At 35.8% G+C, this 244572-nt stretch overlaps 14 protein-coding genes across 20 annotated transcripts in view; 6 read left to right on the top strand and 8 right to left on the bottom strand.

Moving 5' to 3' along the window:
* Window positions 1-1071: 1071 nt before the first annotated feature.
* Window positions 1072-14336, bottom strand: LOC131953663 (carboxypeptidase B-like). Its single transcript, XM_059316966.1, has 11 exons — window positions 14304-14336; window positions 13986-14128; window positions 12829-12934; window positions 12456-12560; window positions 11342-11446; window positions 10321-10440; window positions 10064-10151; window positions 9552-9697; window positions 8055-8117; window positions 2198-2285; window positions 1072-1362 (listed from the first exon to the last, which is right to left on the bottom strand). Exons 1-11 carry the CDS (start codon window positions 14334-14336, stop codon window positions 1175-1177), a joined length of 1185 nt encoding a protein of 394 aa, XP_059172949.1. The 3' UTR covers window positions 1072-1174.
* Window positions 14337-19235: 4899 nt separating this feature from the next.
* Window positions 19236-26806, bottom strand: LOC131953669 (carboxypeptidase B-like). Its single transcript, XM_059316974.1, has 12 exons — window positions 26701-26806; window positions 25968-26046; window positions 24741-24874; window positions 24329-24434; window positions 24037-24141; window positions 23426-23530; window positions 22445-22558; window positions 21974-22061; window positions 21367-21512; window positions 20787-20849; window positions 20438-20525; window positions 19236-19535 (listed from the first exon to the last, which is right to left on the bottom strand). Exons 1-12 carry the CDS (start codon window positions 26778-26780, stop codon window positions 19348-19350), a joined length of 1296 nt encoding a protein of 431 aa, XP_059172957.1. The 5' UTR covers window positions 26781-26806; the 3' UTR covers window positions 19236-19347.
* Window positions 26807-29905: 3099 nt separating this feature from the next.
* LOC131953656 (V-type proton ATPase catalytic subunit A) lies at window positions 29906-37551 on the bottom strand. Its single transcript, XM_059316954.1, has 15 exons — window positions 37461-37551; window positions 36247-36340; window positions 36015-36143; window positions 35563-35652; window positions 35339-35460; window positions 34584-34721; window positions 34307-34458; window positions 34042-34204; window positions 33534-33642; window positions 33036-33273; window positions 32653-32860; window positions 32456-32515; window positions 32117-32211; window positions 31766-31937; window positions 29906-31169 (listed from the first exon to the last, which is right to left on the bottom strand). Exons 1-15 carry the CDS (start codon window positions 37461-37463, stop codon window positions 31077-31079), a joined length of 1866 nt encoding a protein of 621 aa, XP_059172937.1. The 5' UTR covers window positions 37464-37551; the 3' UTR covers window positions 29906-31076.
* A 2190-nt stretch (window positions 37552-39741) lies between these two features.
* On the top strand, window positions 39742-54312 carry LOC131953655 (uncharacterized). 2 transcript variants are annotated; one of them, XM_059316952.1, is made up of 11 exons: window positions 39742-40066; window positions 43163-43381; window positions 43957-44122; window positions 44606-44778; window positions 45228-47318; window positions 47537-47723; window positions 47878-48088; window positions 48693-48866; window positions 49010-49206; window positions 49502-49639; window positions 49752-54312. In XM_059316952.1, the coding sequence occupies exons 2-11, from the start codon at window positions 43187-43189 to the stop codon at window positions 51239-51241; spliced, it is 5022 nt and encodes a 1673-aa protein (XP_059172935.1). In that variant the 5' UTR covers window positions 39742-40066; window positions 43163-43186; the 3' UTR covers window positions 51242-54312. The 2 variants fall into 2 exon arrangements, with proteins under 2 accessions (XP_059172935.1, XP_059172936.1); XM_059316953.1 differs by lacking the exon at window positions 39742-40066 and adding an exon at window positions 40973-41030.
* Window positions 54313-55897: 1585 nt separating this feature from the next.
* LOC131953658 (peroxisomal biogenesis factor 19) lies at window positions 55898-62211 on the top strand. Its single transcript, XM_059316957.1, has 8 exons — window positions 55898-56012; window positions 57223-57332; window positions 57639-57783; window positions 58347-58429; window positions 58771-58953; window positions 59676-59852; window positions 60250-60330; window positions 60938-62211. The coding sequence occupies exons 1-8, from the start codon at window positions 55904-55906 to the stop codon at window positions 60995-60997; spliced, it is 948 nt and encodes a 315-aa protein (XP_059172940.1). The 5' UTR covers window positions 55898-55903; the 3' UTR covers window positions 60998-62211.
* A 3091-nt stretch (window positions 62212-65302) lies between these two features.
* Window positions 65303-89636, bottom strand: LOC131953657 (leucine-rich repeat-containing protein 58). 2 transcript variants are annotated; one of them, XM_059316956.1, is made up of 5 exons: window positions 89046-89636; window positions 79367-79622; window positions 78754-78857; window positions 78606-78649; window positions 65303-65705 (listed from the first exon to the last, which is right to left on the bottom strand). In XM_059316956.1, exons 1-5 carry the CDS (start codon window positions 89528-89530, stop codon window positions 65509-65511), a joined length of 1086 nt encoding a protein of 361 aa, XP_059172939.1. In that variant the 5' UTR covers window positions 89531-89636; the 3' UTR covers window positions 65303-65508. The 2 variants fall into 2 exon arrangements, with proteins under 2 accessions (XP_059172939.1, XP_059172938.1); XM_059316955.1 differs by lacking the exon at window positions 78606-78649 and having other exon boundaries at window positions 78710-78857.
* A 662-nt stretch (window positions 89637-90298) lies between these two features.
* On the top strand, window positions 90299-93994 carry LOC131953659 (cilia- and flagella-associated protein 68-like). Its single transcript, XM_059316959.1, has 4 exons — window positions 90299-90445; window positions 91358-91581; window positions 92419-92506; window positions 93401-93994. The coding sequence occupies exons 2-4, from the start codon at window positions 91369-91371 to the stop codon at window positions 93586-93588; spliced, it is 489 nt and encodes a 162-aa protein (XP_059172942.1). The 5' UTR covers window positions 90299-90445; window positions 91358-91368; the 3' UTR covers window positions 93589-93994.
* Window positions 93995-95065: 1071 nt separating this feature from the next.
* On the bottom strand, window positions 95066-100695 carry LOC131953675 (radial spoke head 1 homolog). Its single transcript, XM_059316985.1, has 6 exons — window positions 100552-100695; window positions 98450-98574; window positions 97700-97794; window positions 97060-97286; window positions 96510-96735; window positions 95066-95789 (listed from the first exon to the last, which is right to left on the bottom strand). Exons 1-6 carry the CDS (start codon window positions 100603-100605, stop codon window positions 95527-95529), a joined length of 990 nt encoding a protein of 329 aa, XP_059172968.1. The 5' UTR covers window positions 100606-100695; the 3' UTR covers window positions 95066-95526.
* A 2375-nt stretch (window positions 100696-103070) lies between these two features.
* On the bottom strand, window positions 103071-135328 carry LOC131953660 (multidrug resistance-associated protein 1). The gene is made up of 34 exons (XM_059316960.1): window positions 135041-135328; window positions 126865-127122; window positions 125597-125773; window positions 125181-125306; window positions 124559-124687; window positions 123994-124110; window positions 123659-123720; window positions 123053-123190; window positions 122515-122692; window positions 121393-121508; window positions 118037-118217; window positions 117409-117540; window positions 116761-116949; window positions 116343-116480; window positions 115783-115929; window positions 115486-115570; window positions 114816-114882; window positions 114248-114374; window positions 113650-113826; window positions 113132-113299; window positions 112276-112465; window positions 111670-111772; window positions 111363-111507; window positions 110852-111083; window positions 110379-110542; window positions 109356-109502; window positions 108501-108700; window positions 107013-107136; window positions 106661-106762; window positions 106114-106260; window positions 105110-105268; window positions 104598-104764; window positions 103841-104035; window positions 103071-103367 (listed from the first exon to the last, which is right to left on the bottom strand). The coding sequence occupies exons 2-34, from the start codon at window positions 127108-127110 to the stop codon at window positions 103256-103258; spliced, it is 4887 nt and encodes a 1628-aa protein (XP_059172943.1). The 5' UTR covers window positions 127111-127122; window positions 135041-135328; the 3' UTR covers window positions 103071-103255.
* Window positions 135329-142043: 6715 nt separating this feature from the next.
* Window positions 142044-157433, top strand: LOC131953668 (dipeptidyl peptidase 9). The gene is made up of 22 exons (XM_059316973.1): window positions 142044-142174; window positions 143010-143136; window positions 143489-143655; window positions 144008-144240; window positions 144600-144771; window positions 145031-145147; window positions 145695-145806; window positions 146227-146302; window positions 146587-146702; window positions 147122-147266; window positions 147706-147862; window positions 148063-148136; window positions 148493-148563; window positions 149038-149119; window positions 149657-149783; window positions 150147-150324; window positions 151825-151936; window positions 152620-152722; window positions 152923-152972; window positions 153455-153597; window positions 155820-155931; window positions 156290-157433. Exons 2-22 carry the CDS (start codon window positions 143024-143026, stop codon window positions 156380-156382), a joined length of 2553 nt encoding a protein of 850 aa, XP_059172956.1. The 5' UTR covers window positions 142044-142174; window positions 143010-143023; the 3' UTR covers window positions 156383-157433.
* Window positions 157434-159505: 2072 nt separating this feature from the next.
* On the top strand, window positions 159506-181465 carry LOC131953672 (xanthine dehydrogenase). Its single transcript, XM_059316981.1, has 35 exons — window positions 159506-159594; window positions 160484-160578; window positions 160897-161013; window positions 162270-162439; window positions 163759-163919; window positions 164281-164357; window positions 164468-164550; window positions 164708-164918; window positions 166694-166773; window positions 167104-167253; window positions 167573-167675; window positions 168322-168473; window positions 169635-169745; window positions 170108-170174; window positions 170348-170448; window positions 171281-171442; window positions 171638-171760; window positions 173023-173121; window positions 173327-173384; window positions 173827-173973; window positions 174277-174469; window positions 174829-174933; window positions 175178-175256; window positions 175469-175586; window positions 175738-175818; window positions 175923-176032; window positions 176315-176428; window positions 176644-176805; window positions 177163-177291; window positions 177572-177702; window positions 178347-178481; window positions 178688-178811; window positions 178965-179061; window positions 179711-179818; window positions 180681-181465. The coding sequence occupies exons 3-35, from the start codon at window positions 160911-160913 to the stop codon at window positions 180758-180760; spliced, it is 3924 nt and encodes a 1307-aa protein (XP_059172964.1). The 5' UTR covers window positions 159506-159594; window positions 160484-160578; window positions 160897-160910; the 3' UTR covers window positions 180761-181465.
* Window positions 181466-181664: 199 nt separating this feature from the next.
* Window positions 181665-191260, bottom strand: LOC131953674 (26S proteasome non-ATPase regulatory subunit 9-like). Its single transcript, XM_059316983.1, has 6 exons — window positions 191158-191260; window positions 186225-186327; window positions 185808-186007; window positions 185397-185498; window positions 182658-182746; window positions 181665-182377 (listed from the first exon to the last, which is right to left on the bottom strand). The coding sequence occupies exons 1-6, from the start codon at window positions 191245-191247 to the stop codon at window positions 182350-182352; spliced, it is 612 nt and encodes a 203-aa protein (XP_059172966.1). The 5' UTR covers window positions 191248-191260; the 3' UTR covers window positions 181665-182349.
* A 1248-nt stretch (window positions 191261-192508) lies between these two features.
* Window positions 192509-219010, top strand: LOC131953661 (uncharacterized). Of its 4 annotated transcripts, none has more exons than XM_059316964.1 (4): window positions 192509-192603; window positions 194675-195099; window positions 214312-214455; window positions 216217-219010. In XM_059316964.1, the coding sequence occupies exons 2-4, from the start codon at window positions 194853-194855 to the stop codon at window positions 216420-216422; spliced, it is 597 nt and encodes a 198-aa protein (XP_059172947.1). In that variant the 5' UTR covers window positions 192509-192603; window positions 194675-194852; the 3' UTR covers window positions 216423-219010. The 4 variants fall into 4 exon arrangements, with proteins under 4 accessions (XP_059172947.1, XP_059172946.1, XP_059172945.1 ...); XM_059316963.1 differs by having other exon boundaries at window positions 192511-192607; XM_059316962.1 differs by having other exon boundaries at window positions 192517-192721; window positions 194671-195099.
* A 499-nt stretch (window positions 219011-219509) lies between these two features.
* Window positions 219510-244572, bottom strand: part of LOC131953653 (ATP-binding cassette sub-family G member 1) — a 65451-nt gene continuing 40388 nt past the window's right edge. The window contains exons 2-17 of one of the 2 annotated variants that reach the window (XM_059316944.1): window positions 244100-244350; window positions 241466-241637; window positions 241031-241148; window positions 240113-240302; window positions 239668-239813; window positions 237915-238038; window positions 236564-236678; window positions 235835-235917; window positions 235169-235396; window positions 233755-233817; window positions 230995-231096; window positions 230053-230221; window positions 228511-228611; window positions 227123-227278; window positions 226530-226648; window positions 219510-226174 (exon numbers count right to left, since the gene is read on the bottom strand). In XM_059316944.1, coding sequence (XP_059172927.1) covers window positions 225949-226174; window positions 226530-226648; window positions 227123-227278; window positions 228511-228611; window positions 230053-230221; window positions 230995-231096; window positions 233755-233817; window positions 235169-235396; window positions 235835-235917; window positions 236564-236678; window positions 237915-238038; window positions 239668-239813; window positions 240113-240302; window positions 241031-241148; window positions 241466-241637; window positions 244100-244123 — 2136 coding nt within the window. In that variant the 5' untranslated portion in view covers window positions 244124-244350 and the 3' untranslated portion in view covers window positions 219510-225948. The remainder of the gene's footprint in view (window positions 226175-226529; window positions 226649-227122; window positions 227279-228510; window positions 228612-230052; window positions 230222-230994; window positions 231097-233754; window positions 233818-235168; window positions 235397-235834; window positions 235918-236563; window positions 236679-237914; window positions 238039-239667; window positions 239814-240112; window positions 240303-241030; window positions 241149-241465; window positions 241638-244099; window positions 244351-244572) is intronic. The other variant, XM_059316945.1, reaches the window with a different exon arrangement.

The following is a 244572-nucleotide window of genomic DNA, read 5'->3' as shown; positions in this document are numbered from 1 at the left end:
AAAAACGAAATATGACGTCGACACATTTAGCATAGAGTAGAACATAATCTCAAACCAGAGAGTGCACACAGTAATATGACGTCATTGATTCTCGCGTAAACATTGAAAAAAAGGAAATTGTGTCTAATCTAAATGGTTTGCGTGAAGAGTTTCTTGCATACAATTCTTCGGGTAGGGGCGAAGCCCCACCCCCCGCGTAAGAACGTCTGAGCCCCCCCCCCCCCCCCCCCCAATTAATGTGTCTAATCTAAAAAGTGGTTTTCTTGCAATTTCTTTAATGCAATTCTTCGGGTAGTGGCTAAGCGCGACACCAGTGTTTCTTTCAGACTTTTTCCTCCCCGGAGAGGGGTGGGGGTAATTGAAATTTTCGGGGGCGGGGGTAGAATTTTCGGGGAGGGGGGCGGACACTGGAAAAAGTATATAATTATATTTCGTTGAATGGGACGGTAGACATGTTTTTTTGGGAGTGGGGGGGTGGGGGGTGGGGGGTGGGGGGTGGTGTGTGTGGGGTGGGGGGTGGGGTGGGGTGGTTTCCTCATCGATACTCTATAATAAAATTACCGCCTAATTAATGTGTCTAATCTAAAAAGTGGTTTTCTCGCAATTTCTTTAATGCAATTCTTCGCGTAGTGGCTAAGCGCAACACCCAGTGTTTCTTTCAGACTTTTTCCTCCCCGGAGAGGGGTGGGGGTACTTGAAATTTTCGGGGGCGGGGGTAGAATTTTCGGGGAGGGGGCGGACACTGGAAAAAAGTATATAATTATATTTCGTTGAATGGGACGGTAGACATGTTTTTTTGGGGGGTGGGGGTGGGGGTGGGTGGGTGGGGCTGAGGTGGGGGTGGGGTGGGGGTGTGTGGGGTGGGTGGGGGGTGGGGTTGGGGGTTGGGGGTAGGTGTGTGTGGGGGATGGGTTGGTTTTAGTTTAGAGAAAAGAGACAGCACTATCAACCTAGCGCCCGGTGTATCCTTCCTCAACGGGCCATTTTTCTCGTGAATAAATAACATCGATACAAGTTAATGTGTTTTATTAGTTCTATTACTTTTAATTAATAAACTTGACAGTAATGATATTTAAAACTTCGTTGAATAAAATGCAAGGAGTACAATTACTTTAAAAATCGAAAAAAAAAATTCTATTTATGTTTAAATCATTTTAATGCGTTGATAAGCGAGTTAGATTTCCGTTAATTCTGGAGCCATAGCTTTGAGCCCGGCGTAGAACTCCCCGGCCGTTGGGACTATCTCTGAGGCAGGCAGGAAGAAGTTTACTGAGCCGATGGCAGGTCGAAGTTCAAAGGCCATGGTGTAGAGGTTAGCTCGGCGTTGAAGAGCCCAGTCCATGGACGAACCCGACACTCCTTCTGTAAGGTGGGATGAATAGGTCTAGTTGTTACACAACAATCATAGCTGTTAGCAGTTTCAAAATCACTATAATCAGCTTATAAAATAAAACAAGATTTTTTTTTTAAAGATAAATGAAGCCCGTTTTTTTTTAATTTGCTGTTGTCGTCTCACAAAAAGTACATTACCTCACCCCTCAACATTACCTCACCCCTCAACATTACCTCACCTCTCCACATTCCCTCACCCCTCCACATTTCCTCACCCCTCCACATTCCCTCACCCCTCCACATTCCCTCACCCCTCCACATTCCCTCAACCCTCAACATTACCTCACCCCTCCACATTCCCTCACCTCTCCCTTCTAAAATGATGTCATAAAGTAGTCCAGGACTTACCACACGCGCGCACACACACACACACACACACACACAAATCATCATAATTTACGTCACCTTTTATTCATCACTTTCATCACAGAGAATATAAACTAACGATGTCTCACAAAGATTATATGTTTCCCTTTCCTCTTCTCCGCCCGTCAAAAAAATGTCAATTAAAATTTAAAACTAATAATTAGCGTTACGAAAATGTATCCCAATACAACCACATTCTCCGCCCCCGCCTGATTGGTAAGTGACGTCACTTATGAACCAAATCAAATAACAGGCCCGATAAAAAGACTGGTCTCAAAATATAACGGTAGCTTATTCATTAGCACACGTACGCAAGAATCTTTTGTGTATTATTTAGACCACATGAACAGAACGCATAGTCCTTTCACTCTAGCAGGTGGATGAAACTTGCATATGTAGGCCTATATGTATATGGTTAGTTGGATAGTTCGTCACCTACTTCCAATGAGTTTCTTTACAGTTCCGTGCGTATATTGAGTTCCGTGTCTGTTTATCAAAGCTTCCGTCACTTTTAAGGCTACGCGATCCTACATAGGGAGGGGAGCAGTGGCGGAACTAGAAAAAAATGGCCCCCCCGCAAAAAATTTTTTTAGGCCCCTATATATATATATATATATCTATATGTATATATATATATATATATATATATATATATATATATATCGGGTGCAGTGGCGTAGCGAGGTCGGGTATCACTCGGTGCGGCACTTAATGGTGTCACCCCCCCAGAGGCATAGAGACCCTTCCCAGGGACAAACTTTCAAATTTTCGATTTGCACCCCCCCCCCCTCAAGTTTTCGATTTGCACCCCCCCCCCCTCAAGTTTTCGATTTGCACCCCCCCGTCAAACTTTCGATTTGCACCCCCCCTCGAGTTTTTCTCTATATATTTTGCTATCTTTTGCCTTGGTGTCACCCCCCTAAATGGTGTCACCCGGTGCGGTCCGCACCCCCCCCCCCCCCCCCGAAAGAAATTAAATTTATATAATTTATATAGAAAATATATACTTTTAACAGTGCCCGCCCCCCCCCCCCCTCCGAAAATTTCAAGTGCCCCCCCCCCCCCCCCCCGAAGAAAAAAGTCTGGAAGAAACACTGCCAAAGACCCACCCATATTATAACCGAATATAACCCCTCCCCGTTACGGGCTAAACATGAAATTAAACATTAATACATTCAAAGGTGATATAGATCTTTTGGTTGTTTTTAGGCTTAAAAGCTAGATCATTGTATCCTAAATTTGATTAACTTTAATGTATTTAGTGTTAATAACTAATGTTCAATTAATACGTGTACTAATTATAAAACAATTAATAATATAAAGACGAGCCTTACCTTCCTTGTTGTGTGAATTAGACTCGTCAACAAAATACTTCATCAGGTAAATGAACAACTACTGACTAGTGTCTTTAACAAAATGTGCAGAAGTAGTCAGTTTACAGTTCAGTAGTTCGTTAATCTATGCATTACATCTTATTGTAAAAGTAAGGGTGTGGTGAGGGGTAGAGGTGAGGGGTAGGGGTGAGAGGGGGGTGAGGGGGGAGGGGTGAGAGTTGGGAAGGTTCAAAGGAAGGGGACTAGAAAGTGCCGATAAACATCTACATCAATAGTGCCGACTTTTTCCGGTCGTCTAGAAGACCAGAATAGTCGCCGCAACATTTCCCCAGCCCGATTTCAAAGCGTGCCGGCAAAAACTTCAGATGCTTCGCTAAAGGGAGATAACTTAAACTTTCACAAGTTTATTGATACAGTTGTTAAAGTAAAAATGAACGCAATTATAAATGTATGACATCGAAATAAATAATTATATTTTTTGTAGAGTCCAGGCCAGTAGTTTAAACACACAATCATATATATATATATATATATATATATATATATATATATATATATATATATATATATATATATATATATATATATATATATATATATATATTTAATAATGTAAACAATATAACAATCCTTTTTTGTTCTCCTAATCGACGCCACTAAAACTAAAAAGGTAGGCTACGTCTTTGAAGTTGTCTATATGTCTGGCGGTCTCTCGAGCTATAGTCTGTACATTTTTTTTTCAAAGACGTTTGCCGACTATCGTGTTTTTTTATAACTGTAGAAGAAAGATAACTCGACCTCCACCTAATTTAAAAAAAAAAAAAAATTTAATTTTTTTTTTGTTTTAATTTTTTTTTACATTTTTTTTTTAAAAAATAATTTAGCCAGGATTTTTGGGCCCCCAATCGGTCTGCCCCCCTCCCCCGCATTGCGGTGTCTGGCGGCACTGTAGTTCCGCCCCTGCGTCTTTGAAGTTGTCTATATGTCTGGCGGTCTCTCGAGCTATAGTCTGTACATTTTTTTTCAAAGACGTTTGCCGACTATCGTGTTTTTTTTATAACTGTAGAAGAAAGATAACTCGACCTCCACCTAATTTAAAAAAAAAAAAAAAATTTAATTTTTTTTTTGTTTTAATTTTTTTTTACATTTTTTTTTTAAAAAATAATTTAGCCAGGATTTTTGGGCCCCCAATCGGTCTGCCCCCCTCCCCCGCATTGCGGTGTCTGGCGGCACTGTAGTTCCGCCCCTGCGTCTTTGAAGTTGTCTATATGTCTGGCGGTCTCTCGAGCTATAGTCTGTACTTTTTTTTTCAAAGACGTTTGCCGACTATCGTGTTTTTTTTGTAACTGTAGAAGAAAGATAACTCGACCTCCACCTATTTTTTTTTTTTTTTTTTTTTAAATTTTTTATTTTAAATTTTTTTTAAAATAATTTAGCCGGGATTTTTGGGCCCCCATTCGGTCTGGGCCCCCCCGCATTGCGGGGTCTGGCGGCACTGTAGTTCCGCCCCTGGAGGGGAGAAAAGAAATGTTTCACAATATAATATGTAAATCTTCCTAATATTATCACTAAAATAGTTTCGCTAATCTGTCTGTCTGTCCGAAACGCTCTGGAGAAAACATAAGGAAATGTTTAAAAACTCCACAATGAACGACAGTGATGTCACTTGGAACATACAGGAAATTTTCAAAAACGAAACGAAATATCTAAGCCGGAAATGTACACACAATAAAGACACATTACCGCCTAATTTATTTGTCTAATCTTAAAAGTGGTCTACATTAGAGGCGTATCCAGGTTTTCGTTGTAGGGGGAGCGAAAAAAAGGCGCCGAATTTTTACACGTACTATATATATATATATATATATATATATATATATATATATATATATATATATATATATATATATATATATATATATATATATATAATTACTAGCTGTATGTCATTACTTCGCTGTGATGTAAAATAAATTGAAAGTAGCACTCTTAAGAAATAAGAAAAAAACACACAATGTAGGCCGACAAAACAAAAATTGTATCAATCTAAACAAAAAACAAACAAAATATACACACACTACAACCAAAAACAATGAACGTAACACAATCTGTTTTGTAATTTTCGTAAAACATTTCTTACATAATAATTCCTGGGAAATTATTTAAGACAAGTGAAATAGGGGAAATAATCACTCTCTTACTATAAATATCGATATATCTACACATTTAATTATAAATGTCAAAACAAATAAATAATTACTTTAGAATATAATGAAATTGTTTAAAGCTATTCGTGTTAACAAAATGTTTTTGTCTATAATCAGAATTAAATATATTGTCATCATAAATGCTAAAGTATTACAGCATAATGAAAGTTTTTTTTAAGTCAGAGTTGGTATAAAATCACGCTTTTCGATATAATTGAAAAACATTCGGAATAACAGTTTACATTTAACTAAATGTCGGTCATTTAGTTTAGATCATATGTTTTTTTATTAACTACTGCTTCTTTGTGTTCCTTAAAGATCATTTTTACCACGTTTTCTTTAACTTGCTTTCTCTGTGTGTTTATTTATTTATTTGTTTGTCTTTCCAATCCAATCTTGCGATCGAAATTTCTGGCACTTCCCAGTTAGCTAGCGCGCTGAAATTTTCAGGGAAGCTTTCTTTTGGATGACCATTGAATATTCAATTGTTATTATTACTAAATTGATCAATGGAAACATTTTATTGAGCATTTTAGACCGCTATATAATCTATATATATAATTCTCCTCTGCTAGCCATTACAAAAAAAAACCAGCGACGCGTACCTCGCGCGCAGTGAAGCGAACGATCACATGTCGCCACAGGCTTAGGGGCAGAGAATTTAGCTTGAACCGAGTTTAAACTTACAGGAGGTAGGCCAGTTTGGGGGAGACGATATGGTCGAGTGGTTGGGCACACGATTGCTATCCCACTCGACACGGGTTCAAATCTATGTGTTCTAGTCAGTAACGTATTCAAACAACGTGTTTTTTACGAGTTGTCTTTTTACGAGTTGTCTTTTTACGAGTTGTCTTTTTACGAGTTGTCTTCGTTTACCCAAAAAAAAGTGAAAAGATAAAATCGATAGCAAGATTTTAATGCAAACAAACAGACAAAGACTAAAAAGTAGAAAATAATAATCATTAAAAAAGTTTTTAAAAACCCACGTTTTCTGATTGAACTAAAAAGTAGAAAATAAATGCTATAGGCCCTACATCACAATAATGCAAGCGATCACTCTACTATAAGCGAGCAAAAACGTGGGGCGCCGTGATTTTCTTACAGTTTCTAATACTGTTGACTCTCTACAAGCTCCCTAATAAAAGTCAATAGTATTATCTAATCAATAGTAATATAACTTTTACTTCGGCGCCCCACGTTTTTGATCGCTTATAGTAGAGTGATCGCTTGCATTATTGTGATGTAGGGCCTATAGCATTTATTTTCTACTTTTTAGTTCAATCAGAAAACGTGGGTTTTTAAAAACTTTTTTAATGATTATTATTAACATAGTGATAGGTATGGGTTAGATCACTGTATTGCTCACACACCTTTTTACTGTCCGGTCACTTTAGGTCAATTATCCAACCCAGCGTATACCTAGGTGTGACATTAATGTCGCTCTACACAATTGTGGTGGTGAGGTGTGGGAGGGAGATAACCAACTCAGAAAGAACATAGCGTCAGTTTTTAGATGACTGTTCTAAACATACATATATATTACATATGTATACTGATTCAGAAATAGATTTAAATAAGTAGCAGTGGTATTATGACAATATTTTTTTACAGAGGGGTCCATGGGGGAGGGGGGCTGTAACTGTTTTATATCATTTGTAATCGTATCACTATCGCCCAAACTGTAAGAATACTACTACTTCATCGTGATGATGTTGTTGACCGTGTCAAAATTTCCCCACCTCTACGCAGCTTGCCCATAAGAAAATTTAAATAGAGGTACCACATAAGTTGTATTTGTTTCTGTATTGTAATTTTTTAAAAATTAATCACACGATTCAAGCTGTATATATAAAGTAATTATGTGTGAAGTTTTATGTATAACATTTTCTAATGCAATGATTCGTAAGCAAATACATTATACAGTTGCCTTAAACTTAACACCCCTCTTACCAAGGTAGGCCTACTACCGGTAGAGGATTTTTAAAAATTCCAATGCTTCTTAATGGTTATTTTAAGAATGACAAACTGATGCAGCTGTTAATACGTGTTGTAAACGTAGACAATACTAGACTAGTACAATAATGCTTAATTGCTGCATGAAAAGAAATCTTGTGATTTACATAGATGTGCCGACCAAAAATATTTTTTAACAAATATCATTGTTTGAAACTTTGAGTTTAAAAAGTTTCCAAAAAGGCGCCACTTTGCTGAAAATGGCCAGAGGGGTAGCGGCCGCGCCCCCTGCTCCCCCCCCCCCCCCCCCTGCGTACGCTACTGGTCTACATATAGAGTTTCTTTCAGGCATCTCTTCGCAGAAGTCTACCGCTCCTTTCCTTGGACGAGATATTATTTATATAGAAAATATATACTTTTACCATTGTCCCGCCCAGCTGAAAAATTAGTCGTCCCCCCCCCCCCAAAGGGCAAGTTCAACCCCCCTCCCCTTCCTCCTCCCGGAGAAAATAATTCTGAAACAAGCACTGTATGCATGATTGGGGTACAACGGCCAAAAGTAGGAAACGTGTATTTCAGATTTATTTCTCCGGGGTGGGGGGGGGCACTTGAAATTGTTTGGGGGGGGGGGGAGCGGACTAAATTTTCCGGGGAGCGGGGATGGACACTGGTAAAAGTATACATTTTCTATATAAATTCTATTTCCTTTGAATAATTGCCTGAAAGAAACTTTGAATGTGACTTCGGTATATTAGTTCATAAATGAAGTAAATTAGTGACGACATCATGTTAACAAACTTACCAGCTCAGCAGCATTAGGAGGACGCGACCCAGTGACGCTGTAGGCCCATGGAACCATAACAAGCTGGAAAATGTACATTTCAATTGATGTCTAGAAAAATCAATATTTATCATTTCTAATTTAAATATGCCGACAATTATTATTATAAGTTTAATATTATTGCAATTTAAAACAATTGCATCAAAAGTTCAATTCTGTATGTTTTTAAAATGTATGTTTGTTGTGGATTTCAAAGGGATATAAGAAAAAACGATACTTAAATAACGTCAAGTGTTAAATGTCTAAAGTGCTTATTGTCTGAATTCATGATTTAAAAATATAATATTCAAGGTAATGTAAAACAATTTTTTCATTTTTCGAACTTATAATAATAATTATCGGCATGTTCATTAAACCAAATTATTAAAAAATGTATCAATGTTCATAAAACTTCTAACTGTGTCTGAAAATTATTTACATTTAGTACTTTAGCGCTAATTACGTCCCTTGCAAAATTAGGAAAACACAATTACTTGCCTTTATAAAAATCATTACAGCGGGGAAAAGAATTTACTTTTTATTACTTTGTTCTGGTGTTAGGAAAAAAAATAATTACATAATTAGCGGGGATTGATCAAGTGCAATGTTGTAGGTATTTTTAAAAACTGCATTTTATTTATTCTATACACTGAATGTACTGTTTTCTTATTGTTATTTTAAATCAAAGACAGTTGAAGTAATAAAATGCATCTTTATTCGGGAACGGGAATTCCCAAAGGTTATTATTTATGTCTGTTTTTGCGTTTTCGTTTTTGTTTGTCATTTTTTGCTCACGAAAGGGAATTCGTTTTTGTCGGTCGCACCAGAAAGCTCTTTTACAGACACCAAACTACAAGAAGATATACTATTTTATATAATACTAGCCGTCCCGGATTGTGTTGTGTTTGTCTTGCGTTTGTGTTGTGTTTGTGTTGTGTTGTGTGTGTGTTGTGTATGTGTTGTGTTTGTGTTTTTTTGTAATGTGTTTGTGTTGTGTTTTGGTTGTGTTTGTGTTGTGCTTGTGTTGTGCTTGTGTTGTGTTTATGTTGTGTTGTGTTGTGTTTGTGTTGTGTTTGTGTTGTGTTTGTGTTGTGTTTGTGTTTTGTTTGTGTTGTGTTATGGTTGTGTTTGTGTTGTGTTATGGTTGGGTTTGTGGTTGGGTTTGTGGTTGAGTTTGTGTTTAGATTTGGTTTGTTTTCGTTTGTTTTTTCTTAGTATTTTTGTTTGTGTTGGGGTTGTGGTTGGGTTTGTTGTTAGGTTTTTGTTTTCGTTTGTGTTTGTATTGTTTTGTGTTGTGTTGTAAATACTACCTTCATTTATTTTATAAGCTAAAAAATACTGTTTACTAATTATTGTAGCAATCAGTATAATTTAGAATCCTTTTATAAATGTATTCATTTTGTTTTCGTTTATGTTTGCGTTTATGTTTGCGTTTATGTTTATGTTTGCGTTGTATTGATGTGGGGAAATTTACAACACCTGTCCATAAGCGTGCACGGATAAGTAAGCGATGACGTTGGGGTACTGGCTCTCGAAGAGGTCTCTGATGTTGGCGGTCTCTGGCTCGGAGAAAGGTCCGGTGCCGGGGTAGATGTCGCTGGCACAATTCATTGAAATATCAGTTGCTGAAAAAAAAACATTAACATTATTTTTTTCGGTAAAACTTTGCATCCATAAATCAGTTAAACAAAATCAAAATAACACAGAGAAAGCTTTTTTTCAAATTACATGTTAAAGCCACCTTGCGTTTTAATTTTTTTTACTGCTCTATTATCTTGCATTAAATTACGAATAGGTAAACCAAACTAGAACAATACAAAACCGTTCAGGCTGGTTGGTTCAATACTATTTGGACATACTAAGTGAGAGGACATTAGAAATGTAAGACAAGTTTTATTGTAAAAATGAAAATGACACATAAAACGGACATTTTGAAATCGCAGAAACCACAAAAAAAGAATTTTTAAATACAATAGTGCTGGATGACTTACTTCCCCACATGGCGTCAAAGTTTCTGTTCAGATCGACGCCAGTACATCTGGCGCTGATGTAACGTTTGTTCTTTCTCCACAAGCGGTTCTGGAGTGGGGATAGAACATTTAGGTTTAACTTGTAACCTTAGCCGTAACCTTTAACCTTTCACCTGACTCTAATCCGTTCACAACTTCACTAAGAAATAAAATCAAGGCCCCGTGTATTTCCACGCAATAGAACAAAAAAAGACCGCTTTCCTTATAAGCAAACTTACGCTGTTATTTCTGTGTGTGTACTCATAACCATCAGGATTGGTGACTGGGATGAAGTACCAATCGTACGTGTCCAGCATTAGTCTTGCGGTGGCGTCGTTTGCTGTGTACTCCATGGCGAGCTGTAATGGGGATATTGGAAGGCGGGAATTTTTATATCTTTGTAATAAATCACGGTTAGAGCTTAGGCTGCTAACAGTTTAGGAAAAATAAAATCAGTGGTACAATAATCCGGTGAATTAACACTTATGATGATGCACTTAGTTTTGGTAAGAGGGGTAGGGGAGGCACTTGGCACTTTTGGGGGTGACAGCGAACTTTAAATTACAATGAACTTATTTTAGAATTTTTTTTTAAATGTTTCGACCTAGAAGGTTCGGTGGGCGTGCTCCAGGGAATGGGCTTAGTCCGCCCCACCCCCTCCAGGAATGATGCCTGAAATAAACACTGATAATTTACAGATAATTTATTATCTACGAGCTGACCCGCGACGTTTTATAAGCCGCCATCTACTTGTTTTATTTTCTGCTTATCAGCAATTCATAATTTGTGAATTCAACACTACCCCCTCCCATCCTCCCTTCCCCCCCCCCCCACACCCCCACCCCTTCCCGCCCAGTAAAAGCAGCCGTTTACAAAGAAAATATCAATCAGAAATTGTTACCTTCCTTTCGTTTCAAATCGTTTAATACTAAATTATCTGCCCCTATTAGCCGTCACTAACCCGGTTCTACGATTGTAAACATTCGGGGTGAACCACAGCTCACCTGGCAGATGGGAATGAGGGTGGTGGCTAAGCTGCGTGGTGTTTTCTATGGTCTCCATGAAGAGAATTATATATATATATAGAGAGAGAGATTGAATCACTTTGTGCTGTTGGAATTAGTAAACATCTGGAATGTAGGCTATGTTAGATGAAGGGGCAGGAGATTGCATTATTATCCCCACCTGTTATTCGTGCAGCAAATCGTTTTGAGCCTCTCACCTGTTCTATGACCTCTCACCTGTTCTATGACCTCTCACCTGTTCTATGACCCACAAGACTGTTGCAGGTGCGATCCACTCTCTGGCATGGATGCCGGCCTCAATAATAATGGCTGACTTGTTGGCTCGAGTATACCCTCTCATCTTATAGTAATACAGAAATTCTTTGAAATTGTATTGAACAACTCTTACATAGTATTTTACAAACATATTTTATACTCAAAAGAGCGCTGGACTGAGAACGTATGATTGCTAGCTCCTTTTTCCTCTTTCTTAATACTAGTGATGAAGGAATCCCCTCAATCACAATTAAGTATTACGTGTCAACTAGTTATGCGCCTTATAGGCCGTTGACTCCGATTTCAGACTGCTTTTCTATTTGGATTTACTTCCATAGCCTTTGTCCAACCAAGAACAAGCTACAATGCAGCAGTTGTTTTATTTTGGAGTTGTCTCTCCTAGAAGTTATTGTCCCTAGCTGTCGAGCCTTATCTGCCCGAGGGTTCGAACTCGAGCCTTTCGGTTTAACAACAAGGAGCTTTACCGACTCGACCAAGCCGACCCCCTATTGCTAGCTCCAAAATTGCCGACTTCGGACCCCCATTCGGATGAGGCTCGCGTCAGCTGGGGAAAGTAACCCATCAAAATAAAACAACTTGTCCATTGCATCAGAGGCGTAGCGACCCTTCCCGGCGCCCGGGGACAAACTTTCAATTTGCACCCCTCCCTTCTAACTTTTAATTTGTTTTTCCAACCCATTTTGGCGCCCCCTAAGGTCGGCACCCAGGGACATATTACACCCCCGCCCCCCCCCCCCCCCCCCCCCCCCCCCCTCGCTACGGATCTGCATTGCAGATTTTTCTTGCGTGGAATAAGACTATGCAAATCATTCCAGAAAGAAAAGCAGGCTGAAATCGAAGTCAACAAACCACTTGTAGCTTAACGCATTGATAGATAATGTTTAATTGTAATTGGAAAATATCCCCTTAAAAAAAAGATGGCTCCTTGTGCTAAACGGGCCATTGGATGGTTGCGCATTGGAAATCTAAGCACAAAGCCTGGGTAGTGATAAGAGCCAATTTGTTCCCCTTTTGATATTACAATCAACAACGACGGGAAAAAAAATGAAAATTAAAAAGGATTTGGTAGTCACCTTGACAAAGTTGACGAGTCGTCCTTCGTAAGTTGTGTAAGGAAGGTTCGATAACTTGATGAGGGCTGGGTAGGCCCTTCGGAGCTTAGTTAGATAATTTGCAATCTATATAATAGAAATATGTTTATACGTCACTGTAAACCCCTTCCACCGTGTACATAATAGAAATGTAGATAAAGCTAATGAAACATGTTCAACAATGATTGTTTAAAGCTACATCAGAATGACCACAAAACATAAATGACAGCGAGGCTTAGTTTAGTAGACCTTTCGTAGAATTGATTCAAGAAAGTCGGTCGAGAAACAGTTTTCCTTAAGTCATATCCATGTTCTCACTTTATTTTCTAATAGCTAGACAGTGCAGAAATTGTACCTGGTTGTAGGTGTGGTAGTTGTAGTGGTCAACTCCAGCACGTGACGCCTGACTTCGTCTGGTCACTTCCTCCACAGGTGTACGAACAGATCCGGCGTCCACCATTCTACATGGGGGGGGGGGGGGATTTCATACAACTTGTAATATCTTTCATTGCGTTTCGGAGAACCCTGCCTTACTAGGGGCTGTCAAAAATAAATTCTTTACAACCCACTCTACTTGTTAACTTTTTTTATCGACAGAGCTCTGTATAAGTCAAGTTCCCTTTTCGGAACTCAGTTCCAGAGGGCAAATGAATTGTAGCATGTGTTTCTTGACCTCTACCAATGAAAAAAATGATGTGGTCAGTCCTAGGCCCAGGTACCCATCATTTCTTGACCTCTACCTATGAAGACATGATGTGGTCAGTCCTAGGCCCAGGTACCCATCATTTCTTGACCTCTACCTATGAAAAAAATGATGTGGTCAGTCCTAGGCCCAGGTACCCATCATTTCTTGACCTCTACCTATGAAGACATGATGTGGTCAGTCCTAGGCCCAGGTACCCATCATTTCTTGACCTCTACCTATGAAGACATGATGTGGTCAGTCCTAGGCCCAGGTACCCATCATAACTGGGCGGACTCAGAGAAGACCTAAGGACTTAAGTCCGGACCGAGATCCGACCTCGAGACATTTGGGTTAGCGACAGAGTTCTCTACTGCTCAACAAAGAGTTCATGTTTCCAAAATATATTTTTTAATCTTCAGGTGAAAACAGCACAGCCTTCTTGGTCCGAAATTATTACGCTATGATCTTAACCATACATATTTCTAAGTATTTTAAACCTGAGGCGTAGCGAGGGGGGGGGGGGGGCTGAGATTGCGGACCGCACCGGGTGACACCATTTAGGGGGGTGACACCAAGGCAAAAAATAGTAAAATATATAGAGAAAAATTTGAGGGGGGGGGGGGTGCAAGGTGCAAATCGAAAGTTTGAGGGGGGAGTGTAATTCGAAAGTTTAAGGGGGGGGGGGGTGCAAATTGAAAATTGAAAGTTTGTCCCCGGGAAGAGTCGCTACGCCTCTGGGGGGAGGGGTGACACCATTAAGTGCCGCACCGGGTGACACCCGACCTCGCTACGCCACTGGTTTAAACCCATCTGTAACAGTTACTCACTCCTGGACATTTTCGTGATGGACGACGTAGCTGATCCCCTGCTGGTCAAGTTTGTACTTGAATATGTTCAGCAGGGTGGGAGGGACCATAACGGTGGCGTTGTGCCCGGGGGTGGGCTCTCTCCAGAAGTCGATCTGGTGATTCTGATAAATGAATAAACCTATTTTTATAACAATGTTTCAATTGGCGTTTTTTTTTTTTAAATAAAATATGTAAAAGCTGAAAAATAATTATATTATCTGAATGATCTATTAACTATTAAATGCTGTTTTAATAATTAAAAAATACCACGTGTTTGAATGCTTTTGTCAAACTAACCTCGCAAAGTGAACCAAAAAATAAACCATTCATGTTTACTTAATTTTAAATTATGTCCTTCGGTTATTGCAAATACCGCTGGCTAAAGCTCGCAATTAGATACTTTAAACTGGCATCTAAGTGACCGAACCCAAAACAAACTTATCCACAACCCCCGACTTCTATTCTTGGTCTCAATTTAGTCCAAACACTAAAGAAAAAACATTACAAACTTAATTCTTAGAGAAAATAGTTGGTAAAACAGTGTGGGTTTTAACAATAAATTGGATCTATATTTTTTTAGTAAATTCGTTTCATTAAAATGTGGACTAGTACGTCCGGGTTCTGGGACATCAATCCGTCATGACGTTTTTTTTTAAAAATAGGGCTGATAAGTAGGTCACCAACCAGTTCTATGGCTCATGCAGATTTTATTGAGCCATAGAACTGGTTGGTGACCTACTTACCAGCCGTATTGCCATCAGTATGTGGGAGCTGACTTACAGTAGTCTCGACGAACTCTTCGCTGAGCTGGTGGAGAAATTTGACATCGTCCAAATTACGGCAAGAAACCAAGAAAACCTTAAATCTGTCGAGGTAAGAAAACGTGCGTGGTTTTAACATCATTAAACATGATTAAAGTCAATAAGAGCATGGTTTTAGTATCGTTAAACAGTATTAGTCAATTAGTGCGGAGATTTAGCATAGGTTTAGCTATTCAGAAGAGAAATGAGAGCAACCTTTATAGAGACAAACTGTGGGGGTTTTATTTTCAAGCATGATAAGTCTTTCGTCTTGTAAATTCAAACGGCTTATGAAATAAATAGACATGAACTGATTGCCGGGTTTTGAAACATGCATCAACCATGGCAAACATGTACTAAAGTTAGAACAGATTTCAATCTTTTAAATTCTTAACTTTTCAGTAACGTATACGCATTTTGTAGTATGAAGCTTGTCTGCTTAGTAAAACAAAAGGCCACATCTATTTCATTCTAAAATTCGTATTCAGCCCAATTACATAAGATGTTTTCTGATGTAAAACATATAAAGCCTACTCACACATCAAACCTGTACTCACACATCAAAACTGTACTTACCAATCAAACCTGTACTCAACCATCAAACCTATACTCAACCATCAAACCTGTACATCAAACCTGTACTCACCCATCAAACCTGTACTCACCCATCAAACCTGTACATCAAACCTGCACTCACCCATCAAACCTGTACTCACCCATCAAACCTGTACTCACCCATCAAACCTGTACTCACCCATCAAACCTGTACATCAAACATGTACTCACCCATCAAACCTGTACTCACCCATCAAACCTGTACATCAAACCTGTACTCACCCATTAAACCTGTACTCACCCATCAAACCTGTACATCAAGCCTGTACTCACCCATTAAACCTGTACATCAAACCTGTACTCACCCATCAAACCTGTACTCACCCATTAAACCTGTACATCAAACCTGTACTCACCCATCAAACCTGTACTCACCCATTAAACCTGTACATCAAACCTGTACTCACCCACCAAACCTGTACTCATCCATCAAACCTTTACTCATCCATATAACCTGTATTCACCCATACAACCTGTACTCACCCATCAAACCTGTATTCACCCATACAACCTGTACTCACCCATCAAACCTGTACTCACCCATCAAACCTGTACTCACCCACCAAACCTGTACTCATCCATCAAACCTGTACTCACCCATCAAACCTGTATTCACCCATACAACCTGTACTCACCCATCAAACCTGTACTCACCCATCAAACCTGTATTCACCCATACAACCTGTACTCACCCATCAAACCTGTACTCACCCATCAAACCTGTATTCACCCATACAACCTGTACTCACCCATCAAACCTGTACTCACCCATCAAACCTGTATTCACCCATACAACCTGTACTCACCCATCAAACCTGTACTCACCCATCAAACCTGTATTCACCCATACAACCTGTACTCACCCATCAAACCTGTACTCACCCATCAAACCTGTACTCACCCATCAAACCTGTACTCACCCATCAAACCTGTACTCATCCATCAAACCTGTACTCACCCATCAAACCTATACTCACCCATCAAACCTGTACTCACCCATCAAACCTGTACTCACCCATCAAACCTGTACTCACCCATCAAACCTGTACTCACCCATCAAACCTGTACTCACCCATCAAACCTGTACTCACCCATCAAACCTGTACTCACCCATCAAACCTGTACTCACCCATCAAACCTGTACTCAACCATCAAACCTGTACTCAACCATCAAACCTGTACTCAACCATCAAGCCTGTACTCAACCATCAAACCTGTACTCACCCATCAAACCTGTACTCAACCATCAAACCTGTACTCACCCATCAAACCTGTACTCACCCATCAAACCTGTACTCACCCATCACACCTGTATTCACCCATCACACCTGTACTCACCCATCACACCTGTACTCACCCATCAAACCGTTGCTTCTCGGCGCACACAGACAGAGCTGTAGCCAACAGAAGACACGCGGAGAACGTAAAACTGGCCATGATGAAGCTGAAATAGAGAATTTAACTAGAATTTAACTTTTTATAATTAGGACGCGATCAAGTCGAATATTCCACGGTCAATGAGATCCAACTTGAATGCAGATACGTAGCAAAGTATTTTAGTTCATCTCATTTTCATTGTAGCCTGTCTAAGACTCACAAATGATAGTTTAAATTTCTACAAAACTCTTTAAATTTACAATCAGTCATAGATCTAGAGACGAAGGTCTTCCTTAGGGGCACATCATGTGAAAAATTATTAATCAATAAACATATACAGATACAATAACTTACCGCATAAAAATATACATATATATATATATATATATATATATATATATATATATATATATATATATATATATATATGTCTGACTTTTAAAAGAGAAAAACAAGGCCTGCTTTGTCCTCTGTGAAGTAAAATGTGAACCTGGGATCAGAGGATTGTAGAGTTACTGAGACACTTGAAATGAAGTCCTCATTAGACACTACAGTGTACGAGTATTTATTCTGAAGAGAGTGTAATTAAGATCTCATTGTGTTTCACGAAATTGATATTTATTTTTGTTTTACAAATAATTATACGATTTGTATGAAGATATGCGAGCACATCCAAATCAAAGTTAGAAAAAAAAAATACCATTGATTAATTGTAATCAGAAATGTATATTCAGTGTAGTGATTACTTCATTACACCATCAGACACGGTGGTATCCACAGGCAAAGAAAGAGATTAATGAAATTTGTCATGATAGAGATCTGTCGAAAGACAGATAGGGGAAGACGGATTGGTATTGCAGTATGTAAAAACACACAGAATTCATTGTCTCTTCTCTATGCTTCTCGGGGATTCAAAAGCAATATGTAGTAATTAAAAGTGATAATTTAATCTTTTTAATAGTGTTGTGGATATGTACATCAAACATACAAATTTGCATGCATACATATACATATAGGAATACGCTTATACGTAAACATGAAATGATGCCGACAACCAAGGATGGTTTATGGACAGACACGCTTACATATATGTACATGGATACATATATAAACTCGATAATTCATGTAGGCCTACTCTTGGATCTACAAGTACACATACGCGAACACTTACATATACACAAAGTTAAATACATATAAACTTACAAATACACATAAACTAATAAATGCACGTACACACACAAACTCATACACCTCATGTACAATCAAAATATTGCCTAAGTACGAGAAAATGTACATCAGTACAGCAGCATTTTTCTGACCGTCACGGTAGTCATTTCAAGCTGTACTGGAGTGTTTCTCTCCGGTTTTTTTTGTTTACACCTTATAAGTTCATTTCTTGTTTTGATTTTTACTGACCAATCAGGCTCTGTAGTTTGAATTCCGGACGAGTCCTGCTACTCGTTACTCATGTCTTGTCCCATCCCATCACTCAATAATTATTCAATTAATTTGGCTTTTCTCTCACAACACTTTTCAATCAGTACTTGATTAGAAATAACGCTCATTAGTCAAGAGTAAGTTGATTGTGGTTTTCTTTTTTTTATGTTTTTATAGTCAACTAGGACACATTTTTAAATCTAAACTTTAGAGCTTTTTCCGGTTACCGGAAGTGGTGCTTATTTCCTTTCCGGTTTATTAAAAGCCGATATCTTGAGCACCGTTTCGGGTAGCTGGGCGAAATTTAAAATATAAGTATTAGATTGTATGCACATGCACCAATCAACTTTTGAACAATTTCCGCCACCCCGGAATGGGTACTTTACTCTTTTTCGGTAGGAACATGAAAATTTGAGAGGAAATTTCATATATAAGTATCTTATACTTGATTTTTATTAATTTTTTAGTGCCTTTCGATATCAAGAGTAGTAGTTTATTTCAGGTTTCTAAAATATTGATAATTTGAGTACAATTAGAGTCAGATGGACGAAATCTCATGTATAACATTTTATACACTGATTTCTGCCAACTTGTGGGTGGTTTCCTGGTGTTTTATATGAAAATTAGAACTTAGGTACTATTACAGTTAGGTGGATGAAATTTCATATTTAAGTATTAGTTTCTGTACGTATATTTCTATCAGCTTTTGGGCGATTTCCGTTAACCGGAAGAAATATTTTACTCAATGCCCAATTTTATTTTTTAAAAAAACTCAGAATTCAATAATTTTATATTACATTTACATAAAGCATATTTTAATAACTTTTCGCCTCTATGTGTTTTCTGTATAAACGAGAGATTTTTTTCACAAACATTGAGATTTTTATAGTCAGATTCCACTGGAAGTACTATTTAACCCTTAAAAGAATACACGAGTTTATTTTAATTATAAAAAGTAAAATTTTGAGTTCTTAAACATAAACAAACAACAAAAAATAACTGGAGCAAAAATATTTTTATTTCATTTAAAATTTCATGCTTTTACAACAATTGTAACACACTAAACAAGCCAACAACATTTTTGATGATTTATTGATAGAGTTTTTGATGTCTTAAACTCTCATCTCGGCTGCCATGACGACGATACTGGCGTAGAACTCCTCAGCGGTGCCGATGATCTCATTGGCTGGAAGGATGAAACCACGTGGGTCGTCGTAGCGTGGCCTCAGCTCGTAGCACATGCCGTAGAGGCCAGCTTTTCTGGTCAGGGCCCAGTCCTCGGCTGCCCCGCTGGCTGCGTCTAAAAATAAACACGTTGAAAGGGTCAGAGGGCAAGTAATTGAAATGACGATGGTAGGCAGATTTTGTGCTTCAGATGGGTGGGGAGGGGGTGACGCAGAACTCAGCCTATATTATGGAATATACATCTAAAATATAAAGTCCACTATCAGCTCGAGGTATATGGAAAAACATTTTGTAAAACATGTATGAAATCAGTGTCTACACACACTCGCACACGCACGCACGCACACACACACACGTACAAACAATTGAACATGCACCAAGACAAACTCAAACCCCCACAGTGTACAGTATTTCACATATAATGCGCAGCAGCTGTCAATACATTTTGTAAGAGAGACAGAATGTTTCGTAGAAGTCGATGCTGATGGATGGACCTATCATACAACTAATTACACCGCACATTGTGGACCCCTTGCTAAGCAAGTTGGCGCTATAGCTCCTACATTGGTTTGAATAAATGTTATTTATTATTATTCATTGCAACCAACTTTTCATTAAATTAACACATACCGCCAAGCAAAGGTTTATTAACTGTAAGTTAGTGTAAGGCGAGATTTTCTCTGACAGGCGCCACTGCAGGAGCCGATAGGCGTTGGGGGGGGGGGGAGTAGCGTATATAGAAATTGAGAAATTATATATAAAATGTAATCTTTAAAAAGTTATTAATTTATTTCCTTTTATTTTTTCTGTAAGTGATCACTCAGTACAGTGGAATAACACTTTAGATTTTATAGCGGATATTGTGATATTGCGGTACAATAAAGAGGCGAAACTCGAATGTGCGCCACCCCCATATATATATATATATATATATATATATATATATATATATATATATATATATATATATATATATTCCATAATGCCATCGTCAACGCGAAACCTTCAATAACTTACAGTTGAGGAGTTGCCATGCAGTGCCGTGGTAGTATTGTGTTCCATGTGTGGCAATCAGAGTCTGCAACATTTTAAGTGTGACGCGGTCCTGGTGAGAGAATGGTCAATTGGTCAACTCAAACATTGGCTTGTATTACTAGGGTCAGTTAAAACATGGGCTTGTATTTTTAAGGTAAACATGGGCTTGTATTTCTAGGGTCAGTTAAAACATAGGCTTGTATTTCTATCGTCCATTAAATGAAGGGCTTGTATTTCTATATATTTCTCCCAATCTTCCTCTACACTCTTTCTATTATCTCATTCTCAAGGTTAAGTGTGGCGTGTGATGAGGTCACCGTGACATACATACCAGTTCAGCGGCGTTTGCTGGACGAGACACGTACTCAGTGTAACCCCATGGGACCAGGAGGAACTGAAAATGGTGAGTTACATTTTTAAACAAGAATTCATAACACCTAAAAACATGGTAAAAGATTAAATACGGAAATATATTTTGATAATTTTATTTTGTTTTAAATCATATTTATTTATCTTTTTATTATGTCTTTTTTAACTAGTATTAATAAAATTTGTGTTTTAAAAAAAATATTTTAATAAAGCTGCGTGTTACCAATTTATGTAGTGAGATAGTTGTTGTCTATATTAAGATTTGTATTTATTTAAAGTAAATAGCTTCAACTGTGTATAAAACCTTTCGTGGCGACATATCGATAGAGTATGAGATCTTCAGATCAAACTAAATACCCGCTACAGTATAAAACTGTTTATCGCCGTGACGCGCCGCAAACCGACTACGTTTTTTAAAGTTTTATGACAAAGGCATAGTTCATTCGAGAAAAATTACTTTGATGTGAAAAGTGACCGTAAAATGTAAAAAATAATGGCGTGTAAACGACGCGAAATAGAGAGTGTGAGAGAAACTACGATACCTGAGAGTAAGAGTGCACGGACAAGTAGGCGACGACGTTGGAGTAGATGCTCTCGAAGAGGTCTCTGATGTTGGCGGTCTCTGGCTCGGAGAAAGGTCCGGTGCCGGGGTAGATGTCGCTGGCACAGTTGGTGGAGATGCCGGTAGCTGTGGAAGATTGGGATACAAATATTTTACAGGCTGTATTCAGTAGGATATTGAAAAAACCAAAACAAATCCTGTCCAGTAAAAATGAAACCGTTTACAAGCTGTGTTAGTATGGTGTTAAATAATTAAAACAAAGCTCGTCCAATAAAAATATAATTAGCATGGTGATACAATAACACAAAAAGTAAAATATTAGCGGAGGAATTTGCAGACTGCACGGTGTAATTGTACTTTGGTTTAATTTAAGATCAAATGTCAATTTATTAGCAAACTTCTTCAGTCTAATTTGCTGTGAATACGTGTCTCACCCACTGTGCCGAATTTCGTATCTCAGTCGTACTATTACCCCCCTACTTCAATTCAAAGGTGTAGTTACACGCATAGTTTATAATATTTTTAAATAAAAATAAATAATTGAGTTTTGTTATATGATTTTGTTGAAATAACAAAGAATGACTTACTTCCCCACATGGCGTCAAAGTTTCTGTTTAGATCGATGCCAGTACATCTGGCGCTGATGTAACGTTTGTTCTTTCTCCACATGCGGTTCTGGTTGTAAGAAAAACAGATGTCATAATTTTAACTTCAAAGACAGAAGTTTAGGCGTACGAGAACATTCGTTATGAATATTAGCATTTTACTTAGAAACGGTAAAATATGTGTTCATATATATTAGTTTTAGAACCGTCTTTAAAAAATATTGCCATTTTACTAAGAAACTTAATGTAGTGAGTGTGTTCATAATAGTTTTAGTACCTTGTTGAAGATATGTATATGTTACTCTACAAGAAACTTACAGTAAAATGTATGTTCATAATAGTTTGAGTACCTTGTTGAAGATATGTATATGTTACTCTACAAGAAACTTACAGTAAAATGTATGTTCATAATAGTTTGAGTACCTTTGTGAAAGATATTGCCATGTTACTTACGGTAGAGTGTGTGTGATCATAGCCATCAGGATTGGTGACTGGGATGAAGTACCAATCGTATTTGTCCAGCATCATTCTAGCGTTGGCGTCATTAGCATTGTAGTCTCTAGCGAGCTGTATATGAGAACAGTGAATTTAATCAGCAGCTCATTAGTTTCGGGTTAACTTAAATTGAAGGTAATTCTTACGTTGTTTGATATGTATATAGTTAATGATTTATGGAATCGTCGTCATCTTTTTCAGTTCGAGCGCAAGACACGTGGGGCAGATGAAAGTAAAGTAAAGTAAAGTTTCCCTTTCAAACCTGACGGTCTGTGGGGCAAGTGAAGTAGAGTTCACTTGTTTCTGTGACCTCGGCATATGAAGAGATAGTGTGGTCAGCACTATGCCCAACCGCCTTTACTTTCCCTAACGTGAGTTAGGTACCCAGTAGAGTTGGGTGGACTCAGGGACGGTCTACTGACTAGAACCCGGATTCGAACTCGAGACTTACGGGTTAACAGTCCAGCTCTCTACCGCTAGACCACTCCGTCCCATATGAAGTAGAGTTAATCTGTTTCAATGGCCAAGGTATACATGGGGCTAGTGTGGTCTGCACTGTGCCCGGCCGTCTTTGTCTCCCTAAAGTGACATCAGGGACGTTCTACAGACTCGAGATCCGAGCACGAAAATATCGGGTTAGCAGTCTAGAACTCTACCTCTCGGCCACAGCGTGCCCACTTATTTTTTTTTAAATTATTCCTCTGATGGTCTGGATAATTGTGCCACGAAAATCAGAACGCTAGACCTGGGCAGTGCGTGGAGATGCGCCTGATGTTGCCCATGTATCAGACCCCCTCTCCACACAGCTGATGCATCTAATGGAGAGGTGTTCCCTAAACAACTCGGAATCAGCTGTATGAGAGAAGCTGCCCAAATGAAACCAGGACTAACAAAATTACTAATGTCATTACGTGACGACATGTTAATTAAGCTGATTACCTTCTCCATGACCCACAGAGATGTGGCGGGGGTGATCCACTCTCTGGCGTGGATGCCTGTCTCCACAATGATGGCTGGCTTGTTGGATCCAGCGGAGCCGGTCATCTAAGAAAAAAAATGTTCATAGATCTACGTCAAATTTTACAGTTGTTCTTGTAAAATATATATTCAACATCAGAGTTTTTTTCACCAGAAAACACTTCGTGGGGGAGAAACTGCCCCCACCCCCACCGACGCACGTCCACCGCCCCCACCCCTTAAAGAAAAAATGAAAAATGTAATTTATATAGAAATTTTATAACCAGTATGCCCCCCTCCCCTCTTAAAGTTTCAAGTGAAGTGCCGCCCTCCCCCTCAATATCATCCCAGAAACTGCCCTCAGACCCCCCCCCCCCACCCCAAAAAAAGAGGGAAAAATATAAACTTATATAGAAATTATATATCCTTTTCCAAGTATCCCTCTACCCCCAGAAATTTAATTGCCCCCCTCCCCTCTAAAAGTTTCAAGTGAATTCCCCCCCCCCCCCCAAAAAATCACATCCCAGAAAAAATATTCTGAAAGAACCATTGTTCAGCATTTGAGTGAAAAGGTCTCATCACGTGGTGCTTACCTTGACGAGATAGACGATTCTTCCTTCGTATGTGATGTAGTTGAGGTTGGATAGCTGGATGCGAGCAGGGTAGGCGTTTTTCAGTTCATTCAGATAGTTGACAATCTAGTGAACAGGAATATGTTTAAAACTCACGGTAAAGTACAAACACGTTTAAAACGTCACAAGCATTCGTATTTGAAGACATTGTAGTAGCTTGTATTTGTAATTAAAAGCCTCTAGTTTTTTTGCAATTAATAACAAGATAATTAAAATAATATATGTAATCTTGATTATTCGTAGCTAAATGTACCTGGTTGTAGGTGTGGTAGTTGTAGTGGTCAACTTTAGCACCTGTCAGCTCGCGCTTTCTGGCCACTTCCTCGTCTGGTGTACGGGCTGAGCCGGCCTCCACGATTCTAGAGAGAGTGGGAGAGAGGTGGAGAGAGTGGGAGAGAGGTGGAGAGAGTGAGAGAGAGAGGGAGAGAGGCGGAGAGAGTGGGAGAGAGAGGAAGAGAGGTTTAGTGGTGGTTGAAATTTCCTTTATCGGTGTAACAATTTCATCAGACATATGTAATTACATTTCAGAATTTAACTTTCGTTTTTTTTTTAAATTATGTTTATTAATAGTTTATTAAAGACTTAACAGGCAGCTTTCTTAAACCATAATACCCACGTCTTTGTCTAGCCGTACATTTTTAAAAGCCAGTTTTACATCTACTTACTTCTGGACATCGTTGACCATGATGGTGTAGCTGATCCCCTGCTGGTCAAGTTTGTACTTGAATACGTTCAGTAGGGTGGGAGGGACCATGATGGTGGCGTTGTTCTCGGGGGTAGCCTCCCTCCAGAAGTCGATCTGGTGTTTTGGTGGACAAATTACAAAATTAGTATTTATCTTAAAATTATTTTTTTTTCATAAATAAAATTCATCATACGCTGGCTTTTTAGAGTTTTCCAAAAAAAAAAAAATTTTTTACAAAACCCAATACTACTTAAAATAAGTGTTTTGTTAGTTTTTTGGTGGGGTTTGTTTTTGTTGTTGTTTTTTTTTCACATATTACAACCAAATAAGTTGTTTTTTATTGACATAGAAAATAAATGCGCTGTTGTTGTTTCGTTATACCAATGTGAATCGGTTGGCTTCGTCGAATTAACAAAAACTAAAATCTATTCTTATTTTGGTACCTTATGATGTTCAGTTTCAACAATAATCTATCAACATTAACCTATCTCAGGAGTCGGCAACCTGCGGCTCGCGAGCCGCATGCGGCTCTTTTGATATCAAGAGGCGGCTCTCCAGCTCCTTGCACAAATACTAATAATCTTAATTAAAAAAATAAAATATTTAAAATAAATAAATGTTAGTGGCTCTTTAAAACCAGGGAAATTTTGAAAATTGTAACTTTTGGCTCTTCCGCTTCAAAAGGTTGCCGACCCCTGACCTATCTAACTAAGCTAGGTTAGCCTGGTTTATATTTAAACCCAAACCTTGACCATGGTCTAGTGTTAACCCTTAAGAATACTGTAAAGCCTAACCTTAAAATAAAAATGGGGTATGCGCCCGATAATGCCACATTTAGATAATCTTTTTGAAAAAAAGAGGTGTTAGATTATTGGTAGTTAACTAAACAGAAAAACGACTTGCTAGTGTCAATTCTAACCCTATCCTTAACCCAAACCCTCGCCCAAGTCCTACCTTAACACTAACTCTAATTTCTTAATATAAAAATAAACCTGAGACTACAATACTACCAACAACCTAACACAGCTATCTTTGGAAGAATCTATTATCTGACAAGCTAATACCAATACTCCATTTAAAAAACCACTGTTAAAGGCCTTAACTAAATGCTGAGTTGTAACTCCTGCTGAAACCATTTGGATTTGAACCCAGAACTTCTAGAGACGCTGCGTTCAGGCAAAACAAATGTATGTGCCGGGTTACTTACATCAACGTAATCCTCTCCGATCTGGTGCAGAAATTTGACGTCGTCTAAGTTACGGGAGTACACAAACAGAAGCTGGAAGCTGTGAATAGATTTAAAGATTTTCTTTCAGACAACATTTCGAGGGTGTACCGAACTCTTCAACGAAGCACTTCTATACCCCCTCCCCCCCCCTGAACGAAATAGAACGTATATATAATATATATATATAAACTATGTCCTTCCCTCCTTCCCCGGGAAATTGAAGTCCGCCCCCACCCCCTTTCCTCAAAAGTGCCCCCCCCCCCCCACCCGGAGAAAAATGTCTGAAAAAAACACTGCCCCCAACAGAAGCGCTACATTCAATACGACACCCGACATTTTTGTTGCAAGTAATTTTAACTTCAGTTGTTTGTTTGTTTTTTTTTTTTGGTTGTTTTTTTTTTGTCGGGAGCCCTATTCCCTGGATCTAATTTTTTCTTAATGTTTTAAATAGGAGTGATTCGTCACGAATTAAAAGAAATGCTGCTTTGTGGAACAAAAGTTATCTGAACAGAGGGTGGGGGGGGGGGGGCGTATATCTGAATATCACAATGAAAGGAAGATTTTAATATCCGCTATTTAAAAAAATATAATTCTGGTACATGAACTTTTAGAAGCTAGATAAAACAAAATTCCAAAATGTAACTCGTGAAACTGATATATTGTTAATCAAAGAAGACCAGCATATTTAAACTTTTAGCGATGTTTTACTCACCCATCAAATCGCTCCTGCTCGGCGCACACAGCCAGAGCTGTAGCCAACAGCAGACACAGAGAGAAAGTTAGACTGGCCATAGTGGAGCTGAAGACCAAAATTTGAAAACAAAAAATGTATTCTCTACATTTATTTTTTAATTAATTCATTTTTTCTTTCCTTTTTGTTTTTCTTTTTTTTTTTAAATATCCAGCTCAAAAATTAAAATTCGTTACTGCGCAGATAATTCTCGTTACATTCACGTTTGCGTGTCCTTTTAAAAACTTCACAGCACGTCACATTTATTAAAAGCAAAATAATCGTTGAATGTTTATTTTCAACCCCCATCTAATAGTTAATACAATTTCTGCGGTTAATTACGCTTGCATAATGCCCCACTGTACTGAACTTGGCGTCGGTAATTTTGTAGATGTTGAATATATTTTGGAATAATTCTTCTAAAATATATATAGCAATGTTACTTGCATGTTTAAAGCAAACAAAAAATTAATTTTAAAAATATTGTGAATTATAATCTATGACCCGCTTACCTGGCAAGTAGTTTTGTAACGTTTGCCATCAGATCGGCAAGTTTTTATAGAAACTCCGAGCCGTTTATGGCCATGTAAGCTAGAAGTTTGGTGGCCATAAACACGAGACAAAACGTGGCTAACAAATTCGTTTTACGACAGACGACATACACGTGGCCTAGATGAAAATATTGAAAATGGTCAGGATCTAGGAATTAGAAGATTTACAACAAAACTAACATTAGTGTCTAACCTAATTATTGAAAGGGATCGTTCGCATATTATTAAAACAGGGCGGGGAGTGGTTTGATAGTTTGTTAATTATATAGTTATATTGAATTAGGTGGTAGTTATCAACATTAACTTTGTTTATTTTTTATTCTTATGTTCTGTAAAAAAAAAATCACCTATTTGGAATTTTTGATCAATAAGTTGAAAACACATGTTTACTTACTTTCTTTTCACCCAGTTTAAGCTTTTGGGTTGGTTTCTTATTAAGATTTAACAAGAATATCTTTTCTCTAATATTATGATTTGTCATCTCTATAACTTGGTTTTAATCCAAGCATTTTTTTAATTTATTTTTTTGGATCATAAGGTTGGGGTGGGAGGAGTTATTCGAGGAATTTAAACTAACATAATAGTTATGGTAATAGATAGATAATAGAACTATTATATATCGTTAGGCATACATTTAGTAGGAGTGGTTCAAATTAAAAATCTTTTTTGTTGTAATGTTGTAAGCACAACCGTTAAGCATCTCAGTTTTGCAAATGGTGCTGATTGTAATCTAATTTGTCTTCTAAATGCGAGCTACATGCGATATTATTTGTAGTAATACATGTGCATATATATATATATATATATATATATATATATATATATATATATATATATATATATATATATATATATATATATATATATATATACATATATATATATATATATATATATATATATATATATATATATATATATATATATATATTTGCATGCAAGTAAATGAAGTTGAGGGAAATTAGTGGGAGACGACTAATGTCGAAAGTTGGTTAGACGAAAACTATGGAAATGTTTTATTATAGCCATCTGTCCGACCGTCTAGGAGGTCCCAGGCTTCAAGTAACCATAAGTGGCGTTACAAGTTGTATATGGCCGACACCTGACTGGGCAATAAGACATTTACTGTCACGTTACTCGGGCTATATATAGTGTATTGATAGTTTCTTTATATTTCTATCTATAATGCAACGCACTTTTTAACGTCATTGGTATAGGCACTGATACCTCGTTGAGAGAATTAACTTTATTAAAATGGAACTAACATGATAGAATCTCTAGTCGCACGCACAATGAACTGTAGGTGGTTGGTTCCTGATCAGGCGTAATGGGTGAGGCATATTTTGACCAACATGAGTCTGTGGCTGGGAGTGTGGTTGCCTTTGAAAAAGGGGCGAATGTAACGTTTTGAAATGGACAGCTATACCTACATCTGTCATCTGAATTTTTTTTAAATCGCCAGGTAACGACTTTGATGACGACTTTGTGACAGTTTTGTATTTGCCTCAACTTTGACCTTTGGCTGTAGAATCTTTTTTAAAAATTGTGACCCTTGGAGAAAAATAAAACAAACAAGATTTCTTATATAAATACGCATGGAATAGGGGCTTAATAGTAACTGCCCATCTTTTTAATAGTCTGTTTTCTGTCCAGTTTAATAAGGCCGTGGTCTCAGTTTGACTATAAATTGGATCATTTTTATCCATGCATCGTGCGTAGCATGGTCCGTTGGCTTCAATTTGTTCGCGTCTCAGTTTGGGTATGATGAGAAGAGAGGAGGGGGAGTGAAAAAGTATGGGGAGGTGGTTATCTTTACCTAACGTTTAGATCGTCGCCCTTGAATTACCTAACCTAGGGAAACCCAAAGACTGTCGTAAACATCCGGTTGACTCGAGAGATATTGCTAAAACAATTAGTTCTGGAAAATATTCTACTACTCTTATCTGTGTAAACAAGACACGTTCACGTTGTATTCCTTGCGGTTTTTGTAGTTTTAAAGATATCAGTGCGTCTCTGTAGCCAACCACACACAGCAATGGATATTGATGAACCGCTGTTGAATTAGGGCCTAAACGTGAAAGCCACCTTCCGTTTTGTTTGTTGTTACTTCACAGAACGAGCACCTCGGTCATTCTCTAAAGTTTTCCTGCAATATTTATTCGTCAATACCATTGTGAGAAGGCACAAGGCGGTCATTCTCTAAGGATCTCTCCAGTGATATTTATTAAGCCATGGAAAATAGAGAATCCTGCTCAGCTGGCTAATGTTTAACATACTTATTTGTTAAACTTTTTAGACTTGAGTGGCATAGATAGGAAGGGTGCGCTCACTGGTACTGGTCACAGCATGTAATGAGAGTAGTGTTTGATACTGCTTTATAATTTCGTGGTGTAGATAGATGCATTTCTTCTTCTTTGACTTAACACGTAATAATGGTCCAATTGACTTAACACATAATAATGGTCCAATTTTTTTCAACTATAGCAGGATGAGCGTATTGGTTGGTTGTGGTATTCTCCGTATCAGCCATTGCAAACTGTTTACAATTTCACCCAATTAGACAAGTCATTTTACCTAAATATTACTTGAAATGTAAACTACATGCAGAGTGTTCAAAAAACAACAGACAAAATGTATATTTGAGCATAATTTATTTGACACAGAAACATACCAAAGCTATGCTATGTATCTTTGCCACCAGATTATTTTCTACAAATGGCTTCCAGTTTACATTAACACTGGCAACTAACATTGAAACATTCAAACTTTGACACGAAAACATGCACCCATGACAAAAAGAAATGAAACAAATCAAGCCTTTAGCATCATTGGTCTAGAACTTGACTTACAGAACACAGATTTGATTTTTGCTAACTAGTCAGGGAACATAAACACAAAGAAAAGGAAATGACAGGAACAAATTGGAATGTTCACAAAATAAACATAAAACAGGCAACATGTATACACAAAATGTCATGCGTCGCTACTTCAGTACCTGTGGAAACAGATTTCTTGGAATTCATTGACTCACCAACAAAACATACATACACTTTACATACTATCGGAACACCAGCATATATATATGGTAGAAAAAAATTCTTGACTATGATGTGACAAATGACAAAAATTATCCTAAAAATCCTAAGGTGAAAAATGCACTTAAATAGATTAATAACTGAATAATAACCTTAATAGGTTGCTTAAATATATCCAGACATGCTAGCACAGTGATGAATTAGTCATGTTTACTATGCCAGATCAAACAGAAATTTTCCTGCAAAACTGGAAAATTTTAAGCTGGAATTTTTTTTTTCAATTTACATAATTGACATTTATTTGTTAGATGATAATGGAACTAAATATAAATGGTTAAAACCAACACAAGCCAGTTGTATATATAAATAAAATATGTACATGTTTACTCTTCTGATATAGATGAATATGGTTAAATAACCCCTTATGTACTAGTTAACATAGGGGAGACAAATCACAGTTGTTCATACATTGACCTAGGAGTTTACACTCAAGAAAAATAGAAACAATCCTCAACTCATTAAAAATACTTCAAGAAATACATTCTCTATCATCTAATGACAATAAATCACACTAAGAATGACCATAAACACTAGTTAAAAACTGAGAACAGAATCTGAAACTAGATGTGATGGATCTAAGAAGGTGTTAAACACTAAGTTAACAATTAATTCATGTATTTCTCTCCTTTTTAAAGTCTGATAATGTTTCTTGTCTTGGTGAACTACAATTACCCACAATACCCCAGCAGAAAGAGGAAAAAATAATAATAATCTAGAGTTCTAGATTGCTAAATGCTTGTTGCATCTCTTCATGCAGTTCCTCGTAATCTTGTTTGATTTTTGCCTCACCATCCTTGTATGGGTCCTGTAGACAGACACAAATATTTTATTTACATTGGTTTATCAAACTTATTATGTTCAGGTCAGTCTAACTAATCCAGGTACAGACACACTAAGAGTATCTGATGTCTCATTACAAGTTTCCTTCAGAACAAAAATAAAAATCTAGGCCCATACAACAAGCTGTTTTTTTCTTTAATTCACACCGTCTCCTTTGATAATTTTTAATGGTACAATTTATTGGATAGTAATACAAGAGTATCTTATTTCTAATCTGAAATGTTAAAACCCCAAACTAGGCAGAAAAGAGGCAGTCCAAAAAAATCACCACAGAAGAACTTTTAAAAGCCAAGCACAAGGAATTCTATAACAGAACAGTTGTTGGCACTCAGCGTATATGATGAATAATGAATTAATTTTTTTTTTAATTACTCCATTAATTTAATGGTGTTGGGCCTTGAATATAATACAGTTGTTAAATTGTGAAAGGCGTGGTCAGATTGTAGAGCGCACAACTGCTAACCGGAAAATAATGGATCCCAGACTCTTCATATGTCGAGGTCTTGATTGCAGTGTCCGAAAAGGGTATCTTAACATGGTTTAAAGATGTGAGTGACCTACCTTGAATTTCATGTTGCTGAGTTTGTACATGAGGCCACTCATCTGTTCCCTAATGATAGCATAAGTCACTTTGTTTTCACTCTGTGCTGTAGTCTCCACAGCGTGGCGGGCCATCTCGTAGAAGGAGATGATGTTCTTCAGCATACCATTGGTCTTGTAGAATGGGCAGAACCTGTAGGAAAGATGTGTTGACATGTATATTTATGGAACACGAACTTAAAAAGTATACCATTGATCTTGCTGTGTGGAGAGAACCTGTAGCAAAGTTAACAGCATACCCAAGAATACAATTATGGAAGACTAACAAAAAAAAGTATCTTAAAGTTTTGTTATCAAAATAACTTGACCCACCTGTCATAAGGTGTGTAGCCATTTTGTTGCAGGAAATCATCCTTGATCAGTTTGGCGACTTCAAGTGTAATTTTGTCAGACTCTGCCAGGGAGCCCTACAACATCAAAATTTAATTTACTTCAAACCTTACGAAGGCATAAAAAAAGCTCCATTCTGGAATTTTTTTTATACTACTGAATAATGAATACCAACAACATTTAGAATAACTATTTCAAAGAACTTTATAAATAAAAGTTGTAAAATGAAAACTGCACATTTAATTTAGACATTGTATAATTTTAAAACAGAACATTTTGATTAATTAATTTCCTATCCCATTAAAATTTGAGTCATTTTACCTTGCCGACAAGCTGTACAATTTCAGACAGATCTTCTTCTTCTTGTAAAATTTCTTTACACTGAAAGGCAAACATTTGAAGGTCTCAAATTCACATTCAAATAGTAAATTACCAAAGTAAATTTAATTACAAATAAAATGCTAGTTTAAGTATTTACTGAGACAGCTAAGCAACTAAGTCGAAACAGAATCACACACCTTGTTTCTCAGTGGTACAAAGTCAGGGTATGACTTTTCATAAAACTCATCCAAAGCTCTGTCGTACTTTGAATAGGAGATCAGCCAATTGACGGAAGGGAAGTGCTTCCTCTGGGCGAGCTTCTTATCCAAGCCCCAGAAGACCTGGACAATGTTGAGTGTTGCCGTGGTTACGGGATCTGAGAAGTCACCACCAGGAGGAGAGACACTGCGATGAGAGGAAAAAAGACATGTTCAATTTCACAATTTCTTCAAAAAACTATCAAAATTGACAAATCACCATATTTTTGCACCAAAATTTGGAAGGGTAGGATTATGCAAGAATATACACAGTAGATTATTATAGATAAATTAACCAGCAATACATCAAGAAACCAACTTACGCTCCTACAATACTGACTGAACCCTCACGGCCAGGGTTACCCAGACACTTGACGCGGCCAGCTCTCTCGTAGAAGTGGGCCAACCTGGCAGGCAGGTAGGCGGGGTAGCCAGAGTCGGCAGGCATTTCAGCCAGACGACCAGAGATCTCTCTCAAGGCCTCAGCCCAACGGGATGTAGAGTCAGCCATCATGGAAACGTTAAGACCCATATCTCTGAAGTACTCAGACAGGGTGATACCTGGGTGACCAATAGCACAAGATTTAAATGTATCTATATATACACATGATGTTGGGTTAGCCACACTTCAAGCGAGCTTAGTATATGATTTAAAAATAATTCATGAAGTAACTAAATCTAACTAGGTTCAACAAGAGCTGCAGTGCTGTGACTAAGCCAATAATACCAACTACCTGTCTTCCCCCACCAACAAATCAGTGCTGTGTCTCTAAGCCTACCAAACCCTGCCCTCCCACCATCTAAAAAATACAGTCTCTGACCTGTGTAGATGGAGGCCTCTCTGGCAGCTACAGGCATGTTGGATGTGTTGGCCACCAAAGCTGTTCTCTTCATGATGCTCTCCTGTTTGCCTTCCACATCCATGGTGAGCTGTACATTTTTTAAAAACCAAAGGGGTTTATAAAAGATAATTACAAAACAAACTGAATTTTCAGGGGATTATTTAAAAAACCAACTGAATATATAGGGAATTATCAAAATGTACCAACAAATTTTTTTAAGTAAAAATTTAAAACTTTCAATCTGTCAATAAAAAAAACTATCATTTAAACTATAGGCATAATTTTTATAGAGGGAAAAAATTTATGGTAAGAGTGTTCATCACATAACTTAATATTTGCTATTCAATTCCATTTTGCAGCTAAAAAGGTTCAACTTTTTTTTTTGTTTATTACAAAAATATTTTTTTAAACAAAACATTTTTAAAACATGAACAATATCTTGACAAGAACCAATTAAAGATGTCATGTAACACTGTAGAAAAGTTACCTCAGGGAAATCTCTCAATACTTCAGACATCTCATTTCCTCTCTCTCCACAACCCACGTAGATGATGACATCAGAGTTGGAGAACTTGGACAGGGACTGGGAGATGACAGTCTTGCCGCAGCCAAAAGCCCCAGGAATGGCAGTGGTACCACCTTGTACACAACTAGAATAAAAATAATATTAACTTTTTTAATTACCTACCTAGTTTAAACTAAAATAGTATTGACGTGTTTAACTGGAAGAAAATAAATAGAACAATTCATACGGGAAAAGAGCATCCAACACCCTCTGGCCAGTTAAAAGAGGATAGTTAGCTGCCAGTTTGTCTGTCACTGGTCTCATCTGACGTACAGGCCAAACTTGCATCATGGTATGTTTTGTTTTAACACCATCAAATTCAGTTTCCAGTATAGGATCCTGTAAAAGTTCAGTCGCATTTTATACTTGCAGCATTCTATTTTTCTTATACACATGAACCGCACAGACATTGATGTCAATAAGATTTGAATATTTTAATATTTAGTAACAAAGACAATACGTACCACTACAGTGTATGAGCCAGGCTCTGCAATCCATGTGACTGTACCCATGGCTTTAGGATTCAACATGATTCTATGTTTGACAAGAATATTCTCATAGACTATTCCAAAGATATCTCCACCACTGACATGGCTTCCAACCTAAGAAAAATTGTACCAATAGTTGTAAAAGTAAAACATCTTTTGACTAATCTACAAAGAGTTTGTAATTCACAAGTACTATATTGCTGAGACTATTATTCAGTTATCCAGCTCTTGATACTAAAGTTAATGTCGAAAGCAAAAAAAAAATAAACAGGCCATATTCTTTTTACTTGAGAAAATGAATAAATTTTTAAACTATGTTTAAAAGCTTTTATTTAGTTCACAGTGTCTGTCTGTCAGTTTGTATTCTCTTTATGAGAACACAGCCTACTAATTGTGTTAGCCTCAGAAAAAACAATGTTAAAAATCATGTTCGAACTTGTTTTTTTTTAAAAACTAAAATGTTAATTTATTATTGTAATTTTAAAGAGAAAGCAACTTAAATTTAAGCTTTAAGCTTATTTTATTTTTAGCTTTGTTTTATTTTTTTAAATTTGAAATTGTAAGAAATTAATATTGTCTGTTATGATAGTAACTTTTTTAAATAATGTACATTTTTAAAGGGTTATCCCTCTTTGTGTGATCAAACAGCAGTCTACCTAAAAAGCTGAAACTAAACAGTTGTTATAATTTTTGTAATAAGAAAAATCTCAATGTAAAAGAAGGACACTCACCCGAACATTGAGTGGTTCAAAGTCCCATCTCTTGTTTCTGTCAAGGGCAGGCACATTGATACCCTTGGGGATGTAAATGCTCTGTGTGAGATCGCTAATGTCTTCAAGTGGACGCTGGATACCTGAGAGCAAAAATCAAAGGGAAACCATGAGAAGAGGGGAAACAAATTGAGGAAACAATACTTGATGCAGTAAACCAACAGGGGGTGAAAGTGCTTTCTTACCGTCATAGATACCGCCCATAAGACCAGGCCCAAGCTCAACGGACAATGGTTTTTTGGTTCTGAGTACAGGGTCACCAACAGTTACACCAGCTGTCATTTAGTTAAGGAAATTTTCGACTATATATCAGTTTTAAAAATGGGACTCTGACGAGGTGCCTTAATAAATTTGGGGTGGGTTTTTTTTAGGTTTTATTACAGAACTAAAAAGTAAATAACCATCACAAAGTGATCCACCTCTGATCTTGGTAGCAGTTTCCATAATTTTTTATGATCTAAAATTTTCCTACATTTAAAAACAAAAATGGGAGATTATAAAATCTACACATGTTAATGAACCTTTTTCTTAATTTGGGTTTGTATGCCAATGCATATTAGCTGTAAAAAATCAAAATGATTTCCATTTTACTGCAAAAAAAACTTTAAGCAATCAACTACAAAATAATTAAGGATACAGGTATCTTCATAGACTTGTATGGTGGCAGTGTCTCCCTCAAGCCTAATAATCTCTCCGACCAGCTCAGAGTGACCCACACGGACCAACTCCATGATAGCTGCACCAGCCATGTTTTGGGCAGTCACGACTGGAGAAAAAAAGTTATTCAATCAGGTAACAGTTAAAAAAATTTAATTTGATTGAGTAAAGCTATTGTATATGACAAACATTGCAATATCTGAAAAACTTACCAGGACCAGAGACAGTATAGATGTATCCATACATACTCTCCTTCTCTGCATCTGCCACCTTTAAAGGCTGCATTGTATGATCTCTTTCGGACGTCTGTAAAATTATTAATGCATGTAAGAGGAGAGTGGAAAATAAAAGACAAAAACAAAGGAGCACTTGGTTATAAATTTTACCAAAAAAAGTGTCACGTTATGATATAAATTTTGAAGGTGGTTGTTAAACTGATAAGCTGAACTATTTTTCATCCTTTAAATTTATTAATTAGTCGTGGTGATGTATGCCTACTTTATATCAGGTTACAATCAAAATTATAACACTAGACTGCATATTTAATTCGAATAATGGTTTTAAAGGCCTTGTATTTAAACCAAAACAAACTTTGATTTATAAATATGTACAAAAAGTTGGGTATCCAACTACTTCTCAGGCATCATCAAAAATCTTAAGGGCAACCAAGGTTATTTAAATAAAATAGAGGTAGGTCATTTCATTTGATTCTTATAATGATAAAAATGGTTGTTGATGCTGGAGACAAAATCAAAGCATTTGATCTACAAAATGTATGCCCACTGAGTATGACTTAAGATCAAATAATAAACTTTCGTCAAGTAGGCCCAAGGTTTATGGCTTATAATGACAAAAACTGTAAAGACACTGTACTATAAAAAGTAGTTGATTATATTCTGACTTTGTATTCTTGGGTATTGCTTTTAGATCTAAATTTAGGAATTGTTATTAAAACAGTATGAGGTGAATATACATTTTATATGACCCGCTTGCAATCAAAGATTAGTGCCAAAAGCTCAGCTTGACTTCATCGGATCTTTGAGTAAGGCCTACATTTTAGTAACAAAGTGAATTGGCCTATGTAATTTTTTCTTAACACTATAATTTATTAAATCAATACCCTTTACTGCGGTTTATTACTTTTCTCAAAACTTGAGTTAATTTAACTGAACAAAAACTGAAGTTTTTAAAATCAGGATCAGAAGAAAGAATCAATCAAGAATCCATTCGAAGTGAGTCCTCAGCTGTTCAGCAAAGAAGTATTTTGCACACAGATATCTTAGTAAATTCAAACTTATTTCCTCTTCAAATGATTAATAAGCCTAGACTCTAGAGCTCTTATTAAACTGTGTCAAACTTGATACTGTATATTGTATAAAATTCTATAATATTAAAAATCAGAGAACAGCCAACTCAGCCCACTTACCATTTTCGTTTTCTGTCATATGATGATACGGAAGTCGGCATATATTTTCTCGTGATTTCCGGTTCTTTTCAAATTATTATATTGACCTCCCCTAGAACATCATATGACACGTTAAATTTAGGTCTAGACTATGGAGAACAGGAGAAAAAAAATATGCCATAAAATCATATGATGCTTTTTCATATAATATCCAGATCTATATATTTTTCTTACAACAGCTGCTTAAAAATATTTTTTTTCAAAATCTATCTTAGGCGTTTTTATTCTTTTAAATAAACAACGCACAAAGCCTATGAACAAAAAAAACAGCAATGTCTCTAAGATCATAAATTTTTTTTATCAAAAAAGGATTTTGGCATACAAAAAACAATTGATTCTACATAAATCTAGTAAAATAATTATTTTAAATTATTTAAAATGTTTTACCATTCAAAATTAAATTTTCCAAATTGAGGGCCGTTTATAATGGCGTTACGCTTTTTCCCTTTTTTTTCACGACCCCACCCCTTCCCCCTTTCTTTGCCACAAAAAGTCAGACCCCCCCATAAAATAACGTCTTACTTCCTCCATTCCATTTACTAATTTCTCAAAACTCAAAGCGATCTTTTGATTCCCCCTACCCCGACGATTTTTTTTTATTTAATTCATACAACCCCCTCCCTGAGAAAAAAAATGTCTAAAAATAATACTGTGCACTAAAACATACAGACATAACAAACGGACATAAAACTAGACACGGCTATAGCAAATAGGTATTGTATAGGCCTTTCATAGGGGTAAGATTTTATTCTTTAGGATATCTCCGATTTCTCAAAAATAAATTCACTTCTACCGGACAGATTTGTTTCAAAATTTGTACGTAGTACAAGACTCGATAACAATTTAATGCACTGCGACTTATTGAGTTAACTAGATGTTTAATTAAAATTTTTAAAATTATTCAATATCTCCTTTATAAAGTACTAGACTCTAATACTCTTCTCTATTTTGCGCAATTCTTTTTTCTATTCTATTTTTTTAATTAAAAAAAATAATCTCTATAGCCCTTAAAAAAGTTTAGAGGTGATCCCTCCCACTTTGTTTTCTGGGTGTATTTTAAAATTGTAAAGCAACGCACTTATAGGCTGATCCAACACCTGTGTTTGTAATGTATAGGAGAATGAGTTCTACAGTGGCCAAAGAGATGTTTCCAACGTTTGAATCCGATAAAGGCTCTTTTCCCTTTATTTCTTCTATAAATTTTGCTTTTTTTTTTTGCCATAGTGTCACCCCAACTCCCACAGAGGGTGTCACCCGGTGTGGTCTATGGAGTTACACCATACAATACCGCACTGGGGGACGCCCCACCCGTATGCAGCCTGCCCTGATGAGCAGAGTTTCTTCCAGGCATCTCTTCGGGGGGGCGAAGCCCCCCCCCCCCCGAAAAATTTTTACCGCCCCCCCCCCGAACGAAATTAAATTTATATAATTTATATAGAAAATATATACTTTTAACAGTGTCCGCCCCCCCCCCCGAAGAAAGTTTACCGCCCCCCCGAAGATTTCAAGTGCCCCCCCGGAGAAAAAAGTCTGGAAGAAACACTGCTGATGAGTATCTAAAGCCAACAATCCCCACCACTAATCGATAGTCTATGTAATTTAATAATGTTTCTTAACCTAAATATTGTAAATATTTACCTTCATCTTGTCTAAAATAATAAATAGGCCTCCTGCAATTTCAGGCCCATTTAAATTTAACTTTTAATTTAAGTAGGTTTAAGTTTAACATTGAAAAAAAATATCGTTTTTTAGGAAACGTTAATTTGTATTTTTTTTAAATTAAGATTCAGTAGTTAATATTTTATACAAAAATTAGTTTATAATTATAGGCTGCATTATTCAAATATTAGGTTTTTTTTTTAATCTTGATTAAATAAGTTATATAGCCCTTACTTAGTAAGATAACTAAATACAAGAAATAAACCTAATCTCGTTTGACCTAGTCCCTAGCTTTAACTTTTATAGTACGGTGTTTTAAATCTGGGTCACTGTCAAGCGCTGATGGAAAACTCGAAGTAAACAAAATAGTTTAAAGTGCAATTACTATAATAAGGCATTACGCATTGTAATATAACGTAATAAGTAAAATCCACCCGTTATTAAAAACTATTTCATGCCCATTGTTTCTTGTTTACGGCACTCTTCAAAAAAGAGTAAAGTTATTAGTCAATCCAACTACGCACAAAAGGTAGCCTAAAGTAGGCCTAAATTATTTGCAACCATGTTGCTAAAAGTAGAACTCAATCCAGCACACCAAAAATTACAGATTGTTTTTTCGTGCTTATAATAGGACAATCGATTTTAAGATAGTTTTATAGCCCTACTTTTCTTTCATCGTAAACTTGTTTTTCGTAATTAATATAATTTGTTTTGTAACGTAATTAACTAAAACAATGTATTGCGTAGGAATTTGCCTATCTACTGTTCAAGAAGCCTTGACCTATTTTCCCAAGTTCAGCTGTGAATGGTGTTGATGGCGTAGACGTCGGTCATTGTGAGGTCCCGTATAAGAAAAAGCGAAAATTTACGACTAATTCAAATTATCTGTGTCTGCAAATAATGTAAAGGTAAGATTTTATTATATTTATATGAATTTGTACAACAAGCACCTAGGTCGAAGCTCTTTTCATTGACGTTTTCATTTCCACATGTGATACCGATATCAGTGGATGTCCTGATCGGGTCGACTTGTTGAACAACAAAACCTGTGTGCATAGATAATGAGCTCGTCTGGTAAATGGTGCCGGGTATGTTTTACGGTTTGTGACAAGGAAATTACTTTAAAATGACCAGAATGAGATTATCAACGTTTATCAAATGTGGGTAGACGTGTTATGTCGTCTTTGATATATGTAACATTCAGCTATAAGCAATTTAAAGAGACGAACATGAGGGCCGTGATGACACGTGAGCCAAACGCTTTTCTATACAATCGCGTGCCCTCTTTGGCCTTGGTACAGCGATTTGCCCTCGCATGGCGATGTGTGTTTTAACGGGTGTGATACGCTAATTTAATTTTTATAGATCTACTAAACATTTTTATAATTAATATATTTTTATTTATATTATGACATTCTTGCCCAGACTGGACTAGCAAATAGTTTTGGTTTTTTTCTTATGTTTGAAGGTAAACCAATCATTCTAAAATGTCGGTTCCCGGCCGTTTGTTGACTGGGTTTGGCATTGGCCAATCATAAACGAGAAAGCCTACCTGACGTAAGGAATGCCCGGTGTATATCTCAGTGACCCACATCACCCAAGCTAGGCCTACTTTTTAAATAAATCATTGCTTTTAGTCGGCCAGTTTCTTCATAGTCATACAAAAATGAACATTTGATAGATCTAGTTTTATGATTTTGAAATTAAAGTTTAGGCAATAATATGCTTATTTTTTTAAAATATAAGTGTCTGTAAATCGGATTTAATTTAGAATCTAGGCTTAGCATAGCCTACTTTAATATTTGCAACTCAGAAGTTTGTCTCTTTTTAAATTATGATAACAAAGATCAGGGAATGGACTCCCATAAGAAGGTAGCGGCAGTCAACAACCGGTGGCCTACTTTAACATTACTTTGTTGTTGTAGCGCTAGGCTTGTTTGTTTATTTGCAGTGCTTTGAAATAAAGTTGATATTATTTCATTTTGGAAAAGCCAAGCATGCTAGACAGCCAGGTTACCTCTAGTTTAGATCTAGAATCTAGATTTCTAGGCCTAAATAGTGTAATAGTTAGTCAATAGATCTACATTCTAGTTTCTACCCTAGAATAGACGTCTACAATTTGTATTTTTACCTAGATCTAGATCTAGATCTACTAGCTGGGTAATAGTAATAGGCCTAGTTTATAATTTTTAAAAACAAACTAGTCTAGATCTTTAGATGCTACACTAGATCTAGATTCTAGTGTGTACTTTACCTAAACAAGTTCTAATAGATCTAGCTTTATTATATTTATAATGATAATCTAGCAAACAGAATAATAAGTGGTCATGTCTAAAGGTAAGGAATGTTTAGGTTGCTGGAGTTATGTTGGGTTAGGCTGCACACTTGCAGGGATTTTAATCTCTATTTCAAAACTTGAGCTTTTTTTTTTTAGATTATGTCTAGATTCTAGTGTCATACAGATTAATCTAAGTGCTACTCCTTAGTTTTATATTAATTTATGAAATATGTAGGCCTAAGGTTTCACAATGCCTACACATTTATTTTAATAGCTTTAGGCCTATCTGCTTTGTTTTTTTAGTATTACAATTACTAGAAAGCCTAGATCTTATATATTAAAATTACTATAATTTTTTTTTAAAATTAACAATGCACAATTTAAATGGGCCAACAAAAGTCCTACTACACCCTACAGTACACATATCATGTTAGCCCTAATGATTTAAAAAAAACTAATTATCCACTAGATGCTGGTAGGACAAAGGTTAATGCCAGTATCATTGTTGGGTGTGTTAAGAGTCTGGACAAGGATTATGGTAGCTGATAATATAATCATAGCCTTAATATGAACTACTGATGTTTAATTACATGGAATTGTTTTTTAGCCCTATACTTATTTAATTTAAACTAATGAATGAAAAACATTTTTTTTATCAAAATGGGCCTAGATCTAATCATTAAACAGCTATAAATCCTACCATTTGAATGGATTTTTAAAGCCTATATTAAATGTGATGTAGCTCTCTATATATATATATATTTTTTGTTGCTCTCACATCAGAGGTTTCCTTTGGGATGCTTGGGAAAATGTTAAATACTTATCAATTTATCAGAAAGTATTGAGAGGTTATATATAGGGCCTATATATCATTTACATCAAACAATTATTCAGACTTGTATGAAAACATTTTCATTGAATAATTTATTAATGTTAGGCCCTATACTAAAATGTAGATAATATGTATTGTCTGCTAAGAATAAAACCTACAAAGACCTGATGAATCTCGCAAGGATTGGTTAAGCAAGGTGATGGTTGGGGCATGTGTAAGAGTTAATTCTTCTATGGCATCACGTTAATAAAATTGTCTCCGAAAAAGTGAATTGGTATGGCCTGCTTGTAGATTGAGGTTTTTACAAGCATAGTAGGGAAAGACAAGAGAAACACTATGTTGAAGAGACAGTGGGTTATATCTGAACTGAAGAGCAACATAATAAACCAATTAAAGAACTCCTTGGATAACTTCTAACAACTGGCTGTAAGACTGATAGTTTTTTCAAACCTGTTTTGGACATTTTGGATAAAATAGAAGTTTGCAGATGCATAAATTATTTTTAAAAAATTGAACCATCTGAGAATAAATAAACAATTCATATTGAGCAGAAACCATTAACTTGTAGGTAAAGAGTTGAGTTAAATACATGCATTCAATAATTATAACACACCGATCACCTACCTATATGTATACACACATGAGAACTGAAGAGGTGCTAAGATAAGACCTATAGTGTTGGGAGATGTAGTACCACAAAGTTAGAATCTGCTGGCTTGCCTGCTATAAAAACTACAAAATAGTTAAGCAGTTCCTCCTGTTTGCTTTTAACACAACTGTTAAGAGATTAGTTAAAAATGTCATTATTTTTTTTAATAACACAACTGTTAAGAGATTAGTTAAAAATGTCATTATTTTTTAAATAATGCCACGTTATATTTTCTATTACAATAGTTTCAATTCTAAATACTGTGCACAATGGAAGGAGAAGAGGGGGAGAGAAGAGATGTCAGAAGGCCAATGAATGCATTTCTAATATTTTGCAAGCGCCATAGAAGTGTTGTAAGACAGAAGAATCCAGATATGGATAATAGAAGTGTGACACGTGTTCTAGGAGATCTGTGGGCAAATCTTGGAGAGGAAAAGTCAACTTATACTAATCTAGCTAAGCAGGTATGCTTAATGCTTATCACCTTGGTTGTCCAGATTTTTATAAGTTGTCTATATTTCCCATCATATCGCTTGTATTTGTGGTCGCGTCGGTAAAGCTCATGGTTGCTGAACCGAAAAGTCTCGAGTTTGAACCCTTGGGCAGATGAGGCTCGTTAGCTGGGAACAGCCACTCTTCTAGGAGAGACAACTCCAAAATCAAACAACTGCTGCCTTGTAGTTTGTTCTTGGTTGGACAAAGGCTTAGGAAGCAAATCCAAAAAGAAAAGCAGGCCTCAATGGCGCATAACCAGTTGACACGTATCCTTAATTTGTGATGGCGGCGTGGTCGAGTCTGCAAAAGCTACTGGTTGATAAATTTGAAAAAGTCTCAAGTTCAAACCCTCTGGCAGATAAGGCTCGATCCCTTCCAACACTAAAAATTAAGAACAAAGAAGAAGAAGACATACCAGTAACTTAAAAGTACAAATTATACAAATTAACCTTCATTGTAGCTCAATTTTAAATCACAGGTATAATAGTTATAGTCACAAAATCTTATGTATAGCATTAAAATTTCAACTTTTTCTCTTGTGAAGTACAAAGATGCTTTTATGAAAGCACACCCAAACTACAAATGGCACAGTTCTGAAAAACAACAAGGCACATCAGCCAAGCTGGTTGCTAAACCTACCAATTCCAGAGTCATTAAAAATGTGGCAGAAATTTCAACTGATGGAGGAATTATTCCTGGGAAACTTGCTGGTGAGTTGATTATTTATGTAATCTGGGTGCTGTTTTCCTTTTAGAATTTTGGCATTTTCATGCAGTCACTGCTTTGTTGCATATTACAAGTAATAGTATATCTTGTCATAAGTTTAATCCTTTAGTGGATATCAGGTATGGCTGTTTAATAGCGGTACGGCTCTTTAATATCGTAAATAAGCTTTGTTCCTTAGAATAACACATTTTACAATACTACAACCAATATGTTTAAAAATTATTATCTAAAATGTATACAATAGTTTTGCATATAATTCCCAAAAATTTTGAATTTATTGAATTATTTCACATTGGTTGACTATTTGATTTTTTAAAATTAAAAATAAGATATCATATTTGTATGACGAAGTATAAAACAATAGTAAAAAACCTTTTTGCTTTGGTGGGTTTTTTTTTTTTAAATTACCAATGAAAATGGGTGCTACGTTGAAATGAAATACCTTAAACTTTATGAATTTATCTTAGATCCTGAAAAGATGGGAGGACTGAATTTGTTATTGATGGCAGATAAGGAAACGTCTCATGAGCTGAGGCCTTCACTGTTCACACCACCAAATAAGTCCTCAAGTGTGCCAGCATCTACCAAAAAGTCTGAGCAGGCTGGTACATCCAACAATGCACTTCTACAACTAGCAGAGGTGTGTAGTAATTTAAAAATTCATTTACTTACAGTCATGTGCAAGTTTTTTCTGTTAATTTTTTTATCTTAAATAATGAATAATGCACTTTGTATGCAACACAGAAATAAGATATTCCTGACCTACCAGATGTTAAATAACACTTTCTTCTATTCTCATCCTCCTCCATCATTAAACACATAGCTACTATATAAGATGGGTTTTTTTTTAATAGTTATGGCCATTGAAACTTTTAGAGAAACTTACTTTTAGCATATCCATTAGAAACAATGGCGATGCCTTGCTATGTGTTTAAAAGCTAGAAAAGAATGTAAGCCATAACATTATAGTTCATTTTTTGTGCCATTCTCTCCCTCTCCCTATGATAAATCACCTCATTTGTGCAATTATCCTGACTATCCTTAGTGTTTAAAGACATTACTTATTTATTCTCTGGGTCAAATTTTTAGATGTGTGCAAGTGAGCTGCAAAGTTCAGTCAGTGAGAGGCCCTCATCTTATCCAAACACACCACTCACTCAGGCTCTGTCCCAGCATCCATTAGCACTGTCCAGCAGCTTCCCATCTCACTTGTCTAACCAGACACCCATGGCACCCCCAAAGAAACGAGCAAGACACTGGAGTTTGACAGAGTCCTCTGAAGTTCATGGTTATGGCAGTGACCATGAAGGAAACTGTGACAGAGCCGTTGATTTATCTCCCCTCAACTTGACCACCCACACCCCCCAGTACATGTCAGGAGAGTCCATGGCACATTGTGATGAAAGCTACTCATCTGTTGAGAGATACAAAGGTGCCTCTTCGAGAAGAAGATTGTCTTCATCTGCCACGGAATCCATTCCATCACCATCCCCACCTTATGTGGATGATGCAGAATCACCTGTGTTTACTTCAGAATTTTCCAGATCTGAAAAATTAGCAGAGCCTCTTCCATCGTTCCCTGGAGCAAGAGTTTTATCTGTCAACTTGCCTACAGATAAAAGCCACCTTGTAACCCTAGAGTCCACCCAACCTAACTGCAGCAGTGTTAAACCTCTGACTTCAGTATCTGAGCACATCCAGAGCCAACAGCTCAACGTCACACTTGCTCAAGCACTGAGGGCAGTGCCACAGTTCCATCTGTCAGCTGTATCTGCTGGGCAGGCTTCCACACCAACAACTCAACAGTCCAAGCCGGTGGGAGGACAGCAAGTCCTCTTTTCACAAAACATACTAGCCCAACCAGGGGACAAGATGGCCAAAAGCAATACGTTCAAAATTGATGTCAAAATGGAGAAAAATCCTGATTTTTATCAGTGGAGAGAGCCAGGAAAAACAAAACCAATTTCTAGTGAATTATCACAAAACAACAAAGCTCTGATTTCAACTAATGAGGCGCCTAGCAAGCTAACACATTCATTTTCTTACAAGGAGCAGCCCCAGAATTTAGCTCTACCATGTCAGATAAAGCTGGAGACTGAGAACAAGCCACAATCACCTAGCCAGACGAAGATGGATCTGTCATCATTACTTAGTGCTGGAAGAATTAGTTCTTTGTTATCTAACAATGATGTTAGTTCACCAAAATTAACATTAGTTTCTTCCAGCAGTTCAGCCCCTTCTGTTGGACTTTTTCAAAACTTTGAAGGTTTATCCAAACTTGGGGTGAACTTGAACACAGGCACAGGCTGTGTCTATAAAGAAAAAGAATCCATCATAAAAGTGCCATCGTCCAACCCGGCAAACACTTTCAGTGAAGGCAAGTTAAAGAAGAAATGGGCAGAGCGCATGCTTGTGGAAGCCAAGCTTAAGGAAGACCTCACACAAGCTCAGACTGCAGTGGCTGCTACTCTGGTTGACTCCAGGATAACCACTCTGAATGCTAATCAAACCAATGCAGGGCAGGGGAAGGCTGAATCTCAACACTTTCAACTCAAGATCAAACCAGAATTGCCTGACACTGGTTATGAAAGAAACAATCTGTACACTGATTTAAAAGCAACGAATGATGGCGACAACAAAGAAACCCTTTTTAACCATCCTGCTGAAAAGGCACCAAGGCCCACTCCTACTCGTAGCACTTCATTCAGTGCCAGCAGCCACCCCAAGCTGATGCTTCAGCTCTCTCAGACTCAGCCTTTACAGCAGAGAGCAAGCCAGATTTGGTCCCAGACATTAGTCAACCCTGCCAAAGTTGCACCAGACCACCAAGGTACTGCCCCAGTAGCTGGAGACCAGAAAGCGTTTAAACTTAGTCCACGTCCTGAAACCACAAACTGCGCAGCTGGTTTTCCAAAAGAGGAAAGCAAGCCTGTCCTTAACTCCATCACAGCCTGCGGACAAAAAATTTACGACCACATAGTTGAGCAGCTTACCAAGTCTGATTTCTCCGGGGACCGGGCTATGGCGCAAAACAGTGCTATACGGAATGCATTCTTGTCTGATACCCACCTTAAGCACATCAAAGCTGAAGCCATAAAAGCTGAGCCAAAGTGGCAAGAAGACAGGAAAGATTTCAGTCCCTTGCTTGTAACAAACTTAGTAGAAAAAGTTGTAAGAGAGGTAAGCTTATCTTTTTAAAATTTGATTTTTTTTTTATGTTCAAAACTATTATTAAATAGGCCTAAGCTTATTATTTTTAAGTTAAAAAAAACATTTTCAGTGAATTGCTTTTTTATATAACATTGAATTATACAATTTTTACAATATTTTTTTTAAGAATCTTTATAAAAATAAACTTGTTGTACGTCAATGATTGATTGAAATATTTTTGCTCTTAGGTTTGTGGCTCTCCACCTGGAAAAGAAGGTTGCACATCTTGCAGAAAAACTGAGGACTGTGCAGTGAAAAATAAAAACACTGTCTCAAATCCAAACATGAAAGAGGGTAGCATGTCTAGAACCTCTCAAGAGAGTTCTGCCAACTGGGATTCATATAGGCAGCCTGTTACAAACAGTCCAACTTATGGTAATTATAAAAAATTATATTTTTAATCTCATTTTTTTTTTTTTTTTTAGAAATTGCTTTTTTTTTTCCCATTATTTTATTTAGTTTTTCGTTTAAAATTTTAAAATTAGGGTTTCGATTGTTATTGATGGTTGGTAAATTTTCAAAAATGTAGAAGGAGATGGACAAGGTCAGTGGTCATCAGTTGCCGCTGAATCAGGGGATCATTCTGATAATAATGACGATACGGGTGCCCCACCAGTTAGAAAGTCTAGACGTGCTAACAGGGGTCAGAAGTATCAGGAGCTGATAAAAGAGGGCTTTATTCAACCATCCAGGGAGCGTCTTGCTGCCAGGAATGCTGAAAGAAATGGTAGAAGTTTTGGGTAAGTCAAAGGTTTTGGCTATATATTAAATTCCCTTATAAAGTGACTAGGTTTCGTACTAGACATTTTTTTATTAAAAGTTGCATTTTTATTTGGAGGATTACCACCCCTAAACACTTTGTGTACCTAAATTCTATAGTGGAAAGTGAGTCTGGGTATAATGCAAAAAGCATAATCCCCTTAGCAGCATAGTTCCGCAAAAATCAATGAAGAATATTTCACATAGTTTTCAATCCCCATCACTGTGGACATTATAAATTGATGAAACACACTCATGCTCCATAAGGCTTAGATAAAGTAAAACATTATCCTTTGGGCCTGTGGTCAAAGGAGCAGATGAGTTCACTTGTTTATGATCACATTGTATGAAGGGATTGTACTGTCAGTTCTAGAGCCACATTCTCTTGTGACAAATTCATCAGCGGTGTGTGGTCTCATGGGTGTTATACACACGAGTTCTTGAATTATACTCAACAATTTCAAGTTAGCAGTTGTTTTATTAAAGGCAAAAAGAGTTTATTAGATTACAGTTAAAAAATCAAGTTCCATATGTTACCTTAGTTTTTAAAAAATAAATTCTGTATTAAAACTTAATATCACATAGTACAAGAGATGAATTTGACAAGATGGACAATAGAAGAACACTGAAACGCTCAGCAAGTGAAAGAGATACGACAAGTGCTAGTGTGGAGTTTAGCTCAAATGGAGTTGGGACCACTTATTCTGGCTCTTTGGTGACTGGGGACTCATCTGTTGACAAAATCAAGTTTAGAACTGGGTAAATTTCTTTGCTGAAGTTTTGTTGTTTGTATTTACTGAATTTTTTTCACTCCTTAGTTTTATTTATGGAATTTTTATTAAGGAATCAAACTTAACTTACATTTCCGTTAAATCTCTTTAATATTTGTGTTTTTGGAACAGTGCATTTGATCTAGAGAAAGAAATAAAGTCGCTGCCAGTCTGTTCTATGTCCCAGCTTGAGAAGAGAAAAGCCATGAAGCGTAGATGTGACAGTGAGCTATTAGGTGTTCCCCAACGCGCCAGAAGTAACAGTGACCCTGACTGTGTAGTCTCTCCACCTGCTGCTACTGTTTCTTGTGGAGCGGTCAAATATGAAGGTAAATCTAGTCTAATCAAATTTGAAGGTAAATCTAGACTAGTTGAATATGCAGGTAAATCTAAAGTGGTCTACTATGAAGCTAAATCTAGAGTAGTCTAATATGCAGGTAAATCTAGACTAGTCAAATATGAAGGTAAATTTAGACTAGTCAAAATACGAAGGTGTATGTAGAGGATTATGTGGATAAATTGTCTGTTCTCTCTGCTACTGTATTAGTCTTTTCATATCCCTTCTAAATTAAAATATTTTCTGCGGCTCGTTCTAGATTGTGATTGCATTGTTTGTTATTTCAGTGAGTTTAGAATCATCAGGATGTCCAGCTCCGCACATTCCAATCCCTAAAGAAGAACGACCATCTGAACCAGTGACTGGTAGCCGCAAGCGAAAGGCCCGCAATTACTGTATAACTCGCATTTCAATCCAAGGAGAAAGTGAGTTGATACGTCTGAGGTTATAGATTTTTTTTTTGCCTGCATTGCCTTTTTTTTTCACTACAAAAGAAAATGTAATTATACGAACTGAATTTCTTTTCTTTTTTCACAGCTGATCAAAATGAAGAGAACTTACAAGAGTGTGTAAAGAAGTCCAAAGACAGCAGTGATACACACAATGAAAAAAGTCATGCCGCACCTCTTGTATCCAACTCTGAAAATATTTCTAGCACAATGGAGCAGGTGGCGTGTTCATTTCTCTCCCTATCAACCCCACAACTGGTCAAGAACTTGCAGAAGCCTTTAAAATCTGTGGAAATTCTACTGACCTCCCCACAGATCAGTGGCTTGGTCACAAGCTGTCCTGTTTCGTCCTCTAGCAAAATCCAATCTTTGCCATCATCCATACCTTCAGCTTCACCTGACCAAACTTCCAAGCAGGTGTGTTTGAACCAGTCACACTCACTTCGGGCAGGGAAAGAATTATACTCAGAAGATGCCAGTGTAGCTTCAGGGGACAGGCTACCAAAATTGTCCTGCTCTTCACAACATGCTGGCCAGGCGGTCAAGTCTCATGCACCCAACTTTAATCAAGTTGTTTGTGGACTAAGTGGGAGAGAAACCAACATGAAACATAACACTTATAAAACATTGCAGCTGCTAAACAAAGGGGATCTGCCTATGGATAAGAAAGAGGCCAAGAAGACCCGAGTGACCAAGCCCAAGTTGAATAAGATACCTAAAAAATATTCCCTTCATGAGATGGGCGTGGCATCTAAGCAGTGTTCAAAAGTAACTTTAGTCTCGACACTCCCGCATTCTAATAATACTCGGTTAAGGAAGAAACTTAATAAACATGAACAAACTGAACCCTACCACCGCTTCCTGTCTGCTGATGGTAAAATGATATGTGGTGATGGTGCAATTTCTTCTGCGCCACCCAGCACAGGTATTTTAGTCAACTGTCTCACTTCTAAGCATTGTGAAGATAGCTCTCGGCTGTTAAGACAGATTCACTCTAGCTCGTTTTCTATCATCAACCAAGCTCCTGAAAAAGGCTCAGAGCATGGAGGATCATCATCTGGGATGGGCAGTGTCTCTAATCTTGGCCCAGATATTAACCACAGAAATTTGAAATCTGGGCCATACAACTCTGTACTGCCCCTGTTACTTGTATCTGCATGCAGCACTCAAGTCAGTGAAACCACAGCACCAAAACTACCAGCCATCTCCAAGCCTGTTTGTTCTGTGATAACCTCACTGAAAACAGAGTCCAGGCTATTTTCAGACCTGAAGCAGGATTCCCTCCCTGCTTCCATCCTGCTGTCCAACTGCGCTTCAGCTGCGTCTGCTGATGCCCCCCCACCACCAGCTGCTGCTGCTAGCATCATCAGCACCAGCTCGACATACACACCCTCACTGCTCTCAGTGACACCTGTATCTTCTGTGATTTCACTGGCTACCTCCACCAACTCCGCCATGGATGACATTGTAAGCTACTCTGTGATTGGACCCAGCTCTGTCATAGAGGCTGGATCTCCACGTATGATTGGCTCCCCGCATCTGCCAGAGTCTCCATCTGTAGCAGCTGTTCAGTCGTAAAAGATTTTGTTATTCCACTGTGTGTGGTACAGACATCAATACCACTTAGCTGCTTAAAATAGGGCTCTCCATATCTTGCTGTATTAAACATGTTTCATTTTTACTCAACAGTCCACTACTCATACAGAATATGCAAATATTATTTATTATAATCATGAAAAACATTAAAACGCTTTCAGTATCAACATAAAACATGCAGATTATCTGGATTTAGATTTAGTTAAAGGCTAACATATCCATTTGCCTGTTATGTATAATTATTATTTATACATTATTTAAGTGACTGATTACATAAAATTGCGTTGTCGTTACTACACTGAGGTGCTGCAGTGATTGGAGAAAAAACTGTTTGATTGCAATAAATGTCTTTCACATTTCCAATGCTTCATTTGGTCCCTGTGGACCTGCACTTTGCTGTGAACATTCAAATAATTTATGCAAGTTATTTATTTAACCTTTTGATTGTTGTATATATTTAACTGCATTTATGACTGGCATAATCCGTGTAAAGCTGAGGTTGTACACGCCAGATGATCTGACAGGTGGATTATTGCATCACAAGTAGATGCATACAACGGTATCATCACTGGCTAAAGCATACATTTGCTATTGAATTACAAGTTTAAACTTGATAGCACTCAATGTACATGACCTTGTTGTGAAGAGTTTGATCATTTTTCTTTGTGATTGTAATATGAATGTGATCTCCAGTGATTGAAAGCAAGAAAAGGAAAACTGTTTGTGATTAAATCTCATTTACATTGTTATATATATACATCTATTAAAACCACTTTTTTTCTTGTTTTTTTTTATACTATGGTTTCTATTGTTTTATTTCTTCAATCTTTTTGATGCCGAGTAGAAATGTTCCCAAATAGCTAGCTAACAGAAAATGTGTTTACCATTAGATTTTTAAAAATCATGACAGACTTCACCATTGGTGCAGTTGTCATTTTTAAACATTTTCTCTTGATCTCACCCTCTCCACAGGGTTTTCTTATGCTATGGTTTCATTTTCTTCCACTAAAAATTTTTTCTGATAAACCCATTGTTGACCAAAGCAGGGTTTAATTCCATTTATTTTAAAATTTAGTTTGACGTTTTTAAAACACTTTTGTGCAAATATAAACTTTTAAACACTGGCTTTTAAAATATTTATTTAAAACAATTTTTAGTGTTGATTTTTTTAAATTGTTGGTAGAAGCTAATCAAATTAGTTCAAAACCAGAAATTGCATTTGTATGATGATCATATTTTTTTTTGCAATTACTACCTAGAAGTGTATTTATTGTGTACATAATTGACACTTTTCTTAGCTATATTTATTGTGTACAAAGCTACATTTAACTGTTGTTTAATTTACTTATTACGATGTAAGCTGCCATATGCGCTAGTCCATTTAACTTAAAACATTTTTAAAACCATTGTAACTGCATTTTTCATCTTTAATAAATTACAATTGTGTACTGTGTTTTACAAATCTCCATGGATTGAGGCAATCTTTACATCTTCAGTAATTTTAACTAATTGAAATGTAATCTTGTAACCTGTTAAAAGAGATTCATCAACTACGCAGTTCCAATATTTCTGTAATTGTTTACATGTGTAGCATAGACCACACCCACTCCAGCTGACTTGGCTTTGGGAAATTCCAATATTTTTATTGTTCAACATGACTGCTCTAATGCCTGTCTGGGGGATCATGTGGAAGATAGAGCATAATGGAAATGTGTACATAACGCAGGTGTACTTTGTGTTACATGAACTTCTGCTGTGATGTCTCATGCATACTGATTGTCATGAAAGTTTTTTTTTTTTTTAACTACAAAACATTTTTGCTAGCAAGTTCTCATTTTAGTTACTTTTTCATTCAGAGAAAAAATCCACTTTTGTTTTTCTTAAATATTCTACAATTTTCAATGACGTATTCATTCAACCAAAAAAAGTACAAGTGCTTTTGTTTTCTCTAATTTTTCATAGGGTCGTTATCATTATTAAAATGTTCAGTTGTGAGCTAATAGTTTTTTTGCATACAATCTGAATAGAAAGGCTAATCAATTATAAGTTAGCTTCTTTTCTCATGTGCTTCAAATAGAATATTAGATTATTTCAACTTTTTTTATACATGGATGCAACTGCTAGCATTCGTTCTACTTCTTCAGTACTTACTTTTGTATCTCAGACTATGGCAGCTGGCTATTTATTTCAATTCTTTCTTGTTTTATTCAAGTTAAGAAGCTACAAATATTGTCTAATTATCCCAGTTACATTTTTAAAAGGCATTAATGAAAATATTTTTTTACTATTCCTATTTATTTCATGATATTTCTCTTTAAATTTCAATTGTAAAAAAAATTACTTGATCAAAAAGTTAAATTGAAAAAAAATACTTGTGTTTTTGTATACCAGGTACATTTGCTTGAGTTTTGAAAAACAAATCATAATAGTATTATACAATGATATTGCAGATTGGTACATTAGCTTATGTGAATGTTGTATATGAATTCATTAAATATTTATCATACATTGTATGTACTACTACTACTATATGTTGAGTTAGGAATTGTTTGAAGTACACAATAGTGGTTTTTTTAAAATTAGGGCTGAAACACATTCTGTTTTATATACAGCAGTGAAGTTTGATAGTGACACAATAGCCAGACGTGATTTTTTTTTAAAAAGGCATACTCTATTTTTAAGCATTGCAGCAATTACCCAAAAATGTTATTTTATGTTCATGTTTTGTTACACTATTGGCCAGGTTTTCCTCCAGGCTAGCAGTTTTAAATGTTTGAATTGCTTGATAAATTTAAGAATGTAGTTGTGCTGTAAACTCTGGTAGAGAACCATGACATGGTCAGGTTTTTTTGGGGTGTGTCCATTGTATTATCATTATGAGGGCCAAGACTGACTTGTGTACTGTGCCACAGTCTTGAATGTGACGTGTCAGGACTGTCGTCACGGGATTATTTTCAGAGGCTCAAGCTGTCATGTCTGGAAGTAACCATGATTTTTTTTTTTGTAGTCTTGTCATCATTTTCTCATTGATTGAAATTAAAAACTATTTATTGACATAACTCAGCTGTGTTGGACTCGTTATTGGAACAAGTTGATTGCATACTTGAGGGGAGAATATGGTTTGTTTGTTGTTAAGAAAGAACTTTCATTACCCATTTTACTTGAAACCGTTTTAATAAAAATCGATTACCCCTCCCTCCCCATCTACCAACTTAAGGGACAAAGCGGTTGTTAACTTTTATTTTCTCTCTCTCCCACATATATATATCATATTCTGATGGTTGTGAAAGTTTGTAAAATTATTGATACTTGATATAACTACTCAGTTACGTAGCGAGGTCGGGTGTCACCCAGTGCGGCACTTAATGGTGTCACCCCCGGAGGACAAACTTACAATTTTTGATTTGCACCCCCCCCCCCTCAAACTTTCGATTTGCACCTCTTAAAAGACTATTTAACACTCAAATTAATCACTTAATTAAGTGGAATTATCATTTTTCTCTATATATTTTGCTATTTTTTGCCTTGTTGTCACCCCCCTAAATGGTGTTACCCGGTGCGGTCCCCCCCCCCCCCCTCGCTAGGCCTCTGTAACTACTTGATTCAATGGTCAGACTGCACCTGACGCGTCCGTCGCCGGTCGGGTGACCAGGAGCACCAAGGGTTCCCCTGTGAACAATATGGCGCCTACATTCCTTTTAAAGAGTGTCATACACTAGTGATACGGTGGGCTACTATAATCGTTGACAATCGACTGGCGATCTCTGTAGGAAGATCGTGGTTAAACTTAGCTCTTGCAAAAGTTTCTTTCATGCATCTCTTCAGACTTTATCCAGTGTCGACACGACCCCTCTCCCCTCGACCCCCCCACCCCCCCGGGAAAAAGTGTATGAAAGAAACCCTGCACTTCCGTTAGAGGTGCTGCTCATATTATCAGCAAGATGCATCAGTTTGCGCCATCAGTTAAATCCTAGTAATCCCAAATATCGAAGGTGTACCCCAGTCCGTTTTAGTTATCGATTGTTGTAGTCCAATGTCTTCATTGTGTAAGGCGTTCTGATAAACGAATATAGGCTTCATATTGCTCATTGGGAGAGAGGGACAACCACGGGTCACACGACCCCCAGGGTGTCGGGTGCCACAGCTTGATGGTTGATATAAGTAGTACCCCCCGTTCCCATGTGCAGGACACCCAATGAGCGGACCACAGGGGTTGAGATAGCCGCCAGGGAGTCTTGCTTGAACCGCCGAGGCACAGCCGCTACGATATTTAAAGTTGGTTTATGGCAGAAATCTTCTCAGGAGTGTAGGCCTACTCAATGACTTCCGTAAGTTATATGGCGACTGGATCATAGGTGTTATAAAAATGGGGAGGGGGGGTGAAAAATTGATGGTTTACCCTGGAGCGGAATAGGTCGCTACGCCTCTGCCTCCGTAGTAATATGTAGTCTATATGTAACCTACATAATCCGTTATTTTCGATTGGTATTACTTTAATACATCAATTAGGCATATCGTATTATTTTTATTTAAATAATCTAGCACAACAGGGCAATTATTAAAGAGAAAAAAGACAATGTAAAAATTAAATTACGTTGAAAAATAAAAATGCGACTCCAATATTGTACGCTCATTTGATTAAACATGGCGTCGCAAGGAGACAATGGCGCTACTGCCAAGCATGAAACAGATCAGAGTTCACCAGTTGATACTGTAAAAAATGAAGATCCAGAACTAGACGCCATATTAGACAGTTAGTGTTTACGAGAATGAAAAAAATTATAGCTAAATCACAATTTTCACCAAGCAAAATTATTTTAATCGCATGGCTTGCCTAAGCAAGCTAAACTAAACTTTAAAAATTATTAAATTAGTAAAATTAGCCTAATTTTAATTTAATTTTTATCAAAATCAAAGTTTTTTTTAGATTATGACAAGTTTCTTTATATGAGTTTATAGTAAGTTTGTCAACTTTGTTGCTTGGCCTGGACTTGGTTTATGATGAATTTTTTATATTTTTTATGGGCACAAGTACATTTACAAATTTATACTAAGTTTGACGAAAAAGGCTAAATGGCAGTAAAAGGCCTTCCATCATACATGTGACATGTATTGACGATAAATTTTGCCTTTATGCCAGTAGGCTGGGGGGGGGGGGGTCATCCATAAATGACGTCAGGCTTTTTTTGGACAATTTTTACCTCCCCCCTCTCCTCCATCACACATTGTTGTCACAATAAGCCAGACCCCTCTAAAGTAGTCTAAAGTGACGTCACAACTCAGCCTACAACCCCCCCCCCCCCCCCCCCCCCCCCCTCAAAACTCAAAATTGCAGTTTAATTTTTCTTAAAAATACAATATTTTTCCTAAATCTTGTCTGAACTCTGTCAACATAGAGTACTTTAATCAATTCCTATTACAATGAATTAAAACAGTTTTCTAAAACTTTAAGTCGGAAAAAAATTTGGAAAGTTAATATTTTAAGAATCAGTGAATGTTATAAAATTTATAAAAGCTACAGAATAGAGAATTTAAAAAGTTAACTTTGAGATTAAGTTTCAGTAAACAAATAGATCTAAATTTCTATGGTAACTTTAGCCATATTTTATTAGGCCTAATTATTAGGTTAATTATTTTTGTATTTTTATAGAACTAGGCCTACTTCCGAAGCAATAAATTTTTTAAGTATGGCATCTGCTACTTTAAATATTAATGTTATGAAAAATGCTATATTACTGCGCGTATACAGTATTTCCATATGTCTTTTAAAACCTTTAATTTATGCTCAGGTATTGAACATGTTTGTGTATCAAGTGCTTAGCTAGCTAAGACAACTTGGGTTACCTGCCTTGTTTGATTATGCGTAATAAGTGCTGAATGTAGAGTTATGGCTGTATTGTATTGCATTTGTTTTTTAATTCTTAAATTATGAGCTAATGCAAAACTTGTTCATTCTATGAAAGGTGCTCTGGCTGATTTTGATAAGAAACCAGAAAATCCACCAGTTCTCACAGGAGCAGAAGGTGTGTCTGCATCAAAGCAGCCACCAGGAGCTAAACCTGCTGTGCATCCTGTAAGTCATTGGTCATACCAAGTTTGTTTACCAAGTGTCGAACTGTATTTTATTATTTCATGCTAAGTTTGGCTGTAAAGTGTTTAACTGTATTTTACTAGGTCATGCTGTTTGGTTGTAAAGTGTCTAACTGTATTTTATTATTTCATACCGAGTTTGGCTGTAAAGTGTCTTACTAGGTCAATCCATCTACATTTTTGTAGTAACGTGTCTTACAGTATTTTACTAGGTCATGCTAATTAAATAACTAAATAATCAAATGCGTAAATCTTCTGAGATTTTTTTATTTTTGTCTTTCACCACCAGGAAGATGGGCTGCCAGAAGACATGAATTATGACTTTTTGGCTGATGCTATGGAGAAACAGTTTGAAAATACTTTCAGTGCATTATTGAATGATCCGAAGTTAAAAAAACAGTTTGAAGAGTTGGCAGACTCTGCTGAAAAAGCTGGTAAATTTAGCTTGTAATTGGTAACAATAACAATATTCTTTTAGTATAATTCATTTGAAGAAATGTAATTGTAAATGTATTTATAACTCATGTTGCTAATAGTGAACAATGCGAATGTTCATCACAAAGATGAACATTTCATTAGTTATGTTCAATTTGGTGTGTATTTAGTTTAGTCTTTTCTTTTTTTATTTCGGAAATTTAATTTGTAATTAGTTACCCTAATAATATTCTTTTTTATATAATGTATTTAAAATACTATAATGTAGGCTATATGTATTCATAACTTATGTTGCTAATAGTGTGCAATGCAAACATTTTATTCTTAGAGGCCAAGGTGCATATATTTTACACAGATTTGTTTGACACTGCTAAGCCACAAATATATTTCTCTTGTTAAAGTGTCTCTAACATAAACACACACACTTGATCTTTTCATTCCAGTACCAATCATGGTGATTAATTTTTAAAAAAATCAAATTTAGTTTCACTTTTAAATCATGAAAATTAAAACAGATATATCAAGCTATTGTTACTACATTTCTTTTTGTTTGGGTCTCTAGCGGCTACCAACAATGCCTCTGCCTTTGCAGAAACAGTGGAGAAAGCCCTGAGTGGTCTTAATATGAATGCTGAAAGTATACAGGTCAAGAGTAATTAGTTAGTTATCCTTTTTTGTATTGTAGAGTTACTTCCCTTTGCATGTTCACTCAATGTTTAGGCATTTTGAATAGATGTGATTAATCAGACTTAAGGTACTGATTTCTCTCATGCTATTAAACTAATGTATTTTTAAAGATGATAATTTCAACCATGATTTATATAAAAAAAAAATTTAACTGAATATTGGTATTATTTTGTATAAAGTGTACTGAACCCTGTTTAATATGGTCATCTTTTTATTATGTTGTACACTAGTGTTTGTTTACTAATTGTAATCAACAGGCTGCTGTTGTAATTAAATGTATGTTGTTTTTTTTTTTTCAGGGAGACCCAAACCAGCAGGAATTGTGGGAACAATTGGCAGAAACATTGGGCGCTGAGGCAGGAGAGGAAGGCGGTCTAGGGGATGAGGCCTTGGGTGGGATGGGTGGAATGTTCCAGAGTATGGTCAGACAACTTCTGTCTAAAGAGTTATTGTACCAGCCTCTGAAAGAAGTTTCACAAAAGGTTAGACCAAAAACCAATTTTGTTTTATTTTTTTTAAAGAATAGTTTAACCGTAACATCCTCAAGGGGCATAACCTTCTGCAGAAACTGGTTGAAAAGATAACTTAAAGACATTTCTGGTTAAAAATTAGTATAAGGGTTGGTGTTTAAAGTGGAGAATTTTTTGTTTAAATAATTTTCTCCTCTCTTGATCACACTTTTTACCAGCCACTGTCATCCACTGTTCTTAAGTTTTGGTTACTGTGGTACATCTTACATATAGCTTCATCATGTCGTAAGCCGATATATTATTTATTCATAAATGGGAGTTTTTATAACTGGTTTTATGTCCCTTCTTGAATTTAAACTTAAGCTGAAGGACTGCTTGGTTGTATGGTATAGCGTATGACTGCCAACCCAAAAGTTTTAAGTTTGGGTACCTGGCTTGAGTCCATAGGACGTTTCTGAGTCCACCCAGCTCATATGAGTACCTGACTCACGTTAGGGAAAGTGATGATTACTGAGTATAGTGCTGACCACACAATCCCATGGTCACAGAAACAGGTGAATTCTATCTGCCTCACGAATCGCCTGTTTTAAAAGGGTAACATTTTTCCTTTACTTACGACTTACACCTTAGCTGTGTAGGCTTAGTCCTGGCACATATACTTGAACCCCGTCCCTAGTGAACCCCTAGTTACAAGCCATCCCAGCCCAGTTATGTAACTCAATGTGTCCACACAGTATGAGAGCTACCTGGAGGAGAAACAGCATACATTGGAACCTGAGAAGTTGATGACGTACCGCAAGCAGCAGGAGATTATTGAGAATGTAGTCAAACACTTAGAGGACGACTCAGACGATCACACCCAGGAGGAGAAGAATGCACGCTTTGAGGTTTTGCTGGATTTGTTACAAAGGGTATGTAACTAACAGTTTCAGTTTCCAGGGTTAGATAACATTAATAGATTTGTTACTTTAACAGTTTTGTTTATGGGTTAGGTAACATTACTAGTTTTACATTTTATGTAACTTTGAAATCATACATGATTTGTTACAAATAATATGTACCATGAAATTTTTTTATTTATAATTAAAAATATGTCACATTAAAATAGTATGGGATTTGTTACACTGTGATCTAAAAACCAATACATTTTACTGTAAACACAGTTATTTAGAAGTCTCTTATTACTGAAAGCTTCATCTAACAAACCACTTTTTTATACTGTTAACATATTGATAACATGTGTATATTTAGTTTTAACTATACTTCAATACTTAGTTTTTTGTGTTAACTCTCTCCTGCCAATAACAGATGCATGAGCTTGGTAACCCACCACAGGAAGTTGTTGGGGAGGGGAATATGATGATGCCTAATTTTGCTGAAATGGGTCAGGTAAGACAACTCTCAGTACTCAAGACAGATAATAAATTCTTTCATTCTGTTGGAATTCAGTGAACTTAAACACATTTTATATCCTGTTTTAGTAAAATACAATTTTGGCGTTTATTCTAGCGATTCAGTTTTAAACACATTATCCATAACCTTTATTATAATGAAATTTATCATGCTTTTGGTTTATATTGTTGTAAGTAAAGTTCCCTTTAAAAACCCGATGGTCTACATGGCAAGTGAAGTAGAGTTCACTTGTTTCTGTGATCGCAGTATATGAAGGGATAATGTATGGTCAGCACTATGCCCAGCCGCCTTTACTTACCCCAACGTGAGTTAGGTACCCCTCAGAGCTGGGTGGACTCAGGGAAGGTGTACTGAGTTGAACCCGGATTTGAACTCAATACGGGTTAGCAGTCCGGCTCTCTACTTCTGTTGTGATTCAGTTTTTTTTTTAATGTTCATGTCATTCAATTTTATACAAGAACGTTTTTTATGTTGAATGTAATACAAAAATTCGTTTTTAATTTAAATAATAATTTAAAATTTTTTTCTTTCATTGTGTATGGTTTTATTGAATTGGCTAAGAGAACCAAATGTCTTCTTTCAGCTGCCGAACCTAAGTGGCTTGGGTAGTGCTCCAGACCCATCTCAGTGTTCAGTCATGTGACCCCTAGTCTGGTCCACAGTGTGAGTGAACTCAATCAAAATCCAAGAGAAGAGGCTTGTCTTTCTATTTTTTACATTGATGACGTGCTTTATACATTTCTGACAGCAATATAGGCCTACTTTTTTTAATGCTGGAGAGCATTTTTGATGTTTGGGTTGGGGGGAGGGGGGTAGTGGTTGTTTGTGCTGGTAACAGTATGCTACTGCAAGCAAGATGTGCAGTTTATTTAACGGGGAGCAAATATTAAAACTACTGTAATTATGCTTCATCTCTTGCCAATATACAATTTAAATCTAGCAAGATCAACACGGATATTTTATCTGGTTTAAGTCATAATAAAACTTAATGGGGTTGTGTTGATTGCTTTATAATATATAGGTAGGTTAAACGAAACAGCCTGTGGTAATTTAGGTTAACATGTTCTATTGTCTGTGAAAAAAATAAACCATGCGGCCACTGTTATTGAAAAACAATTAATTATTTAAGTACCTTCTAGATACAGATCTAGGTCAGTTTTGGTTTTTGCATGATTTGGTTTTAAATTGTTGTTTTCCTCCTGAGTAGGTAGAACTGGTGCAAGGTTTTTGTGTGCATTGATTTACATTAATTAGATGCTGTACATTTTGATACTTGATATAAGTAGAATGGTGACAGATTGGTATTATTAATTAGTTGTAAATTAGTTTTTAAAAAAGAATAATTTGCGTGGTTTATGTGAAACCATTTTTACAGTAATTGTATGTAGATAGTTTCTGATCATTTCATTTCAAGAAATTGATCAGGTCACTACACTGTTGTTATTTTAATACAGAGCTTTCAATTTTGTGAAGTGTTCTTAAAGGACATTTTTATGTTGGCAGGGTGTGTTTGGGATGAGTTCTGTTAGTGTCAGTGTGTGATATTTGTATTACACTGACCAAAATTGTGCTGTTGGTGAATTGAGAAAAAGATATTTTTGTGAATGGTAGTTCGCCTGCAGTTATTTTTGTGAATGGTAGATTGCCTGCAGTTATTTTTTTCCAATATATTTTAAAAAATCAAACTATTTTAATCTAAAAATGAATGTATTGGCTATGAATGTAAGGGGCATTGGTTGTTTTTTTTTCTAAGTAAAAATATTTCTAAGAATAAAATACATGAAATCAAATGACATATATGACTGTTCAGTTGTTTGGGTATAACTTATTTAAAATAAAAATTCAAAAACAAAGTCATTTGTTTCAGGAAAAAATCTTTCAGATTTTTAATCTACCTGTAATGTACATATTTCACAAAGGCAACGAATTACACAGTTCTGGACTGAATGCAGTCATTGTCTTCAATATATAGCAATCACAGTATTGAACTAAAAAAAAAACAACTAGCTAGCTGAAAAACAATATAAACAAAAACCCTTTTCAACAAGCACTGAGAATAGGAAAGGCACATAGAGAGATGCAAAGTTGAAGCTTTTTTAAAAAATGATATTCTAGAACTAAATAAAAAATAAGTTAGTTATTATGTTTGAAAATGTTCTTTCATAACATCACAAACTAAATAAGGCAAATTGAAATATAGCTAAAAGTGAAGTACCCTTTCAAACCTGATTGCTTTTAAGGCAGATGTTTTATATTTGACCCCCACCCCATTTATGAAGGAAAATGTGGTCAGCACTTTTCTTTCCCCAAACTAAGAGTCGGGCACATATTGGAGCTGGGATAACTCAAGGCTTCTGGGTAGGTATCATGTGGTCTACTGTTCCATATGGTTGTGGCAATGCTACATACTCTATGAATATCTATGAATAATAATGGTTAACAAATATGGTTTCTTTATAAGGTTACACAAAAAATAAAAATATAACCAAGATTACACAAATCAGCCTGGTATTTACCCATTTGATAATACAGTAGCTCACAGCAAATGTGGATTAATGATTCTGTATAAGCCATTAGCATAGAATTTAAAAAAAAAAAAAACAAGATATTTACAGTGTTTACATATGCACATGTTCAACCAGAAAATTGGTTGTAGCTACTTGACATGTCATCTATAAGATAAACTGGCAGGATTTAATAGAAACAACCCAATGTTAACTTTTTAAAGCAACAGTACCTTGAATATACACTATTATTAGAGAAGCATTTCATTTCAGATTTTAATTATTTTTTTTCAAAATCAGACATAAGATAATACTTTTCCTTCTTTTTAAAAATAAAACAAACTAAAATTTGAGGACCAAAAAATTTAACAAGGCAAACCTATTGTTTGTAATGCTATAGTGCATAGTCTTCTTGTTTTATGGGTTAAAATAAAAAGTGGAAGTGGTGTGAACTAAGGTGATCAATTAAAAAGAAAAATCAGACTAGGACTTGTAAAGTACATAGCATGCTGTTGCAAAAATGGCACAAAGGTTACCTGTACATAACCAAGAGCAAATAAGTTATGCGTTATTATGCAAATGCTTTGTTAAAAAACCCAACAAGATAACAATAAATAACCTTTGACCTAAAGTTTAGCTTGTTAGTTCAATTACATTTTACCAAAAAATTAATTCTCAAAATAAATTGATATTGTGGTTTAATAAAAGTAATTTAATGTTTCAAACAACGCTTACTCTCTTTCAACTGAATGTGGTTTTTAAATTATCACAACAGTCGTTAAAAAAGAAATTAAAGATCTAAGTTGTATAAAATTGCACAAAGAATAGTCTAAGGAATACATTTTAGAAAACTTAAAGACTAAATCTTTCACTCCTTGTATTTTTTAATACTATGTCATCTATTTCAAGCAATTTTAATCTAAGAATTATCTTTTGATCCTTTGTTTTAAAACCAATTTTAATACTATCTTTTAAATACTAATATTGTATTAATAATTTAAAAAACAATGCATTTTATAACAAAAATAATTAACAGCCATTAATTTTAAATATACAGATATTTGTAGATAATAAAATGCCACTTTATTAATTGCCAAATTATATTCATAATATACATGCATTATACAAAAACTTAAGGCAGAAGTTAGTGCTTGCAATAAAAAAAAACTGAGCATGTACGTGCATATATAAAAAAAATTTGGTAATGAAAGCCATTGTAAGAAGGCATATATCTCAATCCTTAATGAGACCATCACCTCACAATTGTCAGTATTTAGATATGTACACAAATTAAAATTACCCACCAATAATGATCACATCTTTAACACTAATACAGTTTCTTCACAGCTAGTGCTGTAAAGGTTTTTAAACCCCACGGTGGTATATCCTGACAATATTTACCCTTTCTAAAGTTGGACAATAAAAATGAAGCACAAAATCATGACATACACAGAAAACTTAAAATTTACAATTAAAATTGTTTTGTTTTTTAAATGTGAGGGAAGACTAGACATTGTTTCATCAATCTAATGGCTAAGTTCATAGCTAAACTCTGAACAAACAAGAATTTTAAAAATAAAATAAAACACAAAATACATAAATAAAGGAAGACAAAATAACAGAAAGAAAGAATACTTGTATGTTGTCAGCAATAAAATACATTTGTTTACAAGACAAATGTTTTATGGACGCTCCTTCTCAACAAATTTTAATTTACCTGATCGAACAGGAAAATCAAACTTGTATCAGAAATGTGTTGCCACTGAATTATGACATTAAAATAACAGTGTTGAAATACAGTTTTTAAAAATACATGAACAAAAATACATTCCTTATTTCACACTAAAAAGATAAATAGAAGAATATTTTCAACTGGCATGTTAGGTGGCCCATTGAAGTTATTTTATTGCATGCTGGAAAAGCAAACTTAAAAATATTACATACTTGGTTGACAACAGCTTAAAGACAGGGCCATTACATGACTAAATCAGTGGTTGCTTTCAATAAAGACGAGCCATTACATGACTAAATCAGTGGTTGCTTTCAATAAAGACGAGCCATTATATGACTAAATCAGTGGTTGCTTTCAATAAAGTTCAAAATATCACTGACATATTTATGTATTTAGACAGAGCTTAAATACCATCATGTGACAATCTCTTCACACCGACCACAATGTGAAGACAACTAATAAGTAGACTTGACTAGACAGGGTCATATTGCTAGTAGTCAACTAATCTGTTTGAATTATTGAGTCAGCATATTAAAAATCCAGATTTATTTTAAAATGGCCTCAAGAATATATAAAACAAACATTATACTTATCAAAATAAAACAATAATTGAATGACACCATTCTGAGGTAAGTATTAATATTAAATACAAGCAATTTTTAACATTACATTTTTTTTCTCCTAATACAAGGGTTAAGGCGGGTCTTAACCTTAATGCCATTTACTTTAAAACAAAAACATCAACTTTTAAGTTAAGTATTAACCAGCTCGCAAACATTACCAATATTGCTTAAAAACCTCTGGCAAATATATTTAACATATTGAATTGATTTGTACTCAGAATTGACCAATATACTTTGTGTTTTTATACATAACTAAATGCAAAAATAATCCTCCGGAGCAGGTCCAGTACAGCCTTCAGCCCAGCAGGACTCTCTGCATCCTATCCCTGGCAGCCGAGGCCTCTCCCTCCTCGTCACTCTCCCGGCTGGAGCAGACTGTGGGGGAGGCTGTGGTGCAGCTGGGTGAGCAGAGGTACTGCAGCAGTGGCAGCCGGTACTTGCCACAGAAGTCAACAAACTTGACTTGCTCCACGCGGGAGGAGAAGTAGACTCCTGGGGGAGAGAGAGAGGACACAACATTAGAACTGTGAGAAGTAGACTCCTGGTAGAGAGAGAGAGAGGACACAACATTAGAACTGTGAGAAGTAGACTCCTGGTAGAGAGAGAGAGAGGACACAACATTTAAACTGTGAGAAGTAGACTCCTGGTAGAGAGAGAGAGAGGACACAACATTTAAACTGTGAGAAGTAGACTCCTGGTAGAGAGAGAGAGAGGACACAACATTTAAACTGTGAGAAGTAGACCGCTGGTTAAGAGAGGACACAACATTTAAACTGTGAGAAGTAGACTCCTGGTAGAGAGAGAGAGAGGATACAACATTTAAACTGTGAGAAGTAGACTCCTGGTAGAGAGAGAGGACACAACATTTAAACTGTGAGAAGTAGACTCCTGGTAGAGAGAGAGAGGACACAACATTTAAACTGTGAGAAGTAGACTCCTGGTAGAGAGAGAGAGAGGACACAACATTTAAACTGTGAGAAGTAGACTCCTGGTAGAGAGAGAGAGAGGACACAACATTTAAACTGTGAGAAGTAGACTCCTGGGGGAGAGAGAGGACACAACATTTAAACTGTGAGAAGTAGACTCCTGGTAGAGAGAGAGAGAGGACACAACATTTAAACTGTGAGAAGTAGACTCCTGGTAGAGAGAGAGAGAGGACACAACATTTAAACTGTGAGAAGTAGACTCCTGGTAGAGAGAGAGAGAGGACACAACATTTAAACTGTGAGAAGTAGACCGCTGGTTAAGAGAGGACACAACATTTAAACTGTGAGAAGTAGACTCCTGGTAGAGAGAGAGAGAGGATACAACATTTAAACTGTGAGAAGTAGACTCCTGGTAGAGAGAGAGGACACAACATTTAAACTGTGAGAAGTGACTCCTGGTAGAGAGAGAGGACACAACATTTAAACTGTGAGAAGTAGACTCCTGGTAGAGAGAGAGGACACAACATTTAAACTGTGAGAAGTAGACTCCTGGTAGAGAGAGAGAGAGGACACAATATTTAAACTGTGAGAAGTAGACTCCTGGTAGAGAGAGAGAGAGGACACAACATTTAAACTGTGAGAAGTAGACTCCTGGTAGAGAGAGGACACAACATTTAAACTGTGAGAAGTAGACTCCTGGTAGAGACAGAGAGGACACAACATTAGAAATGAGAGAACTAGACTCCTGGTAGAACACAACATTAAAACTGAGCAGTAAAGAGTGGACACAACATTTAAACTGTGAGAAGTAGACTCCTGGTAGAGAGAGAGAGAGGACACAACATTTAAACTGTGAGAAGTAGACTCCTGGTAGAGAGAGAGGACACAACATTTAAACTGTGAGAAGTAGACTCCTGGTAGAGAGAGAGGACACAACATTTAAACTGTGAGAAGTAGACTCCTGGTAGAGAGAGAGAGAGGACACAACATTTAAACTGTGAGAAGTAGACTCCTGGTAGACAGAGGACACAACATTTAAACTGTGAGAAGTAGACTCCTGTTAGAGAGAGAGAGAGGACACAACATTTAAACTGTGAGAAGTAGACTCCTGGGGGAGAGAGAGGACACAACATTAAAACTGTGAGCAGTGAAGAGAGGACACAACATTAAAACTGTGAGCAGTAGAGAGTGGACACAACATTTAAACTGTGAGAAGTAGACTCCTGGGGGAGAGAGAGAGGACACAACATTTAAACTGTGAGAAGTAGACTCCTGGTAGAGAGAGAGAGGACACAACATTTAAACTGTGAGAAGTAGACTCCTGGTAGAGAGAGGACACAACATTTAAACTGTGAGAAGTAGACTCCTGGTAGAGAGAGAGGACACAACATTTAAACTGTGAGAAGTAGACTCCTGGTAGAGAGAGAGGACACAACATTTAAACTGTGAGAAGTAGACTCCTGGTAGAGAGAGGACACAACATTAAAACTGTGAGCAGTAGACTCCTGGTAGAGAGAGAGGACACAACATTTAAACTGTGAGAAGTAGACTCCTGGTAGAGAGAGAGGACACAACATTTAAACTGTGAGAAGTAGACTCCTGGTAGAGAGAGAGGACACAACATTTAAACTGTGAGCAGTAGACTCCTGGTAGAGAGAGAGGACACAACATTTAAACTGTGAGAAGTAGACTCCTGGTAGAGAGAGAGGACACAACATTTAAACTGTGAGAAGTAGACTCCTGGTAGAGAGAGAGGACACAACATTTAAACTGTGAGAAGTAGACTCCTGGTAGAGAGAGAGGACACAACATTTAAACTGTGAGAAGTAGACTCCTGGTAGAGAGAGAGGACACAACATTTAAACTGTGAGAAGTAGACTCCTGGTAGAGAGAGAGGACACAACATTTAAACTGTGAGAAGTAGACTCCTGGTAGAGAGAGAGGACACAACATTTAAACTGTGAGAAGTAGACTCCTGGTAGACAGAGAGGACACAACATTTAAACTGTGAGAAGTAGACTCCTGGTAGAGAGAGAGGACACAACATTTAAACTGTGAGAAGTAGACTCCTGGTAGAGAGAGAGAGAGGACACAACATTTAAACTGTGAGAAGTAGACTCCTGGTAGAGAGAGGACACAACATTTAAACTGTGAGAAGTAGACTCCTGGTAGAGAGAGAGGACACAACATTTAAACTGTGAGAAGTAGACTCCTGGTAGAGAGAGAGGACACAACATTTAAACTGTGAGAAGTAGACTCCTGGTAGAGAGAGAGAGAGGACACAACATTTAAACTGTGAGAAGTAGACTCCTGGTAGAGAGAGAGGACACAACATTAAAACTGTGAGAAGTAGACTCCTGGTAGAGAGAGAGAGAGGACACAACATTTAAACTGTGAGAAGTAGACTCCTGGGGGAGAGAGAGAGGACACAACATTAGAATTGAGAGGAGTAGACTCCTGTGAGAGAGAGGACACAACATTTAAACTGTGAGAAGTAGACTCCTGGGAGAGAGAGAGAACACAACATTAAAACTGTGAGCAGTGAAGAGAGGACACAACATTAAAACTGTGAGCAGTAGAGAGTGGACACAACATTTAAACTGTGAGAAGTAGACTCCTGGGGGAGAGAGAGAGGACACAACATTAGAACTGTGAGAAGTAGACTCCTGGTAGAGAGAGAGGACACAACATTAAAACTGTGAGCAGTGAAGAGAGGACACAACATTAAAACTGTGAGAAGTAGACTCCTGGTAAAGAGAGGACACAACATTTAAACTGTGAGAAGTAGACTCCTGGTAGAGAGAGAGAGAGGACACAACATTTAAACTGTGAGAAGTAGACTCCTGGTAGAGAGAGAGAGAGGACACAACATTTAAACTGTGAGAAGTAGACTCCTGGTAGAGAGAGAGAGAGGACACAACATTTAAACTGTGAGAAGTAGACTCCTGGGGGAGAGAGAGAGGACACAACATTAGAATTGAGAGGAGTAGACTCCTGTGAGAGAGAGGACACAACATTTAAACTGTGAGAAGTAGACTCCTGGGAGAGAGAGAGAACACAACATTAAAACTGTGAGCAGTGAAGAGAGGACACAACATTAAAACTGTGAGCAGTAGAGAGTGGACACAACATTTAAACTGTGAGAAGTAGACTCCTGGGGGAGAGAGAGAGGACACAACATTAGAATTGAGAGGAGTAGACTCCTGTGAGAGAGAGGACACAACATTTAAACTGTGAGAAGTAGACTCCTGGTAGAGAGAGAGAGAGGATACAACATTTAAACTGTGAGAAGTAGACTCCTGGTAGAGAGAGAGGACACAACATTTAAACTGTGAGAAGTGACTCCTGGTAGAGAGAGAGGACACAACATTTAAACTGTGAGAAGTAGACTCCTGGTAGAGAGAGAGGACACAACATTTAAACTGTGAGAAGTAGACTCCTGGTAGAGAGAGAGAGAGGACACAATATTTAAACTGTGAGAAGTAGACTCCTGGTAGAGAGAGAGAGAGGACACAACATTTAAACTGTGAGAAGTAGACTCCTGGTAGAGAGAGGACACAACATTTAAACTGTGAGAAGTAGACTCCTGGTAGAGACAGAGAGGACACAACATTAGAAATGAGAGAACTAGACTCCTGGTAGAACACAACATTAAAACTGAGCAGTAAAGAGTGGACACAACATTTAAACTGTGAGAAGTAGACTCCTGGTAGAGAGAGAGAGAGGACACAACATTTAAACTGTGAGAAGTAGACTCCTGGTAGAGAGAGAGGACACAACATTTAAACTGTGAGAAGTAGACTCCTGGTAGAGAGAGAGGACACAACATTTAAACTGTGAGAAGTAGACTCCTGGTAGAGAGAGAGAGAGGACACAACATTTAAACTGTGAGAAGTAGACTCCTGGTAGACAGAGGACACAACATTTAAACTGTGAGAAGTAGACTCCTGTTAGAGAGAGAGAGAGGACACAACATTTAAACTGTGAGAAGTAGACTCCTGGGGGAGAGAGAGGACACAACATTAAAACTGTGAGCAGTGAAGAGAGGACACAACATTAAAACTGTGAGCAGTAGAGAGTGGACACAACATTTAAACTGTGAGAAGTAGACTCCTGGGGGAGAGAGAGAGGACACAACATTTAAACTGTGAGAAGTAGACTCCTGGTAGAGAGAGAGAGGACACAACATTTAAACTGTGAGAAGTAGACTCCTGGTAGAGAGAGGACACAACATTTAAACTGTGAGAAGTAGACTCCTGGTAGAGAGAGAGGACACAACATTTAAACTGTGAGAAGTAGACTCCTGGTAGAGAGAGAGGACACAACATTTAAACTGTGAGAAGTAGACTCCTGGTAGAGAGAGGACACAACATTAAAACTGTGAGCAGTAGACTCCTGGTAGAGAGAGAGGACACAACATTTAAACTGTGAGAAGTAGACTCCTGGTAGAGAGAGAGGACACAACATTTAAACTGTGAGAAGTAGACTCCTGGTAGAGAGAGAGGACACAACATTTAAACTGTGAGCAGTAGACTCCTGGTAGAGAGAGAGGACACAACATTTAAACTGTGAGAAGTAGACTCCTGGTAGAGAGAGAGGACACAACATTTAAACTGTGAGAAGTAGACTCCTGGTAGAGAGAGAGGACACAACATTTAAACTGTGAGAAGTAGACTCCTGGTAGAGAGAGAGGACACAACATTTAAACTGTGAGAAGTAGACTCCTGGTAGAGAGAGAGGACACAACATTTAAACTGTGAGAAGTAGACTCCTGGTAGAGAGAGAGGACACAACATTTAAACTGTGAGAAGTAGACTCCTGGTAGAGAGAGAGGACACAACATTTAAACTGTGAGAAGTAGACTCCTGGTAGACAGAGAGGACACAACATTTAAACTGTGAGAAGTAGACTCCTGGTAGAGAGAGAGGACACAACATTTAAACTGTGAGAAGTAGACTCCTGGTAGAGAGAGAGAGAGGACACAACATTTAAACTGTGAGAAGTAGACTCCTGGTAGAGAGAGGACACAACATTTAAACTGTGAGAAGTAGACTCCTGGTAGAGAGAGAGGACACAACATTTAAACTGTGAGAAGTAGACTCCTGGTAGAGAGAGAGGACACAACATTTAAACTGTGAGAAGTAGACTCCTGGTAGAGAGAGAGAGAGGACACAACATTTAAACTGTGAGAAGTAGACTCCTGGTAGAGAGAGAGGACACAACATTAAAACTGTGAGAAGTAGACTCCTGGTAGAGAGAGAGAGAGGACACAACATTTAAACTGTGAGAAGTAGACTCCTGGGGGAGAGAGAGAGGACACAACATTAGAATTGAGAGGAGTAGACTCCTGTGAGAGAGAGGACACAACATTTAAACTGTGAGAAGTAGACTCCTGGGAGAGAGAGAGAACACAACATTAAAACTGTGAGCAGTGAAGAGAGGACACAACATTAAAACTGTGAGCAGTAGAGAGTGGACACAACATTTAAACTGTGAGAAGTAGACTCCTGGGGGAGAGAGAGAGGACACAACATTAGAACTGTGAGAAGTAGACTCCTGGTAGAGAGAGAGGACACAACATTAAAACTGTGAGCAGTGAAGAGAGGACACAACATTAAAACTGTGAGAAGTAGACTCCTGGTAAAGAGAGGACACAACATTTAAACTGTGAGAAGTAGACTCCTGGTAGAGAGAGAGAGAGGACACAACATTTAAACTGTGAGAAGTAGACTCCTGGTAGAGAGAGAGAGAGGACACAACATTTAAACTGTGAGAAGTAGACTCCTGGTAGAGAGAGAGAGAGGACACAACATTTAAACTGTGAGAAGTAGACTCCTGGGGGAGAGAGAGAGGACACAACATTAGAATTGAGAGGAGTAGACTCCTGTGAGAGAGAGGACACAACATTTAAACTGTGAGAAGTAGACTCCTGGGAGAGAGAGAGAACACAACATTAAAACTGTGAGCAGTGAAGAGAGGACACAACATTAAAACTGTGAGCAGTAGAGAGTGGACACAACATTTAAACTGTGAGAAGTAGACTCCTGGGGGAGAGAGAGAGGACACAACATTAGAATTGAGAGGAGTAGACTCCTGTGAGAGAGAGGACACAACATTTAAACTGTGAGAAGTAGACTCCTGGTAGAGAGAGAGGACACAACATTTAAACTGTGAGAAGTAGACTCCTGGTAGAGAGAGGACACAACATTTAAACTGTGAGAAGTAGACTCCTGGTAGAGAGAGAGAGAGGACACAACATTTAAACTGTGAGAAGTAGACTCCTGGTAGAGAGAGAGAGAGGACACAACATTTAAACTGTGAGAAGTAGACTCCTGGTAGAGAGAGGACACAACATTTAAACTGTGAGAAGTAGACTCCTGGTAGAGAGAGAGAGAGAGGACACATTTAAACTGTGAGAAGTAGACTCCTGGTAGAGAGAGAGGACACAACATTTAAACTGTGAGAAGTAGACTCCTGGTAGAGAGAGAGGACACAACATTTAAACTGTGAGAAGTAGACTCCTGGTAGAGAGAGAGAGAGAGGACACAACATTTAAACTGTGAGAAGTAGACTCCTGGTAGAGAGAGAGGACACAACATTTAAACTGTGAGAAGTAGACTCCTGGTAGAGAGAGAGGACACAACATTTAAACTGTGAGAAGTAGACTCCTGGTAGAGAGAGAGAGAGAGGACACAACATTTAAACTGTGAGAAGTAGACTCCTGGTAGAGAGAGAGAGAGGACACAACATTTAAACTGTGAGAAGTAGACTCCTGGTAGAGAGAGAGGACACAACATTTAAACTGTGAGAAGTAGACTCCTGGTAGAGAGAGAGAGAGAGGACACAACATTTAAACTGTGAGAAGTAGACTCCTGGTAGAGAGAGAGAGAGGACACAACATTTAAACTGTGAGAAGTAGACTCCTGGTAGAGAGAGGACACAACATTTAAACTGTGAGAAGTAGACTCCTGGTAGAGACAGAGAGGACACAACATTAGAAATGAGAGAACTAGACTCCTGGTAGAACACAACATTAAAACTGAGCAGTAAAGAGTGGACACAACATTTAAACTGTGAGAAGTAGACTCCTGGTAGAGAGAGAGAGAGAGAGAGAGGACACAACATTTAAACTGTGAGAAGTAGACTCCTGGTAGAGAGAGAGGACACAACATTTAAACTGTGAGAAGTAGACTCCTGGTAGAGAGAGAGGACACAACATTTAAACTGTGAGAAGTAGACTCCTGGTAGAGAGAGAGGACACAACATTTAAACTGTGAGAAGTAGACTCCTGGTAGAGAGAGAGAGAGAGGACACAACATTTAAACTGTGAGAAGTAGACTCCTGGTAGAGAGAGAGAGAGGACACAACATTTAAACTGTGAGAAGTAGACTCCTGGTAGAGAGAGAGGACACAACATTTAAACTGTGAGAAGTAGACTCCTGGTAGAGAGAGAGAGAGAGGACACAACATTTAAACTGTGAGAAGTAGACTCCTGGTAGAGAGAGAGAGAGGACACAACATTTAAACTGTGAGAAGTAGACTCCTGGTAGAGAGAGGACACAACATTTAAACTGTGAGAAGTAGACTCCTGGTAGAGACAGAGAGGACACAACATTAGAAATGAGAGAACTAGACTCCTGGTAGAACACAACATTAAAACTGAGCAGTAAAGAGTGGACACAACATTTAAACTGTGAGAAGTAGACTCCTGGTAGAGAGAGAGAGAGAGAGAGGACACAACATTTAAACTGTGAGAAGTAGACTCCTGGTAGAGAGAGAGGACACAACATTTAAACTGTGAGAAGTAGACTCCTGGTAGAGAGAGAGGACACAACATTTAAACTGTGAGAAGTAGACTCCTGGTAGAGAGAGAGAGAGGACACAACATTTAAACTGTGAGAAGTAGACTCCTGGTAGAGAGAGAGAGAGGACACAACATTTAAACTGTGAGAAGTAGACTCCTGGTAGAGAGAGAGAGAGGACACAACATTTAAACTGTGAGAAGTAGACTCCTGGTAGAGAGAGAGAGAGGACACAACATTTAAACTGTGAGAAGTAGACTCCTGGTAGACAGAGGACACAACATTTAAACTGTGAGAAGTAGACTCCTGGTAGAGAGAGAGAGAGGACACAACATTTAAACTGTGAGAAGTAGACTCCTGGTAGAGAGAGAGGACACAACATTTAAACTGTGAGAAGTAGACTCCTGGTAGAGAGAGGACACAACATTTAAACTGTGAGAAGTAGACTCCTGGTAGAGAGAGAGAGAGGACACAACATTTAAACTGTGAGAAGTAGACTCCTGGTAGAGAGAGAGGACACAACATTTAAACTGTGAGAAGTAGACTCCTGGTAGAGAGAGGACACAACATTTAAACTGTGAGAAGTAGACTCCTGGGGGTGAGAGAGAGGACACAACATTAGAACTGAGAGAAGTAGACTCCTGGTAGAGAGAGAGGACACAACATTTAAACTGTGAGAAGTAGACTCCTGGTAGAGAGAGAGAGAGGACACAACATTTAAACTGTGAGAAGTAGACTCCTGGTAGAGAGAGGACACAACATTTAAACTGTGAGAAGTAGACTCCTGGTAGAGAGAGAGAGAGGACACAACATTTAAACTGTGAGAAGTAGACTCCTGGTAGAGAGAGGACACAACATTTAAACTGTGAGAAGTAGACTCCTGGTAGAGAGAGGACACAACATTTAAACTGTGAGAAGTAGACTCCTGGGGGAGAGAGAGAGAGGACACAACATTTAAACTGTGAGAAGTAGACTCCTGGTAGAGAGAGGACACAACATTTAAACTGTGAGAAGTAGACTCCTGGTAGAGAGAGGACACAACATTTAAACTGTGAGAAGTAGACTCCTGGTAGAGAGAGAGAGAGGACACAACATTTAAACTGTGAGAAGTAGACTCCTGGGGGAGAGAGAGAGAGGACACAACATTTAAACTGTGAGAAGTAGACTCCTGGTAGAGAGAGAGGACACAACATTTAAACTGTGAGAAGTAGACTCCTGGTAGAGAGAGAGGACACAACATTTAAACTGTGAGAAGTAGACTCCTGGTAGAGAGAGGACACAACATTTAAACTGTGAGAAGTAGACTCCTGGTAGAGAGAGAGAGAGGACACAACATTTAAACTGTGAGAAGTAGACTCCTGGTAGAGAGAGGACACAACATTAGAATTGAGAGGAGTAGACTCCTGTGAGAGAGAGGACACAACATTTAAACTGTGAGAAGTAGACTCCTGGTAGAGAGAGAGAGAGGACACAACATTAGAACTGTGAGAAGTAGACTCCTGGTAGAGAGAGAGAGAGGACACAACATTTAAACTGTGAGAAGTAGACTCCTGGTAAAGAGAGGACACAACATTTAAACTGTGAGAAGTAGACTCCTGGTAGAGAGAGAGAGAGGACACAACATTTAAACTGTGAGAAGTAGACTCCTGGTAGAGAGAGAGAGAGGACACAACATTTAAACTGTGAGAAGTAGACTCCTGGGGGAGAGAGAGAGGACACAACATTAGAATTGAGAGGAGTAGACTCCTGTGAGAGAGAGGACACAACATTTAAACTGTGAGAAGTAGACTCCTGGGAGAGAGAGAGGACACAACATTAAAACTGTGAGCAGTGAAGAGAGGACACAACATTAAAACTGTGAGCAGTAGAGAGTGGACACAACATTTAAACTGTGAGAAGTAGACTCCTGGTAGAGAGAGAGAGAGAGAGAGGACACAACATTTAAACTGTGAGAAGTAGACTCCTGGTAGAGAGAGAGGACACAACATTTAAACTGTGAGAAGTAGACTCCTGGTAGAGAGAGAGGACACAACATTTAAACTGTGAGAAGTAGACTCCTGGTAAAGAGAGGACACAACATTTAAACTGTGAGAAGTAGACTCCTGGTAGAGAGAGAGGACACAACATTTAAACTGTGAGAAGTAGACTCCTGGTACAGAGAGAGAGAGGACACAACATTTAAACTGTGAGAAGTAGACTCCTGGTAGAGAGAGAGAGAGGACACAACATTTAAACTGTGAGAAGTAGACTCCTGGGGGAGAGAGAGAGGACACAACATTAGAATTGAGAGGAGTAGACTCCTGGTAGAGAGAGAGAGGACACAACATTTAAACTGTGAGCAGTGAAGAGAGGACACAACATTAAAACTGTGAGAAGTAGAGAGTGGACACAACATTAAAACTGAGAGAAGTAGACTCCTGGGAGAGAGAGAGGACACAACATTAAAACTGTGAGCAGTGAAGAGAGGACACAACATTAAAACTGTGAGCAGTGAAGAGAGGACACAACATTAAAACTGTGAGAAGTAGACTCCTGGTAGAGAGAGGACACAACATTAAAACTGTGAGCATTAAAGAGAGGACACAACATTTATAGTGTGGGGAGATTGTGGAACATCCAATCTTATGACTCTACTGAAATTAGGGAAATAGGTTTAGACAAAATGTCAAATACAAAGAAAAATGTCAAAAATATCCTCAAATTTCAAGGAGTTTTATATTTCTTAATTTCCATTTTTTATAAATTAGAAAAACATTAATAAAAAAAAAATTTCAATTAATTCATTTCAATTAATGGACTTCCCAATTAATTATCCCCTCTATCCGACCAGATTTTTTTTCTTTCTTTTTCTTGTACAAAAAACTACACAGAGATTTAAAATGTATAGGTTTAAAAAAACAGTGAAATAATTAACAAATAATTTTATTTTTTAATTCCCTCACATTAAGAATGAATCAATTACATAAAAACCTTTTTTAAAAATACATAGTGGCCTATATATAAAAGAAAACACAACAACTATATTAAAATAATACTTAATCATTGTTTTTCTAAAACAGAAAATCAGTATAAAAAAAAATCTCAAACAGGATTAAGACAACCATGATAGAGTAAGTTGGCACTTATTTTTTTAAAAAGCAGGATAATTTTTTTAAGGAAAAAAATAGGCAGATAATTTTTTAATGTGGAAAAAAAAAACAATAGATAACCACCAGTCTATTTTACATTTAATTAATCAAGTAAACAACTCTGTGTATTTTTAAAATTAATCTGTCAACAAACAGGTTACATGACACAGCATGTTTTGCTAACTAAACAACACTAAACTGGTGGCCAGCCAGCCCAACAGTTGTTCTGGCCACATCTCAAAGCTACATGTAGCTTATAGTGGTTTTAAATACTTGGCAATGAGTGTTTTTAAATTAAAAATCAGGTAACTACTAAACCCATCAGCGAGTTTTAAAAAAGATTTCTGCTTGTTATTTTCAGTCAGGTGTTGATATTTACTGTTCAGGTGAAGGTTTTTGTTAATGATAAAAATAAATTAACTTTTAAAGAAGTTACAATTTATACATAGAATACGCAATTTCAAACAAAACTTTTCACACAATGTGAAATATATGCCTTTTTAAAAAAAATTATTTACTTTTCAAAATTTAATTTAATTTTGTTTGTTGTTTCACTGAGCTAAATATTACCTGAAGTTTGTTTTCTATTCAAACAAATTTTAAAATGCTTATCCAAAAGTATAATTAGGCCAATGAACCTACAGATAACAGGTGAACAGTTTTTTAAATTTAATTCTTCATTGCCAAGCACCAGTTCTCATATCTTTAACCCCACTGGATCATTTTTACTTTTCAGACCCTGAAGGTGTCCCATCACCCAATTAAAAAAAAAAAAAGCTGTCATATCACTACTTTTTTCCCCAGACTAGAAACATTTCAAGACACCATTAAAAAAACTCAATGCCTAATTTCACTTGAAACACAGCTGAAAATTTAATGTTGTAAATTCACGTTGAATTTCATCATTCTCGATGACTCATTTAAAAACTGTAGGACTTATGAAACACAGAGATTTTCAGCAAGATAACAGAAGGTTAATTTACATTTCAGCACTGATAAGGCTCTACGTGTGGCAGCACATGCAGGTAAAACAGATTAGGATGGTTGGTCAGATTAAGTTTCATACAATTTGTCCATTCTCAGCCTGACTTTGCAAAAATAGTGTAGGGCTCGTAGAAGCTTTTTGATTCTAGAAGGACTGTGTTGGACTATAGGGAAGGGTCTGTATGTAAGATGTAAGACAAGACTAGGGTGGTACACAATGTGGCCAGGGATTAGACCTACCTTAACATTTGGGGTTGACACACCTCTGGGCTGAGTCCAGGTACCTGACCAGACTGTAAGACAAAATTAGGGTGGTACATAATGTGGCCAGGGATTAGACCTACCTTTACATTTGGGGTTGACACACCTCTGGGCTGAGTCCAGGTACCTGACCAGACTGTAAGACAAGACTAGGGTGGTACACAATGTGGCCAGTGATTAGACCTACCTTTACATTTGGGGTTGACACACCTCTGGGCTGAGTCCAGGTACCTGACTAGACTGTAAGACAAGACTAGGGTGGTACACAATGTGGCCAGTGATTAGACCTACCTTTACATTTGGGGTTGACACACCTCTGGGCTGAGTCCAGGTACCTGACCAGACTGTAAGACAAGACTAGGGTGGTACACAATGTGGCCAGGGATTAGACCTACCTTTACATTTGGGGTTGACACACCTCTGCGCTGAGTCCAGGTACCTGACCAGACTGTACGGCAGGTCATCTGGTGTGTAGCGAATTTTTTCTATTTTAATCACTCTCCCAGCCAGCTCCAATAGTGATGGGGGGTTGTAGACTAAATCCTGCAAGATTGAAATAATGCACATGACTTTGAAACAAAGTAACATGGCTATGGCCTAAAGACCTATATGCATTTTTATAGCCTAAAGACCCAGAAGTGTTTAGCTAAAGACCCACAAGTCTCTAGCCCAAAGACCCAAAAGCTTGTAGCCCAAAGACCTACATGACTACAGCCCTAAAACCCACAAGTCTGTAGTCTGAAAATCAACATGCCTGTAGCCGAAAGACCAACAAATTAAGCCCAAAGACCTTCAAGTCTGTAACCCAGACCTACATGCCTATAGCCCAAAGACCTACAAGAGAACCCACAAGTCGGTAGCCCAGACCTACAAAACTGGAGCAAAGACCTTCATGTCCCTAGCCCAAAAGACCAACAAGTCTGCAGTCTGTAACACCAAAGACCTTCATGTCCCTAGCCCAAATCCCAACAAGTCTGCAGCCTGTAACACCAAAGACCTTCATGTCCCTAGCCCAAATCCCAACAAGTCTGCAGCCTGTAGCACCAACTGACCTCAACGAAACGGTTGACCAGAGGGTTGTTGCGCAGGCTGAGCTCCACAAGGTTCAAGGCCACAATCTCCGTGGGCAGCGTGGAGAGCTTGTTGTTGTGCAGGCTGAGGCTGCGCAGCTTGTGCAGGTTGATGAGGGTGGGGGGAAGACTCTGCAGCCGGTTGTCACACAGCACAAGGGAGGTCAGCTCGCTCAGGTAACCCACCTCGGCGGGGATGTCGGTCAGGCGGTTCCCACCAAGGTACAGAACCTGTAGTCTAGGGGATACAAGACATGGCACTACTTACTCAGAAATATATGAATCAAATTCAATAAGTACTACATAAATAAAGTGCTGTACAATAGTGACCCAACTCCTGTACAAATATAAGGAACAGTGACTATGCTAGTTATGGGTCTAGGGATACAAGACATGGCAATACTTACTCACAAATATTTGAATCAATTTAAATAAGTACTACATAAATAAAGTGCTGTACAATAGTGACCCAACTCCAGTACAAATGAAGGGATCAGTGACTATGCTACTGTTAAGGGTAGCTTACTCTATAAACTGAGTACTACTAAACTACAGGGCACAATGCTATTGCTCAGTACACATTTCTAAAGACGTGGAGCAGTGTAGCTCCTTTTAGCTACAGTCTGTATAATATGTAATACTATTTTAACCCTCCCCCCAGAGGCGTAGCGACCCCTCCCGGCGCCCGGGGACAAACTTTCGATTTGCGCCCCCCCCCCCCCCTCGAACTTTTCATTTGCACACCCCCTCAAACTTTCGATTTGCACCCCCCTCGAACTTTTCATTTGCACCCCCCTCAAACTTTCAATTTGGCGCCCCCCCCCCCTCGCTACGCCTCTGCCTCCCCCCCCCCCCCCCCCTTACATGCTTGCATTACAATTACATGTTGACTCGTGTTTGCAGTGGGTAAAATGTTATCAGTCAAATGATGTTAAATTTAAGAAGTCCACATGGGCACCAACACCCCCGTCCACAAAGAACAACTTGTGTAAGACCCCCCCCCCCATATGGTTATCATAATTAATGTTGTGTAAATCTCAAAATAAAACTGATTCTTAAGCTGCATAAAATCCTGCACTATTTTTTTTAAAAACCTTCCTGTGGAAAAATTCTCCCTTTACAAAGTGCCACCTTGAATATTTTTTCCTGCTACAAAAGGGCTTAAAATAAGTTAAAATGTTAACAAAAAATGTTCCCGTCTACAAATGACCCCTACGACGAACGACCCATTATGTCAATGACCCCTAAAACGAACTACCCGTGTTGCCAATGACCCCTACGACGAATGCACCGTGCTGCCAATGCCGTAATGGGAGAGGATAATTTTCTCCATGACATCACCAGGCATTAAGTTTCGTGGAGACAGCTTTAGTGAATAATGGCGTTAGGGGCGGGAGGGGAGAGGAATGTTAGTGCATTTGTATAACACTGAAAATCTGGTAGCACGAAATCTTGCTTTTCTGTTATGTATAGATTTTTTTTTTTTAAAGATGGAACAAAAGTAACTGCATCTAAAGCTAAGTTCAAATGTCGACCAAACCACTCAAATCAGGCGTAATTCTCAGTGTTAAACCTGTGTTTGTCTTCAATAAAACCAGTTTTTTTTCCGCAGACATTTTTCCATGGGAGGGACTATGGTTAAAGTATACAGTGTCTATATAATTTATTATGTTTTTTTCTGCTTCAAACAAGAAGGGTGGGGGGGGGAGCAGTAGCTATGCTTCGGTGAGCATTGTGCGCCCCCCCCCCCTCCCAGACAGATGCCTGAAAGAAACAGTGAATCAAACACACACGAAGAGCATATGCTACTGTGATGTGCTTGGTAGTGATAGTCCAGAAGATGTCCTAGATTTTGGCAGGTAGCAACATTGTAATGGATGTATAATAGTAAATACACGATAACATACGGGCTCTGGTGTGATCTGTATGGCAGGGTGTGTGTAACATGCGAGGTTTTCTTCTTGGATAATTCGTTAAGTGGCATTCGAACCAAGTTTAAGCCGAGTAGCATATCACATGAAGCCATGTATCTCATCAGGCCATGCATCAAGTGAGACTATGTATCACGGGAGATCGTGTGTCACGTGACGACATGTATCACGTGAGGCCATGTGTCACATAAGAACATGTGTCACTAGTTTCAGAAAAGAAACCTTTCATCTCAGTAAAGTTAGAGAAAACTCAGATCACCAGACCGAAAGAGGACCCAAATTTGCTTATTCACAAAAGTTTATTTTTATACTCAATGGAGTTAGTTGTCATCCCTAAATGACGTCACGAACTCCGGGGGGGGGGGGGGTGTGGTTATAATGCTTGTTATGGTGGAGAGGGAGGGATATTATTTTATTTTATTTTTTATTTTAAGAAAAACAGATGATTTTCGTTAATAGAATGTTGGATATATTTATTACGAATGTTGGAAAAGAGTGAGGGGGGGGGGGGGGGGACGGACACTAAAACAGGAAAATTATTTATTTTTGATCACTTAAGACACTAAATAAACATAAATGAAATTATTTTCCTATCAATAAATTTAAAATTAATAATTGTAAGAATCAATACACTTTACACCTAATGTACGTGTAGTATTGCACCAGAATGACGTGCATTGTTATAAATTAGAAAAGTCCTTAACAGGGACGCTGTTCGGAATTATCCAAATTAATTTTAACGGCAGTAGCCGCCCTTGACTGTCATTTGCTCTGAAATGAGGCCAGGTACTCTTTGGTATTTATACACAGAGATAAGCACGCGCATAGCACGTGGTCGCCCCCTCCCCTCCACAGCCTGAAATGTATGCTAATTAGTGTAATCACCTGCAGCAAGAGACAATTTTAGAAGCAATGTTTAAAAAAAAAACTTCAGTGTCTAACACTAACGTGGTATATCGGACATCCAGTAATGAGGTATCGACGGTATGGTAACGGTAGTTAACCATGCAGGTTCAAGGGCACTTGCTCACATGATCTATAGGGCACATGGTCAATAGGGCACATGGTCAATAGGGCACATGTTCTATACAGTAATGGAGAATCACATGACCCACTACGGAATTACTAAGTTAATAGTTAATTTTAATTGGAGAAATTATAAATTTACTTTGAGTGAGTTCCCCTCACCATGAGTGGCAGAAACGTCCCCACAAAAAAAAAAAAAAAAAAATAGTGTTAGTGCACCTAAGCACTTGTTGGGGAAAAAAATGCTGTTTAAGTTAAAGCATATTGATGTAAACGTGTTTTTTAAAATATACAACAGTTTAAATTTTATTTATTTCTTTTATACTAGTATTTTGTGATCGAAATGTTACATACAACCAAATAAAATAGCACGGGACCAGAGCATAGGGCGTTGATTTGCTACTTTGCTGTAGTGTAAGTCATGCCTCTTTGTTTTTAAAGATTTTCAGTTTTTTTTTAACAAAGGGATTACATTTGACAAATGCAATAAAAATGCATACATTCCAATTTCTAAGTTTTGTATGTTATAATTGTAGTTACCAAACCCGACTACCCCCCCCCCCTCCCCCCCGGCGACCATCGCCCTATTGATTGCTAGAGTAAACAACTACTATGGCCAAGGTAAACAGAGCGAATTGCTTGTGTTTTTACTGATATCGTTGAACCGTGCTGTTGACTGATATTGTTGAACCGTGCTGTTGACTGATATTGTTGAACCATGCTGTTGACTGATATTGTTGAACCGTGCTGTTGACGGATGTGATTGAGCCGACGGACGCTATCCGCTGTCAGTTGACGCAATACTGCTGCTATCTTGATTAACCATAGCGATGCCATAAACACAATGTACGGTCGTTTTGTGACCTCGTCTGCGTGAATTATTACTGAAGGCTATAAATATCAGATTTGTTGATATCAGGCAGGTTTGTTGATACTAGACAGGTTTGTTTATATCAGACAGGTTTGTTGATATCAGGCAGGTTTGTTGATACTAGACAGGTTTGTTGATACTAGACAGGTTTGTTTATATCAGGCAAATTTGTTGATATCAGGCAGGTTTGTTTATATCAGGCAGGTTTGTTGATACTAGACAGGTTTGTTGATACTAGACAGGTTTGTTGATATCAGGCAGGTTTGTTGATATCAGGCAGGTTTGTTGATACTAGACAGGTTTGTTGATACTAGACAGGTTTGTTTATATCAGGCACGTTAGTTGATATCAGGCAGGTTTGTTGATATCAGGCATGTTTGTTTATATCAGGCAGGTTTGTTTATATCAGGCAGGTTTGTTGATATCAGGCAGGTTTGTTGATATCAGTCAGGTTTGTTGATATCAGGCAGGTTTGTTGATATCAGGCAGGTTTGTTGATACTAGACAGGTTTGTTTATATCAGGCAAGTTTGTTGATATCAGGCAGGTTTGTTGATACTAGACAGGTTTGTTGATACTAGACAGGTTTGTTTATATCAGGCAAATTTGTTGATATCAGGCAGGTTTGTTTATATCAGGCAGGTTTGTTGATACTAGACAGGTTTGTTGATAATAGACAGGTTTGTTTATATCAGGCAAGTTTGTTGATATCAGTCAGGTTTGTTGATAGAATGCAAGTTAGTTGTTACATTCTGCAGGTTTGTCAATACTAGACAGGTTTAAAAAAAATATCAGACAGATTTGCTGATTCAAGGAAGACAAGACACATGCTTGCTCCAGGTCGTGTAGATGACCCCCTAGACTATAGGTCCTGTAGATGAGCCGCTAGACTACACGTCATGTCTGTGCCATATTGTGATGATATGTGTATGCCTTCTCTCTCTCTCTCCCCACCCCCCCCCCCCCCCCCCCCCCAGACTACACGTCCTGTCAGTGCACCAGTGCAAAAAGAGCACCGAATGTAGGCTGTCTCGCGCCAGCCGTCACCACCGAGGGCAACGAACGGTCGGATTTTTCTAAATTAAGGGCGGGTCACATCCGTCATTCATAGAACAATGATTTTGTTTGAGTTTTATCTACTTTGTTCTACAACATCGTCCGTAAAGAGTTCCATTTCCCCAAATAGATTTCACTGATTCTAAACCGCAACCGTTAAAATAAAGTTCTTATTAAAAAAAAACTGAGAGGGGGATTCGGTTTTTTATCGTATATTTTTATTTTAAGTCAGTTTAAGAGTTGGGAACACAGAACATGACAATGCCTCAGGGATAGCGTAGTAAAAAAGTAAAACTGGTTAAATGTACAATATTGGCGTTTTTCTAATGGCGAAATTAGTGTAGTTTGATATGATAGGACCTTTTTTGTCGTAAGCCATAATGACTGCGGCCATTTTGTCAGATGCCGTTTTGGACAGCTCTACTGAAGACGACATTTCTGACGGAGTCAATTCGGCGTGAGTTTTGTCGAGCTAATTGTAAAACCAAATCAAAATATAACTAAATAAAATGATACTTTTAACTATTTTTTTCCGTACATTAAACATAGAGTTCTTTGAATGAACATATTCCCCCCCCCCTTCCGATCAATGAGACAAAGCAGCGCAACATGTATGAAGTTCAACACTAGCTTAAAGATCAGCAGGTCTTTCGTTATGGCTTCTGTTTGTGTACATTTTTCTTTCAATTGCCTTTGATGACAATAACGAGGGTAAGTTGCGGTGTGGAGGGTTCACAGCCAGAGAATTCGGTGGAACATTGAAGGAGAATAAACTAGCAATAAATCCAACTTAAGCAGGGTTTCTTTCAGACATTTTTCTCCCGGGGCGGGGCGTACTGAAAATTCCGAGGGAGGGCGGAGACGCTGGTTAAACTATAAATTTTCTGTAAAAGTTTTTACATTTTAAAAAATGTGTCGGGGGGGGGGGGGGGGGGGGTGGCAGACGTGCTCCGGGGCCGCCCGAAGAGATGTCTTTGAGAAACACTAAACATTGGTACTGTACAACGGTCTTCAACGGATCGAATCCCCACCCCCCTACGCGTACAATTTTACTCACAGGGGTTGAAGGATATACTTTTTCAATAAATTATATCTTTATTCTATCATGTTTGGGGTGGGGGAAGGTGAACTCGCAATAAATATAAAGACTGTCTTTGTGTGTGTGTGTGTAGCTGAAAGTATGCAGACGATATAGGTATGGCACATGTTAACCTGCAGCATTACGTCACAGCGAGCTTCGTGGTGAGACAGGGGGGGAGAACTGCTGCACGAGTTACGACAAGGGCAAACAGCTCGCTGACCTAGTTCACTGTCCGACAAAGAGTTTATTTCAATGATTTCCCGTGCATGTGTTGACATTACGCGTCTCGAAATGTAGTGGGTTGTGTAGGCTCAGTGTAGGCCTATACACAAGCAGTCAACATGTCAGCAGATTTTTTAAAAGGGGCTGCTGGGGCTGCTATGACTGTCCGACATGGAACGCTGCTTTCTTTTCCTACGAAGATAGGACCTTATCTTTTGTTTGCCTACTTTTACAGTAACCTATTATCAAGATATAAATACCTTAAAATACTTCATGGTTTTGGGCATAGCTTGGTAGTGGAATAAGGAGCAGCAACTACTAGCCCCACCCCTCCACTAACATGACTTTTGTGTTCATTGTGGGCCTACACAGATAAGACCCTTGTTATATGTCAGTAAAATCTGAGTCAGTCCAGTAAACAATGGCAGGGGCTTTGTTTGCTTTCACCTGATTCAACATTATCAGTATAAGTGGATAAATACACATAGTAATAGCCACTACACACTTCCATAACAACAGCTACACACTTCAATAACAGCCACACACTTCCATAACAACAGTTACACTTCCATAACAACAGCTACACACTTCCATAACAACAGCTACACACTTCCATAACAACAGCTACACACTTCCATAACAACAGCTACACACTTCCATAACAACAGCTACACACTTCCATAACAACAGCTGCACACTTCCATAACAACAGCTACACACTTCCATAACAACAGCTACACACTTCCATAACAACAGCTACACACTTCCATAACAACAGTTCCACGGGGCACACACTTCCATAACAACAACTACACACTTCCATAACAACAACTACACACTTCCATAACAACAGCTACACACTTCCATAACAACAGCTGCACACTTCCATAACAACAGCTACACACTTCCATAACAACAGCTACACACTTCCATAACAACAGCTACACACTTCCATAACAACAGTTCCACGGGGCACACACTTCCATAACAACAACTACACACTTCCATAACAACAACTACACACTTCCATAACAACAGCTACACACTTCCATAACAAAAGCTGCACACTTCCATAACAACAGCTACACACTTCCATAACAACAGCTACACACTTCCATAACAACAGTTCCACGGGGCACACACTTCCATAACAACAACTACACACTTCCATAACAACAACTACACACTTCCATAACAACAGCTACACACTTCCATAACAAAAGCTGCACACTTCCATAACAACAGCTACACACTTCCATAACAACAGCTACACACTTCCATAACAACAACTACACACTTCCATAACAACAGCTGCACACTTCCATAACAACAGCTACACACTTCATGGGCTGCTATTGCTGAAAGTGAAATGCAGATTTTACAACCAAGGCTAACCAAAAAGAAACTGTTCAATGCCAGAAATGAGCTAAACCATTCTTCAGTTGGCTACCATTAGGGCTGTTACAAGTCACTAATTGAGAGATGGGGAGGAAGAGGGGTCAACTGTGATCCATGAAGAACAAAATGGCTTGCATAATTAAATAGGTTGAGGTTATGTGTTATCATAATCAAGCATGCACAAAAAATATTTTAAAACCTGCACTGATCAAAACCTTTAATTAAGGTGAAAGTTTTTAAAATAGCTTCTGAGACAGGGCAATTAGCAGGATAAATTAGATCATTGATTCAGACCCTTTTTGTATGAACTCAGCAACATCTGTTGCCCCTGTTTTCACTCGACACAAAACAAATCAATGTGCAGGTAGGGGGCATTTGTTTACACAACACCTCAGTACTTGTTCACTATCCATTCCCACATCAGTGTTTCTTCCAGACATTTTTTCCGGATGGGGGGGGGGGGGGGGGCGGACACAATTAAAAGTATATATTTTCTATATAAATTCCATTTTGATAGGGTGGGGGGGGGGGGGGGGGCGGACACAATTAAAAGTATATATTTTCTATATAAATTCCATTTTGATAGGGTGGGGGGGGGGGGGGGGGTTGGGGGGGGGGGGCGTCGGTAGACTGGAAGAAACTCTGTCCCACATGCTTGTGTACAGTAGTGTATATATAGCTATAATATTAACCTATAATTGTCAAGTGAATTTAATTCTTGAGCTTAAAGATTTAAAGTAATTTTACATGCCAAACACTTTCAAACAAGCTAAACACATTAGAACAATCAACCACAATCAAGGCACTAAGTCAAGTTTTAAATCAATAATAGGTTTACTAACTCCAATGGCAATAGTGTTAGATTAGTGTTATGGTTAGTCACTATGGATACCAAGCATCAGGGTACACAGGTACATGTCCCTTACAGTACCTGACAACACACAGAGCAGGTGCAAGACATGAGTGTTAAACAAATAGACCTATTTATAATCACTGGTAGGTCTCAGTCACAGGTCACTGATTGTGGCTTCTGAATTTACCGGTCATTGATTTTGGATTCATGAGTTCATGAAATTTTAGACCTTTGGATGCCCACGTTTATCTTAACTAAGATTTGGTAGAATTCTTGTAATCTATTCCTAATTCCAGATTTTTACCTTTGTTGTGTACTGGTACTTCTCCAATATAGCAACACTTAACCATAACTATGAACATTATCGCAATAATAATATTGCAAGACTGAATAATTTAACCTTAATTATCAAGCTGAAGGATTGTGGTTACTATAAGGATTTAGTATGAAGTATTGTTTGTAGGTGTAATAGTAGCAAGATGATGTGGGTGTGGCTTATAGACAAGGGCCTGCATATTTCAGTGGCTTTCTGGTGGTATTTAGTAAAGCCATTGTTCATTAGTCAAAACTTTACACCAGTCTTGCCAATGACTATACTTCTTTCTTATTTTGGTTCTCTAGAAAATAGAGTTGAGACTACACTTAGTCAATTAATTGATATATATATTTTAACTTCAGGCCATGTCAATCTGCTCTCTAAAGAGGCATGATAAAGATAATGATTGATTGAGGCTAGGTTTTGTGTAGCAGTTAGTTACATTATAGGGTGTTACATTATGGGATAACATTGATATTAGGCCTCTATTGGTATATCAACTTAATATTATTAAAATCAGGCATAGATCTATATCTATATTCTATAAGTTGTTTTAACTGTTGGAGAAATGGTAATGTATTGTAGTGCAGTGGGTTGCTATTTTCAGAGTTATGTAAACATGTATTACTTTAGATCTACTTAGTACTAACTATGAGTATGGCAAATCAACTGCAAAATAAAAACAAATTTGATAATGACTTATAACTTTTATAGTAATCTATACTAGATCTATAGACATAGTAATACTATATGAATATGACATCTAGTTAAAATCTAGTATGATCTAGGTCCTAGATCTTACTAGATTTTATTAAATCTAGGTCTATCTAAAATCTAATCTTATAGGCCTACTGTTACTAATTAGTTATAGTAATTAGTTGTAATTGTAACTAAACTATGTTAATTACCTAGTTAAATGCTTGATGGTACTTGGCAGTTCTTTGATGACATTACCCCCAAAATGCAACACTTGAAGTTTATCCAATTCTGTGAACTGTGGTGGGATTGCATCTAATTGATTGCCACTAACATTTATGACTTCCAGCATTTTTAGAGATCCGAAGTTTTTTGGAAAAGAATCAGTTGACAATTTGTTGTTTTTGGCAATCAGAGTTCTCAATTTTGTAAGCTGACAAATCTCGTCAGAAATAAATGTCATGTTATTAGAAGAAATGTCTAAAACTATTAACTTTTTAAACAGTCCTATGGTACTTGGTAAACTTGTTATATCGTTATTGTCTAGCTGAAGAGAATGGAGTACGGCTGAACGCTGTAAAATACATTCAGGTATAGTACTCAAGTTTCCATATGATAAATCCTCTAAATGTTCTCTAGAATATTCTGTATCTGATGCTGCCGATGAATATGAACTGTAGTCGTAAAAAGCTGCCATGTTTTTTAAACTTTGGATCCCTAAAACAAAAGAAATTCTGGTAGCCGTTTGGCGAAAAAATAAGCTTTTATCTTTCGCTATGACACCATTTTCGATTTCAGTGCAATGTTTTTCATAGAACGGCTTATTTGATTGGCTGACAAAAAGATCAAGGCTATTTCTGAGATGTAAGATTTCATTGGTTGAAAGAAGCCAGCCCCCAAATATACACACGGGGCAACCACCTGGAGCAATGCAGTGCGACGCGTGAACAGTTATCTAACTAAAATGCAGCCGTTCTCAACCTGTGGTGCAAGGGTCCTTAATTCAATGATTGGCTTAATTCGTCTCAATGTCTCGCATTAAAGCTACAATAAGATAATGAAATATTGACCTAATATCGTGCATTCGAAACTCTCAAAACTTAAAACATGACTTTCTGTAAGCAGCGTTTATTGAGGTTGATAATAATAAATAATTGCCACATATGTATCTATTTTCTGGAAAAAACAAAACGTGTGTACTTAAAAAACAACAAACGTCTTTGCTGTAAGCATACATTATTTATTGAAACTGCGGAGGGGGATGCTGCCCATAGCGAGTGGTATACAACCTTTTACCTTTTCCGGAAAAGAGTAATGTTACGGTTTCAAAAGACAATGATCCCTCCTCACTATCACAACATACAGAGCAGATTTCGCCTCAAAAAAAAAATTATTGGAAAAATCCACGTTTAAATTGAAATTTATTATGGTCAGCCCACTTTTGAAATTTATTTTAAAAAATTTCAATCAAAACTAATTTGTTCCTTTGAGTCAGGGAAAATTAGAGTTTTTTAGTTTATTACAAAACTATCACCAGACCTTAGCAACACAAGACGCTTTGGGTATTTGAAGACTACTGAAGAAGTGTGTTGTTTTCAGCTGTCTGCATAAGGTAAACAAGAATCCTTCTGCCTTCTAGTACTTAAAATGTTCAAAAGTACGCGATACTTTCCTGTTAGTTACAAACAAATGTCATAATTCTTCTTTATACATTAGTCAAAACTAAAAAAAAAAGACTTAAAATTACTTTGAATTAGTTATTATTAGTTTGATTGAATACTACTTACTCTTACTTATTTACTTTACTAATATTTACTTTTATTTTAACATTTTACCATTTTATAATTGTTAAGAAAGAATTTAAGAAGATTTAATAATTTATAAGTAAGACATTTTAAGTCTTAGATATATACTTAAAAATAAAGTCTTCTTCTTCTTTCTTTTTCTTAGTTCTTATCATTTTAGTGTTGGAAGGGATCTTCTCCAACACATGTGTCAACTGGTTATGCGCCATTGAGGCCATTGACTGTGATTTCTTTTTGTATTTGCTTCCATAGCCTTTGTCTAACCAAGAACAAACTACAAGGCAGCAGTTGTTTGATTTTGTAGTTATCTCTCCTAGAAGAGTGGCTGTCCTCAGTTAATGAGCCTCATATGCCAGAGGGTTCGAACTCGAGACTTTTGGGTTTAACATATATGAGCTTTACCGACTCGACCATGCCAAACCCTTAAAAATAAAGTCATACCTAACTTTTTAAGAATAAGTTATGTAAGAGTTAAAAGAGTAAGACTCTTAACTCTTAGTCTTAACTTAACTCTTAATTAAGCTAAGTAATTAGAACCCTATTTTAATCTCTAGACTCTAGATTCTATCTAATAAAAAAATGATAGGCCTAATAAAATAAAATTAATATTATTTAATAATAGGACAATCATCAATTGCCTTTTGGCCTTTAGTATTATAATTTAGACTTATAATTTTTTAAAATAATTATTATTATATAAGCCATTACTCATTTTACAGGATTCCGCAACATGAACGATGTTCCTTTTCGGAGCATGCTCCGAGCAGCCACAGGTGGTACTGAAGTTTGGACTGATCATTATGAGACTCAAAAGATGTCTCAGTATGGATGGCGATGTACAACTAATGAAGATCATTATGAAACAGGAACTTTAATTGGAAATTACAATGAGGAAAGATTTGATCTAAAAGAAATAAAGAAGAATAAACCTCTACCTTCTCTGGTATTTAGCATTTTATCAAATTGCCTGATGTATTATTATACAATTCCTTAGTAATGTAATCACTTAGGAAAAATATATAACCTTATTTCATGTATTATGAGATACGAGCCGACCCTCTGCAAATCATACGCAGCTATTTAGTTGTTTTATTTTTTACTTTTCAGTAATTCATAATTTGAATGCTGCCACTGAAAATATTTGCTTTAAAACACTAAAACCCTCCTTTCCCCAACCCCTACCCCCCCCCCCCGTGAAAGTAGCCTCCTCTGAGTTACCTCCCCTAAGTTTCAAATCGTTTTAAACTAAATTATCTGCCCCTAATAGCCGTCACTAAACCCGGCTCTACGATTGTAAACATTTAGCGTGAACCACAGCTCACCAGACCATGTGGGGAGGGGGTGGTAGGGAGCGCGCTTACAGCTTGGTGTTTTCTATCATCTCCAAGAAGAGAATTATATATATAGATTTTTCAATTAGCGTTAAGCTAGTTATAATTGCCATTTAAGAGGATAGAAAAAAATGTTAATAAATATTGTACTAGTATCCTAAACAAGATTAAGGTATAATTAGATATTTATTAGTTATTTATAACTGTGCAATACCAAGTTCATCACTTTTAACTCTTATTTTCATACTGTCTTACGCTTTGACAGACTAGTCGAACTTTCTTTTGTTCCATGAGTTAAATAAAACTATATTTTTCTCATTCTGTGCTCATAGCTTAGTTTTCTGATTTAAGAAAATCTTCAATGCATGCCTAGAATAATGAAACAAATATTTAAATAAACATGAAAGTGCTTTCACTTTTTAAAAGTTTAAGTTTTCTTTCTTGTGCAGTTTGCTCATTATTATCAGCCAACCTATGCCGTGTCTTACAACAAAAATCCTTTGCATCGATATCCTGCAGATCTCAGACGGTTGAGAGGTAAGCAGAGATTATAACTATAACAAATGTATCTATAACATATCTATAACAGTTAGTTTTAATCTCAGATGTTTGAGAGGTGAGCAGAGACTGTCACAAATGTACCTATCTATAACATAACTATAACTTAGTTTTGTATATGTGTAAACCTACAAAAGAAGCATTTGGATACAAATAAGATGGTGAGATTTTGATGTACATGGTGTGGTGTAAAACAAAATAATGAATTTGAAATGAATGAAACAAAGCTATTTCTATTGTACATGGTGGAAGTTAGTTCATTGTCCTGGGCAATATACATCAGTAGGGTAATAAGGAATATATAGCTGTGGCAACAGCCCTCTTAGATGAGACAAATATTCTGTGGCCACTAAACTTCTAATAATTCACCCCCCACATTAATTAATTATGCTAGACAACTTTACTATTTCCAGAATTCCTAAACAGTGGATTTTACTTAATTAATTAAGTTTGCTGTAAAGAACTTGTTTTGTTTAGTTCAAACTCATTTGATAAAGAACTAAGTGGTTAATTATTTATTTGATTAAGACAATGAATATCATCATCATCATCATCATTCCTTTGTGGCCCCTGGGGAGCAAAGGGCTGCAACCACACATCTCCATCGGACTCGGTTTCGGGCTGCCCCCTTTATGTGTGCCCAGCTGTTTTCGCCTCTTCTTCAACCGTTCTTCTCCATGTCTTCCTTGGCCGGCCCACCCTCCTTTTTCCCTGGGGATTCCAGTCTAAAGCATGCCTTGCGATGTTTTCTTTTTCTTTTCTTAATGTGTGTCCGATCCATCCCCAAAGATAATGAATATATTTTAAGTAAATAATTTATTGTTAGCATCCAGGACTTAATTCCCAACTGTTGTTTACTCTTGTTGTTTTCAGCTCGACTGCCACATGCTTACTCTGTCCATCAGCCTGAGCTGGACACACCACAACTAAAGGCCTACACCAACAGCTGGATGACCACACAGCGTGCATCATACCTCCACCCTCAGCTCAGGTTGCAGCCCATTAAAAGTTTACCAGATGAGAAGGGAGTTATGTGCCCTGGTGGGCATGAGTTTTCTTAAGTAACTTGAGGAACTAACACAGATGTCATCTCTTTCACAACACATTTTAAAAGTTATCACAGACTCCATCATATGTGTTTTTATAAAAACTACCTTTCATTTATTTAATCAACTGATTAATTCATTTATATTTATATAAAAAGTGATATTATTGCTTTCTATACCAGCATTTTTTTGTTGTTAAAAATAACAGTATTAACATAATTAAACTGGAGTTAGCTTTATCTTAGATCATGAATCTTGCACTTTTATTGATCACTTGCTCCGCAGTATTAGTTGTTTTAATTTAGGAGATGTTTGAGCTATAGTTTAATTATTCATTATCCAAGCATTAAAACAACGAATTTTTTCTTTGTCAATTTAACATTGGCTAAAATTAAAAATAAAACAAGTATAAAAATCCACATTATTGATTTTATTTGTAAATTCTTATTTGTCTTCAATTAAATTAACTATGATCATTTTATGAATTCCATAGTTTTTAATCAATGGTATTCAAAGCTTTTTTTTATAACTTATATTATGTGAAAGTATAATCAATAATTTAGGTTTTAATAGTTGTATAACTGGTGAAATTTCTACCTTAACAAGTCTTAAAAAAACCCAATTGATATTACTTCTACAACTAGCTGCTTAAAATTCCAAAATTTAAATCAATTCAAATTTAGTAAATTGTTTTTCAAAACATCTCATAATTCATCTCCTAGTAAAACATACTTCAAATATTTTTAGAGGAGTAGCTTGATATAACTGGAAAATGATAGACCTTTTTCATTCTTAATCAGCTGCCAAATATTTTTCTTCCTTTTTCAGCCACAAGGAATAAACACTGTTTAGCAATCATTATAATCAGATTCATTAATATGTGCAGGAAATGTAGGCCTACTTATAAATAATGCACATAATACTTATATCCTAGTATGCAAATGTGAGCACATATAGGCCAGATGCTATTTAGACACAATCTGTTACCCACTAGGAAGGATCTGTGAACAGCGGTTTTTTGATTTTTATTGGCTGCATGAGCAGTGGTCAACAGATTTTTAGAATTTCATTACTACTAAATTAAATATAATCTAATAATAGTGCTAAAGCTAAAAAATTATTTATTATTTGATAATATAAAAATGTTTTTCTTCTTGTTTTTTTCTATTTACTGGTAAACAGTACATAGTAAAAAAACCAAACTAAAATGTTTATTTGGAGTTGAACTTAAAAACTATTAAAATTATCTTGTAAATGAATGATAAGAACTAACCGTTACAATTTTTGAAGAAAAATGTTATGTGGCTTACATTTTGAAAAATAAATAAAAAATGGATTCCTTCTGAGTTGAGATTTTAAGAAACTTGAATCTTATCCTGGATTTTCAATCTGATGTGATCTGCAGTTTGTTTAGTCACATTTTGTAATTACATGACAGTAACACTTTGGAGTAACTAAACAATCAAATAATCAACAACAATGGTCAGATTTTTGTGCTAGAAAATATTTATATATCATGATACAATTTAATACAGTAAAATAAGTAATGCTGGAACATGTCAGAATATTCTTTCTAGAGATAGAATTAGTTCCCTTTAAATAACATTTCCCTTTAAATGACATGTCTATTTAAAACCTCACAATTTGATATATTATAAGACAAACACAAAACAAGGAATTTATGTAAAACAGGGGGATGATGAAATAGTAAATTTTTATAAAATATTTAACAGAAAAGTCTCTGAAAAACTGACATTCCAAAACAACATGTTTATCATGTATTATAAGATTAATTTTAATAAAAGATATCAAAATTTTGTCTGAATGTTAGCACGAAGTAACATGAGAACGATTATGATAATGTAGATATTTATTTTTACAATTATTAATACAAACAAAGGCTATTCATTTACATAAAAATGTCTTTCCACTAGCTAAAATTTTAAATTTTATTTATTCATCAGTAGGGGGCGCTGCATCTTCTGTCTCCTCTGTAAGAGCTTCTGTGTTCTCCCCATCCCCGCCCGTCTCATCCCCACCTCCTTCTTCTGTTGTGGCGCCATCTACATTTCCCTCCTCTGTGTCTTGCAGTTCTTCCTTTTCCACTGGAGCTGCCTCCTCTGGTGCCTCTGCTGCTGCCTTGGCCGCTGCCTCTCTCTCCTCCTCCTCTTTCTTGGCCTGCTCCTCCGCAGCGGCTTTGGCCATTGCTTCAGCTTCTGTTATAAAAAAAACAGGTGTTTACCTTTACTACTGGTCCATAAGAGACAGCATACTTTTGAAGCTATTTTTACCCCACCCTAAACCATTGTAACAATAAGTCAGACTCTCCTCTATAATGATCAGATAATTTTACCCTCCCCCCTTCCCCCCCCCCCTTCCCCAAACAGCTCTGACATAATTTTTATCATTTTAAAATTGATTTGAAAATTGCTACATCACACTTTCTTATTTCCCACTCTCCCCCCTCACATTTTATCACACACCATCACAAAAGTCCAACACTCCCTCACATCAGCAGTTTAAACATAAAACTACCGCCCCAATTATGCCTTTATCTAACATTGCTCTAATGTGTCTGGTAAGGTTGTTCACCTTTGAAGCTCCACTTATGTTTAAAAGTATATCACAGTTTGAACAACTGTCATACACCTAACTCACCTAATTTATCTACAGACTATCTATGTATTTGACTCACCTAATTTATCTACAGACTGTACCTAAGTGTCTGACTCACCTAATTTATCTACAGACTGTACCTAAGTGTCTGACTCACCTAATTCATCTATAGACTGTACCTAAGTGTCTGACTAACCTAATTTATCTACAGACTGTACCTATGTGTCTCTCACTTAATTTATCTATAGACTGTACCTATGTATCTGACTCTCGTCTGACACCTGTCTCTTCTACCATTTTCTCCTATGTGCCTGACTCACCTAACTGCGCCTTGGCTTTCTCTGCCTCTTCTAGCATCTTCTCCTCCTCTATTTCCTCTGGAGTTTTAACATGGAGTGCCGTGATGGTGCCAGCCTTCCATTGAGTCATCACGGGGGGTGTCGGCTCGTCGTCGTCACCCTTGGTGTCTTTCAGCTGAGGCACAATCACGTACTGGCCGTGCTGCTCACAACCTATATCAAACACATATTTGCCACGTCCTTCAGGCTGGGGATGAAAAAAAAAAAACAAGTTTAAAAATAATTATTAATTTTAATCAAAAGTAATGTAATCAATTTTATAGAACTAAATAAGATACTCAATATCCCAGAACTAACTTTTAAACAGATACTTTCCATTTTTAAGAAATATTATTTTTATTGACAACGTCTAACATGTTAAACTAGCAACCACAATGCCATAAGCTTTTGTGATGAAAGAGAAACTACTCTAAGTGTACATTTATGTGTGTTTTCATTTGAAATGTTCAATTTTCAGAGAATAAAGAATATTTAATAATATATAAATTAAAATTAAATTAAATTCTCTTACTCTGTTATCCTTGAACATCCCAGAGTATTTATGGTTAGCGTGTATCAACTCTCCTTGTCCCTCCCATTTCCCATTGTTCCACAGCCCACTGTACTTTGATCCCGTGGCTGCGTAGAAATATGTGCCCTTTCCGTGACGTACATGGTTCTGCCACTCGCCCTCGTACGTGTCCCCGTTCACGTAATAATATTTACCAAAGCCAGACCTTTGGTCTTCAGCCCAGCTACCTAATGAATACAACACAGTTTACTGATTGTTTTTCTGCAGTTTACTAATTGTGTTTTTCTTTCCACTCAATTTTTCTTTTCATATCATGAGAAACATACATTTATTTAAATTGTACATTAAGTAATACATCACTCTTTTTTAACCCTTTTCTTGTTAAAGCCATTATAATACTATTTCTGTTGACAATTCCCACATTAATTTTTTCTCCATATATAACGTTTTACTACACTGTAAATCTATTTTAAGCATTTATTCTTGGTGTTTATGAAGATATAAAATTATATCTGACACTTAATGTTTTTTTTTTAGTTTTAAAAAAACAATATTTCTATATTTTAACTTATCTAGTTGGATGCTTTAAATTTCAATGCCATTTGTCTTATAATTGAGTAAATGTCTAAAGGGTCATTACCTTCATACTTTGAGCCATCTGGATAGATAAAAGTTCCTTGCCCATGTTTTTTATTTTTTAGGTATTCACCAATATATCTTGCTCCATTTTTAAACCTACATCAAAGAGAATACATTATACAGAGATAGAATTAATATATACTATCTGGAAATAGGCAAGTGTAGATTAAATATCATCAGCATCCATATCAGTGACAGTAAATTTAATTTAATTAGAATTTAACTTCACTGGTTAATTATACCTTATCTGGTGTCTATTTCAGTTTTTATACCACCCCAGGCAAGACAATACAATATTCAAGGTTTTTTATTTATTGATGGACCATTGCTGTTAGGGTAAGGGTTATAAATAGGATTAGGAATTTGGTTAGGGCTTGGGCTATTGATACTAGCAAAACAATAACATTAAACAGTGAATAAATCCTCCTTATCATACAAAAAAAAAGATTAATTGTGAATATGATTATTGAAAGTATGGTTAGTAGTAGTTATAGTATCATCATCAATAGAAAATCCCCCCCCCCCCCCACTAACGTGGTGGTTAGATTGAATGTTTGGGATAATGTACTCACCTTTATCTCCAGACCCCAACTCCCCCTCCCCTCACTAACCCACTAGGATTGTTACTAACCTACTAAGATGGTGATTAGATTGAATGTTTGGGAGAGTTAACTCATCTGTAAACTACTGATTCCTCCCACTAATCCACTAGGATGGTGGCTAGAGTGGATGTTTAGGAGAATATAATCACCTGTACACCCCAGATCCATGTCGTTTTCCCTCATCATACATGCCCTCATAGGTATCCCCGTTTGGTAGAGTTGCCTTTCCTTGACCATGGCGCTCTTCCTTTTCATTCCTACCACCTTCATATTCCTGTTGAATCACTTCAGATAATGTACCCCAAAACATACAACTTAAATTTGCTTTTTTTTTTACAAAGTCTAACTTTTATATCATTGATGTCTCAGTTTTGTTTTGCTTGTTTGTATTGTTAGTACTAGTATTTTTTTTATAATTTAAGGCAAATAAAGAAAAAAATATTGATGGCACTTTACTGTAGATAATTATTACACACAGTAATATTAAGCATTAGGGGGCTTACAGTACATATCAGAGCCGGCGTTAGCAATACGCGGGGCCTAGGGCCAACCATCCGCGCGGGGCCTTTCCATTATATATATATATATACATATATATATATATCTATATCTGTATCTATATATATATATATATATATATATATATATATATATATATATATATATATATATATATATATATATATATATATATATATATATATATATATGTATATATGTATAAAGGCCTATATAATGTGATGTACACATAATAACACAAATGTTTTTGAGTTTATAAGCTAATGTCAAACTTTCCACTATACTAACAGATTTTTATCTCTCCCATGTATTAACCCAATGTTCGTAGTTTTTTATCCTTTGCTAAGATATTAAATCACTTTTGACAGTTATGTAATTCATACCAAATCACTTAAGAAAATTGAATCACGTGCCGAATAATTAGGAAAATAAAGTTTACAATACAGCGAACTCGGCCTGATGTATCAAAACAGTATAGACTTCAAAATTTGTTTAGAATTCATATAATATTTTAAAACCAAAAACATTATTGTCTTAATTATTGAACGGGTGAATCCTTAAGGTGACACAACATAACAACAGTTTTAACTTTCTTCGAATAAAAAAAAAAAAATGAATCACTCTGTTTAATGCCGCCTGATATAGATCCTAAGATGCCCCCCCCCCTCGTCATCCTCCTCCCACCCCCTGCACGCAACTGAATGTTAATTTTGTTATACCGGCCTACATATAGAGTTTCTTCCAGGTATCTCTTCGGGGGGGGGGGGGGAAGCCCCCCCCCCCCCTTCCCCCCGAAAACGAAATGAAATTTATATAATTTATATAGAAAATATATACTTTTAACAGTGTGACACTATTTTTGTATCGAATTACGGCCTGTCCCAGTTCAGGTGGGACTCACCAACATCAACCGTGGCCTCAGTTATAACAATCAGCAACGTCGGCATTCGACCATTTAGTTTTTCCCAATTGAATTCAGCAACAATTTTTTTTTAAGTTTACGAACTAATTCAGAAAACAATGACATTGCTGAAGCGCGGGGCCCCTTCAAGCGCGGGGCCTATGGCGACCGCCCCGTTCGCCACCCCCTAACGCCGGCTCTGGTACATATATCTAGTAATCTACGTTGTGCTGTCATCTTTAATCATCTTATTCATTAAGTAGCAACAATAATTATCAATAGTAATACAAGAGGTATAATAGCATTTATTAATTTATTTTATATCGATTTTCTTTTCATTATGAACTTGTAGTTTTCTTGCACTATTGAAAAAATAAATCTGTTAAATCACTAATGTGACTAAATTATGATAATGATAATAATTAATAAATAGTTAAATTGTAAATATGAAATTTTTAAAATAAAATAATTTATTTTGAAAGCTCAACTGAGATAACAGAAGATTGATTAGAATTTGAGAAGTACACTAGTAGTAGTAGTAGTAGTTTACTTCATATTTTGATAGTCATTATATTATAATACTAAATACTTGCAACATCATCAACTGAGATATCTGACGAGGGCAAAAATGAATCCAGATGTGTGTTAAGCTAACTATTGATATTTTTTTTTTAATTAAAAACTTTCCTTTACTGGTGGTAGTACACTCAGAAGAGTTAATTCAAGCCTGCTGTTGTCTAGGCTGTGTCAGGCAGAGTCAGAGTTGACTTGTGTCGTAGTGAAATTAAAATTATTAAATTATTAGCGTAGTTAAAATAAATAACAACTTACACCTAAATATGGGCCCTGCTCCTCATCCATCTCTTCTGATCCAATGTCGGACATTTTCAAATGATTTTTTAAAAATTAAGTATCAGGGTGCTTAAACAAGCTCTTTACACCAAGACGAAACCGACGATCTCTCTGTTACAAGACTTAAACAACGACGGTTGCTAGGTTACCCGAGGTGGACCCTCGTCAAGGGACTGCACGCTAAGAAATATCTTATTAACACTACCATGCATAGTTAGCGGTCTTTTTACTATTGAAAACTGAATTAATGTGTAACACACTGGGCGGTGTAAAATTTACAGTAAATTACTGTAAATTATTTATTTACAGTAAATCTAATTTTAAAATAACGAAATAGATTTCAAATAAGTTTATTAAAATATCTTTACTATCCTTATAACCATTTTCCACTCGCTATACGTTTTTCAGTTAATTACAGTACCTTATATAAAAGACAACACTGTTTTGAAGATGTGGATATCAAATGGGTATTTTGACCGTCGTTTGTCCACTGCATCTTAAAGATTACAATCTTGAAAATCAATCCACGTACTACAACAATCACATGCACACTTTAAACTGACTCAATCAAAATCAGAGTTTCTTCCAGGCATCTTTTCGTGGGCGGTGGGGGGGGGGGGGAGGCGAAGAAAGTCTACCGCCCCCCCCCCCCCCCCCGCACTAGATGGAATTTATATAGTAAACATACTTTTTCTAGTTTTTCTAGTGTCCGCCCCCCCCCCCCAGAGAAAAAAAGTCTGGAATAATCACTGGTCAAAATAGTCATGTGTTTGTATGGGGGGGGGGGGGTGGGGGCAGCAGAGGCGTAGCGACCCTTCCCGGCGCCCGGGGACATACTTCCAATTTGGCGCCCCCTCGAGAGCAAATTTTCGATTTGCACCCCCCCCCCCCCTCGAACTTTTCATTTGCACCCCCCACCCTCAAACTTTCGATTTGCACCCCCCCTTCGAACTTTTCATTTGCACCCCCCTCAAACTTTCAATTTGGCGCCCCCCCTAAGGTCGGCGCCCGGGGACATATGTCCCCCCCCCCCCTCGCTACGCTACTGGGGGGCAGAGGTAATAGTCTCGCATTGTCGTAGGTACTGTTTAATTTTTTTGGGATCCTAGCCGAATATTTCATCGCTTAGAAAGATATTTCAATTTTTAACATTCCCCCGTCTATTCCATGCTTTGAAATAATGCAGAAGTGGGCCATGCAGCAAACTCAACTAGTTGTATGATACCCTATTATCTTTTTTTTTAATAACACGAATGTTTCCATTAAGAATTTTTAAGCGATTTAAAAAACAGGAAATTTTAGCATCCTCTTGGATAATTATTATTTTCCAGAGTTGAGTTATGTAACGCGTCCTTATTTATTATGCCAGATTAATTAGACATAATTTTCCTTTAAGCTTCAATATGATATGAGAAAGCAATTATAGAAGCATTGTAAAAATTATTTCTGGGAATATTTTCTAATCAAAAGCGAGACAGGCGTGATTCTGACAGAAATATTTTTTTTATTTTACCGCCAGCAAGGATCGCTGCGGCGCTTGAGAGCTTGAGACACGCCAATCGTCTGCCAAATTTAGTCAGTTGGAACAGTGAGCAGACCGAATTTCAGAGCGTTCGGCGCTTTAAAATAATTGTTTCGTATTAGCTTTGATCTCTTGGTTTGCTAAAAATGAACTTTTTATTTAACATCTTTGTTTTGAAATTGCAGTATTGGGCCTAAAAATTTTTTTCGAGAGGGAAAGACATTCTGTATAAATTGTCAGGAAGACGGAGGCAGGGTATTAAACTCAATTATCTTTAAGATTCCCCGTATGACGGCATCGACAGGGGCAGTAACTTGCATTGTAACATCTGTTGGATGAGGATACTTGTAGGCCTATAACATGATTTTAAAAAAAAAACTCTTAGCTGCAAACTGCAATGTTACAAATTAACATTATTATTTTTTAATGAACAAGCAATTTAAAAAAAAATGCACATTTATTTTAACAAAGTAGCAATACAACTTTGTATTGCCTCCCTTATATAGAAGGCCCGTATAGTAAGGGAGTAGAGCGGTTTTGCTTTTCACTCTTTGCCTTATACTTTCAGGATACTATTGTGGGCAGTGAGTTTTGACTGGAAGGCAAAGTTTAGCCACCTTTTTTTTTGTTAAATCGTTGTTCAATCTAAATCGTATAGAAATGTTGACATTTAGTCTGGATATGAGTATAACTGATTAATCTTGCTTCTTAAGTGAATTTTCTATCTTTAAACATATTACTAAGGGTTGTTATCATTATTTACTTTTTCGTTCAAGCCCAAGGCTAGTAAAAAAAAAATTAAAAAAAAAAAAATTCCTCTGAACTCAAGGGATACAACTGTAGCATATTAAAGTAATCAAAGACAGCTATGTTTACTTCCCTTATTGACAGTGGGCGTTATAGTAAGAAATTTAATTAAAGGCTTGTAGAACAACATTCTTGCAGTTGAAACAAAAAGAAAAAAAAACATGTTATATAAATGAAGCTTGAGTATCTTTATTGTTTTTAAATGTTGGGCTAAGTAATATGACAGCAAATAAAATACATTTAACTTTTCCTCTCAATCAAATAGCTTTTCAATTTGTGATCTTTTAAAGATTTTTTTTTTAAATTCTTTTAAAAAATTACACAAAAATTCACATAGAATAAATTTAATTAAAATCAGACAAGATTTGCTTCCTTTGCCATTGAGTAAAAAATAGAATCTGTGTTTGCTAATAATGCACTTGGTGAGTCAAGCTCTTTCACAATTCCGGCATCCAGTACCATGATTCTAGAGAGAGAAAAAAAACATTCATCCTTATATAATTATGTTAAAAAATGTTTTAAGAATGTACCATGATTCTAGAGGGAGAAAAACACATTCATCCTTATATAACTATGTTAAAAATGTTATAAGAATGTACCATGATTCTAGAGAGAGAAAAAAATCATTCATACTTATATAACTATGTTAAAAATATTATAAGAAAGTACCATGATTCTAGAGAGAGAAAAAAAACATTAACCCTTATATAACTATGTTAATATTGTTATAAGAATGAATACAAGAAATGAACATTAACAATTAGCTTAATGCTTAAAACATTAACCCTTATATAACTATGTTAATATTGTTATAAGAATGAATACAAGAAATGAACATTAACAATTAGCTTAATGCCCTGTTCCCATAAGAAAACGATATTTTTAAAAAATTGTTTAAAAATAAACTAGATGATTTAAAATGGATTTTCCTATCAATACCTATCATAGTCCATGATTGTGTTCAGTCTATGTGCAATGGTGATGATGGTGCAGGTGCTGAACTCTGTCCTGATGGTGTTCTGGATGAGAGTGTCTGTCTCCATGTCAACAGCAGCCGTGGCCTCGTCCAAGATGAGAATTTTTGTCTTCTTCAGCAGAGCTCTAGCCAAACACACGAGCTGGCGCTGTCCTACACTAAAAGTTTTAAAATCTGGCCATTAACTAATGGACACATTGAAAGGTAGCAATAATTAAGATAACGAATCTCAATTATCTATCAACAGTAGTGAAGAGGCTATGAACTAGGGTTAATAGAAAAGATTTGACAAATTATTATTACTTTTTTTCAATCTCTATAGTAAGGAAGACAATTTGTCCAATTTATCTATCTTTTTTTTCAATTTTTTTTTATAATGTATAACAACAAAGCCAGTTTTACTAATTATTCAGACTACTAGGATTTGTAAAAGTGTATAATCATAATAAACCTTTTTTTTAATATTAAATATACACCTTTAATGTTTTTTTAATGTCAAGTCTGCATAAAAATCAAAATGGTTTTCAATTAATAAAATACTTTTTTAAAAAGTTGGTTAAATTTAATATTTTTTTTAGTATTGTCAGGATTGAAAACTTATCTATGTCAACTTTACTACTAACACTACAATAAGTGCCACTTATGAGGGTTACTTTAACTTGGAATGATTTTATAAATTAGTTCAGTGGTCCTCAAATGATGGCACAGAATACCACAAACCTGAGACTCTGCCCTTCTTCTCCCACCTCATAGTCCAGACCTTCTGACAAGTTTTCAACAAAATCTTTCAAGTGGGCACTGGTCAGCGCATCCCACAGCTGGTGGTCATTATATTCGTTAATTGGATCTAAATTCATCCTCAAGGTTCCAAAAAATAACACAGGGTCCTGTTGAGTTTAGAAAGTTTTTTAAATTAGTAATTATTTTTCTTTTTATTGCAAATAAATTATATATTTACATTGAATAGCACCAAGATTGAAATAGAATACTATTGATGATTGTAAAATACGTTAAAAACCTAATTGTGTTTTGAGCCATGAAAGTGTTTTACATTTTGAAATTAACATTAAATTTATTGCAATTCCTAAACTATTATTACTCAAGATAATTGAAATAGTTCTCATGTTTATGTTTAAGAGAAGTTACATTTAATTTCCATAACTGAATCAGTCTATGAAAATCTACAGCAATTTTTAAAAAAATAATGACGATGTAATTGTTATCTCCCTTACTTGAGGTAAGATAGTGAGCCTTGATCGCACATCATGGAGACCAATGTCTGATATTCTGATCCCATCCACTGAAATACTGCCCTCTGTGGCTTCAATCAGCCGGAACAAAGCTAAAGCAAGGGATGACTTACCTGCCCCTGTTCTGCCTACTATACCAATCTGTGTAATTGTGACAAATCATTAAATTTTTAAAGAAAAAAAAACTAGTTGTGCTATGTTTGATTAGTTTAAAAAATTTTTGTTGAATAATTAGGGAATTCTGATCAGTGTTTCTTCCAGACTTTTTTTCTCCGGGGGTCACTTGAAATTTTCGGGGGGGGGGGGGGGGGGGGCAGTCAACATTTTATGTATGTATGTCTATTATATAAAATCCATCTAGTTTCGATGGGGGGGGGGGGGGGTTCAAGAGATGCCAGGAAGAAACTCTGATTCTGATGGATTACTATTATCAAATGCAAAGTTGTTTTTTTTATTGTGGTAGCTCTGCTTCACCATGACAGCACATTGATTATTCGCTCCAACCCTATGTTCTAGCTATAGCCCTGCGTGTATTGATTATTTCCCTTTAGTATTGGTTATATCCCTTTAGCATTTTTAATTGACTGTTCTACTGACATTACGTCAATACTAAATGAAATAAAACTATTCAGCTTCTACTGTAATTGCAAAACAGATATCGTTTTACACTGTGCAAGTGGAGTAGAGTTTATATTTTCTTGTGGAGTAGCAACATAAACAGGTACTGAGTCTCTTATAATCTAAAGCAAATTGACAATAAGCCAGGTAGACCCAAATCAATAGAATTGATTAGTTAAGATTTGAATTATTGTTACATGTCATAGAAAATTTAAGCTATATGAAACAAGATTTCTTTCATAAAGATTTATTTGATTATCCCACCTTTACATGGTTCAATAAGAAAAATGTCATCATTATGTTTCTATTTTTTGCATCACTTGAATTTAAATTAAAGTTAAAATCTAAATTTAAACAAAAACTGTTACCTTTTCACCGGGTTTGAACTCGCAGGTAATGCCTTTTAGAACAAGGTCCAGGCCCTCTCTGTACCTAGTCTGATAGCCTGAGAACTTCACCTTGCCATCCAGGGGCCAGCCGGGGACAGGCCTGCGATGGGGGACAATCCATTCTGCCTGTAACAAAACAATTTTGTTTCAATTGTGTCTGTTTTTATAAAACCTTATCTACTTAATTTTCTTGAAATTAGTCCATTTGATTTTTTATAAAATTCTAGTAAAAATTTGATTCATTTAATTTTCAAAGTAAAGATAAACTAGTAAAGTACGCCTTAGGCCTGATCATCCATACGGCATATGAAATAGAGTTAATATTTATTTGCCCCTATACTGATTGTATGGTCAGTCAGGTGACCATTAGAGCTGGGTGGACTGAAAGACCCTATAGACTTTTTAAAAATTTTCATTTTGGTATAAATTGCCTTCATTCCATCATCAGAATAAAATATTTGCGAGTCTTGAGGTATAACATTTTCTTTCCATAAATTAGCATGTATCTAACTAATTAATTGCCAACCTCTGATTCCAGCTCAGAATATTCTTTCAGTCGCTCCACGGATACTATATTGGTCTCAAGGTCACTCATTTGTCTGACCATCCACACCAAATTACTGGAAACCTGTTAAATAAAGAATTTAATTATCAGTTACATGCCCATGAAACTCAAGTTTTTTTTTAAGTTGCTGTTTTTTTCAGAACTGCTGACTGTTTAAAAAATAAAGTAACTTAACAAAAGCTATTGGTCAAAGATATAAGATTTGTTTTGCAAGCTCCTAGCTTAAATACTTAATTAATTAATAGTTAGTGAGTATTTTATAAGTATAATGAGATCATTGTATGTGTTTTTGAAAGGATGAGGATCTCCTAACCTGTATGGCATATGAAACAGACAGACCCACATCCCCTCCGCTTATACCAGGAGTGACGACAGCAAAGATGGCTGAGCCCAGAATGATGATATTGGCCAACAGCTCCAGATTCATGCCAAGCCATCTATTGGGGAAAAAAAATTTTTTAAATTTTTTTATTCACATTCACATTTAATCAGACTCGTCCCAAGCCACCTATTGGGGGAAAAAATTGTTTTTAATTTTTCTATTCACATTCACATTTAATCAGACTCGTCCCAAGCCACCTATTGGGGGAAAAATTGTTTTTAATTTTTCTATTCACATTCACATTTAATCAGATTCATGCCAAGCCACCTATTGGGGGAAAAAAAAATTAATTTTTTTATTCACATTTAATCAGATTCATGCCAAGCCACCTATTGGGGGAAAAAATTGTTTTTAAATTTTTCATTCACATTTAATCAGATTCATGCCAAGCCACCTATTGGGGGAAAAAATTGTTTTTAAATTTTTCATTCACATTCACATTTAATCAGATTCATGCCAAGCCACCTATTGGGGGAAAAAATTGTTTTTAAATTTTTCATTCACATTTAATCAGATTCATGCCAAGCCATCTATTGTGGGAAAAAATTGTTTTTAAATTTTTCATTCACATTCACATTTAATCAGATTCATACCAAGCCACCTATTGGGGGAAAAAATTGTTTTTAAATTTTTCATTCACATTCACATTTAATCAGATTCATGCCAAGCCACCTATTAAGGGAAAAAATTGTTTTTAAATTTTTCATTCACATTTAATCAGATTCATGCCAAGCCACCTATTGGGGAAAAAAATTGTTTTTAAATTTTTCATTCACATTCACATTTAATCAGATTAAAAAGTTTTTTTTATTTAATTTCTTCATTCACATTCACATTTAATCAGACTCATGCCAAGCCACCTTTTAAAAAAAAACTTTTGTTTTTAAATGTCTTTATTCACATTTAATCATGTGACAAGTATATTAAATATAGCTGTATGGTACAGGCATGTTTACACATTCATGTATCTATTCAAATTAGTAAAGACTGGGTGTTTTATGAAAAAACTATTGCCTTATCACTAGTAACCCCAATTATAAAATAATCAGTGTACTATCAAACAAATCTATAATTTAAATTGAACTTAATATTCAGGATGTAATATTTGGGTGAATTAAGTCCAAGCTAACTTTAACCATAGATTGCAGTTTATAAGTTGTCATTTGATACAAAGTCAGTTGTACTCAGACGTGAGGATTTGATATGAAATCCATTGTATTCAGTTTAGTCAGGATATTTGATATGAAATTAGTTGTATCTAGTTGAGACAGGATTTGATATGAAGTCAGTTCAGTAAGGGTTTGCTTGAAGTCATTTGAATTTTATTGTGTCAGGATTTACTCTAAAGCCCCTTGTGTTCAGCAATGAACTGATTCATTGACACTAAACAATATCACATTACATCCTAACATAGCCAACCTGTTAGCTGCCAGGCCAATGTAGTAAAAAGACATGTTCCTATCCACCCTAGTTTTAGACTCCTTGATGAACCTCTCTGCTGCATTGTAAGCCCTGATGGTGGCGCCCCCTGATATGGTTTCACTGAAGTGGGTGTAGATGGGGGAGCGGGTCACAGACTCAATACGCTTTAGCTGCCGAGATGTTGGGACATAGAAGCTCTGAAAAAAACAGAGTTGTTACACAAGAAGCTTAAATTTAAAAGATATAATTCACTCAAATAATACAAGTTAAGCATTATTAATATAAAAAATTTTCAATTAATCAAAATTGAATTTAAAAATTATTTTTAAATGATCAAATGATGCTTTGAAAAATTGGATGGGAAAACCACAAATTGTTTTACTAACAGAACATCTTAACAATTTAATATCTGTCAAACTGACATTTATAATAAAATAATCATCAACATATTTTAAAAAATCTAATAATATGAATACTAATATTTGCTAAAATACATTGTACAGAGTTTTTCACACACTAGAAACTAAACTCTACTAAAACTTGTATAAACATCTTTTCACATGTTGAACAATAAACAACTACTTAATGCCTTTTTTAAAAAAATCAAAGGCTCTATTCCCCACCCAACTAAAACAAATTGATAAACACCCCTCCCCCTTCCAACTCATTTATGTATTAATGATCCTTAACAAACATATTTTATAAAATAAAAAACACAAAAAAAATTAAGTTCATTTGATTTGTTAAAAATAATCAGAATAAAAATAATAACCAGAACAACAAAGAAACAAATTTTGACAATTAATTATTAAGCAACTTATAGAGAAAAATGTTGTTAGTTCTCAAGCTTACCTGTATGAGGTAGTACAAGATCATAATAGGCACAACCAGGGTCAGGAAGAGAGGGGTGCTGATGGAGATGATGATCAAGGTGACCAGACAGATGAACAGAGTGGACGTGTAGTCTCGTATGATGATGGGAAGGTTGTTGTCCACTACCTGGTCAGACATGGACAAAATGGACATCAGTCAGTTTGCAATTTTATAATACAGTGTTTGATTGTGGGCACAATAGGTGTAAATACAATGGAATAAAGAAGATTATTAACTCAGTATCTCTGGTAATATTTCTGAAGTAAAAAAAATTAATTGCTTGATAATAACACACTAGATGTAATCACAATGGAATAAAGAAGGTTATTAACTCAGTATCTCTGGTAAAATTTCTGCAGTAAAAAAAATTAAGTGCTTGATAATAACACACTAGATGTAATTACAATGGAATAAAGAAGGTTATTAACTCAGTATCTCTGGCAAAATTTCTGCAGTAAAAAAAATCAGTGTTTGATAATAACACACTAGATGTAATCACAATGGAATAAAGAAGGTTATTAACTCAGTATCTCTGGCAAAATTTCTGCAGTAAAAAAAAATTAAGTGCTTGATAATAACACACTAGATGTAATTACAATGGAGTAAAGAAGTTTATTAGCTCAGTATCTCTGGTAAAATATCACAGTGTGTCTGGAAAAACTTCTGGTGTAAAAAATTCAGTGCTTTATAATAACAGGTGTAGTTAAAATTGAATAAATAAGATTATTACCCCTATATACCTGAAGAAACTATTGCAGTCAAAAATTCATTATTTGATAATAAGTTCAAGAGATGTAATTACAATGGAACAAAGAAGATAATTACCTCTATGTCTCTGACAAAACTTCAGCATGAAAATTGATAATGAGCTCAACAGATGTAATTACAATAGAAAAAAGAAAATTATTACCTCAGTGTAACTGGAAAACATGTAGTAAAAAATTCACTTTTTTATAATAAGCACAACAGATGTAATTACATTGGAATACAGAGGGTAGTTACCTCTATGTCTCTGGAGAAGCGGTTCATAATTCTGCCCAGTGGGGTCGTATCAAAGAAGGACATGGGCGATCTAAAAATGGAGGTCAGCATCCCAAAGTGGAGTCTCTTGGCAGCCACCACCATCCTGACCCAGTAGATGATGTTGTGGGCCACCAGGAAACCAACTGGAACATGGACAATCTTTAGTTCTTTCATATTTCTGTACAATCTTATACATGTTTATCATTCAGTCTTTCCTTAACTGTTTATATTCACTAAGGGCAATAACTCATCAGTCAATGTTAAAAAATTTATAAAAGAATATTTTCCTCCTATATTTGCTGCATTTGTTTTAAAAATGTTAACAATTTTCCATACGTTAACATAAACAGTATTAAAAACCAGATTATTCTTATATATTGTAATTTAAATTAAAAAATAAATAAAAAATATAGTTGCTGAACCTGGCCAATCTGACATAAAGAGTTACGTACCTTGAACAATTCCAAATACCCCAAAGATCCAGAGATAATAATTGTTCCTACTGGTGTATTCTTCAGTGTGTATGAGGCTTGAATTGGCCAGTAACGGATCCCCTGTCCAGTCTGTTAACCAGAAGTTTGACCAGGCGTTGGCCACTTGGAAAAGGGCAAAGAATATAAACGACAACGCAATGGCAAATGTACCAGTTGCTTTACTGTAAGTCCAGAAGACATCTAATTTCACCTGAAAATGTATAATCATTTTCAGACATAGTAATAACTGCCATATTTCAGCAACACTGTAGGTAAAAAAAAATTACAGATTATTTGTTCAAAACCCTTGAATGATAGTTAGCACATATTACACCACTACTTATTAAACTTCTCAAATAATATACACTACTGGCTGAACACATTTAAGTATGATTATAAGGAGGAAAGTTTTTCCAAATTTTTAGCATAAATCTAAACTAAGTGATAGTAAAATAGGTGATATCTAAGAATAGAAAATAAAAAGGAGTACCTTCCCTTTCTCCAATTTCTCTGCCTGCACTAGCTTCCCTAAATTTTTATCTCCCTTGTCATCTTCCTCTTCATAAATGAAGGTCTGTGAACGCATCAACAATGAACTTGTCATTGTTGATTCATTTGTTACCGATAAAGTTCGTCTAAAAACAAAATGGACTTTTTATGAAAAATTTATACCATATTTATTTATATTTAATAATGTGCATAATACTTTAGTCAGGTCTACATCTATTTCTTTTATTACATATGGAAGCAAGTGTAAAACATCCATTAATTATTAATTATTTTATTAGGTTATATACCTGCGAGCTAAACGAGATGACCTGGTGAAGCCTTCATCCCCAGAGGTAGCATCAGAGGTAGCACTCTCTACATCATTCCAGATTCTAGTCCTTATAGCCTGAACTGTTTAAAAAAGTGGATCATTAAACCACGGGATCCAAGAAATATTCAAAGTACCACAGCCAAATAAAAAAATTAAACATGGAATAATCAATCCAATAACCAATTCAACAATAGGTAATGTTTTTTTTAAAGTTTAATTTTGATTTGATGTGGATGACTTTATGAACTCTTCATAAATGTATTTATTGAGGAATGGAAAGTAAGTACATGTATTTGTGATTTAAATATTAAACAACTTATGTTGCTTTGTGTTCAATTATTGTTGAAATGGGCAAGATAGTTTTATGGTTAGTTGAAGTAAATACTGATTGGTATTCAGAATGATAAAAATATATCCAGGTGACTAGATGAAACAATTAAATGCATTAGCTTCAGGATTTAAATTTAAAATAGACAAGTAAAAACTAAACCTAACACTACTATTGGTAGGTAGATCTATGTGTGATGAATGTGTGCCAGGATGTGTGCAAATAAGTTATTAACTTTCTAAAAGAGCAGCTTACTCTCTTGGTCACTGTCCTCTGGATTATCATCCCCTTGCAGTAAATAGGTCCTGATAAACTCAGCAAAAGGTCCATTATGTGACATTAGGTCCTCATAGCTACCTGCCTCTCGTATCTCTCCATCGTACAACACGATGATAGAGTCTACCATTGGCAGCCAGTGGGCTCCATGTGTCACAAGAACTCTTGTCTGTTATGAAAACAATTTTCTGTTATGTTACAAAAACTCTTCTGTTTTGAAAACCATTTCCGCTATCAAAAGATCACTTCTTTGTATTTTTTAAATAGTCAAAAATATCTAGTAGTTTATGGCATACATGCAAGGCTGTATGTCATTTAGACTTGGGTTTTCTTGCACCTACAGCCACCCCAAACACACATAAATGGGTGTACAATCTGTAGGATTCCTCTCAAACATAATATTTATCTAAAACTGACATGTCTAAGATAGACAGTTGATGGATAACTAGTCCATATTAACAGGTGATATCTACTTCACCTGCTCAACAGATCTGCTGTTATTTAAACAGGTGACTTGTTCTTGATTTAAAATGTAAAGCCCAAATCAAAAAGTACTTATTGCAAAATGACATATTAATACAGCAGCCATTTAGATTTGTTGAAGTAAAATGAAAACAACTTTTGAGTCCTGGGCAGGCATGTCTATCACCTTCCAAGCAAAAAAAATAGTATTCATAAACAAAATATATTATATACTTCAACACCCCCTCCCCCCCCCCCCCCCCCCCAAGAAAATTTTTTGTGTGAAAAACCAAGGACAAGCCACAGTAAAGTTTACTTGGTCTGTTCCCACAGTACAGTGGTCAGTACAACACTTAAATATGGGTTTAATTACCTTGCCCTTAAGGATGCCCTTATGGCTAACGACGTTGTTGAAAATATGTTTGCCCACATGGGTGTCTACAGCAGACAGAGGGTCATCAAAGATAAAGATGTTGGCACCACTATACACCGCTCTGGCCAGGCTGACCCTTTGTTTCTGACCTCCACTCAAGTTTATTCCCTTGGTTAAACATTCAATTTATAATAAACATAACTATTTATTATTTTACATGCAATAAACTATAATTAACAGCAGATATCAATCATAAATTATACATAAATTTTAAATATTTAACAAATTGGAGACCTTTTTTTAATTGTAAGTGCAACAAATAAAAACATAGCTAGTAATATTTAATTAAAACAACATTCTGTATGAAACATGCTAATAAGTCCAAAACAATAGACCAAAATAAAATGGACCAAAAGATAATAGACCAAATCAAACGTGTCATAACGAACATATTTTTGGACACAAAATAAATTGGACCAAAACAAAAGTCTAAATCAAACGTGCCATTACAAACTTACTTTTTCACCAATCTCTGTCATATCACCAGCTGAAAGGATCTCCAGGTCTCTTTCTAATGCACAAGCTGAAATTACTTTGTTATATTTCTTCTTATCAAATGGCTTCCCAAAGAGGATGTTGTCTTTTACTGTTGCATTCTGGATCCATGCTTGCTGGGGTACATAAGCTACATTGTCCTGTTTTAAAAAGAAAACTGAAAATATTTTAATCAAATCAAAAATAAGTAAATGCGATCAATAGAGTAATGTTTTGGTACATAGTGTTTTAAATATTATAGTTAATTCATGTTCATCAATATATCTGCAACTCCAGAGTTCACATAGAGTTCACAATTTTAAAAATCTTCAATAAATGTTTAGCTGTTTAATTTTTCCTCACTAAAATTATCTAACAATCAGTGGTGATAGACTCAGAGAGATCTTAAATTTCTAACACAGGGAAGTGACCTTGATGCATTTGGGCTTGCACAACTAGCATATTGCATAACATCAGCATCATCTCTCAGTGCCTACCTTGATACTTCTCACCCCCCCCCCCCCCCACCTACTTGATACTTGCTCCCCCCCAACCTAACTTGATACCCCCCCCCCAACCTACCTTGATACTGGCCCTCCCAGTTAACCTCTCCATCTCTCCCAGCAGGGCGGCCACCAATGAACTTTTCCCACTGCCAACAGGGCCCACAACTGCGTACAGCTTACCATCAGGGATTTTTAGATTGATGCTTTAAACAAAAACAATAAGATGATTTTTTAATAGAATATACAATATTTTAATACATTTTACTTATCTTTTAAATCACAAATGTCCAAAAGTCTGATCTAATACAAAATTTTTGGATCTTTATAGATTTTGAAGTCAGCATCAAGCCTAATGAACAATATGCTTTAAAAAGCAGTTGTTTAAACTGATGTTTGCTTCAGTTAGTACATTCAAATAGAAGGTGTTAATTTTCAGTTAAATTAAATCTGACTAATAGTGAGCTTGGAAATGTATGACCTTGTTACAAACTATGCTCAATTCAATTTAAATTGTTGCTCAAGCTTAAAAGTGTAGCTTAACAATTCGGTTCTCTACAGAAGTGTAAAAGGTTGGTTTTTATTTTTTAGTCTTCGTAGTTAGTTACAATGTTTAAGAATTTTTTTTTAAATGTCAGCATTCATACTTTCTTAATGATGGCTCTGCAGCTTTGTCCCATGTAAAAGTTCCATTTTCAACTTCGATAGCAAAATCTGAGGATCATTACAAAAATTTGGTAAAAAAATTGTTCATGTAAATCTGTTGAGCATTACTCATAGAATTTTCAAAGACTTTTTAAAACTTAAATTTTTCCCTGAAAAACTTCTTGATTTAATTCATTTTTTAAATGGAAAAACTATTGAACTAGAACATTTAAATTATTTATACAAAAAATCTTATTTTAGACTGGGAAGGTATGTCTTTATTTGCCTATTGCAACCATTAGTGGAACAAGTTTATTTTTTTCTACTATCATAAAATTGGTGTCACTGACATTAATGAGCTTAAACTTGGACCAAGCTTTTTTATTTCCTGAATAAGAAAAAAACTATTTCGACCAAACACATTTTTAAAAAATATTTAAACCTTCTCATCAGCATAAGTCCAGTCTGTCTGGAGTCCCAGAGTCCACCAGCTCTAATGGGTACCTGACTCATGTTAGGAAAACAAAGGCGGCTGAGCATAGTGCTAACCACACTACCCGCATGTATGCAGATGATATTAAAAAACTCTACTTTATCTGCTCACATCTTGGGCACAAACAGGGAAAAACTATGATTAAATGCGCATGTAATTTAAAAAGATCCAAAACTTACTTGCTCGACTATCTTTGATCACATTATCAGTTTTCAGATCTCCTGTACACAAAAACAGGTTTATCCTCTCAATAGATACAACAGCCTGGTTCAAAAATAGAAATATCACAACTCTACTATTAAAAAAATAAGGGAAATAACCTGCTCTAATTTAAAATGTATTAAAACACATGCATTCACAGAAATTTAGTATAAATATTTTTTTTTTTAAATTGTTATTGAAAGACAAATAATATTTCTATAATCTTATAAAACTACAAATCTGAACTTTTTTCAAAGTGGCTATTTTTTTTTTACCTGAACACTCATTGAGATAATGGAAGAGAGTAACCCTAAAGGCACTCTCAAAAGGTTGAAAAAGCTGAGGGCAACAAAGGCTTTATTGGCATCTAAATGATTTTCATCAGATACACTGACATACACAGCAAATGTGGCCAACATCACCTGCAATTTAAAATTGTGTCTATAAACTGCAGCAAAACAAAATGCAATCTACATAAGTATACAAGAGACCTTGAGCATAAAATAAACCAATGGGATTGTTTTAAAAACAATTAATACACATTTAATAACTATAAAGATATTGTAGGCAAAATGAAAATATTGTTTATTCTTTATTTATGCTATATTCAAATTTTTATAAGGTTTATCCTTCATCTACACTTGGCACAGACAGATCATGACCTAAAGACATCTTGGTTTTCACTCTTTTCAAGTAAAGATCAACTGTGCTTTATTTTAGTTATACGATACAAAACTTTACATTTACAACCAGTAAATAAGAATCTTTAAATACCTAATAATCTTTTTAAAAAAACAGTAATAAAAAGAAATAAAAAAACTTGTCTTTTACTTACAAGGTATGGAGCAGCACTGAATATGACACTGATAAACACATTGAGGTAGGCAATGTGTAGCAACACTTTGGTTTCCTCGCTTCGAATGTCAGAAATTTTCTCATGAAAGGGTGGCTCCCATGCATATAATTTTAACACCTGGATAAAATATACATTCAATTTTATTCTCAATACACACAAATGTATTAAAGAGTTCAGACAATGGGCATGCATCAATGCTTGAGAATTTCATAGCTTTAACATGAGAACTAAACTTATTCTTTTAATATAATTTTTTTAACTTCACCAACAAAAGAATATGTATAAATCACTTTCAAGAGATTGTGATATACTTTGAAAGTAAAATGTTTATTTCTGAAAGATACATTTTAAAATTAATGTTAATTTATGTTAATTTATGTAGGTAAAATAATAAAACCTTCATGCCACAAAGAGCTTCATTGGTCAGTCTGAGCCTGGAGTCTTTGTGTTTTAAATTCTTGACCTGAAGCTGCTGCTGCTTTGATGCTACGTAAGAGTTAAAAGGTATGGTCAGCAACAGGACAGCCAGACCAGCAAATACAGAAGGGCCAATGTACTGGTACAGCACCGCTATAGCTATAATAACCTGTCGGAATATTTTAGACATTCACTTTGTGTCAAACACAGCTCAGAAAACTAACTCTATGATCTACAAATCTCAAAACAGAGTCGATTGATACATTTATAACTAAACACATGCCATTGTAAAAATACAAAATATTTTAAAACAAAGGTAGTCAGTTTGATATGTGTCATTGAATTATTTCTTTTGGATCAGATAAAACAAATTAAGCTAATTTCAATAAGGTGGTTTATATTTAAAACAATGCTCCTAAGATATTAAATGTTTAGCTGAAATAGCACACAAAAAATGTTGTTTTAGACATTTTTTTAAGAAATTTAAAAAAAAATTATTTTAAAGTCTTACCCTAATTGTTAGTTCATTGATAATTAACATAGTAAAATGTTAATCACATATAGAGAGAAATATGAACAGGAATTGCAATCAAACGCCAGCTGGTTATGTAAACATTCATTAGTGTACCTGAAAGGGAGTGGTCCAAGCGTAGAAGAAAAAATTCATCACATCCTGGACCCTCTGGCAGTCGACAGACATAAGGTTGACAATCTCTCCTGCTGTTGATTCTTTCTTGGACTCGTTGTTCATTGTTAGAGCCTGTCACAACATATAACATATGTAACCATGGGTTCTGATTCATTATTCATTGTTAGAGCCTGTCACAACATATAACATATGTAACCATGGGTTCTGATTCATTATTCATTGTTAGAGCCTGTCACAACATATAACATATGTAACCATAGGTTCTGATTCATGGTTAGAGTCTGTCACAACATACAACATATGTAACCATGGGTTCTGATTCATTATTCATTGCTAGTGCCTGTCACAACATATAACATAAGTATCCATGTTTCTAATTCATTCTTCATCATAAATGTCTGCAACAATGACATACACACATACTGAGCTAACCATGTTTCTGATTCATTATTCTATATTAGCACCAAAAACAAAAATTATTTTGTATAGAAAACACTGCCTTCTCTCATTATATTTCCTACATTGTGTAAAAACAAATTTAGAAAATTATGTTTTCCTATAGCTACTGAATTTGTTTTGGTAAGAAATTCTGTTCCAGTTTTTGTACCTTTTTATAAATAGCTGCAATAAGCGTGGTCTTCATCTGCATGCCAACAATCTGCGACATCCAGAAACTGAAGTTAAACAGCACAGATTTGATCATCTGTGTGATAAACAGCAGGACAGCTATGGCATAGCCTTTCCACACAAAATCAACATCCGCATGGTCAGCATAACTGATAAGGAGGCTAGACAGGGGAAAATTTTATTTCAAAGCGTTAATGAAGACATTGTTAAAACTTATGGCCTAATTTCAAACTAGATTTAGGTTGAAAATTGTAGTTATGCTTGGGTTTAACAAGATAAATAAAATATTGAGGGAAGATAGAATAAACAAAGTTTGTTTTATGGCTGTAAGGTGAATATATTTAAATTTGTTAATATATTAAGCATAACAAAACCTAAATAAAGCTTTGACAGTTTATGACTCATATTAATAGAGTCCTCTTAAAATCTTCTGGTCTAATGCAGATAAAGATGAATTCTATTCCACAAGATATAATTATGAATGGATGGTATGTTCAAATCTGCAAATCTGCTGTCTTCTGCTTAGCTTTAGACATGTCTCACAATATTCAGGTTAAGAGCCACCCTTACCCATAAACTCACAACCACTCATTTAAAGTAAAATAAGGTTCAACAGTTTCTTCGACCATATGAAGATTTTGTGTGGTCTGCACTATGCCTGCCACCTTTATTTCCCCTTACCCATATTGTACACCATTCAGATCTAGATGGACTCAGGGACTTTTAGGGAACCCCCTGGGCCAGTGCTATCTATAAGGCGAACTAGGCAGTCGCCTAGGGCACCATCCCTAGGGGGCGCAAAATGTTTAATCGCTATTATCAAAAAGTACCTAAGAATTAATAACTTTTATAAAGGTATAGCGATCTATTTCGGCACCCAGGACGAACTATCAATTTTGCACCCCCACCCCAAAATTAGGTCTATAAAAGCCTATATTTTATTCGCGATGGTAAAAATGCAACCCCACATCACTAATTTTGAAAGGTTAGGGCGCTTTTTACCAGTCACTTTGTCTTTTTAATTTGGTGTCACATAATTGATGTAGAAAACGATTAAATAAGGTCGTAATTTAAATTTTGAACATTGCAAAAGGTTATCTAATTTTAAATAGGGCTTGTAAGTCTCATTTCTCTGACTTTGAATTATAAATCTGTCCTGGTGTACAGAGTTTTGTAATGACGGGGTGTTCAAAGTATTGTATTTGTTTGGTAAGTTTTGATGAATCGTTTAGATTTGGGAGTAACGGCAGAAGGCTGTTGCTGATATGGTTTCGTAGGTATAAAGTATGGAAGTGTTAAAGAGTCATAATTTTTATTCGGCTGTTTTGTAGTTGAAGGTCTAATGAAATTTGATTGGTAATAGAGAAATGGGAATGCAGGTGATGAAGTATCGTAGTTCTGGAGTTCTGGAGTATTGATTCTTGTGGTATTAAGGTATCGAATTATATTGACTTTTAAAGTGTAGTAATAGGTCCAGTGAAATCGTTGTTGATTGGGAGTACCTTTTGTAGAGCTTGGTGAAGTTAAACCAGTTGGTGTCGTAGTCTAGTTATGTTTAGGTATCGAAGTTTGATATGTGTTGTGAATGTAGTAGAGTATATTGAGTTGTGGAGTTTATGGTAAGTTAGATGATGTATGGAATACACTACAAAGAAAGGTAGGCGTTCTCTAGTTGAAAAATCTTTAGTTTTTTAGGAATCTATATTAACACTCTTAAAGTATTAATATATAATATTAAATAGGATGGAATTTTTAACTGACTGTAAACTGAGCAATGTCTAAAACAGTTAACTGTGTTATGACTTTCTGAAAGATGTCCCTTTTATTCAAGGGATCCAAAATTTTAAGTTATTGGCATATTAGATTGTCATATAGAGATGTATGTCATTAAAATTGAATAGAAGTATGTTATAATAAAGCTACCATTTTTAGACTTTCAAACAAAACCTACAGTTAAGTATTCGATAGGTAAAATTAATTGTTTTCACAAGGTTACATAGCTCATATAAAAGATTTGTTATAATTATTATGTAATGAAAATTAGAGCGTTTTATTTTGTTTTTCAAACATGTCTTAGTTACACTTGGTTAATTTAGCTATTCTTGTGAAAGTTATTTCCCTTGAATAAAATTTTGTTATTTGGATTTTCAAATGGGAGATAAGTCATTGCTTAATTCAAATTTCTGCACCTTGGATTGACCACTTACATATAAATACAAATTTAAGTACAAACTTTTGAGACAAAGAAGCAGGGGCGGAACTACAGTGCCGCCAGACCCCGCAATGCGGGGGGGCCCACGCCATTTAGGGGCCCACAGCCGACCCTAATAGTTTTTATTATAGTTTAAAAAATCTAATTTTCTTGCAATTTTTGACTTGATGTTTGTTTTGTAAAACGATTACCATAGCTGCGGTTTGATTATCTTTATTCTATAGACACCATATATTCTTGTATATTCTTTTTCCCTTTCTTTTTAAACCACTGTGAAAGCCAAGTCCTATCTCCTCTACAATTAAACTTAACAAAGATAAGGAAACGTTCAAACCACTTCCATGACTTATTTCCCTTTTAAAATAGTCAAATTGGGGTGCTCATAAGCTCCTTTTAATAGAATTGTACTAAACAAATTAAAAAGCAATTACTTCTCTTACTAAATATTTTTTCATAAAATACACCATTACTTCTACAAAGATTTTATGTTTTATATTCTTTTGGCCAGAGAGATGTTACGAGAATCCATAACAGATAAAATGAAAACTGATTTTCTCAAAACACACTAAAGCACTTACACACATGACATGTAGTAATTTGCTTTAATTGAAAAAAAAAAACAATTTTTTTTTAAAAACCTGAACAGGTCAGCAATGAGCATCCTATACTCTGTTTGTATTTTGTATATATATATATAAATATATATATATATATATATATATATATATATATATATATATATATATATATATATATATATATATATATATATATATATATATATATATATATATATATATATATATATATATATATACATATATATGGGTGGGGGGCCTAAAAAAATTTTTTGCGGGGTGGCCCTTTTTTTCTAGTTCCGCCTCTGCAAAGAAGGCAAGTAAAATTTGATTTTGATGTCTACTTATAACGTGTATGCAATCGTTAATAAGTTAATATGTCACTGTTAATTAATTGTTTTCATATACACATGTTTTAGTAATTAATTTGTGTGAAAAGGGGCATTTTAATAAGATTTGCCTAGGGCGCAATATAACCTGGCGTCGGCACTGGGACCCCCCCCCCCCCCAACACCAAACATACATACAAGTTTATATTTTATTTACCTCAGAAGCACTGGGCTTATCATTAAAAATATATCAGAAACCATTTTTTGAACAAGTCCAAAGCAAAGTTTTAATCCCACCATCTGTGCTAGAACTCTCAACAGAGAGGGCTTGGGCTGTTTTTAGAATAAAGGGAGACAACATCATTCTGCTGTTTGTGGAGGCTAATTAACAAAAATGTACAAACTCAAGAACATTTTTAAAAAGCAGGTAAATAATACAATTTTCACTTAGATACATATGGTGCATGATCATAGTGTGTCTTTATAATAAATATTCAGATAATATAACACACTACATCAGTGCATACATCTAGTGAGATAAGGCACTAGGGCTAACAGTCTTCACTTATTATATATTATTCAGCAAGTTTACTGTTTGTCACACCACAAAAACTACAATGGTAGTTTAGACAATTAGATGAGGACAAAGTGTCTGATAATTTTTAGAATAATATATAAAACTTGTTTTTGATTCCTTTAGAAAACAGTGTCATCTAGTATTCATGTTGGATCATTGACATTCAACACCACAGTATCCATTCAGTATCTACTTCTTCATACTTAATTCTAGTGTTGGAAGAGATTCCCTCCAACACAATTAAATGTCAACTTATTATGTGGCCTTTCCTTTTTTGAATTGCTTCCCTTGCCTTTGTCCAACAAAGAACAAACTACAATAACAGTTGCTTGATTTTGAAGTCTTTCCTATATGGGTTGATGTCAGAGGCCTAGCGACCCTTCCCGTTGCCCGGGGACAAACTTTCGATTTGCACCCCCCCCCCTCAAACTTTCAATTTGCACCCCCTCCTAAAGATTTCGATTTGCACCCCCCTCAAGCTTTCATTGTTACTTACTTTTCCAACCCATTTTGGCACCCCCTAAAGTCGGCGCCCGTAGACATATGTCCCCCCCCCCCCCCGCCCCCCCTCGCTACGTTACTGGTTGCTGTCCCCAGTTAACGAGCCTCATCTACCCGGGGGTTAGACTCAGGACTTTTTGGTTCAGCAACCATGAGCTTAACAGACTCTACCACACAGACCTCCTATCCATTAATTATAATTAAGAATATATACAAAGCAACTACATGGACAAAAATGTTCATGAAAATTATTATATTCACCTGTTTGGTATTATTTCTTGAAGTGCTGTCCATTTTAACAGTTTTGTAGTAACGCCCATTTTCAGTAACCTTTCCATTCATATTAGCCATCAGAGGTGACCTTTCACCGTGCCTCTCATAAGATTTGGAGAGGTCAGACAAACGATATCCTAATTTGTCATAAGACTTTTCTTCCTTCCTAAATAAAAAAAAATAGTAACATTAATTACTGAAATTAACAAGCGCAAATCCTAAAAACATTGCAGTTGTCCCCTTAGATTATTAAATTTAAAAATGCAATAAATAGTTATTTACACATTTTAAATAAAATTTCTATATAAGTTTCTATATAAACAATATCTCTTTTAATAATTTTTATAACATTTTACTTTAATACTTATAATTTTAAGAAGCAATATTGATAGCTCGGTTAAAAACATAATACATATATTTAAATATTAAATTAAATGTATAAAAATAATAAACAAATCAAAAAATTGTAGAATAATTATTAAAAAATGAAAGTTTCCATTATGTGGATTTAGATGGGAGGGAGTACCTTTTCCTCTTGAATCTGGTCCACTCATTTCTCCAGAGTTTATCAAACAATGGTGTGAGGTTATCACTCTCATCTCTAGGGTTGAGTACAAACAAATCTTCTTCCTGTAAGTCTTTCCTCCAACCATTGTACACTGTTCTAAACACATAAACACAAACTATGACTTATACCTTTTGGCAATGTCACATCTACCATTGTATTAAATTAAGTGATCTTGAGTGATTTAGCATATTAAAATATAATGCTACTACAATTTATTAAAAAAAATTACTACAACAAAGTGGAAATAAATAGACATGTATGCAATAAATAATTTAAATTATTAGGCCTAACTAATAGTTTGTGCAATTCTCATACTTATTTAATGACTGTTGAACTCCAATAAAAATAATCATGAAAAGAAAACAATTTAATAGTTGTTTCAACACATAGACCTATTTAACTCCAATAATTTACATATTTAATTGTTGTTTATTCAAAGTAAGGGATACCTTTCTAACATAATATTAAGTATGTATATCATATTTTAGAAGTAAACTAGATGCCATGGACACTTGACTCATATGTAAATATAGATCATGACCTTGACATCTCACATACACTTACCTGGTGACCCACCAGTAGAAAATTCTGCTGGGAAATGAAGCTCTCACTTCTGGACTTGAGTTCTATTGAAGTTAAAATACTTCATTATAATATAACAATGGCCTACTTCTAACATGGAAGCAAAATGACCTGCTAACAAATTAATGTAAATTTGTTATATTAAAAATATTTTTTTAGCCTTTATAGGTTAATATACAGTTTTTTTAAAAAATGGAAGTTAACATGACCATGTGTTGAAATGACATGCTTATATTGGGAGTTAAAACTACCTACTTTACAGACTGAAAGTTGAAATGACCCACTTTATATGTTGCAAGCTAACTTGACCTACTTACAGCCAGATAGCTGTCCTCCCCGGTGGAATCTGAGACAGAGTTGAACAAAAGTTGCAGAACTTCCATGGCATACACCAGAACAAAAAGTGCAAATCTGAGCAGAGATCCTTCGTGTTCCTGTAATGGGTTAGAGAGTAAGTTAGTAAACAGCCCATGTTTTCATGTACATAACATCTATCACTACCAACCATTGTAAGAAAAATTACTTCTCTATAACTTGCTCATGAATGACAACTAAAGGTGGACTGGTAATAATAATAGAGTTTTAAACTGTTGTTCATTGCTGTCATTTTACCATTCCATCATACCAAGGAATAAAATTTAGGATTTGGGAGAAAAATACACAATGAAAATTTCAATCTGGGGTTGGGGGGCCCCTTTTAAAATTTCCTGGGCCTCTCTGACACAGCCAGTCCACCCCTGGTGACATAGGTCAAATTATAAAAAATATCTGAACTCAAAACAGATCTGGATATTTGACCATTGCCTACCCACTTCCTGGCTCAATTACCTCCCCTGTACCATACAAATACCCATACTTAAATTAATAAGTTTAGATGAAAACCTGAATGATTATCTTGGTGTAGAGAGGGACAACATCACAGCAGACAAGACAAATCCAGAAGAGAAAGAGAAATCCTGAAGTGGTGGTGTGGTATTTCCTCTCCATTTGGGTTACGATGGCAACAACAGCCTAGGCAAGAACAAAAAAACTTTATTTTTGCAACTTAAACACATTTTGTAAATTTATTGATAACTGAGGGGTGAAGAACTGAATGTAATTTTTTTTCTTTAAACATTTTAAACCACAACGAATTATATTCACATTTTTTTTTAATTTGTCAAATTATGACATGTAGGCCTACAGTTATATATATATATATATATATATATATATATATATATATATATATATATATATATATATATATATATATATATATATATATATATATATATATATATATATATATATATATATATATATATATGTATATATATATATATGTATATATATATATATATATATATATATATATATATATATATAAATGCATGAAGGGAAGAAATGTATATCATTTTATTTACATATAAGATCACCCATAGAATTAGTCACAAATAATTACATATAATAATCTATACATAAATAATGCATGATGGTAAGAAATATGAATAATTTAACTTACATATGAGATGACCCGGATACCATTAGCCACATAATGTGATATGGAAATGGGGTGTGCGCCTGTATCATTACTGGCGTCTTCTATTATAGTTATCAGACTGAGCAGGCTCAGGGAGGCGGCCAAGAACTAGAGAACATTGTAACAGCTATGACTATATGGTATAAATTTTATATGTAACTGTAAAAATATAATGGAAAATCATATTTCAGACAATTTTATGACATTCACATAATTAAATAAGAACCACGAGTGACTGACATAACTTGTGAAATATTAAATAGTGACTTTAAGTATTAACTTTCAATAGAAAAAAAAATGTGTGTAAGTACAGTAAATATTCTAAAATTTCAGCTGTTCTCTTTTTCATTTTATGTGCTTTTTGACTTTTAATTGAGTAAAAATAAAAGCAAGCCTACCATTTTGATAATGCTGAGGCAGGAAATGGGTAACGGACTGACCCTTTTTGATGCCAACATGTATAAATAGAATGGTAATGGCAGCCAGAGACATGAGAATGGCACATAGATGAGAACTGTGTCCTGGAAACATGACGTCAGCTGGGGCCAACTAGAGCTCAACAACAAATCAGTATCCTGTGAATAATATTTGCATCAAATGGGAGACATTTTTTAATATGGCCATTGACTAAAGATTATAGAGACATATGACAATTCTAATTTTTTTTAAATCAATATTAAACAGCTGATCATTTTGTTATATTTTACACCCTTCAAACAATGCTTGCACACATCATCCATTAAATGGAATGGGTGGGATGAAACACTGAAACTTCGAGGGGCGGGGTTTGTATAATCTTTTACTAGTTTTAGTATACATTTACTATATAAAGTATATATATATATATATATATATATATATATATATATATATATATATATATATATATATATATATATATATATATATATTATATATAATATTATTTTATATATATATTGAGAACCACTGATCTATTTAGTTAAATAATAAATATAGTATCTATTATCTACAAAAAACAACCATTTTTTTTATAGAAAAATAAAATAAAAATTAATTAATATCACTTCTATAATAGATCTAGTAATCTAGTCTAGTAGTAGTAGTCAATGAGTTATGTAGATCTGGAGATTAATAGTAAAAGTTAGTAGAATCTACTTGTTTAATGTAGAATTATTTTCCTCACTTTAAAATTTTTGTAGACTTTACTTATAATTATAATGACTTAAATATGTATTCGTGAGAAGTGCAAGCGTATTCAATTTTAAAGAGCCGCTTGCAGAAAAGTGGACTAACTTTTCTTGGCTTATGGCCATGATGACACTATGATGAGCGGTAGGCCTAGTGTAGGTAGGATCATTGGACGGTGGGGGGTAGTTAGTAGTTAGAATCTCATGTTAAAGTGGTTATAAAATAATCCTACTCAACACCCGCCCTGCTAGATCTAGATTACATCTAAATACATTTTAATAGAACTAGTATTCGATTCTCTTATTCTTATCGTTAGTGATGTTGCCAGGATGCATTTTATTTTTACTTATTTTACAGATTTGATCTTATTAATTTTGCAATGGTACAAAAAAATCGTAATATTTTAAATAGGTAGACCTGCAATAAATGATGCGATAAAATATAGATGTAAAAAAAAAAGAAGCCCTTAGACTAAATTAATTATTTTAATCATTACCCAAATGCTGTCAGCACAAAATAACTTTTCTGGTCTAGTGATGTTTTCTCCCGCCGTTGTTAACGTGACGGCGGCTGTTGTAAAATTTTCAAAGTGGGTCGTGACCGGTAATGTGGAATTCTCAAAATATGTCGTAGTAACTGGCAGTGTGGAATTCTCAAAATGTGTCGTAGTAACTGGCAATGTTGAATTCTCAAAATGCGCCGTGGAATTGTCAAAAAGTATTGGCAATGTAAAATTATCCATGATCTGCAAAATCTAGAAGAGAGATGAATTAAAAAATAAATAAATACAAAATTTATTTTTTTTAAAACCCAGAGAGACTTAAAATTTATTTTTGTATGAGATAACTTTAGAGATCAGTTTGAGACCCTCATTTACTGCAACCAGTGTTTCTTCCAGACTTTTTACTCCGGGGGGGGGGGGGGGGGGACACACAGTTAAAAGTATATGTATATATTTTCTATATAAATTCCATTTCGTTCGGGGGGGAGGGGGGGGTAGACTTTGTTCGCCCCCCCTCCCCCCACCCGACCCCGAAGAGCTGCCTGGAAGAAACACTGACAGCACCCAGTGACCATCGAGCTAGTGGCGTCAATGCTCTTATATTATATATATCTATATATATCTATATATATATATATATATATATATATATATATATATATATATATATATATATATATATATATATAATATGTGTGTGTATTACCCCCCCCCCCTTACAATGATTCATTACTTTATATATAGTCGTCACAAGTATCACACTTCGTCAAAAATATGATAGCATACCCCCCATTATGGGTCATCCATAAATGACGTCACGCTTTTTTGACGATTTTTACCTCCTTCTCCCCTCCGTCACAGGTCGTCATAAAAAGCCAGACCCCCCCCCCCCCTAAAATGACGTCACACCTCAACCTACAACCCCCCCCCCCCCTCCCTCAAAATTGAAGTTGAATTTTTTTTAAACATTGATATTTTTCTATAATCGTGTCTGAACTCTGTCAAAATAGAGTATTTTTATCAATTCCTATTACAATTTATTAAAACAGTTTTCTAAAACGCGAAATAACGTCTAAAATTCGTTTTCTAACACTGCTTTTTACTTTCTCGTATATACGTAGTATAGAGAAAGTATTGTAATCGTGCAAAAAAAAAATCGAGATTTTTACAAATCTCGACGTTTTACACCTCACTGATACGGAAAAACATAATTTTGCAATCTTGTCCGTATGTCTGTGTGTGTGTGTGTCTGTGTGGTCTGTGTGTGTGTCTGTGTGTAAACACGATAACTTGAGTACCGTTACAGCTAGGTTGATGAAATTTCATATATAAGTATTATATCAAAATCGTAGATCCGTATCAACTTTTGAGCGATTTCTGACAACCGGAAGTGGTACTTTTTCTACTTTGAATTTTTCAAAAGCCTATAACTTGAGTACTATTTCAGATAGATAAATGAAATTTCACATGTAAGTAAAAGATCTAATTCTCTACCTTCTGTCAAATTTTGAGTAATTTCCGTTGACCGGAAGTAGTAATTTACGCTACTTCCGATTTCTCAAAAAACTAATGTAAATTTTTAAAGTACTAATAATATTGCGCACTATTATGCGTTTTTTAATTAGCGTTCACTTGGTGTGCAATTAATTTGTCTACGAGATTTTATTCTATTTTTAAAACTTTAAGTATTTAAAATGGATTAAAAATCATTTCTATAGCCCGAGTTCCCATCCCCTGTTATTTTATATAAGAATATTCGAGAAAGTTTAGGGGAGATCACTCCCGGTTTATTTATAATGCAAAAGTGTGACCTCGCACCATCTGACCCCCCTCTCCCCCTCATCACACACTGTCACAAAATTACGGACCCCCCCTACGAGTGTGACGTCATTTATGGACGACCCCTTATATGCCCACAACGTAGCGGAAGTTAAAAATATTTTTGAATTAGGGCCAACCATCCGCGCGGGGCCTTTCCATTATATATATATATATATATATATATATATATATATATATATATATATATATATATATATATATATATATATGTATGTATGTATGTATAAAGGCCTATATAATGTGATGTACACATAATAACACAAATGTTTTGGAGTTTATAAGCTAATGTCAAACTTTCCACTATAATAACAGATTTTTATCTCTCCCATGTATTAACCCAATGTTCGTAGTTTTTTTTTTCCTTTGCTAAGATATTAAATCACTTTTGACAGTTATGTAATTCATACAAAATAACTTAAGAAAATTTAATCACGTGCCGAATAATTAGGAAAATAAAGTTTACAATACAGCGAACTCGGCCTGATGTATCAAAACAGTATAGACTTCAACATTTGTTTAGAATTCATACAATATTTTAAAACCAAAAACATTATTTGTCTTAATTATTGAACGGGTGAATCCTTAAGGTGACACAACATAACAACAGTTTTAACTTTCTTCCAAAAAATAATAATAAATCACTCTGTTTAATGCCGCCTGATATAGATCCTAAGCCCCCCCCCCTTCGTCGCCCTCCTCCCACCCCTCTGCACGCAACTGAATGTTAATTTTGTTTTACCAAGACAAGTAGGCCTACATATAGAGTTTCTTCAAGGCATCTCTTCGGGGGGGGGGGGGGGGGAGACAGGACGGGGGGACAAGCCCCCCCCCCCCTCCGAAAACGAAATGGAATTTATATAATTTATATAGAAAATATATACTTTCAACAGTGTCCGCCCCCCCCCCCTCTCGAAGAAAATCTTCCGCCCCCCCCCCCCCCCCGAAAATTTCAAGTGCCCCTCCCCCCCCCCCCCCCCGGAGAAAAAAGTCTGGAAGAAACACTGTACATATACGACATTATACGACATCTACAACAAGAAAGTCAGGACTAGAGTTCATCAGGTCACTAACTGTCTACTACAGACATCCCGTCTGCTCACTAAAAGGACGTCTTCATCGGTCCGCATACAATAGGGTATCTCTTTACGTTTCCCAAATTTACATCCCATGTCAGGTCGGGGGCTCATTCGCATCCAACAATCTCCAGTCAGCTCAGGTCAAATGCCAGGCGACCGTGCCCTACACAAAGGGGAGGTGCGTGACACTATTTTTGTATCGAATTACGGCCTGTCCCAGTTCAGGTGGGACTCACCAACATCAACCGTGGCCTCAGTTATAAGAATCAACAACGTCGGCATTCGACCATTTAGTTTTTCCCAATTGAAGTCAGCAACAAATTTTTTAAGTTTACGAACTAATTCAGATAACAAAGACATTGCTGAAGCGCGGGGCCCCTTCAAGCGCGGGGCCTATGGCGACCGCCCCGTTCGCCACCCCCTAACGCCGGCTCTGCCCAATGCTTTTTTTGATACTCTTCATAAAGTACGTTATTTTTGTCTTTTGCCTTACTTAAGGTTATTGATTTACACATTCCTTTAAAAAAGAATTTATTTCATCTGAACATGTAAACACGGGTACTAATCATTTCTACTGCTAGTCATTAATCTTTTTGTTTTAGTATTTGTTTTTTTTTTATATATAATGTGGGTTGTTGTTTTTTTGTGCACACGAACAAAGCTACATTGTATTCTATTAAAAACCACAAGTCGCGATTGTTTACAAACATTTCTTCGAAACTTTAACTTTAACAGCTTATGAAACAACACTTGAGACCAGATTTGGAAAGGGGGAGGGAGGGTGCGGCTTGTTAGCTATTGACGTGGCGTATAAAGACTAGCGTTCGGCTTACTTTTTTTACTTTCTTTCGTATAGGCAATGTGGTTTCAGATAATTTTCCTGAAATGAAAAATAAAACTCGTTTACCTCGTCAGCGCTCAAAATAGCTTTAATTGAATTTACACCCAAGAGAAATTAAAAACTTTTTGGATACATAACTGTTAGGTGAGGAGGGTTTTTCTTTTTTTTTCTTTTTTTTTTTGAAATTGTGAAATGAAACAAATTGTAAGTTGTTTTCTGATTGCTTTTTTACGCTGTAATTGTAAACATTTTTATCTGAGTATGGCGAACTTTACATCGTGTTTTTTTTTTACTTTGTTCGGGGACAAGACCTTACAGCCTTATACGCGTACAGAACTTGAAATCTATAGTTTGCCCATTAAACAAAATGCAGCCACCATTTGATAAAAATACGACCTATCATTGTTCATCTGAATGGTTCGTCCAATGGCTCGTGTGTATAGTCGACACGTTGACCCAATGTTCATCTTGGTTCTTATTTTCTTTCTCTCTCTCGCGTGCACTCTTTTTCTATATAATTTAAGACACCCCCCCCCCAAGTTTTAAGTGACCCCCCCTCCAGATGTAAATGTGTGAAAGGTGCCCCCATATGTCTTATTAATATTGTCAACAATAATTATAGTGAATTTCACTTCTGTGTATTATTAATCCTAGTAATTGACATAGATCAAAAGGTCGCAAACCCCTTGATTTAGCAAAATACCAAAAATAGGCTATTGATTAGCTACTGATTAGCTAGATAGTTTAGTACATTAAAAGTAATTCATGCGTAAACTACCTGGTTGGAAATTCCCAGAGAGTTAAGCAATTCGCTGATTCTTAATAAAGAAATGAACACAAACGGGCCGATTCTTAATAAAGAAATGAACACAAACGGGCCGATTCTTAATAAGGAAATGAACACAAACGGGTTGATTCTTAATATGGAAATGAACACAAACGGGCTGATTCTTAATAAAGAAATGAACACAAACGGCACCTGATTAAGCGGCTATGCGTGTCTATCTCCGAAAAACTAATCTTAAACATCTGCTTCTGACACAGCGTTAGGTCCACACCCGAGTTTCTTTCGGGCATCTCTTCGTCTAACGCCCCCCCCCCTCCAACGAAATAGAATTTTAAATTAAAAATTTATGCTTACCAGTGTCCGCCCACCCCCTCCGGAAAAAAATTAGTCCCCCCCCACCCACCCCCCCCCCCCCCTCGCAGGAGAAAAAAGTCTGAAAGAAACACCGGTCCCCACCTTCCCCGTTTCCTACTCTGGAATAACTAAATTTATATTCAGTTAGGCCTAATATAAATACTATATACCAGTGGTTCCCAACCTTTTTCGAGTGGCGACCCCCATTTATAAAAAGTAAGTGACCCGCGACCCCCATAGAATTAAAAAGCCGAAATTAGTATGGAAATTAATAAGCACTAAAATAAGATTATCTAGTAGACTTTCAATATCAACTGCTCTTGATAACTGTTTTAATAGCATGAGTAAAATTGCATACTATTCACTAAACCTTCGTGGTTAAGTTTTTAATTTAAAAAAAAAATGTTGTTAACGCCAACCTATGTCATTATAATTATCTTAATTTTGTTTTTAATCGAAGAATAGTGTTGAAAATATATTCTCGAAAAGTCAATCAATTTTACGTTTGGGTATGAATGGTGAATACTACACCAAAATTGTGTCTGCAGTTTTTCATCTAACTCGGAATCATTCTGCAAATCAAAGAATTCATCTTGTAATTCATCGGGAATTCTGGCAACATCAAGGGAAGAAGAGAATGGGTAATGCGAAAATGCAGATTCTTCTTTTTTTCAGCTCAGAGAAATAGCGATGCAGTTCGTTTTGAAGAGATTCAAGATACCCAGAAATCGCTTCTTTCAAAATTTTAATTATGTCACAATCAGATTCATCTACCTCACTGCAGAGTTTCTCAAATTTAAAATATTTCCAAGATTTATTTTCTTTACCGATTTTGCAGCTTTGATAAAAATGCCCCGAGATTATCATGGAAAGTTATAATATTCGTTCATTTTCCCTGAAGCTTCAGGTTAAGCTTTTCTTGTTATTCGAACACATCTGCTAGGTATGATACTCTCTCCAACCACTTTATGTCGTTTTAAGTATACCAAAAAGTCTTGTTTTTTGAAGTCTTTGCACTTCCAAGAACAATTTGATTTCAGATTTCAATTCAAAAACACTATTTACAACATTTCGTTTGACAGCCAGCGTACTGAAGTGTAGAAGAGCAGAACCTCGTGATCTATATTAATGTTTTTGCTCAGTTCTTTGAAGGCTCCATATTTTTAATATAATTTACGACTTATACTAGCAATGGACTCTTGATGTCGATTGGTTAGGGCAGTGGTTAGGGGGCTAAATCTTTTCTGTTTTCTGAAAGCCCGATTTTGAGCTAAACATAGATGGCGCACCATCCGTACAAACCCCCACAGCCGTTCTAACCCATTTTAATCATTCAGTTTCAAAAAAAGGTATTTATTTTCTCCATGCTATCTTCACAAATGAGCAACTCTTCTTTGCTATCATCCGCATGAATATAGACACAGACCAGCAACTGCAACACGAACTCACGTCTGTTGCAGGGGCGGAACTACAGTGCCGCCAGACCCCGCAATGCGGGGGGGGGGGGGGGGGCCCACGCCATTTAGGGGCCCACGGCCGACCCTAATAGTTTTTATTATAGTTAAAAATCTAATTTTCTTACAATTTTTGACTTGATGTTTGTTTTGTAAAACGATTACCATAGCTGCGGTTTGATTATCTTTATTCTATAGACACCATCCCGCTCTTGTATATTCTTTTTCCCTTTCTTTTTAAACCACTGTGAAAGCCAAGTCCTCTACAATTAATCTTAACAAAGATAAGCAAACGTTCAAACCACTTCCATGACTTATTTCCCTTTTTTAATAGGCAAATTGGGGTGTTTATAAGCTCCTTTTAATAGATTTGTACTAAACAAATTAAAAAGCAACTACTTCTCTTACTAAATATTTTTTCATAAAATACTAACTAACGAATGACCTTGTATAAAAAGGAAAAGTATTTAAAATTAATAATATAAATACAAAAAAACATAAAAATAATCACAACACGAGACACCATTACTTCTACAAAGATTTCACATGTTTTATATTCTTTTGGCCAGTTAGATGTTTTGATAGTCCATAGCAGATAAAATGTAACTGATTTTCTCAAAACACACTAACGCACTTACACACATGACATGATGTAGTAATTTGTTTTAATTGAAAAAAAAAATAATTATATATATATATATATATATATTTATATGGGTGGGGGCCGAAAAATTGTTTTTGCGGGGTGGCCATTTTTTTCTAGTTCCGCCACTGGTCTGTTGATTTATCAACTTGAAAAGCAGACAATGGTGAAAGCTTAATTTCAATAAAAATGTGTTATTTAACATTTACGTACATGCAGCGTTTGATGAGATTTTCTCCTATTGTTTTTTTTTTTTTTTTTTGCTTGGCATTTTCTATCGCGACTTCATTTGATGCTTGCACTAATGCTAGTGAAAACTTCCTGTTCGATCAAGTCTCTGGCGTTTGCAACTAGCTTCTTACCGACGAAAGAACTCCATATATTTTTGGTGTGTTCCAAATGACTCGTCTCAAATGACGTTTTAGTTTTGAAGATTTCATAGATTCGTGACTGAGAACAACTTTGTACAGTGCGCTTTGTTTCTTCTCTATTACATTTTCAGTGATGTTAATGAAGCCGAATTTTAAAAAAAATTCTAAATATTTATGTTTTGTTTCAAATTACTAAGGTTTAGTATAACAGTTGGCGACCCCCCAGAAAGACCTACGCGACCCCCAAGGGGGTCGCGACCCCCAGGTTGGGAACCCGTGCTATATACAAACATTTATAGGCTACATCACCCGTCCTCTAATAAAAGCTCGAATTAACCTCTGCTATAAAAAATAACGATCACGATGCCATTCTTCCTATTTATCTCGGCCCTTATACCCTTTATGTCTCTCTTTAATGTCCCTCTTCCTTGGAGAGAATATGACCAAAACCATTTGTTCAGCCAATGCATTTTGCTGACACCCTTTTCACTTCAGACCATGTCATTCCAGCATTCCTCGTCTTTTCCCCGACTGACATTCCCATTTTTTTTTTTTTTACATTGATGGTTTTTAAACGAAGATGTGTAGTTTTCGGTACGCGGACCTTTGACCACAGGAGCTTTGACCACAGGTGGTTTGACCACAGCTTGACCTTAACCAAAGCCCTTATGGTCAAGGCCCCTGAGATCAAATCACCTAGGACCAAGCTTACTTAGGGTGTTTTCTTTTAGACAATTTTTTTGTAAGTAAAAAAAAAACAATAGTTTTATAAATACGCCATGAAGTAAACATATTAACTTACCTTTTATTCAAAGAAACCGATCAGGTCTGAAAACAACTTAATATGTTCCTAGCGATGTCATAAATATAAAATAAAAAATTGAATCTAAATCAGAACTTTATTATCCTGTGTCTTTTTTTCGAAAACCCGACGCACATGTTAAATAAAAACTAATTTTTACTTTAATTACAAAACAAAATTAAAATTCATTTATTTTTCATGCTAGCTACATCTGTATGTCCATCTATCTACTACATTCGCATTTCCACCAAGATGACAAGATTCTCAGAAGACACCTCGTGTAACGATTATGTCCCTTAGCAAGGGACAATACTATGTCAAATTAGCCGTATCTAATTAATTTAACACCATATCCACACAACACCAGTTAAATTTGGAATTTAAAAAAAAACTGTAACAATTCAAATTTTCATTCTTCCGAATTGTTTTTTAAACCAGTCTCAACACTATTAGAGTTATTTAAATGTATTTTTAAGAATCTAAATAGGGTCAATGGCTACTTGAATGTAGATAACCTGTATTGTGACGGTGCATGCGTATATTTGTACTAGCCTACTTGAAAGACGTTCAGAAACCGGGCTCTATTCTGCATAACGTCCCTGAGCCCGCCCAGCTATCTGGATATCTGAACTCAATTGGAACAAAATAAAGAAATGATGCTGGACAGTAGCGTACGCAGGGGGGGAGCAGGGGGAGCGGCCGCTCCCCCTCTGCCCATTTTCAGCAAAGTGGCGCCTTTTTGGAAACTTTTTAAAAATATTTTTGGTCGGCACATTTATGTAAATCACAAGATTTCTTTTCATGCTGCAATTAAGCATTTTTGTACCAGTCTAGTAGTGTCTACGTTTACAACACGTATTAACATCTACATCAGTTTGCCATTCTAAAAATAACCATTACGATGCATTGCAATGTTTAAAAAACCTCTACGGTAGTACCACTTGGCAAGAGGGGTGTTAAGTTTAAGGCAACTGTATAATGTATTTGCTTACGAATAATTGAATTAGAAAATGTTATACATAAAACTTCACACATAATTACTTTATATATATATACAGTTTGACTCGTTTGATTAATTTGTAAAAAAAAAAACAATACAGAAACAAATACAACTGATGTGGCACCTCTATTTAAATTTACTTATGAGCAAACTTCGTAGTGGTGGGGACATTTTGACAAGGTCAACAACGTCATCACGATGAAGTAGTAGTATTCTTACAGTTTGGGCGATAATGATTACGATTACAAATTATATGAAACAGTTACAACCCCCCCCCCCCCTCCCCCATGGACCCCTCTGTAAAAAAAATATTGTCATAATACCACTGCTGCTTATTTAAATCTATTTCTGTAATATATATTTGTTTAATATATATTTGTGTAATATATATGTATGTTTAGAACAGGCATCTAAAAACTGAAGCTATGTTCACTCTGAGTTTGTTATCTCCCCCCCCCCCTCCCCCCACACCTCACCATCACAATTGTGTAGAGCTACATTAATGTCACACCTATGTATACAATGGGTTGAATAATTGACCTAAAGTGAAAGGACAGTGGTGAATGAAGTTGAACCCAGCACCCCCCCCCCCCAACCCACCCCGAACTGATCTGTTTAGTACATTGTAATGATGTACCAAAGTACCATGCCGCCAGAAAATTAGCTTTTTAAACGTAAAACTCTGTGAATATTGTTTTTGCAATTACCAATAAAAAGGTGTGTGATCAATACTATGTTAAAAAATGATCTTTAAAGAACTCAAAGAAGCCGTAGTTAATTAAAATATATGATCTGAACTAAAAGACCGTTATTTAGTTAAATGTAGGCTGTTATTCCGAATGTATTTCTATTGTATCGAAAAGCGTGCTTTTATACCAACTTTGATTTTAAAAACGTTCATTATGCTGTAAAACTTTAGCATTAAATTCTGATTATAGACAAAAACATTTTGTAAACATAAATAGTGTTAAACAATTTCATTATATTCTAGAGTAATTATTTATTTGTTTTGACATTTATAATTAAATATGTAGATATATACATATTTATATTAAGAGAGTGATTATTTCCCCTATTTCAATTGTCTTCAATAATTTCCCAGGAATTATTATGTAATAAATTTTTTTTTTACAAGAATTACAAAACAGATTGTGTTACGTTCATTGTTTTTGGTTGTAGTGTATATATATATATATATATATATATATATATATATATATATATATATATATAGTTTAGATTGATACAGTTTTTGTTTTGTCGGCCTACATAGTGTGTTTTTTCTTATTTCTTGAGAGTGCTACTTTCAATTTATTTACATCATAGCGAAGTAATGACATACATCTAGTAATTATATATATATATATATATATATAATATATATATATATATATATATATATATATATATATATATATATATATATATATATATATATATATATAGGCCTATATATATATATATAATACAGTATATAGAACGTGTTAAAAATTCGGCGCCTTTTTTTGCTCTTTTCGCTCCCCCTACAATGAAAACCTGGATACGCCTCTGATGCTGGACACGTCTTGACGCCACGGTCCATTCTTATTCCGAGATCAAAGTAAAATATAGGTCTTATTTCATCTGCATTTTTCAAGAAATAAAAATGTGATTAAAAGTTGTTAATTTTGTTGGAATTATGGGGGTCATCCATAAATGACGTAATGCGTTTAATACGATTTGTACCTCCCCATCCCCTCCCATCGTCACACGTCCTTACAAAAGGTCAGCCATCTCCTAAAATGTCGTCCAATCCACACCCCCACCTCTCAACATTGCAGTATCATTTATTTTAAAACATCGATTTCTTTCTAAAGTATTAACTGAACTTGGTCAGTATAGAGTATATTAATCAATTTCTATTTACAATTTACAACAAAATAAAAAACTTCTAAGACGCGAAATAACGACTAAAACTCGGTTTCTAACGTTACGTTTTTAAAACGCGAGAGTGTGACGTCACACTATCTGAACCCCTATCATCACACATCGTCACAAAAATACGAACCCTCCGCCTCTCCCCTAGGAGTGTTACGTCACTTATGGACGAACACACACACACACACACACCCTCCTTATGATCATTTTAGTGGCGGAGTAGTCTTTTCAGAAATCGTCTTTCGTGGGAGGTTTCGCTTTATGTGACGATAAGTGATATAGGCCTATATTAGGATGGGTTGGGTTGGGGAGAGGGGAGAGGGCGGGGAAACAACAGAAATGGGGTCGAAGGAATAGGGTAAACAAAACTCGTGCCGCTGAAACTTAAACTTTAATCTGATGGCTTGATGAGAAATGTTTTGATGTCGCGGGTCGCGATGAATAAATTAAACGTTAAAGCCGATATTCAAATTCAATAAAGATAATTTTCCAACATGGGGCTCAAGTGTCTCGCTGTTTTTACCCAAGTCTGCCCGACAAATTGTGTTCGAATATTCCAAGTCACAAACTGACATGGTGGCTAATCTAGACTGATTATGGTCTAGCGTCGCACGCGTGCAATTTTCTACAACTGGCTAATTATATCTTGAACCCAGTGTATTAACTAATGGTGCGGACATCGGTGGATATTTCAAATATTTGGTTGTTCTATCAACGAATGAGGTTTTTATTGTAGAACGTGATGTAGGCCAACCGGGGGTCCCACAGCGGCAGACTTGACTACTTTTAAAAATCCATACTAATCATTCATAGTATGCAGTAGCGTAGCCAGGATCGTCTCATGGGGGGGGGGGGGGGGGGGGGGTTCCAGCAGTATATAACCCGGGGACAAACTTTCGATTCGCACCCCCCCCCCTCAAACTTTCGATTTACACCCCCTCAAACTTTATATATATATATATATACCGAGGGTCCTTAACCCATCTGCTTACGCCACTGATAGTATGGGATGTAGACAAATAATTGAAGAGTAAGGCCTATTCATTAAATAGACGGTTTACATGATAATAATATTATATGATGTGAATTGTTCAAAATGTACCATGATTTACATAGCAATATAGGTCTATTGCCTATCCCCATGGCGTGGATAAGGGGTGTTAGACCCCCCCCCCCTCCCCCATGGACCACAAAACTAATAACCGTCTAACGATAACAATAATAGGATCATCAGTGGCGTAGCGAGGTCGGGTGTCACCCGGTGCGGCACTTAATGGTGTCACCCCCCAGATGCGTAGCGACCCTTCCCGGGAAAATTTTTCGATTTGCACCCCCTCAAACTTTCGATTTGCAACCCCCCCCCCCCCCTCAAACTTTCGATTTGCACCCCGCCCCTCAAAACTTTTCTATATATATTTTGCTATTTTTTTTTGCCTTGGTGTCACCCCCTAAATTGTGTCACCCGGTGCGGTCCGTACCCCCCCCCCCCGCCCACCCCCACCCCCCCCCCCCCCTCATGCCTACCATCGATTTTTTTTCTCTTTCACCTAGAAATAGGGCTTACATATCTAAACTTAAAAAAAAAAAACCCAACGTTTTTACGGTTGTTTGATTAAAATAATAAGAAAAAACTCTTCATTAAATGATGTTTTGACCTTACATATTTGCCACCTTCAACAAATAAGCGACCCTCCATAAATGGCGTCACGCGATTCTACTAGTTTTAACCCCTAGAAATGATACCTCTAATTGTCCACACACGGATATATTTCTAGCTTTAGGCCAGTGGCGGAACTAGAAAAAAAGGGCCACCCCGCAAAAAAAATTTTTTGGCCCCATATATATATATATATATATATATATATATATATATATATATATATATATATATATATATATATATATATATATATATATATAAACTAAATACGAAAATATCAACATACAATACTCAATACGGGCTAAATACGAAAATATCAACATAGAATACTCAATATGGGCTTGTTCGAAATTTGAAAAAAATAAAATTCTTAGTTTTTATTTTTAATTAAAACATATTGCAAAACACATCATTTGTGAGAGTGCTATTAGTCTGTTTTGCAATTCTCTGTTTCAATGTCTGACATAGGGCTGCCTTATATACAAGGCTGTCAAAATATTATGAAGCATGAAAGCTTTGTATGTGTAATGGTTTCTCGCCTTATGTTTATTTTTAAGGTTTTTTTTTGTATTTTTATTATTAGGTTTTTAATACATTTCTTTTTATACTATGTCATTCTTTATTGTGTAATTTAAAAAAAAAATAATTGAGAGAAGTAATTGCTTTTTAATTTGTTTAGTGCAAAAAAAAAGTTTCTTAATTAAGAGCACACATATTTGACTATTTAAAGAAGGGAAATAAGTCATGGAAGTGATGTGAACGTTTGCCTATCTTTCACACTACAACTCATGTAGCTATATATGTTTTTCCTTTATGAAACAGCGATGCTAGTTACTGTAGAACATCATTACTGTAGTAGATCTGTTTGTTTGTTTGTTTTTGGAAAAAAATATATTTTTTTAACTATAAAAAAAGTTGATTCTGGTCGGCTTTGGGCCCCTAAATGGCCTGGGCCCCCCCCCCCCGCATTGCGGGGTCTGGCGGCACTGTAGTTCCGCCCCTGCTTTAGGCATATATAATGTTTCACATGGCATTTTTTTTTTGCTTCTTGCACAAAAAAATATATGTAGACTATCTATCTGAATCCCTGAAAGAAGAAGTTCGGTCTATAGTGGTCGTAGTGTATTTTAGTAGATCTAGGTCTATATGCACTATTCTGCACGACGCGAACATCACGTGGTTATTAACACATTTTAATGGGGTACACCCAGAGGCGTAGCGACCCTTCCCGGCGCCCGGGGACAAACTTTTGATTTGCACTCCACTCCTTCAGACTTTCGATTTGCATCCCCCCCTCAAACTTTCGATTTGCACCCCCCCCCCCCTCAGACTTTCGATTTGCATCCCCCTTAAACTTTCGATTTCCACCCCCTTTCAAACTTTCATTTTGTTTTTCCAACCCATGTTAGCGCCCCCTAAGGTCGGCGCCTCCCCCCCCTCGCTACGCCTCTGGGTACACCCACCCCTTATTATTCCAAAACAAAAAGTCCTACTTACATTAAAAGCAACTAAAACTTTTAGAAAATTCTTGTTATAATAATATTCATTTTAAATGTTGAGAATTTGAATGTTTAAAAAAATAGTTCCAAAGCTACGTCACATTTTAATTATCCCCTTTCTAGCAAGTAATACATCCAGAAAGTCAAACCCCAACCCAAGGTATGTAAAGCAATTTACCGAAAACTATAGTAAAATGGTTAAATTAAAAAAGCATACGTAGTTTAGCAGTTTTTGTATTCGTACAATTAAAGAACAGATATAAAAATGTTTCGTTGACACGGACTTAACCTAAGTGAAAACATATCGATGTCAATGAAACTGTCACGGAGATTAAATTTTCCATATGTTCAGCATAAGAGGTGAAGGCAATATCAAGCAATACAATCTATTTTAAAAATTATATTCTACATTCAACCTGATAGTTGTTTACACTAAGTTGTTGTACTGGTCCGTGGCTTAGCGAACCATTCCGGCGACCGGGGCGAACTATCAATGTCGCTCAACTCGGCCCCACCGCTCTTTAGATATATTTACATTGGGGAAAGAGCGCCTCACTCCAATTTAGGAAAGTCGATGGCCCTTTTATTAGTCATTTAACAGTTTTTATTTCGGTACTACATAATTGACGCAGTTAAATAAAGTCTGTAAAGTCAAATGGTTTTATATTTTCTTAACGTCAACTTTGTATAATTCAGTTATCCAGCGTTTTAGTTTTCTTTTCTTACGCCGTTTGGCGCCCCGCAAGGGTCGGTGCCCTAAGCAACCACCCTACCCCCCCCCCCCCTCCCTAGCTATGCCTCTAAAATTGGTGTCTAAAAACTTATAGGGCAATTTTAAAATGTGAAATATTTAAAATATTAAAATATTTTATGGCAACGTTGTAATTTTAGGCAGGCATATTTTCAATATTTTGATCTGGCAATTCTTGATATCTGTGTACTGTGTAATCTAGTAAACTACATCAAATACCTCACTATTGTAAAAGCAAAACCAGATTCTAGAATCAATTTCTATTTATGATTTAATAAAACAATACCAATTCTAATTATTTTTAAAGGTAATATACTGCATTTAAGTCCATACGCCCCCAGAATGTTTGATAACTTTAGTTTAAGTCTAGGCCTGGCTGATACTAAAACATTTTTTTTAAGCCTAGAAGTTTAAAATAAAAAAATGAAAATCAAATTATTTTTCTCAATCTCTTGGACTCTTAACTCTCAACTTTCATTTCAACACTATCCTCTCCATACTAATACTTAAGTTATATAAAATACTTGTCTAATTACTTATAGGTCTACTGTCACCTGTGCATAAACTCAAAGGCCACCAAAAAGGCATAAAACTATAAAATAGTATAAAAGCCAGGCATTATGATTAAGTTGGGTTGTTTCTTTACATTGTTTTATTATTTTATATGTCTTTATGAATATGATGCCATTTTAGGCTCACTGACTGAAGTTCTAAGTCTCTAAGTAGACTTGCTTAAAACAAGTAATTTACTCATTAAAATTTAATGTTCCTATTTTATAAAGTAACGAAAGACACATTTTAGAATATTTTAGATTCTCTGGCTGCACGTTGTGACTAGCCTTTGAAAACTAATTAATGAATATACTGTATTATTAACTTACAGTAGGCCCCTATATAAAATTGTCTTTATTTAGTAATGTGAATAAAAATAGAAAAAAGTTTCATATTTTAGTTCTCTTTTAAACTCTCCTCTGTTAAAATTAAAAAAGACATTTTTTTTGTGTGAAGGTTGTGGTTAGGGAAACGACACTAGTAAAGAAACAACCTCAATCATCGGCCACATATTTTCATAAGTACTGAAAATGGATATACATTGTCACCCGTTGTTGTTACCTGTAGCAATTTATTCTTATTTTTTTTAGGTGAATAAAGTGTTATGGCGTCAGAAGACTTTGATACATATGATCTTCCAACTGCCTCACCACCCAAACCACAGCTAGGACATAAAAAATCATGGCTTGAGCTACGCAACACAACCAGAGAGACAAGGTTTGTGATATTATGATTAACTTATACTTATACAGTATGGCCTGACCAAGCAGTAGTGTGGCTTTTTGAAAAAAATTGGGCATGTGATGAGGCTCCTAGATTTATTCTTATGTCCACTCAGTTCTAATAATGATCTATCCAGTGGGCAGCACATTCCCTTGGTACTTTTTCTTTTTTTTTTTTCTGAACTTTATAGTGATGTGTAATACATCAAAGTTTAGTGGACTTTGGCTCAGCTTTTGGAGTTTTGAACCTGAAACCTTAAAACAGCACACTGCTGCTTGACCATTCATCATATCACAGCAGCAATTTTGTCAGCATAAGTTATAACTTGGCTTGCATTGCCTTTCAGAAAATTGATAACGAGAATCACACCATCCATACCAAGTAACTTTGGATTCAGGCATTCATTTCCAGAGCTTGATGATGGTGAAGAGCTACCTGTCAGCTTCACACGTCTTTATTTCCTTGGTGTGCATGAAAAAGGGAAGGATAGCACACTTCTCATGGTGGATATTGGTGAGTATACAGGGCATTTATATAGGGGTCATCGATAATCAAATGGTGAATGGTCATTTCTGTTGCAGGTCATTCATATTTAAATGGTGTGAAGACATTTCTAGAGGGGTCATTGTATAATTTCCTATATAGGCATTGATAAGTAGATGGCTTTTATTGATTTATTTTTTTATTTGTAATATGATCATTGATGTAATTATTGACTAAGCTACTTTTTCTTCAGGATTAAATAATTACATTAAAAACTGCTTTTACTTACGATATGGTCTATGCATTCATTTCATTCAACAATCACTTGTTAGTCTCCATCTCCAGTAATGTTAAAATGTTCTACAAATTTCTTCGTGCACAGATAATGTAGAACAGGAATCAGAGATTGAGAAAAACTCCAACAACACGTACTGGATGTCCCCTGTCTTTGACAGCCAGCCTGGCACAAATGCCGTGCCCATGTCTAGGGAGGAACAGCTCATGAGGGAGCGTAAACGGCTGGGGACGTACGGGATTACGTCATATGAGTTGGACCCTGATGATGGACTTTTTGTCATTCCTGCCAATAATAGTTTATTTTTGTGTCGGGATGTGGTAAGTTTTAAAAAGCCGAATATTTCTACAACTTGGAGCCTGTGAACAATCCGTGATAGCTGTTACAAATTATAATAACTTTTAGTGTCAGATAACTATTTTATTCAAAGTTTCTTTATATATATATACACACACACACACACATATATATATATATATATATATATATATATATATATATATATATATATATATATATATATATATATATATATATATATATATATATATATATATATATATATATATATATATATATATATATATATATAAACAATTGAGCACATAAAGTAATTTACAAACTTATTTTCCACTATTTCAAGATTTGTAAATTAAAGTGCATGTTTTGTATACCTCAGGTTGGTCCGCGAGAAGCTCCTGTTGAGATCCCAACCAAAACACATGGGGCACGACTTGATCCAAAGATCTGTCCCTGTAACAACGATATGGTAGCCTTCATCAACGATTACGACATTTGGCTCACGGGCCTTTGTTCTGGGAAAGAAGTTCGATTAACATATTCTCGAAAAGGTTGGTTTCACTATTTTCAAAAGATTAATTTGGTGCTTTAAAGTTTGGACAGCTGCTTGGAGATTTGACAAAGAAAGAAGAAGACAGCAGACAAGTCTGGATGGAAAAAGGTGCTGAAGCAGGCCAAAGCCTTCCATGTGCTGTAGAGACACTTGAAACATTAGTTTTATTTTATCTTCTGCTCCAATCTTCACATAAAAAGTTTAAGTTTTGTGTTGGGATCATACATTTTGTCTGACCTATTGTTTGCTATGTACAGGTGAACTGAGATTAGAAGATGACCCCATCAGCTCAGGTGTGCCCAGCTTTGTGATACAGGAAGAGTTTGACAGGTACACAGGCTACTGGTGGTCCCCAGTATTTCATCGTATTGCAGGTACTCATGTTTGCCCATTCACCCTTTAGTATTCAGTTTACATGAAAGTTTTTAAAATCTTTCCTCAAATTTTTTTTTTAATCTGTGAAATATTTGCCTACTTTTAAAAATGTTTAATTGAGTATTCATTTAGTTCTAGATGTGTTTCTTCTTCTTCTTCACCTTGTTCAGCTCCCGAGGGGCATAAGCCATTTAAAACACTTCCATGCTTTTTTTCCTTTGCTATTTTTTCCCATCTCTTCCCAGTAATTTACAAGATGTGCTTGCTGTTTTAAAATTAATTATTTGCAACAAACTTGGAAATTGGTCATAAAAAAATAAGATAAATTAAAAGTTGTGCTGGATTTTTTTTTGGAAATTAGTATCTTAGAGGTTTCAAAACCTCTAGACAAAACAACTGTAGATGTTTTCTGTCTCTATTAAAATGCTATTTAGGGATTTGATTAAACTGTTGTTTAGGAAGACATATAACTTTGCAACCATTGTTAACAAACAAGATTTTGTTGTTTACCAATGCAGTAATGTTTAACATACTTAAATGTTTCAGAAGGGAAAAGGATGTATCACATAGTTTATGAAGAAGTGGACGAATCTGATGTGGAAATTTTGTCCATCTTCTCCCCAACTGGCCAGGAGCCAAATTGCAGCGAACTCTACAGGTTTGTATACTCAAACTTGTCTTGGTTACATGTGCTGAGTTTTTTACTTGGTCATTGTTAGGTTCAAGTTCTTTTAAAAAAATGAACTTAAAACATTTTTTAAATAACTTATAATCCTAATTAGTGTCACTGTATCAGTGTATACAATCTAAACTAAAATGAAATGTAATCTTAACACAACCAGTTTTATCTAAGCTGCTTAGGTTAGGTAAAATACATCTAGTATACCTTTGCCTTATACAATGTGTTGTCCTTAGAGATTATTATCATGCCTTCACATCTAGGTCTACTGCTTTTTCTCTGTTAAATCCTGAGGAATAATGAAAATACATTGTCAAAAAAAAAGGTTATTTTCTAGAATAATAGGACACCAACCGCTTTTATCAAGTTAAATTTTTAACATTTTAAATTTTGTCCCAGATACCCTAAAGCAGGTGCCAACAACGCTTACAGTAATTTAAAGCTGCTAGAAATTGTTATAACCTACTCTGGTCCAGTAAGTTGATTGACTTTTTTCTACATTACTTTTTCACAAAGAGAAATTAATTATATGTTTTTTACAAGATTTTTATTTTTTGCTATATGTTTGAGGTGAATTTGTAGTCAAATCTTATAACCCAAATTTGACCCATTTCTAATGCAGCAACTACTTTCACACTTAACATATTCATTTCTGATAATCATTGGATTTTCAATACTTTGGATTTACTACTATATTCAGTAACAAAAGGGGAGATAACAGGAATAATATTATTCTGTGTTTGTTTTATTTTATTTCAGACCACTCAAATAACTGACATACAGGTGAAAAATTTGTCCATGAAAGAGCCACTGTTTCACATTTGTCCCTGGGCAGAATATCTCTCGAGGGCAGGCTGGACAAGAGACGGCAAATAGTAAATAAATGTTTTCTATTAGTTTGTCACATTAAAAGTAAATAAACAGTTTCTATGTAGCCTTATCAGTTGCAAATTTTAATGCACTCTTAAAGTTGCATGTTTTGTTACACCTTTTTTATTTCATTGCTATTGTCTACGTAATATTGTAATATGAAATGTAACAGCTCTAGAAAGTTTAAAACTTCATAGCCCTTGTTGGTTCATTTAAAACTTAAACTCTTCTGTGAATATTTTCTTTATGATTTTATAGAAATGTTAGTATAGCTCAAGTACAGTTTAAAATTTGTTAGCAGATTTCCTGTTGTGTTTCAATATTGCTGTGGTCATTAAGTGTTATTTAATAGTTTCTACATAACACAAGTTGTAACACAGTTCAGTGCAGTTTAAAAATGTTGAGTTTTCCTGTTTTGTTTCAGTATTTATGCTGTGGTCATAGATAGAACACAGACGAGGCAAGCAGTGCTGTTGATCTCACCCTCTATATTCTATGAGACATCAACAAAAAATATCTCTCAGTATGTACAGTGTATATATGAGGAGAGCTCTGATATATGGATTAATGTAAGTATAGCTGGAGATTCCTATACACATAGGTTGGTCTCACTGTTACAGAATGTGTTGGTGTGACTACATTATAAAATGGGTTGGTTACATTATCATTGAGAATGGGTTGGCCTTGCATTTTAAAAGAGATTTGTATCTCATTACCCTATAGAGTTAGCTGATCTGTTGGTCCTTCAAAATGAAAGATTCATGGTCACACTAGATTTACAAAACCAAGTTTTAAAAATAGCTGAATATTTCTAAATACACGTAGGATAACAAATTGAATAAAAGATTTAGGCAAACTAATATTATTATTGTTTATTAGGATCTAAAATATTTGTACAAATATTTACTTATACAAGTTTTATTTGAATTCACAATATTTGCTAGATATTTACCTAAATAGCTTATGTTGATGGAATTGTATTAATCTTCCATGTTTTTTTTCTTTTAGGTCCATGATTTGCTTTATTTCTTCCCTCAAACCTCAGAAAATAAAATTACCTTCATATACGCCTCTGAAAAATCTGGCTATAGGCACTTGTATTTGTACACCTCACAACTCAACACTGGGGTCGCAGGTCATCAGATAGGTCAAGGGGATGCTACAGGTGTGTGTTTGTTTAATGAAAGTTTTGTTAACCAGCTGTAGTGTGTTATGCGGTTATGAATCATTTTTTAGTAAACATTTATTTGCTTTGTTGTTAAACTTGAGTTACATTAGTAGAGAAAAAATAGGAACAGATTAAAACTTCTCACAGTTGGCCTGAAAAATGTTTCCTCAATTATTTTTTTTTCATCTATGACTCAGAAAACTATGCCTGCTGTAAAATACTCAAGGAGTTTGCCATCACTTCAGGGGATTGGGTTGTTCTACCAAAAGAGGTAGGGTACACTCTTCAACTTTTGAGGTCAAAATAAGAATATAGTAGTTCTTGATACTGTATTTTTAAAAAATCAACGTAAATAATGAAAATAAAATTAATTTAATTAATGGTAACATTTTATTTCAATAGAGTGGGGGGGGGGGGGGGGGGGGGTAAAAGGACGTCAAAAACTTTAGAATTTGTTGCTCTAAAGTTTAAAAAATGCTGGTAATTTTAAGTAAATTCTAAGTTTTAACCTGACCCTTCAAAATCATTAATGCCAAGTTAAAATTAACAAAATTTAAATAAAAATGCCAAAAATTGTGTATTAATGGTAACATATTTCTGATATTTTTTTACTTTGATACTCATCAGTTGTGGGTGGATGAAGCAAGAAAAATGGTCTACTTTCTTGGCCTAAAGGATTCACCTTTGGAATCACACTTGTATGTATAAAAAGTTAATGTATGGTTTGAATTTGATTTTATTTGATGCAAAATAACATTCAACCACTAAATTTCTTTATTTTTTTACAGAAAATGTAACTGCTAATAAAATAATAAATGGTTTTTAACTATTAGTATTTGTATGAAAAAAATTTTTTTTAACAGTTTGGTGAAAGAAATAATTTTTTTAACAGTTGATATATAAACAAAATTATGGGACTGTGTGGTTGGGCTGTAGTGTACACAACTGGTAGCCTGATTGTCTCTAGGATGGATCCTAGACTCTAGTCTGTAGAGTCCACCCAACTCTGATGGGTACCTGACTTAGGGAAAGGTTGCTGGGTTAGAGAACTGATCACTATATCCTATTATATGTCAAGGTCACAGAATCACTAACTCTACTTCAAATGCTCAATGGACTGCCATGTTGGAAAAGAGTAAATAACTAGCCTAAAAGAAATGTTTTAATTACAGATATGTAACAAGGTATGACCAACCATCTTCTGTGGTGCAGCTGACCCAGCCAGGGTATTCACATTCTGTCCAGATAGATCAGGTATGCTGCTCAATATTAGTAGGTTTACTGTAAATAATTATGGCACATCGTGGTCTAATGGCTACCTGACTCATGTTCGGGAAAGTAAATCAGACTAAGCATACCTTTATCTACCAAGATCAAGAAAAATGAATTCTACTTCCTGCCCAATGGATTGTTTATTTGGAACTTTACAGTCAAATAATTGAGGGTCATATCATTCAAGGGCTGAAAGATGCTTACATTTGTTGTGCAGTAAATTACTTCTTCTATATGGGATGGGTAAAGGAAATTTATTGACAATTTATGTTTCCTTAAACATAAATTTATGCACATCAGTTTATGAAGACATTTTTAAAATTTAGATTTTTACTAAGTTAATAGTTGTCTAATTCACTAATGCTAAATGCAAGGTTTATGGTAAGAAGAAGTCTTATATTTAGTAAAATGTTGCATTTTAAGTAGCAGTTGTTTGTTGAGTAAAAGTTGTATACTAAGTTAAAGCTTTATGTGAAGCATCTACTTACTAGTAACAACTAAAACACAACTCTATTTCAGCATTTCTCAATGTTTGTCACAGTATTTAGCTCCCTTCAGTCACCACCTCAGAGCAGTATATTTAAAATAATTCACAAGTCTTCAACTGTCAGGTCCCTACAGATGGGACTACTCTGTCCAAAAATTGGTATGTGAATAATTGTTGGTAAACTTCTTAAAATTTGGATGTTGAGAATAATTTTTGGTAAACTTTCTAAAGTTTGGATGTTGAGAATCATATTTGGTAAACTTCCTAAAATTTGGATGTTGAGAATAATTTTTGGTAAACTTTCTAAAAATTGGATGTTGAAAATAATTTTTGGTAAACATCCTAAAATTTGGATGTTGAAAATAAATTTTGGTAAACTTCCTAAAATTTGGATTTTGAGAATAAATGTTAAAAATAAATAAGGTACCTTCTAAATAGTAATTACTTACAGTGTTTGCTTAAATAATTGACTTGTAGTTTAATTTTTAATTGAAATTAAATGTATGTAATTTTTTTTATCAGATACATTTGGGTACACCCCACCAACATTATTTAACTACGTAAGCCGGGCAGGACACGTAGCATATGGACTTTACTTCCTACCACGGGGGTGGGAACAAGGGAAAAGATATCCCACAGTTCTCTTTGTGTACGGTGGACCACAAGTTCAGATGGTTAATAATTCCTTTAAAGGCCAAAAGTAAGTTTGTTATTGAAGCCAAAATATACGGCTGCATATTATCTTTTGGTCAGAAATATTTTATTATTCAGGCTAATGATATACTTTAATTCTCAATTATAACTTGTAGGCCAAATGTTGTTATACAACCTAAAGTAATATTCTCTTTGCCAGAATTATTTCTGTAATATAAAATAATATTAGAACTACATCCTTTATGTAAATAAAGCCTCATTAAGTTACCCTTTTGGACCAGATATAGTTTACCAGTTTTTTTAATTTGGCGTATGAAGGGATTGAGTGATCACCACTATGCTCAGCTGCCTGTATTGTCCTTAACCTGAGTCAGGTACCCATCAGAGCTACCTGTATTGTCCTTAACCTGAGTCAGGTACCCATCAGAGCTACCTGTATTGTCCTTAACCTGAGTCAGGTACCCATCAGAGCTACCTGTATTGTCCTTAACCTGAGTCAGGTACCCATCAGAGCTACCTGTATTGTCCTTAACCTGAGTCAGGTACCCATCAGAGCTACCTGTATTGTCCTTAACCTGAGTCAGGTACCCATCAGAGCTACCTGTATTGTCCTTAACCTGAGTCAGGTACCCATCAGAGCTACCTGTATTGTCCTTAACCTGAGTCAAGTACCCATCAGAGCTACCTGTATTGTCCCTAACCTGAGTCAGGTACTCATCAGAGCTGGCTGGACGAGAATGTACTATGGACTTAAGTCCAGATCTAAACTTAAGACTAGATCAGTCATGGGCTCTACTCCCTTACCACTCTGTTCCATGCATCTTTGTCTTTTTAGATGCTTAGAAATAATGCATATAATTTTATGGAGGACAAATTCTTGATTCAGAGGTTGATCTTAAAAGTTAGTTTTGATACTGTACATGTAACATGTTAACCTTTATGTTAACTGTTTATAAACACTAAATTTCACCAGGTTCCATTTGCTGCTGAAGGCTATGTTGTTGTTGTCATTGATGTTAACCATTATATAAACTTTATAAAAAAAACAATTTTCACCAGGTTCCTGAGACTTCAGACGTTAGCTGCTGAAGGCTATGTTGTTGTGTCATTAATGTTAACCATTTAAATATAAACTTTATAAAAACCAAATTTCACCAGGTTCCTGAGACTTCACACGTTAGCTGCTGAAGGCTATGTTGTTGTTGTCATTGATGTTAATCATTATATAAACTTTATAAAAAAAAACAATTTTCTTCAGGTTCCTGAGACTTCACACGTTAGCTGCCAAAGCCTATGTTGTTGTCATTGATGTTAACCATTATATAAACTTTATAAAAACCAAATTTCACCAGGTTCCTGAGACTTCACACGTTAGCTGCTGAAGGCTATGTTGTTGTTGTCATTGATGTTAACCATTATATAAACTTTATAAAAAAAAACAATTTTCTTCAGGTTCCTGAGACTTCACACGTTAGCTGCCAAAGCCTATGTTGTTGTCATTAATGTTAACCATTATAAAAACTTTATAAAAACCAAATTTCACCAGGTTCCTGAGACTTCACACGTTAGCTGCTGAAGGCTATGTTGTTGTTGTCATTGATGGTAGGGGCTCTAACAACAGAGGTCTGCAGTTTGAGGGAATTTTAAAACATAAATTGGTAAATTATATTCATTTTTATTAGCTCATCACTTCCTCAATATTATTCGTGGTCTTTTTGACAGTTTTTGAAAACTATTTAAAGTAATTAATACATTCTTCTGTGAAATTTATTTTTAATGAACTTGATTAAAATAAAAATTCATTACCACATATGGTGATTTTGTAAATCTGACCATGTAGGCTATGTTTTACTATAACTATAAAAATTTATTTATTCAAAATCAACATTTTACAACTGTTTTTAAAAGTGGCATAAAAGAAAATTCTCGAGTTCGAATCTGGGTTCAAGTCAGTAGAACGTCCCTGAGTCCACCCAACTCTGATGGGTAGCTAACTCACGTTAGGGAAAGTAAAGCTGGCTGGGCATAGTGCAGACCACACTATCTCTTCATATGCCGAGGTCACAGAAACAAGTGAACCCTACTTCACTTGCCCTATAGACCGTCTGGCTTGAAAGGGAAACATAAAAGAAAATAAGTTTATATACATCAATTATTGCTAGTGATTCAACTAGTTAGGTTCTAAATGAACCTATTCACATAAAACTTTCCCTTGGAGGATGTATAAAATAAATATGAGATGTTCACCATCATTGGTGACTTCTAAACATATTCAGCAAAATGATTAGTTTCCCATATTTAGTGAATATATTCATTGACATGAGTTGTCTCCCATGTATAGGGTACAGTGGAGATAAATGACCAAGTGGAAGGTTTGCTCTGGCTAGCATCACAAACAGATTTCATTGACATGTCCAGAGTGGCCATTCATGGCTGGTCATATGGTGAGTCACTTTGTTGCTTAATGTTGGACATACACACTGCTATGTATTATGTCCCTGCTCCAACAGTTTATTTTGTAGGTAATGAAGTTTTATACTAGACCCAGCATGGAATGTCTTAAAGCTGAATAACATTCAATGAAATATTCTTATTAGTTTATAAAGCCATGTGAAACAGTAAAAAATATTAATTCCCTTTTTAGGTGGTTATCTTTCATTGATGGGATTGACACAAAGAAGTGATATTTTTAAGGTAATTTTTTTCTTAGCTATTATTAGTGTACTATTTACTTATATATTTAATCGTATTCAGACACCGCCTCTCTATTTTAGGGTTTTCAGAGTTAAAAATCTGAAAAGTACAGTTAGTCATTTTATGTGCCAACAATGTCATTATGCATCATGGTGGAAATTATCAAAATCTCTTTATACATTTTTAATCCCATACACTAAAATTTGAAAAAAAAATTAATCAGAAGTAGATTCATGAATAAGTATACACACTATCATAATTCTTGTCACTGTACATTTCCTTATGTTGCTATAATTCTGTTGACATCTCGGTGTGTTATGTAATTCTGTGGACATTTCTGTATGTTCTTATAGTTGTGTGGACATCTCCTTTTGGTTATTTTAATTGTGTGGACATCTTATGTAATAGTTGTGTAGACATCTCTGATTGTAATTGTATGGACATTTCAGTGTGTTATTATAATTGTGTCTACTTATTCTCAGGTTGCAATAGCAGGAGCTCCAGTTGTAAACTGGGAACTGTATGACACAGGATATACTGAGCGCTACATTGGCCTTCCACAGAGAAACCCTGATGTTTACAAGGCCGGGAATGTGTTAACCTACATGGATAAACTTCCTGATTAGTAAGTGGATGAAAGCTTGGCTCTATTTTTTCTATCATAATATCCCAATCATGTTGCATATTCACTTATTCTCTCTACTCGTTCATTAGTTATTTGGTAGGGTGAAACAGTTGCATGGATAATTAATAACCTTGAATATTTTGAGCTTGTCTTTCTGCTTGAGAAAGTACATCATTTTGAGCCCTCAAATGCTAATGTGTGACTGATTTAAATAATGCAAGCTGAAATTTTTTTAAATGTCATAGCATTAGAAACATACATCCCACTTGTATCTGCCATGTTAACACACTCAAGTTAAAGGGCAACTTGTACATTTGTCATTGCTTTATATAATATGTCTGTCTTTTATATCCAGTGAAACTAGACTGCTGCTGATCCATGGGCTGATATTATCATTGCTTTATATAATGTCTTTCTTGTATATCCAGTGAAACTAGACTGCTGCTGATCCATAGGCTGATATTATCATTGCTTTATGTAAAATGTCTGTCTTGTATATCCAGTGAAACTAGACTGCTGCTGATCCATGGGCTGATATTATCATTGCTTTATATAATATGTCTGTCTTTTATATCCAGTGAAACTAGACTGCTGCTGATCCATGGGCTGATGTCTTTATTGCTTTATATAATGTCTTTCTTGTATATCCAGTGAAACTAGACTGCTGCTGATCCATGGGCTGATATTATCATTGCTTTATGTAAAATGTCTGTCTTGTATATCCAGTGAAACTAGACTGCTGCTGATCCATGGGCTGATATTATCATTGCTTTATGTAATGTGTCTGTCTTGTATATCCAGTGAAACTAGACTGCTACTGATCCATGGGCTGATATTATCATTGCTTTATATAATATGTCTGTCTTTTATATCCAGTGAAACTAGACTGCTGCTGATCCATGGGCTGATATTATCATTGCTTTATATAATATGTCTGTCTTTTATATCCAGTGAAACTAGACTGCTGCTGATCCATGGGCTGATGTCTTTATTGCTTTATATAATGTCTTTCTTGTATATCCAGTGAAACTAGACTGCTGCTGATCCATAGGCTGATATTATCATTGCTTTATGTAAAATGTCTGTCTTGTATATCCAGTGAAACTAGACTGCTGCTGATCCATGGGCTGATATTATCATTGCTTTATGTAATGTGTCTGTCTTGTATATCCAGTGAAACTAGACTGCTACTGATCCATGGGCTGATATTATCATTGCTTTATATAATGTGTCTGTCTTTTATATCCAGTGAAACTAGACTGCTGCTGATCCATGGGCTGATATTATCATTGCTTTATATAATATGTCTGTCTTTTATATCCAGTGAAACTAGACTGCTGCTGATCCATGGGCTGATGTCTTTATTGATTTATATAATGTCTTTCTTGTATATCCAGTGAAACTAGACTGCTGCTGATCCATGGGCTGATATTATCATTGCTTTATGTAAAATGTCTGTCTTGTATATCCAGTGAAACTAGACTGCTGCTGATCCATGGGCTGATATTATCATTGCTTTATGTAATGTGTCTGTCTTGTATATCCAGTGAAACTAGACTGCTACTGATCCATGGGCTGATATTATCATTGCTTTATATAATGTGTCTGTCTTGTATATCCAGTGAAACTAGACTGCTGCTGATCCATGGGCTGATGTCTATATTGCTTTATGTAATGTGTCTGTCTTGTATATCCAGTGAAACTAGACTGCTACTGATCCATGGGCTGATATTATCATTGCTTTATGTAATGTGTCTGTCTTTTATATCCAGTGAAACTAGACTGCTGCTGATCCATAGGCTGATATTATCATTGCTTTATGTAAAATGTCTTTCTTGTATATCCAGTGAAACTAGACTGCTGCTGATCCATGGGCTGATGTCTATATTGCTTTATGTAATGTGTCTGTCTTGTATATCCAGTGAAACTAGACTGCTACTGATCCATGGGCTGATACTATCATTGCTTTATGTAATGTGTCTGTCTTTTATATCCAGTGAAACTAGACTGCTGCTGATCCATAGGCTGATATTATCATTGCTTTATGTAAAATGTCTTTCTTGTATATCCAGTGAAACTAGACTGCTGCTGATCCATAGGCTGATATTATCATTGCTTAATATAATGTGTCTGTCTTATATATCCAGTGAAACTAGACTGCTACTGATCCATGGGCTGATGTCTTTATTGCTTTATATAATGTGTCTTTCTTGTATATCCAGTGAAACTAGACTGCTGCTGATCCATGGGCTGATTGATGAGAATGTCCACTTCCGACACTCAAGTATTTTGATCAACTATCTGGTCACATCATGTAAACCTCACCAGCTCCAGGTATTTAAAAAAAAAAACTGAGTTGCGCACAGTAATAATATACTTAACCCTGGCTTTACTGTCAGGTGTCACCCCACACCCTCCAACAATTCAGCATTTTTGGTTTGATTTGGCCCCTCACCCCTTTCTATTATATTATTTAACTGGTTAAAACACTAATTAAAAAAAAAATTGGTATCACCTCTAACTTGTGTCACTCAGTGCTGGCCTTATCCCACCTTATGTCATTTCTGCATACATGCATGCATTAACCAATGTTGATTATTGTAGAAATTTAAATATTTTTAAGCCATAGTCTATAACCAAGATACCAAAGAAATGTATTTAATCTTTTACACCTTGAACATTTATTGACCAGATATACCCTAATGAAAGACATGGCATCCGTAACCATGAAGCCAGTGAACACTACAAGACAACTGTTTTAAAGTTCTTACAAGATTATTTGTGATAATTGGATTGTAAACACTTTAATCAACTGTTTTTAATTGTAAAAAAAATATATTTTAAATGTACATTTGTAATTACAACAAAAGATTGATGGTCAGCGCTTGGGGTTTATATGTAACTATAGGGTATGTCCATTTGACCATTATTTATGTACATACATTATTTATACTACTACTTTGCTGAATCTGCAAATTGTTTTAATGGTAATTTTTTTTTTCCTATTTAACTTCTTAAGGAATGATTATCTGTTAAGATACAGGTATATGAAATGTGGTTGAGACTGTTTGCCAGAAAATTCAGGGAAAGATAACACTGTTGGTATAAACAGTACTGTGGAATAGAAGCCATATAAACCTTTATTATATTTTTCTTTTAAAATAAAATGAATACATTAAATTAAGAGGTAATTTTTATAGTTAAAAAAAAATAAAATGTATTTCTAGAAAAGTAGTAAAATTAATTTTGGTAATTTCAACACTTTCTGCTTAGTAGTACTGACCACACCCATAGAAACATCTCTCTTATTACTCTTAATATTTCTTCCCAATGTAATCCCTCCTTCACCACAACAATTGAACAAATGTTTTATTATTTGTTACATGATGAGAAAAAGTGTAATATTATTTAACTGAGACAACTGCTAAATTTTAATTTATACCAAAGAGTTACGTGTGTAAATATAAATCTGTGCCAGCTTATATTGGTATCTGTCTCCGTAATCTTTATTTAGCTCTACAAATTCTGTTTTCCTGTTGACTTTCTCACCTGAGCACATGCCCCATGTCAAGGTATAATTCATTTTTTTAAACAACTTATTTTGTTATTGAATGCATATCCTACATGCCCTCATTAAGTTGAGCAGCAATTCACTATTCAGCATTAATGTTGCTAACTATTCAACTCTTTTCTATTCAGATATGAAATTTTATTGCATTAAAAAATTAAAACAATTTTTGTCATTTTGACAAAGGGAAATAATAGTAAAAATAATTTGAATTTTAAATATTTAAAATGTAATAAGTAATAAAAAATAAACTGCTGTTTCTATCAATACTAAATTACATATTTGATTAGCTTTAATAACAGCTTAAGATTTTTTATTGAATTAAAATTGTCAGTCATTTAGAAAAATACTTTTTTAATGAAAAAAAAAATTTCAACTATTTTATGGTAGAAAAAGAACTCATGCTTTTATCAATGCAAGCTTGATAATAGCCAACTAGGAGTGTGTTAGATATCATTTAACAGTGTGAAGTGTATATTAGAATATATTTTATTTTAGCCTGTACTCCCATGGTTGCTGTCAACAAATTTTAACAAAAATTAACCCCTTAATAACCAGGAATTCTGGGACTGTACATTTCTTGAAAATATATAAATAAATATCTATGAAATATAAAAGATGTGTTGGGTTGATGAGATGTGGTATGTGTTTTCAGACTTGTACTTATCTTTGTGCTGTATTGAATGTATTGAGTCTTGCATTCAGCTAATAGGTTGCATTTGGAGATGGAGTCAGTTGGGAAATTGGATCATCTATACACTATTAATACTCATTGAGGTTCAAATAATTATATTTTTCTATGTTTATTATCTGCAGTAAAAGCAAGCATGAACTATATAGATAGCTTTTTAGGGAATGTTGTCAATAACAAAAACAAAAGATTTCAATTTTTTAAAATTATAAATTTATTTTTTGCTCAAAGGGGAATGGTATATATTATTTTCACTGCTTTTATAGACTGATACAATGGGTGGTCTATTATACTATTATCTTATTAAAAAATTAAGCTATTAAGATAATTTAAATAGTTATATGATAATTTTCTAACCAAGATCTAACACTATACCACGCCCCCAGCCCGTATACGTGTCCAAGCCTCCTTTATCACACATTTTTCATAAGGCCCTTAGACAAGATGTGTTTCCACCAGAGTTTCTTCCAGGCATCTCTTTGGGGGAAAAATTGCTACCGCCCCCCGAACAAAATGAAATTTATATAATTTATATAGAAAATATATACTTTTAACAGTGTCCGCCCCTCCAAAAATGTTTACCGCCCCCCCCTCGAAAATTTCAAGTGCCCCCCCCCCCCCCCCAGGAGAAAAAAGTTTGGAAGAAACACTGGTTTCCACTGTCAAGCCAAGTGCTAGATTTTGTCACTGTCTTGTTTGTTTAGTCTTTAACCAAACTGTTGTGTGCTGACGAAGACCTTGGGTCGAAACGTCCATCGTACATATAGGCTACTTGTCTTTAATTTGTAAGGATACTATTTAGGGGTCGTCCATAAATGACGTCACACTCGTAATGGGGGAGGGGAATCCGTAATTTTGTGACGGTGTGTGATGAGGGAGAGGGAGTTCAGATGGTGTGACGTCACACTTTTGCATTATAAAAAAGCAATGTTAGAAAACCAATTTTAGCCATTATTTCGCGTTTTAGAAAACAGTTTTAATAAAATGTAACAGGAATTGATGAAAATACTCTATGTTGACGGGGTTTAGACAAGATTTTGGAAAAATATCGAATTTTAAGTAAAATTCAACTGCAATTTTGAGGGTGGGGGTTGTAGACTGAGGTGTAACGTCGTTTTAGGGGGGGTGGGTCTGGCTTTTTGTGACGGAGGGGAGGGGGAGGTAAAAATCGTCAAAAAGCTTGACGTCATTTATGGATGACCCCCCCCCCCCCCCCCTTGCTAAAACAGCCAGTTTTATTACTATCATATAGGCCCTATATGCCTAAATAAAGCTTTCATACTAAAAAAAAATTGTAGCAAAAACCAATGGGGTGACAAGTTGCGGGAAGGAACGGATTAATAGCACTTCAGTTAATTTCATTAGAGAAAATTGCTATGAGATTCGAATTATTTGACAAAGAACAATGTTACGGAACGAATGTACTGTATTTGTTTAAGCGATACCGATAGAAAAACTCGATACGATACTGTTATCTGTGCGAAAGGGAAAAAATAACGTAATTATTCAGGGTCTATTTTAGGCTACACCGGTGTGTTTAAAATTAGTTAATTACGATATCATTATTTATTTGCCACAGGGAATCTAAGTCCAGTTGTACATCTATCTAAATGTGCATTAGGCCCCTGACCCAATATTATTACGTCACCGGAAAAGTAGTCGCGGTATTACGGCAGTTCACATAGAATAATGTCATAGGTCATCTGGGTTCAAGCATACGAGGCCTAAGTTCTATAAGGTCACTATATAGACCTATCCTTAGATCTAGATTAACTGCTATTGTTAAGTTATCTCGCAAAGTAGAACGTCAAAGTTATGTGCTTATCGTGTAACAACTAGAATTGCTGATCAAAGCTGACGATGCTTTAATTAGCTATAATAAAAAAAAGCAACGCGAACACCGCTTTCCCCAACCCTCATTTGCCAGATAAATATCTTCATAATAAATATTTAGCCGTTAGCCTAGATCTAGATAAATTTACATTCGAAGTTACAATTATTATCAGCTAAATTCATGTACAACTTAGATAGCGAATTGAATATAAAATAGAGCAATCTAATAAATCATGTTAAAATTTCTAGCTAATTCAGAGCCAATAGGGCTGCTGAGAGAAATAAAACAACAAACATCCGTAGGCCTAGTACATTTATTTTCCAGAATTTATATTTATTGTAAGCCTAACTATTAAACTAATCTTTTAGTCTTTTACTTTTAGTATTATATGTATATATATATATATATATATATATATATATATATATATATATATATATATATATATATATATAGGCCTCTCTCTCTCTCTATATATATATATATATATATAGGCATATATATATATATAGAGAGAGAGGCCTATATATATATATATATATATATATATATATATATATATATATATATATATATATATATATATGTATATAGGCATATATATATATAGAGAGAGAGAGAGGCCTATATATATATATATATATATATATATATATATATATATATATATATATATATATATATATATATATATATATATATATATATAGAGAGAGAGAGATATTCTAGATCTATAATATACAGAGTCTAATACTAATAGTAATACAGTTTGTTTATTCATTACATGTCAAAGACCAGCCAAAGAAGACATCAATTTTGAGGGGATTAGGTCTTTGGACCTACGAATTTTGACTTGGGTGAAAAAATCCTAAGCCAAACATTTTTGAGGTGAGTGTCACTCTTTGTCTTCAAGTTTACTTTAGTGTTGGTTACACAGTTAATTATTAAGACTTCTATACTAATACTAATACTAATATAAGACCAAATGCAATGCAACAAAGACATGTTATTTCATTGTAATATGCATTGACAGTGTACTTAGTAGGAAAATTTCAATTTAAAAATCAAGTAAATGCAGTCTATTAATTAAAAGTTTTACTTGTAGTGAGTATCCATAACTTATTATCTAAACATTAATAAATACTGGCCAGAATTTTAAAGTATTTAACAAAAAGTCATGTAGTCTTTCTTTGTAATTATTCACAGAGCCTTCCATTAAAATGGATGACAGTACAAAAGGGTCTGGTGGGCTAACACCAAAAGAGACTCAGACTGATGTGAAAAGCACCATAACTTTCTCCATCAATGGGGAATCATTTTCAGGTTATTATGATTCATAACATTATTGGGGTCATCCATAAATGACGTCACACTCGTAGGGGGGAGGGGGGGTCTGTAATTTTGTGACGATGTGTGATGAGAGGGAGGGGGGGGAGGTTCAGATGTTGCGACGTCACATTTTTGCATTATAAAAAAGCAATGTTAGAAAACGAATTTTAGACGTTATTTCGCGTTGTAGATAACTGTTTTAATAAATTGTAATAGTTTAGACAAGATTTTGGAAAAATATTGATGTTTTAAAAAAATTCAACTGCAATTTTGAGGGGGGTTGTAGGTTGAGGTGTGACGTCATTTTAGGAAGGGGGGTCTGGCTTTTTGTGACGACGTGTGATGGAGGGGAGGTAAAAATCGTCAAAAAAAAGCGTGACATCATTTATGGATGACCCCATTTGACAAAACCTACTTCTATTATTTCAAATATAACAACATAATGTTAATATGTTTAGCGTGTTACTTTAATTTATGTTTTTATATTACTATTTGAACATTTAATACTGCCCTCCCCCCACCCCCTCATAATCTCTGGCCTATATTTTTTGGTATAGGTTAGTTTAAGTTTGCATGTCACCCCTCCTGGAACATAGGCCGCTGACAAGACCTTTCCATGCATCTCTGTCCTTGGCTAGTCTCTCCAACTGTCCCCAGATGTATCCTGACAGCTGACAGTTGATTTGTCCTTTGCCATAGTACCTAATTTCTGATGGTTTTAGGCATTATTCGAAGGATCTTTCTGAGGCATGCATTTATAAATGATTGTATTTTCTTCTTATATGTGGCAGTGATTCTCCATGCCTCAGCTCCATAGAGTAAAATAAGTTTTACTAGTGTGTTGAAGACCCAGATTTTTAACTTCAATTGTTAAATGTTTTGGCATAAGATGTTTAAACTATTCTGCATTGTGAATGATGTAGGCAATAGTTAAATCAGTCTAGTTTCTTAACTTTAAATGTGTACTTAATCCTGTGGATCAAAGGGCTGCAACTATTTTTTTCTAAATAACTCAATTGTGGGTATTTCAACTCTATTGATCCATGGTTTTCAATGTCTTCCGAGTTTTCTCTCTTCCTGTGAATAATTCCAGAATGCAGATCAGTTACGTCACTGGATGGCTTAGATTGTTCCGATGTCATCAACCATACTAAATTGAGATAAATCTAGATGTTCGTTTTCTCTTAATAAACCTTCCCCTCCCCCCTTCTCTTTTGACCTCTGTTTTAATCCTTCCACTCCTGTTTCAGTGACCAATGAATACGACCCAGCCACTTCCCTGTTGGAGTTTATGAGACAGTCTGGCGTCTCTGTTGGAACAAAAGGCTGCTGCTATGAAGGAGGATGTGGTGTTTGTCTTGTGACTGTCAAACTGCTTGACCCTTTGACAGGCAACAAAAGATCTTATAGCTTGAACTCAGTAAGTTTTCTCAAGCTTTCCATAGTATTAAAAAACTAAGTCCCTACATTGTTTATAAGAGAAACAGAGATTAGTTTGGTGGAGATGGGTTGGAGTAATATTTAATTATGCCTTATATATATCGGTATGCCAGTTATTATGTATTTATGTAGTTTACATTTGCACATGTAAGCCCTGGGAGGGGGTGGGAGGTGGGTGGGGGGGGTGTAAAACCCTAACTATCTTAATCTACCCTAAGAATAATCAACTATCAGGTATTTGTGCAACTGTGGCTACACCCACGGTGGTTAAACCCTAAACTTAACCTAGAAAAAAAAAAGATAATCAACTTAAAATAAATTTATTGCAAAAAAAAATAAATAATGAAACCAACCTTTATAAAGCTTTAAATGTAAAAATTCAACAGATCAATTCATTACAATCTAATGTCTAATCATACAAAACTACACACAAACAAAACCAGCTACAAAAAAAAACACATCAAACAAACCAAACACCCAGTCAAGTTACTACTGTAACCTCTGAGACACCAGGTGCCTTAAACAAGTGCAGCTCGACTGTCTATATCTTGCGATCATTCTCAGTAGGGAAAAAGGAAGTCCCTATTGGCCACTCAGTCTTGTATAACCACCCTGACTGGAAGTATGTAGCCTACATCCACTACAACATTCACACACAGAATCACACACAAAATAAAATTTATAATCCTTCACATATGTATCAAAGGAATATATGTTAAATTTAGCCAGCCTTTTAAAATTTTGTTTTTAATTAGGCCTAAATATATATACCAGTATGCTTAGTAACTTATTATGTATTTATCTATTTTAAATTTGCATGTGTTGAAAGGATTATATGTTAAATTTAGCCAACCTTTTAAAATTTAGTTTTTTAAAAAGATTTGTATTGTTGATTTAAACTGCTTATACTAATACAATGTATGATTTTTAGTGCTGCCTTCAGCTATACACAATTCTAATACAATGTATGATTTTAGTGCTGCCTTTAGCTATACACAATACTAATACAATGTATGATTTTAGTGCTGCCTTCAGCTCTACACAATACTAATACAATGTATGATTTTAGTGCTGCCTTTAGCTATACACAATACTAATACACTGTATGATTTTAGTGCTTCCTTCAGCTATACACAATACTAATACACTGTATGATTTTAGTGCTTCCTTCAGCTATACACAATACTAATACACTGTATGATTTTAGTGCTGCCTTCAGCAATACACAATACTAATACAATGTATGCTTTTAGTGCTGCCTTCAGCTATACACAATACTAATACAATGTATGTTTTTAGTGCTGCCTTCAGCTATACACATGTGATGGAATGGAGATTACCACAGTAGAGGGGCTGGGAAATACTTCTGCTGGCTTACATCCTATCCAGCAGAGAATAGCATCAATGAATGGTATTCAGTGCGGGTACTGCACACCTGGTCAGATCATGAATATGTATGGGTAAGCAAGATTTTTTATTGACATTTACTTCAAAATAAGTTGATTATGTATAGTTATAGATTTAAAGTTTAAAGGCTCATTTACATGTGAAGTTACAAAAGTTTATTCTGCAACCTAAAATTTGATTTTAATACCATCATTTTAGAATAATCCAAAACAATTTAGATAACCCTAATGTTTTTACTATTTTAAACTCATTCAGATAGACTAAAAATAATCTAGGAAATTAAACCATAGCAATTTGTTATAAAACAATTATGCTACAATTGGTTTAGATTTAATTTTGTGTTTTTTATAATGTTAGCCTGTTAGAATAAAAAAAAAACAACTAATGATTATTCTTTGTTGACTGTTTCACCAGACTCCTGCAGTCCAACCCCACCCCATCTATGAAAGATGTAGAGGATGCATTTGATTCCACCATCTGCAGGTGTACAGGTGATTAGAATGTTGAATTTTGTTTCAAGATAATTTCAAGCTTAACTTTTTTACTTTATTAGACATCTTTAGTAAGGAACAATTGAATTTTAAAAATATTTTTGACTTAGGATACCGTCCAATATTGGATGCCATGAAGTCATTTGCATCAGATGCTCCAAGTTCAATTAGTCGAGGGATTATTGACATTGAGGTAATAATTAAGTGCAGTGGTCAAATATTTCTCTACTCTAATTTGGTCGAAATTTAATAATGACACTCAAAGAATAATTATTTTCTATTTTGATAACAAAAAATATAATTTTACAATACTAATTCAATTTTTCAAAGACTCTACTTCATTTTTGAAGGAGTTAGATGGCAAGTTATGTAGGAAAACAAATCAAGCTTGTGTTGGGCATTGTGGCACTAAAGATTGTGACAACAGAATAGCAAAACCTGTGCACATAGTTGCTGGCAGAGCTCAGTGGTTCAAGCCCTTGAATCTGGCAGAGTTATGTCCCCTGCTCCAGCAGTATGTCAATTATAACTACAGGCTTGTTTTTGGAAATACTGGCTTTGGTAATGTTTCTTTATTCATGTTCAAAATTAATTAGCCAAAATATTTTTTTTTAAATTTCAAGTTGGTTAATGTTAAATGTCAAGCAGTTTCATGTTTTTTAATTTAACCAGTAATTCAGTTCATTTACAAATGTGTCTGAGTGGCAGTCAACAGACTTGAAAAACTGGTTCCAAATGTTACCAGATTTGTGTTGCCAGAAAGCATATTTTTCAACCAAAATTGAATAATTTGTGTAATTAGTGCAAAATGACTTCCTGTTTTATTAAGGCTGGAAATACTCAAAAAAATAATTACTAGTAAAATAATAGTAATAGCAAAGACTTTTATTTTTAATTTGGATTCGTAGAGTCAGGGTGTTGTGGTGATAGGGGATGTGATATTATTTAATATAAATACAATACCATGCTATACACCATAGACTACTATTGTGTATTTTATCATGGAAAAAAAAATCGTTCTGACTTTCATTGTATAACTCTCCCTAGCCATTCTGGTTGACTTCAAGGAGAGGTTGAGGGCAGTTTTAAAAAATATTTGAATTGATAGAATAATTCTAAATGGCTTTTCAATGGCTTATATTCAATACTAAAGTATGAAAATGAGTGTAATCCAGGGGTCGGCAACCTTTTGAGACTGAAGAGCCAAAAGTTACTATTTTCATTATTTCCCAGTTTTTAAAGAGCCACTCACCTTTTTTTCAATATTTTATATTTAATTAGGATTAGGTAAAAAAAATGTGTTATTTAAAATAAATACCCTTAAATATGAAATAATATGTATTGATATAAAAACATACAAGTTTCGCCAGAATAATAAACTTAGTAATCAAATAATATAACTATAGGACTATCGCAATCCACTTTAGAAGCTGTTTTTTTTTCTTTCTTGACGGATATCCCCGGCGGTGTCTACCATTAGCCAGACAGGCCTCAACACGGCAACTAGCTGGCTTGTGTATCGGTTTGATTGCCGTGTATAGGTCGCTTATGTCATTTGGTTCTCACCAGGCTTATCTTCCATCCCATTGAACGCAGGACAAACTCGTACCCCACCGTCCAGTACCCGGCTCAACAGTTGTAAGCTAATAACTAAAAAAACTACGTTACTCAAGTCAAATGAATGTTGACTGACAATTAGGGAAATGCATTCTGAATAAATTAACATTCCTCATTGAACGATACTCGAAAAAGTCGGCTGTGGGGCTGGGCCTGGTGCCCAAGCGGCTGTCAGCTGTATACTCTCTATTGCATCTATCCTCACTGTTTCCTGATGAGTATTTTTATCCTGTTTAAAGTTGAGTTTTTTTTTTATATTTGCTGCGAGTTTTGAAAATGAAATAATATAACTATTAATATTTGTGAAAGGAGCTGGAGAGCCGCACCTTAACATCAAAAGAGCCGCATGCGGCTCGCGAGCCGCAGGTTGCCGACCCCTGGTGTAATCAATGGTTCCCAAACAACTTTAAGTTGTTAAATAACAACAATAATTTTAACACTTGCTATTATTTTTTAAACGATTTTAACTCTGGTTTCTCTTCACGTGGGGGGGGGGGGGGGGGGGGGGAAAGAGGAATTTTTTATGATTGATTTCAGAGATTATTGGTGCACATTTTAAAAAACAACATAAATGTTATGAGAGTATTGCATGAGTATAAATATAAGAGGAAAGCTTGAAGCTTTTCAACTTTTGTTATTTCGAATAAAGAGAGGTAACAAATTTCTTTCACATTTATTTTTATGATCATCATTTGATAAGAAGCAATATATATTTTTAGGAGTCTACAAGGATGTTGGACCATGGAATTATAATATTCTTATAGACATCAGAGGAATGAATGAACTCTACACTGTGGATGTAAGTTGTCTTTCTTTCACACAGAGTTGTATGTGTTTAATTTGAGTTGTCTAACTTTAAATTGAAGATAACAAAGATCAGGACTTACTTTTAGGCAATCTTAGTTGAAACTTATTTTGAGGAAATGTTGGTTGATGTATTGTAGATGTATAGCCAAAGGCAATTTTTATATTTTACAACTAAACAAAAACTTTTTTTATGTCCCTAAAATTAGGCTTTTTGTATTAAATTATGTATTTATCAAGACAAATCTGTAATTTTGAAACACAGTTTCTAAGTATTCTATGTATCTTTTTTTACATTTCTGTTTGTTTGGCTAACATGTTGCAGCTGACCCCCAGTGACCACATTGTTGTTGGAGCTAATTTGACCCTCACAAATTTAAAAGAACTTTTGGCCAAAAACACTGATCCAGAGCTACCATATGCTTCCAATTTTGTAGATCACTTACAATTCACTGCATCTAACGGTATCAGAAATGTAAGTTGATGTTACTGTATCTCTGATTTAATATTTTAAAATTACAATTTGATTTTTAAACTTCAGTAAAAATTTGGCTAAAATTAAATACAATATGTTTTTAAACTTGAGTACAAATTTGAATGACAATTAATACAAATTTTTTTAAACTTCAGTAAAAATTTGGATAAAAATAAATACAATATGTTTTTTAAACTTCTGTCGAAAATTTGGATAAAAATTAAATACAATATGTTTTTTAAACTTCAGTAAAAAATTGGATAAAAATAAATACAATATGTTTTTTAAAACTTCAGTGAAAATTTGGCCTATTTTACAGCTGGGATCTTGGGCTGGAAATCTGGCTTTAAAACATCAGCATCCAGATTTTGTGTCGGATGTTCTGATTTTACTGGAGACAGTTGGAGCTAACTTAAACATTGGTAAAAAAAATAATTAACACCTGCTATATACCAATAGCCAATTTTTAAAAATTACCATAGCTTTATAACAATTTTTTTTCTTAATTGTAAAAAATTGTAATTGGTGTAGGGGTTGTCAATAAGATTTCACACATCCTTGAGGATGTACTATGTTGTTGTGGGAAATTAAGCTATTTGCTGAGGCATAATGTGTTGAATATCTAAATAAAAATTATTAAAAACCTGTATTAATCCTTTTGGAGGCGGCATGGCTAAGCTAGACTGCTGACCCGAAAGTCTCGAGTTCAAATCCAGGTTAATTGGTAAAGCGTCCGTGAGTCCACCCAGCTCTGATGGGCACCAAACTCAAGTTAGGGAATAAGTATGCCGAGATCATTGAAACAGATGAACTCTACTTCATCTGCCCCATGTATCTTGGGCTAAAATGGTAAAAAGATTATGATGATTAGTCCTTTTATCTGCAAGAATTTTTTTTCAAATAAAAAGGATGTGAAATAATTAGAATATTATGTCTTCATAAAGAATGATTTTGATCTCAACATCAATTACAGAGATAACTTAATGAGATGTCATTTTTTATGAATAAGATATTCTGTCATCATAACAATAGTAGGTCGTCTAACAAAATTCATCTGATTTTCACTAGTTGACAGTAGTGGTTTGAACAAGCTGTACACGCTTGATGAATTCTTTGCGCTGGACATGAAGGCAAAGGTCATAGTTTCCATGCAGTTACCCAAGTACAATGCTAGCAGCCAGAGGAGTATAAGAACAATCAAGACATCCCACAGGCTTCAGGTAGGTCAAGGCTGTGGGTTGGTGTCATAGTTTCCATGCAGTTACCCAAGTACAATGCAAGCAGCCAGAGGAGTATAAGAACAATCAAGACATCCCACAGGCTTCAGGTAAGTCAAGGCTGTGGGTGGTGGTCTACTTTCTAAGTAGGTCAAGGGGTGGATCGTGTATCTATGCTCCAAGTAGGTCAAGGATGGGTCATGTGTTTAGTCTCTAAGTAGGTCATGGTGTGGGTAATGTATCTAAGGTGTGGGTCATGTATCTATTCTCCAAGTAGGTCAAGGGGGTAGGCCCTGTGCCTAGTCTTTAAGTAGGTCAAGGGATGGATCTATGTCTAGTCTCTAAGTAGGTCAAATGGTGGATCATATGCCAACTATGTAAGTATGCCACTGGGGTAAGCCATGTGTCTAGTCACTTAGTAGGAGAAGGTGTGGGTCGTATCTATGCTCCAAGCAGGTCAAGGGGTGGATCTATGTAGTCTCTAAGTAGGTCAAAGGTGAGTCATATGCAAACTCTCTAAGTATGTCACTGGGTTGTTATGTGTTGTCTCTAATTAGGTCATGTTGTGTGTCCTTTGGTTAATCTCCTAGTAGGTCAAGGGGTTGTGTCATGTATCTAAACTTAGAGGAAGTTAAAAAAAAGTGCCATACAGTAAGTACAGTTTCCTTTTAAGATGCGACAGATGTGGTTAACTGTCTTTACTTGAATCAGGAAACTGTCAGAGCTGGGTGGATTTTTGTGTTTTAAAAACAAGCACAGAACATGAGCTCTAGACTTGCATGTTAGCAACCATGTGCTCTGGTCCAAATGGGTCTTTGTGACATCCTCTAAACTGTGTCAGCAGTCTATAAAGATGCTCTCGGGGTCACTGTCTCACACTATCTGTCATTAGAGTAGTTGCCTTATCGGAGATTGCTGTCAGTAGAGGTAGATGAAGTAGAGTTATCGATTTTATTAGAGTAGTTGCCATATTAGAGATGGCAGTCAGTAGAGGCAGATGAAGTAGAGTTCACCTGTTTCTGTGAGCACAGCATCAATAAAGATTAACCAAGCTGATACAGTAGCTGACATAGTCATCAGCAGAAATATCTTCCCATGTATAGTGAGATAAATGTGTGTGTTAAAGTTTTCTGGCTATAGAAACATGAACTGCTTGTCTTACAGCAATGCCAAGCTCATGTTGCCAGTGGCTTCAACTTTGAACTGGATGCCAACAACAACTTCCTGGTCAAGTCGAAACCTTCTATTGTCATACAAGGAATCAGTGGCTCTCTGGTTAGTAATTGTTTCGTTTAAAATTTTCTATTTTTTGATAATCCTTTAGAATCTTTGTTATATATTTGTTTACTTTAAATGAAAGTAAATTTACTGAAGATGTTTGTTAATGAAATTTTCTACTCTTTACAGTCAATTGCTAAAATAAAGATCAGTATTTCTTAAAATTTGGGTCACTTAAATACTTTTTTTTATTTCATTGTTTGATTGATAATGTTAAATCACTCTGTTTGTCAAAATTGTCCGTGTAAATTATTTAAGGCTTTTATTTGTATACATTTGTATATTTACTTTTACTAAGTATGTGAAATAAATATGGTCTACGTCAAGCTATAATGATTATGGTGTTTCCTCTTGTTTAGATCCATGCAGTACAGACTGAATCTTATCTCATTAACAAACAACTGGGAGATCCTACTGTGCTTGCTGGTTCATTTGATTTTTTTATTCTTTACATAAAGTTTTTCTTCATTATTAAAAAAAAAAATTATTTTAAAAATGTAATTAACCTTGTCAGTATTTTAGAAACACTTATACAATCTCAAGATAGTGTAAAAAAATTGTTTTTGGATGATTTTTAAAGAGATAATCCTTTTCTTTAGGTGCACTAAGTTCACTTTCGGCTGAGCTAGTCCCAGAAACGAGTCCAACTTCGGCTAGTGCATCCTATCGCAAGAGCTTGGCCTTAGGTCACTTTTACAAGGTAAATTACTGTCTTGCATTAGGTTAGTGGTTAGGCTACCTAATAAATTCTAATTGTATTTGAGCATTTCTCTGTCCAAACTATAGTGCAATGAACTTTGTTTCTTATTATATTTGTTTTGTATATAGATCTACTGTCAATACTTTACAAAAAGATGCTAACATAAATTTATGATTTATGAAAGTTTAATACTATGGTATCATCATTTATAATACATTTTTTAAAATAATGTATAAAATAATGTCCAAGACCCACAAATTATGTATATATCTTATTTGTTCTATAGACATATAAAACTAAGTGTGATGTCCCATATTTTTTCTAGTTTGTTCTAGAGGCGTGTAAAACTAAGTGTGACATCCCATATTTTTTCTAGCTTATTCTAGAGGCGTGTAAAACTAAGTGTGACATACCATATTTTTCTAGTTTGTTCTAGAGGCATGTAAAACTAAGTGTGACGTCCCATATGTTTTTCTAGTTTGTTCTAGAGGCATGTAAAACTAAGTGTGATGGCCCATATTTTTTCTAGTTTGTTCTAGAGGCGTGTAAAACTAAGTGTGACATCCCATATTTTTTCTAGCTTATTCTAGAGGCGTGTAAAACTAAGTGTGACATACCATATTTTTCTAGTTTGTTCTAGAGGCATGTAAAACTAAGTGTGACGTCCCATATGTTTTTCTAGTTTGTTCTAGAGGCATGTAAAACTAAGTGTGATGGCCCATATTTTTTCTAGTTTGTTCTAGAGGCATGTAAAACTAAGTGTGACGTCATATTTTTCTAGTTTGTTCTGGAGGCTTGTAAAACTAAGTGTGATGTCCCATATTTTTTCTAGTTTGTTCTAGAGGCATGTAAAACTAAGTGTGACGTCCGATATGTCACTGGTGGACCTGGTTTGGACAGACCACTCATGACAGCCACACAGTCCTACGGCACTGATGACCCCACAGTCTACCCAGCCACTAAGCCCATGCCGAAATTCACAGCTTATAACCTGGTATTGAACTAGTGTTATTTTTTCTTCACTATGCTTAAATGAGTCCCAAAAATAGATTATTTTTAACATATTATTTTTTATAGTTTAAAATTACGATAGGTCTGATAGTTCTTAATACATTAATGCCATTTATGCAAATAATATTCAAATTTGTTTTAAAAGTTCAAGGTTATCCCAATTATTTTTACTCTGTAGGCAACAGGTGAAGTGAAATTTTTGACTGACCTTCCAGTGTTACAAGGTCAGCTGTATGCAGCACCTGTGCTGAGCACCATGGGAAACGCAAGACTTGCAAGCGTTGATGCTTCTGCTGCTCTGGTAATTCAATAGTGGTTTTTTCATTCAATGAATTGTGTATAGCCCATTGTATATACCTACTTAGGTAGGGTAGGGTTAGCCTGGATACTGGACAGTGGGGTACGAGTTTACCCTGGGCTCTGTGGGGTGGAAGATAAGCCCGGTGAGAACCAAAGGACAGAAGTGACCGATACACAGTAATCAAACCGATATCCAAGCCAGTTAGTCAGCGTTTGCCGTGTTGAGGCATTGCCTGGCTAATGGGAGACACCTCCTGAGCTGGTGATGTCCATTCCGTAAAGAAAGAAAAAAAAGAAAATCATGTTCTCACACTGGGAGTCTTATTACTAGGTGTCAGAGTGCAGTAAATTGGTGCTTCAAGATTAATTTGACTATATTTGGTTACTAACCCAAACGCATACAACTTATTTTCTCTTTAAAATTGGATCTCTTTCAACTTGGTGTTCTGATGTCACCCGATGTGATCCACACACATTCCCTACCCACCTCCCTTGTGGTGCCACCATTGCCGGGGAGTCCCTACCCACCTACCTTGTGATGCCACCATCACCGTGGTAAACAAGAGCTATCCTATTAAAATTCTAAGATAGTTCCTTTGTGGAATCTACATTAGTCTACGACCCTCATATCTCTCATGGGCTTGAAACTATTTTAGAAAAATCTGTTCCATCTCTTTGAATTCAGCGTTTCAAAAACTTTGTAAAATTGTTGTTTATATACTGCTGAACTAATGCCAGGTACTCATTGGGGCTGACTGACTCACTGGCACAATATCTGCTTGATCTTAATTTTAAAAAAAATGTAATGGGTATTCTTTACAAGGACTTACTTCACTTGCAATCTTACTTGAAATATACTATATACAAGCTAACACTATACTTAAATCTTACTAAAGCTACCCTAAACATAAACTTAACCCTAAACTTAATCCCCTGAAACAAACAAAACCACAATCTAAGATGTAACATGACTTGACACCTGAATACACATAAACCTTACCCTATGTCAGGGGTCTCCAAACTATGGCCCACGGGCCGGATGCGGCCCTCGATGTCCTCTCATCCATCTTTGTGTCCACGGAAAAAAATGTTTGGCTGAGGAACTTTGCCCAGAAAATTCAAAACACCCCGAAGAGATATCTTGAAGAAAACTCTGGCTCCCGAACTAATATTTGATAGTTAAAGCGGCCCTCGGGCTGAAAAGTTTGGAGACCCCTGCCCTATATAATACAAAAACCAACAGCACCATTTCTTACTGTGTAGAACATTCCTGGGGTCGTCAAATTTATTCAAGCTGCTGACATCCCAGGAGAAAATAACTGGAGACCCAAGCCTCTATATGAACCCGGCGCATATCAAGAGGTCAGTCAACCTTAATTACGACTCAACACTCACCTAATTAAATGCTTATAATTTTAAATATTTCTGTAAATAATTTTTAATTATAAACTACTCCTGTGAAAATTTTAAATATTTAAAAAAAAAATTTTATTTTATTTTAGTATATTATGATTAATGTTAGGGTTTTAATTTTTCTATGGACCTCATATTTTTTACAATGTTTTAGCTTTTGAGTTCTGGTGAGATTCTGTATGCTGGACAACCCATTGGAATTGTGGTGGCCAGTGAGTATTGACGCAGTTTTAAGTTTTCATTAAATACATGGCGACTCAAAAATAAGATGGATAAGTCTGCCTAATTTCAAGACCATGACAGCAAGCAGGTTTTACACTAATAGGTTCCCTTTGAACAGACTGAGCTTCCCTTAGAGATGACTGAACACTGTTCAATTAAATTTTGGCATTAAGGTGGAACTAAGCACTGTTTAATTAATTGGGTTATAAGGTGGAATGGTAGAATTAGTCTCCTTATCCAGGGGAGGTAATTCTAAATAGTGGGAGAGCATTAACTATACTTCCTAAAATTTCTATTTGAAAATATACCACTAAATCAGAACTTCTATAAAACATCACAAACATTATTTAACTGTTCAATTCTTTGTTTTCTTAATAAGTATACCAAAGAATACATTTTAAAAGAGCTATTGTTGAATCTCACCTCCTTTAGCTGATGAAATAACTGCCCAAGGTGCTCGTGGGGCCGTGAAGGTGACTTACTCAGATGTCCAGCCTTCCATAACAGGTGTGGAGGAAGCCATTCAGAAAAAATCATTTTACCCCAAACTTGGGCCCTTCACTGCTGGTGATCCCGCAGGTGAGGCTTGATAATTAGCTGTTGAAAAAATTCCAATTGTTTATTCAGACATGACTTTGTATTGTGAAATAAGGCAGCAGAAATATTTTCATACACATTTGCTGTAAAAAGTTTTCCCCAACCTGAGTTATGGTTCCTGAATTAATTACGGTTTCTTACATGATTACTTAAACCCAGGTTGACTAATACTTAAACCTGAATTATTATTTTTCTTTTATCTACCATACAAAATAATCAACTTAGTGATCTAGATTGCATCTATTAATTAATGCGCTAATCTGGACAGCATTATCTTTCCTTTAGCTGCCATGGCATCAGCTCCGCACAGAATATCAGGTTCAATACACAGCACTGACCAGTACAACTTTCACCTGGAGAGTCAAGCAGCGTTCTGTAGCCCCTCGGACTTGGGTGGGATGGATGTGTTAGCCACTAGCCAGTGGCTGGATGCCACTTCAGAAACAGTGGCCCAACTCCTGGGGATACAGGAATCCAGGTTACCCCCCATTAATAATTTTTCTTTTCAATTTTTAAATTATATAAATGTGATATTTTTTTTCTTTGATTAAAACAATTTGTTTAATCTTCAAAGTTATGAAATTATTATCCTTGTTAGTTATGATTTAAATGCAATAGTAACCTTACTATTTCAATAAATTTGATTGATAAACCATATACTTAACAAAATTATTCTTTCAACACTTCCATTTATCTACCAATAATAATTTATGATTTGTTTTGATTTATTTAACTTTATAAAGCTGTTTCCCTGTATTTACAATTTACTAAATGAAGTGTAAAAACCTTTAACTTTCACAGAAAGTTACATTTATTTTTCCTTTTAACTTGATTCAGTATCAATGTGGAGATTCAAAGATTAGGTGGAGGGTTTGGTGGCAAAATATTCTACAACTTACCTGTTGCTGGGATGTGTGCCGTTGCAGCCCAGGTAACTAAAAGGTAAACATACAATAGTAATTTTATCTTTCAAATGGAGTATTTTAATCGTATATACATAATTTTATTTATAGTGGTCTCCATCTGCCAGTTTTTTAATAGATTCTGTTCCTGTTTCTATTTGATGTGAAGTTTTTAATTTTCTTATTTTACCATTGAGATTACTCACCTTCTGTTTTGTTTAATCCAATATCTGGATTAGAACAGCACTACAGGAAATTTAATTTAAAAAAATATTTTTTGGCAGGCCTGTTTTGATGAGTTTAGACTTGCACACCAACATGCAGTTCCAAGGGAAAAGGACCCGCTATGTATATCAGTATGAGGCAAGGAAGTTTTAGTAGTTATACTTTGATGCTTTTTTATATAGTGATTACAGTAACCCTTTGTGGTAATTTACTCTAAAACGTTTCTTTAAGGTCTACAGTAATTTTGTATGGTCATTTTGTGTTTCTTTTTGTTTGAAATCAAATGTACACAGTTGGACATATACAATATGCTTTAAACATTATTTTTAATTAAGAGAAATTATTTTTAGATTGGTTTTGATGATGATGGCAAGATTCTAGCCATTATAGCCACAGCATACAGTGATTCTGGTCCCATCTTTCTTAAGGCAGATTGCAATGAAGGCACTCAAAACTATATTGACAGTGGTAATAAGCATAATTGACATCTGTAGTTGCTATATTATTATAGATGTTTTGTTGATTATTCTGTTGTAATGTATTTATGATTATATTCAAAGTATAAAAAATATAGCCCATATATCCATAATTTTATTTTAAAAAATCAACTGCTGTACAGCTTATTTCTGCCCCAACTGGTCCTGGACTGTGCAGCCATGTAAGACTAACAAACCAGTTCCAACTTCAGTCAGAGCACCTGGTGAGACTTTATTTACTAAATTATCAAACGTTGCCAGATTTTTAAAAATCAACTGCTAAATTTATTGTTTTCTTTCTTTACAAGCAAATTAATTTGTTTCTCAGGTACAGCACCAGCTATTTATGCTATGGAATGTATGATTGACCATGTGGCCACATATTTAAAAAAAGATCACCTTGAAGTTCGTAAACTGAATCTTTTTGTTGATGGTCAGGTATGTATCATTTAGTCTTAAAATGAAGAGATATGTCTCAGTTGAAAATGTTAAAATTAAAATTCTGATTTATAATAGTGAACATATTTTGATCTTCGGCACAACTTTGAAGAGCTCTTTCATTTGTATGGTAAATTAATTTGAATAGTAGGTTTTTCAAATTATTCCATTTCTAATTAAAATAAAAACAGTTAAATTATTTTTTAAAATAAAATTTCTCACTGATCATGTTTTACATTGTGGTTGAATAACATGATGATTGTGTTGAATTGTGTAATCTAGACAACTCTGGGTGGTTTGGTGTTAGAGAATTGTCTCATTAGAGATCTTGTCCACCAACTTGAGACAGATATTGATTACCCAGCTAGAGTTCAAGCTGTCAATGACTTTAACAAGGTAAGCAACTCTTTTTTAAAAATCTACAAGGTAGCTAACTTTTAAAAAAAAAATGTACTGCTGTTTGTTTATCTTTGTATAAATAAATGCTTTACTAAGTATGAATAATTTGATAAGCTGGGTAATTTAAAAATGATTAGTTCAATTGGTATAAGTTATATATTAGTGAATATCTCCATTTAAAAGATGAGAGAATATAATTTTTTTTTGATCAGGCAAATCGTTGGAGAAAGCGTGGTCTGCATGTGATGCCAATCAGATATTCCCTGAGCTGGAACAAATTCATCCACCACACAACTGTTGTTGTTCACCATGGTGACGGCAGTGTTGCTATTAGTCATGGTGGTGTTGACATGGGTCAAGGTATCAACACAAAGGTAACGCTTTTTCTGCCCATTCAACGTTTTAGGTCAACTTTTACAACAACATCCCCCAGGAGTAATTCTGATTACATAGGAGAAGTAAAAGTTGTTTTGATTCTCTTGAATTAGAGTTAACTTTTTTTTATTCACACTATGCAACAGTTGAGAAAAATTTGATTTTGAGTGCAAACTTCATTTGTATTTCTAACACAATTACAATCTTTGTAGGTCTATACAATTACTTTTTCATTTATTATTTAGCTACACTTTAACTAATTGTTTAAATTTTGTATTGGTAAGTCTAAAGACTATGAAAGGATTTTTAATCTTAAAATCTCTTAATTGTTGCTTGCCTAACTTTGCATAACACAGGCCATCCAGTGTTGTGCTTATAAGCTTGGCGTACCCGTGGACAAAATTAAAATCAAGAAGACATCATCTTTTTTCAATGCCAATTCTCATTGGACAGCAGCCACTGTAACTTCTGAGCTGATTTGTTTGGTGAGTTTTAATTAGGTGGAGCTCTTCTCTTTTTAAAAAAATTAAAAATATCACTTCTTTTTCCATATTCAAAGAAAGACAAAGCTAGGAATTATTTTTTGAGCACCTTTTTCTGGACAATAATTTGAATAAAACCTAAAAATTTGTAAGGGAATATTATGCTTGCATTATTATTAGTATTGAACAATAAGCTGCTAGATTTTAAAAATAAACTATTGTGATATGCCATGATATACTGCTAGACTAATTAACGGAACAATAACCATTATTTTTGGAATAGGCTGTGATGACCTGCTGTGATATGTTGCTAGAACGTATGGCACCCGTCAAGGCTAAACTGGTCAACCCAACTTGGGAAGAAATTGTTGAGCAATGTTTTAAGGATATGGTTGATCTAACAGCATCATATTTGTAAGCTAATTTAGTTTTTAGTTTTTAAAACTGGATCCAAATATCTGATGAATGATTTATAACAGCAAATATAGTTTTTAATTTTAAAAATTGGATACCAAATGTCTGTTGAATGATTTGTAACAGCATCATATTTGTGAGCTGATAAAGATTTATCATTTTAAAATTTGATACCACCAAGTAGGCCTATCTGACAAATGATTTCTAACAGCTTCATATTTGTAAGTTGATATAGTTTTTAATTCTTAAAACTGAATCCAAGTATCTGATGAATGGTTTATATAAGCAAATGTAATTTTCCAATTGGGATGTAGTAATCTAGCAGATAATTTAATTGAAATCTTTTAGACATTTTAAATTAATCTTATTTACAAATGAATACTTACAAATACATACAAAATTTAATTGGAAATCACATCAAATGGAATGTTAACTTAAAGTCCTAGGCATCATAAACAATTTAAAAAATCTATTCAAAGCAAATGTATTAATCTTTCATCTGTTTTTTTTTAAATCTTACATTGGCATAGTTTGAGGCATCATTTGTTGGCGAATTATTTTTTTAAAAGATTTTTAAAATAATATTTGTTTGTTTGGCATGTTAGTTAAAAATTTTGTTCCTATAAACTTGTCTCCTGTTACAGAAACCACCCAGAGGATAAAGTTGAGAATGCCCGTTACAATTGCTGGAGTGCATGTTGCACTGAGGTGGAGCTAGACACCATCACTGGGCAGTACCAGATAAATCAAGTTGATTTCCTTTACGACTGTGGCATTAGGTAAACTTGATTATTTTAATATTTAATTATTAAAAGCAACACTGCATTCGATAAATCGAAACCTAACATTTACAACATACTGAGTTAACTTATAGAAAAATCACTGCCCAGTGAATTTTCAGGCTGTTATGCATTAAGTTTAATATAAATTTTTAAAATGCACCCATATAATAAATACTTTATTTTTTATTATTATTTTTTTTCAGTTTGAACCCAGATATTGACTTGGGTCAGCTGGAGGGCGGGTTTATGATGGGTTGTGGTCTGTTTCTCCTGGAGGGAATGACCTTTGACCCAGTTACAGGAAAAGCTTTGACTGATGGGACATGGGTTTGTAGAGCATCCACATATATTAGATTTGATTTGATTTTTTTTTTGTTACAACCAAAAAAAAATTCAAATCATAAAATAAAAGAAACATATATAATTTTTTTCTATAATCTTAGTAAAATCAGTGCTTTTATAAAATGAATCTATTTTCAGACTTACAAACCTCCTCTGGCAAAGGACTTGCCAATTAAGTTCAATGTCAAGTTTTTGAGAAATTCACCAAATCCATATGGGCTCTTGAGATCTAAAGGTTAGCCATCTATTTTTGTTTTATCTTTTCAATCCATAGTTTAAAATCAGTCTTCCTGCATAATTTCCCCTTAGAAATAATTTCTCTCTCTGACTGTTTGGTCAGAGGGTTAAAGTCCAGCAATGTGTTATGTAAATAAAAAAAACTCATAGATTATTTATATATAAAAGTAGCATTTGTCCCCTCAATGACCTGTTTAAGTGGTCATGAAGCACAACCCACTGTTTAAAAAGATACAGAGTAGTCTTCCCTACACCTCCCTAAAAATTCATTTTATAATATACAAACCTAAAAGAAAAGTTCCCTTTTCAAACCTGATGGTCTATAGGGCAAGTCCAGTAGGGTTCACTTGTTTCTGTGACCTTGGCATATACAAACTTTTTTATGTTCTAAAGTGTGAATTTAGCAAAACAATGCTGACCAGTAATTCTATATTTCAATGTTAATATTTTATACATAAACCTAACCTAGCACCGTTTGAAGACTCCATGTAATAAAATGGTTGAATAGTATCAAGTGTTAAGTCTAGGTAAAGAATTAATTTTATGAATATCATCTGTTATATAAATTGCTCAAGCAGTATAAAGTGTCTAGGTAAAGAATGAAAATTATAACCTGTTACAAGACTAACTCTTGAATCTGACTCTAGCTGTTGGTGAAGTTCCTGTTGCACAAGGTGCCTGTCCCCTCTTGGCACTCAAAAGGGCAGTGGAAGCTGCAAGGTTCGAGTCTGGCATTGAAGGCTGGTTCCAGTTCAGTAAGTCACATAAAGTAAAAATCCTCTTTAGATCTAGCGATCCATTGGGCAAATGAAGTAGAGTTGATAGTTTCTAATGAAGGGTCAGCACTTTGCCCAGCCACCTTTACTTTCCCTAACATGAGTTAGGTACCCGTTTGAACTGGGTGGACTCATGGGTGTTCTACTAAGTCACAAGCATCAGCTTTATAGTTTGGACACAGAGGCTTCTAAAAATGTGTTTTCTTACATTTTAAATGAAATATATATAAAAACTTTTATAATGAAAGCCTTTTAAATGCACTGAAAATAAGAAAAAAAGCTTTCTTTCTTTAATAAAAGCATTGGTTTCTCTTGAGATCTCTTACATGTATGGGCAACCAAAGCTTTTATTAAAGAAAACAAGATTTATTTTCTTATTTTCTGTGCATCTAAAAGCTTATTATTATGAAGGTTTTTATGGGTTTTTTTTTCCCCACTAATTAGTAATTTGTTCTAAATAAAGTCTACACTACATAGGGGGTTGACTTTATGACATTGTGTAACAAAAAGTTAACATTAGTCTCAAACATGAAAACTTTTTTATGTGGCTTTGATATGATTGAATGATAAGCCATACAATTCAAAATTTAAAGGTCTTAGCAAGAATCCCTGTAGTAATCTATCAATATTTTGTTCAATTACTTTGGTATATCTTTTGTTGTCACAAAATTTACCAACCAAATATTAATTAGAACAATACAAATTAAATTTGACACCGTCAACTTATTCTACTCTGAACATCAACATCTCTAGAATGTTTTTGATCCTTTAGTACTGAAGTTATTTCCCTTTTATTGCCATTTCTTTCCCCCACCAACTGCATCACATACATCTTTTACAGGTGCGCCAGCCAGTGTTGAACAAATTCAAGTTTCTTGTTTAAATGATGTCAAAAATTTTACATTTGGACATCAAGAATAAATTATTTACATTAAGCTTTTGTTAATTTTGAGGATTTTATGCCTATAGATTCTATTTTCTTATTTGTAATGAATTTTTTTTATTGAAAATATTTTAAATAACTGTCGAGTATCAAAATCAGTATTATATTAACAAGAGTACACTAGCTAAATGGCATGTAAAATGTGTTAACCAGTGCTAGTATGTTTGTACTAATTATTAACTCGCATTTGTAACAAATAAGTTACAAAAAAAAAATATCCGGTGTTTTTATAATTAGTAACTCAATAAATGTTCATTATTTATTGGATTTGCAATGCTAAGAAGTATTTGAACCCTTTACAGTCCTATGCGCAAAAATGCTCCCAAGATTTTTCTTAATTTGATGCGCTCGTACTTAGTATTTTCCATTTATTTATTTGTAGAAACTAACGCCTCTCTGGTAATTAAATTTGGAAGATATCAGCAAAAAAGAGAAATAATAATTTTTTTTTACATTTTTGTTTTTTTTATCACTATAATTTTTGTTTATGTTAAATAATTTATGAAAAACATGTTGCTGTCAATATGAGTAAAATTAAAACTAATTAAAATGCTTCTGTTGTTGAGACAGGCTTTCATTAAAGTGATAATAATAGTGGGTTGTTTTTTTTAAAAATATTTTTCTGGGTTTAATATAATTTTTGTTAATTATTTGTCAATTATTAAGCTCTTTAATTTCATACTCTGACTCATACGTAATAAACTGACGATTTTCCTGTATAATGCTTTAGTCTTATTTTTAAAAATTATGTGAATATTTTAAAATTAAAAAAAAAGTGTTGTGGTTGAAAATGCATCATCTTTTCGCCTTGCCAAACTGGAAATATAAACTATTTTAATGCACATACTGTAAAAGATTTTAAAAAAAAAACAACAGGCAAAACAGCTTAAACAGGATTTTATTTTTTTAAAAATGTATGTACAAAACAATACCATGTGGTCACTTTTCTCTCATTTTGTGGGTTAACCATAACAAACATGCAACATTTTTATCAAATAAAATGGCAACCCGTTTATCTATTAACATGGCAACCATCTGATGCCAACCATGGAGTGGGAGTCAGGGGTTTACAGAAACAATTTAGTACATTTTAAGTGTACTAAATTAGCTTAGTCTCTAGTACTTTTAAGTAGGTGTTACAGAAAACTTTGAAGTATATTCTACGTGTACTAAATTTGCCCAGAGTATCCTGTAAATACTACCAACCACATCTACACAGGTAATAGATATTTCTAGGCAAAACTACATGTGTTGTAAGTTTATCAGGAGAAATGAACAATATATAAAAGATAAAATGTCAATCTTTAGATTCATGTACATTAAGACAATAATTAAAAAAATGCTAAATAATTAAACTCATATGAAATCGTTCAAAACAATTCTCATTTAAAAAAGTCACTAGCTAGCATTTGTCCACTCTTTAGCGGTGAGCTAAGTGATGACTCAAGTGCTTTAAAAACAGATACCTCCCCATGACTTGAAAGTTGACTGAAATCTTTTTATTATTATCAGTGCACCCAACAGAAACCTAAAGATTAAATCACCAACATAGCTTACAATGACCGTTTCACTTATTCAATGGCTTAATATTGCACCTGTGGATTTAAAAAATAAACATTATTAAAAAAATAATTTTTAAACTTTTAAATTTATCAAGTATTCAAAATAACCATTGCTTAATTCTAAACAAAAAAATTCAGAAATAATGTACATGATTATACCTATAAACATCATTTTTACAAAAACAAAATAAAATGAAGTTGAAAACTACAATCATTACTTTTCTCAATTATCCAAATTGGCCTCAACCTTCCTTACTAATAAAACTGCTTCCTAGTATACTCTGAACCAAAAATATTAAAACATCTAACTTACCCTAACAATCCAGGACCACTCCATGTTGATGGTGTGATATTTACATTAAAAACACGACCATTCCGCTGTAAAACAACTCTCAGTGGTTTCTAAAAAAAAAAGTTATATGTGATATACAAAAAAATCATGTAAGAGGCCTATATGTGTGTGATAGGTTTTTAATAAGTACAGAAAAAGACATTTACTAGTGAATAATGAAGGGGTGAAAAACAGGGATGTGACCAGACCAGGAAAAAAAATTAGGAAATTTACTTCGGATAATAACTCAGTATGTTTTATCTACTTTTTATCGCGGTTAAGCAGCTTGATACCGTTACTGTACTAATTAATTGTTTAATGAAGTTAATATTTTTAATACAAGAAGTTTATGTTACTCTAAAATAACATTGAAAGTCTTGTCTAATTGCAATTTAATGTTTACCTTATAAACAACTTTTTAAAAATTACAATGTAACAAAAGTAGCAATTAAGTTTTATTTTACCATTAAGTTAATTTAAACTGTACTAATCTAGTGTACATTCTAGATGTACTCCTGTTTTCAATTTTTAAATAGGGGGCCTAATGCCTAATATATATTCTTTTAAAGATTGGATTGGTAAAAATATTTGTCTTCAACTGTAATAAGAGCCTAGATTAAAATTAGTTATAATTTGAAAGTTTTAGGTTCATGTGATGGAAAAATGAAATGGACCAGGTTAGCTAAAATTAGAAAGGGTCTGACGTGTGAAACTAAGTTAATCATTTTGATAGCCAAGCCACATCCATTATTCCATATTTATGTTTTTTTTTTGAATAAATGTAAATTGTTAGGGGTCTTCCACGTTTTTTTGGGACGATATTTACCTCCCCTCTCTCATACAAAAGCCAGACTCCCCCCCCCCCCATAATGACGTCACACCTCAGCCAACAAATCCCCCCCCCCCCCTTCCTCGAAATTAATTTGATTATTTTTTTTAAACATCGATTTTTTTTTCTAAAATATTGACTGAGGTCGACCAACAAATGGTATTTTATTCAATTTCTATTACAATGTTTTACAACAGTTTTCTAATAGCGGCTAAAATGCAGTTGTTTCTAACATTACGTTTTTTAAAGTACAAAAATATGACGTTACACTATATTTATTACTAATGTGACGTAATTTATGGAAGACCCCTTATTAAAAATTTAAAAACAGTCTGAACGTATTTTTTCTTCCACAAACAAGACACGGTCGTAGTCACGTTGAGTTTTTTTTTTTTATCTGTAGGCCTACGAAGCATATTGCAGGAACAGCTATTTGAAATTGACTGTGACGTCATTTTTTTTCCACAAGCAGTACCGAACACGTACTTGGGGTCAAGGTGAGGTCACAAGAGCCACCGTTGCTACGAGGGTGGGCGGGTTAGTCTAGCTCTCATAGTCACCTTTTGCGAGGATTTCAATATTAACTTGAGATTGCGAAATAAAATAGAATCAGAGAGAAACTCTAGATTTAGGCGGGTTAAAATACCGATAGGTAAATTAGGCTATATCGATAGCTAGATTACCAGGCTTAAGAGATGTATATTATACATTGTATAAGTTTCATTTGAATAACTGCATTATTTTAGATTACCTTTTCCCGTGTTTTTGATAAATAGTTAACTGAAAAGATCAGCGGAAAATTTGGACTAAAAAAAGTGTGCTTTGAAAAATTCGAAAATCCGCCGAAATTCCGAATCTTAATCTACATTTAATCTTGATCTAGCACCGTCAGACCTAGCGCAATCGACCAATCGAAAAGAAATGCGCATATTCGAGTGTCCGTTTGACCTAAGTACAGTAGTTTTCGATTTGAATTTAAATACGAATAAGTGGAATGAGCATGTCGGCCATTTCCGTAGAAGACATTTCCATTTTTTTTCCTAATTTTTAAAACTTCGTAAAATATCGACAAAAACTGAAAGTCGGCGGAAAAATTCGGCGAAAATTAAATCAGCGGAGGAAAATCGCAACTGAAACGGAAAAATCGGATTTCCGCTAAAATTCGGAAAAGTCACATCCCTGGAAAAAGATGACTTGCCAATTTATGACACTTAAATATGTACCTAGCTTTATGAAAGAAATGTTATTTAAATAAATTTCTAGCTATAACCAGTCATGCAGTAGACTGCTACCAATTTTCAATGGCAGAAAAATGTTATAATATTGTGTTTTAAATATATATGATTGAGCTTAAATAGAACTATATTGTAACCAACCGCAGGTGACAAATGCTGAACATGTAAATATTGTGTTTAAATATGGTATTGTACTGAAAAAGGGCAGCAGAGTCCTGGATGGCAAATAAAAACCTGTTCCGTACACAGTGAATTACTCACATCTTTGGAATGCTGTACACCTGTAGCAACTGACTGCCCTAGGCAAATAAAAACCTGTTCTGTACACACTGAATTACTCACATCTTTGGAATGCTGTACACCTGTAGCAACTGACTGCCCTAGGCAAATAAAAACCTGTTCTGTACACACTGAATCACTTACATCTTTGGAATGCTGTACAACTGTAGCCACTGACTGCCTTAGGTAAATAAAAACCTGTTCCGTACACACTGAATCACTTACATCTTTGGAATGCTGTACAACTGTAGCCACTGACTGCCCTAGGCAAATAAAAACCTGTTCCGTACACACTGAATTACTTACATGCTGTACATCTGTAGCAACTGACTGCCTTAGGTAAATAAAAACCTGTTCCGTACAAACTGAATTACTTACATCTTTGGAATGCTGTACAACTGTAGCCACTGACTGCATATTGGTAAAGTTCTCAGACATGACTGATCCGAATTCTATCAACTGATCCCCCACTTCTAGTCCCTAATAAAGATTTTAAACAGTGTAAAAACAAAAGTATTATATTCATCCGTTTGTAAAAACGATGCACACAACACACCCTACAATAACAGCAGTATTTCGCATTACACCCTATGTCCAACCCTTTGATCAAAGGGGGTACAGCTTTAAAAAATTATTTATTAAAATTTATAGATTAAAATTAATCTTCCACAAAGTTATATAATCCAACAGATTTAGAAAATCCTAGTCAGTATAAAAGACAGCATTTATAAAGACTTGGATGGCACAATTACATTACAGGACAGCACCTATTTTAACAATAACTCATACCCCATGAGCAGCTGGTGAGCCCTGGTCCACCCTGTCAATCAAAGCAAATGGAATACGTTCTGTTTCCATGATTTCATCTCCTGATGTGATTGTGCATGTGTTGAGAGACTCGCCCGCTTTATTGGCACGAGCTGTTTGGTGGATATTTATTAATTCTTCCTCAATTTCTTTCATGATTGAAATATGATCGTTTTGAAGGCCTGAAAATATATAATCGCTAACATTATAATTATTATACAAATATCACTATCATTGTAGAATTTAACTATTTGGTAAAAATAAATGTCTATAAAATTAAACATTTTTTCTTCAAGCTGATTGGTTAATGCATCAGTGAAGCTTAAAAAGTGCCAATCTTGTTATTAGGCGGAATAACTAATACAGTTTATGAGGGTGACCATACAACATATTACTCACAGGAAATCTGGTGTCTGGCATGGCGACATGAGTACACATCAATGTCTGACCTTGGAAAACCTTCTGCGTCCACCAATGGTTCATTCAGGCCAACACTTTTTTGCTAAATAATGATAATTAGTGTTAAAAAAATTGTGTGTAGTATTTTAAAATAGATGTGGTTATAAAATCTTGATTTTGTGGTTTTTGCCCACCTTCACTAAAGACTGGACACATTTGATGGTTTTAGTAGTTTCTGAAGCTAAACAAGCTTTTTTAAAAAGCCAAAAATAATTTGTTTTTTTTTTCCATTGAAAGTGTAAATAAACATGCCATAACTATATCATGTGGTTTTAAAAACAATAGCCTGATTTTATTTAAAATATTTACTGGCAAAGTTTTGTCTTCAAATTAATACAAAGTGGGGTTTTCAGAAATATGATCACTGTATCAATCAAAGTTTGTCTTATTAAAGTGAAACTTCAGGTTAAAATTTTGGCTTGATGAAGGCTAAATAAATAGGAATGTAGCTTTACATCTTTGCCTTAACTGCAAAGAAAGATTTCCACATTCTCTGCATTTGCAACTTTTATAATATCTAGATTGAAAATATTAAATTTCAGAATTTTTTTCTTGTTTACAGTTTTTTTAAACATTCTTTTACAGCCGCTGTGAAGGCTAAATTAACAAAAAAATGATCAGAGGTATCTCACCAACTTTTCCAAGTTGTGACACTTATTAAGTGACTAATCAATAAGAAAACTGATGACAACTGCAAGTCTTGTAGTACAAGAATTAGTGGTGCATGGGTCTCGCACACTCACACTAATATAGTATTGCTAACAATATGAATATGGCGTCCACACCGGACGCATTACTTCCAATGATTTTTCATCATAGTTCCAGCGACCTTCTTAGAACTACTTTTAAAAATGTTTACCACGAGCTAAATGGAGAGTTTTTGCATTATAAAAACAAGCTATGTGTGGAATGAGCTATATCTGCCAGAAAAGCATTTTAAAATTTGGTTTGGAGAATAAAGGCTAAATTTAAAAGTTGGTTTAATTAAAATCAATAGAACTTTTAAACTATCTATCAACTGAGTAGGTACAAAAACAAGCAAAAAGGTGAAGCATTATTAGGTTTATCGGTCTAAGAAAAAAGAAATCAAATATTGTGAGCCATTTTTTTATAAGACCTGCGCTCAAATCACAACAAAAAAAAAAAAAAAAACCATGTGTCTCCTATTTGGTTGATCACTAGTTAGCAACTCATAACCGGTTAAAAATGTCAAACCGATTCATGGCTAGCCATGACTTTAACATAAGAGTGATATAATATGGTTGTAAATAATGTAGGCCTAATGGAAAAGTTTGCTGTGCCGTGGCCCCTAATTTAGTTTAGGCCGATTTTAGCCGGAATAAGATACGCATGCGATACGCATGCACAATGGAGAGAAACTACGACTTGCCTTAGCTGCGATGTTTTCGATGGTACTGCGCATGCATGTGTTTACAACCGCAGAACCCTAACACCAACCCTAATCCTATCCTTAACCCTATCCCTAACCCTAATCCTACCCCTAACCCTCATTCTAGCCCTAACCCTAGCCATAGGTCACTGCGCATGCGCAGAGCTATCTTTTGCCGACTAAGTGGAGACGTTGGGGAGAAAAATCTTCTTCCGAGTAGACACTTCGTTTAATTTAAAACAAGGGGAATAAAATACACTAAAATGGAGTTTTACCGTAGATCTAATTGTAGTTTTAGGGGTCATCCATAAATGACGTCATGCTTTTTTGGACGATTTTTACCTCCCTTCCATCCGTCACTGACGTCATTTATGGACGACCCGTTAGTGAAAAGTCGGTAAAATCACGATATAGCGTCGGAAATTATTGGGTAATGTTCGTTGAGTTTCGGTAACATTCGTTACTGTAAACCATACTTTATTTGACCGGTGAAAGAAAAATAAAGTCAATTTAATGTTTAACTGACAAAAAATTAGCAACAATTAGTAAATCTAAATATTAATAATAAAGTCGAGTGTAGTAATTAATGTTTTTTTAAAGAAAAACCTGCAGAAGATTTGCGACAACCAGCTATAGTTCTGTTAGTAAATAAGACGATTAGGCTAGATTAACTAAAGTTAAAAGTAGTAAGAATAACTAGAATAATGTTTAGTAGCAGCAATAATTAGCACATACACTTAAAATAATTAGAAATACAAAATAATTAGCAAAACAGTATTTAAAATGCAACTAAAATCAATCCTTGCACATTTTTAAACATTAGGGTAAAGGAGGGCGTTAAGAGCCACACTTTTTAGCACCTGTACATTTTTAAAGATTTCTACTAATCTAAGAATTTTTTAGTATTGAAAATATGGCAAAATTATTCTAACATATCTTACAGAATATAAAAATAATAACAAAGTGTATTAAATATACTTTAAATGGGTTTAATTGAACATTTATTGTCATACCCCCAAAATCAGCATTTGGGGTGAAAGGAGCCGGGCAATGGGGCAATAAGTATTATCTCCCAGTTTAGACTAACTCTGCAATAAAAATAATTAATTTCTAACCACAAAATAGTTAATGCTGTGTACACACACTTTAACTGATACTAGCCATCACTAGGGCCCCAATGGGCCCAGTCTACAATTGATACAATTGCAGGTGTACATAGGGCCTAAGCCCTAAAGTCTAGTAGTTTACAGTAGGCACATTAGTATGCCTAGTGTGTAGCTAGTATACTAGTGTGTAGCTGTCCAGAGTTGACATTCTTGTATGTAAAAAGGGGTGGTACTAACTAATCTGCCTTAATGCTTTCCCCTGATAAGCCATGTGGGCTATACATTACATAACATGACATGGAGGTGAGAAATGTTGAGGGGAGAGCAGTTGTACTGGTTTCCCCTTTGTTCTCCTTGCTGGACCCTGAGGGCCATAAATTACATAAGGAGATGCTATCTCTGGTTGGCTGAGATCTAAGAACTAAGTCCATGCTACCTACAAAGAGATAAGTTTTATGGTGGGTTAGATACAGGTGGGGGCTGGGTATCATGGGGGTGAGAAATTGTGAGGGGAGAGCAGTGGTACTGGTTTCCCCTTTGTTCTCCTTGCTGGACCCTGAGGGCCATACATTACATAAGGAGATGCTATCTCTGGTTGGCTGAGATCTAAGAACTTAGTCCATGTTACCTACAAAGAGATGAAGTTTTATGGTGGATTAGATACAGGTGGGGGTCTGGCTATCATGGAGGTGAGAAAATGTGAGGGGAGAGCAGTGGTACTGATTCCTCTTTGGTCTCCACCCTGCTAGACCATGAAGGTCATATATTACATAACATGCCACCCCAGATTGTCTGAGATCTGTAATTGTAATCCAGTTTTCCTACAAAGAGATGAAGTTTTATAGTGGGCCAGAAACTGGTGGGGGCTGGGTATCATGGGGGTAAGAAATTGTAAGGGGGGGGGGAGCAGTGGTATTAATGTGTCTGTTTACTTCCCTGCTGGACCATGAGGGTCATAAATTATATAACATACCACCCCAGATTGGCTGAGACCTAAGAGCATTTATTCCTGTTACCTACAAAGAGATTAGAAGTTTTATGGTTGGTTAGAAACAGGTGGGGGCTGGGTCGGCTGTATTGCCCCTTAGGGGTAATAAGTACATGTACCATTTTAAAAATTACCTTGCTAACATCAGATGGCTGAATTTTTACTTTTTAGCAGGTTAGAATTGTATTTCTATCATTTAGACACAAGTCTGTTAACAATTAATACATTTTGTGTTAACTATTCCTATACCAGTGTCATATTCAGTGGTCTAATAAATGAGAAACTTGCACTTAGGGTTTCAAGAGCCACATAACAGTATCTGTTATAACTTTTCTAAACAGGCAAGCTAGTGGACAAAATTAATGTATTCATGTAGATTTAGTTATTATCTAACAAATAAAACCATTATGGTTATGATCAGTCAAGTTTTACTCTGATAATGATAAAAACTTTATAGCATGGTAAAATGGGACAAATGTCGGCCATTTTGTTTTGGCACCAATAATCACTGTGCAAAAAAAATTCACCAAAATAAAACTATTCTAGCCATAGCTATAAAAATAGTGTTAAAATGTACAACAACCAATGCTCTAATACAGGAACAAAGAATGGGCTTGAAAAACTCATTTGGTTTATTACAAAGTAAAGTTTCCCAAGTTATGTCTATTTGGAAAAAAAGTTCACAAAATGGTTTTATGGAGATGAGAAATTTTAGGGAAAGAGCAGTGGGATTAAATCCTGTCTCATCCTCTCCCTATTGGACCAAGTGGGTCATAAATTACATAAAATGAATCCTCTGCTTCTCTGTTATCAAAGAACAGCAGTGGTTGTTACCTCAGAAGTAGATTAGCAGTGTTATTGGGGGTTTTATGGGGGTGGGGTGTTGATTGGGGCTTAATACCACACGGCTCTTAACGCCCTCCTTTACCCTATGTACTAAAAATAATATGGCGGCAAATAAATGATGGTTTACAGTATTTCCGGTGGTTTTCGGACCGGCTCGACAGACTACGCCATGGTTTTACTGTTTTTTACTGCTGTATAGTTCCGGAATAATAACCGACGCTATATCGTGATTTTACCGAAAAGTCTATGTCACTATTGTTCGTCACTGTGTTGTATATTCAATATTGTAACTCAACTAGATCTACTCAGACTTTGTGTCAACTGCTGAGTGCTGGTGGGTGTCAGAATACTGAGTGAACTGAATTAAAAGTTTAAAAAGTTGCTGTGTCACATAGTACAGACAGTGCCGACAGTGTGAGTGTGTCAGAAAGAAACAGCAACTTTAAAAAAAAGGTCTAGAAATCTACGATATATCATAATTTAAATATATTTTAGTATTTTTATCAAATGCTTTAATTATTCTATTTCTAAAAATTGTCATACTGATTCTAGGAGGTCCATAAACTGTTTTATGTTACTTTCGATTTCATGTTTTCTTTTGCTTAGCTCTTGGAAGCGCTTGGTGGCCGCCATTTTAGTTTACACCGGAAATAAATAAAAAACATAATCATAAACAAACAGGTAAGTTTATCGGAACAAACCTTATAATTTATAATCATTATTTGTTTTAAAATTCTCAAACATAGATACATCAGAGTTTCTTCTAGTCATCTCTCCTCCCCCCCCCCCCCACCCCGAACAAAATAGAATTTATATAGAAAATATATACTTTTCTTTCAAAGAACCCCCTCCATATCCCAAAAACCCTGAAAGAAACCCTGCTTGGCTACGCCACTGTCCATACCGTTAGCAGCTACACAAGTTTTATCGTGCCAGGAAGTTAAAAGATAAATTATTTTTATGGGAAAATGAAATCATTCAACTTCTTTCATTCAAAAGAAAATCGAATCAAGAACAAATGGTGGTCTACAGGCGTAAATGATGTCATAAACCTAAGGGGGGTGGAGACTTTTGACTTTTATGACGCGGGGGGGGGGGGGGGGGAGTTGAAGTGTAGTTCATGTTTTGTATCTTATTTTCGTTATAAATTTGGTGATGTCATATCAGGGGCAGAGTTTCTTCCAGGCATCCCCAAAAAAATGTCCACCCCCCCCCACCCCAACGAAATAGAATTTATATAGAAAATATATACTTTTACCAAAGTCCGACCCCCGGAAATTTTAGCATCTGGTTTTATGTGTCCACATATGACGATCGAGGGTAAAGGTTAATAGACTGCATAGAAGCGTGACAAATCAAATAAAGCGTAAAATTCTAATGGTGTCAAATGTAGGGCTATTCGAGACAAAAGTCGTAGGCCATAGTCTAAAAAAATGTGACATTTTCAATCGACCGCTGCCCCATATAGCATTAATGAAAATCAACATTTTTACATGGGTCGTCCTTAAAGTCACTGACCTAAAGGAGGGAGAGGGAGTCACACTTTTGTGACTATGTGCAATGATAATTGAATGGGCGCAAGAAAGTGAAACAGCATGCTAAATATATTGTTGAAACAAGGTAAAAATGGAGGCAATATGCTTAACGCCATAAAATAAACGTAGACCTAAGAAAAAAATAAATCATATTTATAACGGCAACAGTGAGTCCAGGTCCCCTTTTTATTCATGGGAATTGGGGAAAAAAGACAATATGACTATTTCCCTCTCAAACCCAACTCCTACTAAGTAGTAAAGTAGCGCCAAACTATTCGGTTACGCCGCTGAGAAATGCTTATTTTTAAAAAGATAACCATTTTAGTTAGGCAAGGCAAGACACATTTTCACTTTCGTCTCACTCGCGCCGCGGACTGACGACTTCCGAAACGAGGCTTATGCGGGGAAACATTTTTAGTAGGTGGTGTCCGAGTTTATGAAACAGGAAGTGGATGTAGGTTGATTTAAACGAAATGTTGTGTTGCTCGTAGATCTAGATGCAGGAAGTTGTGGATAGTGATAGCTGGATCTATTCTGTTTTGTTTTATTATTGTTAAACATTGTATGTCTCTGTACGTTGAACCTTTAAGTAAGTTATATTTTAATATTCTACCGGCTTGGGTGGGCTTGATTTAAAAAAAAACAACAACAAAAAACTCAAACTAGGATTCAAGTCAACTGGGGGGGGGGGGGACGACTGTGGACACTTATAAAAACTAAAAACTGTTATTTTTCTTATGTTATGCCTAATTCATTTAAATTAAATTAAATTATAATAAATAGGCCTAGATCTAGAGAAATATCTATTTTAATTTAATCAAAGAAGAATAATTGCCTGAGGCCTATGAGAATATCTGGTTGTAGTTCTAGTCTAGATTCTATCTCAATCTAGTCTTAAGAATTTAATAAGATTAAGTTAATAAGTAAGTCTAGCCAGTGGTCTAAAGCAGGGGTCTCCAATTTTTTCAGTCCGAGGGCCGCATTAACTATCAAATTTCAGTTCGGGGGCCAGTTAGTTCCAAGCATGTCTTTCATTTTTCTGAGCAAAGTTCCTCAGCCACCTCCAACAAAGTTTTTTCCGTGGACAAAAAGATCTCCGCGGGCCGGATGAGAGGACCTAGCGGGCCGCATCCGGCCCGCGGGCCGTAGTTTGGAGACCCCTGGTCTAAAGTAAAAAGTTAGTTATAGAATTTTAGTATACGAGCCAACCTGCGGCGTATCATATGCCGCTATTTTAGTTGTTTTATTTTCTACTTTTCAGTAATTCATAATTTGTGAATTCGACTGTACCAATACTGCAACTGAAAATATTTGCTTTAAAACACTATCAGTAGGTTGTTAAGGACAATACTACCCCACCCTCCTTTCCCCCTACCCTACACCCCCCTGTGAAAGCAGCCTCCTCTTAGTTACCTCCCCTAAGTTTAAAATTGTTTCAAACTAAATTATCTGCCCCTAATAGCCGTCACTAAACCCGGCTCTATGATTGTAAACATTTAGCGTGAACCAAAGCTCACCAGACCATGTAGGGGTGGGGTGGTAGGGAGCGCTCTTACAGCTCTGTGTTTTCTAGCTTCTCCAAGAAGAGAATTAGGGCCTATATATATAGATTATAGAATTATAGATCTAGTATTAACTATTAGTTGACTTTACTAAATAAATTGTCATAAGTTGTTAAAAATATTATTTAAATCACCAGTAATTCAGTTTAAAAAAAAAAACCCACCTAAAACTAACTAAAAAATTTTTGTCTTTGTGGAAATTGAAGGATGCTGACCTTGTACAACAAGGGGATTCAGAAAATGTTTGCATTTTATAAAACTAAGGGGTAGGCTAACCCATAAATGATAAATGTCTGAAGCACAATATGCCCGGAGGGGGTGGGGGTGATTAGAAAGTGTGAAAATACACTTATGAATTTGTTAAAAGTAGGCTAGTGTTTAAAACTAAGCTTTAGCAGTAAGTTAACAGTTTTTAATAAATAACAATTTAAAAAAAAATCTTTGATCCATAATATACTTGTTGACTGAGGTCTGTGAAAATTTTTGTAAAGATATTGTGATCGTATAATTTTTGAGGATGGGGTGGGGGTGTTGGGAGAGTGAGATGTTATTTTAGAAAGATGTCTGACATTTTGTGATATGGAGAGAGGAGGAAGGGTAAAAATAATCTTTAAAAATCATGTCATTATTTAGAGATAACCCTAACAAATAAAAAAAAAAATTTGCTTCAGGGGCATAGCCAGGTTTGTAGGTTGTGTGTAGACTGCATACAAAGGCACTAGCATTTCACTGCAATGTTGCTCACAGATTCAACTGGTCTCCCATTTAATTTAAAGTAATAATTGTTTTGAAAAATTGAAAATCATTTTAAATTTTAATCAGTTTTTTTAAGGGACAGCTACTCTTACTCCCCACTGGCTGTACCTCTGATGAATATGGCTGTATTCAAAATTTGGATTTAATATGAATATTATAAGGTTAACTATTATTGTACCTTGTTCTATTCTTTCTATTTCTAGGTAGTTTGTTCCGGTAACTCCTTGGATTACCTAAAAGTGGGAATAAGCTGAGCTTAATTAAATTTGGTGCAAATTGCAAGTAATACCAAGCTTGTGATAGCTGGGAACTCCCCATTTTTTAGTTAACTGGCAGTGTGTTAGATTCTTGTTGGATATTTACTGAAGCAAGTGTGTTTGCAAGTATGGCCTCCTGTGTTCTCATCACGGCCATCATATGTGTTCTAATCACCACCGTGGCCATCATTGTTGCGTTCGCTACACCCAACTGGGTGAAGTATCATAATCAGGTCCCTGGCTCTGGTGTGTGCAAGTGTGGCGACTGTGACTGTGGCATGTGGCTTCAGTGTGAAGGTGGAGTTCAGGACGGGTCCATTGACAACTGCAAGTGGTATTTTGCTGATGAGTACAGGATTGAGAGGGACTTACCCGGTAGGTTCTCAGTCTAATCATTATCATTTATAAAACATCACATCTTTTTCAATTCAGCCCCATTTTTAACTATACTATGACACTGTCTTTACTTTTTCATCAAGTTTTTTTTTTTTACAATTTAATAACGGGTGTTAGGGAAAGTAAGAAAGGCAACTGGGCATACTTTTTATAGTGTTGTTTGTAGAAATCATTGAAACAGATGAACTCTACTTCATATGCCTCATTGTGTCTTAAAGCATGAATTGGAAAAGATGACGAATTTTACACCATCTATTTATACATTATTACTTCTTATTCAATTCTGTTTATAGTTGATTAATATACATTATTATCGTATACACTACTTGGGGGTCATCCATTTGTGTACTTTTAAAGGGGAATTAAGTACATTTTTGTGGACGGGGGGGGGGGGGGTCCAAAATCCAAATAATGTGTGGACGTCATAAATGGATGACCCCTTGTTTAAATTATATAAATATCATTGCAAACATAAGGTTAGATTCGGTTTGTTGTTTGCTTTATATTGCTCGTATTTGTGTATTTGTAATACATGTAAAGATCTTCACTCACAATCTGAACTCTAGACCAAATCCTATGATTATTCAACCGGTTTTGTTTACTTATTTGTACAACTCCTATTTGTTGTTTTTTTTGTGTTGAACTACCACAATCTAAACCCTATGGTGAAAGTGTTGCTATAGACACCAGCCCCACTTTTATGTGAGCCTGGCTAACTGAAAAGAGAACGCATGTTTATGGATTTGTGTTCATTATTTTAAGATTACCTGAAGGGCATGAAGTTTAATGGTTAGAGAAGTGTCAGTTGGAAGTTCCACTTAGTGCTGTGTACTTGAGGCTGCTTTAGGGCTGCACTCAAGGAATGATCCACCAGAGCTGGTTAATTAGTTTGACGGTGCGGAGCTGGTTAATTAGTTTGACGGTGCCACAGGTGATCACTCATAGAGTTGGTGGAAACTTTTTTTCTGTCATTCCACTGAAGAAGGGAAAGCACCTGTCTCATTATGTTGATGCATAATTTACAGTTAGGGGAAGTAACTCACTGATGTAAAGGGAGATAAGTTTCTAAAACTGTGGTTCTTAGATTTTTTTGTTGATTTATGTTTTATTTATACCAGCTTAGTAAATGTGTTAAATGTTAGTTTCAGGAGCTTAATTTTCTGTGTCTGAATTTTAAGGGTATCTCTGTTGGTTAAAATATAGATAGCTGTGTTTTAATGTTAAGTTCCCTTTTTGAACTTGACGGTCCATGGGGCTAGTGAATAAGAGTTCCCCTGTTTCTGTGACCTCAGGGATAGTGTGGTCAGTACTGTGCCCACCAGCCTTTCCTTGCCTAACATGATTTAGGTACCCATCAGAGCTGGACGGACTCAGTGATATTCTGCTGACTTGAAACCAGATTCCAACTAGAGACTTTTAGGTTAGCAGTCTAGTGCTCTATCTCTAGGCCATGCCATCCCACTGTGTTTTATGATTCTGTGTAAAATGTCTAGTGCTTTTAAATTTGATGAAAAAGTTGGGGGGGGGGGTGTCTTTTATTGGGACATTTTTTCTGGAGGTGTATACTAGTCTAGACTAGTCTAAAACTAGATACGAAACCATTCTGGGTATTCAGCTTGCCTCTTAAAATATTGGGCCTACATTCTACCATATACATAGTTCAATAGGTGCACATTGGGCCTACATTCTACCATATACATAGTTCAATAGGTGCACATTGGGCCTACATTCTACCAAATACATAGTTAACATAGTTCAATAGAAGGCACATGTCCTACATTCTACCATTAAGCCAACATATTATGGTCCACACAAACCATTGTACAGCTATTTTCTTCTATGACAGTGAAAGGCGGGGAATGTTACGCTTTTCTTTGAAATATTGTCTTCATTTCACACTAGCTGTTCAACGACTACAATCATCCCAGTGTCGCCCCATTGTAAGGACAAGCGTTCGTCTCATGTGGCCTGATTTTTGGCCGTGTTAGTCATTTGCCGTGTTGGCTTTTGATTTGAAACAATAGTCTGTGTTCTTTAGTTTCCCTTCACTCCTGCTGTTACTCGTATTTATTTGATTTGTATATAAAATCGGTGCATGTTTTTAAAAAACCTCTGTATTATCCGGCATGGCCCTCCCTACTTGTTGATTGGTTGTATTCGCTCTTTGATAGTTTTTTTTTTAATTTTTACAAAATTAATATAAAAAATTTCTGGATTGTTTAAGCCGAATGCGCTGGTAATCAATACATTAACTAATCGCTAGTACTTGTGGGTGATTTGGTGATTAGTTAACTAATCTCACCGATATTGATTACAGGCGGGGGACTGAATGGGCGCTCTGCAACAGAAGACACTTCTTTCATTACGTCTTCTATCTTTCCCGACATAGCGTGTCCTTTTTTTTTCTTCTAACCCATGCCCCAATCTTAACTCTCACTGCAGAAGCAGAGAAAAAAAAACCCTCAATATTAATAAATTAAGCCCGAGGGATGACGTGTTCAGTTGGGAGAGCGAATGATTGTCAACTTCTATAGTCCCGAGTTCGGACCCTTGGATAAATGCGTCTCGTTTGATGTGGGCAACAACATGATGACACGTAATAGTAATAAAGCCTGTTCTGCTTTGCCTTGCCGGTAAACATTTTAGACCTATTTTTTCTTATATAACTAAGAAAATACAATTCATACTTAAGAAGAGGTCTTGTCATTATATGGTTGTTTAATGTTTTATGTGGAGTTTCTCTCTTCTGTTTCGTGAAATATATCTTTGTACGATCCCTTATCGGTATTAGTATTCACACAACTTCAAGATGTCCATTTTTCTGGGTTGCATACACCATGCAATGTAATTGTTTCGTATCATATTTAAATGCGCAGTTCTTTTGACAATTAATTTTTTTTTAGAAAACACTAGTATCACGGCATTTTCAAAAAAAAATCCCAAAGAGCCTAACATTTATTTGGTGAAGTGTTACACTTTTGATTACTTCCGGGACGTGGCTCCAAATGCCACTTCAGATTATTAAAAAGCACTTTGTTTTTAATGTCTGAAGCACCATAACCGTTAGAGATGTACGAGTTATGTAACTCGGCACTCACCGTGTGTGGACGTGTGCGTGTACAAGTGACTGTATGGCGAGCAAAGCTTCAAATAGGTTGAAGTAATTTGTCGTTTAGACTTAATTAGGTCACGCAAAAAACCACAACTTCTAAAAGTAGGTCACTCAAAAAACCACAACTCTGCCATTTTTCTCACCAAAATTTGCAGGCAATCCAAGAAAGCATTTAAGTGCTCTGTCCATTTTTTTTGTTTAATTAATTCATCAAATTATTGTATTCTATACTAGAAAGCATCTAGTTTATACGATGTTGGTTCTACTGTTAGCGGATAGCAGGAGGGATTGTTAGGCATCCTTCGCGGGTTGTGAAACATATACCACCTTATGGGTCCTGGTTGGGTTTGGTTTATCGGTATGTTTGATAAGCCATTTGTACTAATCAATGAAAGGGTACATGCAGTATTACGGTTCAATGTGTTTTCGTCGAGACTGGTCAAGTGGTTAGCACCAACTTACATTGCTAGCAGACACAAGGGCCATGTACTGTACAGAGTATTTTTTAGGCATTTCTGGGGGAGCATTGCACCGACCACGCCCACCACCCCGCCCCCCGGATTAAATAGAATTGTTTTTATATAGGCCTATACTTTAACCATTTTCCCCTCTTCGGAAATATTAACCCCCCCCCCCCCCCCCCCCAACCAATGTCGGAAGTTTCAAATCCTCCCCTCCCCCAAGCGTCAGAAATAAACATTAGCCAGATAAATATTTAGCGTGATTTAGGCGGACCTATGCCCGTTTGATGCTAGGTGGACATCAGGCTGCATGTGCTACGTTCAGACGGGCTCAATAATAGCCGCAACTTCTCCTGATGGCTGCGTCCATCGTGGTTGGAGATCGAAGGCCAACGTGTTCAGGGATCGATCACACATCTGCACAATCGCTGCACAACTCTCGCGTGTGCGTGACCACACTGCGGTTTACGCCACCTTCGTCTTCACGCTGCACAACATGGCTGCACACATTGCACAAAGTATTTATTTCGAATATTGATTTGGAATAAACTTTGTCCGTTTTTGTTTTTATACTTCCTGTCCTTTCTCACACGGACATTTTGGCACTTAACGAGTAGCAGCGACCTTTAACCCGTCGGGTCAAAGTTGAATGACATGGTCCACTTGAGAGAATGTTGTAGGTCACTTGGTGGCTAACTGCCAGGTTTTGACTCGCGTCAAAATCTGGGTCACTTTAATTAAGCTTGTTATTACATAATCTCCGAACATAACTCGCATGTCTAAATTCCCCCTCAAAAAAAAATAAAAAAATAAAACCAAAGAAACAAACAAAGAAAACCACAAATGCTCGAGTCATTGTAAGAATTAAGTCTTATTTCCTTTTCAGCAGTGAAAGGTTAATTAGTCTCTGTGTAATTAACAAGTCTATATTTAGATCACCGGAAGTGAGCCACGCGACAATAGGTGGTGAGCACTCGGCGAAGGTCTGCTTAGATGTAATTCGTGCAAAGGTCTGCTTTGATGTAAGGGGTGCAAAGGTCTGCTTAGATGTAATGGATGCAAAGGTCTGCTTAGATGTAATGGGTGCAAAGGTCTACTTAGATGTAATAGGTGCAAAGGTCTGCTTAGATGTAATGGGTGCAAAGGTCTGCTTAGATGTAATGGGTGCAAAGGTCTGCTTAGATGTAATAGGTGCAAAGGTCTGCTTAGATGTAATGGGTGCAAAGGTCTACTTAGATGTAATAGGTGCAAAGGTCTGCTTAGATGTAAGGGGTGCAAAGGTCTACTTAGATGTAATAGGTGCAAAGGTCTACTTAGATGTAATAGGTGCAAAGGTCTGCTTAGATGTAATGGGTGCAAAGGTCTACTTAGATGTAATAGGTGCAAAGGTCTGCTTAGATGTAAGGGGTGCAAAGGTCTGCTTACATATAATAGCTGTAAATGTTAACCAACAGTGTGCGTCTGACAGATTTGTACATGTAAGTGCTAGATGGACAGAGGGTCGGCGTGGTCTGGCCGGTAAAGCTCATCGTTGCCAGACCGAAAAGCCCTGAGTTCGAACCCTCTGGCAGATTAGGCTCGATAGCGTCGGAACGCAACAATCTGGGAGTGAAAACAACAAAATCAAACAACTGCTGCCTTGCAGTTTGTTCTTGGGTGACAAGTCCTACTTTTGTTTGTAGGAATCTCGTCCAACTTTACAATTAAGAACTAAGAAGATTACAGATAGGAACTAAAAAGATAACAATTAAGAAGAAGAAAAAAAGGTTGATGGACTGTTGTTAGACAACGTATACATTTTGTTTTGAAGGTCTGCTATTTGCTTTTGCTGGAAATTTTTAGTTTTAAGAACAGCTGTTATATTTTACTGGAATTTTTAGAGTAATTAAGTGTCCACTAGCCACACACTGGGAAAGTAATTACAAAACACATTGTTAGCCTATAATTAATAAAGTGGTTGGTGGATAACCTCTAAGCGTTTATTCATGCTGAAGTAGATCTGTCTATCTGGCATTTAAATTGTGCGTGTTGATGATTATGATCGCATGCAGTTTTAAAGCTTTATATAAGTAGGAAATATCCCTTGTAAGCTAAATAGAAGGTTGAGGTACTGTTTGTGTTAACGTTACAATAAAGATGTTATGATTGAAAAAGTATATATGTGTATGAGTTAGGTTAGGTTAGCCTGTCGCTGTCCTGGGACACAGGGCGCTTACAAGAGCTTTCCTGGGCTAGTCTCTCTAACTGTCCTCAGGTGTATCCAATCTTCTTGGTGTCTTCTTCCAGGTTACGTCTCCAGGTCTTTCTTGGTCTGCCTCTATTCTTTTTGTCTTGTGGATTTTAGGTGTTGGCGTGTCTTGTTGTGCTGGATACAGGCTTCCTATGTGTGTGGCCAATCCATTTTCTTCGGCTGACAGTTGACTTGTCCGTTTCCATAGTACCTTATTTCTGATGGTGTTATGTCTGCGCATTTGAATGATCTATCTTATGCATGCGTTTATAAATGATTATATTTTCTTCTTATTTGTGGCAGTTATTCTCCACGTCTCAGCTCCATAGAGTAAAACATGCTTTACTAGTGCGCCGAAGACCCGGATTTTTATTCCAAAAGTTGAATTTCCAGAGTCCCAAACACATATTTGGTCTCGCTAAAACAATCTGACATATTTGGTCTCGCTACCAAAAAAACCTGGCATGTTTTGGTCTCGCTAAAACAATCTGACATATTTGGTCTCGCTACCAAAAAAACCTGTCATGTTTTGGTCTCGCTAAAACAATCTGGCATGCTTTAGTCTTGCTAAAACAATCTGACATATTTGGTCTCGCTAAAACAATCTGGCATGCTTTAGTCTCGCTAAAACAATCTGACATATTTGGTCTCGCTAAAACAATCTGACATATTTAGTCTCGCTACCAAAAAACCTGGCATGTTTTGGTCTCGCTAAAACAATCTGACATATTTGGTCTCGCTACCAAAAAAACCTGGCATGTTTTGGTCTCGCTAAAACAATCTGACATATTTGGTCTCGCTACCAAAAAAACCTTTCATGTTTTGGTCTCGCTAAAACAATCTGGCATATTTGGTCTCGCTACCAAAAAAACCTGGCATGTTTTGGTCTCGCTAAAACAATCTGACATATTTGGTCTCGCTACCAAAAAAACCTGGCATGTTTTGGTCTCGCTAAAACAATCTGGCATGCTTTAGTCTCGCTAAAACAATCTGACATATTTGGTCTCGCTACCAAAAAAAAACAAACCTGGCATGTTTTGGTCTCGCTAAAACAATCTGACATATTTGGTCTCGCTACCAAAAAAACCTGGCATGTTTTGGTCTCGCTAAAACAATCTGACATATTTGGTCTCGCTACCAAAAAAACCTGGCATGTTTTGGTCACGTTGTGTCAACACGGCTCGAAGTTTAGCCCTGCCGAGGAGAACACACGAGCTGCTGGCTGTGTCAACACTCACCTGTGGGGACCTGGACCTTTCAGATAAAAGTCACGTGGTTTGTTGGGGGCTTCTCGTTTGATCGGACAAACTGAACGTGCCCCATGATGCCCCTAGTCTCCAGTGTTTTCCCATCAGGTTTCTTAACAGGCCCTTGTTTTCCCATAAGATTTATTAATTGTTCCGTATTTTCCCATACGTTTTCTTAGTTGTTCCATGTTTTCCGATAAGCTTTCGTAATTGTCCAATTTTTCCCCCCACAAGGTTTCTGAATAGTCCCTTGCTTTCCCTTAAGGCTTAAGGTTTTCCTTCTTGTCCCATGTTTTCACACAAGCTTTCATAGTTGTCCCGTGTTTTCCTATAAGCTTTCACAATTGACCAATTTTTTTCCTCATAAGATTTCTGAATTGTTCCGTGTTTTTCCTTAAGGATTTTCTATCTCATTATGTTTCCCATAATTTTATATCACCTACGGTTTCTCCACCATCCCATAATGGCTATAAGGTTGACATAGTAAATTATTCTGAGATTGATATAACAAACGATTTCCATTGATCTACCTGTTTCTGTATGCTGTCGCCGTCTCTAATCGAGACTGCGATCGAGAGCTGCATTGAAATGTTGCGTCTAATTTACACATCGGATGCATTTGATCTTGTCGCGAATTTACTGCTCTTGCATAATGAACCACATGGTTCATTTAAACACCTATACAGAAACGTTTGAGCATATTCCTGGTGGGTTAAAATAACATTAAAATTAGATCAGTTTTGGTTTGTTAAGTGAACATTTTTTTTTTAGAAATGCAGGGATCTAAACGTTTTAATGTAGTACAGAGAAACAAACTTGCATTTATCTTCATTCGACGATAAAATAATTGTGTATGATTGATTTTGTTTTAATGGCGCTTTGGTGTTTATTTAAGAGGGGGGAGGATGGCACGCAGAAATTGGTGAATTAAAAATAAAAATATGTGATAAAAGTTATTGTTGAGTCTCCCCACACAAACCACGCTATCACTAGATCATCCCACGTGACCGTAGACACCACGTGACCCACTGTTTATGAATGCGATGTACAGAGCGATCTGTAAAACACCGAGGTTGTGGTGGCGGGAGGACGCCGGCTTAGCAGCTGGTGGTCGTGAGATCTAATCCCGATTAGACGGAGGAGGGTGAGTAATCTCTCGTGACATGCTCATAAGCTCTTTATATGGTAACCCGGGGGGTGGGGGTGGGTGAGGTCAGATTCCCAGGAATGTGGGCCTGTCTTTTTAAACGTGTTGGATAAAACATGTTTGAAACAGAGTAAACCTTAATGAATTCATCTTCTACGTGTTCACAAATTGTCACTCATTTGAACGTCGACTGGACGTATTCGGGGCTGTTGTTTTTGTCCAATATCCCTGCCCTAATCTTGACTCTTACCCAATAGTGTCACGAGGTGGGGGTGTGGGGGGGGGGGGGTGCGGTCCGCGCCTGGTGACACGATTTAGGGATGCCAACGAATTAAAAAAAACGCGAAATTTACACACACAAAAATGTTTGGTCTATTTAAAATAGTGAGATAGGGAATGGAGAGGAGTAACACCTAGGCCAAAATACACAATTGTTGGACGGTAGGTGGAGTAGGGGGTGGCGGTGACACCCTGTGTTACCGCACCTGGGGACACCCCACCTAGTGACGCCACTGTCCTAACCCTAATGTTAAAGAAAAAAAAAAGAGCGGCACAATTAACTCGTCCTTTTTCCTATCTCTACCTTATTTTCTTTTTCCCTGTACATCGCGTGCTACATTTTTTTTTGCAAGTGCCGCTGATGCACCCTATCACACGATCGTTATGTTTTACCTTAATCCAAACTATTATAGCGATACCAATTTGGGAACATCTTAAGACGATGATGTATTGCCCAAAGGCATTTTATAAGAGCGAGGAATATACTTAAGACTAGATAGTGCACACAAATGGCTTCAACTTTTTTTTTTTTACTCCTTTTCTGAAAGTTTTTGGGATGCATTTTAAAATTATTAAAAACAGGGTTTTCTAGTTTCTGTTCACTATGAGTGTTGTTTAGGCGAACCCATAAGACGCCGTGTTAACTGAGATTTCTATCCTCACCCGCCTGAAGAGCTATCTGTATCAAAGCGTGAACTAAGAGTCGCCGCCCTTGTCTGACGCAAACCTTGTACTGACCACACCTAGCCGACAGCGCGAACTGCTAGTTCAACATCTCGCGTTCTTGAGCGGTCATCGCTAACGAGTTTTTGTAATCTTAATTGGCGTGGCGAGTCGGGTCGAGAAGTCATTAGGCAAACACGGATTGGATTGCTTGTACCTGTTGATAGCGGCATAGTTGGTGGTGGTGGGGGGGGGGGGGGGGGGGAGATTGTCGCGTGGGTGTGGATAAATCTTGTTGTTCTTGTCGTATTGTCGAGCCGGATTTTTCCATTGTTTATTCAACTCTTTGAGTGACTAAAAGAAATTTGGTCAGTCAACAGAGTCTAGTCGCTGTTTGATGTTCAGTGTTTTTCACCATTGAGGGGGTGGGGGTGGGGGAGGGGAGGGGACGGTAGATAGGGTCCTTATAAAAGTTCTTGTTTGGGCCAGGGTTTCTTTCAGTGTGTGAGTGGGGGGGGGGAACAGGGCACCGAAACTTCGGGGTTGAGGGGAGGGCGGACGCTGGTTAAATTTAATATTTTGTATAGGCCTATAAATAAAACTTATCATATTTCGTCGGGGGGGGGGGGGAAGGAGGGGCAATGTGAAGGTAGCCTGAAAGAAACACTGCTTTCACACTGGTGAAATCTTTGTTGCTCAGTATTGACCCACTTGTGTTGAGACATTTGCTTTCAAACTTTCCAGATTCATTTATTTTTAGTCGAACAAAAATGAGCTGAGCGCGTTATTTTTAACGCCCACGTGATGAACACCCTATACCACGTGGTTTTGTTTATTTACAATCGGCTCCCATTACGCCCGGCTCCACCACACTAGTTTTCTAAGATTGTCTAATCTTGGTCCAACAAGTCCTGTCGGTGACCCCCCCCCCCCCCCCCAAACCACACGACCTGCGCCGTTTCTTCACCTTTAAATTAATTCTCCCTAACAAACCCACTGGGGAGCCTTTACTGTTAGAACATGTTTTCACTCGTTAAAATGTTTTCAAACCAGAAATCCTGGTTTGACTTGTTGCCACACTAATCTAACGTCGAGTAGAAAAAAAAATGAATCCTAGTACACATGTTGTTTGGAGAAGGGGGAGGGACTGGGATGAGTCAGTTTTGTTAAGAAGGCGTAGTCTACATTTAAAGGCGAACTAATAGGTGAATAGGTTTAGGTATTGATTTTATTTCAATTAATTATCATTCGAGACTTGAGACTTAAAATGCTGGCTTTAAATGGAAAGACACGTAACTTGCAAAATAAGAGATATACTAGACTTAGGCTAACACATAAAAGGATATTTTTTTTATGTGCTTGTGTTTAGCCCTGGGGTAGTACGTCATGTCAAGTCTATCATTTCTTTGTTGTTTAAAATGTATAAAAAATGTGCCATGGGGATAGTTTTTCTACAACTTGGCTCTATTAAAACACATTAACATAATCTGTTTGTGCAGGGTTTTTTTTTTAAATATTTTTTTTTTTGCTCTTTCATTTTCGGTACTTGCATGAACTCTGGCGCACTTTGTTACGGAGATTCGCGCAAAGACTCGACGTTTAGGTGGACCCTAGCCAAAGCATCTTTCCGTTTCTTTTTTCTTTCCCCCCATCTTCAAAACCTCATGCGGTCTCTCGTTACCGTGCTATTTTTAACTCGCCGCGCCCTGCACGTGGAATGTTTGTCACGCCCTCACGGCGCTGTCAACTTTATCAAATGTTAAACAGGGAGAAGACGGGGGTGAGGGGAGGCAGGGGGGGGGGGGGTCAACTTTATTAAATGTTAAACAGGGAGGGGGTCAACTTTATCAAATGCTAAACAGGGAGAAGTGGTGGGTGTGTGTGTGTGGGGGTGTATGTGGGTGTGTGTAAGGGGGGATCGAATATCAGTCGCGATTGTGAGTGGCTGAGGGGATGTGGTAAGAGAAATTGGCATAAGTGTGTTCTGTTAAAATCTATATACTTCAACTATTTCGGGTATTTATACAAACGCACAAACGACTTAAAAAAATTCTGGTATCGATACGGTTGTGAATTCGTGTATTGATATTATTGTTGTAGTTAGGTTTATGATTTTGGTTGTTGTATTGTTAGCTCTAAGATTGCTATATTAGCAACAAGAACAACACAAAAAACGCCACAAAAACAAACAACAAACGCTAACTTATTAAATAAGAACCCAGTTCCGTTATGGTGCGACAGATCGACCATTGCCTGATATCGTCGCCAATCGCTTCAATATCTCACATGTTAACCTTTCCAGGGTTTAAGTTCGGGGTTTAGGGTTAGGGTTGGTATTTCTCAACACTTATATAAACCTCCGGCATGACCCTTGCCAGTCAAGTAGCCAAATAACCCTTCCGTCCCCCCCCCCCCCAGTATTTACATATCAATTGGGAGACGTCACACTGAATGCACCTGTCATTAGCACACACACCGGTGTCTACGACTGTCGAGGGATCAATAGCAGATCAATGGCTACCAGCAGATCTACTGTGTGCTGGCTGCCAGTACAATATCAGCATATAAGGTTCTCCACCGACCAAATTACCTTGTCAGAAAATACCTTCATTACTCCAAGTAGTCAGAAAATACCTTCATTACTTCAAGTAGTCAGAAAATACCTTCATTACTTCAAGTAGTCAGAAAATACCTTCATTACTTCAAGTAGTCAGAAAATACCTTCATTACTTCAAGTAGTCAGAAAATACCTTCATTACTTCAAGTCAGAAAATAGCTTCATGACTTAAATTTAGAAGGCTGTTTGCTCGTGCTCGATAAATTATGAAATTTTTACAAACTACTTCATGAGAAAACGATTTGAACATATCATAGATGTTTACTGAACACTTCACACCGTACCACGTCGTAATATTGCCGAGTAGATTTGTATTCAAAGTTATTGCCCTTTTTAGCTAGTGTGTCATTTACATTTGAATGCTTCGGGGTGAGGGGAAGAGGGGGTGGTGGAGGAGAAATCGAATTCTTTATAAATAAAATACAGCTCGTATACCCCACACCCACACCACACCTCTACACCCCCACATACGAGACCCCCACACCCCCACAGACGACACACAACCCACCACTCCTGCTAAAAGTTCAAGTATTGACACTGACGTTCTTGTGACGCAATTGGTAAAAAAATAAATCTGCTTAACGTCTGCTTTTCATTTCACCTGTCAATAGGGATTGGTCACGTGATTGTTAAGCTTCCATTTCTTTTTTTGTGTTATTTTTGTTCAGGGGATTTTTTGAACGTTTTCATTGGTGAATGTAAAGCAGCACCATGATAGAGGTGTGTCATTCCCAGGGGATAGAGGGACTTTAGTCCCAGGGGATAGAGGGGGTTCAATGTCAGTCTTGAGATAGAGGGGTGTCAGTTCCAGTTAATAGAGGGGCGTCACTCCCAGGGGATAGAGGGGCGTCAGTCCCAGGGGATAGAGGGGTGTCACTCCCAGAGGATAGAGGGCGTCAGTCCCAGGGGATAGAGGGGCGTCAGTCCCAGGGGATAGAGGGGCGTCAGTCCCAGGGGATAGAAGGGCGTCAATGTCAGTCTTGGGATAGAGGGGTGTCACACCCATTGGATAGGAGGGCGTGTCATCTGCTCATGACAAAAGGGTGTCAGTCTAAAATAATATTTGAGCCAGTCTGACGTTCAGGCATCTCTCGGGGGAGGTGGGCACAGCCCCCCCCCCCTTCCTAAGGACGAAATTTAAAAAAAAAATAGAAAAATATGTGCTGTAACCACTTCTCCTCCTCAAGCTTCAAGTGCCCCCCTCCCCACCAACAACGGTGCAAAATATCTGAAAGAAACCCTGGTCCCAGCTATAACGGACAGTTATCCACCACCAATCCGCCGAGTTGATTATATTACAAGTAACTCATTAGGTTACAGTTCCTTATTACTCGGCCACATAACTTTCAACTTTCCAACCCCCCCCCCCCCCCCCCCCCCCCACATGTGTCTGTCTTACAAGCCACGGACTCGTGTCTTTTGTCAGATAAAATGATGATTTATTTACCAGCCCTCCGGCAAGCCTCGGGCTAGGAAAAATAAACAAGCTAAGATTTACCGAGTGTCGTGTCTCCCCCCGCCCGTCTCTTTAGCAAAGTAAAGTATGTCTTTGTTCTTTTTTGGTCTAACTTAGAGTGGACTCAACACTTTGACATACGTAGACTCAATACTTTGACATACGTAGACTCAATACTTTGACATACGTAGACTCAATATATTAAAAGACGTAGACTCAACCCTTTCTACGACTAATGTGAGAGCAGGACATTTTCCCCGTCAATTCCACCCCGACCCCCCCCCGCCCCCGATGAAATATACCCCAGTCGATTGCCCCTCCCAAAACCTTTAGTTGGACAATTCCCCCCCCCCCCCCCCCATATCGATGACAAAACATTACCTTAACATGTTAATGTTTGTTATGGTCACAATTTGGACTTGGGCTTTTAGGCTCTAAGGCTTTTATATTCATCACTTAGTGTAGTGGAATTGTTGTGTAATAATGGCAAGAAGAGATATGGCCGCCAATTGTTTTAGTATAACTAATGCATTGTTGGGGGGGGGATGTATGGATTTAGAACAAAATGGTCTAAATCTCGAAAAAAAATGTTTGTATATAGTACATACTTTTCTGAGATTTTGAAATTTCGAAAACGAATCCCATCAGTAGTGGTTGAGATTTTCTACCAACAGATTAGGAGATTCATCCATTGTTTTCACGTCATCGCAAGACTGATCCGCCGCCATTTTAATCTCCGTTCCCGTCATTCCTGCCGTCTTCTCCCCCAACGAAATGAAATTAACGGCCCCATTTGTCGGCTGGCCGAGTGACGCATCTAGTCCCAGGATTAAAATATCTCGTCACCCGTCTGCTTACGGGAAAAAAAATATGTTAAAAAGTTGGAACGGAATCACCAAAACAAAATGTTTGGTATAGAAAATCAGCTGATTAGAGGGAGGCGTTGCTCTGTTGTTTACTTAGCATTAACAAGGACAGAGGCTGATCTCCAACAATAGCAACAGTCCAGATAGAAAATAATTATGTTGTCTTGTGTCAATGTCTTGGTTAGCCAGGTTTTTAAAAAAATGCCCGTTAAAGAAAAACTGGTTTGCCAGGTAGTGCGACGATTTTTCTTTTAAATCTTTTTTGATTTATTTTTTAGTAGGTTTGGTTTTTTCCCACATTTCAACAAAGGCATGTAAGGTGTTAGAAGTACTACGCTGAATGACTAAAAAAAATGACTGCAAGTCTGACATTGCTGAAAATCTAACATCCCTGAAAGACCAATAGCCCTGAAAATTTAATATCCCCGAAAGTCTAATATTTGCTGAAAGTCCAATATCCCTAAAAGTCTAATATTGGCTGAAAGTTGAACACCCCTGGATGTCCAATATCCCTATAAGTGTAACGCCCCTGAAAGTCCAACATAACGTTTTCACCTTAATGACGTGCAAGGTATGTCGTAGCTGTCAAGTTGCATAGTGCCAGGTAGTATTTTACCTGCCAGATTATGTATGCATCACATTTCCGTTTGAGCTCGTTCGTCAAGGACGTGTCATCTCATTTAGTTGGCCTTCCCAGAGGTGCTCAACTGTGTACACAGAACCAGGGTATGTACACATGGGTGTACACGTGATGGCTGTAACACGGTGGATGTACACATGCACATGTACAGTAGATGTACACTAAGATGTAACACGTGTTTCTCCTAGCATATGCACACCTCCCTTAGTACTAGTCCACACCTCCCCTAGCACTAGTCCACACCTCCCCTAGCACTAGTCCACACCTAGGTACTAGTCCACACCTCCCCTAACACTACTCCACACCTCCCCTAGCACTAATCCACACCTCCCCTAGCAGTAGTCCACACCTCCACTAGCACTAGTCCACACCTCCCCTAGCACGTCCACACCTCCTCTAGCACTAGTCCACACCTCCCCTAGCACTAGTCCACACCTAGGTACTAGTCCACACCTCCCCTAACACTACTCCACACCTCCCCTAGCACTAATCCACACCTCCCCTAGCAGTAGTCCACACCTCCACTAGCACTAGTCCACACCTCCCCTAGCACGTCCACACCTCCTCTAGCACTAGTCCACACCTCCCCTAACACTAGTCCACACCTCCCCTAGCACTAATCCACACCTCCCCAAGCACTACTCCACACCTCCCCTAGCACTAGTCCACACCTCCCCTAGCACTAGTCCACACCTCCCTTAGCACTAGTCCACACCTCCCCTAGCACTAGTCCACACCTCTCTTAGCACTAGTCCACACCTCCCCTAACACTAGTCCACACCTCCCCTAACACTAGTCCACACCTCCCCTAGCACTAATCCACACCTCCCCAAGCACTACTCCACACCTCCCCTAGCACTACTCCACACCTCCCTTAGCACTAGTCCACACCTCCCCTAGCACTAGTCCACACCTCTCTTAGCACTAGTCCATGTCTCCCAGTTTGGAAATAGAACTGTTCTTTGTTGTGTGTATATCACACAATAAAGCGCCTGGAGATTTAAAACTATTTTTCTATCGGTCTTCTACAGTACTCGCAAATCACGACCAAACGTAAATTTTTATCCCATTTTTTGCATTGGGATTAACTTTGGTGAAGTGAAAATGAAAGCTGATCTCCCCACACTTGTCCCACTTGACATAGATAGTTTGCTGTATATGTTTTGATTTCTACATTCATTATTGATGACCTTTTTAAAATCTAGGCCACGTGATTATTATCATCAATCATCGTCATCGTCCTTGATGTTGTTGTTGCTACGTTTGGACCAGATTTTAATGATACAGCGAAAAAACAAACATTCCTTTTATATAAAGTTATAAAGCATAGTTTCATTTCTTTAAATATCTGTTACTAGTTCAGTTCGTTTTTTTTTTAATATTGTACCCACCCCCTTTTGTATATAAAAAAAGTATCCCATCTAAAGTACAGTTCGGCAATACTAGACAGATCTCTTGGCTGAATTTGAATTATGAATAGTTGTAGATAGTCTTATCAGTGTAATCAAACCAACAGACGTGAAACACGCAGTAAATTTGAACAAACAGGAAGTTCTTTAAAATTATTTCGAATCTAAGAGTTGTCCAAATATTTTATTAAATTATCATAGAAGAAATAAAAAAAGCTTGCTTCTCTACCTCAACTCTAGATCTATTTTTAAAAAAATAACGAAATCTGGTTAAAATGTATTATTTTTTTTTCCATAAAAAGTAATCGCCGCATTTAAAAATAAAATAAACCGGGAGTGATCTCCCCTAAACTTTCTCGAATATTTTAATATAAAATAACAGGGGATGGGAACTCGGGCTATAGACATGATTTTTAATCCATTTTAAATACTTAAAGTTTTAAAAATAGAATAAAATCTCGTAGACAAATTAATTGCACACCAAGTGAACGCGAAATAAAAAAGCGCATAATAGTGCGCAATATTATTAGTACTTTTAAAATTTACATTAGTTTTTTGAGAAATCGGAAGTAGCGTAAATTACTACTTCCGGTCAACGGAAATTACTCAAAATTTAACAGAAGGTAGAGAATTAAATCTTTTACTTACATGTGAAATTTCATTTATCTATCTGAAATAGTACTCAAGTTATAGGCTTTTGAAAAATTCAAAGTAGAAAAAGTACCACTTCCGGTTATCGGAAATCGCTCAAAAGTTGATACGGATCTACGATTTTGATAAAATACTTATATATGAAATTTCATCAACCTAGCAGTAACGGTACTCAAGTTATCGTGTTTACACACGGACACACAGACACACACACACACACACACACACACAGACATACGGACAAGATTGCAAAAGTATGTTTTTCCGTATCAGTGAGGTGTAAAACGTCGAGATTTGTAAAAATCTCGATTTTTTTTTGCACGATTACAATACTTTCTCTATACTACGTATATACGAGAAAGTAAAAAAGGCATGAAACCGTAGGTAAAATTCGTGACGTGAGGTTGCCAGATTTATTGTTTCATTTCACGCCACCTCAAGCCACTCTCGCCTGAACGTTTGAATCCTTTGAAGATGTTAATTTAACAGTGCTTAGGGGTGGGGGGGGGGGGGGGGGGGGAAGGCTTGATTTGTGAGCAGGCTAAATGCCGCGCTACACAGAACTGGAATAAAAAGGTTCAGTCCTTGGCTACACGTAAACGTTTAACTTTTTACCAAGATGCTATATCTGTGTGTGTATGAGTGTATATAGATCTATATGTTAATTGTTAAGTTTGTTTATTAAGTTTATTGTTTGGTCTACCGGAACTAAAGGCTAAATACATTTCAAGGTCCTGGTGTGAAAAAAACAAGTTTATCTTTTATTTTAATCAGACCACTGGTTACCATCCTACTAACCTCTCCTCCCCCCCCCCCCCCCCCCACCCCGTCATAATTTTTAAAGTGGAAAAGTGAATGGTACTTTAAGTAGTTGTAGGTACTGTTTGATGCTGTTTACCATATGACTGATGCAGTCTGCCACTTGACTGATGTTGTATACCACTTGACTGATGCTGTATGCCATGTGACTGATGCTGTTTGGCACATGACTGATGTAGTCTGCAATGTGACTGATGCTGTTTGGCACATGACTGATGTAGTCTGCCATATGACTGATGCTGTTTGGCACATGACTGATGTAGTCTGCCATGTGACTGATGCTGTTTGGCACATGACTGATGTAGTCTGCCATATGACTGATGCTCTTTGGCACATGACTGATGTAGTCTGCCATATGACTGATGCTGTTTGGCACATGACTGATGTAGTCTGCCATATGACTGATGCTGTATGCCATGTGACATGACTGATGCTGTATGTCACGTGACTGATGCTGTATGTCACATGACTGATGCTGTATGCCATGTGACTGATGCTGTATGCCATGTGACATGACTGATGCTGTATGTCACGTGACTGATGCAGTATGCCACATGACTGATGTCATGTTTCACATGACTGCAACACAGCACTGCCCTGACTAAGAAAACAAACTGTCCTTACACCAGGAAAGGTCAAAGGTCCTGGCACCAAGCAAATCTATCCACAGTGTTGACTTACCACTGAGAGTTTTCTCCCCTCCCCCTAATCTCTTCATGAGTTACACTGTACACAAGTTTATGCTGAAAATAGAATTGTACTGTTACAAAGGTTGATCTTAGACTTCATGCTAGAGTTCTTAATCTTTAATATTAGATCTACATGTGTACAGCTGGTTTCTTGTGCTAAGTGGTATTAAGCAACTTAGCCACTAGAAAATTCTTATAATAGAATCACTCAATAGAGATTATTCAATCAATTTTTACATAAATCGCATAAAATTTTAACCATATCTACTACAAATTAATATATTTTAAGCTGCTTAAAAATGTAATTTAAAGACATTTTTTATTTTCGAATTATATTTTTTTTTACATTGGCAGTAATACATCTTAATTTATTTTTGTTTTTTAAAACTGTTTCTTTAAAATTTAACATTGTTCTGTTGTTTTTTTACTTACATAGACTGGTTTAATACATTAAAATAAAGACTTGTTTTTGTACTTTTTCTCAGGTGTACTGGTTAAAAACAGTTATTGTTTTACACTTGTTTTTTTACTGTTACAGAATGGTGTAGACAGCCATATTTAGCCATCTTTTTTTTACTGTTACAGACTGGTGTAGACAGCCATATTTAGTCATGTTTTTTTTACTGTTACAGACTGGTGTATACAGCCATATTTAGCCATGTTTTTTTTACTGTTACTGACTTGAATAAGACAGTAATAACCATGTTTTTTTACTGTTACAGACTGGAATAAGACAACCATATTTAGCCGTGTTTTTTTACTGTTACAGACTGGTGTAGACAGCCATATTTAACCATGTTTTTTTACTGTTACAAACTGGAATAAGACAGCCATATTTAGCCATGTTTTTTTACTGTTACAGACTTGAATAAGACAGTAATAACCATGTTTTTTTACTGTTACAGACTGGTTCAAAGCAGTCCAAGGCCTGATGACCTGCTCCATAGCCACCAGTCTGATAGCTTTGATCATTGGTCTCTTCTCTCTTTGCTGCTCATGTAAACACTGCAGCCCACACCAGGCAGCCATTACATTTGTTTTCCTTACATGTAAGTACATGTGACAGCCATTACATTTGTTTTCCTTACATGTAAGTACATGTGACAGCCATTACATTTGTTTTCCTTACATGTAAGTACATGTGACAGCCATTACATTTGTTTTCCTTACTTGTAAGTACATGTGACAGCCATTACATTTGTTTTCCTTACATGTAAGTACATGTGACAGCCATTACATTTGTTTTCCTTACATGTAAGTACATGTGACAGCCATTACATTTGTTTTCCTTACATGTAAGTACATGTGACAGCCATTACATTTGTTTTCCTTACATGTAAGTACATGTGACAGCCATCACATTTGTTTTCCTTACTTGTAAGTACATGTGACAACAATTACATTTGTTTTCCTTACATGTAAGTACATGTGACAGCCATTACATTTGTTTTCCTTACATGTAAGTACATGTGACAGCCATTACATTTGTTTTCCTTACATGTAAGTACATGTGACAGCCATTACATTTGTTTTCCTTACATGTAAGTACATGTGACAGCCATTACATTTGTTTTCCTTACATGTAAGTACACGTGACAGCCATTACATTTGTTTTCCTTACATGTAAGTACATGTGACAGCCATTACATTTGTTTTCCTTACATGTAAGTACATGTGACAGCCATTACATTTGTTTTCCTTACATGTAAGTACATGTAAGACAATATCAAAGAAATGAAACCATTCAATGGAAACTTGCACAATTACTGTGATATTTGCTGAGATACAACTTCTGTGAACCCTTTTTTTAAATTCCACTCAACTCCAGGGCATTTTTGTTTTCTTAAATCTAGCATTAATAGACACTGTCAAAGAATGACAACATGTACATTGTAGCATAATAAAACATTTTTCAACGAAATATGACAAAAATTAAGATGTATTAATATAATTGGTTTAGATTAACGCATTTTTCTGTATGCTCAGTTTTTCATTTTCGCATTTTTTGGGAACTCTTAAGATGGTGTGGTTAGGTGGTTGTGTGACCTCCGCATATGAAAGGATAGTGTGGTCAGCACTATGCAAGCCACCTTTACTTTTCCTAACATGAGTTATGTACCCATCACAACTGGGTTGAATCAAGGACGGTCTACTGACTTGCGCCCAGATTCAAACATGATACCTTCGGGTTAGCAGTCTAGTGCTCTACTTGTAGGCCACACCATCCCCTGCACAGTGTTAGACGTAGGTTTAAACCTGACTTAGCCTCACTGGATCTATCCTGCTTATTGTCTAATGTTCGACAAGTTAAAAAAGTAAATACTGGCATCTATACATGCCAGTTGACATCAGCAGTAAGGGTCTGTCAGCAATACACGTCTGCTTCAGCAGCCTCCCTGGCACCAACACTACTTGAAAGGATACTTGACCTACTTTTCTTAGGAACATTCCCCCTCTCCCCTTCCTTGTTACTGACTATATGAAGATCATATTATTTTTCTTCTTACCAAGTTATGCTGGGGACTATATAAAAATATTTTTCTATTTATGCCAAGTTTTGCTGGAGACTCTATAAAGATCATGTTATTTTTCCTCATTTGTTAATTATAACTGGTACAAAAAAGATTCCCCCCCCCCCCCCCAACTGCATATGTTAGTATATATTGTCTATTAATGCTGGTATACATTTTAAAATAATACTTTTCCCCTTTTGAATATTTTACTCGTATAATTATTAAATTAAAACTTTTCTCAACTTTATAGTTCTGCTGGTAAAATGATTAAGACCATACTTATCTCTACTTGTCTAGTCATGCTGGTGACTGCGTCGGTCTGTGTGTTTGGAGCTAAAGGCTACATGGACTACGGCTACACCGTGGTAGCAGAGGACAGCAGTGACAAACAGAAGATGTTTGGCTGGAGTTTTTGGGTGGCTGTAGGCGCCGCTGGCATGTCCCTGATCTCATCCATCCTCTACCTCTGTGTGGACCGCAGTGATATTGGCTATATAAATTAGCCATAATTCTGTTTTGTATATACATTTTTTTAAGGTTTTCTATTGCTTACATACATAATCACTATATCATAATGATGTCACATGTCATAATTGTAAAAAAAAATTGTCACTTTTTTGGAGAAGATAAAATACTTTTAAGAAGAATTTTTGTGTGTAAATAAATGAAGTGTTTACTGTAGCTAGTTTTTGAATAATGAGGTATATTTTTAACAATACTTAAAATTTACTGTAATAACATGTATATATAAATTGAAAATGTTTCTTGCCTCATGGGCTCTGTCTCTAAAGTCTCTGTAATAAAATTTTTCAGCCAACTGAATTGTTTAAAAAAACATGGCAACTTTGAAACAATTTTAAGCAACCTTCATCATTCTTTTTTTAAAAGGTGTCAGTGGTTTTGCTACTCTGATTTTAGAATTTTATTTCCAAAATGTCTTATGTATTGGCAGCTCTACAATTTAAAAAAAAAAAAGAGCTAATATTACCAATACCTTTCTTCCATTAAAATTTTTATATTGACAAAGAAGGTTTTTAATTTTGGGGGCTGGTCCTTTCAGTGAATGTATGGATTTGTTGTTATGTGTTGACTCGCGTTTATAATGTTCTTTAAAATGTCTGCATGTAAGCATCAGAAAGGGCTATACCTCAAAATGATGTAACGGTCTTATTTCTAACAACGTAAAGCCTAATATTGTTTTTTCATGTTGGTTAAAGTAAGAGAAATGTCAGTTGTACTGACAAGTCATGTATTTACCTGTGAACAGGTGTCTTGCACTGATCAATTATTTATTACCAAAAATTCTTGTCAGTTTTCCCCCTTATGATTGAACATAATAGCCACCTGCTGTACATTTTTCCTGGTAATAAGCCAGAGTTCACTCCCCTTATAAAACAATCAGTTATTTCTGAACTTATCTAGTCAGATTCTAATAAAGATATTTCTTGAACTGAAAATGTGTTAAACATTTTTTAACCTGAGAAAGTATTAAACATTTTTTTAAATTAAATATTTTCAGCTCATTAATATATAATTTTTATCTCCTAATTTAAAGAACTGTGTATCATTTACAACAATATTTTTAAAAATTAATACTCTGTTGCTACCTAATTTATTATTTCCATACTTTCATTTTTATGAACAATTCACTGAATTATTTAGTGGAAAATATTTTTTAAAAGTGTACAGTTTTAAAATCATTATTCTAAAATTGTGTTGCAAATAGGTAGATTTTTAAACAAATTTTTAACTGAAGAGAAGCAATTGGTTTTTATTGAGTTGAAATTAAAAAGCAAACCTGAAGCTAAACATTTTAATATTTTCTCTTGATACATTTTCAGTGAGCAGTTTAAAATATTTTAAAAATTGTATATAAAATACTTAGCTTGTTGATTTTTACACAAGATTTTTTAAACAAAAGACTCAAAGCAATTAGAACACTTCACAAAATTTTTTCTTTCAATCAGTTGGCACTTGTATATAAAACAAATTTTCTTGTGACCAGAGTTTTACTGTTTGTGTTAACTTTATTTGAATAATGTTAAAAGTTATCTGTATTATATGTATTGTGTAACAAAATAAATTAGTGCTTAACTTTTAAAAAATTATATAATAATAAAAAAAAAATCACGATTGTTTCACATGATTACTAGTCACACTATGTTTGCTGTCAAGACAGTGTTTTATAAAATAAAATATTTTTAATTGATCCTCCCTTTCTAAACCATATCAGATATTGACCTTCTCTTTTACAAAGCTGACCTTCATGTACCCAGATGACCTAATTAATTCACCTGAACTTCTTTTCTTGTACTCAGCTGTTATACACTGACCTACTTGTATGTAGCTGACCCAATTTAATTTATCTGACCTACTCTTGCACACAAAATGTCTTGTTGACTAAACAGTGAAATTACTTCCATCTTGACAGGAGAGGCCAGACAGTTTAAACTTATGGATTTGTTTGCGGTATTGATTTTTAAATTTTCTTGTTACATGTTCCTAAATCTGCAGCAGAATAATCTACATTTTTCTTACTCTTGTTGAAATGAAGTAATAATATGTGTAAATAAATAAAATATATATTTATTATAAAGCTACTAATCATATACAAAATATTCTCTAATTAATACATGATGGTTATGGGGTATTGTATGTTGAAATATTTATATTTAAAGATTTATGAATGAAATGTTTTACGCAGCAGTTATGTAGGACTAATATGTTTAAATTTGATAACTCAACATAAAAAAATATTTTAGGCAAGTTAATATTTTAAATGGCTGATAAAAATACCTCTCTGGGCTAGAATTATTTCGAAGTAGATCTATATATTTTTGATGTTTGCAAACATTGAAACCCAACTGCTGAGATGCCTTAAAAGTGATAGATTAGAAAAAAAAAATCATGCAGCAAACTATTTGTACTTATGACTAGCAATTTTTTGTGACACTAGCAAGGAAGTGTCGTCATTCCATTCTATGATATTAACAGGTTTGGAGCTACTTATATTTTAACATTTTTGTATGTATTTTGTCACCTATATTTTTTTAACAGTCCATTGTTTTTAAAAATAAATAAAATCACTCAATTCAGAGTTTTCATTTTTTAGCGCAATTTCCATACGGACAATTGCGATTATTAACTCGTTCTGGATGGATGTGTGTCCAATGTGTTTCCGCAGCTTTAAGTCGTATCTCCTCCTCAACGAAGCAATATCGAGGACTAGTTCCAAAAGCAAATATGTTAAGCAAGTTCCGAGGATGATTGTGGGCCAAAAAAATTCCCGGAATTCCTTCCTGGATTTCCCGGAAAAGCCAAAAAACCTAAAAAAAAAATGCAGTTTTTGGCCCATATCTCGGCAACCAGACCACTTAGCGACTTGAAACATTTACCAATCGATTCCTGCCATAATTTAGAACAATATTGCTGAAGAAAGTTTTCAAAAATATCCTTTCGTTCGGTCACAAAAAATTAATTAAGGAAATTGCGCTTAAATTGTCACTAGACTTATTAACTTGTTTTAAAGTATGAGTGAGATTGTATGGGGAAAAAAAACCATTGAGAAAGTGAAGTAATCACAAACAAAGTTTTTACTTTTAACATTTATTCTTTTATTTATTTTTTAAAATGACAGATGAAACTGATTATTTCAGAGGAACAAATACTTTTATCGAAGAAGATATACAAACAATTATATTTACAATGCCCTCTTCAAGCAAAAGAGTAGGGGTAGATAATGTTTCAGCTTCAACACTAAGAAGGGAGATAATATAATTTGAAAGATTTATAAACTTTTTTTCAGGTTGATAGGGTGTTGTTCAATATCATAAAGTTGGTCAAAATGAGTTTAAATGTCAAGATAAAGCACTGCTACATTTGAGTGTTTGTTAAAGAACCATAGACAAATGTAACAGTGTTGTGCTATCTATTAGTGTGAGTGATCGACCTATTTATATACATAATGAAAGTATTTACTACAAGTTAAAAAAAAAAGTTTAAATAAAAGGCTCATGTACAATTTTTAACTTAAAGTGGAAGTACAATTATAAATTATTATTTTTCCAGCGTTGGAGCAAAATACAAAGTTACTAATACTGTTGTGAGTGATAAAAGGACAACAAAATAGTCACAGGCATTGGAAAACTGAATAAACTCTTTCTGGTATCTGCTGTAAGGGTTTTGCCATTCAGTTCGGAAAACAGTTCAGCAACATGTGCCTTGTACGTTGTGAAAATAGTTCTGCAACTTGTGCCAAGCAGGTTCTCAAATCATTAGTTCAGCAACATGTGCCTAGTAGGTTGTGAAATCTTTAATTCAGCAACATGTGCCAAGCAGTTTCTGAAATCTTTAGTTCAGCAACATGTGCCAGGCAGATTCTGAAATCTTTAGTTCAGCAACATGTGCCTGGTAGGATGTGAAATCATTAGTTCAGCAACATGTGCCTGGTGGGTTCTGTAAACAGTTCAGCAACATGTAGGCAATAACCACTGTCTGTCTATCACAATGAATCAAGCAAGCAACACTGTCAGCTAAAGTAAAATACCATGCACCAACCACACCACCACCAACCACAACACCACCAACTCTACCAGGGTGAACTGCTTGTCGTTGACACCACCCACATTCAACTTAGATTGATAAAAAAATAACTTTAACATTCTGTCACCTAAATTAAATTACAGAAAGTCTTGGCCATTTAAAGCTTACACTCACTTCTGAGAAAATAAACAAATGGGTCAAGTAAAGCCATCTGCTTTAAAGTTAACAGCTAGATTAAAATATTGTTTAAGTTCTGTAGATGAAAAAAAAAAACCCAGATGTTTCAACCTAAGGCCTTCATCCACAATGCTTAGGGTTGCAGACTACCGTTTAGTTGTCCCAAACAAACTGATAATGTTACTCTTGTAAGGGAGAGACTACAGGACTTGTTTACATGATAGAAAGTCAACATTTGCATCATGAAAATTTTTAACATTTGTTTATTTGATGAAGAAAAATGGTTGGATAAACTACTAACCATCTGAGAGTAGCTATAACCTAAACCCTAACATTTACTGACTTAAACTAGCTGGTAAACATCTTATGTTCCCTATAACCTAAACCCTAACATGCAAATATGTGTGGTGCTGATGCAAGCTGAAGGTAAACAATGTTGCCATGGCAACAGAACAAATTACACAGCCTACAAGTTCGCATTGTAATGTATAAACACAATGACCAGATAGATGGTAACAAACAGATAAAAAATACATACATTTTGTAACAATACATAAATTATTTGTAACCATTTTCTACAGGTGAATGCATGAGAACTAATAAGGCAGGGGAGATAACCTACACAAGTCAGCTTTTACAAACAACTGCAGGGACAAATAAAAATTACTAAAGCAAGTTGGCACAGGAAGGCTTGTCAAGTTTTAATTCTTGACAACTGAAATAAAAATTTGGTCATTTTTTTAAAAAATACACCAGTTGTTGATTTTAACACAACTTTGTTGTTACGTGAACCATTCAACTGTTGCCGATGGTGACAAGAAAATATATCTAAACTTAAAACAAGGGACATAACTTTTACATGATTGTGTTTGATCAATACTGGCAGATTGAGATCTGATGAGAGACGTTAACAAAGCTTAGTTCAACACAAAATAGTACAATGGCACACACACTCACACTGTTTCCACAATACAACAATTACATCACCAAATAAAAACAAAAAATAACCCAACAAAGCAGAAAAAAAAAGAGCTAAAAACAGCGGGTGATAATGCTTGATATAAATACAATTCAAAAAGACATCAGCTATGACTAGATTCATCTTTAGAAAACTCAACCAACCATCATCAAGTATACAAACACTGAGACATAAGAAAAAAGACATTCATCTGCTAATGTACTTTACGATAAAAACCAAGTAAAACTACAGAAATCTGCAGTCGCGTTTAAAATAATAAATAAAAATTATAACAGCATTGTTGATTTTATATAAAAATTGTAACAGCATTGTTGATTTTATATAAAAGTTATAACAGCATAGTTGATTTTATCACAAAATCTGCTGATGTTTGCCAGTTGGGGGCACGCCACTTACTCAACTCTTTAAGCCAATCATTACATGAACTGATGAGAGATAACACATAGTCTACATGACAAGTCTTGTAGTAAGTTGTAAGAAGATGGTCTCGCTATTTACCAAAAGCATCTAAAAATGTACCAAATATTTTGTTAAAATGATTAATCACTATTATGTCTTACTGTTCATAAATTTTTTTTTAAATCAATAAATTAAAATTTTAAAAAAATTCTAAAAAAAAAAAAAAGATTTTTTTTTAGTTACCGTTAACAGCAACAAAACACCAACAGCAACAAAACACCGGCTAGGAAAGTCATGTCCCCAGATAGCATTGAACATTGACACGGACAAATGTCAAGTTTAAATGATATAATAAGGCTATATGGATGATATAACACAAAGCTATGGATACACATAATGCCCCTTAACCCTTTTGATCATAAACATCAGCGCAGACTAAATAAAAAAAACTAACAAAATAGTCACATCTAACATACCAGGCATGCAGTTATCTCCCATATATAACTTACTATTGTTTTGTTCTGTCATTATCTCCCATATATAACTTGTTCTAAACAAGTAAAATAAAATGTGCACAACTTTACCTCTAGCTACCAGCACAGGACACATTATACAACACACCACACTATGAGGAAGTTGTTATAAAAATTGCATTGAGTGTTGCACAAATGCCACTATGGCTGTTTAAAAAAAGAAATGCAACTGAAGAAAAACATTGAAAAATTAAGGGAAGCACATGTGCCAGCTAAGGAAAAATAATGTAACAAATAAATATCAGGATATCACCACTCAGCTGTACTAAATTCAGCTTGCCAGGTTTTTTAAATGTATGTTGCCAATTCTAATATTTATACTAATAATTTTGCTGTTTTTTTTTTTTTAAATTTAATCTATTCAGAAATAAAAAATGTATCAACAGTATGCATTTTGTTCTATTATTATTAGCTCTGAAAATAAGATATAAAAAACATGGTGTATTTGAACACAGTAAAAATGATTTAAACAGAAGCTAGGAGTAACATTTGGTAGCTTCAAGCTGATAAAATAAAACTCCTAACACATTTAGTCATGATGAACAGAATGGAAGCATTAAAATGTAATGAATTTGATTTTGATAGACATGTGATAATGTCATTCAATACTGTGTGCACGTGTCATGACCTTCAAATCTTGGAGGGATAAGAGAGCTGTTGCTATGGTTACCTAAGAGGGAGACAACGAACACTGACCCCCTGAGCTTGGGTCTGTATGTGACTGACCAAGGGGAAAGAACACAAGCTTAACAAGGAGCAGGCAGACAGTAAAATCAAAAGGTAAACAACACAGCCATTAGTTTAAAAAAAAAAAAAAAAACAGCCATTAAATTTATCATCAGTAGCTGAACAAAACAAAAAAAAACTTCAGGAGCTAGATGAAAAAATTAAAACAACAGCCTTAAAAAAAAACAATCAGCAGAGGCTGAATAACGTCATCAGTTCATGTATAACATAATGCACAGAATAAAACAATCATTTGTGCTGGGTACAGTAACTGATGGAGAAGTAAACATTTCTGGTCTTGTGCTTGAATACAAATATTCACATTTTGCACTAGAGACAAACATTAACATTTTCTTTTAGAGATAAATATTAACATTTTGCACTAGAGACAAACATTAACGTTTTCTTTTAGAGATAAATATTAACATTTTGCACTAGAGACAAACATTTTATTTACAAAAAATTGGGACCAATTGGGGGAAGTGACCAGATGAGTTATGCCACTTTGGTGGTCAAGGGAGTTTAGCCACTGTCCCAGGAAGAGACTGAATGACTTGAAACAGCATGGAAATATGGCGTAAAGCTGTCATTATATTAAACTGTCAAAATGTAGGGCTGTCGTGTCCTTGTGTCAAGGTCTTGTCAAAATGTTACACTGTCAATTTTATGGGTCAAAGTCTTGTCACAATGTATGACTGTCAATTTTATGAGTCAAAGACTCAGTCACTGAAGGACTGTCAAGTCAACTTGGTCATGAAGTGAAGTACACAGTAGCGTAGGAACACATTGAAGATCAAATGCAGAAAGTTGAAAGATAAAACCAACAACAAGCTATGACATGAGGTTTTTACCCCCTGTAGAGCCAGCCCCACCCATGTAATGCTAGAACAAGCTTGAGACAAGAACATCCTACCCTGGCTTATCAAATCTAATCAGGAAAGGACTTGCATTAAAATACACCGAATGAAAGAACCTACACTAAAAAACACATTGTTTTACAGGGTATCAGGACAGGCTCTACTTTAAAACACATTTTAAAAAACAACCTTAACAACAACAAATTTTTAAAAAATGTGATTTTTCATTCTTAACAACAAAAAAATAATAATTTAACCCTGTCAATATCTCACGTGATTTCCACATGAATTTTGGTGTGAAGTGAGGTGTGAGCAGGATAAAATGAACAGCTCCAACACCGAGGGGTGAACCAGAGCTGTTCTAATGAGTATGTCATGATACCTGAGACTTACAAATAAACTGTCAACAACATTTGACCAGTCCACTGCAGTAAAAAAAATTATTTCATGTAAATACCAGAACTGCTGAATCATGAACGATAATAAAAATAATGTTACATAGTACTAATGGTAGGTTTACAGTAATAAGAAAGTATATTACATCTAGGCATTGAAGCTGGATGGGACAAATGTTCACTGCCATATCTGTCATTCAACAAAACAACAGGAATCAAAGTTTGAAATAGGGAAGAAATATACTGTACAAATATTTACAGTGGCCTTGTTTGGTGAAGGTCAAAGTTGAAAACTTTACTGTAAGATTTCTCTTTAGTTTTCAAGAAATACAACGAAATATTATAGTGTAATTTCATGAATTTTAGAAAGGCAAATAAATGAAAAATTTAATTTTCTATGGCAACTTGATGCAGCAAAAAAAATGGAAAGCGAGAAAGCTGAAGTGGTGTGATAGAGAAACTGGGAAAACAAAAGATATGGCAGAAGAAATAATGATTAAACAAGTTGTAAAGCTTTAGTTTCAAACTTATGACATCAACCATGTCATTACACATGACAACAACAACTGTATGTCATCAAATCTGTGACATCAACCGTACAACATCATCTTTATGACATTTGTTATATGACATCAGATGTCAGTGTTTGTGTGTGTCTAGAGTTGAGCCTATGTATATTTAGACCAGCAGCAATAAAACAAAAATACAGTTGGATAAAAACAAATCAACATAAACTTTGAACAAAATTTTCTAAGTAAAACTAAAGTCTTTATATTTGCATGCGTTCCCGTATTAGAATATTTGTATGTTCTTGCTTTAAGAAGAACATATTGCACATATGTTTGGTAAAAACATTGTTTTAACCACGGGTTCAATTACGTATTCTATTTTCTTTGAAACAAATTCCATAAAAACATAATCTCATTTTGAATTTTTAAAAATTTCTTGAGTAAAAACACAATTTGTTATTACCCTGGGTTAAATCACTCTTCTTTCCGTGTCATTTTAAAAATTCCACAAAAATTGAAACTCAGGAAAGTTTTTTTTTTGTGCATCAAGGGACACCACTCCAAAGTTTACAAATTACAAATTAATACAAGCCATTCACTTGATCACAAGAAAGACTAGAAATTGCTATGCTGTAACAAGTTTTGTTTTTATACACTTCTTGACATGATGACACAGATAAAGCTACCAGCCACCTCTGTGGGTTGAAAGAAAGAGCTGCACTACTGACCACTCCAGTACAGGAATCACTGACCAGCCTCAGTGCCGGACATGTTGAGAAGACGAATCATTACTCCTGTACAAACATGACATAATCCAACACATATCCACCAAACAAAGTGGACGCACATCCAACTATTATACAATATCCACAATGGATAACTCGTAAATCCTGATGAAAAATTTTTTTGTTCTCATCTCTGAGCCTTGACCCGCCACCTCAGGACCAGGTAACAGCCCGCACGCAGCACCACGAAGAACCCGCAGAGAACGATAAAGTCTATGTAGAACCTGGCGTCCTCCACGTCCATCTCCCGCAGGACGTCTGTCCCCTGGCGGAAGATGCAGTGGTTCTCATCACAATCCAGGTCGCCCCGGTCTAGACCATAAATAGCCTGGAGAGTCCCCTCAAATGAGTACCTGCAGAAATTATAAAAACATGCTCATTAAGTTAAAATTAATGCTATTTTAATTAAATATAGACAAAGTAAAAGAGTGAAATTATACTGTAAATTAGAAGTTATTCCCCTTGTAAATAAGAGAAAGGGATAAAATTTTGTGACAATAAGTGATGAGGGGGGTGGGAGTTAAGAAAGTGTGTCAAAATTACTTGCTTTTTAAAAAGTTACAAAACTGAATTTTAGCCTTTTTCTAGGTTTTTAAAAGACTTTTTTGCAAACTCTAATAGAGTTTGTTTACATACTAAATATATAGCAGGCTCAGCAAATAATGTTAAGGTTGGTGGGTGTTAAGTTACTTCTGTCTAAAGCCTGACCTGATGTAAGATATGTAGGAGAGCCACTGCAGGTAGGCAGGTATGGTGTCAAAGTTGACGAAGAATCCACTGAATAGCAGGATAGGGATGGCCGTCACTGGACCAAGGAACACCGCAACCTGTGGATGGGAGTGTGGATATCAAGTGGATACCAAGTTTTGGTACACAAAACCTTTGATTTAATTATAGTAAGTTTTAACTGTTAAATGAAACTTTTAATGTAAGTATTTATTCCAACTTAGGTAAAAGCTGAAAGAAAAACTATTTTTAGATGTTGAAAGTTGTTAAAGATGACAACAATGCTGTTTGGGTGTATTTCAGCCTATTTACAGAACACTTGGATCAGCTGGTAGAGCACACAACTGCTAATCTAAAAGTCTCAAGTTCAGATCTCTGTGAGAACCAGATGAAGGTTTCTAATCCACCCAGCTCTTAAGACTGGGAACTTGAAACAATGACCACATCGATCACAAAAACAGATGAACTCCATAACATCTGGGAGGATACTTTACCTTTGTTTTCACATCTGAAAGCCCTTATGTAGAGCCAAATTACCTTGACTAAAATACCTATCAGTTGACCTGTAGACTTACCTGCAGTGACGTAGCTGCCCCTATTAAAAGCCCCAGGCTCTGTGCCACCAGTGACGTCTGTGTTGACAAGGTCAGGAACATGACGAACCTCATAAAGTCATTTGGCTGTGACGTCATGAAGTAGACAATACTGCCATATACCAGTGAGAAGATGATCTGTAATGATCAGGTATCAACAGTTATCAGATACAACCAATCAATAAGTTAACAAATACAAATCAATAAGTTATTAGATACAACTAATCAATAAGTTATCAGATACAACCAATCAATAAGTTATCAGATACAACCAATCAATCAGCTATCAACAGATACTTTTAATTATTCTATTAGGTACTTATTCAAATGTCAGATATCTGACACAAAGTTTTGCTTTTACCACCACCCTATCCAGGACAACACTATGGCTGACCCTTATCCAGGACCTAACACTATGGCTGACCTTTATCCAGGACCTAACTATGGCTGACCCTTATCCAGGACAACACTATGGCTGACCTTTATCCAGGACAACACTATGGCTGACCTTTATCCAGGACCTAACTATGGCTGACCCTTATCCAGGACCTATGGCTGACCCTTATCCAGGACAACACTATGGCTGACCTTTATCCAGGACAACACTATGGCTGACCTTTATCCAGGACCTAACTATGGCTGACCCTTATCCAGGACCTAACTATGGCTGACCCTGATCCAGGACCTAACTATGGCTGACCCTTATCCAGGACAACACTATGGCTGACCTTTATCCAGGACAACACTATGGCTGACCTTTATCCAGGACCTAACTATGGCTGACCTTTATCCAGGACCTAACTATGGCTGACCCTTATCCAGGACCTAACTATGGCTGACCCTTATCCAGGAACTAACTATGGCTGACCCTTATCCAGGACAACACTATGGCTGACCTTTATCCAGGACAACACTATGGCTGACCTTTATCCAGGACCTAACTATGGCTGACCCTTATCCAGGACCTAACTATGGCTGACCCTTATCCAGGACCTAACTATGGCTGACCCTTATCCAGGACCAACCACAGAGCCAGACTCACAATCCATAACTTTACCAACACAAAACACTACATATATGATATTGATGTGTCCAGCTGACAACTTATATAAGTAGCCTAAGTAATACTTTAATCCTCAATATCTCGACATAATTAAACATAATAGTTATGCTTAAATATACCTAAGTCAAACAACTATCTTTTTAATATAATTCTTTCATTTTTTAACATCTGTTCAGTTTACACATGTATAGCACTTAGTGCAATAGCAGATTATAAATGTAGGCTTTCTTCAGTCTCTGCTCCACAAATTGCCATAATTAATTAGCCAGACCAGCCAGGTGAGCCACTAGCCAGGTGTACAACCAACCTGAAAAGGCATGTCAGCCATGGTCTTGGCCAGGTAGTAGGCCTTGAGACTGTACCAATAGTTCAGGTGTTCTCTCACAAACACCGTCATCTCTATTGGAACTGTGGATAGAAGGCAAGGCTATCACATTTTACTTAGGTGACTTACAAAAAACTATATTACATTTTACTTTGGCGATACTATTATATTTTATACTGGTGCATATAGTAAATGCCATTATATTGTATTTTAGCGTCTAAATGCTATTACATTTTTATTTTGGTGACAGACTGCTATTAAATTTTATTTTGGCGACTTCAGTACAAATTATTTTTTAAAACGTTTTTCTTAACTCAGCTTCGCGTTTGTTTGTTTGTTGTTAAAATTGACATCGAAAATTAACCCACTTCTGATTGCTCTAGAGCTCTGAAATTTGGCAGGCAGGCTACTTTCGCCTAACAATTTCAGATGCAATCATAAAAACTAGCAATTAGTGACCATAATTAGCTTAATTTAATTACGCCCCAAGGACCATAAAATTGTGGACATGATTTCTAAAGATACCGACAAGACTTGAGGCCTATTGACACAGTTACTTCGGCCCCAATCGATGTGAGCGCGCTGGCCGTGATCGTATAGTGGTTAGTACTTCGCGTTGTGGCCGCGACAACCCAGGTTCGAATCCTGGTCGCTCAAGATTTTTTTAGTCCGTGTATTTATAAACACTTTTTTAAAAACCACGTTTTTCATGTGTAGCAACGGACTAAAAAGGAGAAAATAAAATACTTAAAAAAAACTTTTTAAAAAACCAAAAAAAAACCAACTAAAAAGGAGAACGGACACGGTAACACATTGTTAACGGTGACACGGTTGGTACGCTGGGCATGCTAAAATACACATAAACACGTTTTTCCTTAACTCAGCTTCGCGTTTATTTGTTTGTTTATGGGAGATTTGATCACGTGATTCGTGAGTAGATCTCCACGCCAGCAACGTAAATTACACCCTTTCTCTGTTTAAAGCGTATCGGTCGCTCAAGATTTTTTTAGTCCGTGTATTTAAAAACACTTAGTCAAGTCATACTTAATCAAGTGATTAGATAAAGTAGAAAATAAACTATATAAAAAACTTTTTAAAAACCACGTTTTTCATGTGTAGCAACGGACTAAAAAGGAGAAAATAAAATACTTAAAAAAAACTTTTTAAAAAACCACGTTTTTCTTGTGGACTAAAAAGTAGAAAATAACTATTTACATACATTTGATGACAAAAAACGTGGGTCGGGCAGATGGGTCGGGAAATTTGATGGTGAACGTACCCACGTTTTTTGTCATCAAATGTATGTAAATAGTTATTTTCTACTTTTTAGTCCACAAGAAAAACGTGGTTTTTTAAAAAGTTTTTTTTAAGTATTTTATTCATAGAATGCTCTTTTACTTTATATTGTTGGTGAAATAATAAATTTTGCTCATTTCATCACAAAACATAAAAATCTGGCTACATCAGATAACCTAAGAATGAATGAGATTTTGAGCTCTGGTTGTGCCAGTTGTACCAACTTACATGTCAAGACTGTAGGCATGAGGGCTGTGAACATAAGAAAAAGCATACAGAAGAAAAGGCAGCCAGCATTGTTGAACACTTTACTCGCTTCATTGCCGATGCCCAGGTAGAGCAAGCCAATGAGGATACCCACGGTCAGGTGGGAGATGAGGCGCAGACGGGTCAAGGTCTGGGTCAAGATGTGTAACAAATTAATTGACATGAGCTTTATAAAACAAGGTCTAGGTCAAGATATATAACAAATTAATTGACGTGATGAGATTAATATGAAGTTAAGTCCGGTTCATAAATAGGATAGATGATAGAGATAATATGTTTGTTGGGTTGATGCACATGAAGGGATAGTTTGGTCAGCACTTGAACTGAATCAGGTACCCATCACAGCTTTGTTGACTCAAAAAATGCCCTAACTCAAACCAAGGAACTGAAACCAAACCTTTCAGGTTAGCAATCATATGTTCTACCCCTCAACCATGCCATAACTTGGTGAGGTCTATAGCTAGGTAATAATTTAAGTTTTTAATTATTTTGTTTTAAGTTCATGTCAGAATGCAATGTTAAAGTCTACCAGAATTTTTGGACAAAATGGCCATGAAAATTTTCCTCCAATAACACAACCCCAATTACATATTATACAAATGAAGAGACAAAATAATGTTTTCTATTTTGAGCTTAAAAAATCATTGGGCCTCAATCTTCATAATAAAAACAAGTCCATCAGCCTTCAAAAAATTAATGACATTGTCATGACTGCAAACATTAAACATAGGTTTAGAGTAGCTTCCCCTTTTGTTCAAATTTATTGCCCTCTCTGACTTTTATTTAAAGACTACTCTTAACCTATGCTGTTTATATTAAGAAACATAACAGACATCTACTAAATATAACTTAAAGCTGTCAGTTATTGAAGTACTGTCCTCTAAAGATTGCAGGCAAACTTACGGCATCTCGTACTATGGACATGAACGTGCGTATAAACAGCACCCTGAACTGTGTCAGACAGCTGGTGTTGAAGGTGTGACAATCCTGGTCAGGGGGAAAGTCCTGGGGACAAGAGATCAAGAGATTAGAACACTCATCTCTTCCGTGTTGGAGAAAATTATCAACAGAATATAAACACAGCAAGCTTGTATTTACTGTCTCCATTATTTTATAGTAAGTCATGTTAAATTATAGTGTATAGTTGACTCTCAGCATAACCAAATCTCAATCAGTTCTTAAAGAGGAATAGAAAAGACATCTGTTAACTAGTTGGTCCAAAAGCCAAACTTTTAACACTGTCAGTACTCTACTGTGATAGTGCTACGATGTGACCAGAGCAAGTAGGATAAAAAGAACTACCAAAATAATTTTAAAATACTATTTAATGTTGTTTATAAGTGGAATAATAATAATAATAATAATAATAATAATAATAATAATAATAATAATAATAATAATAATAATAATAATAATAACAATAATAATAAATATTATTATAACTAAAAATTAAAATAATAATGATAATAATAACTATAAAAACTAAAATAGAAAAATATTTAAAATTTAAAATTATTAACCAACATTATTTGGGAAACAATTTTTTTTTTTAAAATAGTTATTAACGTTATATAAACTACAAAAAGAATGAGTAAAAAAAATTGTTAAAAAACAAAGTGTTAAGTTCAATTATCTTGTATATAACTTTTTTCTGTGTGTAGCTGCATGTTGGTAGCAACAAAGACAACATTAAAATAACAAGTAAAAATAACTTGGCCCACAATGTAGGAGGGAAAGTTTTCCTTCACGTGTGAATGTTAGCTGTTAGTGACAGAACTCTGGAGTGAACTACAACATCAAAGTTACCCTGACCTGCAGCAACTCAAGGTGGCACAAGGGGGAGAACTCAGGCTTCAAACAGGGGAGGTTATCTACTTTAATAGAATAGGTCAAATTTAATTACCTTAAATAAGGAGGAGTAAATAACTTGTATTAATAAAAAGGGGAATTCACTTCTAGAATGTAAGGATAAGCACAATTAAATTAAGAGTTTTGATACATCCACCCACCACAATCTCAATCATTATGATAGTCTCTTGAATATGTTCTTCTTATATACAAGTTACATTTGCATGCCCACATTCACAAAGTTTACACTAGGATTATAATCATCAGCCTTGCTTGTAGATAGAACCATCCACTGAATGTATTGAAAGCATGAGGATAACTGCTGTAGGGTACAAGTCAATATAGAAATAAGCCTTTGTACAGTCAGCTGATGCATCAGACAACTTGTGTGATCTAGGTATAGGACATTACCCCACCCCTCTCCTGGTCAATTACCCCCATGAGAATACGTATTATACCTATACATATCCCAATCGATTTTGATATTTCAAACCTTATCCCTAACTTTTACTTAATGTATCCTTGTACATAAATAATCCTAATTCTAACCCTATCCTTATTACATGTAGGGAAAATTAGTAATCTTCCCAGAGGGTGGGATTAATTCTGCAGTTGTTTTTTTTTTTTTTGGGGGGGGGGGGGGGGGGGGTTCTGGTTAGTTGATCTGGTGAGAAAGACAAGAGATGACCAGGAGGTAATTGTCTGGGGGTAATGTCCAGCGACTTGACACATCCTGGGCTTGTCTTAGACACTAGCATCAGACATTCAGGACATATCAGTCATCTTAAATCATGGGTTAGCAACATTTTAGGATCCAAAAGCCATTTCCTAATGTATTTCTTCTGTTAAGAAATATTTAAGAGCCTGCACTAAAAATTTATTTTTCAAATTTTACACATTGAATAAAATTTAAAAAAAAAATTGAAAAAAAAATGGATTTTGTTAATAATAGTTATAATTCTCACTTGTTTCTTAGCAAAAACTTTGAATTTGCTAATGCAAATAGATGTGATGAATAATTTAAAATGCTGCACACGGTTCCGTAGCAAAGGTTGCTGATCCCTGTATTAGACACACCCTGGCCTTTGGCTGAAGACCCCCCCCCAACCCTCCTTAGCATCAACATGAGGACCCCTGTATTAGCACCCCTGCCTGTGGCTGTAGACAATCCCCCCCTCCACCCCTAGCATCAACATGAGGACACAGGTGAGAGGTTCAAGAAACAGAAAGCACATATTTTAAAATGATGACAACAAGCTCCAGGTATAAAAATATGTTCTGGATTATAGGCTGACAACATTCATCTACTTTAAACAAAAGTTCAAACCTTCAAGCACATACAGAATAATTTTTGCTTAAGCCTTTTTAAAAAATTATTTTTTAAATTATGATTTGATTTTTAAAAAGAATGAAAATGAAATTCATTATAAAAATATTTAAATCAATTTTGAAACATTTTTTTTCCTCCAAAGAACACAACATGTAGCACCATAGGGGGGCACACACAAGCAAAGCAGGGGAGACTAGCAGACACAGGAACTGCTGGTTTATTACTGGAGTAGACTCTGCATTATCTCTCTTGCGTGAAAGAAAATTGTATGAAGTCATGCCTTAAAAAATGTATTTGAATTTTTTTTTTCAATAAAGATATTTATAGAACTTAATTAAATGAGCTTAATTGACTTGAGTAGCATTTTGTTAATTGGTGAGTACTGATCCTTTAATCCCTGAGTATAGCTGACCTGCATGCACAACTCCAGCAAATAAATTGATGAGAGATAGAGAGGAGAGAGAAAAAAATGTGGCCACAATTACCAGGAAATCATCATCTCTATAGATGGTTATCTCATGCTGACTAACCTCACAACTCTCTCCTTGCTGTGGTGACAGAAGGGAAACATTAGTGCAGCTACTGACCACTGGTCAACACACAGTGGTGTTGGTGGGGGGGGGGACATTGACATGTGGGGGTGGTGTGTGGACATTTAGTGCATCAGAGGACATGTGCAGTTGACAGATAGAACATGGTGTTGGGGGTTTATGTGTGGGGGATATGGACCTATATATGGGGGGATATGGACCTTTATGTGTGGGGGATATGGACCTTTATGTGTGGGGGATATGGACCTATATATGGGGGGATATGGCCATTTATGTATAGGGGATATGGACCTTTATGTGTAGAGAGATATGGACCTTTACATGGGGGTATATGGACCTTTATGTGTGGGGGATATGGACCTATACATCTGGGGGATTTGAAACTTAATGCGTGGGGGATAAGGGCCTTTGTGTGTGGGAGTAAATGGACATTTAGTCAAATAGAAAATAGTGTTTTGAGGTGGACAATTCTGTGTTCAGGCAAGTGGACATTTAAGTGTAGGGGTAAAAAGATATTTAGTGCTGGGGTGAGTGAACATTTATAGCTGAAGTAATCTTTAGATTAGTAGTTGACAATAAAAAAAAGAAGAAAAATTAAAATCCAGTGGCCACTAAATGAACACTGAATGACATAGAAATATATCAAGTTTCTCAAAGCTTATTGCGTACACAGTTTCCACGGTCAAGGATCTGAACTTATGTACATGTTGTAGAATGTGTACACAATGTGAACAGTGACTACCACAAACATGTACACATTTATGTTGAGCTTGTTACCTCCTGCAGCATGTACATGTGTACAATGAAAGCAGAAATAAAAATAAAATCTCAGGATGACCTGACTAACCTCCCCTGAATCTTCAGACTGTTGACACAACAGAGAGGGGGAAACAAAAGGGAGAGAATTACAAGATGCAAAGAAGTAAAAAAAATAATTCTAGATCAAATGTGTATTCTTGTTAAACAGTTTTATCTCTTCAACCATTTTAATGTGGGTCACCAGGTCAAGCAGATAAGGCCACCACAGCACAAATTTTGGTCACAATAATATATGTCACTATGTCATATAAAAACAAACATTGAAGTTTCAACATAACTAATTTTTTAAAGGAATAACTTACTTTAAAAAATCTTACACAATGACAACTGTATTTTTTTAAGATGTCAAGTTAAGGTGAGTGACAGGGTCTGACAACAGCCACTGACAACTACCAGTGTTACTGACATCAAGACAGTTTTACCACTACGTCATCTCTAGTATGTAAACATCACATAAAACACTTTAACCACAGACGCAACAACACCATAGAACTACGACACGCGTCGTGCTACAAAATATTCCACTTACATCCTGGTGCCGATGGGGGAAACAGGCGCCATTGGTCCGGCAGGAGGGGGAGTGGCGGCCATCTGATTTACTGTTGCGGTCACCGCAGTTTGCTGAGGTGCCATCGCCCGACTGGGCCGAGGCCATTTTGTTGAGTTGCACGGCCGACTCGTGCGTGGCCGTTTCATCAGTTGAGTGCAGTGAAGCCAGGTGAGCCCCATTGCAAGACTGCTGCCTCTCTGTCTCCACCTGGGGACATTGAGAACCACTGTAATGAATGGTGACACTATAGGACATTGAGAACCACTGTAATGAATGGTGACACTATAGGACATTGAGAACCATTGTAATGGTGACACTATAGGACATTGAGAACCATTGTAATGGTGACACTATAGGACATTGAGAACCATTGTAATGGTGACACTATAGGACATTGAGAACCACTGTAATGGTGACACTATAAGACATTGAGAACCAATGGACTGAATGTGTGTTACTAAAAAGAAAATTGTAACTACTAGCTTTTTGTTACAAAATGTTTAACAAGGCTACTGTTTCTTAACCGTAACCCACCAATTCCAAATGGAATACATGTATCCTATACATACTGCTACTGTTATGTCTACTGTTACAAAAGATGATACAGATTATACGTGTAACAGAAGGCAGGAGCAGGCCACTCACCTGGTCACACTTGCCCTCATTGAGTGCTTGGATCAACATGACCACATTCTGTTCACCATACTCTCCAGCTGCCACCTCCATCACTGCAATGGTCAGTCAGAGTGGTCAGTAAGTGGTCATTCAGTGGTCAGAGACAGTAAATCAGAGTTGTCAGTGATAGTGGTCAGTGATAGTGGTCAGTGAATTACAACTTTTCAACTATGTCCACCAGTCAGTGGTCAGTAAGAGGTCAGTCAGAGTGGTCAAAGAGAATGGTCAGTCGTAGTAAGGCAGTAGTCAGTAAGAGGTCATTGAATTACAATGTTTAAACTATGTCCACCAGTGGTCAGTGAACACCTATGTCCAACAGTGAGAGGTCAGTAACCTTTACATAAACATACACAACCTGCACATGTCCTTGCAATAGATAACCAACACATGCACATGTCCATAAACACCTGTATATGTCAATAAACACCTGTACATGTCCATAAACACCTGCCCATGTCTATAAACACCTGCACAAGTCCTTACAATAGACAACCAACACCTGCACATGTCCATAAACACCTGCCCATGTCTATAAACACCTGCACAAGTCCTTACAATAGACAACCAACACCTGCACATGTCCATAAACACCTGCCCATGTCTATAAACACCTTCACAAGTCCTTACAATAGACAACCAACACCTGCACATGTCCATAAACACCTGCCCATGTCTATAAACACATGTTCATGTCCTTACCATAATCAGCAGGGTTGTGGTAGTTGGGACACACCAGTCCCTGTTCCTGGAAGTATGGCAGCAAAGCCTTGATGGTACCTCGATAGATGCACTGGCCATCAACTAGCAGGTACAACTAGAGAAATAGAATACTGACATTAGATAGGGGAGTAAATACTGACATTAGATAGAGGAATAGAACACTGAATAGATAGAGAAATAGAATACTGACATTAGTTAGGAGAGGAGAATATTATTCAATTAATTTTGTGACGTAGATAATGATTACATGATTACAGTATAAACTTAAGTGTAGGTTTCTAGAAACTTTTAGAAATATTTCTGGAGGAAATTTTGAGCAGGGAGCTGATGTATATTTTTTTTTATAAATTTTATCTTCTTATAGAAGGACAGCATGTAAGAGTGAAGCAGAATTGAACTTTGAACTTAGGTCACAAGTCAGTGCTTCGCTTTAAAATAAAGTTGGCTGGAATGTCAGAGAAACCCAATTCTATATTTAATATCATAATATATAATTGAGTTTAAATGTATCATTAGCTTTTGACTATTACTTTAATGATATAACTGAAGGAATATCCACACCAATGCAATGCATGCACAATGGATGTGCGCACCTGTGTGCAGCACAGGTGCTCTGATAGTACTAATATAAATTTTATCAAGGTAATTAGAATAATCAGGTGCAAAGTTCACCATAATTAGCTTTCACTTCACACATGTCATTGGTCGAAGTTGAAGACTACTCACATAACTTTTATCATGGTAATTTGAATAACGAGTTGCGAATTTCGCCATAATTAGCTCACCTGACACAAGTGGTGAGAGTTGAGGACTACTCACCCAGGCTTAGGGCATACAGGCTAGACTAAGTTGTTTTGTTGCCTGTGTGGTCACTTATAAAAAGGATCATATATTTACACTTAGGTGAGAGGGGGTGGGGATGGGGGGTCAGGCAAGTGTAAGATTAATTAAATAACTATGGCAAATGTGAAGGTTCTGTCTAACAAAGAGAGACATCTATTTTGTGTTGAGTTGATTAAATAGATTATATTTCACATTGTCCTGAGTGAAATAATTGAATGACCTTGCAACATTTGTTGCTGAGTGTGTGAACTTAAAAGATGGATGTTTATTGATTGTTTTGTTCAATTCAAATATTCATTAGCTTTTTTTTTTAAATTATGTATTGTAAATGTTCAATGATATTCAGTACATGATTTATTTATAAGTTACCCAACTCCAAGGTCTAAATGTAAAAAAAAATTAAAATTAAAAATTTCATGACATTTTGATTGGATAACTACCAAGGTGCATAACCCTGTTAGTTTAAAAAACAAGGGACACAACTCACATGATTAAACATCTCAAAGAGTTTTGCACTGGGCTGGTGGATGGTGCAGATGATTGTCCTCCCCTCCTCAGCTAATTTTTTTAACAGAGACACACACTGGAAACATGAGGCACTGTCCAACCCACTGGGGAGGATAGAGAATATAAATCAATCAAGGGGTGAAAGATTTGAAATAAATTAAAAATGTGAAAAAATAATCAGGGGTGAAAGATTTGAAACAAATTAAAAATGTGAAAAAATAATCAGGGGGTGAAAGATTTGAAACAAATTAAAAATGTGAAAAAATAATCAGGGGTGAAAGATTTGAAACAAATTAAAAATGTGAAAAAATAATCAGGGGGTGAAAGATTTGAAACAAATTAAAAATGTGAAAAAATAATCAGGGGTGAAAGATTTGAAACAAATTAAAAATGTGAAAAAATAATCAGGGGGTGAAAGATTTGAAACAAATTAAAAATGTGAAAAAATAATCAGGGGTGAAAGATTTGAAACAAATTAAAAATGTGAAAATATAATCAGGGGGTGAAAGATTTGAAATAAATTAAAAATGTGAAAAAATAATCAGGGGGTGAAAGATTTGAAACAAATTAAAAATGTGAAAATATAATCAGGGGGTGAATGATTTGAAACAAAAATGTGAAAAAATAATCAGGGGGTGAAAGATTTGAAACAATAAAATACTTAAAAAAAACTTTTTAAAAAACCACGTTTTTCTTGTGGACTAAAAAGTAGAAAATAACTATTTACATACATTTGATGACAAAAAACGTGGGTACGTTCACCATCAAATTTCCCGACCCATCTGCCCGACCCACGTTTTTTGTCATCAAATGTATGTAAATAGTTATTTTCTACTTTTTAGTCCACAAGAAAAACGTGGTTTTTTAAAAAGTTTTTTTTAAGTATTTTATTTTCTCCTTTTTAGTCCGTTGCTACACATGAAAAACGTGGTTTTTAAAAAAGTTTTTTATATAGTTTATTTTCTACTTTATCTAATGACTTGATTAAATATGACTTGACTAAGTGTTTATAAATACACGGACTAAAAATCTTGAGCGACCAGGATTCGAACCTGGGTTGTCGCGGCCACAACACGAAGTACTAACCACTATACGATCACGGCCAGCGCGCTCACATCCATTGGGGCCGAAGTAACTGTGTCAATAGGCCTCCAGTCTTGTCGGTATCTTTAGAAATCATGTCCTCAATTTTATGGTCCTTAGGGCGTAATTAAATTAAGCTAATTACGGTCTCTAATTGCTAGTTTTTATGATTGCATCTGAAATTGTTAGGCGAAAGTAGCCTGCATGCCAAATTTCAGATCTATAGAGCAATCAGAAGTGGGCTAATTTTCGATGTCAATTTTAACAACAAACACACGCGAAGCTGAGTTAATAAAAACGTGTTAAAAATGTGAAAAAATAATCAGGGGTGAAAGATTTGAAACAAAAATGTGAAAAAATAATCAGGGGGTGAAAGATTTGAAACAAAAATGTAAAAAAATAATCAGGGGGTGAAAGATTTGAAACAAAAATGTGAAAAAATAATCAGGAGGTGAAAGATTTGAAACAAATTAAAAATGTGAAATATTTTTTGAACGAACAAAATGAAAGTGATAATCTAGGTCAACAAAGGAATTTTCAAGTAAAAGTTATTATTTTAAGGAACTTCTGTACATTAGTTGATAAACTAGGTATCTATGAAAATTGGCTAGAAAGGTAAACTATATTTCCTAATGGTGGTGTTTACTGACCTTGTTGGCTCATCAAAAAACATGATTGGAGGGTTGTTGACCAGCTCTAGAGCTATGGACAGCCTCTTTCTCTGTCCACCAGAGAGATTGGATGTCCGCGTCTTCTTGGCCTCGTTCAAGCTTAATGTGTCCAGGATCTCGTCCACCTGGGGGTCAGAAGGAGTGGTGTCACATGTCACTGCTGGAGTCACATGTCACTACAGGTGTCACATGTCAATGCTGATGTCAAATGTCAATGCTGGTGTCACATGTCACTACAGGTGTCACATGTCACTACAGGTGTCACATGTCAATGCTGGTGTCACATGTCACTACAGGTGTCACATGTCACTACAGGTGTCACATGTCAAAACTGGTGTCAAATGTCAGAACATATAAGGCCAAGTCTTTGCCTTAACCCCAAACTAACCATTGTCTTCTCAACTAAACCCTAACCGTAACCTACCATTTCCAGCTTCTCCATGGGAGACAACTTCTCATCAAGTTTCAGATTAGCCGAGCACATCATAGCCTCCTCCACCGTCAGGTGTGGCAGGAGCTCATCATCTTGCATGATGTAGCACGACATCTTGCGGAACGACCTCAAATCTCGCTCTCGGTTACGCACCAACAGAGACCCGGTCACATTCTTTGTTCTGATAGTTTAAGTTGGTGGAAATAAAATATTTTTTTTTTGTCAATAAAAATACTAACAACACAGATCTACAAAACAATTATATTTAAAAAGAGTTTTATGGTAGGTTGTAAGTAGAGAAAGAACAAGCAATATCCCAAACTATTGCAGAAAAATTGTGGACAGATTTATAAAACTTCTCTTATTCAGGCATAAGGCAAGGTATCCTCACAGCTGAATGTAGAAATGAGCACTACACATGTGACCAGTAACTACGGCCCATTATTTTCACACTAGACCAGTAATTAAGACCCCATTATTTTCCCACTATTATTTTCCTATCTGCCTTGGTGCATGTCTCCATTTTGAAATTGGGGGCAATACTATATGGGCCTTAATGCCAGTACCTAACTAGTGACTTTTAGGTAAGGGAGAGACTCTTCTACCATTAGACCAGGGCTGCTTTATACAAGAAAATTCACTTCTGATCTTGAAGAAGATATATTTCCTCAGAACTATTATTTAAGTACTATTAAGAACAATTAAGTGCTAGCAAAAGAAATGACAAATCCCAAAAGTATGGGAACTGGCTCCTAACAAAAGCATAATATGTTAATTTGTTCTTGTCTTTTTAAAAAATCATGCCCTATATTGTAAATGAAAAACTGTGAGCCCATTTGATTAAGTTGATTGGTTCCTTTAAGAAAAAAACAAAAATGTGTCCTAAAATCTAAAAGAAATAAAACAAACCTATAACCAGCTAGAATGTTCATCAAGGAAGACTTGCCAGCACCAGATGGCCCCATGATGGCTGTCAGCTCACCAGAGACAAATCTCCCTGATATATTCTTCAGGATCATTTTTTTACCTGGGAAATTGGGGGGAAATTTTACAACTTACAACATAAACATTTCATGCAGTAAATACTTTTTTATATATATGTGCCTATATTTATAAACCATAAAATAAACTATAACAAATAATTATTTAATTAAAAAAAAATATAAAATAAGGCATTCATCATTTCTATTATGAAAACATGTTTACATTTAGAGATGGGTGGGAAAAAAAACATGTTTACATTTAGAGATGGGATGACAAATTTTCCATCTTTTAGAAATCACCATTGTACAAAGCAAAATTTTGTTTTTTAAGTAATTATTTTCACCTGCTGATTGAGCCTACCTTTCCTACTGTGTCCCTCCTTAACAAAGTAAGACAAATTGTTGAACGTGATGTCCACTGGCTTGTGTTTAGCCAGGTGGGACGAGCGACCTTTTTCTTTCGTCCCATTGTCACCTAGCAACTTCTTGGTCTCTGGTCTCAGAAGCTTGCCCAGGTGTGCAGGTATCTGTACCTGTGGAGGTGTGCAGTTTTTAGTGGCAAGTTTCAATTTATTTTACATTTTTTTAGTGGCAAGTTTCATGTTATGGGCACTTTTTTAGTGGCAAGTTTCACTTTGTAGAAAGAATCTCTATTTAAATATAAATATATATTTTGGTAGAGTGGTATTTAAGCAATAAAAAACACCAATTTGTTTTTTTCAGCTGATATCGATGTTTGGGTTATGATAAGAGCTAAGCTTTGGCCGGATAGAGTTGTGGTTCTGGCAAAAGTAAAACTACCAAAACACCCAAGTACCTCATGGACAAGACAAATATAATTTTTTCTTTTTTTTTCAATCGGCCACTGTGGCGCTGAGTATAAAATAAAAGAAGAGCAGGGCTTTACAGGAATACAATAACAAATTATCTAACAACCAGAGGCATAGGTGGAAGGGAGGGGGGGGGGGGAAGTGTGTGTTGGCAGGGGTTAGAACCCCTTCCCATGACAAATTCCTGGCACTGGTAACAACAAAATGATTGTAAAAGCCAGCCTGTCCATTTGGTCATGTGGTGGTAACAGGTATAACTTAGATGATACAGTACAAAGTATGCCCACTGGCAGCAGATGTGCCTACTTATGTGACACTGGGCTAAAGATGAATATCTGTAAAACACATAGACTCAATACAGCTCTGTTGGAGCCCATGCATTGAATACAAGTGTCTATTGACAGAGGAAGTTGATTCATCAACTTGGAATGTTGCACAGGACAAGATGAATAATACAAAACAACTGATTTTATTCAGTGTGCCTCAGCAGTGGAATAAACTAGTTTACATATATAAACCCTCTCTTGTAAAAGTAAGGTTATCCTTTAAAACCTGGCCGTCCATGAGGCAGATGAAGTAGAGTTCACATATTTCTGTAACTTAGCATATTATGCCCATCCACCTTTACTTTCCCTCATGTAATTTAGGTACCTATCAGAGCTGGGTGGACTCAGGGACATGCTATGACTCTAGCCTGGAATACAAACTCAAGGCTTTTAGGGTAGCAGCCAAATGCTCTACCGTCTGACCACAGTTCTTGCTACACAATGATGTACTTAAGGTTAATTTTTACTACCAGATTAGATCTATAGGAGATTTTTACATTTATATGTAGACAACTACCAACAATGATTAAAATACTATTACAAGATTGTATCTGTTTGTACTGTTTACATTAGCATTGAGACGGCCTCTAGCAATACCTAAAATGCTATTACAACATTCTATTTATAGGTCTAGACTGTGTACTGTTTACATTTAAATTTAGACTGTTTCCACAGTTTGCATAACTCTGGTTGGCCATCCATTTCCCACCTGTCTTTTAATAGCCACCAACGCAACACACTCCAGAGGTGCTTAAGGAAATGCTTAAGTTACATTCAGTTTTATTTCTTAAAATAGAAAGATTCATTCAGTTTTATTTCTTAAAATAGAAAGATTATGGCATAAAATATGTTTATAAAAGGTTTATTGCCTTTTCTTAAAATTAACTTTGGCACTTTGCCCAGAAGGAAATTTGTATGACCCCCACATGTGTTGACCTGACATGAACTTTGAACTTGTTCACATACAAATATTTCAATACCCATTTTAAACATAGTGTCAGAGATTAACAGCACAGCTATAGATATACACAGTTAACAGCATCACATGATTCAATCTAATTTCTTTGATCAACAACACAGCAACAACACTACACAAACTTTGATTTTTGACATCATCTAACACTTTGACAGATCAGGTACACTTAAATATGTTTAAATCAGTAAGGGTAATAGCTAGGGCTAAGGTTAGGTTTTCTATTAATAAACTGTAAAAAAAACTACATCACGTTTCACCTACAGTAAATTGTAAGCCTTTGGGGTATGCTATTATAAGGTTATTTCTAGGATAAGGATTAATTAGGTTTGTATTAATTGACTCTAAATATTCTTACAGCATGAAGAAGTAATAATACCTAAACCACTAAGGTTAGGTTTAAGTTTGGACATAGGGAAAGGCTTAGAGTCAAGGATTAAGTAAGGTATAAGTTTTATTAACTATAGTTTAGAAAATGTACTAAGATCTAGGATTAGGGTTAAGTTTAGAAATTCACATTTCTGGCTACACAATAAATAATATATACTTAGGGCTAGGGTTAGGTTTAAGTAAGAAAATACCCTATTGAACCTAACCGCTGATGAGTCAGGTGAAGTAGAGTTCACCTGTTTCAGTGACCTTAGCATATGAAGGGTAAGTGTTGTCAGCACTAGACCCAGCCACCTTTACTTTCCCGCGTATAAGAGTTGGGTGGACGAGCCTAGGCTACGAACTCAAGTCTTTCAAGCTAGCAGTCAAACGCTCGACCATTCAACCATGATATCCTCTGGGTTGAGGTGTAGTTACCTACAGTCCTTGCCACACAATAACATACACAGTTCTAACCAGGCGGAGACAACTCTTACCTGTACAGACAACAGCTCAGCCATTGTCTTGTGTCTGTTTTCTGCTATCACTACATAGTTTCAGCTCCTTGCCCCCACCACCAGCGTTCCCAGTTCACTAATGTTAATCCTGGGATTAGATCCAACAGTTAATCCTGGGATTAGGGGCAACAGTTCACCTTGATTAACTGACCAGGAGTGAACCTAATTACAACCTGGGCTGGCTCTGACTGGCAGGTCACCGCACCCTCTGAGATTCATCAAGTGACAACCTGGAACACATAGCAATATAAAACTGTTATTATTATCTTGTTTGGGGAAACTCAAAAACACTCTTCTGTTTCTGGAGATTAGTTTTATAAATAGATTGATCAACTGGTGCATACACAAGGCTTTACAAGACTTCTAGTTATAAAAAATTTAAAGTCTAAATAAAGACAAAAATATTCTTCAAAGTATTAATTCGATAAATTAAGTAAGATAAATTATATGAT

The sequence above is a fragment of the Physella acuta genome, unplaced genomic scaffold (genome assembly GCF_028476545.2).
Source record: "Physella acuta isolate Inbredline_101_S28 unplaced genomic scaffold, ASM2847654v3 ptg000937l, whole genome shotgun sequence".
NCBI lineage: Eukaryota > Metazoa > Mollusca > Gastropoda > Physidae > Physella > Physella acuta.
This window is presented reverse-complemented; position numbering and strand designations above follow the sequence as displayed.

Bases quoted from the DNA above. Each gene is read 5' to 3' on its own strand.
- LOC131953656 (XM_059316954.1), bottom strand. The intron at 34,459-34,583 runs GTACGTATTGTC...GAACTTTTACAG, and splicing joins CTGGCTCATACACTGTAGTG to GATCCTATACTGGAAACTGA. The intron at 32,212-32,455 runs GTAAAATGACTC...TTGATGTTGTAG, and splicing joins TTGTACAGCTTGTCGGCAAG to GGCTCCCTGGCAGAGTCTGA.
- LOC131953669 (XM_059316974.1), bottom strand. From the start codon at position 26,780: ATGGCCAGTCTAACTTTCTCTCTGTGTCTGCTGTTGGCTACAGCTCTG. The intron at 26,047-26,700 runs GTGAGTAAAACA...ATCTATTCACAG, and splicing joins GAGCAGGAGCGATTTGATGG to CTTCCAGCTTCTGTTTGTGT. The intron at 22,559-23,425 runs GTAATCAGCTTA...TCTCATATACAG, and splicing joins CTCTGTGGGTCATGGAGAAG to CTCGCTAGAGACTACAATGC.
- LOC131953659 (XM_059316959.1), top strand. From the start codon at position 91,369: ATGAACGATGTTCCTTTTCGGAGCATGCTCCGAGCAGCCACAGGTGGT. The intron at 91,582-92,418 runs GTATTTAGCATT...TTTCTTGTGCAG, and splicing joins ATAAACCTCTACCTTCTCTG to TTTGCTCATTATTATCAGCC. The intron at 92,507-93,400 runs GTAAGCAGAGAT...TGTTGTTTTCAG, and splicing joins AGATCTCAGACGGTTGAGAG to CTCGACTGCCACATGCTTAC.
- LOC131953663 (XM_059316966.1), bottom strand. From the start codon at position 14,336: ATGAATGGTTTATTTTTTGGTTCACTTTGCGAG. The intron at 12,935-13,985 runs GTGAGTAACTGT...CCCCCCATGTAG, and splicing joins CATCACGAAAATGTCCAGGA to AATGGTGGACGCCGGATCTG. The intron at 12,561-12,828 runs GTACAATTTCTG...TCTATTATATAG, and splicing joins ACTACCACACCTACAACCAG to ATTGCAAATTATCTAACTAA.
- LOC131953675 (XM_059316985.1), bottom strand. From the start codon at position 100,605: ATGTCCGACATTGGATCAGAAGAGATGGATGAGGAGCAGGGCCCATAT. The intron at 97,287-97,699 runs GTAATGACCCTT...TGTATTCATTAG, and splicing joins AGATGGCTCAAAGTATGAAG to GTAGCTGGGCTGAAGACCAA. The intron at 96,736-97,059 runs GTAAGAGAATTT...TTTCATCCCCAG, and splicing joins GGATGTTCAAGGATAACAGA to CCTGAAGGACGTGGCAAATA.
- LOC131953674 (XM_059316983.1), bottom strand. From the start codon at position 191,247: ATGGCGGCCACCAAGCGCTTCCAAGAGCTAAGCAAAAGAAAACATGAA. The intron at 186,328-191,157 runs GTATGACAATTT...ATCATTATTTAG, and splicing joins TTATGGACCTCCTAGAATCA to CAAAAAAGTGTTGGCCTGAA. The intron at 185,499-185,807 runs GTATGAGTTATT...AATCTTTATTAG, and splicing joins GCTCACCAGCTGCTCATGGG to GGACTAGAAGTGGGGGATCA.
- LOC131953658 (XM_059316957.1), top strand. From the start codon at position 55,904: ATGGCGTCGCAAGGAGACAATGGCGCTACTGCCAAGCATGAAACAGAT. The intron at 56,013-57,222 runs GTTAGTGTTTAC...ATTCTATGAAAG, and splicing joins ACTAGACGCCATATTAGACA to GTGCTCTGGCTGATTTTGAT. The intron at 57,333-57,638 runs GTAAGTCATTGG...TTTCACCACCAG, and splicing joins CTAAACCTGCTGTGCATCCT to GAAGATGGGCTGCCAGAAGA.
- LOC131953668 (XM_059316973.1), top strand. From the start codon at position 143,024: ATGGCGTCAGAAGACTTTGATACATATGATCTTCCAACTGCCTCACCA. The intron at 148,564-149,037 runs GTATGTATAAAA...TTTTAATTACAG, and splicing joins TCACCTTTGGAATCACACTT to ATATGTAACAAGGTATGACC. The intron at 152,723-152,922 runs GTGAGTCACTTT...TTCCCTTTTTAG, and splicing joins CATTCATGGCTGGTCATATG to GTGGTTATCTTTCATTGATG.
- LOC131953655 (XM_059316952.1), top strand. From the start codon at position 43,187: ATGGAAGGAGAAGAGGGGGAGAGAAGAGATGTCAGAAGGCCAATGAAT. The intron at 47,319-47,536 runs GTAAGCTTATCT...TTTTGCTCTTAG, and splicing joins TAGAAAAAGTTGTAAGAGAG to GTTTGTGGCTCTCCACCTGG. The intron at 49,640-49,751 runs GTGAGTTGATAC...CTTTTTTCACAG, and splicing joins CATTTCAATCCAAGGAGAAA to CTGATCAAAATGAAGAGAAC.
- LOC131953660 (XM_059316960.1), bottom strand. From the start codon at position 127,110: ATGGATAATTTTACATTGCCAATACTTTTTGACAATTCCACGGCGCAT. The intron at 122,693-123,052 runs GTACTCCCTCCC...TTTTTTATTTAG, and splicing joins ACCAGATTCAAGAGGAAAAG to GAAGGAAGAAAAGTCTTATG. The intron at 116,950-117,408 runs GTACACTAATGA...ATATTCCGACAG, and splicing joins CTTGGACCACTCCCTTTCAG to GTTATTATAGCTATAGCGGT.
- LOC131953657 (XM_059316955.1), bottom strand. From the start codon at position 89,530: ATGGCAGCTTTTTACGACTACAGTTCATATTCATCGGCAGCATCAGAT. The intron at 79,623-89,045 runs GTAATTAACATA...TGTATCCCCTAG, and splicing joins ACCATCAAGCATTTAACTAG to ACTACAGGTTCTGTACCTTG. The intron at 65,706-78,709 runs GTAGGTCTAATC...TCTCTCCCCCAG, and splicing joins TGTCAACCCCAAATGTAAAG to GAGTCTACTTCTCCTCCCGC.
- LOC131953661 (XM_059316964.1), top strand. From the start codon at position 194,853: ATGGCCTCCTGTGTTCTCATCACGGCCATCATATGTGTTCTAATCACC. The intron at 195,100-214,311 runs GTAGGTTCTCAG...TTACTGTTACAG, and splicing joins GATTGAGAGGGACTTACCCG to ACTGGTTCAAAGCAGTCCAA. The intron at 214,456-216,216 runs GTAAGTACATGT...CTACTTGTCTAG, and splicing joins TACATTTGTTTTCCTTACAT to TCATGCTGGTGACTGCGTCG.
- LOC131953672 (XM_059316981.1), top strand. From the start codon at position 160,911: ATGGATGACAGTACAAAAGGGTCTGGTGGGCTAACACCAAAAGAGACT. The intron at 175,587-175,737 runs GTAATAAGCATA...ACTGCTGTACAG, and splicing joins TCAAAACTATATTGACAGTG to CTTATTTCTGCCCCAACTGG. The intron at 176,429-176,643 runs GTAAGCAACTCT...TTTTTTGATCAG, and splicing joins CTGTCAATGACTTTAACAAG to GCAAATCGTTGGAGAAAGCG.